Genomic DNA, 288,358 nt, shown 5'->3' on the forward strand with positions numbered 1-288,358 from the left:
ATACTTAAGTAAAAAAAATGTTGAATACTTTAGTACTTCTACTTAAGTAACTTTTTCTGCGAGCACTTCCACTTCTACTCAAGTCACTTTTTGATCGAGCACTTGTACTTTTACTCAAGTAGAAATTTTGAATACTTTATACAAGTCTGATACCTAGTGCAAACCGTTTGGATGAAAAATCACTTTACCCTTTCAATTTATCATTCGTTTGTCAGAAAATTTCCAAACTTGTCCTTTGTTTTTTTGGCTCAAAAACGTCATAACGAATTACTGATTTGTGTCCATTACTGGCCAAAAAATTAACAAACTGTTCAAATGACCGAATTTCGCCCGATTTTTTTGTATAGTGTACGGCCACCTTTGGTCTCTAGGGTTCAATATCGAGTTGGCCCACCCTTTGCAGCTATAATAGCTACAACTCATATAAGGAAGGCTGTCCACAAGATTTAGGAGTGTGTCTATGGGAATGTTTGATCATTCTTCCAGAAGAGCATTTGTGAGGTCATCCATTATGCTCGTATACACGTATTTGCGTGCACCGGCGAAAAATACTGACCTCTTCCTATTTTTCTAACTGAGGAATACTCAGGGCTTGTTTACGTCCCTAGTGTACAGGCACATTGTAAACAATGGGCTACAATTTAGGTTAGTAAAGAAAATTGCTGTATTGAGCTTTTTTTAAGCTGCTACGTGCAAAAGGGCTTTGGAGTATCCCACTCATTTCCCTCAACCCTCTCCAAGTTCTTCAAAAATAAAAACACCCCTAGACTGGGTATTGAGGAAAAGAGCGCCAGTGTTTGTGTGTCTGGCTGCGGAGCAATCCACTGAGGAAGAACCCGGGGAAATTTCCAGTGGCTCCTAAGAAGTATCGCTACATATTTTACAGATTTTACATTTTGAACATAGGTGTGCACAGCTTATTGCATTAGGGTGCGAGACTCAAAGCTCAAACATATATGTTTGTGTGCATATGCATTTATACTTCTGGGGTCAGTAGATCAGTGGATGGTGTCAATAGTTTTTCTTTTTATTATTTTTTACAGTTTTATTTTTTTTTATTAGTTTTTTACAATTTTCTTTAGGAGCCCTGTTAGGGGGTTTTAGTGAAATACCAAGAGTTTAAACAGGACCACACAGGGTGATTAGGGCGTGCCCACGCACACCTGGCACACCCTGTACGCACGCCTATGATTTTGACAAATTTTTCAAAGCAGAGTCCTGCGTCCTTTTTAGTGTCGGTTCACACATATGCGATGCGGGAACCCTGTGAATCCACTGCGGGTTGCCGCATCGCACTCGAATCATAGGCAGTTCACACTACCATATGCGAATCCCTGGGGGTGTCAATACAAAGTTAACGACACCCCTCCAGATCAGTTCCCATGTCGTAGTGTGAACTGTCAGTTCGGACATGAATCGGAATAGCATAGGCAGTGGCGGCTGGTGCTTGGTAATTCCGGTGGCAAATCAATGCGCACGCACCCCCCTTCGGTCCCCCCCCCCCCGGTCTGCCTCCTTACCTCCTCCTTTCTCCTGTCTGAGATGGGGAATGCTGGATGGCTGAGCCGCTGTCCTTCTCCAGCTGTGTCTCTCTTCTGCCTCTTCCTGGCCACTGACAAGTAAGATCGCTTCTCCTTTTGGCCAATCGGCAAAAAGGGTCTCACAAGCCTCTTCCTGATTGGCTGGGAGGAGAGTCAGTGTGATAATCGCTATTGTCACACAATGGGTGGGCTCAGGGCGTAGTGCTCTGCGCCCCGAGCCCACCCTTTTTTTAAGCCTATTAGAGCCTCTGGCTCTAATCACGTGCTTCAAAAAAAAAAAAAAATCCCCTATTGGAATCCATGCGTCCGGCGCCCCGCAAGTAGATTAGGAGGCTGTATGCATGGATTGGGGGGGGGGCCGGCGCCCCTTTGCCCCTAATGGACGGGCCACCCCATGCAATCCGATTCTAGTATGGACTGAAAAAGGGTCCTGTGCGACTTTGGTCCGTATGCGCTAAATTTGTATTGCACAGCCATCGCGTGTGATTTGCAGAGCAGTGCGCTGCGAACCACATGCGATGTCTGACATTGCATATATGTGAACCGCCACTTAATCTGTAATCCCTTCTCCTAGGTCGACATTGTTCATGGTAACATCATGCATTTATTTGCCAAACACCCCTAACAGTTTTATTTTATTCTAAAAGGCTCATCATTACATTTTCTATACACATGCTGAGCGGATCCACAAGTCTCCATAGAAATCGCTCTGAAAACAGATCAGTCTTGGTTGCCACAGAGACGCGTTCTCCGCCTGCCTTTCCTGTGTTGGTTCGAAAGAAGTGACGTAACGAGCTGCTCCCGTCATGCAGTGCGGGACGCGAGTCTGTAAGGAGGAAGGGCTGGAGATACTGTAGTGTCGCCATATTGTTACCGAGGATATAGCGAATATTGGGGAAAAAAGGAATCCGGTAAGTGAGGAACCTTAACGGATAAGGACGGTTAGAAGTAGAAATGTATGTTGGACTGTTAGGGTGTCATTACGAACACGTTACAAAGCTCATAGTCGGCATACTTAACGTTATATCGGACCCCCCCCCCCCTCTGTTCACAACAAATGTTACCCCAAACAAAAATCCTCACCACTGCAAAGTAGGCTAACATCTGGTCATTGCGGCAGGTTTTTTTTTTTTATATTTTATTTTATGCTGTGGTAATGAAAAATGTTTATGCCAGAGCCGGCATTTAGCTAGTAGTGCAGTGCCAGGGGAGCTTTCATTGTAATAGGTGCTGTGTGCTTGCTGCAACATGGCCCTGTCCATAGACTGTATCCATCCATGGATATCATAGTGTGTGCTGACACTGCTGGAGATAGATGTCATCTATGTGCTTCTATGGAGCCTCTGTTTATTATCTTACATGCAGCTTGTATGAGAGGTTTCAATTTGCATGGATCATTTCTGCCATTCTTGTTTGTTTGCACATCTTTCCAGTTTATTTTATTAAATTGTGGTCCCCTTTCTAGTTTTTTTTTAAGTGTTCATTCACACCAGCATTAGTGTGTGCATTGTGAAGGTGCGATGCATTGGGGAGATCTACTAAAACTGGTGCAGCTGTGCATGGAAGCCAATCAGCTTCTAACTTCAGCTTGAGAAAAAAAGGGGGGGGGGGGGGTAGAGAAAACCACACACATAAATGGGGTCTCTCCCCCCCCTCAAATGTTATGGGATTTTGTAGGCAAATTGCAATTGCTGATCTCAGTGAGAAGAAAATGTAACAGTCATTTAATAAAAAAATATCATTTTAATTAGCACAATCATACAGATATACAATGGTGGACATGTGTTCAGTAAAACATTACATACACACAAATCGTAGGACAAACTCCTACACCACTTGAAACCCAATGCCTCTAAAACCAAGGCGATTCATATAGATACATGGTAAGTCATGATGAATCATGATATATTAGTATAATGAATTGTAGGGTTCACTCGTGGTAAGTATGGAATCGCGACGCGTTTCGCTTAGTCGCTTCCTCAGACGATTCCTAAAGAGTTGTCTCAAAGACGATCAGTTTAGGTTACCACATCAGTTAATGTAAGGTGTCCAGTTTAAATGCACATATGTCCTGTCTGTCTTTTATTGAGCCCCCAGATAGATCAGTGATGATCCAAGGACTTGGTCATGGGACTCATCTATTTATTACAGAGGGGTCAGGTTGTCCACGGCTCCCTTCACTTTTAAAAGAATGCCTAGAGATCATAGAGAGGAAGAAAAAGATCCCGGTCCTGTGTGGAAAACCGTCAGCCTCTCCTCGGGAAGCTCACCCCGACAATGTCTTTAAGACAACTCTTTAGGAATCGTCTGAGGAAGTGACTAAGCGAAACGCGCCGCGATTCCATACTCCCTACAATTTATTATACTAATATATCATGATTCCTAATGACTTACCATGTATCTATATGAATCGCCTTGGTTTTAGAGGCATTGGGTTTCAAGTGGTGTAGGAGTTTGTCCTACGATTTATGTGTATGTAATGTTTTACTGAACACATGTCTACCATTGTATATCTGTATGATTGTGCTAATTAAAATGATATATTTTTATTAAATGACTGTTACACTTTCTTCTCACTGAGATCAGCAATTGCAGTTTGCCTACAAAGTCCCAAAACATTTGAGGGGGTGAGAGACCCCATTTATGTGTGCGGTTTCCTCTCCCCCCCCCCCCCCCTTTTTCTCGTACATAATAGGGATGTGGCAATAGCATGCTATAGAGAGTGTGTGTCTCACTCCCCTTTTTTCTAACTTCAGCTTGTTTAAAGCGGCTGTAAACCCAGAAAAAAAACAAAAACAAACCCTGCAAGACAAAGGCATAATGAGCTAGTATGCATCGCATACTAGCTCATTATGAATTACTTACCTTAGAACGAAGCCCCGACACGGACCCCCGGACATCGCTGCGGGCGCTGACATGATCCCACGGCGTCTCTTCCGGGTACGGCGGATCCGTCGCTGTGATTGGCCGGAGCCGCAATTTTTCGGCAAGCTCCCGGCAAGGGAAGCTGAAGGTCCGCCGGACCTTCAGAGTGCATGCGCCGCTCGCGTGAGCCGCTGCATGCACTGCAAATATCTCCTAAACCATGCCGGTTTAGGAGATATTAATTGTACCTACAGGTAAGCCTTATTATAGGCTTACCTGTAGGTAAAAGTGAAAAAAGCGGGATACTACCGCTTTAATTACAGGGGTAGTAAACCACTGTGCATGTGTTTTTTTAGCAACCTGCAAGGCACTATCATAATGTGCTAGTATGCATTGCTTACTAGCACATTATGTGAAACTTAGGCTGGCCATACACTATACAATTTTCTTGTTCAACTTTCCTTTTTAGATTTACCAAAACTATATAATGTACGGTCAAACCTAAACACTTTCAATTTGTATGCAATCAGACAGGCCCTTCCACTACATAGTTGAAGGAAAATTGTATAGTGTATGGCCAGCCTTACCTGAAAACAAAGCCCTTCAGTGCCGCGCCGAGAGGGCTGACATCTTCACCCCTCCGGGCTCATAGACCCCCGCTGTGTGAGTGGCCGAATCCGCGATGACGTCACCCCAACGCATGCGTGCCGGAGCCGGCACTTACAGCACAGGACTCTGAAGGAATGGCCTAGGTGGCCATTCCTTCAGAGCGAATGCAGCTGGTGACGTCACCAGCTGCATGTACAGTGAATATCTAGTAAGCGGTCTACTTTTTTTAGGAGATACAGGCATACCCCGTTTTAAGTACACTCACTTTACGTACCTGGTCAGCTTGGCATGGCACTACTCCCGGTTTTTAACATTGGCGTCTGTGGGAAATCTTGGTCAGCTTGACATGACACTGCTCCCAAACCATAAGTGACAGGGATACCAAACTTAGGGAACACCGAGAGGGGACCCAAGACTACAACATATCCTATTTGTGGCCGGCCAGCTTGCCTAGGTAATCTACCATGTCATAGTCCTGGATCCCTTTAACATGCTCCCCAAGCTTGGTGTCCTTGTCACTTATGGTTTGGGAGCAATGCCATGTCAAGCTGACCAAGATTTCCTATGGAGCTAGTGTATTTACATGCATTGAGAAATGAAAAAAGGTATTGCTTCGCTTTAAGTACATTTTCGTTTTACATACATGCTCTGGTCCCATTGTGTACTTAAGTGGGGTATGCCTGTATTTACAGTACATAAAAGTCAGATGGTTTATTCCCACTTGGACAATAAGGCCCTGTTCACACCTGAGAGTATTTCAGCTCTTAATAAACACTCATCTCTGAAGTTTCAAAACGCCCAACAAGCAAGATCACATTCATTTCAATGGCCCCTGAGAGTTTTGTTGCCTGAAGCAAAACGCCAAAAAAGTACATGAGCTGCTTTTTTTTGGCAGAGTACAAGCGTTTTTTTTTGTTAATGTCAATGCCTGCCTCCAAACACCTGCAAAAAACGCCTGAAAACGATACGCTCAGGTGCGAATGGAGCCTTAACCTGGAAGCTGTTTGGTTTCTGTGCAGAGCTGCACCAGATTTTGCACTCTCCAGCTTCAGTTAAAGCAGAGTTCCGGCCACCAAAAAAAAAATTTCAATGAAAATACCCCCCGGAGAGTCAGGGCTAGTACATTCCAAATGGATAGCCTCTGATCTGTCCCGGTTCGCACTTACCTTTTAGAAGAGATACTTACTTTGAAAATTTCTTCTCCAGCGCTGCCATCTCAGGTGTGGGCAGCTTGAAGCCAGCTCGATCCTCTTCGGTCCCACGATGCACTGCGCCGGCCCCGCCCTCACTCCCGGGGCTGCAGCGTCATCCCTGCACAGCTTCTGGGCATGCCCAGAAGCTGTTTTGCATGGTATGATGCGCCTGCACCGGAACTGACGTCGGGGCCGGTGCAGGCGCATTGATTCCTGGGAGCGATGACGTTCAGCTCCCAGGAATCATTGCAAAGCGGAAGTGACGGAGCGGGCCGCGGCCGCCGAGGGAGGAAGTGGAAGAAAGGTGAGTATATTTTTCTGCAATTAAAAGGTAAGTAAAAAAAAAAAAAATTTTAACTATCCATTTCTGTTTCAGGTAACCATAAGCAAGCGGATGGCCCAAAATCGACTATGTCGATTTTGTGGCCTGAACTCCGCTTTAATTACCCCCATTATATTGTTGTATGTGTTTTATTTATTTATTTTTTCTTTCATTTTGTAACTCTCTGGAAATGTAACAAAATATTAAATTCAGCTTTATGCACTGCAGGGCAATGTTATGTAGTGTGTTTCCAAATGCTGGTTTAGGGGCTTGTTCATACTAGATGCAGTCAAAATTGGAAGTAAAGTCCACGTTTTACCTTGCACCCACAGGTAAGCCTATAATCAGGCTTACCTGTAGATACAGTGAATGTATACTAAACTTCCACTGTTTAGGAGATATTCAAACTGCATGCAGCCGGTGACGTCACTGGCACATGCTCTCTGAAGGGACAGCATACCTGTGCTGTACCTTCAGGGCTACGGGGCAGGGCTTCCATGCACGTGCGGGAATGACATCAATGACATTTTATTTTTTGTGGGAGCAACTTAGTACCTCTTTAAATGCCGTACAAACGCGTATGCAAGAAAAATGAATGTATTTCCGTAAGCCTAGTTTGCGATGCTTTCACACATCTTTAAAGAAAAAAAGCATGCTACTTTTCTTTGCACCAGAATACACCACATGTAAATGCAACTCAAATGCCAACAAATGAAGCACAAATGCATTACAAAAGTATGTATAAACACACACTGAATGCAGATTGTTGTGTAAACAAACCCTTTAAAGCGGAACTATGCTCCTATGTTCTCTTGCACAATGATCCCTCAGAGCGCCCCGCTGGCTGCTGTCATCTTCAACCTGGCGGCGAATATCGATCCCTGGCTGTTTCCGTTGGCTGGGCCGAGATGACATCACTTCCATGCATGCACAAGAGTTCAGTCATTCCTATTTTGCTGAAATTCTACACCGAGCTGCCCATACAATGTGGGCAGGTAGGTAATGGAAATTGAATGCAGAAGAGAGATAGTCTTTTCTGTAATAAAAATCAAGCTTGTTTAAAATTATTTTTTACATGTTGAACACTTTAACACCTTCCTGTCCGTCCCAGGGGACTGGAATGATATGCCTGGATTTGGCTGTCTTGTGAAGCGGTGGAGCCAGTCTTGCTGGCTACCATTAGTTTGTCTGGACAGACAGCTTAGTCTCTGTGCTGTAAGTGCACTCTCATCAGAAACATCAGCTGCCCAGCGACACATAAAGTACAGACCAAAAGTTTGGACACACTTTCTCATTCAAAGAGTTTTCTTTATTTTCATGACTATGAAAATTGTAGTCACACTTCAAGGAGGTAGTCACCTGAAATGTTTTTCCCTTCACAGGTGTGCCCTGTCAGGTTTAAGAAGTGTGATTTCTTGCCTTCTAAATGGGGTTGGGACCATCAGTTGTGTTGTGCAGAAGTCAGGTGGATACACAGCTGATAGTCCTACTGAATAGACTGTTAGAATTTGTATTATGGCAAGAAAAAAGCAGCTAAGTACAGGAAAGCGAGTGGCCATCATTACTTTAAGAAATTAAGGTCAGTCAGTCCGAAAAATTGGGAAAACTTTGAAAGTGTCCCCAAGTGCAGTCACAAAAACCATCAAGCGCTACAAAGAAACTGGCTCACATGTGGACCGCCCCAGGAAAGGAAGACCAAGAGTCACCTCTGCTGCGGAAGATAAGTTCATCCGAGTCACCAGCCTCAGAAATCGCATGTAAACAGCAGCTCAGATTAGAGACCAGGTCAATGGCACACGGAGTTCTAGCAGCAGACACATCTCTAGAACAACTGTTAAGAGGAGACTGTGTGAATCAGGCCTTCATGGTAGAATATATGCTAGGAAACCACTGCTAAAGAAAGGCAACAAGCAGAAGTGACTTGTTTGGGCTAAAGAACACAAGGAATGGACATTAGACCAGTGGAAATCTGTGCTTTGGTCTGATGAGTCCAAATTTGAGATCTTTGGTTCCAACCACCGTGTCTTTGTGCGACGCAGAAAAGGTGAACGGATGGACTCTACATGCCTGGTTCCCACCGTGAAGCATGGAGGAGGAGGTGTGATGGTGTGGGGGTGCTTTGCTGGTGACACTGTTGGGGATTTATTCAAAATTGAAGGCATACTGAACCAGCATGGCTACCACAGCATCTTGCAGCGGCATGCTATTCCATCCGGTTTGCGTTTTAGTTGGACCATTGTTTATTTTTCAACAGGACAATGACCCCAAACGCACCTCCAGACTGTGTAAGGGCCAATTGACCAAGAAGGAGAGTGATGGGGTGCTGCGCCAGATGACCTGGCCTCCACACTCACCGGACCTGAACCCAATCGAGATGGTTTGGGGTGAGCTGGACCGCAGAGTGAAGGCAAAAGGGCCCACAAGTGCTAAGCATCTCTGGGAACTCCTTCAAGACTGTTGGAAAACCATTTCAGGTGACTACCTCTTGAAGTGTGACTCTACAATTTTCATAGTCATGAAAATAAAAAAAAAACTCTTTGAATTAGAAGGTGTGTCCAAACTTTTGGTCTGTACTGTATGTGTGGCATGTTGGCTTTAAGGCCCACCTCTTCGTCACCGCACACATGTTACTCTGGTAGGAACAGGTTCAAGTGCACCCAACACATATAGTATGAATGGACCTGTTTTAGTCGCTTGTCCTGATCTAGCGAGATATCGGCTCTGCTGCCTTGTTCGGACCTGTGCATGTCCTCTTTCAGTCCTATGAAGAATGTTGGGACACAACTGGTCTCTAATGCCCCATACACACGTGCAGATTATCTGCAGACTTTTGTCTGCAGACTTACCTTTTCTATGTAGTGCAAGGGCCTGCCGGATTGCATACAAATTAAAAGTGTTTAGGTTTGACCTCATATTATATGGTTTTGGTAAGTCTGCAGACAAAAGTCTGCAGATAATCTGCACGTGTGTATGGGGCATAACTCTGGTCTAATTTCTATAGGATTGAATGATAGTGCACACAGTCTGCATGGGCTCGACACAGAAGATCTTGTTAAGTGGCGGTGTGGTGCCATGTCTCACTGGACCAGGGACATGGGGAAAGGTTGAAGATCCTATTGGTACAGAGGGAAGGGTGATTACTGGGAAATTAGCAATATTGACAAGTGAGAAACCTACATACACCTTGGAATAATAATGGGTTTGACAGTTATACATTGTACACGCAGGCTTTAGCTTGTATAAAAACAGTGTGCACAGCAAGCTTTTGCAAAGCATTTGCAGTCCGCTTCAAGAAGCTTTGTTAGAGCATTTAAAGTGTCTCCTGTTCCAGTTGGGGAAGGTAAATACTTATCTTAGTGGCAGTGCCAATTGCCAATTTTTCATAGTCTGGTTGAAAAAAGTCCACTCAGTTCAACCAATTGAAGGTGAAAAAAACCCCAATAAAGCTTGATCCAATTTGCTCCAGGGGAAAAAAAAATATTTCTGATACCCCAAGAGGCAATTGGATGTTCCCTGGATCAACGTTACTTTTAAATATTAGTATCCAGTTATATTATGTGCATCTAGGAAAGAATCCAGGGCTTTCTTAAAACAATCTACTGCGCTGACCAGAACCAGCTCGTCAGGTTGTCTATTCAACATTTTCACAGCTTTTACTGTGAAGAAGCCTTTCCATACTTGGAAATGAAATCTCTTTTCCTCCAGAAGCAAAGAGTGCTCCCTTGTCCTCTGTACAGGAAACAAGTTACTAGCAGGAATTCATAAGCGTTAGTACTGTTTGGAATGTGTTGAAAGCCGGCTAGTAGCCATAAAGATGTCTCTCGTTCGTTCATTGACACACTGCTCTTGATCTTCTTAACTATTGGGTTATACTGCCCCCTACAGGAGTAGGACACTAGGCCGAAAAAAAAGTCTGGCTACAGCTGTGGGCAGTCCCAGGGGGTATACTCCCTCTCTGTGCTATAGGTACCCAGGTTTTTTTCTGCCTAATCAGGAGTAAGGACCTAGTTCCTTGCTGGGATCTCTGGTCCTGGCATTTTTTTCTTTTTAGATTTTTATTCTCCTGTTGTTTGTTTGTTTTTTTTTTTTGTTTTTTTTTTTCCTGTGAGCTTTACAATCCACTGCCGGACTGGGCGATGGGCTGGATAATCTTGTGGTCAGCCCAGTCTGGCCAGCTAGGGCACGCAGACCTCAGCTCAGCGCTAGGTCAGCCGCGATGTAGCCCCAACAGACAGGGGCTGGCCTGCAAGTTAAACTCCTCGCAAAGGTCACATACGACCCGGTCGCATCGTTCCTCCTGGCGAACAGCCCCCCCCCCCTGCCTGATTCCTGGTATGGTGAGTAGCTGTCCCCCCTCTCCCCCTGGAGTATTTTGGGGTGGACGTGGGCCCCTCCATGGGACAATCGGACTCCCGGGTTCACCGTCAAGCACCCCCCTTCATCTATTCCCCCCCCTTCTCCTCTTATGACAGGAAGGCGGAGGCTGTGGCCTGCAATTTGTACACCCTGGCTGGTTCGGCACTGAGGCCGATATTCACCATTGCCCTGGTGTTCCAGACTCTAACCGAATGGGCTAAGCTTTTGTGCCGGGACCTGGTTTGGGATTAGCTCCCCCCTGTCTTTGCTAAGCTGGCGGACCAGCTGGTCCAGGGGCTGCATTTTATCTGTGATACCTCTTTGGAGGAGGCCATTAGTGGCCTAGCCCTCTGTTACGGCACTGGTCCTTCGCCATGTCTTTTGGCTCAAATGCTGGTCTGTGGACCAGACTTCTAAAAAGGTCTGACTGATCTTCCCTTTTGAGGAGATTGCCTGTTTGGTGCTACTGTGGATGACATCATTAAAGGTCTCACTTGGGGGGGAAAGTACCTTTCTTCTGCAGGCTACTAAGGGCAAGGATATGAAAGTGTTTGTTTTTGTTTTTTTTTTGGAGTAGGTACTAGCGGTGCTATGATAGTGTCCCTGAAGTAAGTAAATTGCCAACATAACCAAAAATCATTCATATAAAAGGTAGTTCTGCATAGAGGGCAGAAAGGAAGTAGGTTAATTTGTCAGCAAATCATGCAGTGGGAAACATTAAATAGTGTAAATCATAGCAAGGTGTTTATTTCGTATCATGTGAATATTCACTACCGTGCAGTGTACAAGTAGGTTGTAACCAGTATAATACAAGAAACAAGACAAACAAACATAAAACATGAATAACAGGGTACCGGCCGGTGCACAAAAAATATTGGGGATCAGGGGGAAGGAGACAATTTAAATAATAATGAAGTAATGCTACAGAAAGTCTGTATGTAGAATGTTTCTCCTAATTGGGTAAGTGCCCCCTGGTTGACTCCTGTGGAGGTTCGGGCTCTTCCGGTATAGCTGGAAAAATATTTTCCAAAAATAGTATCCAAAACAATGTTAATCATAGAGTGTGGGTGACAGTAAGACTCCATTCACACTACCGCGACTGGTCAGCCTGACAAGTCGCGGTCCATTGTGTGCTACGGGAACCGTTCTAATAGGAGCGACTCAAGTCGCTCCGACTTAGAAAAAGATTCCTGTACTACTTCGGGGCGACATCGGAACGACTTGCATAGACATTCATTATATGAAGTCCGTGCAAGTCGCGCAGAAGTCTCGGTGCACGCGACTTCACAGGTCGCCCCCGAAGTTGTGCCGCGTCAGTGTGAACCGGCACTAATAGTCAATCAGTTAGGGAGATAGCATTGAAGAATCCGGATGGGTATCCACCATAGCAATAGTGCAATAGAGCAATAGTGCCTGGTTGGAGATGCTGGAATGTGGGTGAGCAGGGATGGCTGCCAGGAGATCTTAAATGCAAATCGTCTATACCGCGTCTGATGGTTTTTGGGGACTAGGCAGATTTCTAGTGATGGCTGCTGTGCCGCTTCTTCACCCCTCAAATCGTCTATTTGTTGATCATGTGGAAAGGTATAGTGTTGCTGTGGCCAGACAGAGCTGGATGGGATGATGTGTGAAGCATCTGGAGAAAGTGGGGACTAGAGTGAGGGCAAAAGATGGTGAGAACAACATATGTGAGCTGTTACCGGTGGGTGGTCACAGCAGCGCTGCGCGCTCTTATGTGTATCATAGAGTCCTGAAATGCCTGTGACTCTTGTCAGCTGTGTGGCTGATTCTTCACCCCTCAGTAGAGAAGTACCTCATAAGGAAGATGCTTCACGTTCTATCTCCTGGTTGCCCGTCCTGTTAGGGGATCCGGCTTCTCCGGCGTCTCAAATGGTGCTGCTGGGGATCTCCGTTCCTTGTTCTCTCGGGAGCCCGCCATCCACCTTGGAGTATGCCGTGTGTGCCGTCGGGGTGATGTCAACGCGTTTCGCTTAACGTAGCGTAGCTTCGTCTGGACGTAGATTGCCCGATGCCTGTTCCCTTAAGTAACAGTCTTCACAGGTGATCGGGCTATAGCTGATTTGATGAACAGGGAGTTTCTGAAAATATGCTGACATATCAATGCAGCTAAAGTGTGGGGCAGGTAAGGTGGAGTATATCTCTAGAGACAATGGGAAGAGGGAATAAACTATGTATAATGAGTCTCAGTCTTATGTTATTCAGGTGGGATACAATTCTTAAATGTTGTCAGAAAAATTATGCTGAGTATGTCACCCTTGAAAATACGGTGACGCAGGGCTGCTTGCTGGAAGTGACGGTATTGGAAGCATTATAAAGGAACAGCACATATAGGTGGTAGTTATATACATCTATATGGTGAAGTGACAGCTATTCATAAGGATACCAAATGACAACATCAATGACAGACATACTGGTTTTTCTTTGTTAGGAAATATTATATATGTATGACTGTGTTTTACTGAGGGTGAGCAAAATAATTGCTGAGAGTATGGTCGTCTGGGAATTCCCTAGTTGTGGCAGGATCCTCTGTTATTAGTGTGGCTAGAGGGGTGAGGATTATTTATGTGAAACAGTGGTTATGATGTATGGTTTCTTCTTCTTCATCTTTCTAGAAAGACCTGCAGGTTCATTTCAGTATTCAGGCCTATGGGGATGAGGCTATTCAGGTTAAAAATCCACCATTTTTCTTTTTGAAACAAAATGCGATTGAAGTCGCCACGTCTGGAAGAAATTTTTAGTTCGTAAATGCCTTTGATTTTTGTGCCTTTTTATGTTTCCGGCATGATATTGGGCATAGTGTCTGGCCAGGGGTTTGTCTGGATTCTTTCCCTTGATCTCCCGCATGTGCTCTCCTATGCGTGTTTTGAGTTGGCGTTTGGTTTTCCCTATGTAGTTTTTGTTGCAGGGACAGGTTATCATATAGATTATTAAATTTTCTGTCACCTGTTGCATTATGGAAAGTGTCCGTTCTGTCTATATAGGGACAAACCTGGCATTTTCTGCATGGGAACATTCCTTTGCTTCTGGGAGTTTGCATGAGCCAGGTGCCGTCTGGTTCTTTTGAGAATTCAAATTTGGGAAGTATGTTACTGAGGTTTTGGCTCCTCTTGCTACCATATTGGGATTAGTGCCTACTATATCTTTTAGGGTGGGTGTATTGCTGAGAATGCCCCAGTGTTTGGCTAAAATTTGGCGTACTGATTCCCATTGTGTTCCATATTGGGTGATAATTTGTGTTGTCCCAATAGCCTCTTTTTTGGTGAGAGTTTTGCGGGCTAGATCTTCTTCTCTTTTTCTTATACTGGCTTTTTGTTTTGATTTCCTGAGTTGTTTGTGCGAGTATCCTCTCTCTCGGAATCTTTTATACAGGGCTTTGCTTTCTTGGTGGTGGTCTTCTTTTTTGGAGCAATTGTGTTTAATCCTAAGGAATTGGCCTGTTGGAATCCTGTTCTTCAGCCATTGAGGGTGGTGGCTGTCTGCCTTCAATAATGTATTGGCTGCCGTAGTTTTACGGAATGTATTCGTGATCAACTGGTTGTTCTCCTTTCTGATCCATAGATCGAGAAAAGATATTTTTGTTTTATCAAACGTGTATGTAAGATGGATATTTCTATCATTTCCATTTAGAGTTCTGATGAATGTATGTAGTGTTGTGATGTCTCCTTTCCAGATCATTAGTACATCAATGTATCTAAGCCAGGTGTGGACATGATTTTGATATGTTGCATTAGGATAAACAATTTTTTCTTCCCATAATTCTAGGTGGAGTAATATTCACATGATACGAAATAAACACCTTGCTATGATTTACACTATTTAATGTCTCCCACTCCATGATTTGCTGACAAATTAACCTACTTCCTTTCTGCCCTCTATGCAGAACTACCTTTTATATACTAAGGGCAAGGACCCTTGTTGTAGATGTGGGCCCTCCTTCTCGGCTCATAAGTTTTTTTATTTTTTGTTTTTTTTGTCCCCAAGGGTCCAGTGACAAGGGATCGAAGCCCTTCGGGGCCTTCTCTGGAGGTTCCAATCGAACTTGGTCTGGCAAGGCAAGAATCGGCTTCTCCAGACCCGTGGACAAGGCCCCTTCAGAAGGAAGGTGCGGCCACACCCGTATCTGGTGTGGGGGGGGACGTCTTCGCTGGTTCCTGGACCTGTGGACTTCCCTGGTACAAGACAAGTGGGTACACGAGGTCATATGGTCTGACTTCAAAATCGACTTTCGTTCTTTACCCTCTGGTAAGGTTCTTTCTTCCAACGTGCGCCTGTCCCTGGTCCACCTACAGGCTCTTTTTGGAGCGATGCAAGACCTTTTACTTTAGAGGGTAATTGTCCCGGTCCCGACATCGGAAAGTTTTCAGGGGTTTTTACTCAAACCTGTTTACAGTCTCCAGGAAGGAAGACAAGGTGCATCCAATTCTGAACCTCAAGGCTCTGAACTGCTTTGTGTAGGTGCAGAAGTTCAGAATGGAGTCCATTCACACGGTAGTGGCTTCCTTGCATCAGGGGGATTTTCTCACCTCCATCGACATCAAGGACGCAAATATGTGTCGGTCACCAGCGCTTCCTCCGTCTTGCTGTGGGAGAGAAGCATTATCAGTTTGTGGCGTTACCCTTTTGTCTCACCTCCACTCCTCAGGTCTTCACAACAGTGTTGACCCTAGTGCTAGCATTGTTATGCCAATGGCGGATCGACCTTCTGCGAGCGGAGTCTCCTACTGCTCTGGTGGAAAACCTGGAAATCACCATATAACCTTTTGAGGCAGTTTGGCTGGATTCTGAATTTTTAGAAGTTTGCTCTGGTTCTGTCCACAAAGCTGGACAATCTGGGTCCAATTCGGGACTTGGCCTTAGCCAGAGTGCTCCTTCCTCTGGACAAACTCCAGAAACTGCAGGCTGCAATTCGCCTCCTGCTGTCCAGCAGAAAATCATCCCTCCGAACTTGCATGCGGGTGCTGGGCCTGATGGGGGTCTACCTTCATGACGGTTCCGTTTGCACAGTTCCATAAGTGGTCACTGCAAGGGAGACTATGGTCAAATGGGACAAGAATCCGCAGTCTCTGGACAATCAGATCCGGCTGCGTCGGGGAACAAAGGGGTCCCTGATATGGTGACTTCGTTCTCTGGCACTTCGGCTGGGCAAAATCCTTCCTCCCCTTGTATTGGACAGTGGTCACCATGGATGCCAGCCTATCCGGCTGGGGAGGCCTGCTCGGCAAAAATTCTGCTCAGGGGAGCTGGACACTGGAAGAGTCCAGACTACCGATCAATAGGGATGTAACTATATCAAAATCTCACGGTACGATACAATTTCAATATTGACCTCACGGTACGATATTTATTGCGATATTGTGGAAAAGCTCACGGTATTGAAAGAGGAAGTAAACTCTGCCCATCAAAAGCTTCTTCTTAATAAAGATAGTACAGTAAGGCTTTAGAAACTATTCTGCATTAATGTTATACCCCTTCATATATCTCTTACTTGTTTTTTAGTGTTTTTAGCCAGCGCCATGACAGCAAATGTCTTCTGACTCTACTTCCGCCCTTTCTTCTTGTCCTGGCTGTAATCTCGCACATGCTCAGTAATCACTTATTCAAGCCTCATTTTAGTGGCAGTTACTATGGCAACAGAGTCGGCTCTTAGCTCCTATTTGCTGTGTCGGCTCTCAGCTCCTATTTGCTGTACTGTGCAGCTGACATTTACACCCCCTGTGATGTTGCGAGTCACATGGGATGTTTCAGGAACTAGTGAAAGGGAAATCTCGCAGTATCTCAGTCCAGTGCCGTAGATGGGAAATGGACAGAGGAATATCTGCGCATGCGCCGGTGACGTCAGGAAAAGAAAAAGGACAGATTACAAGAGAAAGGAGAAGGTTAGAATGATCGAGACACGACCACGACGATATCGAGACACGTTTACCACCGCGATAGCGCGGTATCATCAATATCGTTACATCCCTACCGATCAATGTCTTGGAACTCAGAGCGATCAGACTGTGCCTTAAACATTGGACAAGATCGTCTTCAGGGATATCCAGTGCGCATTTAGTCGCACATTGCCACGGTCGTGGCTTATGTCAATCACCAGGGGGGCACAAGAAGTGTCCTGGTAACTCTGGAGCTAGCTGGCATTCTAAGTTGGGCAGAACGGTTCGTTCCAGCCCTCTCCGCCGTACACATTCCAGGGATGGAAAACCGGCAGGCGGATTACCTCAGTCGGCAGGCTTTGGAGGAAGGGGAGTGGTCCACTCATCCGGAGATGTTTCATCAGTTGTGTCTCCAGTGGGGCATCCCCGAGGTGGATGTGTTGGTATCTCAGCTCAACAGAAAGGGGTAAAGGTTTGTGGCTCGGTCACAAAATCCTCTGGCGGATGCCACAGATGCGCCGGTAGCCCTGTGGGGTCAGTATCATCTGATTTACGCCTTCCCTCCTCCCAAGCTTCTGCCAAGACTTCTATGCAGGATCGAGGCAGAAGGCTTCCTCTTAGGGAGGATCTGCTGTCCCAAGGGCCAATCTTCCATCCTGCTTTAGTCGCTGGCTTTGACAGTTTGGCTGTTGAACGCCAGGTGCTGATGAATAGAGATTTGTCTGAGTCGATGATTCCAATGCTGTTAAAAGCTAGGAAGACCTACCATCGTATGTGGAAGACATACGTTGCGTGGTGAGTCTCTTGGGCTTCATCCTTGCTCTTTTTCGGTGGCTCGGATCATGACCTTACTTCAACTGAGGGTTGAGCAGAAACTGGCCTTGAGTACTATCAAGGGTCAGGTGTTGGCCTTAGTGGTCTTCTTTCCAAGGCCCTTGGCTACATACTCCCTGGTAAGTACTTTTCTTCAGTAAGTTAGGCACTTGACCCCTCCAGTGCGGTCTCTGTTGCTGCCTTGGGACCTCAATTTTGTGCCCTGAGTCTTCCAGAAGCCTCCTTTTGAGAATCTTTGGGAGATTCCCCTGCTTACGCTGTCCCAGAAGTTGCCCTTTTTGGTGGCTATCACCTCTGCACGCAGGGTGTCGGAAAAGGCGGCATTATCCTGTCGTCCACCTTACTTGGTGGTTTACAGAGAAAAGGTGTTTTTTTGCCCGTGTCCGTGGTTCCTTCCTCAGGTTGTGTCTGATTTTTCATTTGAATGAAGACCTTGTGTTGCCTTCCCTGTGTCCCAGGCTAAGACATCCAAAGGAAATTGCTTTGCATGCTTTGGATCTCGTCCGGGCAATTAGGGTGTATCTGGCAGCTACGGAGTCTTTTAGGAAGTCAGACTCTCTCTATTTGTGCTCACGGATGGGCCTCAGAAAGGGTTGTCTACTTCCTCTATGACCATTTCCAGATGGATCAGACAGATGGTGATTCAGGTCTATCGCATCAAGGGTCAGGTTCCTCCTTTCCCTCTTAAGGCGCATTCTACTTGGGTGTCATCAGGCGTCAGTGACGCAGGTTTGCAAGGTGACCTCCTTGGTCGTTAGTGCACACTTTAACAAAGTTCTATAAAGTGGATGTGTTGCCATCTGGGGATGCTTCCTTTTGGCTGCAAGTTTTTTCAGGCTGCTGTTTGGAGGACCTGGTCCTCCTTTATGCCCCATACACACGTTCAGATTATCTGCAGACTTTTGTCTGCAGACGTACCTTTTCTATGTAGTGCAAGGGCCTGCCGGATTGCATACAAATTGAAAGTGTTTAGGTTTGACCTCATATTATATGGTTTTGGTAAGTCTGCAGACAAAAGTCTGCAGATAATCTGCACGTGTGTATGGGGCATTAAGGGTGTATTGTTTTTCAGGCGAGCTCCTGTTTACCTGGTTGGCTGTAGTTAGCCTTGGGAGTTTTTTTTCACTTGTTCCCACCCTTCATGTTTAACACTGCTTTGGGACGTCCAAATGGTTAAAGCGGTTGTATCCTCCTGAACAAAAAAAAACGGTCGTCCGGATACCGCTGAGGGAGCTGTCCTGTTCCCTCGGCTTCCCTTCCTGGTTCGGCGGACCTTCAGAGCGCAAGCGCCGCTTGTGTCAGCGGCTGCATGCAGGGGAAATATCTCCTAAACGTGCAGGTTTAGGAGATGTTCATTTTACCTACAGGTAAGCCTTAACAAAGGCTTACCTGTAGGTAAAAGTTTATTGGCGGAGTATACTACCGCTTTAAGAATATCAGGAGCTGTGTCCGTCAATGAACGAATGAGAAAATGGGATTTTCGACTTGCCGTAAAATCCATTTCTCTGATGTTCATTGATGGACACAGCACCCACCCCTCTGTGGAGTTGTAATTCTTCTGACACTGCTTGTAACAAAACTGAGTACCTATAGCAGAGAGATGGGAGTATACCCCCTAGGACTGCCCATAAGTGTAGCCAGACTTTTTTTCTGCCTAGTGTCCTACTCCTGTAGGGTGCAGTATAACCCAATGAAGAAGATCGGGAGTTGTGTCCATCAATGAACATCAGAGAAATGAAATGAATTTTACGGTAAGTCAAAAATACCATTATCATTCCCATACTAGAAATTTAGTTTGCAATAAAGCAAAATAAACCCGTGCATAAAAATAAATGCTCCCAGGAGCTTTATGTCATAATTTACTTGTATGCACAGCATATTGGTACCTTATGGCAAATCTACCCACTAATCAATCCCCTCCAGCGATGCGGTGTCAGCGCTGTCACAGGTGCTTCTATCTTTCCCAGTCTTCCTTTCCGGGATCAGACTTTTGTTCGCTTGATTGGCTGGGCTGCGATAATGTCACTCCCATGTTAGGGAAGCAGGTAGACACGTACACACTTATGCAGAGTTAGGGAAAACAGTTACACACACGCACAGTTAGGACAGACAGCACACAGAGGGGCATAGTAAGAACTAGAACAAATACAGTACACGGCATACTTACTCGAAGCACAAAATACTTTACTATCCCACTTTTTAATGTTGAGGTATGTGTTAGAAGAGCATTGATGTTCTTGTGCATGGTGTACAATTCCTTGTTGAATTGATCTAGTCTTGAGTCAAGGACAACCCTCTGACATCTAGTAATAACCACTTGCCTACTGGGCACTTTTACCCCCTTCCTGCCCTGGCCAATTTTCAGCTTTCAGCACTGTCGCACTTTGACAATTACACAGTCATGCAGCACTGTACCCATTTAAAATCTTTATCATTTTTTCATACAGAACTTTCTTTGGGTGGTATTTACCCATGGGTTTTTGTTTGCTAAACAAGCGTAAAAAAAAAAAAAAAAAAGTTTTTCTTATTTTCTGTTAAAAATTTTGCAAATGGGTAATTTTTCTCGTTCATTGATATGCGCTGATGAGGCGGGACTGTTGGGGCTGCACTGGTAATCAGGACACTGGTGGTCAGTGCCCTGATTATCAGTGCAAATGTCCCCTTTCACACTAGCACGTTAGGAAAGGAATGCCGATAACCGGTAAGTGTGTTTACATTGTAATCGGCTGTGATTGGATACAGCTGATCGCTTGTTAAAGTGCTGCTGTCATTGGCTTTTTTACCCTGATATGTGATCAGCTGTGTCCGAATGACCGCAATCAAAGTGCCGCAGTGGGCAATCGAGGGGTCTCGATTCTGGAAAGACGTCATATAATGCCCTACTACAAGTGGACAACCAGGCTGTAGCCATCTTTTTTCTATAGCGTGGTCAGCAAGTGGTTAAACTCAAAACCAAAAATGTAATCCATTGCAGCTTACCAATCATTATTATATGTGGTGGCTGCATCAGCTTTCTTTTCTTTGGCTTTTTCCCCTCTGTTTTCACCTTGGGATCTGGCCAGTAACACATTAGTGACACACACAACTCTGGAGTAATGAGCAGAAGGGGCACATTGGACTGCAGCATTGCCAATTGGGGGGGGGGGGGGGGGCTGTTAAATGTATTAGCAAAGCTAGAACCACTAACAAATTGAAGCCAAACTACAGCTCACACTGTATATTCAGTTACAGCAATCCGTTATTTTCCTTTTGGGATAAAGGTTTTGCTTATCATTTAAACCACCACGGTCAGTGTTAAGTGGTTGGTCTCATCCATGTAAATTTATACATTCTGCTAGAGATTTTGTGCTGTGATTAGCAGATTAAAAAAAATAGAAGAAAAGCCTAAAAAAGGAAACCAATACAGCCATCACATCTAAGCATTGGTAAGCTGCAATACAATAAATATTAGCTTTTGGGTTTAATACTGCTTTGATACCTTTTTGTAGGTAGGCAGTGACTTGGGCCCAGACTCTCATAAGAGCCCTTCAGAGGTTTATGTTATCAGTATGAGAAGGTCATCAACAATCACTAAACAATCTTGTGACCCTGCCGAGTCTAGTAAAGCAATCCTTACAGTGGTGGCTGGAATCTGTCTCTGGGATGTTGCTGGACACAGGTGGATCCATTAAGATTCCCAACAGACGCAAGTGCGTGGGATTGGGGAGCTCCCATGGTCCACCAGGCAGCGCAAGGGAAATGGAATCAGTCTTGGCCCAAGAAATCTTCCAACAAGAGAACTGAGGGCCATCTGGGAAGCTCTGCACACTTTCATCCACCATAAGGGGAAAACCTGTATTAATCCTTTCCTTACTAGGGATGCACCGAAATGAAAATTCTGGGCCGAAACCGAAAATGCAGGATGCCCTTGGCCGAAAAACGAAAATGACTTTTCCCCCCCCAAATAATTTTAAAATAGATAGAAGAGGGGCATACACCAAAAACAGGCAGGCGTACACCTGTAGCTGCCACCCTGTCGCAGTATAGTGGTTAATTTAATTACCAATGGTATTTGTATTATGCAGCATGAGGGGGTTAATGTATTGCCACTGCTGGTCACTGATGCATTAGTGACCGACCAGTGGCAGTTAATTAACCCCTTTGTGCTGCATTAGTGCAACCAGTATCAGTGTTAATTAACACTGGTTGCACTGCTACTGGTTGCACTAATGCAGCACAAAGGGGTTAATTAACTGCCACTGGTCAGTCACTAATTCATCGGTGACCAGCAGTGGCAATACATTAACCCCCTCATGCTGCATAATACTAATACCATTGGTAAGCTCGCCTCAGCGTCCCTCCCCCCCCCCCCCCCCGCCTCAGTGTCTCCCCCCCCCCCCCCCGCCTCAGCGTCCCCCCCCCTGCCTCAGCATCCCTCACAATCCCAATGCAATCTCCTTACTCTAAGCTTCAGTCCTCCTGTGTCCTTCCTTTCAAAAGACCCGCCTCTGGCCGGAGGCCCGCCTCCCGGTGATGTCACTACTACTACGATCTGTGCATGAATGAACTAACACCGGGCGGGCGAGCGGCCGCTAATAGCTATAACTATGTGAGCGCTTCACTTCCCTGTCAGCGGAGATACATGCCTGACAGGGAAGTGAAACGCTCACATAGTTACAGCTATTAGCGGCCACGCGACCGCCTGCCCGGTGTGTTAATTCATTCATGCACAGATCGTACTAGTAGTAGTGACATCACCGGGAGGCGGGCCGCCGGCCAGAGGCGGGTTTTTTTAAACCTGCGCTGCGCTCGCGGCGGCCATCTTTAGTATCGCCATTTATTAACCCATTTTCGGCCAAAATGGAATAAGCCCATTTTCGGCCGAAAATTTCGGTGCATCACTAGTAAGTACATGAGTATGAAATCCTGTATTTCTCAGCCTGGTCATGTGACATGAGAGATCATTTATTTTCATCTTTGGAGGCAGCTGCCCTTTTACTCCTGAACAATGTCACCCATGTAATGGTGTCTTAAGGCTGTTCTGTCCATGTCCAGCCAGTATTGAATTTGCCGGGAACAGCAGTGGAAAGGCCCTGCTTTTATTTTTGATGGGCAAGTGTTTTCTTTTTTTTTTGTTAGCAAATAGGTGGATTTGGGCATGATTGGCTTTAATTATTATCTTATGTGTATCTTTTCTTAGCTTGGCGTTTTGGGCACCTGCTGGACACCGTCCTGAACAACTGAGCATTGTGGTACATTGTCCGTGTACTATTGTCTCGTACCTCTGAGTCTACATGGACCAAGACTATGAGAGGCGCCTTCTACGACAGATCAACCTTCAGAATGAAAACACCATGCCTTGTGTAGGTTAAAGAAGTGTTTTTTATTCTTGCTTTTATATACGATTAATTGACTGTATACCTATCTGTAGAATAATATCACCTTATTAAAGCGGAGTTCCGGCCTTGGGGGTCAATTTGAGCTAAAAATACCCCCGGGACAGTCAGGGCTAGTACATTCCATAATAGATAGCCTATGAACTGTCCCGGGTCGCACTTACCTGTAAGAAGAAATACTTACCTTGAAAATTTCTTCTCCAGCGCTGCCATCTCAGGTGTGGGCAGCTGAAGCCTCAGCATCCCTCTTCATGTCCTCTTCCGTGACGTCGGAGTCCCACAATGCACTGCACCGGCCCCGCTCATCACTTCCGGTGCAGGCACGGCATCCCTGCACAGCTTCTGGGCATGCCCAGAAGCTGTTTAGCAGTGTTAATGCCGCACCTGCTCCGGAAGTGACGAGCGGGCCTGGTGCAGGCGCATTGATTCCTGGGAGCGATGACGTTCAGCTCCCAGGAATCTTCGCAAACCGTAGGTGACGGCGCGGGACTTGGCCGAAGAGGGAGGAAGTGGGAGGAAGGGGAGTATATTTTCTTCTATAATAAGGTAAGTGACCAAAAAATAAAAAATTGCCAGTATCCATTTCTTTTTTCGGTTGCCCTCAGCAAGCGGATGGCCCAAAATCGATTTTATCGATTTTTGAGGCCTGAAATCCGCTTTAACTATGGAAACACTGTTTCCATAATCTTGTTTGATTTAAAGAGACACCCTTATGGGAGATTAATGGAGGCTGCTTTTACTAGACTCTCCTTTTAAAAAATGCCAGTTACCTTTACTTTTATTCAAATACTTTGACACTTCAATGCTGTCTGGGTCTCTGACCTAGAAAAATATATAGAGATTAGTAGTTCTGACATTTTTCTGACACTCATTTTAATTTTTTTTAACATTGGGATCATAGCCACCCTCTCTTGCTTTCTACGTGAACTAGGGACTATGGGATACGTAGTGTGTAGAGTAGTGCACGTGACTACAACCAATGTTCACTGTTTGTGAAGGGAAGGGGTAAATGGGGGGGTTAGTTGCTTATTGAAGGCAATACAAGGAGGCAGAAAAAAACACTGCAGCAAATGGTTTCAAGAAAAATAGATTACAGGGCCATTAAAGCAGAAATAAACTTGGCTATAGATTTTTGTTTTTTAAATGAGCCCCCAGAAGGTTTATGACATATTGTACTAGTATGCAGTGCATTTTAGCTCAATATGGCAAACTTGCCTATCAATCAAAGGCTGGGCTACAGTGACGTTCGTTCACTCCTGTTGACCACTTCTGGACCCAGCCTTTTTCTGACACTTTTTTTTTTTGCTAGACACTTGGTGTTTGCAAGCTAAAATCATTTTTTTTTTTTTTTGCTAGAAAACTACTTAGAACCCCCAAACATTATATATTTTGTTTTAGCAGAGACCCTAGAGAATAATGGAGATTGTTGCAATATTTTTTATCACACCGTATTTGCGCAGCGGTCTTACAAACCCAAATGTTTGGGAAAAAAATTAAAATTTTCGAATAAGAAAACAGTAAAGTTAACCCATTTTTCTCTTACGTCCTCTGACAGTCGCCGCCTCTTCATATTCGTCACAATGGGGTATTAGACTTTGCTCCGAAGGAGTAGCTAGGCAACAGAATATGTTAACATTAAAGCTTTTAACATATCCCACCCTCAAGGGGTGGTCCCCTCAGTCAATACCCTCCTACTTCCTGCAACCATATCTCAGTTTCAATGTCTAGCTTGTCAGGAGTAGCTGGTTCTCTCTGTGCTGGGGCTTTGTGCCCCAGCCTCTTTCCTCTTTTTTGATTTTTTGTTTGAGTTTTTTCTCTCTCTTTACTTAGCTGTTCTTTTTGTCAGCATTAGTTAGTTCTTCTGACGAAGAGGATCATGCAGGCTGGGTCTCGGGCTGATCCCCCTGGTCGCAGGTCGTGGGTCAGTGGCTTCCCAGCCTGCCATCGAGCGTTCAGCCAGGTAACGCTCCTGGCACAGTGAACGACCCATCCCTGTTCGGTGCAGGGATGCTTGGTGAGGTGGCTACTTCACTGGACGCTGTGCGGTTTCTTAACCCCCATTTTGTGCGTCTTGTATGCGACTCTCCCTGCCTCATGTGCAGCGGCTTGTAAGCCTGTGCGGGTCCCCCACACCATTGAGAGGTAAGTGTATCTATGTGGGGACCTGTCTGTCTGGGGGGGTGTCAGTCTGGGACTGTGTAACCTGCCTCTGTTCACACTGTTTGTCTCCCTATCACTCTGCTGCATGCTGCGGGCTGCAAGGGGGGGGGGGGGAGCTGTGTCAGCCTTGTTCAGTGTGAGAGGCTGTGTGCTGTGGGGCATGTTTTGTGGCATGTTTGGGCACAATACAGCGATCGCTGCGGCGATCTGCCATGTTTTTTTATATGGATGGTGTTATGTGCATTACTGTACTGTAGGAGCGGCGGTTTCGGCGCCAAACGGCGCCATTTTGCCTGCACTCGCTCCGGCCGCATGTTCTACATGCATGGCGGCCATTTTCTTGTAGCCTCCCATAGGCTTTAATAGAGCGCCCTGGTCTCATCACTACCTCTTCTCCTGGGTACACCGATCGAGGCAGCAGCAGCGGCGAGGGTCTCCTCAGGTTTTATCCTTCTGTTCTTGCTATATCCATTGCCTGTGTCAGTTTATTGTCCCTGTGGGGGTCTCATTGTGCTTGTGTGTGGTGCGGTGGGCTGCGCTCGCCGCGCTTGTTAAAGGGGCAGTTAACCCTTTATTCTCCGGCATATCATATTGGGGCAATGGATTCTCAGGATGGCAAATTTCCTGCCACCTTGGTGGAAAGCCAGGAGACCGCTGTTTCCCCCCCAGGGGGGGATTTGGCCACTATTGTGGCCGGCCTTGCTGCTCAGGTGCAGATGCTGGTGGCTGCTCAATCTACTAAAAGACCCAGAGTTTCTATTTCCTCTGATTCTGAGGGTGAAGGTGATGGGGCTGTTATGGCCGGGGTCTCCTTATCGGGGTCCCGCTCCTCCCTGGATCTAGTGGGGTCTGAGGTGGAGGCTGAGGTTGAGGGGGTTGATAATTCTCCCCCTGGCTCGCCTGAAGAGCTTGCAATCTTGGATGAATTGATTGCTTCCATAAAACAAACGCTGCGTTTGCAGGATGAAGTGTGTCCCCCCCGCTGCCTTGGCGGCTTATGGGACGCAGAGAAAACGCAGGACGCCGCAGGTTTTTCCCTGCAATGATGATTTTCAGCGCGCTGTTAAGGAACAATGGCGCAATTTACGCAAACCTTTTGCTGTGCCGAGTAGGTTCAAGCTGCGTTATCCTTTTTCGCCTTCCACTGATGAACGGTGGTGTGTACCACCCCCGGTGGATCACGCAATTTCGGTTTTGAACAAATCCACTGCGATTCCTGCAGAGGATTCCCCGGTGTTCCGTGATGCCACGGATAGAAGAATGGAGTCTCTTGCCCGTCATACTTATTCTGTTATGGGTTCTATGCTTAAAGCTCTGTTTGCCTCTCTCATGGCGGCCCAGGCTGTCGCAAGTTGGACGCAGATGCTTAGGCGCGTCCTAGTGGCCGATTCGGCCTCGCCGGCGACCCTGGATATGGTGGATCAAATCCACCAGGGTGTCATGTATCTGTGTGATGCGGACTTGGACTTAGTCCCGTTGGCTGCACGTGTACACAGCGTGGCGGTGTTGTGCAAACCGTTCAAGGGACAAGGCTCTGGTCTGGTAAACAGAAGTCCGGTCAGTCCGGACCCGCTGCCCATAACAGTGCGGCCTGAAGGGGCGCCCTCACCCAGTTTTGGGGTGGGGGGACGCTTGCTCGGTTTTCTTCGACCCTGGTTGGCCCGCGTGCGGGACAGGTGGGTTCAGGAGATCGTTCGATCTGGTTACAAGATCGAGTTTCTCTCTCGGCCGGAGAGCAGATTTTTTCCCTCAAATCTTCAACTGTCTCCAGAGCGTTTACGGGACCTGCACCTGGCGGTGCGAGACCTGAGGGCTCAGGGAGTGGTGGTTCCGGTGCCTCATCGGGACAGATTTCGGGGGTTTTATTCCAATCTGTTCACCGTGCCCAGGAAGGAGGGCAAGGTTCGTCCGATTCTGGACTTGAAGGCTCTAAACCGCTCTGTGCGGGTTCGCAAGTTCCGCATGGAATCCCTGCGGTCGGTGGTGGCTGCCCTGGTTCCAGGGGAATTCATGGCCTCCATCGATTTGAAGGATGCGTATCTTCACATCCCCATTTTCGAGGGTCACCAGAGGTACCTTCGATTCGCCATTGCGGAGGATCACTACCAGTTCGTGACGTTACCTTTTGGTCTCGCCTCGGCTCCGCGGGTTTTCACCAAGGTGCTTGCACCGGTTCTGGCATTATTGAGAGCCCAGGGCATCTCTGTCCTGGGGTATCTGGACGACATTCTGGTTCGGTCTGTGACCAGCCAGGGTCTGGAGAAGGACCTGTCGGTCACGATGCAAACTCTGCAGGAGTTTGGTTGGACGATAAATTTTCCAAAGTCGACACTGAGTCCGTCGGTTCGTCTTCCCTACCTGGGAATGATCCTGGACTCGGTTCAGGCGAAGGTCTGCCTGCCGGAAGACAAACTCGGAACTCTTCAGGAGAAAGTCAGGTCCCTCAGGGACTTTCCGCACTCCTCTCTGCGGACGTGCATGAGATGTCTGGGATTGATGGTCTCGGCCTTCGAGGCGATTCCCTTCGCCCAGTTTCACACCCGGGGTCTCCAAGCGGAGATCCTGTCCAGGTGGGACTGGCGACCTCAATCTCTGGATCTTCAAATCTCGTTGGGCCATCGCACCAGAAGGGACCTTCTGTGGTGGCTCCAGTCCCCGATGGTGTCGGGGGGGGCAAGTCTTTTCGTCCTATCTCGTGGACGGTGATCACCACGGATGCCAGCCTGTCGGGCTGGGGTGGTGTTCTGGGCGTTCTGTCCGCCCAGGGAACTTGGTCGGAGGGGGAGTCCTCCCTTCCGATCAACATTCTGGAATTGCGTGCGATAAATCTCTGTCTTCATCGTTGGACGGACCGGCTGCAGGGCCGCCCGGTTCGGGTGCAGACGGACAATGCCACGGCGGTGGCCTACATCAACCACCAAGGGGGCACCAGGAGTGCCAGAGCGGCTCGAGAAGTGGCCGACATTCTGTCCTGGGCCGAGACTCATGTCCCGGCGATAACGGCGGTTCACATTCCGGGAGTGGAGAACTGGCAGGCGGACTATCTGAGTCGCCAGACCCTGGATCAGGGGGAATGGTCTCTCCACCCGGCTGTCTTCCAGATGTTGTGCGCGAAGTGGGGTCTTCCAGATGTGGACCTGTTCGCGTCTCGTCTCAACAACAAGGTGAGAAGGTTCGTGGCAAGGACGCGCGACCCTCGGGCAGACGCGTCGGACGCGTTAGTGGCCCCGTGGCATCAGTACGAACTGATGTACGCGTTTCCACCCATTCAGTTGCTGTCCAGGTTCCTTCGCAGGTTACACTCGGAACGCAGCACGGTGATTCTTGTGGCGCCGGATTGGTCACGCCGGTCCTGGTACGCAGCCTTCGTGAATCTGGCGGTCGACGCCCCGTGGCGTCTGCCTCTTTGAGACGATCTCCTGTCTCAAGGGCTGATATACCATCCTGCTTTACAGTCGCTGGCTTTGACGGCCTGGCTGTTGAGACGGAGGTCCTGAAGGAGAGGGGTCTCTCCCCTGAGGTCGTTCATACCTTGCTCAACGCGAGGAAGTCTTCCTCGGGGAAGGTTTACTACCGTACTTGGAAGGCCTGTTTGCCTGGTGTGAGTCCAGGGGGTTTTCACCCCGCACGTACTCGGTTTCCCGAGTGTTGTCCTTCCCTCAAACAGGTGTCGATCAGCGTTTGGCGCTGGCTACGATAAAGGGTCAGGTGTCTGCGCTGGCCGTTCTTTTTCAACGTCCCGTGGCTTCCAACTCCCTGGTTGGCACTTTTGTTCAGGGAGTGCGGCATCTGGTTCCTCCTAGGAGGGATCCTCTGCCCCCTTGGGACTTGAATCTCGTTCTATCTGTGTTACAACGTGCTCCTTTTGAACAGATCAGGGAGATCTCGTTGTCTATGTTGTCCAAGAAGGTCGCCTTTTTGGTTGCGATCACTTCGGCTCGCAGAGTGTCGGAGCTGGCCGCTTTGTCCTGCAAGTCTCCGTATCTGGTTATTCACTTGGATAAGGTGGTCTTGCGACCTAATCCTTCTTTTCTTCCGAAGCGAGTTTCGGAATTCCATCTCAATGAGGATATTGTCTTGCCTTCGCTGTGCGCGAAGCCTAAACATCCGAAAGAGGTGAGACTACATTCTTTGGATGTTGTTCGGGCGATAAGGGTTTACCTTAAATCGACTGAGTCTTTTCGAAAGACTGATTCCTTGTTTGTTCTTCCAGAGGGTCCTCGGAAGGGCATGGCGGCGTCGGCCTCTACCATCGCCAAAATGGATCAGGCAGACCATTGAACAGGCCTATGCTTTGCAGGGGAAGGTTCCCCCTGTGCCTGTGAAGGCGCACTCTACCAGATCTCTGAGTACGTCTTGGGCCTGTCGTCATGGGGCTTCTGTAGCCCAGGTGTGTAAGGCGGCGACCTGGTCGACCGTACACACTTTCACAAAATTCTACAAGGTAGATGTTCAGGCATCGGCGGATGCTTCCTTTGGCCGCAAGGTTCTTAGTGCGGCTGTTCCCTAGGATCACCTGTTGGGATCCCTGGCTGTTGGGATATGTCTTTTATCCCCTGGTTATTTGTTTTTCCTGGGTTGTTGCTCCTGTTGAGCAAGTTTTTTCCTATTGCCCAGCTGGTTTCCTTCCTTTGGTAAGGTTCCTTTCTTTGATGCGGAGACTGCGTTGCCTTACGGCGCAGATGCGTTTCCCACCCCTCATGTTTGCACTGCTTTGGGACGTCCCCATTGTGACGAATATGAAGAGGCGGCGACTGTCGGAGGACGTAAGAGAAAACGGAATTTTTGTAAAATCTTACCTGTAAAATTCCTTTCTCTGAGTCCTCCGACAGTCGCCGCCCCCGCCCCTCTTTTGGGGTTTTGGTTATATACTCTACTGCTATTCCACTGAAACTGAGATATGGTTGCAGGAAGTAGGAGGGTATTGACTGAGGGGACCACCCCTTGAGGGTGGGATATGTTAAAAGCTTTAATGTTAACATATTCTGTTGCCTAGCTACTCCTTCGGAGCAAAGTCTAATACCCCATTGTGACGAATATGAAGAGGCGGCGACTGTCGGAGGACTCAGAGAAAGGAATTTTACAGGTAAGATTTTACAAAAATTCCGTTATTTTTCTATAATGTGAAAGATTGTTACACTGAGTAAATAGATACCCAACATGTCATACTTCAAAATTGCGCACGCTTGTGGAATGGCGACAAACATTGGTACTTTAAAATCCCCATAGGCAACATTTTAAAAATGTCTACAGGTTACCGGTTTAGAATTACAGAGGAGGTCTAGGGCTCATATTATTGTTCTCACTCTAATGATCACGGCCATACCTCACATGTGTGGTTTGACACAGTTTACAAATGTGGGCACGACTTGCATATGCGCTCGCTTCTGCATGGGAGCTAACGGGGAGCTTTAATTTTTTTATTCTTCCTATTTTATCTTTTTTTTTTTTTATTTTTACGTTTTTTTTTTTTTTTCATTTTGTGATCACTTTTTTTTCCTATTACAAAGAATGTAAACATCCCTTGTAATAGAAATAAGCATGACAGGACCTCTTGAATGTGAGATCTGGGGTCATAAAGACCTCAGATCTCACATCTACACTAAAAAAAGGGAAAAAAATCCTTTTTTTTCTTCTTTCGTCTTGGAAAAAAAATGGGCTCTTTAAATCGGTTGCTAGGAAGCGATGTAGAACGTCGCTCCTGTCCTCCAAGGCCATAGAGTTGAGTGAGGGCCATCTTGCCCTCACTCGACTTCCTGCCTGAGGGGACAGCAGACCGGATTGTTTTCCCCTCTACTGGCGGGTCTGGTAAGCGGAGAAAACGACTGGGAAGCGGCGGGAGGGGCACCTCTCCCCGCCGCCCATACGGGTTATCTTGCAGTGAATCCGCCTTTGGGACCACCCTTATGTTAAATTTGACCGCCCGCAGTTTAAAAAAAAATACCGCGGTTATGTAGCTAAAAAAAAATACATGCGGTTATGTAGCTATCTGCTGTCCAGAAGTGGTTAATGTGCTCAGGAGTCACGTCATGACACCGGAGTGGTTCCGTTTATGTACTCTTAGCTGCGCATGTGCAACTCCACTATACATTACCACTGACAAGCAGGGAGAAGCATTTATGACACACAACTAGGGTCTCTTCTGTCATTAAAGCCCTACCTGATGGCGGGTTTTAAAACTTTTATTTCAATTTCACGTTAAAGTGGTGGTTAAGCTACTCTGACTTCTTCTTCTTTTTTTTTTTTTTTTTTTTTCTCTATCTGCTCTGTCTCCTAATCCTGTGTGCTCCTGAGTGTGTGTGATTTATAAAAAAAAAATGCCGTCTATACCTGCTTTCAAAGTGCCCCACTCACATGACCGGCCGCCTCTCTCCTCTTCCTGTCTGACAGCTGCAGTGAGAGGGGCCAAGAATCTTCTGCTGACGTCAGCCGGAGGAGAAGCGAAGAGAGGCGGCTGGTCACATAATCTTTAAGCATGTATGACTCCTTGGAATCTATCCCTAAGGTGAGCTGCTAATCTTGCACCAATCACCGGGAGCACCTGAATGGAGTGTGGAGCACTTTTTGCACTGTTTGATGACAGATGAAGATTAAGTGTGTTTTATTTGAACTTTTTTGCTTACTTATTATATATTTTGCACCATTGGGACTTTTTTATCAATCACCTGGTTATAAGCACTTGGATTATTAAATGGTTTACTTTTTTAGCAATTAGTATAAGCATTGATTTACTTTCATATTATTATATATGCATTTTTACCCATTATTTTGATTGATTCACTTGGCGCAGCAATATTTATTTATTTTATTTATTCACTGGTGTTTTGTGTTTAACACTGATTGTTGGCTGCCTTGTGTGTGCATTTGTTTATTTATCTCACTTTATTCATGTATGTGGTTTGCGCTGATTATATCACTATTATTTGATTGTTAGTGATGTCACCTATAGTCAGAATATTAAGATCTTTCCACTTTTTGAATGAAACATCAGGAAATAGATGAGACAGCGTGTCGAAGGTGTTGGGTATTTCAATTTTCTCACCTGCTAGTTCACCATGTTTGTGCATATGGTTCCAAATGGTTAGGGCTGCTGATATAGTTGGGCTATAAGTTTGGGTGATTTTTCTGGAAATGATAGTAGCTATTAAAATGGACTCTAGGGTATGTGGCGATACCCAATGTTGTTCAATGGAATACCAGTGCTGATTTGAATTTGGTTGGCACCAAGATTTCAATTGGTCCAAAATTGTAGCTTTATAGTAGTCTCATATGTTTGGAACTCCCATACCGCCAGCCTTCCTGTATTTGTAACGTATATGTTGAGGGCAGCGCATTCTGCCTTTCGCCCAAATGAATTGGGTCAGGTGTTTTTGAGCTGTCGTAAAGAAGGATGAGGGAAGCGGTATTGGAAGAATTCTAAAGAAGCTTAGGTAAGAGCAGCATTTTAAATTCCGTCAGTCTTCCTGACCATAAGTAAAATTTCGCCAAACGATACATTTCTTGTTGTAAAGTGGAGAGCAGAGGAACAAAATTTATTTGATATATATCAGCAGTTGATGCTGTCGAGTTAATACATAGATATTGCAACGATTTAGACGACCACTGGTATGGGAAGGATTTTTGTAGCGACCGTCTCAGGGTAGCGTTCACAGATAGGTTCATAATTCAAGATTTGGAAGCGTTCACTTTATAGTAGGACATTTTATTGAATAGGTTGAGAATGTCATGCACTACTGGAAGTGACCTCTCCGGGTTTGCTAGAGACAGTATGACCTCCTCAGCAAATAATGTAATATTATGCTCCCCAGTTATTTGTCAAAATACCCTGTATTCTAGGGTGCGCCCTAATTTTTTCAGCTAGGGGTTCCATAAGGAGGGCAAGCACCAGGGGTGAAAGAGGGCACCCCTGTCTTATGCCGTTTATCATAAAATTCTGGGAAAACATACCTTCCGCGAAGACAAATGCAGAAGGTTTGGAGTATAGTGCGAGAATCGCCAAAAGTATTTCCCCTCTAAAGCCAAATTTCTCTAGCATTTTCGTTAGATATCCCAAATGAATTCTATTGAAAGCCTTCTCCGCATCTAATGCAAGAAGCAGAGAAGGGTCCCGAGAATCCTCCACTTGGCCTATTAGGTTAAGCATTCTTCTGGTAGCATCAGTTGTTTGATGGCCTAGGATAAATCCTACCTGGTCTGGTTTTACTAAATATGGCAAGAACTTGGCAAGTCTATTCGCTATCAACTTAGCATAAATTGTGATATCCACGTTTAATAGTGATTATAGGCCTTATGTTCTGTGGCAATATAGGCTCCTTCCCTGGTTTTGGGAGAGTAAAAATGCTCTACTGTTGAAGTCAGCGCCCAATAGGCTTAGACGTAACGCGTATAGGGGGCGGAGCCTTCCCTGCTGCTCGGTGTATCCTCTCAGCTGTGGGATCTCATTGTTATAAGCATGACTCCAAGTGGCTGTTTGTGAGTATATTGATTTTAATCGGCTGATACCAGCTTATCCGCACGGAGAGCATTAGATTTCTTTTTGCTTCTTTGCTTATGTGGTGATCTCTATGTGCCCTGTGTGAAAGCGGCACCATCGCTGTTACCCTGTCCCTGTGCATCCGTCTGAGACCTCCTTACCATTTGGTGGCATCTGCCCGTGACCCCAGAGGGGTAAAAAAGCTGTTTTTGACTCAGTGTTCTGGGTCAAATCTTAAGGTGAGAGGCTTTGATCTCTGGTGGCGGTGGAGTGAAGCACAATATCTTAATCACTTCTGTGGTGGCCATTCCTTTGAGGATTTGAATGCACCTATTTATGGACATTTAATATCATGATTTTGAGAGTATGCACATTTATTGACATTTTATTTTTTGATACTTTGTGTGTGATATTGGGAAGCACTTATGATTTAGCCCCGGTTTACACTTGTGCGTGTGCGGGGTTCGCATGTAATGTCGGAGCGCACTGCTCCGACATTACATGCGATCGGCTGTGCGGTGCGAGTTTAGCCATACAGTTTGTATGGCTAAATTCGCACCGCAGCCGCACCAAACACGCACAGGGACCCTTTTTGGCAGCCGCATCAGGATCGGATCGCACAGCGGTTCACACTTGTGCGATCCGATCCTGTGCGAACTGCACGATCGCACTGCGATATGCGATCAAACTGGGGGTGTCGTTAAGATTACATTGACACCCCCAGCGTATCGCATATGGCAGTGTGAACTGCCGGGGGTGCGTGTGCGATGCGGGAACAGGCTGCGGATTCACAGCCTTCCCGCACTCGCATCAGTGTGAACCGGACCTTAAGGTCATTGAGTTTGCTTATTATTTACACATATTGTCATTATACACATTTTTTATTTACATATTCACTATTTATTTTTCTGGCGCAGCACCTGTTTGTTTTGAATTACTTATATTGTGGAAGTGGATAACACTATCTGGTGGTGGCTTCCGGATATTTTTAAAAATGTATTTTTTTTTTTCTATTTATTTCACATAACTGCGCTTCTTTGCACAGCTGTAGGGAACAGCGGTTTCACTACTATTCAGTGAGCACGATCGAGAAGTCCAGGAACTAAAGAGAAAATCAACTTAAGAAAAAGGAATTAACAAACACCTGCACAGTGAGCACACAGCACGTGTGCAGAACAGTTAAAAAAATAACGATTCAATCAGAATCTGAGCGGACTAGCCGTGTTACAACTGGGGGAAAAGAATCAGTATACATATAGAGCCGCGGGGCCAATGAAGCCAGCTTAAAGCGGAGTTCCGGGCACAAAAAAGATTTTTTTTTTTTGTGCCCCTCCGCTAGGTATGCCTCACCTGAAAAGGAATTGGATAGTTATTTTTTTTGTTTACTCACCTTTTTATTGAAGATCGTAAATACTCACCTATGACAGCTTCCTCCTCCAGCGCCGAGGCTCACCCCGTCACTTCCTGCCTCGCGATGATTCCTGGGAGCTAAACGTCATAGCTCCCAGGAATCAATGCGCCGCACCGGCCCCGCTCGTCATTTCCGGGCGACGCCGCATTCCCCTGCTAAACAGCTTCTGGGCATGCCCAGAAGCTGTTTAGGAATGCGGCGCCGCACCGGAAGTGACGAGAGGGGCCGGTGTCCACGGAGGCCAGCCTGCCTGGGAGTACTTGGAAAGCTGTGTGTCCAGGGGACCTGGACTCTGAAAGATTCCAGGCTTCTGATCAATATTCTGGAACTCAGAGCGATAAAGCTTTGCTTGAGTCACTGGACAAATCATCTGCAAGGTTGTCCATTTCGGATTCAATCAGACAATGCCACGGCTGTGGTTTACGTCAATCATCAAGGGGGCACCAAGAGTGTCCTGGCGGCCCGGGAGGTGGCTGAGATCCTAATATGGGCAGAACATTTTGTTCCAGCCCTCTCCGCCATGCATATACCCGGAGTGGAGAACTGGCAGGCGGATTAATTGAGTCGTTAGGTGTTGTATCAGGGGTAATGGTCCCTGCACCCGGAGAGGTTTCACCTGTTGTGTGTCCGGTAGGGGACACCCAGTGTAGACCTGTTAGTTTCTCAGCTCAACAAGAAGGTATAGAGGTTTGTAGACAGGTCTCGGGATCCTCTAGACGACACCACAGACGCACTGGTGGTGGCTCCTTGGGGTCAGTATTGGCTGATCTATGCATTTCCTCCGCTAAAACTTCTGCCAAAGCTTCTGCGCTGAATAGAGGTGGAAGGGGTTCCAGTCATTCTAGTGGCCTCGTCGGCCTTGGTATGCAGATCTGGTAAGGTTAGTCATCGATGCTCATTGGAGACTTCTCTCAGGGAAGATCTGTTGTCGCAAGGGCCGATCTTCCATCCTGCTTTACAGTCACTGGCTTTAACAACGTGGCTGTTGAAAGACCGGTATTGAAGGATAGGGGTCTTTCTGACTCAGTAAATCCTACACTGTTGAAGGTTAAAAAATTCACCTCCAGGAAGATTTCTCATCGTACGTAGAAATCGTAAATCTCATGGTGTTCGATTAAGGTGCATCCACGCTTCCTTTCAGTGGCTAGGATAGTGGCTTTCCTCCAAGAGGGGTTGAGCAGCGGTTGGCCTTGGGTACTATTAAAGGCCAGGTGTCGGCTTTGGCGGAGTTTTTCATCGTTTCTGGACTGCATTATTTTAACGGACAATTGTGCGGTCGTGCGATGCTGTACCCAAATTAAATTTATGTCCTTTTTTCCCCACAAATAGAGCTTTCTTTTGGTGGTATTTGATCACCTGTGCGATTTTTACTTTTTGCGCTATATACAAAAAAGAGCGACAATTTTGAAAAAATATTTTTCAAATTTTTTTATATGAAATTCCCCCCCCCAAAAAAATGTAAAAATCAAAATTTTTTTACTTTTTTTGCCAATTTGTTTTCTGCTACATATTTTTTGTAAAAAAAAAATTGCAATAAGCGTATTTTGATTGGTTTGCGCAAAAGTTATTGCGTTTACTAACTACGGGAAATTTATGTCATTTTTAGTGTTTTTTTTTTTTTTTTTCTTAACTAGTATTGGCGGCGATCTGCGATTTTTTTTTTTTTTTTTTTTTTTTTTTTTTTTTTTTTTTTTTGCGGGACTGCGACATTGCGGCGGACAGATCGGACCCTTGACTGACATTTTTGACACTTTTAGGGGTACCAGTGACATTACTACAGTAATCAGTGCTATAAATATGCACTGTTACTGTAAAAATGACACTGGCAGGGAAGGGGTTAATTTTTATTGGTGATCAAGGGGTTAATGTATGCCTGGTGCTTACTGACGTGTGTGGGGGGAGGGGATTGTGTGACCGGCACAGATTGCAGGTTCAGCTATGCTGAATCCTGCAATCTGACCTTGCCTGTCACTTAAGAGATCCGCCCGCTTTGTTTACACAAGCGGGCGGATCTCCACACTCGATCCCCGACGATCGGGGAAGAGCAGCGGTGATCACCGCTGTTCCTCCCCTGGGCCGACTCCCGCTGTAACCGAATACAGCGGGAGCGAGCCTCCAGCGGCGTGCGTGCGCCGCCCACAAGGGGCGGAGTCCAGCGATGTAGGTCTACGTCGCTGGACGGAATGAAACCACTTTGCCGCAGTAGCACCAATGTGAGCGGTCGGCAAGTGGTTAAGAACCCTCGGGTGCAAGCCATCCGGTCCCGGTGATTTATTTATGTTAAGTTTCTCTAGTTTAGTTCTAAGTCTATCTTCTGTTAGCCATGGCGGTACTTCCTGAGGTGTATTATTTAGTTTGGCCTTATAAGCTGGGTCAGTGCAGCCCCCCAATTCTTTTGTGAAGACCGAAGAGAAGAAATTATTTAACACTACCGCCTTTTCCCTGTCCTCTGTGACCAAATCTCCTTTGTCGTCTTTTATGGGGCCAATGTGTTCTGGCCTCGCTTTCTTATTCACACCCATGCATTGCTAAAACCCGTAATAAAATGCACATTATGTTGGCACATAGGTATGTATGCATTGTGATGCCATTCAATCTGCATGGCACCCCAACGTATATGTACAGTAACCAAAAGAAACCTGTGCTAGAACTATCACAGCACACAGATATGAAAGCTCTGTGTTGTGGTCCAATATATTGTCAAAAACAGTGCAGCTGGGTTTTTGAGACAAATTGAGAAGTTCCCTTAACACACCTCAGAATAAAACTGAATAGACCCTTACACTACCCATTTTTACAGGCATTCATTTTTACAGGCATGTTTTCAATGAGCAGGATCACATATTTAATCTTTTAAAATGTTGCTTCCTTTTGTTTAATGTTTTTTTTTGTGTAATGTAGGTCATACTTATCGCTTTTTCTGAAATATTTTTTCAGGTAGCAGAGATGAGGAGGACATTGACTCCCTCAAATTCTCCTATGTCTTCTCCAAGCAAGCACGGAGATCGATTTATTCCATCCAGAGCTGGTGCAAATTGGAGCATTAACTTCCACAGGATAAATGTGAGTGATTAATGTTAATTTGTGAATGTGACTCGGAGGATTTTAGTAAGCGCATCTGCAGCATTATTGGTGATATTTCACTGGTTTAGAGACAGGTGACTGACTACAGTGTTACAAAACAACGTACAAAAGAATAAGAAAAAAAAAATACAAATTTCTCTTTCATTCATTGACGGCCACAGCTCCAGGTCTTCATGACCCTAGGTTTATGCTGCCCCCTACAAGAGTAGGACACTAGGTGGAAAAAAGTTGACTACACCTATAGGGCAGTCCCAGGGGGTATACTGCCACTTCCTGCTATAGATCTGCTCTAGTTCCTTGCTGGCATTTCTGGTCTTAGCATTTTTTCCTTATTAAACATAACTTTTTTTTTTTTTTTTTTCTCCTTTTTATCATTTTCTGTTCCTCTGAACTACAATCAACTGGCGGCAGACTTGATTTTTTAGATCCTTACAGTCTTCCCAGTCCAGCCAGCGAGCATGACCCGACCTTAGCTCTGCGCTAGGTTGGCTGCGACATAGCCCCATTGAACGGAGACTGGCCGGTAAGTTAAACGCCTCACGAGGATGCATAGCCCTGGTCACGAGCTAAGTCGCAGCATGCCTCTGGCCTGCAGTACCCCCATTCCAAGATGGTGCGGTGGTTGGTCTGGAGCGGTGCCCACCGGGTCCCAAGGTGTGGTGAGTAGTGTTCCCCCCCCCCCCCCCCCGTGGTGTTTTTTCGGGGTAGACGTGGGCCCCTCCCTGGGTTGATCGGACCCCCCAGTGCCCTTCCTTCCCTCATGTCGCTCCCCCCTCACTTTTGAGGTCCCTCTGTTGACCACCCCCCATTTCACCCATGCCAAGCCTCCCCCCCCCGGGGCGGTCATTCCTGTTTTTATTGTTTGGGGGTGTCCAGCGGGGGGGGGGGGGGGTAGGGGGATGGTCCTGGTGGGAGTCCCTTACTGTCCAAGTGTACTTGGGGGTCCAGGGAGCCTCCAATTTACTGTGAGTGCCTGCATGGGTAATCGGAGGCAATGTTTTTGTAGTCCGGCGGCTATGTTTTTGTAGTTTCCGATTGCTATTGCACGGCTGCCATGTTTTTAAACCCTGTGGAGCAGTGAATTAGCAGTGGGCCTCTAGTGGCAGTTCCTGTACTTCCTCTTTCTCTTTGATCACCACATGGCGTGCAGCCTTGCTCTCTGGCTCTGTATCTGAGGAGGGGGGGACGAGTCCCTGTGGGTGCTAAACAGCTTTCTCTTTCTGCTGTAGGTATTTAGTGCTCTGGGACTTGTGCAGTGGTGGGGGGAATTTTTACCAGCATTTTTTATACTTTTTCTGGCGGTCCGCAGATAAACAATGGTGTCCCTGGAGCACGTGTCCCCTCCTGACCTTACAGAGGCTGTGGGGACCCAGTTCTCCTTGTCTACTATGACAGTGGTCCTTCAGTCACTAGTGTCTAAAGTAGATGTGGCCCTCAAAAATAGGATGAGCATGAAGCGTCCTCCACTTTCACCTGCATCCTTGGTCTCCTCAGGTTCTGAGGTTGATTTGGCTGCCGTGGACCCAAGTAACCCTACTGGATCTTGGTCCACGCACTCTGAATGCTCTGATAGTGAGGATGATTCTTTTACTACAGCCGCGCATGAAAAAGCGCTAGTAGATGCGCTGATTGTATCAGTGCGGGAAACTTTGAAATTGGAGGACGCAGCTACTGCTGTGTCGGCTGCGCTGGTGCACTTTGGTACCCACGAAGCCTCCAAAGCGGCAAAGGTGTTTCCCTCTTCCCACCTATTAGGACAACATTGGTGCGAGTCCATGGGGTTCCCCCATACGTACTGTCGGGCCCCTAAACATTTAACTAGAAGGTTTGCTTTTGAAGAGTCCCTGTTAAAGAAACTGACAGTACCACCTGTGGTGGACTCGCAGGTTTCCAGGTTGAATAAAGCCACCCTTCTCCTGGTGGGGGACTCTCCGTCCTTTAGGGACCTTTTTGACAAGAGAGCTGAATCTGTTGTCTGATACCTTTTTACTATGGCTGGTTCCATTCTGCGGCTGGTTTTTGCCATACCCTTGGTTTCCCAGACCTTAACGAAATGGGCTAAGCTCCTTCGCCAGTATTTGGAGGGGGGGGGGGCAACTTCCTCCTGACTCGATGGAGCTGGCAGACCAGTTGGTCCAGGGGTTGCAGTATATCTGTGATGCCTCCCTGGATGCGGACCCGGGTGTCCGTGACATCGATGACTCTATTCGCTGCATGATATGGCTGAAATACTGGTCTGCGGACCAGGCTTCCAAGAAAGTATTGACTGATCTCCCTTTTGTGGGAGATCGTTTGTTCAGAGCTTCCATGGAAGAGATCATTAAGGGGCTTACTGGAGGTAAGTGTACTCCGCTTCCAAAGACTACCAGGAGCAAAGAGTCTCGTCGCAAACGTGGCCCTTTCTCGGCCCATAAGCGATCCTTTCGTCCCTCGGGATCTAAGGACCAGGGATCAAAGTCAGCCTGTAACTACCCAGGGGGTTCCAAGAGGCCCTGGCCTGGTAAGTTGGGAGCGGGTTCCTCCGGGACCGCAGACAAGCCCACTTCTGCCTTATGGGGCGCCCTCACCTGTATCTGGGGTGGGGGGACGTTTTTTATTCTTTCCTTGGACCCGTGGACCTCCTTGATTCAAGACAAATGGGTCCACGAGTTGATTCTGTCCAGTTACAAGATCAAGTTCCGGTCCTTGCCTCCGGCAAGGTTCTTCCCTTCCAGCCTGCCTTTGGCCCTAGATCGCCTACGAGGTCTTCTTGGGGCTGTACAGGATCTGCTTTCACAGGGTTCTGATTGCACCGGTTCCGAAATTGGAACGCTTTCAGGAGTCTTATTCAAAACGATTTACTCTTCCCAGGAAGGGAAGGCAAGGTCTGTCCAATTCTGGACCTCAAGGAATTGAACCAATTTGTGCGGGTTCAGACATTTCCAATGGAGTCCCTTCGCACGGTAGTGGCATCCCTTCATCAATGGCATATCCTGGCATCTTGGCATGCTTTTTAATTCATTGAGGAGGAAGCAGCCTACTCATTATCTATTAGCACCTGTGTGTGCAAAAAGCGGGTTTGGCTCATTATAATCTGTGAGCTAAACCAGGAGGTGAGCGGCCAGCATTATCATCAATGCACTAAGTCACTTTATGAACAACTGGCAAGCAGATTTCCTCAGTCGCCATCCCATAAAAGGAGAATGGAACTAAATCCCAAGATCTTCTAGTCAGTGGTCCAAAGGTTTGGGCTTCCGGAGATAGACCTGTTTGCCACCGGTCAGAACAGGAAGGTAAAAAGGTTCTTCTCCCTTGCACGGGCCAAAGGGATGTTTGGGCTGGATGCCCTAGCTCAGCCCTGGCAGTTCAACCTAGCCTACACCTTCCCCCCGACCCTAATTCCCAGAGTCCTGCAGAAATTAAGTCAGTCTCAGAATCTGCGACTTATCCTAATTGCCCCTTGGTGGCCAAAAAGGCCATGGTTTGCAACCTTGAAAGCCATGTCAGTAGTAGCTTCACCATGGCAACTCCCGAATCCCCCAGACCTGCTGTCTCAAGGACCAGTTCTGTGTCCAGACCCAGAATTCTTTAATCGGACAGCCTGGTTATTGAGCATTAACTCCTAATTTCAAAAGGTTGCTCAGAAAGAGTAGTGGACACACTCTTGCTGAGCAGAAAGCCAGTCACTAGAAATATTTATATGAAAATTTGGAAACATTTTTGTACCTGGCGTAGGCAAAAGGATTTTGCCTCCACCTCTATTCCTACGATCTTAGAATTCTTGCAAGATGGAGTAGATAAGGGTGTGGCAACTAACACCCTTAGGGTACAAATAGTGGCTCTTTCGGTATTTTTGGACACTAAAATACCCCGCTGGAGTTTGTCGCCTGGAGGCTCCCATGTTGCCCCGCAAGACCCAGGCCCCTGGTCCTGGTTTCCTGAGACACCATGGTCTCTCAGGTTTTCTACTGACGTTCCTATTGACTTTTTTTTGGACACGCTCTGTGTCCTTGTTATTTTTTCCTTTTCTGTTTTTTCTTTCCTTTTTCTTTTTTGCTAGACCTTTTTTGTGTTTGGTCTGGCTATATTATTGTCAGATTTTGGACTGGTGCCTCTGTGCCTTGTCTGAGGCCGTGTCACAGATTGCATCGGAAACTGTTTACAGTGTGCATGTTCTGAGTGAGATATGTGTATTTGATGATTTATTCAACGCTTGTGTTCGCTGTTTAGACTCCTTTTCTCCATGGCTTTGAGAATTCTCTCCTATAATGTAAAGGGGCTAAACTCTGTGCAGAAGCGATGGTTAGCGCTTAAAGAATTTCGTGCCTCTGGTGCAGATATTCTAGTACAGGAGACCCACTTTCGTCCTGAGGGCTCCTTCAAATTTGCCTCTAAGTATTTCCCCACCTCCTACACTGTCTCTGATCCGTCTGGCAAGGCGGGGGTGGCAGTCCTGATTAAAAAAACATGTCCCATTCGAGTTAGGGACTCCTTGCTAGACCCACACGGGAGATTTGTAGCATTGGTCTGTGACTATTTGTCCACCTCCTTCACGGTGTTCAACATTTACGCCCCAAATTCGGGTCAATTGGGATTTCTAGATGACATTATCCAGTCCACCTCCCACCTCTGGCAACCATTTATGGTGGTGGGTGGTCCCCCCCACAGGGATTGTCATTCACTACACAGAGAAACACCTTCCCGGCGACTCCTGTCCGAAGCTAAAGCCTTTAGCAGGTGTGTCCACTCCCATAGGCTGACTCCTGGCGTATCAAGCATCCTACCCACAGACAGTTCTCTTTTTACTCGTCAGCTCATAAGATGCATTCTAGACTAGATCATTTTCTCATTTCCACCCCCTCATACCCTGTGTAGTTAGGGATAATTGGCCCCCTAAGGGGTTAATATAGCGCTTGCTGTTTTAAACTAATAAGGGTGAACAATTTCTTGTTCACACACCTGAGTGATAGATAATAAATGTGAAGGAATATTGCTATTCCCTGAAGGTGATGGCAGGTGTAATAAAGTGCAAAATGCTAAATAATTTATCAGAATAAATTAGAATAACTTGGTATGTGAGTGTACAACCGGGGTGGTAGCAAATAAATATGTGCAACACTATAAATATATAAATAAATACAATACAAAAGTGATCAAAATTCTGTGCAATGATAGTCCAAAACAAGGTGATCTTGTGCAAAAAAGTCCTAATAGGGTGACTCCAATGTTCAAGTTGCTGGTGAAAACGGCAAAACTTTTATCATAAGGGGTGCAAACTCACCGGATTTGGTGGGTCCTAAGTGCCATACGGCAACAAGACCTTCCGAGCTTGTGGCTTCACAAAGCCTCAGGTAACTGCTGGTTCACTGTAATCCTCAACTCCTCTGGTGGAAACCGATCCTCAAGGTCCAGTGCAAAGGGGAATAAAGAAAGTGCTCCAATGGTGCAGTACCGTTAAAATGGTAATTTTATTGCCAATGCTTTAAAATAGAGTAAAAACAAGTACAGAGAACAAAAAAAACAGTTCCGCTCTAGGTGTATGCCTTTGAATGAGGAACGGCGACTGACGGTTTGCGTCCCACCAGGCTACCCGGAAGCGTGCGGCGTGCGTTCCACCTGACGCGCGTTTCGTCAGAGCGTGATGACGTCTTCAGAGGTGTAGTTAGCCCTGACATTCTCCCCATCACCCGGTCAGATCACGCCCCTATCGTTATTGAGGTTTCCTTAACCTCCTCACCCCCAAAGGCCTGTCATTGGAGTTTAAATGACCCCCTCTCAGGAGGTCCGGGATAGACTGACTCGGAACCTGCAGGAGTTTTTTTGATTTGAACGAGGGAACCGTAGGCGAGGTGTCCACGCTGTGGGAGTCTCACAAGGCCTTTTTTTGGGGCTTGTGTATAGCTGAGGGCTCTCGCTTGAAAAAAGACTGAGAGTTTACGGTCTTCGCTCATGGCCGTCCTTCGGTCGGCGGAGTCTTTAATGTGGGCGCGTCAGCGCTTTTATGAATATTCTAATAAACCTCACAAAATGTTGGTCAATAAGCTATACTATGGCTAAGGTGTTCGGTGATTTTTATAGCAAGCTCAATAACTGCCTTCCCCCGGAGAACCGTTTTAGTTTCACTCAGGATAATTTTGATGCTTTTTTTCAGGATTTGTCCCTTCCCAAGCTTTCTGCTGCAGATTTATCAAAGCTGAATGCTGATGTCTCCTTTGATAAACTCGCTGCCACGGTAAAAAACCTACCCTCACATAAGGCGCCGGGCCCGGACGGCTTGCCTTACCTTTATTATAAGACCTTTTTGCCTACTATTGCCCCTCATCTACCTGAACTCTATGCCTCTCTGCTGCAGGGAAAGGTCCCCCATCCTCAATTTACACATTCTTTTATTTTGGTTATTCCCAAGCCGGGGAAGGATGCCTCGCTCCCGGATAATTACATACCAATAGCTTTGTTAAACTCTGATTATAAAATATTCACGAAAATTTTGGCCAATAGACTTGCAAACATTATTCCCTAATTGGTTGATCGGGATCAGGTAGGATTTGTTCTGTCCCGCCATGCAGGTGACAACACTAGGCACACGGTGGATCTGATCGATCTTCACGATCGGTTCCCCCGTCCAGCGGTGGTCCTTAGCTTAGATGCTCAAAAGGCCTTTGATCATCTTAGCTGGCCCTACGTTTTCTCCACACTACAGAGGTTTGGATTGAAGGGTCTGTTCTATCATGCCCTAGAGGCTCTTTATGTCCACGTTACGGCACAGGTACGCCTCTCCTCTGACGTTGTGTCGCCTTTGTTCTCCATGTCCAACGGCACCCGCCAGGGTTGCCCCTTATCCCCCTTACTTTTTATTTTGTTTGGAACTCTTGGCTGAGGCCATTCGTTCCCATCCGGATATCACTGGGGTTCTGATGCGACACAGAGAATACAAGCTTTCCTTGTTTGCAGATGACATTCTTTTGACTTTAACCAACCCTCTCATGTCCCTACCCTCCCTGCATTCAGTATTATCATCATTTAGTGCTATTTCGGGCTATAAGATTAATACCTCCAAAACTGAAGCCATGCCTCTACACATTCCATCAGATCTCTTGGCTCGACTACAGAGTTCTTATCCATACAGGTGGTGCCCCACAGCTCTCAAGTTCAGTTGACACCCTTGCATTCCATGCTTTATTCCGCTAACTATGTCCCCTTGTTCAGTGAGGTCTCCAGGTCTCTGCGAAAATGGATGGGATACCCGTTATCGCTCTTGGGTCGCATAAATGTTTTTAAAATGTCCATGTTACCTAAATTGCTTTATTTGTTTAATACCCTCCTGGTCGCAATTCCCCTGACCCAACTCAAGGCATTACAGCGGTCTTTTCTCAAATTTATTTGCAAAGATAAGGCCCACAGATTAGCTGCTTCGGTGGTGTTTTCCCCAAGGAGGAGGGGGGGGCCTTGGGGCTCCGGATATCATCAAATAATATTATAATATGCTTCCCACCTTCGGTTGGCGGCCTCCTGGTCATCCCTGGTGGCACCCAACCAGTGGTCGGAGATAGAGCGGGGTGCGATCTTCTCGGTCCACCCTTGCTCCCTGCTTTGGTCATTCGCATTGCACACAGATCGGGTGCTGCGGGAAATGTGTTTGGCTCCCATGAGAGTTAACATGGAGGTTTGGCGTAAGTGTTTCCGAAGGTTCTCTCTCTTCGCCATGCCCCCCTTTTGACCAGTGTTTTATTCAATACTTTGCTTCCGGATGATCTCCATATTGGTTGGGTATGGACCTGGACCCATGCTCCTCTCTTCCAGCTCCACAGCCTGGTCCATCCGGTATCCCACACTTTTTTCTCTTTTGAGACATTGCGCGCCAAATTTGCACTTCCCAAACAAACCTTCTATTTCTGTCTACAGGTTCGCCATTTTTTTAGATCTTTATCAACCCTCCTGTCCCTGGAGAGGCCCTGGAGAGGCACATTTGAATATTTATGTGCACAAGGCCCTCACCAGGGACACTTGGTGTCCTCTATCTACAATATCCTCCACGATGCCCTCCCCCTGACCGAGGACTACCATCCATATATGCAGAAGTGGTCTAAGATTTTGCAACATCCCATCCCCCTCCCCATGTGGAGTAAGATATGGACATCTGCCTTTAAGGCCTCTAGATATGTGGTGCAGAGAGAGACCTTAAAAATTATTCTATTCTGGTATAGAACCCATTCCCTGCCTCCATAAGATTGACCCTTCCAGCTCCGCCTTGTGTTGGTGGTGTGGAGCTGAAATGGGCATGCTGTATCATATTTTCTGGCAATGCTCTGAAATGCAACCTTTTTGGGCCATGGTTATGTTATTACTCTCTAATGTTACTGGTCTACAACTGGTATACACCTATCTATCCCTACAGCATTTGTCTGTTTTGCTATTATGTACCCTATTTACATGATGTGGTCATTTTTGGGTTAGCTACCCCATGGTTTTGTCTTTACATGTTCTATATATGTGTTTTTTGTCCTTTATTATCTTTGTAATTTATATTTCTCTTACGTCCTCTGACAGTCGCCGCCTCTTCATATTCGTCACATATGGGGTATTAGACTTTGCTCCGAAGGAGTAGCTAGGCAACAGAATATGTTAATAAAGCTTTTAACATATCCAACATATCCCACCCTCAAGGGGTGGTCCCCTCAGTCAATACCCTCCTACTTCCTGCAACCATATCTCAGTTTTAATGTCTAGCTTATCAGGAGTGGCTGGAATGGTCTCTCCACCCGGCTGTCTTCCAGATGTTGTGCGCGAAGTGGGGTCTTCCAGATGTGGACCTGTTCGCGTCACGTCTCAACAACAAGGTGAGGAGGTTCGTGGCACGGACGCGCGACCCTCGGGCAGACGCGTCGGACGCGTTAGTGGCCCCGTGGCATCAGTACAGACTGATGTATGCGTTTCCACCGATCCAGTTGCTGTCCAGGTTCCTTCGCAGGTTTCAATCGGAACGCAACACGGTGATTCTTGTGGCACCGGACTGGCCTCGCCGGTCCTGGTACGCAGACCTCGTGAATCTGGCGGTCGACGCCCCGTGGCGTCTGCCTCTTCGAGACGATCTACTGTCTCAAGGACCGATATACCATCCTGCTTTACAGTCGCTGGCTTTGACGGCCTGGCTGTTGAAACCGAGGTCCTGAAGGAGAGGGGTCTCTCTCCGGAGGTCGTTCATACTTTAATCAACGCGAGGAAGTCTTCCTCTGGGAAGGTTTACTACCGTACTTGGAAGGCCTATTTTGCCTGGTGTGAGTCCAGGGGGTTTTCACCCCGCACGTACTCGGTGTCCCGTGTGCTGTCTTTCCTTCAAGCGGGTGTTGATCAGCGCTTGGCGCTGGCTACGATAAAGGGTCAGGTGTCTGCTCTGGCCGTTCTGTTTCAACGTCCCGTGGCATCCAACCTTTTGGTTGGCACCTTTATTCAGGGTGTGCGGCATCTGGTTCCTCCTAGGAGGGATCCTCTGCCCCCTTGGAACTTGAATCTCGTGCTATCTGTGTTACAACGTGCTCCTTTTGAACAGATCAGGGAGATCTCGTTGTCTATGTTATCCAAAAAGGTCGCCTTTTTGGTGGCGATCACTTCGGCTCGCAGAGTGTCGGAACTGGCGGCTTTGTCCTGCAAGTCTCCGTACTTGGTTATTCATTTGGATAAGGTGGTCTTGCGACCTAATCCTTCCTTTCTTCCGAAACGTGTTTCGGAATTCCATCTTAATGAGGACATTGTCTTGCCTTCGTTGTGCACGAAGCCTAAACATCCACAGGAGGTGTGATTGCACTCTTTGGATGTTGTTCGGGCGATCAGGGTTTACCTTCGATCGACTGAGTCTTTTCGTAAAACGGACTCCTTGTTTGTTCTTCCAGAGGGTCCTCGGAAGGGCATGGCGGCTTCGGCCTCTACCATCGCTAAATGGATCAGACAGACCATTGAACAGGCCTATGCCTTGCAGGGGAAGGTTCCCCCTGTGCCTGTGAAGGCGCACTCTACTAGATCTCTGAGTACGTCTTGGGCCTGTCGTCATGGGGCTTCTGTAGCCCAGGTGTGTAAGGCGGCGACTTGGTCGACCGTGCACACTTTCACAAAATTCTACAAAGTAGATGTTCAGGCATCGGCGGATGCTTCCTTTGGCCGCAAGGTTCTTAGTGCGGCTGTTCCCTAGGGTCCCTTGTTGGGGACTCCTGGCTGTTGGGATAAGTTTTGTATCCCCTGGTTTTTGCCTTTTCCTGGGTTGTTGCTCCTGTTGAGCACTTGTTTTTTGCTGTTGCCCAGCTGGTTTCCTTCCTTTGGTAAGGTTCCTTTCTTGATGTGGAAACTGCGTTGCCTTTCGGCGCGGATGTGTTTCCCACCCCTCATGTTTGCACTGCTTTGGGACGTCCCCATATGTGACGAATATGAAGAGGCGGCGACTGTCGGAGGACGTAAGAGAAAACGGAATTTTTGTAAAATCTTACCTGTAAAATTCCTTTCTCTGAGTCCTCCGACAGTCGCCGCCCCCGCCCCTCTTTTGGGGTTTGGTTGTATACTCTACTGCTATTCCACTAAAACTGAGATATGGTTGCAGGAAGTAGGAGGGTATTGACTGAGGGGACCACCCCTTGAGGGTGGGATATGTTGGATATGTTAAAAGCTTTATTAACATATTCTGTTGCCTAGCTACTCCTTCGGAGCAAAGTCTAATACCCCATATGTGACGAATATGAAGAGGCGGCGACTGTCGGAGGACTCAGAGAAAGGAATTTTACAGGTAAGATTTTACAAAAATTCCGTTTTTTTATATAAAACTATTACTATTTTTTCACTGCTATTTTAGCAGCAAATGATTGTCTAAGACCTTAAAAGTCCCATTGGGGGTTCTCCTCTGGCCTTATTTTATTTTGTTGCTTTTTGTTTCTATCTCTCTCTATTCATTGTAACCTTCTTTTCTTAATAAAAATAATAATTTCAAACAAAGAAGAATTCCTGGGATGCCCACAAAAAAATGAATTGGTAAACTGAACTACATTTAACCTTTAGTCAAATCCACCGTTATGGCGAAAAGTCTGGTAGAAAATTCATTACGTTATCACAAAAAAATAACTGCTACAGCCCAGCCGAGGAGGAGGTGTAAATGCAGGGAGACGTCACATCCTCCATTTTCACTCTAAACTCTTTAGAAACTACAGTTCACATCATGCAAAGGGAATTGTAGTGAATGTGGGTGGGTACACTGAGCCCATAAATGTTGCCTGTGTAGTTGCTCACTTGTACAGCAAATTATGCCACAACATTATCCAGCCTCCCTGCATGTCACGGAGTAGTAAAAAAAGCGCCCGGCATGTGACCCTATTTGGTTATGGATGACAACCATCATAGAGAAAAGAGAGCGCAGAGGCTCCTAGTACAGCAACCGTTTATTATGTGGTAAAAACAATCAAAAGTTACTCACAAAAGTCCACTTGTGATCGGAACACCATCCACTCCCTGTTGTATACTGCCATTGAGATGACCCTTCAGGCTCCTGTTGCAGCACCTCTAGCTAAGCACACACTGTCCTAGCACTCATCCCAGGCAGAAAGGTACCCAGGCTCAAAGCGTGAGCAGAGGGGCGCTGTCAGCAGAGCCAGCTCTGTGCACTGCGCTACATGGGAGGAGAGGGCAGCAGCAGAAGGGAGTGTGTGCTCGGCTAAAGGAGCTGCAACCAGAGCCTGAGGTGTCATCTCAATGGCTATATACACAGAGAGTGAATGATGTGCCTATCACAGGTGGACTTCTGTGAGTGTAACTTTTGATTGTTTTTACCACATAATAAAGGGTTGCTGTACTAGGAGCCTGTGCGCTCTTTCCATTTTCTCTATGCTGGCTGTCATCCATAACCAAATAGGGTCCATGTTACTATTAGATGAGAGGAGGGGCAGAGTTTCCTAACCTGTAAGGACATAAGAGAAGGAGCAGAAATCTCCTGGACTGTCTTTCTATAGACACTGTGCCTCAGTGGGCAGATCAGAGCGCTAGTCTCAGCATCACTGGTCCACCCACTACAGCAAGCAGAGATTGCATCGCTGCCTGCTCGCTGTACCAAAAACTACAGCCAGGTTGTGACAAGACTGGTGGCCAGTGAAATACAAGGCAAAGCCGCCACCGATCTTAACAAAAAAAAAAAAAAACCATAAGACAGAGGAAAATAACCTTGTAATTAAAAAAAAATGCATCTGCTGTATCTCAGAAACTACAGAGCCAACCTAAAAATTTTAGGAAGGTATGAAAACAGGAATAAAAGTAAAGCTGTTTTTGCCCAGTGTTCTGCATTAATAGTTTTTCCCTAGACCCTTTTAGGACCACACAAGAGTGGTTCTACTCAGCCAAAATTCAGAAACAAAAAATGAACCAATTAGAAGTGTGCATTTTGCCGTGTACCCGTGTTTTTCTTCAGCCTGACAAAACAGTGAAAGGATATTGTAAAGGCTTTTTTTGTGCTAGTGGCCACCCACACTATTTAGGACCTAAATTTGCACAGGCACAGTGGTCCTGTCTAGGGTAGAGGGGTGTTGGTAAGGGAAGATGGAGTCTTCTCACATGCTATACATGAAAAGTTTACTGCCTAAGGGATTCTTTACTATTAAAGCAGTAAGGATGTGGAACTCTCTTCCACAATCGGTGGCTTCAGCTGGAAATGTTATTTTCAAAAAACGTTTGGACAGGCATCTTGAAAAAATATATACAGGGATATGGGAATCGGTAGGCACATACACACTTAAACTGGATGGACTGGCGTCTTTATTCAACCTTGCCAACTATGTTTGTAATAAACATTAACCCAGGTTAAATGGTTTGTTACAACCCTCTAACTGCCACTTTTGCTAGGTTGCTTGCTGTGTTAAAGATATAATAAATAAGACCTAAGGAAAAACTATAAAAAAAAAAGACTAAACTAAGAAAACCAATGCAGCCACCACATTTAAGGATTGGTAAGCTGCAGTATCACATTTTTTTTCCTTTTGGTTTTAGATATGGTTTATGGGTTACCACCATCCCCTCTAGGTCCACTGATACTTTTTGTAGCTATGTCTAGCTTTGCTGGGAACTCAGTGGGCTCTCCAATCATCAGACTTGTCCTGACACGCCCCCTTTTCCCCTTGCGTAGCCATTTACTTGGAAGCCCAGTGTGCTGCTGCTCCCCCCCCCCCCTCAGCTCTTATGCAGGTAAGAACAGATGGAATGTGATCACTTATAAAAATACATTTATAAATATAGTGCATTGTGAAAGTATTCGGCCCCCTTGAACTTTTCGACCTTTTGCTACATTTCAGGCTTCAAACCTAAAGATATAAAACTGTAATTTTTTGTGAAGAATCAACTAGTGGGACACTATCGTAAAGTGGAAAGAAATTTATTGGATATTTCAAACTTTAACAAAAACTGAAAAATTGGGCATGCAAAATTATTTAGCCCCCTTAAGTTAATACTTTGTAGCACCACATTTTGCTGCGATTACAGCTGTAAGTCGCTTGGGGTATGTCTCTATCAGTTTTGCACATCGAGAGACTGAAATTTTTGCCCATTCCTCCTTGCAAAACAGCTCGAGCTCAGTGAGGTTGGATGGAGAGCGTTTGTGAACAGCAGTTTTCAGTTCTTTCCACAGATTCTCGATTGGATTCAGGTCTGGACTTTGACTTGGCCATTCTAACACCTGGATATGTTTATTTGTGAACCATTCCATTGTAGATTTTGCTTTATGTTTTGGATCATTGTCTTGTTGGAAGACAAATCTCCGTCCCAGTCTCAGGTCTTTTGCAGACTCCATCAGGTTTTCTTCCAGAATGGTCCTGTATTTGGCTCCATCCATCTTCCCATCAATTTTAACTATCTTCCCTGTCCCTACTGAAGAAAAGCAGGCCCAAACCATGATGCTGCCACCACCATGTTTGACAGTGGGGATGGTGTGTTCAGGGAGATGAGCTGTGTTGCTTTTACGCCAAACATAACGTTTTGCATTGTTGCCAAAGAGTTTTATTTTGGTTTCATCTGACCAGAGCACCTTCTTCCACATGTTTGGTGTGTCTCCCAGGTGGCTTGTGGCAAACTTTAAACTACACTTTTTATAGAGATCTTTAAGAAATGGCTTTCTTCTTGCCACTCTTCCATAAAGGCCAGATTTGTGCAGTAAACGACTGATGTCCTATGGACAGAGTCTCCCACCTCAGCTGTAGATCTCTGCAGTTCATCCAGAGTGATCATGGGCCTCTTGGCTGCATCTCTGATCAGTCTTCTCCTTGTATGAGCTGAAAGTTTAGAGGGACGGCAAGGTCTTCGTAGATTTGCAGTGGTCTGATACTCTCATTTCAATATTATCGCTTGCACAGTGCTCCTTGGGATGTTTAAAGCTTGGGAAATCTTTTTGTATCCAAATCCGGCTTTAAACTTCTCCACAACAGTATCTCGGACCTGCCTGGTGTGTTCCTTGTTCTTCATGATGCTCTCTGTGCTTTAAACGGACCTCTGAGACTATCACAGTGCAGGTGCATTTATACGGAGACTTGATTACACACAGGTGGATTTTCTTTTTATCATCAGTCATTTAGGTCAACATTGGATCATTCAGAGATCCTCACTGAACTTCTGAACTTCTGGAGAGAGTTTGCTGCACTGAAAGTAAAGGGGCTGAATAATTTTGCACGCCCAATTTTTCCGTTTTTTTATTTGTTAAAGTTTGAAATATCCAATAAATTTCGTTCCACTTCATGATTGTGTCCCACTTGTTGTTGATTCTTCACAAAAAAATAGTTTTATATCTTTGTTTTGAAGCCTGAAATGTGGCAAAAGGTCGCAAAGTTCAAGGGGGCCGAATACTTTCGCAAGGCACTGTACCTTTTTTTTTTTTTTTTTTTTTTCTTTTTTTTTTTTATTTCTATACAAAACGTTTTCTTTCCTTTCTATTTTAAACTGAATGGGTTTTACAAGACTATCGTTGTAACGATTCTAAACATCACACAGTAGTTGCAATCAGTTTTGTAGTCTTTTAATTTGTGACCAATTAAATGTATTTTCTTTTTTTGTTCAGGAAAATGAAAAATCACCAAGTCAGAACAGGAAAGCCAAAGATGCTACATCAGATAGTGGAAAAGGTATGTGTTTAGTGTGGTATTCAAGCTATGGAATGTGACAGGATAGCATCCTTTTTTTTTTTTTTTCTTTTATGAATTTATACTGTACCAATAATGTACTAAGATCAATAAAAATTTTCTAAGATGTGATCTGTTAGATATACAGTAGATTAACACCCTGTAATGATTCTTTTATCCTTTTATGGCCAATTTACAATTTACACTATTGCTTTTGCAGTAGGTAACGTCCATGCTTCAAGGCACGTACCACTGTGCCCACATTTTAACCACTTCAATACAGGGCACGTTCACCCTCTTTCTGCACAGGTAAATTTTCAGTTTCCAGCATTGTAGCATTTTAAATGACAATTGCGTGGTCATGGAACACTGAACCCATATGAAATTGTCATTTTTTATTTTTTTAGATCGATCGAGCTTTCTTTTGGTTGTATTTATTCACCACGGGGTTTTTTATTTTTTGCTAAACAAACGAAAAAAGACCGAAATTGTTGAAAAAGCCCCTTTTCTTCATTTGTTATACGATTTTGCAAATAATTTTTCTTCACTGATATGTTGCACTGATGGACACTGATATGTTGCACTGATTATCTGTGCCCTGATTACCAGCCTAATGTGCCCTGTAACTGGGAAGTCAGTTATCGGCTTTCCTGTCCTCAGACACTGACAGCGCTGTGTAAAGAAAATGCTGATACCTGTCTTTTTATTTTCATGTGATTGGACACAGCTGATCACATTGTAAAGAGCCTATGTCATTGGCTCTTTACCCTGATCGGTGATGTGCTGTGTCCGAAGTACGTCATATGACATCCAGTCAGAATGGTAAAGCCGGGAAGGTGTTAAATGGCAACACCCGATATACTAATTCAGTTGTGAGCAACATGCCCACACTGCAGCACACTACATTTTGGTGCACTGTGGCAAAAAAAAGGTACAGGTTTTGTTTTTGCCTGCGTGGTGTGTGGCAACCCATTCATCGCTGTGGTACTGGATTACAGAAACGAATTGCTTATTATCCCTTTTGTTGCATATAGCAGAACTAGAAGATATTGTAACCAGTGTATATAATCCCCTCTAACAATAGTCTTTTTTTTTTTTTGCTGCTCCGTGTTATACAATATCTGTTAAGTTACATAGTTACATAGTAGGTGAGGTTGAATAAAGACAATAGTCCATCCAGTTCAACCTGTGTAGGTGTGTGTGGCTGTACTCATCTCACATACCCCTGAATGTTCTGATCCTTGAGATGTAAGTCTAAGAGTCTTTTGAAAGCCACCATACTACCCGCAGAAACCACCTCTTGTGGTAGAGAATTCCACAATCTTGTAGCCCTAACAGTAAAGAACCCCCCACGTTGCCTGAGGTTAAAACGCTTCTCCTCTAATCGCATTGTATGCCCTCGAGTCCTCATGCAATCCCTTCGAATGAACAGCTTTTTTTCTAAGCTGGGATCCCCATTAAGATATTTATAAATTGCTATCATGTCCCCCCTCAGACGTCTCTTCTCCAGGGAGAATAAATCGAGCGATTGTAGACGCTCTTCATAGTCAAGGTCCTCCAATCCCCTAATTAGTTTAGTTGCCCTTCTCTGGACTCTCTCCAGCTCCAACACATCCCTCCTGAGGACTGGCGACCAGAACTGGACAGAATACTCCAGATGCGGTCGGACCAGAGTTTTATAAAGTGGAAGGATTATAGTCTTATCTCTGGAATACATCCCTTTCTTTATGCATGCTAATATTCTGCTGGCTTTGGCAGCTGCCGCTTGACATTGCATGCTGTTGCCTAATCTATCATCAACCAAGACTCCCAGATCCTTCTCCATTTTTGATTCCCCCAAGGGTTCCCCTCCTAACGTGTATTGTGCTTTTATGTTTTTAGTCCCCAAGTGCAAAACCTTACACTTCTCCACGTTAAACCTCATTTGCCATGTCGTTGCCCACTCTGTAATTTTGTCCAGGTCATTCTGTAGGATATCTGCTTCATGCTGTGCAGTTATTGCTCTGGCCAATTTTGTGTCATCTGCAAAAACTGATATCGAACTACTGATCCCGACCTCAATGTTGTTTATGAATAAATTGAACAAGGTTGGTCCCAGGACTGAGCCCTGGGGCACCCCGCTTACTACCTCAGACCAGTCTGAGTATGCGCTGTTTATTACCACTCTTTGGACACGCCCTTTAAGCCAATTCCGTATCCAAGAGCAAACCCTGCTGTCGATACCTGCAGATCTTTTTTTATAAATTAAGCGCTTGTGGGGAACTGTATCAAACGCCTTAGCGAAATCCACATCCACTGGTCTCCCCCTATCTAGCTCACAGCTCACCTCCTCGTAGAATGTTAATAGATTGGTTTGACAAGAACGCCCATTTGTAAACCCGTGCTGATTACTGCTGATGATTTTGTTGTCTTTAGCAAACTCTACGATATAGTCCCTTATCATCCCCTCCAGAAGTTTACATACTATTGATGTCAAACTGACAGGCCTATAATTTCCCGGGATATGCCTCTGGCCCTTTTTGAATATCGGAATCACGTTGGCTTTCTTCCAATCCCCTGGTACATCTCCTGTCCTAATACTGTCAGCAAAGATCAGGAACAGTGGTTTGGATATAACCTTACTGAGTTCCTTGAGTACTCTCGGATGTACGCCATCCGGGCCTGGTGATTTGTTTGTGTTGAGTTTATCCAGCCTTTCCCTGATTTCACCCTCTGTTAGCCATAGTGGCAAGTCCTGAGTATTACTACTAACCAAACAGTCGTGGTCAGTGTACCCCTCCGTTTCCTGTGTAAAGACTGACAAGAAAAAAGCATTCAGCACGGTTGCTTTTTCAGTATCCTCTGTAACCATCCTCCCATCATTGTTAATTTTGTGTGCAATATGCTCTGCCTTAGTTTTTTTGCTGTTGATATATTTAAAGAATTTCTTTGGGTTTTTTTTACTATCCTCCGCTATTTGTCTCTCAAAGTTGATTTTAGCCATCTTGATTTCTTGTTTACTTTTCTTATTTGCCTCCTTGTATTGCTCGAAAGCCGATACTGTGCCCTCTGATTTTATACTTCTTGAAGGCCAATTTTTTTCCCCTAATACGTTTAACGCTACGGTTTAGCCAGCCAGGTTTGGCTTTGTCTCTTCTAAATTTATTTCCCATAGGAATGCACTGCAAGATGCCTTTGCCTAATATGTTCCTAAAGCATTCCCATTTTTCCTCTGTGGTCAGGGATCCCAGGGTTTGGTCCCAGTTTACCCATTCCATCAATGAGTACAATTTTGGAAAGTTTGCCCTTCTGAAGTTTAGGGTTCTTATGTTCCCCACTTGCCTTTTTTATATTGCTATTTATACTAAATGTGATCATCCTGTGATCGCTAGAGCCCAGATTGTCCTGGACTCCTACCTGCGAGATTAGGTCTGGGTCATTAGTGATCAATAGATCCAGGACTGCATTTTCTCTAGTCGGAGAATCCACCAACTGTGACATGTAATTATCCAGTAAGGTTTCCGTGAATAGGCGGGCCTTCTGTGAGTGTGCAGTCCCCTCGTCCCAGTCAATGTCGGGATAATTGAAGTCCCCCAATATGACGACTGATCCCAATTTTGCCACTTTACTCATTAGTGCTAAGAATTCCAGCTCTACCTCCTCCCCTTGGTTAGGTGGCCTATAGCAAACCCCCACAATTACTTTCCCCTTTTCTCCTTCCCTATGGAGTTCAACCCACACAGATTCTAAATCCATGCTCATCCCATCCGTAATGTCACTCCTTTCTATCACCTTTATATTGTTCTTGACATAGAGACATACCCCTCCCCCTCTTTTTCCTACCCTGTCCTTCCGGTACACCGAATACCCTTGGATATTGGCCAGCCAGTCATGTGAGGGGTCGAACCAAGTCTCTGTTATTCCCACAAGGTCTATGTCCTCCTCATGTACCAATATTTCCAACTCATCCATTTTATTAGCTAGGCTCCTGGCATTAGCATATACCCCTCTTAGTTTTACGGAAGTTAAGCGCAATTGGCGGTTATGTTTATTCCTGTTTGGTCTGAGATTTTCCCGCACAGACCTGCCAATTGACATTGTGGACCTACTGTCGCTGCTGACCCTACAGCTGCCTTCAGTCCTCTGCTCCCTCCTGACTGACTCTACTTCTGAGCCCTCCCCCCGTCTCCTAGTTTAAAAGCCCCTCCAACTTGGTGGCCATCTTTCTCCCCAAAAGAGCAGTACTGAAAACCCAATACTGCTTGATCCTACCAGAAATCCAGTCCTTTCCTTGGCACTCTACAGTGTTGTCCTAAACTTTCAGTCGTGCCCAGTTCTCTGCTATAAGCTACAGAACACCCAACAGCCCTATCTTAAGGAGATGGAGATGAGGAAGAGTTGTGTAGTAGTAAGATTTTCTGTCCTAGGGTGACCACGCTGCTCCTCTGTAGTTACAGTACACTGGGTGATCTTGTCACCAGTGTGTTGCTGGCAGGATCACCAGGTAAAAAAGTCACCATATCTAACAACTGATAAGCTGTCATATATTTTAAACTTTTGTTTTTGGTTTGAGTTGCAATGTTTTAGCAGTGTATATGAAATATTAGGGAGGGTTTTTCTACTTAAAGATTATGCAATCCTTTATTGATTTACGAATATTACTCATTACATGCAAGATAGGTGTTTATAGAATAATGAACCATACAGACAATAATCTAAAACACTAACAGCGCTAAGAAAGAGGACATGTAGGAACAATCAACAGTCCATGAAACCACTCTAATAAATGGTCCAATCTGAGACTTTCTAAATCTTTCTGAGTCCGTTGTTCAGGGTGAAGGGTGTGAGGGAACTGGGCTGAAACCACCAAGCTTCCACCACCGACAAGTGCTCCCCCCCTTGTAATGGGAACTCACCAGACAACCAGTGAAAAAAAGCCCTTCACAATATCCACCACTCTCAGGATATAAGACTCCAGATCCGGACCACTTCGCTTTCTCCTTCAAAAGATACTCCGTTCAACCCAGCATGAAAATGAACAGAGTAGGGGCAAACAATAGTGTAATTCCGCATATAAAATGTATTCAAGCAAAATAAAAACACATATTGAGCCCCTCTCCCCTTCAGATGTCTACTTACAGGAAGACCAATTGAGTGAAGGCATATAGTACAATATGCTGGATGACCACCAATTCCAAAAGACCCCTTAGGTGCTGTGGAAGATGTTCAGCGTATAAGTCGAACGATGGGCAACCGCACACTCCAGCTGTGACTCGTTTCGTCGTCAAGACTTTATCAAAGAGCCTGTGTGCGCGGCGCGGTCGTCATGCATTTATAAGGACGCCGGCGCATGCGCCTCCGCGCTGCGCCAGGCAGTCCACCGGAAATACACAGTCTGTTGACACTTCCGGTCTCCATGTTGGGATCGTTCACTTCCGCCCGGAACCCCAGTCACCATAATGACGTCCGACCGGAAGTGCGTCACCAACAACATCCGGGTCGCTGAGCGCGATGTGTATCCTAACACAACCGCTCCATGTTAGGACTGCGACCATGACGTATCGACGTCATTGCCGATCGCCGCAGCCCCTCTGGATTCATAACAAGCCAGCGGAAATGACACTTACTCATGTCATTTCTTACAGCAGTGAAATATTCGGCCGTAGCTTGAGACTAATACAATACATTTAGTGACCCATTCCCACATTTTCATGCGGCATCTTCGTATTAAACTAAATGCCTTTCACTGTACAATGTTTAATACACATAATAATACTTTTGGATCACTGCTTTTGTGGAGTTTTATTTGCTACTCTTTTATTGAGTTGCTTTTACTAGATACATGATGCCGTTTTTTAATTTTTTATTTTTAATATTCAATGTGTCTTTTTATGTGCATTTTGTTTATTTATAACAGCTGCTTAGACCTTGTGTCATTTATACAAATACCAGTAGCCTATCCTATATGTTTTCTTAGAGCGCAGGGTGAGTGAGTATATGCCATAGGTTTCTCGAGTCTTTACATATTCTTCACTCTTACTCTGTATTACTCATTACATAGTTACATAGTAGGTGAGGTTGAATAAAGACAATAGTCCATCCAGTTCAAACTGTGTAGGTGTGTGTGGCCGTAATCATCTCTCATACCCCTGAATGTTCTGATCCTTGAGATGTACATCCAAGAGTCTTTTGAAAGCCACCATACTTCCCGCAGAAACCACCTCTTGTGGTAGAGAATTCCACAATCTTGTAGCCCAAACAGTAAAGAACCCCCGACGTTGCCTGAGGTTAAAACGCTTCTCCTCTAATCGCATTGTGTGCCCTCGAGTCCTCATGCAATCCCTTCGACTGAATAGCTTTTTTTCTATGCTGAGATCACCATTGACATATTTATAAATTGCTATCATGTCCCCTCTCAGGCATCTCTTCTCCAGGGAGAATAAATCAAGTGATTGCAGACGCTTTTCATAATTAAGGTCCTCCAATCCCCTAATTAGTTTAGTTGCCCTTCTCTGGACTCTCTCCAGCTCCAACACATCCCCAACACTCATGATGCGCTTGTTTTAAATTGACACCATCCGGTCAATAAATACTTGCAGCTTTCCCTGCAAAAGAGCAATGTAAATCCCAATCAAGAGGACTCTCTGTGAAGTCTTTAGAGAAACTAACTTCAAGTTGTGATTCTCTGCTCTGTCCACCCAACTTCATGTCCTCACTGTGTCTGATAAATTAATGGGTATTAGATGTGGAACTGAGACAACTTTGGTTAGTTTCAAAACGTTTTCTGTTGTAAAATGAAAGCATGCAAATATGTACTGCAGCAGTTGTACTTGTTTCCAGGCAGTATATATTTAATTGTATTCTTGTAATTTATAAAGATTTTAAGAATAAAGACATAATAGGGATAAGCTGGGTGTTGCATACTCATTGAGTTTGAGGGACACATTTTTTAACCTTCAGGTTACACTGATGCCTACAGGGAGATTGGACACTGGCAAACAAAAACTGTAGGCCTGCCCAGGATAATTCCTCCTACCAGCATGACAATAAAAAGCCAATGGAAACAATTGAGGCAGCCTGGAGCTCAGACAACCCTCTGAAAGAGCTTAAAGCGGAGTTCCGGGCACAGAAAACATTTTTCAGTGAACATACCCCCGGGACAGTCAGGGCTAGTACATTCCACAATGGCTAGCCTCTGATCTGTCCCGGTTCGCACTTACCTGCAAGATGAAATACTCGCTTATAAAATTTCTTCCACAGCGTTGCCATCTCTCTTGTGGGCAGCTGAAGCCGGCGCGGTCCTCTTCTGCGTCTTCTTCCGCGTCCTCTTCTCCCAGAATGTGCCTGCACCGGCCCCTCTCGTTACTTCCGGTGCGGCGCCGCATTCCTCCACAGCTTTTAGCAGGGGAATGCGGCGTCGCCCCGGAAGTGACGAGCGGGGCCGGTGCCGTCGCATTGATTCCTGGGAGCGATGACATTCAGCTCCCAGGAATCATCGCAAGACAGGAAGTGACGGCGGAGCCGAGGGAGGAAGTACACTGAGGTGAGTATTTTCGATCTTCAATTCCAAGGTGAGTTAAAAAAAAAAAAAAAAAACCTAACTATCCAATTCCTTTTCAGGTGAAGGAGAACTAGCGGACGGGCACAAAAAAAAAGATTGATTTTTTTTTTGCCCGAAACTCCGCTTTAACCATGAAGGAGTCATCAGACAAGGCCGAAACATCTATCTGGTAGAACATACAGAACACATGAACAAACCAGATGGCGGCATTGCAAATTTGGAAAACAATTGCTTGAATCTACAGTCTCTAGCGAATAAATATTAACAATTAGCTAGGAAAATAGCCCCCAATCTTCAAGGCAAAAGCACATTGAAAATGAAGACTAAGAAAAAGATTAGCAGTTAACATACTGAGGGGTGACCTGAGAATACCATATTAAGTCAACACAGGTGACATGTAGATACTAAGGGGAGAGTTTACATATGTTCCCAACACTCTTAAGCGTCATAATTAATATAGTACAGTACATTTTTCCTCCCAGGAGACTTGGGATGTCTGGCGACAGAACGGTGTCTGTCAGCAGAATGGTGACAGAATGGAGCCAATGCTTCTTGTATAGTTCCGGCTCATGTCACAGGCGGAGTGATATCAAATGCATTCTGCCTGTGAGAGGAGAGATGCAGGAAGCCTCGGCTCTGCATCCTTTCTCCCATACTCCGAGCCAGAATTTCCAGCCAGCGGTACCAGCCAGCAGTAAGCCACTTGTGCTAGGGATGCAACTAGCCCCCAGCACATAATTGTAAATCACCCAGCATGAGCCGTGTTTGACTCCTACCACCATGACCACTTCAGATCACTGAGGTGGTCATGGTGGTTGGTGTGTTCCTTTAATATCACTCAGAAGAAGTAAACAAAGTACACACGGGTCGAATGCCGGGCAAACATCAGCCAGTTCATTAAAACCTGGCCGCCATTGGGGCTGTGTGTATGGCAGCCAGTCCGACAGAAGCCGGCCATTCGGCATGCACGGGAAAAAAACTGGCTCCTAACTTTTTTAGCTGGCTCCTAGATTTCAAGCAAATTTGTCAAGCCCTGAAGTATGTAACTATGTCATATGTGCTCACGGTGAACCTGCTTTCATCTATGAAAAGCACAGGGCGCCAGTGGTGGATCTGCCAATTCTGGTGTTCAATAGCAAATGCCAATCTAACTCCACAGTGCCGGGCAGTGAGCACAGGGCCCACTAGAGGACATAGGGCCCGCCAGGCCACCCTCATGAAGTCTTTTTCTGATTGTTTGGTCAGAGACATTCACCCCAGTGGCCTGCTGGAGCTCATATTGTAGGGCTCTGGCAGTGCTCATCCTGTTCCTCCTTGCACAAAGGAGCAGATTCTGGTCCTGCTGATGGGTTAAGGACCTTCTTACAGCCCTGTCCAGCTCTCCTAGAGTAAGCTGCCTGTCTCTTGGAATCTCCTCCATGCTCTTGAGACTGTGCTGGGGAAGACAGCAAGCCTTCTGGCAATGGCACATATTGATGTGCCATCCTGGAGGAGTTGAACTGCCTGTGCAACCTCTATAGGGTCCAGGTATCGCTACCAGTAGTGACACTGACCCTAGCCAAATGCAAAACTATTAAATAACAGTCAGAAAGGAGGAGTAGGGGAAAAAAGTCAGTGGCCTCCTCATGTAAAACCATTCCTGTTTTTGGAGGTCATCTCATTGTTGCCAAAGCAGCTGAAACTAACAACCCCCTCTGCTACTTAAAGTGGAGTTCCACCCAAAAATGGAACTTCCGCTTTAGGGAGTCCTGACCCCCTGACATGCCACATTTGGCATGTCATTTTTTTGGGGGGGAGCGGTTACCTAGTTTTGACAGGTACCCGCTCCCACTTCCGCTCGGAGCGCCGCGGCGCCCTGAACGGAAGTTCTCCTCTCCCCCTCCCTCCCTGCAATCTTCTGGGACACGTCAGAGGTCCCAGAAGATTGCCGGCCAATCAAGACGCGCAGCGCGACTCGCGCATGCGCAGTGGGTACCCGGCTGTGAAGCCGCAAACTGTCACAGCCAGGTTCCCACAGCAGTGATGCCGGCGCCGAGGGAGAGGATCGAGGCTTCGGGCGGCCGCATCGCTGGACCGTTGGACAGGTGAGTGAATGGCTGGAACTCAGCTTTAACTGACCAGATCAATATCCCAGGAGTTGAATTAACTTGATGCTATACTCTGATTATAAAAAAGTTCCTTAAATTTTTTTGAGCAGCGTAGTTTGTTGGGTACTCATTTGTTGGGTATACATTTGTGAAACATATCTGATACCATGAGTATACTAACAGTGAAACTCCTATAGCTTCTATCCCTAGTCCAGTGTAGGATGCTCTCACAAGGGCGTAAACATGGATATGCCACCATAATGCATTAAAGCCTTCATTTCCTGCCATACCTTATACATACGTTTTACATGTAGGGCCCGGTGCGGTCTCAGCAAAGGCATTTGATTCCAGTTGTGACAATAGACTGTACATGGAAGAACGTGTTTAGTTAAAAAGGGCTTGACTAGGGTCAGTTAAGTTGACCGTTTCCCACCTAGCGAAGTGCTGCGGCTGAGAGGCTATAATATAAATCTTAGAATGGGGAACCGTCAATCCACCTTCCGTTTGGGAGGCTGTAAGATAGGCAGTTTTATTTTGGGATTCCCGCCTTTCCATATAATGGTACAATAAATAGTGTAGTCTACTTTTCGGAAACCACATATACGGAATCCAAACGGGAATTGTGCAATATGTACAACAGTTGAGAGGCCCAAATCCTTTTTATAAGATTTGCATGCCCCACTACACACTACAGATGGGTAAATTTTTTCCCACGTTTTACTTTTTTAGCTTTAAATTTGTTAAAGAGTTCAGTTGTTTAAATTGAAGGTAGTCTTCAATCCTAGGATAAATCCAAATCCCTAGATATTTAAATGAGATTACCACCCGGATTTGACTGGCACTAGGAGAGAGGACGGGTTAGGTACATCCAAGGGGTAAAGGACAAATTTGTCCCAAATTAATGAGGACGCCCGAATAGGATCCAAACTGATGTATTGAGGAGATGAGGGAAGTTTGAGACTGATCAGTGTCACCAAGAATGAGCAATGCATCCTCAGCATATGATATTTTGTCTATTCTATCCCCTCTTTGGAATGCAACTATAGATTCTGATTGCCAAATTGTCACCGCAAAGGGCTCTGTGGCCAAGTCAAATAGTGATGACCGAGAACACCCCTGTCTAGTTCCTCTGTGCGATGAAAAAAAAATTGATACCGACCTATTAATCTGCATGCATGCCCTGGGGGTGAGTAGAGTACTGTAGTTTGATCCACCTAAGGAAGAGACCACCTACACCAGAATATTAAAACAATTGTGCAGCGCTAAATTATTATACATTAATTGAATCATGTATGCAACAAAAGAGTAAAATTAGAAATATATCAAAACGTCAAAAAAAATGGGAATAGATCAATCAATGAATCATGTGAAAAAAAGGCTGGAAAACCAGATAAGAAGCCAAAGTGTTGGAATTCAAAAAATCGTTTGTGTGATAAAACCCAACACCACCAATAAAGGTAAATGCATTCACCAGAATGTATGGACCCAAGTACCTTTATAGTAAGTGGGTCAACCAAGCCATATAATCATCCGGGCAGAGTAGAATCCAGTAGTGAAGAATAATCGATCAAACTGTATCTTTATATTCCTGGGCAACAGTACTTACAACTTCCGCCAAGATATCGATATGGAAAAACAAGCCAAAAAGCACATACATAGTGTAAAACTCCTTCACACCATTTATTTAAAGAGGTTGTAAACCCGTTTTAAAATTTTTTTTTTTTTTTACATCCTGCAAGAGAAACACATAATGAGCTAGTATGCATCGCATACTAGCTCATTATGAAATACTTACCTTAGAACGAGCCCCCGCCGTGCCGCTCACTCACCTGTATGACGAGCGACATGTTCCGGTGACGTCACTCCTGCGCACGCGCGCGGGAGCCGACGGTCACGGCACGGGGCTCTGAAGGAACGGCACGATCAGCCGTTCCTTCAGAGCGCATGCGCCAGTGACGTCACTGGCTGCATTAAAGGTAAATATCTCCTAAACGGTACATGTTTAGGAGATATTTACAGTACCTATAGGTAAGCCTTAGAATAGGCTTACCTATAGGTACAACTTCCTGAGGAGGGTTTACTTCCTCTTTTAAACGGGTTAAAAACACAAACAACTGCAGGTAACCAGCTATAAACATGTGGAGGGGTTATAGGCAGGAACAGACAACCCTGATAAAAAACTCTTAAGACTTTTCACAAGCAGGACCATTCAACACAGTCAAAAACTTTTGCCGCGTCTTAACGACAATATCGTTTTAGTTCCAGAATTATCCAAAGGGACTTGGATGTTTAAAAAAAGTCTCGTAAGGTATGTTGCTGTAGATCTAGTTGGTATAAACCCAGACTGATCAGAATGTACCAGCCGTTGCATATATGCGCTTATTCTGCTCGCCAATACCAATTTGGTGCTGGCTAGAACAGCCAGTAGATGATCAGTATTTTCTCCCTCTTCATAATAACAGCTGCAAGCAAGGAACTGTTTTCAATCGGCCTTATCCAATACCGATTGTTTGTAAAGTGTTTGTGCATCTTCTACGCAGTACGGTTAAAGAGGTGTCAGAGCTATACTGATCCTCGAGTTTATGTACTGCTGCAGACCGGAATGTCTCACTCCATGGAAGATTTTTTATAATTACTAACTGCTTGAATTAAGAGGCCCTCTAAGTAAGCTTTTATAGCAACCCATACAATTTGTGGGGTGGAAGAATTACAATTGGCATATAAAAACTCAGAGATCAAATGAATTATGGAGTCACCCTGCGGAAGTACCTTCAGCCAAAAGGGATTCACACGTTCTAAAGGGGTAGTGTTTTTTTGTATAACTTTATTAAAAGCTGAGTGATCCGAAAGTCCCCTCAGACCGTAATGTATATTTGTTATCCATGAAGAGGTAGAATCAGGTCCCAATAATAGGTCAATATTAGATGGAGATTGGTATGTGCTAGACCTACAGGAGAAGACCTGAGCAAGGGGATTACGTAGATGCCACAGGTCTTTCAAACATAGCTCCTGAATCTGATTATAAAAGGGGGTCTCCGTTTGAGGTCCCGCAGGGTGACGATCCATATTAGGATTGCAGACATCATTTAAAGTCCCCTACAATCAACTAAGGAGTGCCAGGGAGTTCCGTCAGAATTGAAGCCACCTCATTGTTGAATGGTGGAAGGATATATACGGAACCCCTTATACAATGTAAAGAACCGAGTGCAATACAAAACAGCCCTGTGAATCAAGGAGTGTGTGCGTACAGGAACATTTCAACTCTGGAAGGGATAAGTATACCAGTGCCCCTTGCATAGTTGAAGTACACAGTAATATTGTGTAGGAAACTCTGGTCCGTAATAAATTAACAGTATCAGCAGTAAGGTGTGTTTTCTGCAGGCACACCACCACAGACCCACCCTGTGCCAGTGCATTAAAAATAGCCTGTTTCTTAATGGGGTCCTTAATCCCCCGCACATTCCATGATGTTAATCTGAAGTCAGTATCCATGAGTTAGTTAAAGAGTTAGTTAAAGGAAGTTGACAGCAAGTCTGGTCCGGAAAAATCTGATGTGAGATGGAGTGGATTGTGCAGTTTCTCGAGGGGATAGGAGAAGCCTTAATTCATTGGAGACGAAATTTAAATAGACTAAGCAGTATAGCAACATCCAGGAGTAGGCAATAAAATTTATGACGTATAGAAGACGCAATAGAAGAAGGAGGCAACCAAATTGTAGAGAAATAAAACTTTCCAGCAAGAAAAACACCAGTTCAGCCAATCAAAAAAACAAAACCTTTCCCGCAAGAGTCTACAGGGGGCAAGAGAAAGTAACACTGTTACTCTTGCATAGGTTTGTGGTAACACCCGCCCTTTCGACATCGTAGCTAGAACACTTGAAGGTAGAAACTAAAGGTATCATGTTCAATCCGCCATTAGCTGATATCGATAGAGGTTTCCTAAAACAGGCTGAAAAAGATCTAGGAAAACTTTGAGGCACCGATCCCTCAGGGGCATCATTTCGGGCAGAGATCAGATGCTGCTCATTCCTGTCTAGCCAAGTAGCAGCCGCTTTTGGTGAATCAAAGAGCACTTCTCTTTGCTGGCTTTAACATCACATATTGAATTTGCAGGGAGCGGAGTCGCCACTTAACATCCTCGTGTTGAGCTCTCTGCTTTTGGACTGCTATAGAGAAGTCCTGAAAGAAGGAGATTGTGGAGCCCAATAACTTTCACAATTTTCGTGCGAGTCATCATGAGGATGGTATCTGTTTTTGTAATGTAGAAGTTTCAGTAGAATTTAGTGTGCGGCGTTTGAATGCCCATAGTTTTGATATGCCTCGTCGTGCAGTAGTGCATTCCCACACCTTTTGCATGCCGTGTCTAATGCAGGATACTTCCTCTTTAAATTGTTGGAATTGGAAGGTTAAGGTGGTCAGAGCTGAGTTGCAGGTCTGGATTGCATTAAAAACTTCTTTCAGTGTGGGCTTTTCTGGTGGGATGCTAACCACATGTGTCTCAGTGTGGAGGAAGCAAGCCGGCACCATCTTGAGAAGGCCGCACCATCTTCCTTCTCTCTCATCATAACGTGGGTGTGTGGATAACGCTGCAGGGTAACTGCGGGCGATTCCTGGGGAGGGGGGGGGGTAGTTGTAATGGGAATCACTTTGGTTGGGGGGCCCAGGGAAGCACAGCTTACCTTAGAGAGGTTGGGAAATTCCTGTCTCCGCTCCCCAGGTTCCTCTTATGTGTAAGTCACCCTGTGTCTATTAGGGGCACAGGGTGACCAAGAAAATGGACAATTACTTAATGGACACTGAGAATATGGTTTAATTTGGATTACTTCAAATGGGACAGTAATATCCACAATGTCCCTCAAGAGATCTGATACATTAATTCCACTGTATCAGAATGATGGAACATTGTATGAGCTTTGCCTTTAAACTATTGTAGGTCAGAGCCGGACAGTCCGCTACTGGGGGTCTCCTGCTATTGTCTGTTTAATAAGGTGTTCTGTGTTTCTAATTGAGATAATGTGTAATGTACTTTGTTTTAGCCTTGTTGCTGGCAGTCTGGTCATCCTGGCTGGTTTAAGTGCTGAGTTAATTAGCATGTTATGTATAACATTGTCTAGGTGTGGATTCCCATTCACCTATTTTTTCTGTCCAGATGGCTAGTTAATTAGCTCAGGTTAATTATGTTTCTGTATACAATCTCATCAAGCTCACCTGACCTGGTGGGGTATATATACTGTGTGAGTTTGTTTTAATAGAGTTCCAGATCTAATACAAGCTATTGTCGGCTTGTCTCGTATGTAGGGTGGCGATAATATCTGATATCTTTGTTCATGAATGGAGGAAGCGATATACTGAAGGAAGCTCACCAGCACACTGGGTTGGTTCCGTCACAGTAGTAAAGGCGTCAGATAGCAAAACTGGGCAGCCTCCAAAGCTGTTTACGAGCAGAGAGTCAGCGTCCTCTCCCACACTGGTTTATGATTTTCTTAGTGGCCAATGTTTTTTTTTTTTTTTCCCCCTTTATCTCTCTCGGGATCTGCGGTGGTGCATGTACTGTGTAGGTCAAATATCTGATCATTTAAATTTGAAAGCCTGCATGAATGGCTCGGTCAATGTGTTTCCAGTATATCATGGTTTAGCATAGTAATCTGCTTGGAGAAATATTGTTGGATTTCTGGATCAATGTATTTCACATGGTTCATGGGTTCAACCTATGATAAGTTATTGTCAACAACACTTATGGGAATAATTTAAAAGCACTGAATGTGACATTTACCAAACTTTCACTTCAGGTGAATGCTCCTAAAGGTTGTTTTAAATTATAGTGAGTTCTTTGCTACTGCTCTATAGCAGAATTTTAGTATTGTCTTACAGCTCATTTCTGCTTTCCTCTTGCAGATGGTCTTGCATACTCTGCCCTACTTAAAAATGAACTTTTAGGAGCTGGAATTGAGAAGGTTCAGGATCCCCAAACTGAAGATCGTCGCTTGCAGCCTTCTACACCAGAGAAGAAGAGCCTTTTCACAGTAAAAAAATTATTTACTTAATTATACTTTGAATGGTAATCACAGGTTTACTTTAAAGTGTGCTGTGCTTGGCAGCCTTGCCCAATGCAGTCCCAACACAGACAATTCACTTTGCTTTCAGTCCTATGAGCTCCGTTTACACACTGCACAAAAAAGTAGGACATGCATTATTTATTTTTTTTATTTTTTTTTAGCACATCTTGTTGCGTGGCAGTACACCACATCACAGCTCGCTGCAGTGAATAAAAATGAATGAGATGCCCCTTTTCCATAATGTTAAGGCTTCAGCTACACTGCCTTCACAGTGCACACCAGCATCAGTGGTATAACATGACCACTGGTGGAAACAAGCCTTTAATTCCTTTTATGTAGATTTTTTGGCGCTTCAGACCAAGACAAAGTGGGATTTTTTAGGTAAAAAGTATAGATTTTCTTAGCATTTAGGATTATAACAATTTATTTAAAGAAGATCTTTTAAACAGTGCGTATATACATTTGTGCAGGGTTAAAGGCCCTGTAGTGAAGATTTGATAAGAGGTTAGAAGTTTGGTGACATGAGTGATATGGTGACTTAGAATATCTTTCTCTGTATTCTGTGCTTGATCACAAGTGTTGGATTTGAACAGAGAAAGCATCCATAATAACCAACGCGTTTTGGCTGCAAAGCCTTTTTGAAGGATATCACCATATCTGAAATTACAGCATAAGATTTTTTTAAATCACCCGCTCAACCAAGGGAAAATTTCCATTAGGGGGTTGTTTATAAAACTTACATAGTGTTTTTTTGCCTTATCCATGCATGAAGATTTTCTCCTTATGTCTCTAAAATAAAAGAAATTACCATATAGCACACATTTATTCCTCCGATCACAATTTAACCACTATATATCTCTAGAAGCAGCACCTTCTGGTTCTTGTTGCGATTTAAGGACACGCTGCATGTGTTTTTTTTTTTTTTGCAATAGAACTTTTTTTTTTTTTTAAAAGGTGCAGCGGCCTATCTAGATTTGGCACCATGTCTGTGGCGGTGGCAATCTCTGACTCCCCCCATCTTTTATCCTTGGGTGCTCATTCTTTTTGTTTTAAAGCAAAGGTGTTTTCTCCTTTTTATGCAAGAATTATTTCCTTTGGTGCAGTTGGTCCAATTTGTAGCTTCCCTGAATGCAGATGCTTTTTTATGTAGTTTTTATTAGAAAAATAGAAAATGATTTCCAAAAATATATTACAGTAAAGCTTTCAAAATGCAATCTTCACAGGTAGAAAAGACAAGCAACGAGTCATAACTCAGTTGTCCCAGCAGAAAAAAAAGAACAAGTAAAGTCACCCTAGAAGATATTAGAGATAACCTGTCCTTAAATTAAAAAGACATATAGTAGTTAATTGCTTCCCGATACGGCCATGGTAAAATGATGCCCGAGCGAAAGCCCTGTTTTGGGTGGACGTCATATGATGTCCTCCCAAGAACATGCCTCACGCCTGACTGGCCACACTTTGGCGCAATCTGTCATCCACTGTGTCCACCGGACACAGCGGATGACAGATTAGTGTACCGGCCTGGTGCCAGTACCATGTGATTACATGACAATAACAGCAGATCACATGACAATTGTAAGCAATGAATGGCATTGATTCATGCCATTCATTGTGTAGTATTGTGTTGATCTCTGTGATTAGTCACAGTGATTACATGGTACAGACAGGGCCAACCACAACCCTTCTGTATAATGTTTTTAGCTGTGGCCAATCACAGCTAACCACAACATTACACACTGAATGGATCTATTTCATCTAATAAAAGTGCTTGCTTAGAACAGTAAAATTCACTGCTATAAAAAAAAAAAGAATCCTGCTCACTTCCCCAGAATAGTCAGAATAGTACAGTGTTTTTATTTATTTTTGACCTACTGTCACCAGACAGTGTCCCTGCACACCACCACACCAGGTATGGTGATGCTGTACTGCACTGGTGACCGTATGCTAAAAAAATGACACAAAGTACAAAAAACTGTGGGAAAAAAAAAAAAAAAATTATATCTTCACAAAACTTGCCATGCCTCTTACTAAATACCTTGGACTGTTTACTCTACAAAAATGGGTCATTTGGGGAATATTTTGTACTATTCTGGGATTTTCAGGCCTCAAGTAATGAACTGAAGGCCATCAGTACTGATCAATTTTCAGATGCATATACCATAGTTTGTGGACTTTATTACTTTCCTACAGATTAAGTAACATACACTGATTTGGGTTATTTTCACCCAAAAAATGTGGAATCTATTTTGGCCTAAATTTATGAAGAAAAAATATTTCTCTTGCGTCCTCCGACAGTCGCCGCCTCTTCATATTCGTCACTATGGGGTTATTGACCTTTGCTCCGTAGGAGTGCTAGGCAACAGAATATATTAATATCAAAGCTTTTAGCATATCCCACCCCCAGGGGGTGGTCCCCTCAGTCAATACCTCCTCACTTCCTGCATACCAACTCAGTTTCATATGCCTAGCTCAGGAGTGCAGGCTGTCCTTGTGCTGGGGCTCTTAGTCTCAGCCACTTTTCTCTTTTTTGATTTTATTTGAAGTTTTTTCTCTTTCTTTTACTTAGCTGTTTATTTCCAGCTTTAGTTAGTTCTTCTGATGAAGATGATCGTGCGGGCTGGGTCTCGGGCTGGCCCCCCTGGGTCGCAGGTTGTGGGCCAGTGGCTTCCCAGCCTGCCATCGAGCGTTCAGCTCAGGTTTTCCTGGCATTTGAACGACCCATCCCTGTTCGCTGCAGGGATGCTGCGGTGAGGTGGCTACCTCACCGAACGCCATTTGCGGTTTCGCACCACAGTTTCACTGCGTCCTGGCTGCGACTCTCCCTGTCCTCAGTACAGCGGTTTGATCGCAAAGGAAGGCTCCCCATGCTATCCGGATGGTGAGTAAATTTCTATGTGGGGACCTGTCTGTATTGGGTGTCAGTCTGGGACTGTGTGACCCTGCATGTCTGTGAAGGCTTTTGAGCTCCCTGTCAGATTCCTGTAGGAACTGCTGCCTTTCTGTGGGCTGTGAGGGGGGGGGGGGGGCTCTCCTGCTCTGTTCTGTGTTACAGGCTGTGAGACATGCGGTGCTTGTGTGTGCCATACCGTGCGGTGACCGCTGCGGCGGTCCGCCATTTTTTCACAACATGTTGGTAACGATCCTGTGCAGCAGGGCGCGGAGTTTTGGCGCCAAGTGCCGCCATTTTGGCGGCGATCGATCGGACCGCATGTCAGTCTCACTCCCCATTTACATGAGGATTCCTCAGCGGCCATGTTTGTGTAGCCTTGCATGAGGCTTGTGGGGCGGACAGTTATTGCATCACTTCCTTTGCCCTGGGACAGCGATCGGTAGCAGCAGCAGCCTGTGTGATCTCCAGGTTTTTACCTCTCCTTTGTTCTGTATTCCTTACCCAGTGTCTTTTCATTGTCCCTGTGGGGGTCAGTGTATGTGTTTGTGTGCGGTGGGAGACGCTTCGCCGCGGTCTTAAAGGGACATTACCCCCTTTTTTTCTAAAAACTCACTGGGGCATGGATTCTCAGGAAAGCAAGTTTCCTCCCACTTTAGTGGGGGGCCTAGGAGCTGCTGCTTCCCTCGCGGGGGGCTGATTTGGCTACTGTTGTGACAAACCTAGCTGCTCAGGTGCAGATGCTGGTGGCTGATCGTTCCACAAAAAGGTCCGGAGTATCAATTTCCTCTGATCAGAGGGCGATGGGGCTGCTATGGCTGGAGTGCCCTTCTCAGGGTCCCGTTCCTCTCTTGACCTTGTGGGGTCTGAGGGGGAGGCTGAGGTAGAGGTGGTTGATAATTCTCCACCTGGCTCGTCTGAAGAGCTTGCACTCATGGATGAGTTGGTTGCTTCTATCAAGCAAGCATTACATTTGCAGGATGAACTATGTCCTCCTGCCTTGCTGTCCTCTTATGGGTCGCAGGGAAAGCGCAAGACGTCGCAGGTTTTTCCTTGCTCTGCGGAATTTCGGCGCGCTGTTGATGAACAATGGCGCAATTTAAAGAAGCCTTTTGCTGTGCCGAGTAGGTTCAAGCTGCGTTATCCCTTTGGGTCCGCTACTGATGAGCTTTGGTGTGTACCACCTCCGGTGGATCATGCGGTGGCAGTCTTTAAATAAGTCCACAGCGATTACGGCGGAGGATACCCCGGTGTTCCGGGACCCCACGGACAGGAGATTAGAGTCTCTTGCCCGCCATACTTATGCGGTTACTGGTTCAATGCTGAAACCTATTTTTGCTTCCCTTATGGCAGCCCGGGCTGTCGCGGATTGGACGCAGGTGCTCAGGCGCATCCTGGTGGCTGACTCTGCCCCGCCGACAACATTGGCTATGGTGGATCAAATTCATCAGGGTGTCATGTATTTGTGTGATGCGGACTTAGATTTAGTCCCTTTGGCTGCGCGGGTCCAAAGCGTGGCGGTGTTGACACGCCGTCTGATTTGGCTTAAATGTTGGTCTGCTGACCAAGCTTCTCGCAAGACTTTAGCTAATTTACCCTATGCGGGATCTCGCCTTTTTGGCGTCTCCTTGGATACTCTGACAAAGGGTATTACCGGGGGTGAGAGCACGCTCTTGCCCCAGACTCACAAGTCTAAGGTTGTTCGTGGTAGGAAAACTACCTCATTTCGACCCTCTCAGGGGTCTTTTCGTGCCTTTTGGTCATACTATGAGGGCAAGCCCTTCAAAGGCCAAGGCTCCAAGAAGAAGCCGTGGACGGGTAAGCAGAAGTCCGGCCAGTCCGGGTCCGCTGCCCATAACATTGCGGTCTGAAGGGGCGCCCTCACCCAGTTCTGGGGTGGGGGGACGTTTGCTCGCTTTTCTTCAACCCTGGCTGGCCCGCGTTCGGGCCTGGTGGGTTCAGGAAATCGTTCGATCAGGATACAAGATCGAGTTTCTCTCTCGGCCATCGAGCAGATTTTTTCCCTCAAATCTTCAGCTAACTCCGGAGCGCTTGCAGGATCTGCACCTGGCGGTGCGGGACTTGCGGGCCCAGGGAGTGGTGGTCCCGGTGCCTCATCGGGACAGATTTCGGGGTTTCTATTCCAATCTGTTCACTGTGCCCAGAAAGGAGCGTACCTTCACATCCCCGTTTTCGGGGGTCACCAGAGGTACCTTCGATTCGCCATTGCGGAGGATCATTACCGATTCGTGGCGTTACCCTTTGGTCTCGCTTCGGCTCCGCGGGTGTTCACCAAGGTGTTTGCGCCGGCTCTGGCTTTATTGAGAGCCCAGGGCATCTCGGGCCTGGGGTATCTGGACGACATTCTGGTTCGGTCTGCGACCAGTCAGGGTCTGGTGAACGACCTGTCCGTCGCGATGCAGACTCTACTGGAGTTTGGTTGGACGATAAACTTTCCAAAATCGACGCTGTGCCCGTCGGTTCGTCTTCCCTACCTGGGAATGATCCTGGACTCTGTTCAGGCGAGGGTCTTCCTGCCGGACGACAAGCTCAGGACACTTCAGGAAGAAGTCAGGTCCCTCAGGGACGTTCAGTGCTCGTCCCTCCGGACGTGCATGAGGTGTCTGGGATTGATGGTCTCGGCTTTCGGGGCGATTCCCTTCGCCCAGTTTCACACGCGGGGTCTCCAAGCGGAGATTGTGACCAGGTGGGACGGGCGACCTCAATCTCTGGATCTTCAAATCTCGTTGAGTCATCGCACCAGAAGAGACCTTCTGTGGTGGCTCCAGTCCCCGATGGTGTCCGGGGGCAAGTCGTTTCGTCCTATCTTGTGGACGGTGATCACCACGGATGCCAGCCTGTCGGGCTGGGGTGGTGTTCTGGGCGTTCTGTCCACCCAGGGAACTTGGTCGGAGGGGGAGTCTTCCCTTCCGATCAACATTCTGGAATTGCGTGCCATAAATCTCTGTCTTCATCGCTGGACGGACCGGCTGCAGGGCTGCCCGGTTCGGGTGCAGACGGACAATGCCACGGCGGTGGCCTACATCAACCACCAAGGGGGCACCAGGAGTGCCCGAGCGGCTCGAGAAGTGGCCGACATTCTGTCTTGGGCCGAGACTCATGTCCTGGCGATAACGGCGGTTCACATTCCGGGGGTGGAGAACTGGCAGGCGGACTATCTGAGTCGCCAGACCCTGGATCAGGGGGAATGGTCTCTCCACCCGGCTGTCTTCCAGATGTTGTGCGCGAAGTGGGGTCTTCCAGATGTGGACCTGTTCGCGTCTCGTCTCAACAACAAGGTGAGAAGGTTCGTGGCAAGGCCGCGCGACCCTCGGGCAGACGCGTCGGACGCGTTAGTGGCCCCGTGGCATCAGTACGAGCTGATGTACGCGTTTCCACCCATTCAGTTGCTGTCCAGGTTCCTTCGCAGGTTACACTCGGAACGCAGCACGGTGATTCTTGTGGCACCGGACTGGCCTCGCCGGTCCTGGTACGCAGACCTCGTGAATCTGGCGGTCGACGCCCCGTGGCGTCTGCCTCTTCGAGACGATCTCCTGTCTCAAGGACCGATATACCATCCTGCTTTACAGTCGCTGGCTTGACGGCCTGGCTGTTGAGACCGAGGTCCTGAAGGAGAAGGGTCTCTCCCCAGAGGTCGTTCATACCTTGATCAACGCGAGGAAGTCTTCCTCGGGGAAGGTTTATTACCGTACTTGGAAGGCCTATTTTGCCTGGTGTGAGTCCAGGGGGTTTTCACCCCGCACATACTCGGTTTCCCGAGTGCTGTCCTTCCTTCAAACGGGTGTCGATCAGCGTTTGGCGCTGGCTACGATAAAGGGTCAGGTGTCTGCGCTGGCCGTTCTGTTTCAACGTTCCGTGGCTTCCAACTCCTTGGTTGGCACTTTTGTTCAGGGAGTGCGGCATCTGGTTCCTCCTAGGAGGGATCCTCTGCCCCCTTGGGACTTGAATCTCGTTCTATCTGTGTTACAACGTGCTCCTTTTGAACAGATCAGGGAGATCTCGTTGTTTATGTTGTCCAAAAAGGTCGCCTTTTTGGTTGCGATCACTTCGGCTCGCAGAGTGTCGGAGCTGGCGGCTTTGTCCTGCAAGTCTCCGTATCTGGTTGTTCATTTGGATAAGGTGGTCTTGCGACCTAATCCTTCTTTTCTTCCGAAGCGAGTTTCGGAATTCCATCTTAATGAGGATATTGTCTTGCCTTCGCTGTGCGCGAAGCCTAAACATCCAAAGGAGGTGAGATTACATTCTTTGGATGTTGTTCGGGCGATAAGGGTTTACCTTAAATCGACTGAGTCTTTTCGAAAGACGGACTCCTTGTTTGTTCTTCCAGAGGGTCCTCAGAAGGGCATGGCGGCGTCGGCCTCTACCATCGCCAAATGGATCAGGCAGACCATTGAACAGGCCTATGCTTTGCAGGGGAAGGTTCCCCCTGTGCCTGTGAAGGCGCACTCTACTAGATCTCTGAGTACGTCTTGGGCCTGTCGTCATGGGGCTTCTGTAGCCCAGGTGTGTAAGGCGGCGACTTGGTCGACCGTGCACACTTTCACGAAATTCTACAAAGTAGATGTTCAGGCATCGGCGGATGCTTCCTTTGGCCGCAAGGTTCTTAGTGCGGCAATTCCCTAGGGTCCCTTGTTGGGGACCTCCTGGCTGTTGGGATAAGTTTTTTATCCCCTGGTTATTTGTCTTTTCCTGGGTTGTTGCTCCTGTTGAGCAATTATTTTTCCTGTAGCCCAGCTGGTTTCCTTCCTTTGGTAAGGTTCCTTTCTTTGATGCGGAGACTGCGTTGCCTTTCGGCGCGGATGCGTTTCCCACCCCTCATGTTTGCACTGCTTTGGGACGTCCCCATATGTGACGAATATGAAGAGGCGGCGACTGTCGGAGGACGTAAGAGAAAACGGAATTTTTGTAAAATCTTACCTGTAAAATTCCTTTCTCTGAGTCCTCCGACAGTCGCCGCCCCCGCCCCTCTTTTGGGGTTTGGTTGTATACTCTACTGCTATTCCGCTGAAACTGAGATATGGTTGCAGGAAGTAGGAGGGTATTGACTGAGGGGACCACCCCTTGAGGGTGGGATATGTTAAAAGCTTTAATGTTAACATATTCTGTTGCCTAGCTACTCCGGAGCAAAGTCTAATACCCATATGTGACGAATATGAAGAGGCGGCGACTGTCGGAGGACTCAGAGAAAGGAATTTTACAGGTAAGATTTTACAAAAATTCCGTTATGTTTATTATTTCAGTATTCCTTAAGTTCCAAAAGATCAAGTCCTGATGATGGAAATGATGTATCACCCTATTCTTTGTCGCCTGTGAGCAACAAAAGGTACGTAGTAATTTCAGAGAGTCTTATCATACATATTTTACTGGTTTTCTTTTGGGAACCTATCCATTGTTCTGTATTTATATGAAAAGTCTGTTAATGAAGTTCCTACTTTAGGAACCACAAACAAAAGCAGATTTATGGCTAAGTTTAAATTTCTTGCCATACATGAAGGTAAGTGTAACTTTAAAACCTCAGCATGGAATTCTCAATGTATGAGCTAAGCCCTGTAAAAAACGTTCAGATAATCGGACGACTTATCGTTCGCATTTTGTTGCATGATACTAACCTCAAATTCAACAATGCTTACAAACCGTATGATTTTTGTCGTACGATTCGGGAAAAGCTTCCTGGTTGCTTAGCTACGTATCAGATGGTGCAAAACAAAAACAATGGCAGCCAGGCTTTTTCCGTGCTATTTTAGTGTTTCTGATCATGCACGATCTTTGTCGATTGAATTTTAGCGGACGTATACTGTACTGATGAAACGATTGTCGTTCGTGGGGCTATCGTACGACAGAAGTTTTCCTGTTTGTCCCTTCGGATTTTGTTGGACCAACTGTCGTGATCGGCTGTCGAAAGCTGTGTACTAACCATCAGATTATCGTGCGATTAGGTCGAAAGCGAGTTTTATCGGAACGTGTGTACGGAGCATAAGGCTGGCCATACAGAATTCATTTTTTAAATGAACAGATTCCCCTATCCACACATTCTAGGTGGATGGAAGCAATCCTTCCCACTGTGGTACTGTATTCTGACAGCAAGAGCCTTCTTCATCACCAGAATACAATGACCACTGTTGCCAACTATAACTAGCAGCACTAATCGTTCATGAATAACCCGACAGGCTGGTTGTACACAAGTCAATCGATAGATCGACTTGTGTACAACCAGCTAACACATACAGAGGTCCAGATTTGGACAGTCCCTGCTGAACCCGGCCGAGTTTTGATCCATGCGTGGCTGGAATAAAGGCTACGTTCACCTTTCTAAACCCTTTTACGTAGTTAGGTACATAGTTAGTCAGATAATGATAAATAAAAATTCAGCGCAACTGTGTAAAATAATAATAGAAAGCTGCTATGCACTAAAGGATCAATAAACCAAAAGTCCCAATAACAAATATATAACAAAAAGTGCAGCGCTATCAAATATGGATTATGAAGATGATATCGAGGAGAGCAGTCCACAGGTGTAAATTATAGTGAAGCATGCACAAGATATAAACATTCAGTGCTCTTCAATGTGCTGGTAATCCTCCACCCAGTCTCATTAGCCTCTCACCTCACACTTAGCCCCTGTGTCACCAGACGGGCTAGTAAGACATAAAAACTTTCTCCCAAGAATATCACCAATATAGATCAGATCAGTATTCCTCTTCATCAGAAAATAAGGCTCACAGGTCACAGGTCCATAAAGCGGTTCACAGGTCCATAGGAAAACAAAGATCCGGACGTAGTGCATTACCGCAATAAATTACTTTATTGAACATAGCATAACATCATAAAATTACCTTGTAAAGCACTATAGAAGTGCATGTGATGAGCAGATCGAATTACACACAGCTGTCTCGACCGCAATGTTTGGCGGGTGATGTCACCAGGCCCCTCTCCCTTCGCACGCGTTACATCCCACTAGGCGGTAGCTGATGAAGTCCCGCCTAGTGGGATGTAACGCGTGCGAAGGGAGAGGGGCCTGGTGACGTCACCCGCCATACATTGCGGTCGAGACCGCTGTGTGTGTGTAATTCGATCTGCTCATCACATGCACTTGTATAGTGCTTTACAAGGTGATTTTATGATTTTATGCTATGTTCAATAAAGTTATTGCTGTAATGCACTATGTCCGGATCTTTGTTTTCCTATGGACCTGTGACCTGCTTTATGGACCTGTGATCTGTTACCTGTGAGCCTTATTTTCTGATGAAGAGGAATACTGATCTGATCTATATTGGTGATATTCTTGGAGAAAGTTTTTATGTCTTACTAGCCTGTCTAGTGACACAGGGGCTAAGTGTGAGGTGAGAGGCTAATGAGACTGGGTGGAGGATTACCAGCACATTGAAGAGCACTGAATGTTTGTTTATATCTTGTGCATGCTTCACCATAATTTGCACCTGTGGACTGCTCTCCTCGATATCATCTTCATAATCCATATTTGATAGCGCTGCACTTTTTGTTATACATAGTCAGGTTGAAAAAAGACACAAGTCCATTTGGCTCAACCAATAAAAAACAAAAAACACTAAAGACAACCCAACCGTACAATCCCATATACAAAATCCTATACCCGCAGTTTATCCAGAGGAAGGCAAAGAAACCCCAGCAATGTATGATCCAATTTGCTACAGCAGGGTAAAAAAATTCATTCCTGATCCCCCGAGAGGCAATCGGATATTCCCTGGATCAACTTTACCTATGAATTTTAGTACCCATTTATATTATATACACCCAGGAAAGAATTCATGTCTTTTTTAAAGCAATTTAGTGAGCTAGCCTGAAGCACCTCTGGAGGGAGTCTATTCCACGTTTTTACAGCTCTTACGGTGAAGAAACCTTTCTGTATTTGGAGTGGTATTACATGGTATACCCATATTTGGGGTGTAGCTTGTTCAGAATGCACCCCCCTCTCCCCGATTCACACATCACATGGACACAGAATAACAAAAGGTAGAACTCTGAAGCAAAGTTTGTTAAAATCCTTGCAATGTACATAGATGACCCAGAAGGGAATGTGTTTTTCTCAACAAAAGTGAAGTTAGTCTTTAAAGTCAGTAGAAAAATATTTGCGTCATTGTGAATCATGGCAACTTTAAGTTGCGTTGACATTCAATACATTGAGTGTTCTCTGATAATATTGTATTGTGTAATATTTCTTCGGTTTTACTTAAAGTGGATTTTACAACATTATTCAATACTGCTTCAGTTTATTGTTTAAGATTTTTATTTTTGTGTTGAAGTCAAAAGCTTTTGCGTTCTCCACGAAAGCCTACCCGCAAGATTTCCAAAATTCCATTCAAGGTGCTTGATGCCCCTGAACTACAGGATGATTTCTACCTCAATCTAGTTGACTGGTCATCTCTTAATGTCCTAAGTGTAGGACTGGGAACCTGTGTGTATCTGTGGAGTGCATGCACTAGCCAAGTAAGTAGTAACAATTAGACATGCATTTGTTTATATTTAATACAGATTAAAATGTGTGCTTCTTTCTCAACCATTGTGGGACACAGGAATTCATAATCAATTTGGTTTTGTGTCTACCTACAGGCGGTTTTTGTTAACTAGTACTTGTATAACCCCTCCTCCATTTTTTGCTAGCATCCTGGGAGGTTGGATGCTATTGATGCTGAAAATAGTATTGTTTATTCTTTGCAAGCCTTCTCAATTAATGTGTTTTTTTATTTTTTTGCCCTCAATGACTTTAATTATAATTCTTTTCCATTGAGCTGATCTCTACGTAGCAGTAATTTGGATCTGATTTTCCCCAGCAAAGGCTTTGGAGGCCGTACCCAAACCCTTCTGGACCGGACTTACGCGTGTGCAGGTGTGATGTCATCCCGCCACTCAGGCACCGTCCTGGCACTGTAAGCTGAACTGTTCATGCGCAGCTCTGTTCACAGTGCTGGAGCAGGCAGATAGGGGGATTTTATTGTAGAATAGACAATGCCTATCTTTTGCAATAAAAGCCTGTCTGCTCGCAGTTTTTTTAAAGTGGCTTTCAGTAAATTAGCTCCACTCAATATGATGTCAACTGGCCTGATTTATAATTTAGTATTCAGACAGACGGACATAGCAATATGTGAAGAGCTTAAGATAATTGCATAATGGCTCCTTGACCTTAGATGTATTCAAAAGTATGATGTATAGACATGTTACATAGTTCTTATTAGACTTCTACTAGTCTTTTAGTATAAAAACTATATTAGACAAGAACATTCCTTCCATCAGCTGGAAACGTCTCTTTTCTACTTATGATATTGAAACTATACCCATATAGGCTGACCTATTAGAGCACAACTGTCAAACACAGCCTGTGGGCCAAATCTAGCCCGCCAAGCCATTTCATGTGGCCCTTTCACCCAGTGCTTTTTTTTTTTTTCAGCCAGAATATGATGGAACTCTGTTCCTCCACTCCCTACTCCGTTTGCCCTCCACTGACCACTGCCTTTTGTGTTTACAAGAATAGCTTTCCTCTCGATGGCTCTGACAGATCCCTGCCAGCACTTCACTCAAGGCAGGGACAAGTTAGATGCAGAGGGAGCTGCAGTGTGGGATGGGGCATCACATGGTAAGCTGCACTGCAATCCCCATTTGTGCCCGGATGCACAGTTTCCGACCAGTGATCTCCCTGCAAATAAGAGAGAGAGATGGAGCCCCTAACACTGCCGGGAGCTACTACAGGGCCGAGCAGGGGAAGAAGAAAGATATGGGCAGCCTGTAAATGAGTTGACCCCTGCACCCTGTGCACAGCAGACCCCTAATCCCTGCACTTTGTATGTAGCTCTCTTCTCAACGCTAAACTACTCTGTGCATGGGGCACCCCTGAACATTGCACTCTGTGCATGAGTCACCCCTGAGCTCTGCACATAATGTGCTACTGGTATTTGTTGCCCCTCTAAGATCACAAAATGGTTACATTTGCTTTGCGTTTCAAACATACAGTGCATGGACAAAATAAAATTTTAACTGAAATAGTGTCAAATTTATAAATACAGTGTCAAATTTACAATGTTACAGGTCTTATTACTTATTCAATATGAAATTATTATAATAATATTGCAATCTCTGTCATGGCCACAGGGATTTTTATAGCAAATCTACAGAGTATACAAGTACACAGTACATACGGCGCTCCTAGGAGAAGTGCAGAGTGCCTTGGTCCATTGAAACTTTCATCTGTATCGGTAGACCATCAGCAGGGTAGAGGAATGGATGAGGCAACTGGATGGATGTACAGGAGAAGGGACCGAGACTGGTGCCTCTGCAGCTTCAGCAGAAGATCTGGGTAGGATCACCTCAATGTGGAAGAAAACAAATAGCAGGGCGCTGTGACTCCAGACAGTCCTGAATGGGCTTTCCAGGGTCCAACTTTTTTCAAAAAGCAAATGTGCTTATTCGGCTTCTCTGTGAGAAGTGTGCCTCATTGCACCCTCCAAACTAAGATGTCCGTGTGAGCAAGACCCATTGTGGTTTCTAAAGCAGCCCGCTCGGAGGGACTGTCTGGAGTCACAGCGCCCTGCTATTCATTTTCCTCCACAGGGATTTTTTATGTCTGTTCTGGACTTCCTGACTGCTTGTGCTCAAATACTAGACAGAGATTGGAAGGTCGCTCCAGTGCCATCATCTGCAGAGTGTCTTGGGCCCTCCTGAGCCCCTTTATCAAACTGAACCTGTGGCTCCTGTTACCACCTCTGATCCAAATTTTAAGTCCCAACAGTCTATCTCTGGAAAGACTGTTTTTGAGCCATCGCAGTCTCCTGCAGTTGGCTCAGATTTACAGGGGGTTGTTTTAAGCCTAATTGATGGACAGCATATTACCCTGCATCTAGAGGTTCAGCCTGCTGTTCAGGCCTTGGGTCTTGGTTAGAGTTCCTACACCTGCAAAGATTTTCACATTATACTCCTTATGGAATCGATAAATCGGTGGTTCGTTCCCGCTGTAGATGCACCAGCGATCCATAATAACTGGCATACCAACAAACAGGTTGAAGGTATGTTCATCTTTCAGGATTTTACTGACACTGTTAAATTCCCACCTTAAATCCCAGTTTTAGTTAACTGGTGGTTTACGCCCTCTGTTGGGAGTGACTCTAATCTGTCAAACTGTGTCGGAGTAGATGGATTCGCTCAAACAGGATCCTTCCACACCTATTTCATAGAGAGTTTGGAGCTAATGTCTGGAGTCGTGTGCATTAGTTGTGTCTCGTATGGAACACTGTCTCTATAAATGCGTAGGGAACTCTAGCTACCTGCTTTGGGATGCTGATGAGGTGTCCCAAGGATCATGTGATTTGTTTCATTTTTGAGGGACGTCTCTACGAACCTGCTTTTGACATTGTTATTAGCAATGCCGTGGGTGGCTGGAGTGTGCCTCTGCCTCAACTTCAGCAGTAAGTACAAGTAGGCATTCAGTGTACACCTCCCACTCAGGCCATAGGGCTCAAAGCCAGAGGCTAGTTTACTCCTCTCATAAGCCTTCTGCATAAAGGTGCACCCCCACTTTTACAGGTTTACAGGGTGGTCTGGGTGAGTCCTTAGGTAGCTTATATAGTTACATAGGTTAAAAAAATGCAGAAGTCCATCTGGCTCAACCAATAAAAAACAAAGAACCGCAATGAAAACCCAACCATACAATCCCATATACACAATCCTATACCCGCAGTTGATCCAGAGGAAGGCAAAAAAAAAACCAGCAAAGCATGATCCAATTTACTATAGCAGGGGCAAAAAAAAAATTCCTTCCTCTAGATGTTAAGAGTGCCCCCCTTGTCCTCTGTGTTGACCTTAAAGTGAATAACTCAACACCAAGTTCACTATATGGACCCCTTATGTTTTTATACACTGTCTGCATTTGCGTGCTCTGGTTTTCCTGCAGTTCACAGGATAAACCCTTGTGTCTGGCATCTACTTCAGCTGCCATTCGCTATTCTCCTGGCATTACTATCTTCCCAGGTCTGTTGGGTTCTCTGCAGCCTGGGACCCCTTTTTCCTATACCCCACATGCAGTTAGTCCTGTTTTCAGGAAAATGCCTCATCCTCAAATACTGTTGAAACCTTCAGCGTACTTGGTGCCCCTTGGCTTTACCCCTCACCTGAGGAACCCTCTGACCTACAAGGTAGGCAGGGATCAGTTCCTACTATTCTCTTCCCCAGTAATGACTTAACCTGAGGTGTCCTGGTGGCACTTGCTATTTCTCGAAGCACTGAACCTTATGTGTCCCTCTTAGGTTTTTTTTCCTGGCATCCCCATTGTGGAACACTCAGACCCTCTTTGAAGAGGGTCAGTCTTAGGGACTCTTGCAGCCCAAACCCTTCTGAAGGGCCTAACAAATTAACTAGATCAGGCTTAACATGGTCTGGATCACAAATGGGCAAGGATTTACTTCCTGTGGGTCATTGAACACTTCCTTATCTGTCAGGAAAATATACCCTTCTTCCTCTTTCAGGGCTTATAGGATATTGAGGGAATGCCCTCCCAACAGTGTCCCCTTCATTTGTTGACCCTTAGTTCTTTTTAGCCTCTCCTCTTTTGTCCGATAGCCTTGATTCAGGATGTCCTGCCAGGAACCTGTCAATCTTTTGGGGTTATTGGGATGGTCTATTTGCCCTTCCCTAGGGGGACCCCACGTGCTTTTGTGTCCCTCATACTCTGGGGCTTCAAGTATATCTAAAGTTTTTTTTTTTTTTTTTTAAACACATCTATACTTACCTGCTCTGTGCAATGCTTTTGCACAGAGCACCCCTAAACCTCCTCTTCTAGGGTCTCCCGTCGGGACTCCATGCCCTTCCTCACTCCCCAAGGCCCCTCTAAACATTAAGGTAAAAACAAGTCTCCCTTATATCAAAACCAGGTTACATAGTCTGGTGAAAGACATGTTCATCCTGTAAAGATAGAGAACATGATTATCAAAACATAACATGGAAGGTTAAGCAGTACCAAGGTTTTCAGTTTCCTGCATCAGACCCTAGACACACCTACAGATGTTTTGGTAGAAGATTCTTCTGTAATTCCAGTGTTTTGATTTGCAGTATACTGCCTATCCCCACCTACCCCTGTATGGGTGCCTCCCACTCACCCTACTCCCTCCATCAGTCATCCGGATGTTAAGGAAAATAGGCGCAAAATCTGTAAAAAAAATTATTTAATAATGAGAAAACAAAATGTTAAGTGGTGATTGTAGATGCATACAAAAGGTGTTTGTAAAATGAATTGAGACAAAAAGTGCCAATGCAAATATATACTGGTAGTAAGTGCTAGTGCTTCAGTGCAATCACTATGGTTCAGTGGCTGCATTTCTGGTGATTCATTTTGTAATTGATTGTATACACAAGCTTCCTAGGCGCTGGTTTCTTTACTGATTGATCTAGATGTTAAGGCTGGTACCTGTGGAGTTTCTACCAGTTCTTCATCTTGCTAGGGCTTCACCCTATCTGGTATGGATTCAGTCATTGGTCCTTCAGGTACTTCTGGGTTGCAGTTTCCAAAATTTTCTTGGGGCTGCCAGTGGCTTGCTTATAAATTTCTTTTTTGTCAGTGTACCTAGCCTCTTGTAGGCAGTAGTAAAAAAACCTGACTGTTTCTGAATTATTGTGAAAAATCTCACATTGTCATTTATTTCAGGTGACAAGACTGTGTGATTTATCTGTAGAAGGGGACTCTGTGACATCAGTGGGTTGGTCTGAGAGGGTGAGTATATTTACCCATTACAGGGTTTGTGAAAGTTTGAATTAACTAAAGAATTTATTGGATGTTAACACAGTAGAAAATATGTTAAGTTAATTGCTTTCTTCCCAGGGGAATCTGGTGGCTGTGGGTACACACAAAGGATTTGTGCAGATATGGGATGCATCCGCAGGAAAGAAACTGTCCACTTTAGAAGGACACACAGCTAGAGTTGGTAAGGTTGCCTTTGTTAATGACGTTTCTGCGCTTGGCTAAGGAATTGAGCCATGGATGTGTACAACAAAATGTACTTCCTGAAGTTCATTTAGAGCCAAATATTTGAACCCTTTTCATCTTTCTATCGTAGGGGCTCTAGCTTGGAATGCAGATCAGCTTTCCTCTGGGAGTAGAGACCGTATGATTCTGCAAAGAGACATTCGCACACCACCTGTGCAATCTGAAAGACGGTTACAAGGCCACAGGCAAGAAGTGTGTGGCCTCAAGTGGTCCACTGATCATCAGTTGCTAGCATCGGGAGGGAATGACAACAAGGTATAATCTGTGACATGGCTTTATTGATGATTAGTCAATTAATAGACTTAATTTCCTGTTTTTGTTAAAGGTCTTTTTTTGTTTCTCACAGCTCCTGGTATGGAACCACTCAAGCTTGACACCTGTCCAACAGTATACAGAGCACCTTGCTGCAGTGAAGGCAATAGCTTGGTCTCCTCACCAGCATGGTCTTCTTGCATCAGGAGGAGGTACCGCTGACCGTTGTATCAGATTCTGGAATACACTTACTGGTCAGCCTCTCCAATGCATTGACACAGGCTCTCAAGTCTGCAACCTGGCCTGGTCAAAGCATGCTAATGAACTTGTAAGTTTAAAAAGTATGAAATTATAGATTTTAAAAACAGCTTGTACTTTAGAGAAGGCAGTTTGAGCAGCAGTTAAAGCAGAACTATACTCCCTTTTCTTTTACATCAATGAAAGCTTCCATCTTACTTCGCCTTTGTGCAGTTTTCAGTTTATATGCTGCTGCACATTTAATCAGTTATTATATCAGCCAGTGGATAGTTTGAAAGTTTTGGTTGCGAGCACAAGCAGCTGTGACCGTTATCATTTAGTGTTGTGAAACAATAGAAAGGTTTAGTTACTCTTCGAGCTCCACTTACTTCCTGCTGCCCTGTTTTAATCTTACCTAAGTTATGCAGCCTAAATTCCACACAATAAGACTTTGTGCCTGGTAGTCCGTTTCCCTGCCTTGTGGCGAAGTGTTGCATGTTCCCCTGTACTTGCAATTACTGGGTTGTGCCACTAAATCCAGGGGAGCATATAAGACAGCAGGGGAGCATATTGAACAAAAATAAAAGCTGCTGACTCTCCTTCTTTAGTGTTTTAAAACAAATTGGTAGCTAGAAGGCTTTTATTTCAGAAGAGACTGTCTTTTTTTGCAATTAATGCTTCCCTGCCTGCTAGCAGGTTTCTTTTAGATTGTACCCTGCCAATCGCAGTATGAATACTTTTTGTGCTTCACTCATACCTTTTCTCTCTGTTGTCTGTAGAGAGACACAGCTTCATGATAAATTAGTGTTTTACCGCCACCTACAGGAGAGATGCACTAGGCACATGAAAACTGCAGGACATTTTTAGACTATAATCCCTGCTCAGTTCCACTGTCTTTGTGTGTGGACTTGTTATATCTTCAGCTTCAGCTCTGTTTTTTGTCTATTGAATATTGTCACGTCGGACATAATCCTTCTGGGCTTCCGATCAACATCCTGGAGATGCAAGTGCCTCTTCTGTAGTTACTTCTTTGCACCCCCTCCTGACAAGTTATCATATCTGAGTTCAGTCGGACTATGCCACAGCAGTTTCCTCCATCAGAAATGAGAGGTACAAGAAGTGTTGCAGCAATGGAGGTAGAATCAATATTGTCATTGATGGAGTTTTACATTCCAGTGATCTCCATGGTGCTCCTTTAAATGTGGCTGCTAGCTTCTGTGTACAACAGGAAGCTAGGTTGATTTGTTTCCAGATGCAAAGGACAAGCTAGTACTGTAGTGCCATTCGAAGCCTCGAAGAGTGCTGTATGTCGCCTTTGTTCATCTTATAGCCGACCCGCTGTGGCCTCTGGCATTTTGGACTTAGATTCTTTAGTGTTACTAAACCCAAGACCCTGCATTTACTACAGTATCTCACAAAAGTGAGTACACCCCCACACATTTTTGTAAATATTTTTTATTATATCTTTTCATGTGACAACACTGAAGAAATGACACTTTGCTACAATGTAAAGTACTGCTTGTATAACAATGGAAATTTGCTGTCCTCTCATATAACTCAACACACAGCCATTAATGTCTAAACTTCTGGCAACCAAAGTGAGTGAGCATCTGTGGGGCATCCTCAAATGGATGGTGGAGGTCTCTAACATCCACCAGGTCCGTGATGTTGTCATGGAGGAGTGGAATAGGAATCTAATGGCAACCTGTGAAGCTCTGGTGAACTCCATGCCAAGAGGGTTAAGGCAGTGCTGGAAAATAATGGTGGTCACACAAAATATTGACACTTTGGGCACAATTTGGACAATTTCACTTAGGGGTGTACTCTTTTGTTTAGACAATAATGGCTGTGCGTTGAGCTATTTTGAGGGGACAGCAAATTTACACTGTTATACAAGCTGTACACTCACTACTTCATTGACAGCCGCAGTTTTCTGATCCATATCAGTAGGGTTATATAGTGCCCCCTACAGGAGTAGGACACTAGGCAGAAAAAAAAGTTCTGGCTACGCCTATGGGCAGTCCCAGAGGGTACGCCCTCTCTCTTCCTGCATAGGATGTCAGTTTTAATCTGCCTAGTCAGGAGTAAGGACCTAGTTCCTTGCTGGGATCTTTGGTCATGGCCTAAAATAATTTTTTTATGTAGATTTTTTTTTTTAGCTAGCCTTTTCTCCAGAATTTTTCCTGCGAGATCTTCAAGCAACTATGCCGGGCTGGGCAACGGGCTGGATAATCTAGATCCAGTGGTCACCATAGTCTGGCCAGCAAGCACATGCAGGCCTTAGCTCCCCGCTGGGTTGGACGCGACATAGTCCCACTGGACGGGGACTAGCCCCGTGAGTTAAAAATTTCCAGCACGCACACAACAGTGTCTAGGCTTATGTCGCAGCATTCCTTTTTTGCTGACAGCCCCCCACTTTGGTTCCTGCAGCTGGCTGATGTTAGATGGGCTGGCCGGGGGTCCCCCTGTGGGTCCTGGTTACTGCGTTCCCGCCATTTTCCTGTAGCCTCATCTGCTTCTATGGCGGCGGCCATCTTAGTACACTCATTTTCAGCCATTTTGCGGTGGATTATTTGCTGTGAAAGGTAGTGGGTGTGCCTGGAGGCGTTCTTTTGGTGGCAGAGGAGCTCCTCCCTTCACTCCAGGCAGCTTCCTGGCTCACTTCCTTTCATTGAGCCACTGCTGAGACCTCACTAATCCGACTGCTTACCTGGTGACAGTGGTTACTGAGGGTGGTCTCTCGCTCTCTCTGTGGAGGTTTAGAAGTGCGTTCCTGACCTCCGGGGGGGGGGGGGGGGGCACTGTAGCGCTGTGAAGCCACTTCTTTTTATTTAAAAAAAAATTTGCTGGCGGGGTTCCTCAGGTTCAGTATGGACCCTGCAGGCCATGTGTCCCCACCTGACCCCCTCACGGAGGCTGCAGGGCATTACGGATCTCCACTGTCCATCAATGCTTTTTCGGCGATTTGGGAAGCATTTGGGCCCGGGTGGAGGTGGGAGGTGCGCTGAAACGTTTTCTCCACCTACCCCTGCCTCATCAGATGTCTCGGATTCTGAGTCTGACTCAGAGCCGCAGACGTGGGCCTCCCTGCCGGGTCTGTTACCGCACGCCCTGTTTCCTCGGATAATGTGGATGACATTTCTACCTCCCCTGCCATGCATGATACAGGCGCTGGTGGATGCACTGGTTGTTTTGGTGCGTGACACCCTGCAATTTGGAGGACGGCATCCGGAGCAGCTTATTTTGCAGGCATGCCCATGTAGAATGGGACCGTCTGAGACATTACCCTTTTGCGGTGTCTCTGGTAAAGTGGACTGTTGCACCTATAGTGGACATACAGTCTCTAGGCTGGATAGGACTACCGTTGTTCTGGTGGAGCAATCCCTGTCCTTTAAGGACTTTGAGGATAGGATGGCGCGGGCTGTGGCCCGCTATCTGTACTCCCTGGCGGGGTCTGCACTGGGAACAGTGTTCATGATTGCCCTTGCCACGCAGACTCTGCCTGATGGGTGGAGTTCCAACACCGTGTCTTGGTGAGGGGCAAGTCCCTCCTGCCCTGGGGGAGCTGTTGGACCAGCTGGGGCTGCAATTTGTTTGCATAGCCGTGCTGGACACTGCTCCTTTTTTTATATGGGTCACCTGTCAGTTTCGGCGGTGGTTGTCTGGCGTATACTTGACCGTAGTGTTGGTCTGCGGGTCAAACTTCTAAGAAGACCTTAATGGATCTCCCTTTTCAGGGCCGCGCCTGTTTGGCGCGGCCCTGGATGACATCATATAAGGGACTTACGGGGGGTAGAGTGCCTTTCTTCCTCAGGCTAACAAGGGTAAGGGCCTTCGTCGCAGGCTCACAAACAATTTATTCGTCCCTTGGGGACAGTCGATGTGGCAAAGTCCTTCAAGACTTCCTTGGGTGGTTCCAAACTACTTTGGTCTGGCGAACAAGAGATTAGTTTTTTCCAGACCTGCTGACAAGGCCTACTCGGCCTGAAGGTGCGTCCTCACCCATCTATGGGTTTGGCGGATGTCCTTGCTGTTTTTTTCGGACCTGCAGCTGGGTTCAGGTACTCATGCGGTCCAGTTACACGATCGAGTCTCGTTCCGTTTTTTTTCCAGTAGGGTTTTCCCTTCCCATGTACGGCTGTCCCAGGATCGCTTGCTGGCGCTCTTGGGGCAGTTCAGGCTCTGGTTCAACAAGCTGGACCTACTGGCCCTTTGATGGTTCTGTTCGGATCAAAAATTCAAGATGGTATCAGTTCGCACGATGGTGGCTTCCCTACATCAGGGGTATTTCTGTCCTCCATAGACATCGGGTTCTCCGTTTTTGCCATAGGGTAGGATCTCGGTTTGTGGCTTCTGCTACTCGGGTCTTCACAAAGGTGTTGGCTCCAGTCCTGGCGCTGTTGCCGCACCGGGGCGTATGGGTCCTGGTTACCTGGCCGATCTGCTTCTCTGTGTGGAGTCCCCTATGGTGCTAACATCGAATTTGGAAGTCACCGTGAGATTTCTGGAGGAGTTCAGATGGGTTCTGAACCTTCCGAAGTCATCCCTGGTCTCTTCCGTGAGCCTGGACTATCTGGGCCTGACTTTGGACTCGTCTGGGAAAACACTCTTGGAACCTCAGACTGCGGTTCAACTGTTACTGTCCAGCACATGGTCGTCCCTTCGGACCTGCCTGCAAATTCTGGGGCTGTTGGTGTCGTCTTTTGAGACGGTCCTTTTCGCTCAATCCCTCTCGAGGATCCCCCAGAAGGCAATCCTTCTCGAATGGGACTAGAATCCAAACTCTCTGGACTTTCGGATCCGGCTGAGCCAGGTGACCAGGGAGTCTTGATCTGAGAATCTTTCCTCCCCTTTTCACTGGACAATTGTCACCGCGGATGCAAGCCTGTCTGGGTGGGGAGGGGTCCTCGTCAGGTTCTCTTTTCGGGAGTATGGTCCCTGCGGGATCCAGGTTACCGATCAATGTTCTGGAGCTGAGAGCGTTCCGGCTTTGCCTAGTTCACTGGATCGAGCACCTGCAGCTGTCCTGTGCACATTCCATTGACTACGCCACAACCGTGGCTTATATCATTCAGCAAGTGGGCACCTAGGGTGTCCTTGCGGCTTTGGAAGTAACAGGCATTCTTCGTTGGGCAGAGCGCCTTGTTCCAGCTTTCTCCGCTATTCCCTTTCCAGGTGTGAAAGATTGGCAGGCAGATTGCCTCAGTCGACAGGCCTTGGTTGCCGGGGAATGGTCCCTTCACCTGGAGGTGTTCCAGTGGTTGTGCCTTCATTGGGGCACTCCAGATGTGGACCTGCTGGCGTCGCAACCACTGGATAGTGCAGAAGTTTATGGCCTCCTCCCAGGACCCTCTGGCGAGTGCATTGGTGGTGCCATAGGTTCTGTCATAGGCAAGAACTTTCGCTAAGTTTAACGTAAATGATGCTGAGAAGTTTAGCATGGTCACCTGCGCAAGGATGATGCCGGCATGGTCGTGTGAGAGTGATCACGGATGGGCTAAGGTCAGTATCAGCTGCTGTCTGCCTTTCCTTCTCTCAAGTTGCTGCCCAGAATTCTTTGCAGGATCGAGGCAGAAGGGAATTCCGGTCATTCCCGTGGCTACGGACTGGCCTCGCCAAGCTTGGTACGCCGACCTGGTCAGGCTAGCCGCAGACGGTCCTTGGAGACTTTCTCTCAGGGAGGATTTATTGTCTCCAGGGCCTATCTTCCATCCGGCTTTACAGTCGCTGGCTTTGCCAGCTTGGCTGTTGAAGGCCAGGTGCTGAAGGACAGGGAATTGTCTGCTTCAGTGATTCCCACCCTGCTTGAATCCTGGGAAGTGACTTCTAGGATGATTTTTTCATCATACGAGAAAGTCGTGTATTGCGTGGTGTGTCTCTTTGGGCTCTCCCTCACTCTTACTGGTGGCCCGGATCTTTTCTTCCTTCAATGGGGAGTTGATCAAAAGTTGACCTGTTAAGGGTCAGGTTTCGGCTTTGGCAATTTTCTTTCAAAGGCCATTGGCCGCCCATTCCCTGGTGCGTGACTTCTTCCAGGGGGTGCTACACTTGGTACCTTGTATGTGGGGTCCCTAGGGAACATCCCCCATAGATCATCCAAGGCTTCACACCTCAGGCATCCTCCCTTAATCGGGAAGGGTGCAGGGCCTGTAGCAGGCGATGGGGGCCCTTGGAGGGGGGCGCTGATGACGCTGATTTAGCGTTTCGCTGGGGGGGGGGGGGTTAATCCTGGTGGGGGAGCCTGCATAGACAAAATAAAAGGGGTAGGTTCATACACTGGCCTCTATTCATATAGAAGAATCTCTGTGCATAGTATCTGAGTAGGTACTTATTGATCCCAAAATACAATATCTGAAAAAATCAGGGGTTGTGAATTGGATGGACCCGACGAAGTGGATCCTTGACCAGTTCACAAAAAAGGGTGATCAAATATAAGTACCACAGATATACAATAATAATGACAGAGATCCTAAGAATTAGTGAAAAAATAAAATTTGTTTATTAGGCACTTGTGCCTGGTGAAGGAACACATCACATTAGTGAAAACAAAACATAATAAAATCAATTAAAAACACATGAGACAGTGGATGTACATCAACTGAACCGTGAACATAAGAGAAATCATGCGGTGCACCACATGAAGCAAACCAATCATGTAGAATGAGCAATGGAACACTTCTCAGGTCCTGAGGTGGTCAATAGCACAGCAAATAATGATCCTGTGAGTAAAAAAGCATGAAACTGGAATGCAAATGGCAGGATCAACAGGTCTGGAAGGTGATATGAACTCCACTTGGAAAAAATCCAAAATATGAATGAATAATGTCTGGTTCTCCGATAAATGGCTTGTATGATTATAACTTGATGAAAGGAAATTTCCAGAAATAATAGTGGAAGTACAGTTAATGATGGTGTTGCTGGAAGGTGCAAACAGCCCGTGGAAAGTGCACTCCCAAACAGGGAAAACCACTGTTGAAATTGAATGTAGTGCAGCCTGTCCACAGAGTCATGAGATACCAAGCCGCCAAAGTATGCAGAGATGTATCAAAATATAACAGGATATACTCATCCGTGCTGGGCAGGAGGGCGGCGTGCACCGTGGTAAGTACGGGCTTGGTGAAAACAAAGTTCATACCTCAATGCTGGGTAACATGACCCCGCCGGCTCATGCAGTCCTCCGTCGGCACTTACATTCACTGCGTGTCTCAAGCCTCCTTCAGAATAGCGACGTGTGGGTCCGTGTATGCCGGCCCCACGTCAAAACCGGTATGGCGAGCTGTATGCAAAGAAAGCTGAGGTTGAGCCGGTGTTTGGGGGTCTATAGTATACCAGGGAGGTAGGTTCAGTTGAGGAAATTCATCTGACGCTGCTGCTGACTAGTTTCACCGACCTTGCATCGGTTTCATCAGAGCTAGTTACTGGGGGGCTGGATGTGCACTTAAGTAATCACTGATCACACCATCATTAACTGTACTTCCACTATTATTTCTGGAAATTTCCTTTCATCAAGTTATAATCATACAAGCCATTTATCGGAGAACCAGACATTCTTCATTCATATTTTGGATTTTTTCCAAGTGGAGTTAATATCACCTTCCAGACCTGTTGATCCTGCCATTTGCATTCCAGTTTTATGCTTTTTTACTCACAGGATCATTATTTGCTGTGCTATTGACCACCTCAGGACCTGAGAAGTGTTCCATTGCACATTCTACATGATTGGTTTGCTTCATGTGGTGCACCGCATGATTTCTCTTATGTTCACGGTTCAGTTGATGTACATCCACTGTCTCATGTGTTTTTAATTGATTTTATTATGTTTTGTTTTCACTAATGTGATGTGTTCCTTCACCAGGCACAAGTGCCTAATAAACAAATTATATTTTTTCACTAATTCTTAGGATCTCTGTCATTATTATTGTATATCTGCGGTACTTATATTTGATCACCCTTTTTTGTGAACTGGTCAAGGATCCACTTCTTCGGGTCCATCCAATTCACAACCCCTGATTTTTTTCAGGGGGAGCCTGCATGCCGATCGTCGCATCTCTACCGTCCTGTATTACACATGCCTGCTGATGCACGCACTGCTGAGTGCCATCTAATGTAAGTGCGGTCTGTTTTATGAATAAATGCCATACCGATTCCTACAGAGAGCACTAGATGTCCCCTTATTTATCTTTCATGCTTTATGTGGCCTGAGTTCGATATAAGGAAGTGAAGATCCCCTTTTTCTGTGGAACCTGATCTCTCCTGACCCCCCTAGAGAGGATATAAATGCTGTATGAGACCCTTGGTGATTCTTGGGTCTACATATAAGGTGAGAGGCCACGAGTGGAGGTGAAGGGATTTGGCACATTCACAAAGGTGTTTGCATATATCCATCACTTATGGGATTTATTTGAAGGACTTTGCTTGCTTTTTTTACACACGGATTTGTTTGCACAGTTTGAATAGACTGTGTTTTTTCACCTATTAAGGACTTTTTTCATTGTGCATGATTTATTTTTGGCACTGTACACTCACTGTGAACATTTATTGATTGCATATGATTTAATAAGCACAGTTTATGATTTGCTTGATTTTTATTTAGATTTGATTGTTTGCACCTTTTATGAATCTGGTGCTACACTATTGATTTATTGATTTACTGTTGATGTGATTAGTGAGCACATATTTTGGTGGTAGCTGCCGGATATTTTTAGTTTTTGGTGTACTGATTTGGTATTCACAATATTTACATTTTTTACATTTTTTGTGCTGATAGTTTTTATTTGATTTAATTAATCCTGGTAGGGGTCCCTGCCAGGATTCCCCTATGCCTGATGATCACTGGATCCCACAGGGAATCCTGTAGACCGCATGGCGTGCCGTGGTCACCGCCATTTTCCAGTAGATCAGCAGTATTTAGCTCGGCAGACATCTTTTAGTAGTTTCCCATTGAAATGCATTGGGCAGCCATTTTGTTGTGGAACCTTATTAAAATGCATTGAGCGGCCATTTTCTCGTAGTCCAAGAATGATGTACAGCAGTGAGTGGCAAGGCTTTAACTCTAGTGCTGACCCAGGTACTTCCTTTTCCTTTGAAGCTAGTTTTTCTGCACATTTCAGGACGGCTCTGCTTTCCCTGATTATCGGGTGGTGGGGAGTCGATTTGGGTCCCTGTAGGTCACTCTCCCACTCTGCTATATTGCAGGTTAGTGTGCTGGGACTTGTAGTACTGCTGGTGTAGCGGTGTGGGTCAGTTTTCTGCAGTATTCTTAAAGTGACACTGCACTGTCCCCGGGATAACAAGCAGTCCCGGCAGCTAGTCTCCACTACGGATTCCCTCCTTGGTGTTGCGGGGACCTCCAGGTCGCAACGTTTGTCTGCCTTAACGGTCGTTTTGGAAGCCCTGGAGTAGAGAGTTGATTTGGTCCTAAAAAAGTGGACTAGTAAACGCTTACTACCCTCACCTGCCTCATCCTGTATCCTCAGATGCTGAGGTAGTTATGGCCGCCACGGACCGAGGGATCTGCCTAATCGCACTCTGATGGCGAGGATGAAATATCCTCATCTGCAGCCGCGCGGGAAAACGCGCTGGTGGAGGCACTAATGGTGTCAGAGCGTAAAACTCTAAAAATGGCGGATGATTCTACAGCGTCGGGGACGCAGGTGTCCTTTGGCACGCAAATCCCAGAAGTCGGGCAAGGTTTTCCCTTGCCCGGAATTTTTTGACAAAATTGTCACTGAACAGTGGGTAGGGGTGCCTTAAATACATGTTATTGGTGCCAAAGCATTTTAAGGGGCGCTACCCCTTGGCAGATGCTGTGGTCAATAAATGGACCATTCCACCGAAGGTGGACCCATCCTGTCTCTAGACTAAACAAATCTACTGTGGTCCCGGTGGAGGATTCTCCAGTCTTTAAAGACCCTGTTGATAGAGGGATTGAGACTCTGTCCCGCCACTTACATGTGATAGCGGGTTCAATACTTAGGCCGGTCTTTGCTATCACTCTGGTGTCCCAGATCATAACAGAATGGCCAAAGTCACTAAAAAGTGATTTGGAAGCAGAACAGCTTCCCCCGGGTCTTGCAGAGCTAACGGACCAAATGGTCCAAGCCTTACTGTTTATATGTGATGCGTCTTTAGATGCAGCCCTCCTTGCGGCTAGACCATGAGACGCATGGTGTGGCTAAAAAGCTGCTCTGCGGGCCTGGCTTCTAAAAATGCTCTGTCAGATCTCCCCTTTACAGGGGACCGCCTATTTGGTTCTTCGTTGGATGATCAAAGGGCTTACAGGTGAAAAGAGTACTCTTCTTCCTCAGTCCGCTAAGGGCAAGTCTCCATGTCACAGACGGGGCCCTTATTTTTCAGCACACAGGCGGTTCTTTCATGCCTCCGGCACACAGGAGAAGGGATATAAGCCATTTAGATCTGGGGGTTCCAAGAACATGTGGTTCGGTCAGCCGAGAGCAAGGCCCCTCCAGAACTGCAGACAAGTCACTTTCTACATGAAAGGGTGCCCTAACCTGTAACTGGGGTTGGGGGAAGTCTTGGTTTCTTTCCGGAACCATGGACTGCCTTGATTCAGGACAAATGGGTCCAAGAACTGATCCGATCGGGTTACAAGATCGAATTCAGGTCTCGACCATCTTACAGATTCTTTCTGTCCAATCAAATCTACGCCTATCTCCAGATAGGCTAAGGGATCTACGAGAGGCTGTCACAAGGGGTGTTTGTGCTGATTCCCTCTCAGGAACACTTCCAGGGGTTCTTTTCAAACCTGTTCACTGTTCCCAGGAAAGAAGGGAAAGTGCGTCCAATACTGGACCTCAAGGCTTTAAACCGCTTTGTGCGGGTAAAGAAAGGTTCAAATGGAGTCCATTCGCACGATAGTGGTGTCCCTACACCATGGGGACTTTTTGGCCTCCCATCGATATCAAGGACGCATAGCTACACGTCCCTATTTACGCTAGCATTTTCTTCGCTTCACTGTAGGAGAGGAGCATTATCAATTTGTGGCGTTACCCTTTGGTCTTGCCTCCGCTCCCAGGGTCTTCAAGGTGTTGGCTCCGGTATTGTCATTACTGCGACTGTGGGGGGTTGCGGTACTGGGGTACCTGGACAATCGCCTCTTAAGAGCAGACTTGCATTCAGTCCTGTTGGGTGACTTGTCAGTCACTGTACAGACTCTGCAAGAGTTTGGTTGGGACATCAATTTAAAAAAAATCTCTGCTCTGGTTCCATCTTCCAAACTGGATTATCTGGGACTGACTCTGGACTCGACTCCTAGTCTGAGCGAGGGTGTTTCTCCCTCTGTTAAAGCTGCAAAAGTTGCAGAGGGCGATTTGCCGCTGGTTATCCAGCAGTCTGTTCGGACTTGCATGGGAGTGCTATGCCTGATGGTGTCTACCTTCGTGGTGGTTCAGTTTGCTCAGTTCCACGCGAGACCTCTACAAAGAGAAATTCTTGTCAAGTGGAACAAGGATCCACAATCTTCGGACAATTTGATTCGGCTTAGTCAAAACACAAGAAGTGCTCCACTGTAGTGGCTCCATTCCTTTGCTCTGTGTTAGGGCAAGTCCTTCCTTCCCTTGTATTGGACCGTGGTAACCATGGATGCCAGCCTGTCCGGTTGGGGTGGAGTGCTTGGAAAGATGGGTGTTCAGGGGACCTGTACTGTGGAAAAGTCCAGACTACTGATCAATATTCTGGAACTCCGAGTGATAAAGCTTTGCTTGAGTCACTGGACAAATCGTCTGCAAGGTTGTCCGGTTTGTATTTAATCAGAAAATGCCACGGCAGTGGCTTACGTCAATCATCAAGAGAGCACCATGAGTGTCCTGGCGGCCGAGATCCATAAATGGGCAGAAAACATTGTTCCAGCTCTCTCCGCCGTGCATATCCTCGGAGTGGAAAATTGGCAGGTGGATTACTTGAGTCATCAGGTGTTGGATCACGGGGAATGGTCCCTTCACCCGCAGGTGTTTCCCCTGCTGTATGTCCAGTGGGGGACCCCTGATGGGAACCTGTTAGTCTCTCGGCTCAACAGGAAGGTACAGAGGTTTGTGGCCAGGTCTCGGAATCCTCTGGCTGAAGTCAGACGCACTGGTGGCTCCTTGGGGTCAGTATCAGCTGATGGAGATTCCAGTCATTCTGGTGGCTCCAGACAGGTCTCGTCGGTCCTGGTACGCTGATCCGGTAAGGCTGGTCGCAGATGTTAGTCTTTTCTTCCTAAGGTGGTCTCTGATTTCCATTGGAATGAAGACCTTGTGCTGCCTTCACTTTGTCCTAAGCCCAAGCATCCTAAAGAAATTGCTTTGCATTCTTTGGATGTGGTTCGGGAAATTAGGGTTTACCTGGCGGCTACTGAGTCTTTCAGGAAATCAGACTCTCTTTTTGTCCTTACGGAAGGACCTCAAAAATGATTGGCTGCGTCTGCTGCGACCATATCCAGATGGATCAGGCAGACAGTGGTACAGGCTTATTCAATTAAGGGTCAGGTTCCACCTTTCCTTGTAAGAAAAGGCTTTCTCCTAGGGCGCTGAGTGCCTCTTGGACTTTTCGCCATCAGGCGTCCGTAATACAAGTTTGTAAGGTGGAAACGTGGTCGTCTGTGCACGTTCCTAAAATTCTACAAAGTAGATGTGTTGGCATCCTCGGATTCTTCCTTTGGCCGTAAGGTTTTGCAGGCTACTGTTAGAGAGCAATTAGTGTCTTTGAGGGTGTATGTTGTTTCTAGGTGAGCTCCAGTTGTTCCTGGTTGAGCTCCATGTTACCTGGTTGGCTAAGTTTAGCCTTTGGGAATTACGTTCCTTTCTGCATTGTTTTCCCACCCCTCATGTTAATACTGCTTTAGGACATCCCAATGATTAAGAAGAATATGGAGCTGCGTCTGTCGATGAACGATAGAGAACTGGATTTTTGACTTACCCTAAAATAATTTTCTCTGAAGTTCATTGACAGACGCAGCACCCACCCCTCTATTTGAGTTGGGTTGGGGTTACTGCTTGCAACAAATCTGAATCCTATAGTAGAGTAAGTGGGTGTATACCCCCAGGAACTGCCCCATAGGCGTGGTAAAGATTTTTCCTGCCTAGTGTCCAACTCCAGTAGGGGGCAGCATAACCGAATGGTTAAGAAGAATATGGAGCGTCTGTCAATTAACTTCAGAGAAAAGGATTTTACGGTAAGTCAAAAATCCAGTTTTCTCGTCAGCAGTCTATAGCAGTCTTATGATTTCTATCTGTGTGCAGCCGAGCACTAGTTAAAGCTTGTAGGAGGTGTTTTCATTCTCCTCTAACTGTCCTATGAGGCTGCATGACTCCTGACCCTGTGTCTGGACAGTGCAAATTGGACCGGTGCTGATTATACGCACCCTCCCAAAAAAAAAAAAAAAAAAAAAAAAAAAAACCTCTAGAAATTAATCTCAAACTAACTGTGCCCCCAAGACTCTGTACTATCAGGAGATAGATTGGGGACTGTGGAAGAAGAGAAGGATCAAAGAAGATAGGATCGAACAGCCTTTTTACACAATATGGAGTATAATCCCCTTAGGTTCCACAAGTAGTATAATAAGCATGCTTTACTGCATACACAAACTTAAACTGTCATGGGTTTAGTAACACTATAAAGCGCATACATTTACTTCCTGCAAGATTTATTATCAAACCTTATTTTCACTTTAATTTCAGTGAGCCACATCCTTTCTATCCTTCAGTTAGAACAACATTATTTGGCCCTTCCAGCACATCCAGTATTCTGAGTTTCAATTATGTTTTTTGGATAGCGTGGGGAAGGTTTAACACCCCTGTAACGTTTGTTTTGCTGTCTATGTTCATGTTCAGAAGATGTCATCTCACTTTTTGTCCCTAATGACATTTTAATTTTGAAAATTTTGGGTTGTTGTGGAAACCAGGATTGGTGATAAAGCTTCAGTGTAGACACCTTTTTCCCATTAGAACTCTTACAGGAGTAAATTTCCCTTCCTAGGTGTAGATTTCTCTATCGTCCATCGACAGACGCAGCCTCATCTCCATGAGCTGAGTGGGTTTATGCTCCCCTCATCAGGAGTAGTCTAAGCAGGAAAATTTGAATACACACGCCCAGGGGGCTGTCCCTCCAGGCATAAAGCACCACTGCACAACCCTGCACATCAGTTTGTTTTCTGCCTAGAGAAGGAGTAGACCTAGGTTTCCTGCTGGGACTCCGGTCTCAGTTTTTTTTTATTCTTTTCAGAATATTTTCTTTTATTTCTCTTTACTTGCTAGCTAGAGTTCAGGGAAGAATTTCCTGGTGATCTACAAGCAACAATGCCGGCTGGGGGTTCATACTGGATAATCTAGATCCTTATGGTCCCCCTAGTCTGACCTATGAGCGTGAGTAGGTTATAGTTCCGACCTAGGCCTAGCCACGACGGGGCCCCCTTGTCCGGAGGGAAACGAGCCTGCGAGCGGATGCCTCGCCGGGACGCAACGACCTCGAATGCCCTGAGTCGCAGCGTACCCCTTGGCTGGCAGCACCCCCTACTTCGGGTAGGAGGCAGTCTACCCAAAGCGGAGCCCACCCAGTCCATGTTGTGGTGAGTAACTGTGCCCCTCTTGCCCCTGCTGGCCTTAGGGGGATGTGGGCCTTCCCCTGGGGATAATGGAATTGTGCCTCCCAAGAGATCCCCCTGGTCTGCCCGGTGCCTGGTCTGTGTGTCCTTCCCTCTCCCTGTCCCTGCAGGGGCTGTGTGTCTGGAATGCTCTGGGGGGGGGGGGGGGTGACATGGTACCTTGGGTTTGCTGGTCCCTGTTGTGGTTCCTGAGGCCTTCATGTGCCGGTCCCGGCACAGCCATTTTAGGTGTGGGTAATGGAATTTTTTTCCCCATAGACTTGTGTGGGGCAGCCATTTACCCTGCAGCTTCCTATTGTTTTGTATGGGCATCCATCTTTGTGTAGCCCTGGTACTATACTTGGCAGTGTATCCCTATCAGGACGACATCACTTACTGTGTGGTCATTTCCTGCTGCTGAGCCAAAGTCACTTCCTGCTTCTCTTTCCATACTGTGGAAGATTCAGGAGGCTGTGTGTCTGAGGTGGTAAAGTATTGAGGATCCCTGTGGGAATATCCTTGCAATTTCTGCTATCAGTTTGGTTTAAAGTGGCTCCCTGCAGACCGCTGCGATCGGTGGTGGATACTGCGATTGGTGTTCTTAAAGCTACAGTACTCCGTTTTTTGCAGATTACACTATGGAGTCCCAAGCTGGAATTTCACCCTCAGACCCACTCTGTGCGACTCCTGGACAGTCCAGATCGCAGTTGCTGGCCGCGATTTCAGCTGGCCTGGAAAGCCTGGCGACTACATTGATTTAGTCATGAAAAAGGTTGAAGCCGTAAACAGCTGCTGCCTTCTCTATATGTGAAGGTGTCCTCTGATTCAGAGGCTGATGTGGTTGCCCCGGATGCTCCCCTTCCTGAGGGGTCGCTTTCCTCAAAGTCAGATGGTGAAGAGGACCTGTCAGCTGCAGCGTGGGAATGCGCTTTGGTGGAAGCCCAGATTATTTAATTGTAGAATACTTTAAAATTGGCAGATGAGCCCACGCCGGCAGGGACGCAGGTGGCTTTTGGCTTTCAGAAGTCTCCAAAAGCTGACAGTGTTTTCCCTTGTCTCGTCATTTTTCACGATATTGTGAATGACCAATGGCTGAAGCGTTAAGCACGTGTTAGTGGTGCCAAAACGCTTTAAACGCCGGTATCCTTTTGCTGAAAAGGTTTCCAACCATTGAACGGTGCCACCTAAAGTGGACCATCCTGTTTCCAGATTTAAAAAATCTACTCTTGTGCCTGTGGAGGATTCCCCAGTTTTTACGGATCCAGTGGACAGGCGGGTTGAAACCGTTTTTTGTGTCTGTGCCTCACAGACGGTGACAGAATGCATTAGGGGTTTGCAGGAGTCTTTGGACCCCAAGACTGTTCCTCCAGAACAGCTGGAACTGTTGGACCAGGTGCTCCAGACTCTGGTGTTCCTGTGAGATGCGGCTCCCCTGGTGGCCAGGGTCTCGGCCGTGGAGATTGTTTTAAGACGCATGGTCTGGTTGAAGAGCTGGTCGGCTGACCAAGCTTAAAAAGCCTTAGCTGATCTCCCCTTTCTGGGAGACAGGTTGTTTGGCAACTTATTGGATGAGTTGATCAAGGGCTTGACTGGCGGGAAGAGTACTCTAATTCCTCAATCCTCCATGGGTAAGACACCCTGTCCTAGGCGGGGTCCCTCCTTTTCTGCTCATAAACGTTTTTTTCGTGCATCCGGGGAGCAAGAAAAAGGTAAGACGTTCAGAACTTCTGGAGGTGCTAAAAAACCCTGGGGCAGGTTCAAGGCCGGTCAGTCCGGTGCTGCAGACAAGTCCTCTTCAGCATGAAGGGGCACCCTCACCCGTCTTAGGGGTGGGGGGAAATCTGCCCTTCTTTCAGGAACCCTGATCTTCCTTCATTCAGGACGAATGGGTTTGCAAACTGGTTTGTTCCGGGTACAAGATCGAATTCTGATCCCAGCCAGGGGACAGGTTTTTTCCAGTCAAATCTTCACCAGTCTCCGTAGCATTTGAATGATCTGCGGGAGGCTGTGCGTGATCTCCTGGCTCAAGGGGTGATTGTGGCAGTTCCCCAACAGGGACGCTCTTAAGGTTTCTATTCAAACCTGTTCACCGTGCCCAGAAAGGAGGGCAAGGTGCGTTCAATCCTGGACCCATTCGGTCGGTGGTGACATCTTTGAATCTGGGATTTTCTGGCTTCCATCGATATCAAAGATACATATCTCCACGTCCCCATATTCGAGGGACATCAGTGAGGGCCACTTTCAATTTGTGGCATTACCCTTTGGTCTCGCCTCGGCTCCCAGAGCTTTTTACCAAGGTCCTAGCCCCTGTGCTGGCCTTGTTGCGTCGACGAGGTATCTCCATTGTGGGGTATCTGGACGATCTCCTGTTGTGAGCACTTTCCCATTCGGATCTGCTGGAAAATATCTCCATCACAATTCGGACCTTTCAGCACTTCGGGTGGACGATCAGTGTCACCAAATCTGCCCTTATTCCGTCTTTTGCAGTTCACCTATTGGGGGCTGATCCTTGACTTAGCTCTGGCGAGGGTCTTCCTTCCCTTGGACAAGCTTCAGAAGTTGCAAAGGGCGGTCCAATTGCTGATGGAGGCTGATCAGTCCTCCTTGCGGGCTTGCATGAGGGCCCTGGGTCTGATGGTCTCAAAGTTCGAAGCAGTCCCGTTTGCTCAGTCTCACATGAGACAGCTGCAGAAAGAGATTCTGTCACAATGGAACAGAGCTCCTCGGTCATTGGACCAGAAGATTCGGTTGAGCCAACTCACTAAGTTGGCTCTCTCTTGGTGGATCCAGTCACCTGTCCTGTGTCATGGTAAGTCCTTCCTGCCGGTGTTTTGAACAGTGGTCACCACGGACCCCAGCCTGTCAGGCTGGGGTGGAGTGCTGGGGAAGCTTTGTGCTCAGGGGACTTGGGTGTCGGAAGAGTCTTCCTCGCCGATCAATATTTTGGAGCTGAGAGCGATCAAGCTCTGCCTGCTTCACTGGACGAGTCGGCTACACGGCTCTCCAGTTTGGGTACAGTCGGACAATGGCACGGCCATGGCTTACATCAATCGTCAAGGGGGCACCAGGAGTGCCCTGGCAGCCAAGGAGGTGGCCGAGATTCTGCTATGGGCAGAACACAATGTGTTCCAGCTCTTTCTGCAGTCCACATCCCCGGTGTGGAGAATTGACAAGCAAATTACCTGAGTTGTCATCAGGGGGAGTGATACCTGCATCTGGAGGTGTTTCCTCTCCTCTGTGTCCGGTGGGACACAGTGGATCTGTTTGCATCTCGCCTCAACAGGAAAGTTCAGAGGTTTGTAGCCAGGTCTCGGGATCCTCTGACCGACGCCTCAGACACTCTTGTGGCTCCTTGGAGTCAGTATCGCCTGATCTATGCCTTCCCTCTGCTCGTTCTCCTGCCAAGATTTCTTCGCAGGGTGGCGATGGAAGGAATTCTGGTTGTTCTGGTCGCCTGGTCGTGGTCCATGGCATCTTCCTTTGCAGGGAAGATCTACTATCTTAAGGACCAATCTTCCAGGGATACAGGTCTTTCTGATTCGTTGATTCCTACCCTTTTCAAGGCCAGGAAGTCAACACCTAGGAAGATCTATCATCGTACATGGAAATCGTACATTTCTTGGTGTGAATCGCTGCAGCTGCACCCTTGGTTGTTTTCTATAGCTAGGATTCTGACCTTTTTACAAAAGGGGGTTTAGCAGCGCTTGGAGTTGGGGACTATCAAGGGCCAGGTTTAGCCTAGGCTATTGACTTCCAACGTCAGTTAGCTACTCATGGTTTGATTCGCACCTTCGTTCAGGGGGTGCGTCATCTGGCCCCTCCGAGGAGATCCCTGTTACCGCCGTGGGATCTTAATCTGGTTTTGTCTGTTCTTCAAAAGCCTCCTTTTGAGAATATTAGGGAGATTTTTCTGCTTTCTTTGTCGCAGAAGGTTGCCTTCCTAGTGGCTATCACTTCTGCCCGCAGAGTCTCTGAGTTGTCGGCGTTGTCCTGTCGTCCGCCTTATTTGTTGGTCCACAGGGATAAAATGGTCCTCCGACCTATTCCGTCCTTTCTTCCTAAGGTGGTGTCAGATTTTCACCTGAATGAAGACATTGTGTTGTCTTCCTTATGTCTTAAGCCTAAACCGTCAGATAAACCTCCCTCCCACATAAGGGTTCGGGCGATAAGGGTTTATCTGATGGTTACGGAGTCCTTCAGAAAGTCGGACTCTTTGTCCTTCCGGACGGTCCTTGCAAAGGTTTGGCTGCAACCAAACCTTTCGATCAAGGGTCAGGTTCCACCTTTCCCTGTGAAGGCGCATTCTACTAGAGCGTTGAGTGCCTCTTGGGCTTTTCGCCATCAGGCCTCTGTTGTACAAGTTTGTAAGGCAGCGACTTGGTCGTTTGTGCACACCTTTACCATATTTTACGAGGTGGTTTTGTTTGGCTACTTCGGATGCCTTTTTTGTCCACAAGGTTTTGCAGGCTGCTGTTTCATAAGAGAATGTTTGTTTCTACTTCTCTTTGGGGTCTTTTATCTGGGTGAGCTCCTGTTGTTTGGTTAAGATCCATGTTGCCCGGTTGGCTACATTTAGCCTTTTGGAGTTGACGTTACTGTCTGGTTGCGTCTTCCCACCCCTCATGCCTCTACTGCTTTGGGACGTCCCACTCAGCTCATGGAGATGAGGCTGCGTCTGTCGATGGATGATAGAGAAAATAAGATTTTTGTAAGATCTTACCATAAAATCATTTTCTCTGATGTCCATCAACAGACGCAGCACCTGTCCCTCTGTGGTTGGTTCTGTTGTCTTCACTGCTTTTAAACGAAACTGATGTGCTGGGTTGTGCAGTGGGGGTTTATGGCTGGAGGGACAGTGTCCTGGGCGTGTGTATTCAAATTTTCCTGCCTAGAGTACTCCTGATGGGAGGAGCATAAACCCACTCAGCTCATGGAGATTAGGCTTCGTCTGTCGATGGACATCAGAGAAAAAGATTTTATGGTAAGATCTTACAAAAATCTTATTTTCCTCTCACTTCCTGTTGTCTCTCTCGGTTTGTTTGTTAGTAGGAGTCGTTTGTAAGTTGAATGTTTGTAACCCGGGGACCGCCTGTATTTCTAAATAGATTCAGTAGGTTGTTGTGCAGGGCAATGAGTTTGCGAGATAAAGTCCTTCGTTTTCCTGTTAAGACCCACTTCACTAAAGCAGTGAGTACTACTTGGGCTTTAGGTCACCAAGCCCTTGTGTCCAACTGCTATCTAGTCTTTTGTACATACTTTCTCTAAGCCATATATGGGTAATAGGTTCTCCAAGTGGCCGTTTGTTACCCCTGGTTTCCTGCACTTGTTGGGCTGCTTCTACTGTGTGCGTGGCTGGTGTGCCCACCCTTAAATGGGCAGGCCATCAATTTTTATGTGCTTAGAGTCCTTCTCTTCTGTAGGTGGCTGTAAAACCCTAGGGTTCTTAATTATCATCAAGCTTTGGCCCTCAATGGACAACGAGAATCAGATTTTAGGGTGTGTATTAAGAAAACAATTTTTATCAAGGTCTTTGTTTACAGAATTTTTGCACTGATAAACTTATGTTTCATGTGTTTCTGCCTTTAGGTAGTTGCCCAGCTTACATTAAAAGGCAGATGTTAAAGACATTTTAAAAATGTGTATTGAGGGACTTTGTGGGTTTTTAGTTTTCAAAACAGGCAGTAGGGTCTTGGGGTGTACCTAAACCTAGGGTCTTAGCAGCACAGTGTCAACCAATATTCACAATAACTTGAGAACTAGTGCAATTTTAGCTCTACTTTTTTATTTTAATTATTAATATTGTGGACTCATATCTTTTTTTTAATTTATAAACAGGTGAGCACGCATGGCTATTCTCAGAACCAGATACTTGTATGGAAATACCCATCTCTAACACAAGTGGCAAAACTCACTGGACATTCCTACAGAGTTCTTTATCTTGTAAGTGCATTTTCCTTCTTGTAGTAAAACATACACGAAAGATAATCTCCATGTTTTACCATTATGAGCATTTCCTGCTTGACTATACCCATCTAATGTACAGATAGACTTTTTTTTTTTTTAGTTAAATATTCTCAAATATATAATTTCCTAGTTTTTATGTAATAATTTCCTTTTTGACATTAAAACAACCTACAGTTTAATAGACTATTGCACTGCATTTGGGGGTTGATGTCGATTTTTCCATTAATAGGTTATGATGCAGAGATTCTTATGCATCTGTCTTTCATAAACTTATTTTGGCAGATACTGCTTTTTCAGTTACCAGTTACATGTATACCAATTGTCCCTAAATTTATTATCGAAGCCCACCTTAAAATATAAACTAGATTAAACGTGAGCGAAAATGTTTCTAGAGTTTTTGAAACGGAAAAAAAAAATCTGACATGTACCGCTTCCCCACTGTGTTCAGAGTTTTAAAACATGCTTGGGCTGAATTTGCACTTTATATTAAAAAGAAAAATGGGTAAGAAGTAAAATAAATAGGTGAACTCGCAATGCTACACCAGAACTACCGCAATTTCATTATGGTAATCCCAGACTTCTGGCAAGATCAACAGGTATTTCTCTTTCGTTCATTGACAGACACAACTTTTCATCTTCTTGACCATTGGGTTATACTGCCCCCTCCAGGAGGAGGACACCAGGCAGGAAAAAACAAAACTTGACTATGCCTATGGGACAGTCCCAGTCTCAGCTATAGACAATCATTTTTTTTCTGCCTAGTCAGGAGTAAGGATCTAGTTCTTTACTGGGATCTCTGGGATCTCTGGTCCTGGATTCGTCTGTTGGTCTGTGACAGAAGTCCGCTTCATTTTGATTGAGCCTGATTGAATGCTGTCTCCTTTAGTCCATCTGGTAAGAGGCTGCATGTTTATACCTTCCTGGTGGTGGCTATACCGGCAGCACGTTTTTGATTTATCTTCACGGGGGGATCGTTTTTAGAACTTTGTATCTCCTCTGAGCGCGGCTAACCTATTTTGAATTTCTGATCATCCTTTACCAAGAGGACATTGTGTCTGCTGCTCATTTGTTCTTTATGGACTCTTTTTGTACTTCCTTTCAATACGTTTGATATTTTTATGTCCTAGCGCAATTTATTCTTGTATATTATAGATTATATGGACTAACCCGGACATTTGAGCAATCTAGCTCGATATGATATATTTTCATCTATGTCTGTGAGTAGCCATTTTTAAATGTTACACGAATAAAGCCTGTTATTGAGGATAATGCGCTAGGTCGGTGCGCCCTTACTTTGTTTTCTTTGCATTAAGGATGCCTACCCTGACATTCCAATATGTGCTAGTCACCAACGCTCCCATGGGTGAGGAGCATTATCAGTTTGTGGTGTTTCCCTTGTGTCTCTCCTCCGCTCCCCGGGCCTTCACAAAAGTGTTGGCCCCAGTGCTGCTAGCATTGTTGCATCCGCTGGGGGATTGCTTTCTCTGAGTACCTGGACGATGTTATGCGAATGGAGTCTCTGACTGCTCTGATGGACAACTTTGAGATCACTCTGTGAACTCTGAGGGAGTTTGGTTGTATTATGAAACTTCAGAAGTCTGCTCTGGTTCCGTGCACAAGACTGGACTTTCTGACTCTGGACTCAGCCAGATTGTTTCTTCCTCTGGAAAAACTCCAGAAGTGGCAGGAGGCAACCCAGCTTCTGTTGTCCAGCAGACAGTCATCCCTCCGGGCTCGCTTGTAGGCACTGGGCCTGATGGTGTCTACCTTCAGGGCAGTTCCTTTTGCACAGTTCTACACGAGATCCCTGCAAATAGCGATCCTGGGGAAATTGGACAAGAATCCTCAGTCTTTAGACAATCTGATCCTGTTGAGCCAGGGTACGAGAGGGTCCCTAATCTGGTGGCTTCGTTCCTCGGCACTCGACAGGGAAAATCCTTTCCTCTCCCCTGTACAGTTGTCACCACGGATGCCAGCCTGTCCGGTTGGGGAGGCGTCTTTGGCACAGATCGTGCTCAGGGGGTCTGTACTCTTCAAAAGTCCAGCCTGTCGATCAATGTACTGGAACTCCAAGTGATCAGACTTTGTCTAGATCATTGGATTATTCATCTTCAGGAGTGCCCGGTATGCATTCAATCGGACAATGCCACGGCCGTGGCCCTTGTCAATCACCAAGGGGACACAAGGAGTGCCCTGGCGGCTCGGGAGGTAGCCGGTATTCTAAGGTGGGCAGAACGATTCGTTCCAGCCCTCTCTGCTGTGCACATTCCAGGGGTGGAACATTGGCAAGCAGATTATCTCAGTCGACAGGCGTTGGAGCAGGGGGAATGTTCGCTTCATCAGTTGTCTCTGGTGGGGTATTCCCGATGTGAACCTGTTGGCCTCTCGTCTCAACAGGAAGGTACAGAGGTTTGTGGTACCGCCTCGGGATTCTGTAGCCGACGCCACAGATGCCTTAGCGGCTCCTTGAAGCCATTATTGTCCGATTTACATCTCCCCCCCCCCCCCCCCAAACTTTTGCCAATACTCCTGCGCAGGATCAAGGCGGAAGCGATTCCAGTCATTCTAGTAGCTCCAGACTGGCCTCGCTGGTCTTGGTACACCGATCTAGTATGGCTGGTCGCCGTTGCTCCTTACAGTCGCTGGCTTTAACGACTTGGCTGTTGAAAGACAGTTGCTGCAGTTTGTCTGAATCGGTGATTCCTACGCTGTTTAAAGCTAGCAAATCTACCTCTAGGAAGAACTACCATCGTACTTGGAAGACGTACATTGCGTGGCATGGCTTGCTGCCTTTAGGTGGCTCAGATATTGGTTTTCCTCCAACAGGGGGTTGAGCAGCGCCTGGCCTTGAGTACCATCAAGGGCCAAGTTTCGGCCTTAGCTTTTTTTTTTCAATGTCCATTCCTTGATGCATACCTTTATCCAGGTAGTTCGACACTTGGCTCTTCCAGTGCGGTCTCCATTGTCTTCGTGGGACCTCAATTAGGTGTTGTCAGTTCTTCAGAAATCTCCTTTCGAAAGTCTTTGTGAGGTTCCTCTACTTAGGTTGGCTCAGGTGGTGTTCTTTTTGGTGGTTATTACTTCTGCGCACAGGGTGTCGGAGCTGACCACGTTGTCTTGTGCACCTTACATGGTGGTTCACAGAGATAAGGTGGTTCTTCGTCCCTGTCCGTCCGTTCCTTCCAAAGGTCGTCTCTGATTTCCATTTGATTGAAGACCTTGTGTTACCTTCCCTGTGTCCCAGGCTTAAACATCATAAGGAATTTGCCTTGCATTCCCTGAATGTGGTTCGGGCAATCGGTGTACCTGGCAGCTACTGAGTCTTTTAGGAAGTCAGACTGACTGTTTGTACTCATGGATGGACCTCGAAAATGGTTGGCTGTATCTGCTGCGACCATTTCCAGTTGGATCAGACAGACAGTGGTTCAGGCCTAGTCAATTAACGGTCAGGTACCTCCTTTCCCTGTTAAGGCACACTATACTTGGGCGCTTAGTGCCTCCTGCGCCTTTCGTCATCCGGCGTTAGTGATGCAGGTTTTCAAGGCGGCCACTTGGTCGTCTGTGCACACTTTCACAGAGTTTTACAAGGTGGATGTGTTGGCATCTGCGGATGCTTCTTTTGGCCGCAAGATTTTGCAGGCTGCTATTTAGAGGACCTGGTCCTCTTTGAGGGTGCAATGTTTTTCAGGTGAGCTCCAGTTACCTGGTTGGCTACGGTTTAGCCTTGGAAAATTTTTCTTGCTGTTCCACCCCTCATGTTTGACACTGCTTTGGGACATCCCAATGGTCAAGAAGATGAAGAGCTATGTCCGTCAATGAAGGAAAAATAAAATGGGATTTTTGACTTACCGTAAAATCCATTTCTCTGATGATCATTGACGGACACAGCACCCACCCCTCTGTGGAGTTGGCTTTCTTCTTGACACTGCTTGTAACAAAACTAAATGCCTATAGCTGAGAGTGAGAGTATACCCCCTGGGACTGCCCCATAGGCATAGAAGTTTTTTTTTTTTTCCCCTGCCTAATTTCCTACTCCTGTAGGGGGGCAGTATAACTCAATAGTCAAGAAGACCAAAAGCTGTGTCAATCAATGAACTTCAGGGAAATTGACTTAACGGTAAGTCAAAAATCCAATTTTTTTTCTTGTACTTGCAGAAAAAAATTACACATCAAAGGAATGATCAGCTATATATTCCAGTTTTGTTGTTGGGATACCTTAATTTGTAAGTTTGGTTGTTTACCTTTGGTCATATAGAGAGGCACTAGATTCCCTATGTTATCACAAAATGTTTTACTTAAATTTTGTGTATTTGGCTCACATCCGATCACTTGAACATGAAAAAAGATGTCCTTTTGTTTTACTTGTAGAACTATTCAGTTTATATTGTAATCCTCTTCTCGCCACAGGCCATGTCCCCAGATGGTGAAGCCATTGTTACAGGTGCCGGAGATGAAACATTAAGGTTCTGGAATGTTTTTAGCAAAACAAGATCGACAAAGGTAAGATAACTGGCAGTAATTGGAAAGTGAACAGCAGAAACTTGTTAAATCAAGTTGCACTGTTGGACAACTCTATGGCTTAGGCAGTCCATATACAGTTGTGCTCAAAAGTTTTTTCATACGGTGGTTACGATACAGTATGCAGATAACTTGAGTGAGCAGGCAAAACTTATTTTATTTTATGGGATTCCTATTCAACTGTAGGTCATAACAGAATGGCACAATCCTAAAACAAAACATTGCAAAAAAAGTAAGCTGTAAGGCATGTCAAGGTGCGTTATCGGGCATATTGTAACCAGGCTTTTTGTGGCAGTAAGAGCTTTTTTCTGTCAACTCGACCATGCAGCTTATTTTTGGTTAAGTATTGTGCTCCTGAAACAACCACATTGTCTTTTTTTCAGAACAGCCTGTATCTCTCCTGAGGTTACCTGTGGGTTTTTCTTTTTATCTTGAACAATTCTTCTGGCAGTTGTGGCTGCAAACTTTCTGGGTCTACTGGACCCTGGCTTGTTATCAAGAGATCCCCAATTTTCCACTTCTTAATAAGTGATTGAACAGTACTGACTGTTATAGGCTTTGGATATCTTTTTAAATCCTTTTCTATGTTTATAAAGTTCCCATACCTTGTTACGCAGGTCTTTTGATAGTTTTTTTCAGCTCCCCATGGCTTAGTATCTAGTCTGTATAGTGCATCCACTTGAGAGCTAAAAAAACAAATTGACAATTTTTACACAGACACAAATTGCAATTTAAAAAGCTACAGATGTGGGAAATTAACCACTTAAGCCCCGGAGGATTTGGCTGCTCAAAGACCAGGGCCTATTTTGCGATTCTGCACTGCGTGACTTTAACGGACAATTGCACGGTCGTGCGATGCTGTACCCAAATTAAATTGACGTCCTTTTTTTCCCACAAACAGAGCTTTCTTTTGGTTGTATTAGATCGCCTGTGCGATTTTTACTTTTTGCGCTATAAACAAAAAAAGCAACAATTTTTAAAAAATATTATTTTTCACATTTTTTTTATATGAAATTCCCAAAAAAAAAAAAATGTAAAAATCAATTTTTTTTTAACATTTTAGGCCAATTTGTTTTCTGCTACATATTTTTGGTGAAAAAAATTGCAATAAGCGTATTTTGATTGGTTTGCGCAAAAGTTATTGCGTTTACTAACTAAGGGAAAGATTTATGTCATTTTTATTGTTTTTTTTTTTTTAACTAGTAATGGTGGTGGGACAGAAGATAAGAACCTCTCGAAGGGGTCACTGACATCGCTTACACAGCAATCTCACAGTGTGCTCTATCCCAGGGAATTCATCATAGATTTGAGGGGGGTATAAAGAAGCATCACATAACGTAAACCCATATAAAATTATTTGAACGCAGTAAAATGGTACTTAAAAACAAAATGGATAAAGTAGCTGGTGTAACAAATGATCTGTTACAAGCGCTGTTTTCGGAATGCAATGCGTTCCACGGACGAAGTACGAAGGCGGGAGTGACGCGATGACGCTCTGCGCGTTCCGTCTAAATGACTTTTTCCTTCAAGGTGTAATTGTCCCAGTTCCGATTTCGGAATGTTTTCAGGGGTTTTTACTCAAACCTCTTTACAGTTCCCAGGAAGGAAGGCAAGGTACATCCAATTCTGGTCCTCAAGGCTCTAAACTGCTTGTGCGAGTACAGAATTTCCGCGTGCAGTCCTTTCACGTGGTAGTGGCGTACTCAAGTCAGGGGGATTACTTCTCATTTCTATCGACATCAAGGACGCCTACCCGCACATTCTAATATGTGCTGGTCGCTGGTGCTTCCTCCGTTTTGCCGTGGACGAGGAGCATTATTTGTGGCACTGACCTTTTTGTCTCACCTCTGCACCTCGGGTCTTCACAAAATTGTTGGCCCTGGTGCTGGCGTTGTTTGAGTCAGTGGGGGATCTCAGTACTGGGGTACCTGGACGATCTTCTGTGAGCGGAGTCTCCAACTGCTCTGATGGACAACTGGAGATTGCTCTACGGACTCTGAGGGAGCTTGTGGGATTCTGAACCTTCAGGAGTCTACTTTGGTTCTGTCCACCAAAACTGGACTATCTGGGTCTGACTCTGGATTCGGCCTCAACCAGATTGTTTCTTCCTCTGGAAAAACTCCAGACATTGCAAGACGCAATTCAGCTTCTATTGTTCAGCAGACAGTCAGCCCTCCGGGCTTGCATGCGGGTGCTGAGCCTGATGGTGTCCACCCTCAAGGCGGTCTGTTTGCACAGTTCTACACAAGATTTCTGCTAAAGAAAGCCAACGTGGTACCAATATTTAAGAAGGGGCCGAGATATATCCCGGGTAACTATAGGCCGGTCAGCCTAACATCTGTAGTCTGCAACATTTTGGAGGGGATGTTAAGGGACCACATACAAGACTTTATGTAATGAAAACGGTATTATAAGTAGTAATCAGCATGGATTCATGAAAAATCGTTCGTGCCAAACCAATCTATTAACCTTCTACGATGAAGTGAGCAGCCACCTAGATAAAGGTAAGCCTGTGGATGTGGTGTATCTGGACTTTGCAAAGGCCTTTGACACCGTTCCCCACAAACGATTACTGTACAAACTAAGGAAGGTAGGTATGGATCAGAAGGTGAGTACCTGGATAGAGAACTGGCTCTAGGGGAGAGTACAGAGGGTGGTGATTAATGGGGAGTACTCGGATTGGGCGGGTGTGGAAAGTGGGGTCCCCCAGGGTTCTGTCCTGGGACCAATCCTGTTTAATTTATTCATAAATGATCTAGAGGAGGGGATATCGAGTACAATCTCAGTATTTGCAGATGATACTAAACTAGGCATGCCAATATCTTCTATGCAGGATGTGGAAACCTTGCAAGCAGACCTGAACAAAATAACGGGGTGGGCAACTACATGGCAGATGAGGTTTAATGTTGATAAATGTAAAGTAATGCACTTGGGGGCCAGAAACCAGAAAGCAAGCTACTCACTAGGGGGGGAACCTCTGGGTGAGTCTAGGGGGGGAACCTCTGGGTGAGTCTAGGATGGAAAAGGACTTGGGGGTACTGGTAGACAACAAGCTTGGCAGTGGCATGCAATGCCAAGCCGCCGCAAGCAAAGCCAACAGAATACTGGGATGTATAAAAAAGGGGATTCACTCCAGAAATAAAGAGATTATTCTCCCACTCTACAAGACTCTGGTCCGGCCACATCTGGAGTATGCTGTCCAGTTCTGGGCACCGGTCCTCAGGAAGGATGTGCTGGAACTGGAGAAAGTCCAGAGAAGGGCAACAAAAATAATTAGGGGAATGGAGGACATCAGCTATGAGGAAAGACTACAAGCACTGAACCTTTTCTCTCTGGAGAAAAGACGATTGAGGGGGGATATGATATCAATGTACAAATACTGTACTGGTGACCCGAGCATAAGGAACAAACTATTCAGAGAAAGGAGATACAATAAGACACGTGGCTACTCACTAAAACTAGAGGAAAGGCGGTTTAACCTTAAAGTGCGTAAGGGGTTCTTCACTGTAAGAGCGGTAAGGATGTGGAATTCTCTTCCACAAGCAGTCGTATCAGCAGGGAGCATTGATAGTTTCAAAAAACTATTAGATGGACACCTTAAAGACCACAACATACAGGGGTATACAATGTACGGTTAAAAGCAAACACACACACACGCATCATAGGTTGAACTGGATGGACTGTTGTCTTTTTTCAACCTCACTAACTATGTAACTATGGTGAAATGGGACAAGGATCCATGGTCTCTAGAGGTGGCTTTGCTCTCTGGCACTTCGACAGGGAAAATCCTTTCTTCCCCTGTGCTGGACAGTTGTCACCACGGATGCCAGCCTGTCCGGTTGGAGAGGTGTCCTCAGCACAGATGTGCTCAGGGGGTCTGGACTCTTCCAATTTGATGTTCTGGAAATCTGAGCGATCAGCCTTTGTCTTGCTCATTGGAAAATTTGTCTTCAGGAATGTCCGGTACAAATTAATTTGGACAATGCCACGACCGTGGCCCGTGTCAATCACCATGGGGGCCCAAGTAGTGTCATGGTGGCTCGGTAAGTAACCAGCATTCTAACGTGGGCTGAGCGATTCGTTCCAGCCCTCTCAAACTTCTGCCACAATTCCTGTGCAGGATCAAAGCAGAAGAGATTCCATCCAGACTGACCTCACCAGTCTTGGTATGCCGGTCGGGTTCGGCTGGACACCGATGCTCTTTAGGGACTTACTCTCAGGGAGGATCTGCTATCCCAAGGACTGATCTTCCATCCTGCTTTACAGTCGCTGGCTTTGACAGCTTGGCTGTTGAACGCCAGGTGCTGAAGGATGGAGGTTTGTCTGAGTCAGTGATTCCTACACTGTTTAAAGCTAGGAAATCTACTTTTAGGAAGATCTACCATCGTATGTGGAAGACGTACATTGTGTGGTGTCTCTCTTGGGGTTCATCCTCGCACCTTCTCAGTGGATCAGATCTTAACCTTCCTTCTGCGGGGGGTTGCACAGAAATTGGCCTTGAGTACCATTAAGCGCCAGGTATCGGATTGGCGGTCTTTTTCCAGCGACCTTTGGCCTCACGCTCCCTGGTGTGTATTTTTTTTCAGGTTGTATGACATTTGGTTCCTTCAGTGTGGGCTCTGTTGCCGCCCTGGGATCTTAATGTGGTGCTTTCAGCTCTACAGAAGCCTCCTTTTGAAAATATTTGAGAGGTTTCCCTGCTTGCGCTGCCCCACAAGGTGACCTTTTTTGGTGGCTATTACCTCTGTGCTCTGGTTGTCTGAACTGGCAGCGTTAGCCTGTCGTTCACCTTATTAGTGATTCACAAGGATAAGGTGGTTTTGCCCCTGTCTGTCATTCCTTCCTATGGTGGTCTCTGAATATCATTTGGATGAAAATTGTGTTTCCTTCCCTGTGTCCCAGGCAAAACATCCGAAGGAAATTGCCTTGCATGCGGTCTGGGCAATTAGGGTGTACCTGGCAGCTACGGAGTCTTTTAGGAAGGCAGGCACTCTATTTGTCCTCATGGACGGACCTCACAAAGGGTTGTCTGCTTCTTCTGTGACCATTTCCAGATGGATCAGACAGACGGCGTTTCAGGCTTCTTGCATCAGAGGTCGGGTTCCTCCTTTCCCTGTCAAGGAGCACTCTAATAGGGCGCTTAGTGTCTCCTGGGCTTCCGCCATCAAGCGTCGGTGACGCAGGTTTGCAAGGTGATCACCTGGTCGTCAGTGCACACTTTTACAAAATGTTTATAAAGTGGATGTGTTGGCATCTGCGGATGCTTCTTTTGGCCGTAAGGTTTTGCTGGCTGCTGCTTAGAGGACCTGGTCCTCTTTGAGTGTGTAATATTTTTTTTCAGGCAAGCTCCAGTTTATGGTTGAGCTTCATGTTACCTGGTTGGCTATGGTTATCCTTGGGAATTTTTTTTCTGCTTTTTTCCCATCCCTCATGTTTGACACTGCTTTGGGACGTCCCAATGGTTTAGAAGATATGGAGCTGCGTCTGTCAATGGACTTCAGAGAAAAGGATTTTTCAGTAAGTACAAAAATCCAGTCCCCCCCGAACGGTTTCTCTGTTGTTTCTACACCCAAGTAAAGAGTCTAGCTTTGACACTGGTATCATATTCACTTCATTGACTCCTACATTTCTTTCCGCAGTTGATTTTTTTTTTTTTTTCCTCCACTGTCCTCTTTGGTTGCACTGATAGGGATGCTTCACTTTGATTAAGTCCTTTTCCCCTCTGAAGCGATTTTGTGACCTACTAGGTTGACTGGGGTACTTTTTGTGAGGGCCTAATTCAGTGCATAGCATTAGTTTTACATGTTACCAGTGGCAATGAGCAGTATGTCTATCTTAGTGCCCTGTTTCCTAGTTTCCCTGTTGTGGAAAGCTGAGAAGATCTTCTCTGAAAAGTATCAGTATTCTAGTTTTTTCCAGCTTCTGTTAAGCCAAGGATCAATATCGTGTACACTGTTTAGTGTCGCAAATCCTTTACCATTTACCTCTGAGTACATGTTCGATTGTTGGGGAGTTTCCTTTTTTGCATAGTCCCACTTCTCATCTTTTTTTCTCAGTACTTTACAATTTTTCTTAGAGAATCTGAAGTTTGGGGAATTCATAACACTGACCTCTCAGACCACCGCGCCCCCCTACCGATTTGCTGGATTCTAAACCAAGTTGGAAATAATCCATTTCCTTTTCTCTAATCCTAGAATGATATCATTAATAGTTCAGTCTAGTTTACAGTCTAGTTCATTGTAACAGTGAGTTTTCCCAAGGTCATGGGATTTCTCTTTGTCCAGTTCTTTAATTTGTCCACTGCTGTACTTCATCTACAGGCTGCAAGATCTTTACCTCCAGAAAACTTGGCGCTCCCGGAATCGGCTCTGTGATGGTTCTCTACACTAAACAATGTTGAGTGTGTTTTCATTGCCCACGCGGTTTCTCTGTGGCCAAATGTATAGCTTCAAGCCTTTGCACCCGATGTTCCCCATTTTTCACAGATAGGGACATGTATGTGAAAGTTCCTCATTTCTGCCTTCTCAGGAAATATCTAATTGCTAACCAATCCTGTACTTCCCTGTAAGTTCAGCAGACCAACCATTATATTGCCCGGCTGCAGAGTTCCCTCATTGGGATAGTGTGCATCCAAAAGCCTTCAAGTGACCTGGAAAAAAGATCCACATCCTATCCTCTATATTCCAAGTGCTAGAACATGCATTTCTACTTCTAGCTACTATACAATAGATTTTGTCCTTTACACAACTAAGTTTCATGATTACTAGAATTGTGTATTAAATGTTCAGGCCTGCTATACTGTGGCTACCACATCCCTGGCACACTTTTTTGGGCATGAAGGGTGTGCTTCTCATCTTTCTAGTCCTGCAGTACTTGTAAGCCAGTTAAAGTTGGTGTTTTTTTCCTCCCTTCCTACCTTTTAAAATAGCTTCTGTGTATCACATCAGCTTTCCTTTTAGCTGGATCTAGGATCAGTGGATTTCTTTTTTCCAACTTATGGCTTACTTCATTCTCCTAAATTTGGTTTCTGCTAGCAAGACAATTTTATCCATACATATCTCCTTAAAGACTATCTATTGGGTACATTGGGGCCAGACAAGATAATAAAAAAAAAATTTAAAAAAGAAAAAAATGGCTGTTCGCTTTGTCTGTCTGTTTCCCTGGTATGGACCTTTCCTTATTTCCTATCTGGTAAAAGGTTGTCCCCAGAACAGAAAGTGTGGAAAAATCTCCTAGTCCTAGAGCTACAGTAACCAGATGCAGTTAATAGATCTTGGACTATAAAAAAAAAGCAACTAGTTTCTCTTTCGTTCATTGACGGACACATCTCCTAATCATCTTAACCATTGGGTTATACTGCCCCATATAGAAGTAGGGCACTAGGCAGGCGAAAAAGTCTGGCTACCCCTATGGGCAGAACCAGGGGGTGTACTCCCTCTGTCTGCTATAGGTACTCAGTTTTTTTCTGCCTAGTCAGAAGTAAGGACCTAATTCCTTGCTGGGATCTCTGGTCCTGGCAATTTTTTTCTTTTTAGATATAATTTTTTTTCCTGTGAGATCTACAATCAACTGCCGGACTGGGTGACGGGCTGGATAATCTAGATCCAATGGTCACCCCAGTCTAGTCGCACGCGCGTGTGGTTAGTCAGCCACGACATAGCCACACCGGATGGAAGCTGACCTGCAAGTAAAATGCCTCGCGCATAACACCGGGTCTCGGCCAGAGTCGCGGCGTTCCTCCTGGCCGACAGCCCACCATTTCAGTAGCAAGGGGTTCTGTCTGGAGTGGTGCACACCTGGTTCCTGTTATGGTGAGTAGCTGTCCCCCCAACTCCCCCTGGAGGGTTTTGGAGTGGATGTTGGCCCCTCCTTGGGGCGATCGGACCCCCTGGGTTCCCCTCCTTCTGGTCAGGCACCCCCCTTGATCTATCCCCCCCCATCCTACCCCTCTCCCAACTTTTGCTGGGGCTGTGCGGGTGGTCTGGTCCACCTCCTGGGGTTGGGGCAGGGTGCTATTCTGGCGATGGGGGGTAGCAGGATGCGTCGCCGGCGATTGTACGGTTGGCTGTGAGGGATGGGGGGGTTGTACCTTGTGTGGGGGCTCCTGCAAGTGCCCCCGTCCTGCCTGGGCCTGTCCTTGAGGCCTAGGGATCCCTGCTGGGTCCCTGCGAGCCTCAAGGTGCCGCCATTTAGCTGTAGCCTGTGTGCTCAATGCATGGCAGCCATGTTTGTGTAGTCATGTTGCGGTGGTTTGCTATTGAAAGTGTCGACGACTATGACGGTGGAGTCTTGTGGGCGGCGACTTCGGCGGTGGGAGCCCCTCCTCATCTCCTGGTGCTGACTTCTGAATCTTTTCACTTCCTGATGGCCGCACATGGAGTGCAGATTATCCTGGTGGCTGCAGGTGCCTGTTTCTACTGGGTGGTGAGTCTTTTGGGGTCCTTTCCCTCTCTGCTGAGGATCGTTTGATGCTTTGTGCCTGGCAGTGGTGCTGCCATTGCGGTGGGGGGTGTTCCCTTTGCAGTGTTTTACACTTTTTGTGGGGTCCCCCTGGTGATTTATGAAGTCTTTGGAGCACATCTCCCTACCTGATCCCCTCTCTGAGGCTGTGGGGCCTTCCGGGTCCCAACATCCATCGATGCACTGACGGCAGCCCTGGAGTCCTTTGTCCCGGATGGAGGTTGTTTTCGGGCGACGGGCTACAAAAAAGCACCCCCCCCCCCCCCCCCCCGGCCCACCCCTGTCTCGTCTGATCCTGAATCTGATTCGGTGGGCGTTGGTCTCCCTGCTGGGTCTGCGACCATGCGCCCCGGAATCCTTTGATAGTGTGGATGATTCTTCCACATCTGCAACCGTACACGAAAAGGCGTTGGTGGAAGCACTGATTGGATCTGTGTGCGAGACCCTTTGGCACTCACAAGCCATCCAGAGCGCCAAAGGTGTTTCCTTTCCCCGCCTATTTTGACAGAATTGTCGCTAAAGAGTAACTACAACCAAAGCGTCCCCTTGGGGTCCCTAAGCTATTTGCTAGGTGACACCCCTATGAGGAATCCCTTATTAAGAAATGGACTGTTCCACCGATGGTGGATCATCCGGTTTCCGGATTGAATAAGGCAACCATGATTCCAGTTGAAGAGTTCCCAGTCTTTAAGGATCCAGCTGACAGCAAGGCGAAGGCTGTGGCCCCCAATATATACACTCTGGCTGGTTGGGCACTGTGGCCAGTGTTCACCATTACCCTGGGGTCGCAAACTCTGACTGTGTTGGTTAAGCTTTTACGCCGTGACCTGGAGGGAGAACAGCTCCCCCTTTCCTTTAATGAGCTGGCAGACCAGCTGTTCCAGGGGCTACAGTTTTTATCTGTGATGCCTCTGTGGATGCGGCCCCCCCTAGTGGCTCGACTCTGTTTTGGCAGTGGTCCTTCGGCGTGTCTTTTGGCTTAAATGCTGGTCTGCGGACCGTACTTATGAAAAGGCCTTGACTGATCTCCCCTTTCAAGGAGATCGCCTGTTTGGAGCTACCCTGGAGTACATTATTAAAGGTATCACAGGGGGAAAGAGTACCTTTCTTCCGCAGGCTACGAAGGGCAAGGACCCTCGTCATAGACGTGGACCCTCCTTCTTGGCTCATAAGTTTTTTCATCCGTCAGGGCTGACTGACAAGGACTCGAAGCCTTTCAGGGCCTCCTCTGGAGGATCCAAACTAACCTGGTCTGGCAAGCCGAGAGCGGGCTTCTCCAAACCCGTGAACAAGGCTCCTTCAGCATGAAGGTGTGCCCTCGCCCGTATCGGGGGGGTGGGGGGGTGGGGAACGTCTTCGCTGGTTTCCGGACCCTTGGACTTCCCTGGTACAAGGCAAGTGGGTCCACAAAGTCATTCGGGCCGGCTACAAGATCGAATTTTGCTCTTGTCCCCCAGTAAGGTTCTTTCCTTCCAACTTGCACCTGTCCCCGGACCGCTTACAGGGTCTGTTTGGGGCGGTACAAGACCTGTTACTTCAAGGGGTGATTGTCCCGCAGCGCTGAACTGCTATGTGCGGGTGCAGAAGTTCAGAATGGAGTCCATTTGCACGGTGGTGGCATCCCTGCATCGGGAATTTTCTTGCTTCTATCTACTAGGATGCTTACCTTCACATTCCAATATGTGCTGGTCACCAGCGTTTCTTCCGCTTTGCCAGGGGAGAGGACATTATCCGTTTGTGGCGTTACCCTTTGCTCTTGCCTCTGCTCATCGGGTCTTCATAGAAGTGTTAGCGCTCGGTGCTAGCATTGTTACGCCAAGGGGGGATCGCGGTACAAGGCTACTTGGATAATCTCCTTCTGCGAGCAGAGTCTCCTACTGCTCTGGTGGAAAACCTGGAAATCACCATATGAACTCTGAGGGAGTTTGGCTGGATTCTGAATTTTCAGAAATCTGCTCTGGTTCCATCCACAAAGCTGGACTATCTGGGTCTGACTCTGGGCTCGGCCTTAGCCAGAGTGCTCCTTCCTCTGGACAAACTCAAGAAATTGCAGGCTGCAATTCCTCTGCTGCTAGTCCAGCAGATGGTCACCCCTCTGAACTTGAATGCGGTTGCTGGGGCTGATCGTGTCTACCTTTTTTGAGGCAGTTCCATACAAGGTCCCTGCAAAGGGAGGTTCTGGCCAAATAGGACAAGACTCTGCAGTCTCTGGACAATCCGATCCGGCTGAGCCGGGGAACAAAGGAGTTACTGATATGGTGGCTTTGTTCTCTGGCGCTTTGGCTGGGTAAATCTTTCCTCCCCTTGTATTGGACAGTGGTCACCACAGATGCCAGCCTGTCTCATGAAGAGTCCCGCCTAAAAAAAAAAATGGACGGTTAAAAAATGTATAAAAAAAAAAATGGACGGTACCTCCCTGTAGTGGACTCCTTGGTTTCCAGATTGAATAACAAGCTATGACTGAATAGACCAAAATTTTATGCCGGGACATGAAGGAAAAACCGCTCCCTCCTGCTTGTGTGGAGCTGGCAGATCAGTTGGTTCAAGGGCTACAGTTAGTTTGTGATGCCTCTTTGGATGCAGCTTCCCTGATTTCTAGAGGTCTGTCTCAGCATTTCTCTCACTGAAATGCTGGTCTGCGGACCAGGCTTCTAAGGCTTTGTCCGATCTTCCTTTCCTTGGGGATCGCCTGTGTGGAGCTTCCTTGGATGACATCATCAAAAGCCTCACGGGGGTAAAGAGTACTCTTCTTCCTCAGGTTTCCAAAGGTAAGGAGTCCCATCGCAGACAGGGACTTTGCTTTTCGGCTCACAAGCAGCCTTTTCGTCCCTCAGGACAAGACAAGACAAGGAATCTAAATCCTTCAGGGCCTTCACTGGAGGTTCCAAGAAGTCTTGGTCGGGCAAACAGAGTGGGTTCTGCCAGACTTGCGGATAAAAATTCCTCTGCATTAAGGGGCGCCCTCACCTGTATCGGGGGTGGGGGGACGTCTTAGCTTCTTTCCAGGTCCGTGGATCTACCTAATCCAGGACAAGTGGGTCCACAAAGTCATTCGCTCCAGCTACAAGATGGAGTTGCGATCATATCCTCCGGAAAGGTTCTTCCATTCCAATCTGCACTCCAGATTGCTAAATGGATCTCTATGGAGTAGTGCAAGACTTGTTACTTTAAGGGTTGATTGTTCTGGTTCTGATGTCTGAACTTTTCCACGGTTTTTCTACTCAAACCTGTTCACGTTTCCCAGGAAGAAGGGCAAGGTGTGTCCAATTCTGGACCTCAAGGCGCTAAACTGCTTTGTGCGGGTACAGAAGTTCCGAATAGAATCAATTTGCACGGTGGTGGCGTCCCTACATCAGGCAGTTTTTCTCGCCTCCATCAAAATCAAGGACACCTACCTTCACATCCCCAAATGTGTCGCCCATCAGCGCTTCCTCTGCTTTGCCGCTGGCGAGGAGCATTATCAATTTGTGGCGTTACCTTTTGGTCTCGCTTCCGCTCCTCAGGTCTTCACAAAAGTATTGGGCCCGATTCTGGCATTACTGCGCCTGTGGGGGATCGCGATACTGGGGTACCTGGACGATCTGCTTTTGCGAGCAGAGTCTTCGACTGCTCTGTTGGCCAAATTGGAGATTACTCCAATTGGAGCATTGCAAATGCTAAGGGAGTTTGGTTGGACTCTTAATCTTCAGAAGTCTGCTCTGATCCCGTCCACCAGACTGGACTATTTGGGTCTGACTCTAGCCTCGGCAAGAGTGTTCTTCTTCTATCCAGCAGACAGTCATCTCTGTGGGCTTGCATGCGGGTGCTGGGCCTGATGGTGTCTACCTTTGCACAGTTCCATACGAGATTTTTGCAAAAGGAGATTCTGATGAAGTGAAACAAGGATCCCCAGTTTGTGGATGATCTGATTTTGTTGAGCCGGAACACGAGGGGGTGCCTGGAGTGGTGGCTTCATTCTTCAGCACTTCTGGGAAAATAATTTCTTCCCCTGTACTGGACGTTAGTTACCATGGATGCCAACCTATCCTGGTGGGGGACGTCCTCAGCACCGTGTGCACTCAGGGGTCTGGACTCTTGAAGGAAGTGTCCAGGTTACCGATCAATGTACTGGAACTCCGAGCGGTCAGACTTTGTCTGGATCATTGGACAAGTCGTCTCCAGGGGTGTCCGGTACGGATCCAATCGAACAATGCCACAGCCATGGCCTATGTCGATCACCAAGGGAGCACAAGAAGTGTTCTGGCGGCTCGGGAAGTAGCCAGCATTCTAAAGTGGGCAGAACGGTTCGTTCCAGCCCTCTCTGCTGCATTACAAGAGTGGAAAATTGGCAGGCGGACTGTCTCAGTCGACCGCATTAAATCAAGGAGAATGGTCAGTTCATCCGGAGGTGTTCCATCAGTTGTGTGTCTGGTGGGGGACTCCCGAGGTGAATCTGTTGGCCTCTCGACTCAACAGAAAAGTACAGAGGTTTGTGGCACGGTCTCTGGATCCTTTGGCCGACGCCACAGACACCTTAGTGGCTCCGTGGAGTCAGTACCATCTGATATACGTCTTTCCTCCTCTCAAGCTTCTGCCCAGACTCGCAGGATCGGGGCGGAAGGGATTCTGGTCATCCTAGTGGCTCCAGACTGGCCTCGTCGGTCTTGGTACGCCGATCTGGTACAACTGGTCGCCGATGCTCATTGGAGACTTCCTTTTTTGGGAAGATCTGCTGTCCCAAGAACCAATCTTCCATCCTGCATTACCGTCGCTGGCCTTGACGGCTTGGCTGTTGAAAGGAAGGTACTGAAGGATAGAGGGTTGCCTGAATCGGTGATTCCTACGCCTTAAAAGCTAGAAAATCTACTTCTGGAAATATTTATCATTGTACAGGGAAGACCTACATTGTGTGGTGTGAATCCCTGCGGGTTCACCCTCACTTTTTGGTGACTCGCATCTTGGCCTTCCTCCAGCGAGGGGTCGAGGAGCGTCTGGCCTTGAGTACCATTAAAGGCCAGGTCTCGGCCTTGGCGATTTTTCTTTCAACCTCAATTAGCCACACTCGCCTTTCTCCAGGGAGTGAGACACTTGTTTCCCCGGTGCGGTCTCCTTTGCTGCCGTGGGACCACAATTTGGTGTCTGAGTTGGCGGCGTTGTCTTAACGTTAACCTTACCTAGTGGTTCACAAGGATAAGATGAATCTTCAGGATGTACATCGCTTTCCAAAGGTCATCTCCAATTTTCGTCTGAATGAAGACATTGTGTTGCCCTCCCTGTGTCCCAAGCCTAAGAATCCTAAGGAAATTGCCTTGCATTTCCTGGATGTGGCTCAAGCAATTAGGGTTTACCTGGCAGCTACGGAGTCGTTTCGGAAGTCAGTTTCACCATTTTCCTTACAGGTGGATCTCCCAAGGGGGTGGCTGCTTCTGCTGCAACCGTTTCCAGATGGATCAGACTGACTGGTTCAGGCTTTTTCTTTTTTTTATTATTAAGGGACAGGTTTCTCCTTTCCCTGTCAGGATGTGCTCTACTCTGGCACTTGGTGCCTCCTGGGCCTTCCGTCATTAGGCGTCAGTGGTGAAGGTTTGAAAGGCGGCCACCAGGGCATCTGTACACACATTCACAAAGTTTTATAAAGTAGATGTGTTGGCATCTGCAGATGCTTATTTTGGCCGCAAAGTTTTGCAGGCTGCTATTTAATGGACTTGTTTTCTCTAAAGGTGGTGTTTTTTTTTTCTGGCAAGCTCCAGTTAATAGTTGAGTTCCAAGTTTCCTGGTTGGCTATGTTTAGCCTTTTGGGAAGTTTTTTCTGCTGTTCTCACCCCTCATGTTTGATACTGCTTTGGGACATCCTTACAGTCATGAAGATGAAGAGCTGTGTCTGTCAATGAATGAAGGAGAAAATGGGATTTTTGACTTACCGTGAAATCCATTTCTCTGATGTTCATTGACGGTCAAAGCACCCGCCCCTCTTTGGAGTTGGGTTTTTTTTTCTTCTGACACTGCTTGTTAGAAAACTGAATACCTATAGCAGGAAGTGGGAGTATACCCCCAGGGACTGCCCAATAGGAGTGTCCTACTCTATAACCCTACGGTCATGAAGATGAAGAGCTGTGTCGGTCAATGAACATCGGAGAAATGGATTTTACGATGAGTCAAAAATCCCATTTTCTTAAATTTAGGCCAATATGTATTCTGTAAAAATAATCCCAATAAGTGTATATCGATTGGTTTGTGCAAAAGTTATAGTCTACAATCTAGAAGATAGATTTATGGACTTTTTATTTTTTTAATTGTTTTTACTAGTAATGACGACGATCAGCGATGTTGAGCAGGACTTCGACATTGCGGTGGACAAATCTGACACGAAGTGACACTTTTTGGGCACTGGTGACACCATTACAGTTATCAGTGCTAAAAAAAATGCACGGTCACTGTACAAATGAGACTGGCGGGGAAGGGGTTTACACCAGGGGCGATCAAGGGGATAAGTGTTCTTCTAGGGGGTGCTTTTCAACTGGGGGGGGGGGTGGATGCACTGGACTAAAAGGAGAGTTCTGTGTTTCAGCTTGGCTAACACACTAGATCTCTTTTACTCCCTGACAGAACAGCGGTCTGCCTTGTTTACAAAAGCAGACCGCCGTTCTGCCTTTCCTCTGAACGATCAGCGGGTGCCGGCGGCTATTGCGGCCACTGGACCCACTGATTGGCTCCCACTGTGTCCAATCACAGCAGGAGTGGCTCTCCGGCAGCACACACGCGCCCCAGATCGGGTGAAAAAAATTGCGTACTTGTATGTGATTTCGCGCAGCCGGGCTGCACTGCCACAGTATATATGCGGTTGGCGGTCCAGAAGTTGTTAAAGTGATGTCACATTTAAAAAAAGGAAAGCGCTGCTTTTTGGTATATTTAGACTTCTACATATACCTACAGCAGCCTGCAGTTTGCTAATAGAGTGGTTCTCGACTCCGGGCCTCGGGACCCACTAACAGGCCAGGTTTGCAAGATAACTGAAATACATCACAGGCGATATATTTTGCTGCTCAGTGATTACAGTATTATAGTCTCCATCTCCCCAAGGTGATACTTAAAATCTGGCCCGTTAGTGGGTCCTGAGGACCGGAGTTGAGAACCACTGCCCTAATATGTTCAAACACTGGGCTGTTTTATCAGACAGAGCTTTGGCAGTTTATATTAAGCCTAGTACACACCACTAGTTTTTTTTTTTTTGTTTTTTTTTTTTTTTGTTTTTTTTTTTTTTGTTTTTTTTTTTTGGGTTGAACGAAGAAAAACTGATAGTTCTGGTCAGAGCTATTGTACTAACAATCCAATGTTAGTACATCAATCTCCCCTGCTGTTCTATTGTGTTCTGACAGGGGGTGTACTGCGTCATCGCTCTCAGCAACTGGCTGACGGTGCTGATCGGGAGCCAGGTGGCTGCTGGTTTTCCAGCATGCAGCCGAACCAGCTGCCATACACACTGGCCGAATGTCAGCCAGTTTTTATTGAACCAGCCAATGTTGCCCGACATTCTGCCTGTGTGTACTAGGCTTTAGTGTTGAAGCTTGACCTAAACCCTTCTGCCTCCAATGCAGTTTAATTGGCCCTTTACTATAATGGGTGTCTTTCTGCCTAGTAGAATGTGCTACAATCTTTGACAATGTAGGTATGTGCTGGGGTTTTGGCAGAGCAGAATGGCTTGGCATTCAAACATGCATTGTGGAAAGGGGGTGGATTAGGCTGCAGGTAGGTCTTTATGATTTCTCAGGTATTTCTTTATTATTCTGATCTGTTAATGGTATAGTTGCTTGAATATGCTTAATTGTGTTAAAGTAACCTGTGACCAGTATAATCAAGATGTACGAACATTAAATAAAATTGCTTTTTTTTCTCTCTCTCTCTTAGGAATCTGTCTCCGTTCTCAATTTGTTTACTAGAATACGATAAACGATCCTTTCATCAGTGTTCTCAGCCACTGTTTTACAAATTCAGTGCTGTGTTCTAAGCAAGAAAAGAGACTCATTACTGTGCAGAGCTGAGATTCAACACAAGAGTAATAAAGTTGAGGAAAAATACACCGCATCCAATCTATACATTATTCAAGGGGTGGTTAAAAAAAAAAACACTTTCCTATATACTGGAGGAGGATATAAAAACAACCCTAATGATTTCTGTAGTGATGTATTTAAATTTGCATATAGAAAGCCTCACATATGTCGCCTTTCGAATTAACATCTTGAAAAATTGCCATTTTTTTTTTTAAGCTGACAGTTAAAGCAGAGACACCATCATGCCAAAAAATTTTGGGACCATGCTCTGTTGTGTATAGATGAAAAATACCCATACTGATTTGTCTTGTTTGCATGCAATGGAATTCACACACTATAAGTACTTCAGTAGTACAGCATATTCTCACCCTAGATTTTTATTTTGTGAATATTTCCTGTAGTGCTCATACTGAGGAATGGCGGGTGGGTGGGGATAGTATAGGGGTTTGTGTGAATGTTTAAATGAACGTTTGGTTTTTCTCATTGTTACAAAATGTTTAATTCTATGCATTTCTATTTCTTTTTATGGTTGATGATCTGTATTTTAATGTTAATTTAACGTTCTGTTTGGGATCATTCAGAAAAGTTGCCTGCCGTTGTCTTTTTTTTTTTTTTGCAATGTTTTGCACAACAGAGGCATTGAATGAAAACATGGAATTGCTGAAACAAAGCACTTAATTTCATTGCAATTGCCCTCCTCACAGACTTTCTATTATGTTCTTAAGTGCGTGAGGAAGGTGCAAGTTAAAGTGTGTGTGCAGCCTATAATCAGTTTTTGATAAGGTGAAGTAGTATTAACCCCTGTGTGGTTTTTACTTCCATTTAATGCTCTATTTGTGAGACTTTTTTTCCTCGTCTACTCTGGTGACAAGCATTTTACCAGACAGGAGTGAAAATCTGCAACAGACACTGACTAAAATGTTTAAAAAAAAGTTTAAAAAAAGCTGATGGGGGGGTTTAGCCTTCCCCTTCTCTAAAAATAAAAGCCTATGTTTGTATGTGTTACTGTTAAAAATCTGCCCTTACTTTCGAACTAGTGAAACAGACAGTAAGGGGAAAGCTCTTTAGTGGAGACAAGGAAAACAGAAATTTGATAAGGGTTCAGACTGTTCCCCACTCTATTTAAAACTGATGTTTTGGCTGAACATACATTTTAAGCAAATTTGTGTTGAGAATGTTGCATCTGTACTGAGATTGGAATCCTCTGTTCTCACCAAAAGGTGAAAAATGTTACGGTGTTTTTTTTTTTTAAAGAAGAAAAAAATGCTCTGTTGTGTATAGATGAAAAATACCCATACTGATTTGTCTTGTTTGCATGCAATGGAATTCACACACTATAAGTACTTCAGTAGTACAGCATATTCTCACCCTAGATTTTTATTTTGTGAATATTTCCTGTAGTGCTCATACTGAGGAATGGCGGGTGGGTGGGGATAGTATAGGGGTTTGTGTGAATGTTTAAATGAACGTTTGGTTTTTCTCATTGTTACAAAATGTTTAATTCTATGCATTTCTATTTCTTTTTATGGTTGATGATCTGTATTTTAATGTTAATTTAACGTTCTGTTTGGGATCATTCAGAAAAGTTGCCTGCCGTTGTCTTTTTTTTTTTTTTGCAATGTTTTGCACAACAGAGGCATTGAATGAAAACATGGAATTGCTGAAACAAAGCACTTAATTTCATTGCAATTGCCCTCCTCACAGACTTTCTATTATGTTCTTAAGTGCGTGAGGAAGGTGCAAGTTAAAGTGTGTGTGCAGCCTATAATCAGTTTTTGATAAGGTGAAGTAGTATTAACCCCTGTGTGGTTTTTACTTCCATTTAATGCTCTATTTGTGAGACTTTTTTTCCTCGTCTACTCTGGTGACAAGCATTTTACCAGACAGGAGTGAAAATCTGCAACAGACACTGACTAAAATGTTTAAAAAAAAGTTTAAAAAAAGCTGATGGGGGGGTTTAGCCTTCCCCTTCTCTAAAAATAAAAGCCTATGTTTGTATGTGTTACTGTTAAAAATCTGCCCTTACTTTCGAACTAGTGAAACAGACAGTAAGGGGAAAGCTCTTTAGTGGAGACAAGGAAAACAGAAATTTGATAAGGGTTCAGACTGTTCCCCACTCTATTTAAAACTGATGTTTTGGCTGAACATACATTTTAAGCAAATTTGTGTTGAGAATGTTGCATCTGTACTGAGATTGGAATCCTCTGTTCTCACCAAAAGGTGAAAAATGTTACGGTGTTTTTTTTTTTTAAAGAAGAAAAAAATCCCACTTGTCAAAACGTGACTGCTGTGTTCATTTGTGTGCTTTTAAACGATCACTGCATGGTGACCTAAACAACCGTTAACTGAATGTTCTGTATTGGTCATGTGTGAATTTATACAAGGTGATCATATTGCCCCTTAATTACCCCTTCTCAAGAGCGCACAAATTCAGTTTAGTGAATATTTAATTTCTACATAGCTGAGGTTTTCTACACCTCTTGTTAACTTTGCTACTCTTCTTTGGAATCTTCCTCATTCCACAACATCCTTGGAAAGTGATCCCCAATACTGTAGTGCATATTCAAGATAAGGTCTTAAAAAATGCTTTAAAAAGAAGTAATGTCTCTTTTCCTGACGCCAGCATGGCAGCATACATGTGATATACAGTGGGTACGGAAAGTATTCAGACCCCCTTAAATTTTTCACTCTTTGTTATATTGCAGCCATTTGCTAAAATCATTTAAGTTCATTCTTCTTCCTCATGAATGTACACATAGCACCCCATACTGACAGAATAACACAGAATTGTTGACATTGTTGCAGATTTATTAAAAAAGAAAAACTGAAATATCACATGGTCCTAAGTATTCAGACCCTTTGCTCAGTATTTAGTAGAAGCCCCCTCTAATACAGCCAGGAGTCTTTTTGGGAAAGATGCAACAAGTCTTTCACACCTGGATTTGGGGATCCTCTGCCATTCCTCCTTGCAGATCCTCTCCAGTTCTGTCAGGTTGGATGGTAAACGTTGATGGACAGCCATTTTTAGGTCTCTCCAGAGATGCTCAATTGGGTTTAAGTCAGGGCTCTGGCTGGGCCATTCAAGAACAGTCACGGAGTTGTTGTGAAGCCACTCCTTCGTTATTTTAGCTGTGTGCTTAGGGTCATTGTCTTGTTGGAAGGTAAACCTTCGGCCCAGTCTGAGGTCCAGAGCTAAATGATTTTAGCAAATGGCTGCAATATAACAAAGAGTGAAAAATTTAAGGGGGTCTGAATACTTTCCGTACCCACTGTAGCCCTCCTAACCAAGAAGGTTCTAAGCCCATTAGAGGCATCTTTATTCCCAGCTCTGAGGGCAGCTTTATCCAAGCAATTCACCATCGCCTTACACCTTGCTTCACCATGGGTAGAAGAAGGTCTGTCGTCCTCTTTGAAGAGGCTAAGCAGGTTCTGAGTGTCTCTTGGGTCCAATTATTATTAGGGTGGTTAAGCAGGTCTGGAATGGGATGACCCAGATGACTGCCTTTGAAGTCAGAACATACTTCATGTTTTCAGGGAATAGCCTTCCCTACTCCCCAATGAATAAAATGGTGAAGAGGTTAAATCAAGAGGAGTGGCAGTAGTGATTTGAAGTAATCAACGGCAAAATTATACCCTACCCCAGAGGGAAATGCCAATTCTCTGGTCAAAAGAATGGCACTGCAATGTGCTAACGCACTTAACATACGTTGCAGTAACACACACTTAACAGCACTGCACCCTACTCCAAAGGTATGGACAACTACCATTATGCATTTTGTCAGGAGTGTTATTCTTACCAGGTAAGATTCAGTTTCCATTGGCTGTATACTCAATCAATAAATTGATGGATATCTGAGAGATTCAGGTAGAGATTCAGGGGCTGATTGTAAGCCGGTGATCCCAGGACTTCTTGGCAAGTGCAGTACAGTTGGGACCCAGAATCTCGAGGTCGTCATCACCCATAAATTGCTGAAAGAGCAGTTTATTAGTGCTCTTGGCAAACTTAAGTGCCTGGCGGATTTTGCGGATGAAGTAGCATTTGTTGTTGTTAAGGTTCCCCTAAGGAGGGCTGCATTCAGTGACAATGAAGAGGGCTATAAAGCCCAGTCCTTGGTCAAAAAACCTGTCCTTGGACAGGGTGATCTTAAGTGCCTGTATAATGACAAGCTATTCCCTCTGACCAAAAGTTGTGACTATTCCAAGAGACTCACACCTGCTCACAACCCTGGATGTCCTCCATTTGCTGTGCAGATGAATGATGCTCGCAGTCGGCCCTTGATTGCCTTATAAGTGTGTTTAAGTTTCATAGAGCGGCACACATGCTTGGAATGTTGAACACGCTTTATTGGTCATGCTTTAGAGTCGCCTGTACATCCCAACGCTAAGCACTATTCCAAGAGCAACCCATGGTTAGTCTGGCCTTCCTCCTAATAGAAGGTCAAGGCTTCGATGAGTCCTCTCTGCTAGATTGGTTCACTCTACATTCCAGGACTCGATGCTTTTGCCAGAATGGAAGAGTGCAAGGGCACCTTTCTGAAGGACGCACAGCCACGGTCCTTTTCATTCCCTTCATCCTCTACAGGAGTTTTATTGACAGGTGACAGACCCCCCCCCACGGTTAGTGTGGTGGGGCCCGGGTGGTCAATAGTGAGCACAGATGGTAAAGCCCATTTTTTTATCATTACCAGGAGCCTCTGGTAATTGGTATGTCAGGGGACCCTTCTCTGATCCCGTCCGGTAGGTTCATTATCATGAACCATTGTCACCACTGATGCCAACACTTGGTTCCCAACTAATGGGTCTTTAATCAGAAGATACTGCCCATATGTAAGTAGGGGGTCCACCTTCAACTGAGTCTGTTTGCAACACCATCCATTGGTGGGGTAATTGGATGCTCTTGCTCACCCAAGGAATAGTGACCTAGCAGATGCCTTTTCTCCACTGCCTTTGGTCATGAATTTCCAGGGGAGACTGTTGGCTGAGGGTTTCACTGTGATAATAAGCATATCAATTGGCCTGCAGGCCTGGAGTTTAAGCTAGCTTCAGCCGAGGAGAATTTTGATCCTCGCAACCCGGATGTTGCCCAGTTGCTATCATTTCTTCACATGGATCTGGATTTGGGGCTCAGCCTAGTTCCGTAAGGGCTCAAATTTCAGCCATTTCAGCTTTTGCCGTGTAAATGCTACAGGAGGTCAATCCTTTGCCCTGAGGAAGAATAACATTCCCCAGTGGGTTTTTATTCTGGTCCTGAATTTACTTTCTCAGGACTCTGTTTGCATCAGAAAGCAGTCCTTTGTAGGACGTCACTTGAGATTGTGTCCCTTCATAACTTTAGGTGATCATTTCAAGGGGCAGAGTATCGGATCTGCAAGCACTTGGGGCTACAGAGTTCTACGTCTTTTTTCTTTAGGACCTTTGTTCCCAAGGTGGCTTCTGTTTTCATCTTAAAAAAATGTTGGTTCCATTAGTTCCGGAAAAGACCGTACCTAACCTAGACTGGATGTACCACGTGTCTAAAATACCATCAAGCAGCTTCAAAGTTAAAATTCTTTGAAAGACTGTTTCTGGCAGGCAAATTCGGAGGAGGAAGCTACAGCAAACCTGTCATCTTGGAGAGTCATGGTCATCCAGAAAACTTAGTGTGGCCAGGCAGAAGTGATAGAGGCTCATTCACCTGGGTCCATTTTTACATATTTAGGTTTGGCCAGCCCATGCAAAATGTCTATGGGGACATCTGCAAAGCAGTAGGCTGGTTGGTGCAGTGCACCTGCCTCAGGTGCTACAGGGAAAATCCCGGGGCTCCTACATCAATGGACTTTGACGAAATGAGGGTCCAGGCCTCCCTGTTTAGCTCATTATTTATTACATGTATGCTGCCATGTTGTCGTCAGAAAAACTGAAAATTGTATCAAATACTGTAATTTTCCTTTCCTCACGCCAATACATGGCCGCATATGAGCCCGCCCTCTTTGTTTTTACATAGAATGGGGGAGGTTGCTCTAGCTTTCATTTTATAGATTTAAACCAGTCCTGTGGGTGGATATAGGCGCGGAGCGTTATCACATGTATGCTGCCATAGATTGGCATCAAGAAAAGAAAATTACGTTAAGTGTTTTATACAATTTTCCGTTTTGTGTCCATGTGGAACTAAACCCACTGATTTAATGGTTTTCCAAAACGGTTACATTCAAGGGATGCCTCTGGTGATAACTTAACAGTAGCTGGTGGTGTAAGCTCTCAACCAAACTTGCCCTGAAATGGCTGGAGTCATAGCTGATTGCATGTGCAGCACCAGCAACTACAGAACAAAGGCTAAGATGACACCTTCCTTGGTTGTAAAGAGAAGAGTAGGAGGCTTTAATTAATACTAGCTTTAAAAGTTGCAGATTGACAATAGTTTGTGTTATTAAAGTACAACTCCAATTCCTAACAATTTGGGACGCTGTGTAAAATCTCATGAACCCATATTTTATAAACCATAGAAAACAGAAAACGCATCAAATGTTTAAGCTGAGAAAATGATCCAGAAACGCCACCATCTTCTCTGGGCCAAAGCTAATTTAAAATGGTCTGTAGCAAAGTGGAAAACTGTTCTGTGGTCCAACTTATCAAAACTTGAAATTCTTTTTTGCAACCATGGGTGCTGCATCCTCTGGACTAAGGAGAGGAGGGACCTTCCGGCTTATTATCGGTGCTCAGTTCAAAAGCTTGCATCTCTGATCGTATGGCCATGCATTAGTGCGTATTGAATGGAGGGTTTGCACATCTGGAAAGGCACTATCAATGCTGAAGTATGCACCAGGTTTTAGAGAAGCATATGCTCCCATCAAGAGAACATCTTCTTCAGGGAGGGCCTTGCATATTTCAGCAGGACAATGTTAAACCACATCTATAACAGCATGGCTTCATAGTAGAAAAATCTGGGTGCCTAACTCCCCAGCCTGTAGTCTGACCTTTCACCAATTGAAAATATGTGGCGCATCTTGAAATGGAAAATACGGCAAAGAAGACCCAGGACTGTTGATCAGGTAGAATCCTGTATCGGGCAAAAATGGGACAACATTCCTTTCCCAAAACTCAAGCAACTGATCTCAGTTCCCAGACGTTTGCAATGTTGTTAAAAAAAGAGGGGATGCTACACCATGGTAAACATGGCCTTGTCTCAACTTTCTTGATGTATTGCTGCCATTAATTTCAAAATAATTTTTTTTCTTAAAATGGTACATTTACTCAGTTAAAACACTGTGTTTTCTATTGTGAAATAAATTTGGGTTTATGAGATTTGCAAATCATTGCATTCTCTTTTTACTGTGTCCCAACGGTTGTAGAACTGAAGAAAATATTTTTTTTTTTTTGGACAGCGTGATGGAGAATTTTAAACCCTAAAAGGAAATCTAGCCAAAGCGAGGAAAATTCCTGGTAGTCACCAGAAGTAGTGTCCCCATTGGAAGATTTCCCCTCTATTGCTGTTAGTCTGGTTGAAAAAAGACACACAAGTCCATCTAGTTCAACCCAAAGAGGAAGAAAAAAAACTCCAAAACACATAAATTGAAAACCTCCTATATACAATCTTTTATACCCACAGTTGATCCAGAGGAAGGCAAAAAAAACCCCAATGAAACATGATCCACTTTGTTCCTATGGGGGAAACCAATTCCTTCCCGATTCCTAAGGAGGCAATCAGATATTCCCTTGATCAACTTTACCTATAAATATTAGTATCCAGTTATATTTTTTGCATTTGGGAAAGAATCCAGGTCTTTTTTTTTTTTTTTTTTAACCACTTAAGCCCCGGAGGGTTTGGCTGCTCAAAGACCATGGCCTATTTTGCGATTCGGCACTGCGTGACTTTAACGGACAAGTACCTAAATGAAATTGACATCCTTTTTTCCCCACAAACAGAGCTTTCTTTTGGTGGTATTTGATCACTGGTGCAATTTTTTACTTTTTGCGCTATAAACAAAAAAAGCCACAATTTTGAAAAAATAACAATATTTTTCACTTTTTTTTTTTTACATGAAACCCCCCCCAAATGTAAAAATCAAAATTTTTTAACATTTTAGGCAAATTTGTTTTCTGCTACATATTTTTGGTGAAAAAAAACGCAATAAGCGTATTTTGATTGGTTTGCGCAAAAGTTATTGCGTTTACTAAGGGAAAGATTTATGTAATTTTTTTTTAACTAGTAATGGCGGTGATATGCGATTTTTTTTTTTTTTTTTTGCTGGACTACGACTTTGCAGCAGACAGATCGGACCCCTGACTGACATTTTTGACACTTTTGGGGGTACCAGTGACATTACTACAGTAATCAGTGCTATACATATGCACTGTTACTGTAAAAATGACACTGGCAGGGAAGGGGTTAACTTAGACATCCAGGGGTTAAGTGTGTCCCTAGGGGTGTGCTTCTAACTGTAAAGGGGCGTGGCTTTTGATGTAACCACAGAGACATACAATCCTACATAGCAGGATCGTATGATCTCTGCAGTTACACCAGGGAGAACGACAGGTGGCTTTGTTTACATTAGCCGCCTGCCTTTCTCCCTCTCCAGCAGGAGATCGCGAGTGACCGGCGGCTCCGATGCTGGGATGGCAGTGAACAAGCGGGGGCGGGAGCGCGCCTCCGGCGGTGCGCGCTCGCCCCCCTATTGCCTCGCGGGCAAGCGACGTACTCATACGTCACTTTGCTCAGGGGGGGCTGACCGCCTCAGTATATGTACTTGCGGCAGTCGGAAAGTGGTTAAACAATCTACTGAGCTAGAACCAGCTCTTGAGGGTAGTCTATTCCACATTTTCATAGCTCTTACTGTGAAGAAGCCTTTTCATATTTGAAGGATAAATCTTTTTCTCCAGATGAGTGCTCCCTTGTCCTCTGTGATGACCCTATTTAACTGTACGCCAAGTTCACTAAATAGACCTCTTATGTTGATCATATCCCCTCTTAACCGGTTGCCGACCGCCGCACGACTATATACTGCGGCGGTCAGCCCTGGCCAGGCAGAGTGATGTATCGGTACGTCACTCGCCTGTCACTGACTTGCGAGCCAATTGCAGGCGCGCGCGCGCGCGCCCGCCGCGGCTCGTTCACAGACAAGTCAGTGCGTGTGACCGGCGGACTCGATGTCCGCCAGTCACACTACGATCGCTCCTGTGAAGGGAGAAAGACAGAGCGGCTTATGTAAACAAGCCGCCTGTCAGTTCTCCCTGTGTAAAAATGAAGATCAGACGGTTCTACTATGTAGAACCGTTAATCTTTGTTTTTACACCAATAGCAATGTCCCTGCACAGTTAGAATCACGCCCCTAGGACACACTTAACCCCTCCCTGTCCAATAAAGTTAACCCCTTCCCTGCCAGTGTCATTTTTGCAGTAACAGTGCATATGTATAGCACTGAGTACTGCAGTAATGTCACTGGTACCCCCAAAAGTGTAAAAAATGTCAGTCAAGGGTCCGATCTGTCCGCCACAATGTCGCAGTACCGAAAAAAAAAAATCGCAGATCGCCGCCATTACGCGTTAAAAAAAAAAAAAACACCAAAAATGACAAAAATCTTTCCCTTTGTTAGTAAACGCGATAACTTTTGCGCAAACCAATCAAAATACGCTTTTTGCGATTTTTTTTTTTACCAAACATAGGTAGCATAAAACAAATTGGCCAAAAATGTTAAAAAAATTTTGATTTTTACATTTTTTTTTGGGGAATTTCATATAAAAAAAATGTGAAAAATATTGTTATTTTTGCAAAATTGACGCTCTTTTTTTGTTTATAGCGCATGATCAAAAAATCGCACAGGTGATCAAATACCACCAAAAGAAAGCTCTGTTTGTGGGAAAAAAAGGACGTCAAATTCGTTTAGGTACAGCGTTGCACGACCGCGCAATTGTCCGTTAAAGTCACGCAGTAAAAAATCGCAAAAAAAACCCTGGTCAGAAAGGGGGTAAAATCTTCCGGGGCTTAAGTGGTTAGGAGTGAATAAAATCAGGTCAGATGATCTTATCTCATAGCTGAGCTCCTCTATGCCTCTTATCAGTTTGGTTGCCATTCTCTGCACTTTCTCCAGTTCTCCAATATCTTTTTTGTGAACTGTTGCCCAAATCAGGACGAGGTTTTACTAACGAGTTGTACTGTTCTGATGACCACTCAGATTTTTTTTTTACATTTACTTTCAGTGATAACGGTTACCAGGACAAATAGGGAGGGTGAATCTCCCGAACATGGACACAGATGTATCTAAAAAACATAGTGGGAGGAGATTTAGGCTACGTTTCCACTAGTGTAAGATTTAGAGTGTGACTTCGATGCTACTTGAGTGCAATTTTGATCTGACTTCACACTCTGACTCAGTCGCATCAAAGTAGTGCATGCACCTTTTCAAAGTCGCTGCAACTTTTAAGTTGCCTAAATTGGAACAAATGCCATTGAAATCAATGGGCTTTGACTTGTCATGCAACTTTTTGTGTCCAAAGTCCCATGAGAAACCACACTAGTGGAAGCAGAGCCTTACTAAAACCGGAGCACTTAGAATCTGGTGCAGCTGTGTATGGTAGCCAATCTGCTTCAAACTTCAGCTTGTTCAATTTAGCTTTGACAATAAAACCTGGAAGCGGTTTGGTTTCTATGTGGAGCTGCACCATGTTGTGTAAGCTCCAGTTTTAGTACATCCCCCCCCCCCCCCCCCCACTTTGTCTTCTGTTGTAGTTTAAGCATTTGATTTGCCAGAACAACATTCTTCCTCCTAAATGTGTATATATCATCAAAGATAGATTGAGGATTTTGTTGTGGGACTTTTAAGGTGCAAACACACAAATAAATGATGGAGAAAAAATCATTTTGATAAAACCAATTTTACAAATTTTTATTCATCAAAAATAACACACAATGTTTTAAAACCATATAAAAGGAGGAAAGAATAACTATATAGTGCCTGCTCAACATGTTTCGCCATCTAGCGATAGTTTCTTCGTGAGACTGACGGGCATCTTAAACAAGTTATTTTTCTGTATATAATGAAAAAAATCACATCAGAATTTTATATACATACATTTTATAATATTTATTGTACTTAACATTAGACAATAAGAACAACATCACAGGACATACCTCCAAAGAGATTGAATTTGTGCTTGATGTGGAATGGGCCAAGATGGAAGAGCCTCTAGGTATGAAACTCAAGGATAAAGTCCCCCATTTTGCATGCGATGCATCATAGATGGGGGAGGAGCCAAGCCATTTGTTTTTAGTTTGACATATCTAATCTAAACAAACATTGAAATTTAGAGATTATTCCTCATATTTGAGAAACTTCTTTCTACACAAGGTAAATCATTTAAAGTATGGTTTTTCAAAAAATAGTTAAATTGCCTATATGAAGTGTAGCTAATAAGGGGAAATTGTTCTCCTTTATTTTTTCAGTACGATTAAATCGATACAAGAGGTAGAGCTTCATTAACCTGCAAAATAAAGAACATGTATACTTAGACAATTGAGCCCCCCTGTTCTTGTTAATCAGGCTGGAGGTTACATCATAAAACAGGTAAAAATATGGGAGATATATGGGTATATAAAATCTACTAGAGATATATATATATATATATATATATATACACACATACACAAAAAATGTTATTCATAATCTCTAAATTTCAATGTTTGTTTAGATTAGATATGTCAAACTAAAAACAAATGGCTTGGCTCCTCCCCCATCTATGATGCATCGCATGCAAAATGGGGGACTTTATCCTTGAGTTTCATACCTAGAGGCTCTTCCATCTTGGCCCATTCCACATCAAGCACAAATTCAATCTCTTTGGAGGTATGTCCTGTGATGTTGTTCTTATTGTCTAATGTTAAGTACAATAAATATTATAAAATGTATGTATATAAAATTCTGATGTGATTTTTTTCATTATATACAGAAAAATAACTTGTTTAAGATGCCCGTCAGTCTCATGAAGAAGCTATCGCTAGATGGCGAAACATGTTGAGCAGGCACTATATAGTTATTCTTTCCTCCTTTTATATGGTTTTAAAACATGGTGTTATTTTTGATGAATAAAAATTTGTAAAATTGTTTTATCAAAATTTTTTCTCCATCATTTATTTGTGTGTTTGCACCTTAAAAGTCCCACAACAAAATCCTCAATCTATCTTTACTAATATTAGGCATGTGGTGCTTATAAAAATCATCTCCAGCAATCATTTAAAAAATCGTGTATATATCATCGACTCCCCCCCCCCCCCCCTCTCCCCTCCAAGTTCATAATTTTACTTTTACCTACATTGAGCCTAATTTTTTCATGTAGCTTCCCAATCAAAATGCAGATACTATATTTCACTACATAGCTTTGTGCGTATTGCAACAAATATATTTTTTTATCCATTGAGGGACACAGGGACATAGTAAATTATAAATTGGGGGTTCATGCAGCTGCCTTCAGGAGTTTGACAACGGCAAACCAGAAAGCCATTGAAGGCCCCCTTACTGTAATCCTGCCCCTAATGGTCATGCCTCTCTCCTCATCTTTGCTGATGAAAACTCTAAATATTTTTTAAATATTTTTTTTTCTCATCTGGCAACATTCTCTGTTCTTCATGGATGGTTTATCTCTTCAGTGAAGACTATTCAAGTTACTTGAGCTGGTCTCTATACAGCATATCTGGATCGGCTAATACTTGGCACTGCCTTGAAGTTTCAACTCAGAACCCACTGAATTTAAGATGTCGGGGCCTTCCTGTAATGTAACCCTCAAGCATTGTGCTCTGCACGTGATGTTCGCCAGACACCTAGTGCACTGTTTTTTAGCCAAAGTACTTTAGAATGCCTGGTGTGATCCGTTCTCTAAAGACTCACTTTGAGCTTGCTTTTTCTTGAGCTTGCCACCTTTTTGCTTGCTGGATCTCAGACGAAGTGGACCTTGACTAAGTGGTGAGTTAAAAACCAGAGTTTAAAACAGGAGATTATAACAGCAGTCTTCTGACCAGTAATTAACCACTTAAGCCCCGGAGGATTTGGCTGCTCAAAGACCAGGGCCTATTTTGCGATTCGGCACTGCGTGAATTTAACGGACAATTGCACGGTCGTGCGACGCTGTACCCAAATGAAATTGGATAAAAGGCAATAAAATCGGCGCTCAATTGATCCCCAATAAAGCTAAATAAGAGAACTCACTTAAAATATACACATCAATAATAAATAACGTGACATCAAAATCAATAATAGTGATGTGATAAAGTGCATAAGTGCCAAAAGTGCATAAAAATGCATAAAACAAGTGTAAACAAACTCCAATGGATAGCAGCAAAGAGATATAAACAATAACAAACAAATGTCACTGTAAAGAAAAAAAGTGACAGTGAATTAAAGTGCCAAGTGATGGTGAACTGATCAAAGCCACCAACAAAGTGTGATCAGAGGTGACAAAAAATAAAAAATATATAAATAACAGATAATACACAGTAATATAAACCAATATATATCTGTGTAATAAATTAACTGTGACTGTATGAAGATATATATAACAAAAAGGAGCAAATAAACCCAAATACTCAAAAAAGGGAGGGTAAAAGCACATAAATAAATAGCGTATGAGAAAATGTTCATAAATGATTCATAAGTTCATAAATAAGTGGAAATTCCAAAAAGGTGCTGATGTGCAAAAAATTGCCGAAAGTGTGGGAAACTAAACAATCACAAGGTGCGGGAAAACTGCTTCTCAAGTGGTGGTGAGCATATATCCTAAATGAGTGAAATGGCCGCTCACCTCCAAAACACTCTTTAAGAGTGTTTGTACCAATAGGTAGCAGGGTCTCCAATAGGGTGGTGAACGGTCCTGTGGTGGTCCCTTTAAGGTAGGCTGTAATGGTCCTTATGGGTAGCCAGCATCAGACATCAAGGGAGAAGGTATCCTAAGTGGGTTTTTAGGCTCAAACACCAAATAAAGGGAAGGACTTCATAGTGTAGTAAGTTTAAAATCAAGCAATTTATTTATAATAAAGCATACAGTGATCAACTCACATTTTTCTTCATAGTAAAACAGCATGTAATCAGTAGCGTGGCAAGCGGTATGGTGCCTCAATACAGAGACTTCCAGTCTCGGCCGCGGACCGGAAATGACGTCAGACGGCATAGGTTTCTTCCATTTTCACCCAAATTAAATTGACTTCCTTTTTTTCCCACAAACAGAGCTTTCTTTTGGTGGTATTTGATCACCTGTGCGATTTTTTTATTTTCTTTTTTTACTTTTTGCGCTATAAACAAAAAAAGACCGACAATTTTGAAAAAATAACTATTTTTCAATTTTTTTTATTTGAAATTCTCTAAAAGAAAATATGTAAAAATCAAATTTTTTTTAACATTTTAGGCCAATTTGTTTTCTGCTACGTTTTTGGTAAAAAAATTTTGCAATAAGCATATTTTGAATGGTTTGCGCAAAAGTTATTGTGTTTAATAACTACGGGAAAGATTTGTCCTTTTTGTTTTTTTTTTTAACTAGTAACTGCGATTTTTTTTTTTTTTTTTTTTTTTTGCGGGACTGCGACATTGCGGCGGACAGATCGGACCCCTAACTGACATTTGACACTTTTGGGCGTACCAGTGACATTACTACAGTATTTAGAGCTATAAATTTGCGCTGTTACTGTAAAAATTACACTGGCAGGGAAGGGGTTAACTTAGTGATCAAGGGCTTAAGTGTGTCTCTAGGGGTATGATTCTAACTGGCAAGGGGCGTGGCTTGTGATGTAAACACCAGGGAGAATGACAGGCGGCTTTGTTTACATTAGTCGCCTGCCTTTCTCCCTCTCCAGCGGGAGATCGCGAGTGGCCGATGGTCACTCGCGCGGGGATGGCAGGGAACGAGTGGGGACGGGAGCGTGCCTCCGGCGCCGCACGCTCGCCCCCTAGAGGTTTGTGGTACCGATACATCGTTTTGCCCAGGAGGGGCTGACCGCCGCAGTACATAGTTGTGCAGTGGTCGGTAAGTGGTTAACGTCTGAAATTTTCTATTAGTTGTATTATTTTTGTAACCGGGAAAATGTGTGCTAGCAAGATTGTGCTGCATGTGTACAATAATGGAGCAACCGCTCCCAGGATGGATACCGGTGCGACAGATGTGAGCGGGTTGCCCTTCTGGAAGCTCATGTTGGAGATTTGGAGGAGCAAATTGCAACAGTGGGCAGAACTGACAACCTTGAAAGGGATCCTCTGCTTGTTGAGCAGGTGGCTAGTGGGGTTAATGGGCAGGGTGGAGGGGTAAGTCAGGTTTATCAGGTAGGAAGATGGGTTAATACAGTCAGAGGGAGTGGTAGGGGCTCACAGAAAAGGAAGGCCAGTCCTCGGTTTGAGCACTCTACCATACTTGCCATGTTGGGTGAAGATGTGGGAGTGGCAAGCTCAGAGGTGGCAGCCCTAGATGTCCATGCTATCCCTAACAGCCGGGAGTGCAGCCAGTCTAGTAGAGATGGTGAGGGGACTGTAGGTAGGCCTAGACAGTTGGTGGTAATTGGGGGTTCTATAAACAGGACTGATGGAATAATTTGTCACCAGGATCATCTCAACCCAAATGGTTTGCGGTCTCCCTGGTGCCAGGGTTCGGCATGTGGTGGACCGGGTTAATAAATTACTGTGGGGGACTGGGCATGACCCAGATGTCTTGGTCCACATTGGAACCAATGACAGAATATATGGAAGGTAGAGGGCTCCTTTAGAACCAATTTAATGAACTAGGCTGCAAGTTGAAGAGAAGCACCTCCAAGATGATATTCTCTGAAATATTGCCTGTGCCATGTGCAACAAAGGAAAGGCGGGGAGATTAGAGAGCTTAATGTATGGCTAAAGACCTGGTGTAAGAAGTAAGAAGTAGGGATTTGGGTTTTTAGAGCACTGGGCACACCTTTCATTGGGGTGCAACCTATATGCTAAAGATGGTTTGCACCTACATGGAAGGGGGCCTTTTGTGCTAGGGAGAGGTTTATGGGAAGGCTGGAGGAGTTTTTAACCACTTCCATACCGGGCGATTTCTGGCACTCCACTCCTACATGTAAAAATCATAATTTCTCTTACATGTTCTGACAGTCGCAACCCTTCTATATGTTCTTCACTATTGGGTAATGGCGCCATCTGAAGGAGCAGGCTAGGTAGTGAAAACTTCATTAAAAGCTTTTACTTAGATACATCTTAAGGGCTGTCCCACTAGATATTACCCTCAGCCACACAGAGCTGCTAATCAGTTTCGTAGCAAGCAGTACAGGAAGACAACCAACCCCAAAATAGAGGAACGGGAGCTTCGACTGTCAGAGGACTCAGAGAAAAGAATTTTACAGTAAGTTCTTACAAAAATTATATTTTCTCTTGCGTCCTCTGACAGTCGCAGCCCTTCCATATGTTCTTCACCATTGGGATGTCCCAAAGCAGTGCAGGTGTGAGGGGTGGGAAAAGACGCAACCAACAACATGGCAATGTGTCAGCAAGGCTAGCAAAAACTCTGGCAACAGAAGCTCAACCGGAGCCAACACCAGAACAAAAATTTACCCCAAGAGACAAACAAGTCCCTTCAACAGACCGCAGCGAGTAAAACTTTGCGGCCAAAGGAAGCATCCAAGGTTACCATCACGTCAATCTTGTAGAATTTTGTAAAAGTGTGCACACCTGAGCCACAGAAGCCTGATGGCGAAAAGCCAAAGAGGCACTCATGGCTCTAGCAGAAAGGGAAAGGAGGAACCTGACCCTTTTGTGAATAGGCCTGATAAATAGTCTGTCTGATCCATTTGGAAATGGTTGCAGCGGATGCAGCCAAACCCTTCCGAGGTCCTTCAGGAAGGACAAAACGGGATCAGACTTCCTAAGAGATTCCGTGGCCAACATGTAAACCCTGATGGCCTGAACCACATTCATGAATGCAAGGCAAATTCCTTGGGATGCTCGGGCTACGCGCAAAGCGAAGGCAAAACGATATCCTCATTGAGGTGGAAGGCAGACACCACCTTCGGGAGAAAAGACTGGTTTGGTCGCAGAACAACCTCATCCCTATGAACAACCAGATAAGGCGAACTGCAGGACAGGGCCGCCAGTTCAGACACTCTGCGAGCAGAGGCAATAGCCACCAGAAAGGCAACCTTCTGGGAAAACACAGGCAGTGATATTTCTGTGATATTTTCAAAGAAAGGCCATTGCAAAACGGACAAAACCAAATTCAGGTCTCACCGAGGCAAAGGAGCCCTCCTTGGAGGAGCCAAATGACGCACCCTTGAATAAAGGTGCAAACCAGTGAATTAGTCACCAAGTGACGCTGGAAGAAAATGGCCAAGGCCGACACCTGACCTTTAATCGTGCCAAACGCTGTTCCACACCTTCCTGTAGGAAGGCCATGACTCTCGCCACAGAAAAGGAGCGAGGATGCAACCCTTGTGACTCACGCCAGGCAATATACGCCTTCCAGGTACGATGGTAAATCTTCCTGAAGGTAGCCTTCCGAGCCCTCAGCAAGGTAGGAATCACAGCACCGGAGAGACCTCTGTCTCTCAACACCTGGCCTTCAAAAGCCAGAAACTGTAAAGCAGGATGGAAGATCGGTCCTAGAGACAACAGATCTTCTCTCTGAGGTAGCCGCCATGGAGGCTCGATGACCATCTGTACGGTCAATCTGCGTACCAAGACCGACGAGACCAATCTGGGGCCACCAAGATTACCTGTTCCAACGCCAATTTGCAGAGGAACCTGGACAGCAGTTGAATTGGGGGAAAAGCATAAATCAGCTGACACCGGTGCCAAGGTACCACCAGTGCGTCCGTGGCGTTTGCCAGAGGATCTCGAGCCCCGTCCACTAACCTTCCCCCCTATTTGTTGAGACGAGACATGAATAGATCCACGTTCGGAGTCCCCCACTAGGCACACAGGAGACCATTCCCCCTGATCCCCCTTGGTGATTGAGGCAAGCCACAGCTGTGGCATTGTCGGTTTGAACCCGAACTGGTCGACCGTGCAACCCCAATGTCGCCCAATGGAACAGGCAGAACTTGATTGCCCTGAGCTCTAGAACATTTATCGGAAAGGAGGATTTCTCCGTTGTCCACGTTCCCTGGACATGTAGGATGGCCAGTACTCCACCCCAGCCTGTCAGGCTGGCATCCGTGGTGATCACCATCCACAACAGGGGCAGAAAAGCTCCGACCTCGTGAGACGGCTCAAACATATCTTCCTGGCCAGGGACTGTGGGTCTTTGTTCCATTTGGCAAGAATCTTTGCTTTCAGAGTCCTGGTGTGAAAACGGGATCGCCTCGAAAGCTGACACCATCACCCCCAGAGACCTCATGAAGGGCCGCAGGAAGGAGAGATTGTTGTCCCTGAGGGACCTGATCTCGCCCTGCAAAGCCTGAAATTCTTCCTCTGGGTGAAAAAAAACGCTTGAGCGGAGTCCAAGACCATGCCCAGGCAACTCAGACAGACAGACGGAGTCTGTGCCGACTTCTGGAAGTTGATGGTTCGCCCGAACTCCTGGAGCGTCTGAACCGTGACCGTCATATCGCCCGACAGAGTGGTACACGAGCTCGCCCTTAAGAGATCGTCTCTATAACGGAGTACCGCAATCCCCCTTGCATAGTAGAGCCAGCACCAGGGCCAAAACCTAGGTAAAGACCCTGGGAGCTGAAGCCAGGCCAAAGGGTAATGCCACAAATTGAAAATGGGCAGCTGCCACTGCGAAGCGGAGATACCGCAGATGACCTCCTTAGATAGGGATGTGCAGACACGCATCCTTCAAGTCAATGGAGGCCAGAAAAGCCCAATGACTCGAAGATGCTACCACCGACCCGGATGGTATTCCATCCGGAACCTTTGCACCCGCACAAAGCGGAGCTTTGATGGACAGAACCTGTCCGCGGGGCGAGACCGAATCTCAATCTTGTGCCCTGAATGAATCAGTTTGTGAACCCATGTGTCCTGAATAAGGGACAACCAGGGATCCTGAAAGTAATGCAGACGTCCCCTCACCCCTGAAAGGATGCTTCTTCAGGTGGAGGAAGACTGGGCTGCAGCACCGGACTGACCGGCCTAGGATTTACAAGACCAGGGCTTCTTGTTACCGCCGGAGGCCTGGAAGGATTATTTTTTGTCCTGCGCCTCTGAGGCATGAAAGGGCCCCCGATGAGCCTTGAAGGAAGGACCATGCCGCGTGCGGGGTGTTTTACTCTTAGCGGAATTGGGGCAGGAGGGCACACTTACCCCTTGTGAGATCCTTGACAATCTCACCCAAGGATTCCCCAAAAAGGCGTTCCCCCAGATAGGGGATAGCAGACACTGTCTTTTATGAGGAAGGGTCTGCTGACCAGCTATTTAGTCACACCATGCGGCGGAGTGCAAACCCCACCACAGACAATCTTGCGACTAAGGGAGCCTCGTCCAGGGCTGCATCACACAGGTAGACCATGGCCTGGGCCATTTGGTCCGTGAGCTCAATGAGAGTTGGAGGAACCGAATGCGCCACCAAGTTGCTCTCTTAAGCACCTTGATCCATTCCGTAACCGTCTGTGAAAACCAGCACGGAAGTAAACACAGGCTTGAGAAGTGAGCCCGCCAACCAAATTTTAACCTAGAAACAGTGTGTCCAGGGATTGTTAACCGAGACCAGGGACCACAAAGTCCAAAACCAGCTTACCTGACTGGGTGGGCTCATCAATATTCAAAGTCTCCCTGACGGAGCGAATAAGTGTTTCAACTAAAGCGCGTTCCCGCGCTGCAGCGGAGAGGACTCCTCCGCCTCCCCATCTGAGTGTGAGGACTGGGACCCCTCGGGGGGGGGGCGTCGTCCATGGCAACCAGATCAGGCTCTGAATCAGACGACTGAGAGGACATCAGCCGGTTCTGAACAGTACACTGTGACATAATTTATGATGCCAAAGGTGCAATGGCTGCAGTCAAAGAAGCTGAGGAAAGGTGCCCTGCATGTTCCGGAAGCGCAAAACAGAGCAGCAGGGAGTTAACCTAGGACTCCATTTTGGCAGTATTACAAAAAATGGGACACTGGCCCTTTAACCCAGCGATTTCACGGTCCGCACCACGATCCTGCACTGCCGCCGGAGACCCCCTTTATATTGCCAGATGACCTGAAGGAGCAATGTGTTTAAGGAAAAAAATGCCCAAAAAGCATTCAAAAAACCCCTATAGTGACAGAGATATAGGAAAACGAAACTGCTCTGCACTGCAGCAACGGAAGATGGATGGAGGAAGTGACATCATCCACTAGAGGCCGAACAGCGCCCTGAGCCACACAAAAATGGATGCCAATAGAAGTCTATGGGGAAAATCACAGGGAAAATGGCCGCCGTCGTTACAGGGCGGCTGCCCACATCCAAGATGGCGCCAAAGCATGTTAGCAAAAATGGCTGCTGCCCCTACTTTGAGTCAGCCAGGCATGCCCTCACCCGAAAAAATGGCGCCAAACAGTCAGGAACCCAGGACCCTGGCCACCTCAGGAATCCACGGGGAAGCCCCCCCCCAGGACGAGGTAAAAGCCTCACACCCCCCACACGCACCGTTTGCCGCTAGAGTGCCCCCAGAGGGAGCAGGGAGGCAGGGACTGGACAGGGGGGGACATCACAGAGACCGCATGCTCTGACATCCCCAAGGAGTGGGCCCACATGACCCCCTCCAGATGACTGCCCCAGGGACACGGGGGGAAGCATCACTCACCGCACCATGGACCGTGGGCTCTGCTCCGATACGGATCACCTCCCACCCTAAGTGGGGGTGCCGTCAGCCAAGAGGGGACGCTGCAACACAGGGCGTTCCAGGGTTGATGCGTCCTGGCAAAGAAAATTCCTCCGCTGGCTCGTCCCCATCCGTCGGGGTGAGGCCTGGGTGGACCACAACCTGCACACGCTCGTAGGCCCGGCTGGGACACCATAAGGATCTAGATCATCCAGTGCAAGGCCCCAGCCCGGCTGTCACTTGTAGTTCTCCAGGAGGATCCCCCTGATTAACTAGCGTTAGTGAGTGAGAAAATGAAAAAGAAAACATTTTTCAAAGAAAAATAAAAACTGAGACAGAGTCCCAGCAGGTTATCCTAGTCCTACTCCTAAGCTAGGCAGCAGGAAACTGATTTGCAGCTCTGTGTGGCCAATAGTGAAGATCATATGGCCTGCGACTGTCAGAGGACTTCAGAGAGAAAATAATTTTACGGTAAGTTCTTACAAAAATAAAAATTTTTTTGCTAGAAAATTACTCGGAACCCCCAAACATTATATATATATATATTTTTTAGCAGAGACCTTAGGGAATAAAATGGCGGTCATTGCAACTTTTTATGTCACACGGTATTTGCACAGAAACGCGTTTTTTTTTTGGAAAACTGAATTTTTGTAAAATCTTACCGTAAAATTCCTTTCTCTGAGTCCTCCGACAGTCACCGCCCATTCACACAGTCTTCACTTATGGGGTATTGACTTCATCTCCACAGGAGTTTCTAGGCATAAGACTTGTAAAAGAACAATAAATCTACATAGTCACACCCATGGGGGCTGTCCTACCAGTAATAGCCATCCCAAATCAGGTCGCAAGCAGTGAAAGTGTATACAAAAAGACCCCAAAAAGAGGGGCGGGGCGGAGACTGTCGGAGGACTTAGAGAAAGGAATTTTACGGTAAGATTTAACAAAAATTCAGTTTTCTCTAACGTCCTCTGACAGTCGCCACCCATTCACACAGTCTTCACTTATGGGGATGTCCCAAAGCAGTGTAGACATGAGGGGTGGGCAACGCAACCGCCAGATAGGAAATTTAGTACCCACATCAGAGAAAGGAACCTTACAATGTACCAGAAGGTAACCTTCTGGGTATCAAAAAACAAAGGCTCAACATGAGCAACAACCCAGGAAAACAAATAACCAAGGGGAAAGTAACCCCAACAGCTAGGAACCCGTACAAAAACCAGGGTTTCCTATGGAACAGCCGCACAGAGAACTTTGCGGCCAAAGGATGGATCAGCTTATGCCAGAACATCAATTTTGTAGAATTTAGAGAAAGTGTGCGCTGACGACCAAGTCGCAGCCTTGCACACCTGGGCCACCGAGGCCTGATGCCGATAGGCCCAGGACGTACTCATCGCCCTGGTAGAGTGCCTGTACAATGGTCTGTCTGATCCATTTGGCAATGGTTGCTGCAGACGCAGCCATACCCTTCCGAGGTCCCTCAGGAAGGACAAATAGAGAATCCGATTTTCGAAAGGATTCAGTCGACAGGTAAACCCTGATCGCCCGGACAACATCCAAGGAATGCAAGGCAACCTCTTTTGGATGCTTAGGATTTGCACAAAGCGAAGGCAAAACAATGTCCTCATTCAGGTGGAATTCCGAAACCACCTTCGGCAAAAAGGACGGATTAGGTCGCAAGACCACCTTATCCTTATGAACCACCAGGTAAGGGGAGCGGCAAGACAACGCCTCCAACTCGGACACTCTGCGAGCAGAAGTGATCGCTACCAGGAACGCAACCTTCTTAGCATGGGTAACGAAAGTTCCCTGATGTTTTCAAAAGGGGAATGCTGCAACACGGACAGAACCAAGTTCAAGTCCCATGGAGGTAAGGGCTCCCTTCTAGGAGGGGCCAAGTGATGCACACCTTGGATAAAGGTGCGAATTAAGGAATGAGACGCCACAGGGTGCTGGAAAAGAACAGCCAGGGCAGATACCTGGCCTTTAATCGTGGCCAACGCAAGGCGCTGATCCACACCAGTCTGGAGGAAAGCCAACACCCTCGACACCGATTTGGGACAAGGAGAGAAACCCCTGGACTCACACCAGGCAAAATAAGCTTTCCATGTATGGTAATACATTTTTACCAAAAGAGGCTTTTCTAGCCTTGATCAAAGTAGGAATGACCTCTGAGGAGAGACCCCTGTCTCTCAGGACCTGGCTTTCAACAGCCAGGCCGTTAAAGCCAGCGACTGTAAAGCAGGATGGAAGATCAGTCCCTGAGACAGTAGATCTTCTCGCATTGGCAGCCGCCACGGAGGCTCTACGGCCAGGTTAACGATGTCCGCGTACCAGGACCGGCAAGGCCAGTCCGGCGCTACTAGAATCACCAGTGATTGTTCCAAGGCCAACCTGCGAAGGAACCTGGACAACAACTGAATCGGAGGAAAGGCATATATCAGTTGATACTGATGCCAAGGCACCACCAGCGCATCCGAGGCATCTGCCAGATGATCGCGCATTCTTGCCACGAACCTTTCCACCTTGTGGTTTAGCTGAGACGTGAACAGATCCACGTCCGGGGATCCCCACTTCGCACACAGCATTTGAAACACCTCCGGGTGTAGGGACCATTCCCCCTGGTCCAGGGTCTGGCGGCTCAGAGAGTCAGCCTGCCAATTCTCTACGCCCGGAATGTGAACTGCCGATATCGCCGGGACATGAGTCTCGGCCCAAGACAGAATACTGGTCACCACCTGGGCCGCCCGGGCACTCCTGGTGCCCCCTTGGTGGTTGATGTAAGCCACCGCAGTGGCATTGTCCTTCTGCACCCGTGCAGGACGGCCCTGAAGACGATCCGATCAATGGAGCAGGTACGGCCTGATCGCTCTCAATTCCAAAATGTTTATCGGAAGGGAGGATTCCTCCACCGACCACGTGCCCTGGGCAGACAGGTTGCCCAGAACGCCACCCCAGCCCGACAGGCTGGCATCCGTGGTGATCACCGTCCACAGAATTGGCCGGAAGGACCTTCCGTCCGACACAGCCGGGGACTGAAGCCACCACAATAGATCCATTCTAGTCTGGTGACTCAGAGACACCCTCAGGTCCAAGGACTGAGGTAGTCTGTCCCACCTGGCGAGGATCTTCGCTTGGAGAGATCGCGTGTGAAACTGTGCAAATGGTATCTCCTCGAAGGCCGACACCATCAACCCCAGGGACCGCATACAGGTCCTGAGTGACGAGGATTTGTTGTCCCTGAGGGACCTGACCTCTTTCTGCAGAGTCCGGAGCTTGTCCTCTGGTAAGAACACCTTTGCTTGAGCAGAGTCCAGAACCATGCCCAGATACTGGAGACGAACCGAAGGCGACAAGGTCGACTTCTGAATGTTGATCGTCCAACCGAACTCCCGAAGCGTCTGGACCGTAGTGGACAGATCGCGCAGCAGGTTCTGACTGGCACTCTCTTAACAGGAGATCGTCCAGATATCCCAAGACCCCGATGCCCTATGCCCGCAACAGGCCCAGAACAGGCGCCAACACTTTGGTAAAGACCCTTGGAGCCGAAGCGAGACCGAACGGTAACTCCACAAACTGGTAATGATCCTCCGCGATAGCGAAACGGAGGTACCTCTGATGACCCTCGAAAATGGGGATGTGCAGATATGCATCCTTCAGGTCTATGGAAGCCAGGAACTCTCCCGGATTCAGGGAGGCCACCACTGAGCGGAGTGACTCCATGCAAAATTTTTGAACGCGCACAAAGCGGTTCAGGGCTTTTAAGTCCGGAATCGGACGCACTTTGCCCTCCTTTCTGGGCACAGTGAACAGATTCAAATAGAAACCCTGAAACCTGTCCCGATGAGGCATCGTGACAATCACCCACCGAGCGAGAAGATCCTGCACCGCCTGATGCAGGTCCTGTAACTGCCCTGGGGTCAAATGAAGATTTGAGGGGAAGAATCTGTTCGCCGGCCGTGAAAGAAATTCGATCTTGTACCCTGACCGAATGATTTCCTGAACCCACCTGTCCGTGATTCGGAGCAGCCAAGGTTGGAGGAAACCGTGCAAACGTCCCCCCACCCCTGTAACTGGTGAGGGCGCTCCTTCAGGCAGAGGCGGACTGAGCCGCCGCACCGGCCTGGCCAGATTTTTGTTTGCCAAACCAGGGCTTTTTCTGGCCACCTTGGCCCTTGAAGGGTTTTCCCTTGTTCTGCGCCCTGAAGCCACGAAAGGACCTTTGAGTAGGTTTAAAGGACGGGCCCCGCTTACCGCGGAAAAACTTGCCCTTAGGATTCTGGGGGAGCAGAGTGCTATTACCCCCGTGACTCCTTTAACCAATTTGTCCAAGGATTCCCCAAAAAGGCGAGATCCCGCATAGGGGATGTCAGCCACCGTCTCCCTGGATTTTTGGTCAGCCGACCAGCATTTTAACCAGATTAAGCGACGGTTAACCACAGCGACACTGGACAGGCGTATCGCAAAGGGGGTCTCATTCAGAGCCGCATCGCACAAATACATGACCCCACGATGAATCTGCTCCACCATTTCCACAGTAGTGGGGGGAGCAGAGTCGGCCATGAGTGTGCGTTTGAGCACCTTGGTCCAGTCCGCCACAGCCTGAGCCACCATTACAGAGGCAAAAATAGGTTTGAGCATGGAACCGCCACCATGTAGGAATGACGGGCAAGAGACTCCAGTCTCCTATCAGTAGGATCCCTAAACCCTGGGGAGTCCTCAGTGGGTAATAGGGTAGACTTGTTCAACCTGGCCACCGTGTGATCCACTTGAGGAGACACACACCAGCGCGCAGCCGTAGTAGCCGCAAAAGGGTAGAGAAGTTGAAACTTCTTAGGCATCACAAAGGTGTGTTTTAAATTATGCCATAGCTCATTCACCTTATGGTGAAACTCTGCGGGGCAAGGAAAAACCTGCGCCGCCTTGCGGGTCCTGTGTATTCCAAAAGAGGACACAACGCCCGGAGGAGTGCGCTCATCCTCCAACTGTAGTGTTTCCTTCACTGCTAGGATCAACTCATCCATAGCTGCGCGTTCCTCGGGCGACCCAGGGAGGGAGTCATCCACCACTGCGACCTCCGCCTCCCCCTCAGACTCTTGCGGGTCCTGAGAAGAGCGAGACCCTGAAAGGGCCACGCTACCTACAGCAACCATGTCCCATTCAGAATCGGAAGAAAAGGAAAGCCTAGGCCTTTTCCTAGCAGCACGTTTAGACATCAGCACATCCATTTTTGACACCAAAGTTGCCACAATAGCAGCCAAATCAGTCTGGTTAGAGGATGCAGTGGACCCTGAATCCCCCACCAAGGCTGGCGGGAATTTGCTGTCCTGGGATTCCATAATAAAAAAGAAAAGTTTTTTTGTTTTGTTTTTTTTAAACTGGCCCTTTAAGTGCACTGCGGACCCCTCCCCAGCACACCGCTATAAGACTGTGATATACAGAGCCCCTGCAGGGATAAAACTGACCAGAAATATTGCACAAAGCAGGGCAGGAAAAAGAACAGCAGGACAGAACCCCATAACGTGTTACCAGCTCCTTCGGTCGCTCCCGTGAGAAAGGAGGAAGTGATGTCACCGCTGGAGGCTGAACCAGGCTGCAGGCAAAGGGAAAATGGATGCCTATGGAAACTAATGGGAGGCTTTGGCAAGATGGCCGCCGACGTGTGCTCAGAACGATCGCTTTGCCACACACAATGGCGCCGCAAGGCGCGAAAATACACTACATAGCATGCTATAGGAGCGCCCACAGTGAAGCCAGACATGCTGCCCACATTAAAAATGGCAGACCGGTGGTTTTTTAACCCCGCAGCGGTCGCCGCATGTGTCTGCATCCCCAAGCACCCTAAGTCACATTAGGAGAGGGACCCCCAAAAACCCCACACAGCGCTGCTGTGAGGGAATAAACGCCCCCGCAGGGACCGGGAACAGGGAGCCCAAAAACGCACAGATACAGGGGACACCACAGACACACAGGACTGCCGACCCCAGACAGAGGCCCCACATAGAATGTACTTATACACTAGGAGTGAAGAATATGTAAAACACGGAATACCTATGACATATACTCACTCACCCTGCGCTCTAATAAATACTTGGATAGGCAACTTATTCAAATAGACTAAAAACTGGGTCTAAGCAGCTGCTATAAAAAAAAGCATATGCAAATAGGTGTTAAGAGAATATTGTACCATAAAAAATACTCAAAAAAACACTAGCAGCGCTAAGTAACAGGACATAGAGATATTCAACAGTCCATATAAGAACATTAACAACAGGTCCAATCTGAGACTTCCAAGTCTATTGTGAGTCCGTTATTCAGGAAAACAGGTGTGAGGGATCTTAATTACACCACCAGACTTCCACCACCGACAAGTGCTCCCCCCCTTGTAGTGGGAACTCACCAAATAGCCAGTAAAAGTAAGCCCTTTTACAATATCCAGCACTCTCAGGATATAAGAGTCTTATAGTGGACTGTTGAATATCTTTATGTCCTGTTACTTAGCGCTGCTAGTGTTTTTTTGAGTATTTTTTATGGTACAATATTCTCTTAACACCTATTTGCATAGAATGTACTTACCTGTACCCGATGGCGTGGGGTGCCTCATATCAAGCAGGAAACCGCCCGCCCTCAGATGGCAGGGGAGTGTCGCCAGCCAAAAACGCAGGACACTAGTAGTGCACGGACGAACCTATGCTGTGTCCAGTGAGGTAGCCACCTCACCCGGCTGCATCCCTGATGGACAGGGATGGGTCGTTTATGAGGCCAGGGCAAACACATAGCCTGCAAAAAGCTCGATGGCGGGCTGGGATTCCATCTGACCCTCTGTCCTGGAAAACCAGGACGGTCAGTCCTATTCCCGGCTCCGCAGACGCCTTCTTCATCCGATGATCCACTAACTAGTGCTGATAAAATAAACAGCTAGCAAAGTAAAGAAAAAATGACATCTTTTGAAAATAAATCATAAAAGAAAAAGAGAGAAGGCTGAGACTGTAGCCTCAGCACAGGGAAGCCTATCCACTCCTGAAGCTAGGCAGAAGACAAACTGATTTGGGATGGCTATTGCAGGGGGGTATTGGACTGGTAGGACAGCCCCCATGGGTGTGACTATGTAGATTTATTGTTCTTTTACACGTCTTATGCCTAGAAACTCCTGTGGAGATGAAGTCAATACCCCATAAGTGAAGACTGTGTGAATGGGCGGCGACTGTCGGAGGACGTAAGAGAAAAAAAACTTTGATGAATTAAAAAAAAAAACAAAATACTTAAGTTAGCCCAATTTTTTTGTATAATGTTAAAGATAATGTTACGCCGAATAAATAGATACCGAACATGTCGCTTTAACCACTTTACTACCGCTTACGGGAATACTACTGCGGCAGAGTGGCTCGTTCCCGTCCAGTCACGTAGTATTAACGTGACTGGACTCCTCCCCTTCTGGGCGGCGCTTGCGCGCCGCCGGAGGCTCGCTCCCGCTGTTTTCATTCACAGCGGGAGTCGGGCCAGGGGAGGAGCAGCGGCGATCGCCGCTGCTCTTACCCGATCGTCGGGGATCGAGTCTGGAGATCCGCCCGCTGTGTGTAAACACAGCGGGCGGATCTCCATAGTGACAGGGAGTGACAGATCGGACTGTTCAGCATAGCTGGACATCCGATCTGTCCATGAATCACATAGTCACCTCCCCCCCTACACGTCAGTAAGCACCAGGCATACATTAACCCCTCCCTCTCCAATAAAATTAACCCCTTCCCTGCCAGTGTCATTTTTACAGTAACAGTGCATATATATAGCACTGATTACTGCAGTAATGTCACTGGTACCCCCAAAAGTGTCAAAAATGTCAGTCAGGGGTCCGGTCTGTCCGCCGCAATGTCGCAGTCCCGCAAAAAAAATCGCAGATCGCCGCCATTACGCGTTAAAAAAAAAACACCAAAAATGACAGAAATCTTTCCCTTTGTTAGTAAACGCAATAACTTTTGCGCAAACCAATCAAAATACGCTTATTGCGATTTTTTTTACCAAACATATGTAGCATAAAACAAATTGGCAAAAAACTTTTAAAAAAATTGGTTTTTACATCTTTTTTGGGGGGAATTTCATATAAAAAAATGTGAAAAATATTGTTATTTTTTCAAAATAAACGCTCTTTTTTTGTTTATAGCGCAAAAAGTAAAAATCGCACAGGTGATCAAATACCACCAAAAGAAAGCTCTGTTTGTGGGAGAAAAAGGACGTAAATTTCGTTTGGGTACGGCGTCGCACGACCGCGCAATTGTCAGTTGAAGTCGCACAGCGCCGAATCGCAAAAAGTGGCCTGGACGGAAGACAGCAAAATCCTCCGGTTGTAAAGTGGTTAAAACTGCGCACACTTGTGGAATGATGCCAAACTTCGGTACTTAAAAATCTCTATAGACGACACTTTAAATAAATTTTACAGGTTACCAGTTTTGAGTAACAGTAGAGGTCTTGAGCTAGAATTGTTGCTCCCGCTCTTAACGTTTGCAACGATACCTCACATGTATGGATTGAACGCCGTTTACATATGTGACCGCGAAAAATGCATGCGTTCACTGCCGCTTGCTGGGACGGGGGCACTTTAAATTTTTTTTTGTTTTCATTGTTTTTTTTTTATTTTTACACTTTTTTTTTTTGATCGCTTTTATTATTGTTTTTGTAAACATCCCTTGTAATAGGAATAGTGAATGACAGGTCATCTTTATGGGGAGATCTGGGGTCCATAAGACCTCAGATCTCACCTACAGGCTAGAAAGCCTGAAATAAAAAAAAACCATCTCGGCTATTCATCCAAGATCAGTGCAGTGTTGAAAACTGCCAGGCTGGGTGTGACGTCACGTCGCGCCCGGGCCTCCGAGAGTCCGAGACTGCTGGGGACTGTCTGGTCCTCGCAGTCTCTATGGTGTACTTCCGCCGGCGGCTGATTCCTTCTCCGGCTTGCCGATCGCACGGGAGAGCCGGTAGAAGCACCGGAGGGCGGGAGGGGAGGTCCCCTATGATTGTTTTTATGATCGCTATGATTGTTTTTATGGTGAAGGGAATTGCTGGGTGAAAAAAATTATATCTGAATGGTGCCTGCAGCTGCAGGCATCATTCAGAGAACCCCACTTAACCACATAATGACCGCCCACCGCAGATATACTGCGGCAGGCAGCCGCTGCTGGGCAAAGTGACGTAGGGGGTACGTCACTCACACAGCCGCCTGTAAGGGGCGAGCGCAAGCCACCAGAGGCGCGCTCCCAGGCATCCCCGCGTGAGTGACCGGCGGCTCCGATGTCCGCCGGTCACTCGCGATCTCTCTCAGGAGAGGGAGAAAGGCAGACGGCTGATGTAAACACAGCTGTCTGTCATTCTCCCTGATGTAAGTCCAGAGACTATACGATCCTGCCCCGTGCATCGGAGTCCCCGCTGACGAGTGGGGGTGCGCAATCGCCCTCTAACTGCAGGCGCGCGACCGACGTAGACCTATGTCGGTTCGCGCAGCAGGGGCTGCATGCAGCAGTAAATCGGCGCGGGCAGTCCGGAACTAGTTAATAAGCTCTGCATGGTTTGAAATTACTAGGTCCAACAGAGCATCATTTCTAGTGGGGGCCTCAAACTGCACCATAAAATTGTCTTTTAATAGGTTTATACATTTTTGCCCTTTAACCACTTGGCGACTGCCGCACGACTATATACTGCGGCAGTCAGCCCCCTACAAGCAAAGTGACGTATGGGTACGTCGCTCGCCCGGGAGCCTGTAGTCCGCCGGCCACTCGCGATCTACCTCAGGCGAGGGAGAAAGACAGAAGGCTGATGTAAACACAGCCGTCTGTCATTCTCCCTGAAGTAATGACAGAGGCTATGCGATCCTGCTATGTAGGATCCTATGTCTCTGTGATTACTTCACTAGCCTTGCCCCCTAACAGTTAGAATCACGCCCCTAGGGACACACTAACCCCTTGATCACCAATAAAGTTAACCCCTTCCCTGCCATTGTCATTTTGACAGTAACAGTGCATATTTATAGCACTGATTACTGTAGTAATGTCACTGGTACTCCCAAAAATGGCAGGGGTCCGATCTGTCTGCCGCAATGTCGCAGTCCCGCAAAAAAAAAATCGCAGATCGCCGCCATTACTAGTAAAAAAAAAAAAACAATAAAAATGACAAATCTTTCCCGTAGTTAGTAAACGGAATAACTTTTGCGCAAACCAATCAAAATACGCTTATTGTATGGTATTTTTTTACCAAACATATGTAGCAGAAAACAATTTGGCCTAAAATGTTAAAAAATTTTGATTTTTACATTTTTTTTGAGAATTTCATATAAAAAAATTTGAAAAATATTGTTATATTTTTTCAAAATTGTCACTCTTTTTTTGTTTATAGCGCAAAAAATAAGAATCGCATAGGTGATCAAATACCACCAAAAGAAAGCTATATTTGTGGGAAAAAAGGACATCAATTTTGTTTGGGTACAGCGTCGCACGACCGCGCAATTTTCCCTTAGTCACGCAGTGCCGAATCGCAAAATAGGGCCTGGTCTTTGAGCAGCCAAATCTTCCGGGGCTTAAGTGGTTAAAGCCCAGGATGTCATATGACGCCCAGCGGTAAGGAAGTGGTTAAACTTGGATTGAGGGGGGGGGGGGGTGAATTAGATTATAATGGGGCAGACAGGTCAGACAGGGGTCAGCCCCTATTGGTGGGTGGAATGGGGAGAGTTATGGCGCAGGATAAGAAGGTTCCCATGTTACAAACAACCATTGGAAATGGTACTTTCTATTATGTCCTCCGACATTCGCCGCCCACTCATACAGTCTTCACCAATGGGGTATTGACTTCCTCTCCACAGGAGTAACTAGGCATAAGACTTGTTAAAAAACTAAGCATTTACATTGACACACCCATGGGGGCTGTCCCACTGGTCCAATACCCCCCTGCAATCAGCCATCCCAACTCATTTTGTCTTCTGCCTAGTTAAGTAGTAAGATAGGCTTCCCTGTGCTAGGGCTTCAGTCTCAGCCTTCTTCTATTTTATGAATTTATTTTACTGCAAATGTGTTTTTTTCTTTGCACTACTAGCTGTTTATTTTGTCAGCGTTAGTTAGTCGGATCTTCGGATCAAGACGGCGTTTGCAGAGCTGGGAGTCGGACTGGTCGTCCTGGTTTTCCAGGACATAGGGCCGGATGGAATCCCAGCCCGCCATCGAGCGTTTAGCAGGCTATGTGTTCACTCTGGCCTCGCAAACGACCCATCCCTGTCCTCAGGGATGCAGCCTGCGAGGTGGCTACCTCGCCTGGACGTCTCATCCACGGTTCTCCGTGCACTGTTAGCGTCCTGCGTTTTTTATGGTGCAGTTTGAGGCCCCCACTAGAAATGATGCTCATGCAGAGCTTATTAACCACTTAAGCCCCAGAAGATTTTACCCCCTTCCTGACCAGGCCCTATTTTGAGATTCGGCATGCGTGACTTTAACGGACAATTGCGCAGTCGTGCGACGCTGTACCCAAATGAAATTGTCGTCCTTTTTTTCCCACAAACAGAGCTTTCTTTTGGTGTTATTTGATCACCTTGCGAAAAAAAGAGCGACAATTTTGCAAAAATAATATTTTTCACATTTTTTTTATATGAAATTCCCCCCCCCCCCCCAAAAATGTAAAATTTTTTAGCATTCTTAACATTTTAGGCCAATTTGTTTTCTGCTACATATGTTTGGTTAAATCGCAATAAGCGTATTTTGATTGGTTTGCGCAAAAGTTATTGCGTTTACTAACTAAGGGAAAGATTTTTGTCATTTTTATTGTTTTTTTTTTTTAACGAGTAATGGCGGGGATCTGCGATTTTTTTTTTTGCCGGACTGCGACATTGCGGCGGACAGATCGGACCCCTGACTGACATTTTTGACACTTTTGGGGGTACCAGTGACATTACTACAGTAATCAGTGCTATACATATGCACTGTTACTGTAAAAATGACACTGGCAGGGAAGGGGTTAACTTTATTGGAGAAGGAGGGGTTAAGTCTGTCCCTAGGGGTGTGCTTCTAACTGTAAAGGGATGTGGCTGTATGTGTAACTACAGAGATATACGATCCTACATAGCAGCACCGTATGATCTCTGAACTTACACAAGGGAGAATGACAGGCGGCTTTGTTTACATTAGCCGCCTGCCTTTCTCCCTCTGTACCAGATGATCGCGAGTGACCGGCGGACATCGGGTCCGCCGGTCACAGGTGCGGACATGTTAGCGAGCGGGGGCGGGAGCGTGCCTAGAAGCTCACAGGCTAGCGACGTAGTCCTACTTCACTTTGCCTGTGAGGGGCTGACTTCCGCCGTAAATAGTCGTGCAGCAGTCGGCAAGTGGTTAACTAGTTCCGGACTGCCCGCGCCAATTTACTGCTGCAGGCAGCCCCTCCTGCGCGAACCGACATAGGTCTACGTTGGTCGCGCGCCTGCAGCTAGGGGGTGATCGGGCGCCCCCACTCGTTAGCGGGAACACCGATGCATGGGGCAGCCGGCTCCGATTGCCACCTGACACCCGCGATCGCTCCCCGCTGAGAGAGAACGGTCAGATGTTGTAAACACAGCTGACCGTTCTTCTCTCTGGAATACTCACAGTGTGCCTGTGATCCTTCTATGTAGAATCACAGATTTGCCTCCAGTACCCCTCATGGACTTTACTTGACAAAAAACACCCAAGTATAAAATCATATAAATTTTATTAACATAATCAGTTTTGAAAATACAATTTATGTATCCTCAAAAGGAAAGGAAACACTATGCATGAATACAATATACAAAACTGTGATTGTTGTACAAAATATGGTATGGTGCTTGGAATAGGATAACACCTGACATGTTTCGGACTTTACAGGGTAATGTCCTTCTTCAAAGGTTGTATCCAAATTCACCTATAAATCTGAATAGAACAAAACATGATAAAATTACAAAACATCAACATATAATCAATGCGTACGTTTAGTATTGTAGGCATGTATAGTTGCAGTACTCACATGTCCATAAAGGATTGATATGCAAACACACAATCCAAAACCAACTCGAGTTTGAGCTAACAAAGTGAGCACTGCCTATACATAACAGTACTAGGTCTCAATGCTTGAGAAATTGCTGCAAGGGATGTGCGGCGTGGTACGCAGGCCAAATAAGGCTGTGCAGATCACGAGGACCCTGGGCTGATGTATCAACATATGCCATATTACCGCTAAAATGTTAAAGATATATATAAATCAGTTTATAGTATCACACTTATTGATATGTAATAATGTTTTATAGCAACATGTGAATATCTGCCTGGAGTTTATTGGGGACTGCCATGGTATAGGCAGCCCCAAAAGCGACAGGTTAGTTGCTATTGGGGGGTGTATGTGGTCAACATTTTGACCACAGTACCCCTGAAGATGAGTAATACCGATTGGGGCAATGTCTTAAACCCCAATCCGTGTGATGATGTAAGTTAATAATTTGCACATACCGGACATACAGAGCCCGTGCAGTGACAAGATGCTAGATACCCAGCTAGCTTACCTGATACTTGAGGACTATGGTATATATGTGCTCATCAGAATCAAGGAATGGTCACCGAGGGTCGTGGCGGCGTCCCCCGTCAGACCATCACCGGCACGTGATTGAGTCACGAGCATGCGTGTTGGCAGCATCGGCTCACCAGATAGAACTGCGCAGATGCAGAAGAAGTCACGGAAGGTGTCGTTTCATTAAGGCCAGGAGGATGAGTAGCATTCAGGCGGAATATCCACTGTAGCTCTTTTTGCAATAAAAGTTTGTTCAAGTCACCCCCTCTGGGATTAGGGTGGACAAAATCCAGCGCTAGAAATTTGATCTCGGGTAACTTATCAGGATGTATTAAAGCACTATGTCTACCCAATGGTAGATCGGGATCTCTCTTGTATATGCTGTTGACATGTTTAGCTATTCTTTTCCTGAATTTAAGTTTTTTTCTTCCCGACATAACAAACGCAGTTCACTACGTGATTTAGACCTGGCTTTATTGTAAGCTATTTTCAAAGACTTTATCGGATACCTGCGCTCTAAAAGTCTATCTTTGATGTTATTGGCCTCAATCTGAAACAATTCGTCTGTAGAACAATTTCGTCGGGCACGGATATATTGTCCATAAGGGATGGAGGAGACAAGTCCGCATCTGCGCAGTTCTATCCGGTGAGCCCATGCTCCCAACGCGTGTGACGCAATCACGCGCCGGCGATTGTCTCAGCTATGAGAAAAGATTAGAGGAACTGAATTTATTCTCTCTTTACAAGAGATTAAAGCGGAGTTCCACCCAAAAGTGGAACTTCCGCTTTAGGGAGTCCTGACCCCCCGACATGCCACATTTGGCATGTCATTTTTTTGGGGGGGGGGGAGCGGGTACCTAGTTTTGACAGGTACCCGCTCCCACTTCCGCTCGGAGCGCCGCGGCGCCCTGAGCGGAAGTTCTCCTCTCCCCCTCCCTCCCTGCAATCTTCTGGGACACGTCAGAGGTCCCAGAAGATTGCCGGCCAATCACTGCGCGCAGCGCGACTCGCGCATGCGCAGTGGGTACCCGGCTGTGAAGCCGCAAACTGTAACAGCCGGGTGCCCACAGCAGTGATGCCGGCGCCGAGGGAGAGGATCGAGGCTTCCGGCGGCCGCATCGCTGGACCGTTGGACAGGTGAGTAAATGGCTGGAACTCCGCTTTAAGGGGGCGATATGATCAACATGTAGAAAATACATAAGGGGTCCATGAAGTGAACTTGGTGTTGTTTTTCACTTTATGGTCAACATGGAGGACAAGGGGGCTCTTTACATCTAGAGGAAAACAGATTTAGTCTCCAAATGCGGAAAGGTTTCTTCACAGTAAGAGCTGTGAAAATGTGGAATAGACTCCCTCCAAAGGTGGTTCTCCTTAGCTCACTAGATTGCTTTAAAAAGGCCTGGATTCTTTCCTGGGTGTACATAATATAAATGGGTACTAATAATTAATTATAGGTCAAGTTGATCCAGGGAATATCCGATTGCCTCTCGGGGGATCAGGAAGGAATATTTCCCCTGCTGTAGCAAATTGGATCATTACAGGCCTATCAGGCTGCCCCATTCACTTGAACGGATTGTGGTGATCGCTGCCAAACGTAACAAGGGGTGTAATTCTATGTAAAACCCCTGCATTCACTTGAGTGTATCATGGTAATCGCTGCTAAATGTAACAAGGGGTATAATTCTGTGTGCAACCCTGCATTCACTTGAGTGAATTGTGGTAATAGCTGGGGTAAACTTCTGTATACAACCCTGCATTCACTTGAGTGAATTGTGGTAATAGCTGAGGTAAACAACCCTGCATTCACTTGAGTGAATTGTGGTAATAGCTGGGGTATAATTCTGTGTACAACCCCGCATTCACTTGAGTGAATTGTGGTAATAGCTGGGGTATAATTATGTGTACAACCCTGCATTCACTTGAGTGAAATGTGGTAATAGCTGGGGTATAATTCTGTGTACAACCCTGCATTCACTTGAGTGAATTGTGGTAATAGCTGGGGTATAATTATGTGTACAACCCTGCATTCACTAGAGTGAAATGTGGTAATAGCTGGGGTATAATTATGTGTACAACCCTGCATTCACTTGAGTGAAATGTGGTAATAGCTGGGGTATAATTATGTGTACAACCCTGCATTCACTTGAGTGAAATGTGGTAATAGCTGGGGTATAATTCTGTGTACAACCCCGCATTCACTTGAGTGAATTGTGGTAATAGCTGGGGTATAATTATGTGTACAACCCTGCATTCACTTGAGTGAAATGTGGTAATAGCTGGGGTATAATTCTGTGTACAACCCCACATTCACTTGAGTGAATTGTGGTAATAGCTGGGGTATAATTCTGTGTACAACCCTGCATTCACTTGAGTGAATTGTGGTAATAGCTGGGGTATAATTCTGTGTACAACCCTGCATTCACTTGAGTGAATTGTGGTAATAGCTGGGGTATAATTATGTGTACAACCCTGCATTCACTTGAGTGAAATGTGGTAATAGCTGGGGTATAATTCTGTGTACAACCCTGCATTCACTTGAGTGAATTGTGGTAATAGCTGGGGTATAATTATGTGTACAACCCTGCATTCACATGAGTGAAATGTGGTAATAGCTGGGGTATAATTCTGTGTACAACCCTGCATTCACTTGAGTGAATTGTGGGAATAGCTGGGGTATAATTATGTGTACAACCCTGCATTCACTTGAGTGAATTGTGGTAATAGCTGGGGTATAATTCTGTGTACAACCCCGCATTCGCTTGCTTGTATCATGGTAATCGCTGCCAAACGTAACAAAGGGTATATTTCTAGGTACAGCTCTGCATTCACTTGATTGTATCATGGTATTTGCTGCTAAACGTAACAAGGGGTATATTTCTGTGTGCAACCCTGCATTCACTTGAGTGAATTGTTGTAATAACTGGGGTATAATTCTGTATACAACTCTGCATTCACTTGAGTGAATTGTGGTACTAGTATTCTGTGTACAACCCCGCGTTCTCGTTAATGGATTGTGGTGATCACTGCAATGTAACAAGAAGTGTAATTCGGCATTCAACCCCCAAAGGGGTGCATTTGAGTGGATTGTGGTGGTGCCTGCCAAACACAGTGGAGGTATACTATTGTGTACAGGCCTATCAGGCTGCCCCATTCATTTGAACAGATTGTGGTAATCGCTGCCAAACGTAACAAGGGGTGTAATTCTGTGTAAAACCCTTGCATTCACTTGAGTGTATCATGGTCATTGCTGCTAAACCTAACATGAGGTGTAATTCTGTGTAAAACCCCTGCATTCACTTGAGTGTATCATGGTCATTGCTGCTAAACGTAAAAAGGGTGTAATTCTGCATACAACCCAATTGGGCTGCATTTGAGTGGATTGTGGTGGGGCCTGCTGAACACAGTGGAGGTATACTATTGTGTACAGGCCTATCAGGCTGCCCCATTCACTTGGAACGGATCGTGGAAATCACTTCCAAACGCAACAAGGTGTAGAATTCTGCATACAAACCCATTGGGCTGTACTTGAATGGTTTGTGGTGGTTCCTGTAGTAAAACTGGAGCTCAGCCACATGTTTTTGCTGCACTTCGACAGAACGTGTAAACAAGCACTTAAAAACTCTTCTCCACCATTCCATTTCAACACAAGTGTAAGCGAGGCCTACAGGAGATTTATTCCGATAGACATACAGCAGCAGGACGGTGCAGCGCTGGTGAACTACATTGGCCGTTGAATGGCCAGAGCGCGCATGCGTTAATCTCGCGGCCAGGTCTGAAGTGAAAGATGCGAGATGAGAATTTCCTGTGGATTGGAAAATGTCTTGTGCGCATGCGCACCGGGGCTCGTCGCTCCAGTTGGTGGTGACCTAGTATAACCGGAAGTGACGAGGGTCCGGAATTTTCACAGGTCCGACTAAACTTTAGAACATACGTGAGCACGCTACATGGTATCGAGGAACCTTCCTCGTCAGACATGCCAGTGTCGTCACCGCCAGCTGTTCGGAGGAATTAGCTGGAGTGACGTCACCTGCTGCGCATGCTCAGTTGGTGGTATACATTTTTCGATGGGAGGCATTATTCGACAGGACATCCCTTTGTTGGGTCCATCGAAGCCTCGCCCCCATCGTTTCCTTTTGTTTTCCCCGCCCCTCTAGTAAAAAAAAAAAAAAAAAATCAATATGGCAGGGGCCTGGATGTTCCAGTGACACAATACGAGAGAATTTAGAATGCTGAAGAACACGGGCTATTTTCGGGGAGTCGAATGTCCGTTCAGGCAGGCTTGCCGGCGTCCCCACTGTCACTTCAGACACCGAGGAAGAGGGCTCCTGACTTGTGAGGGGGGAGAGGCCCGGAACGGGGCAGGTGAGAGCCTCTGGATACTATGGACTGAAAGCAGTTTTCATACTTTGTGTGTGCTGTGTACACCGGGGTGAGGGGCAACCAGCCACACTATAACCACTCACTTTCTAATAATCATTTCATATCGTTCCCATGCTCCTTGTACTGTATGTTTAGCCAGAATAGTGATTGGATCATGACAAAGGTTTTCACTTCATTTGTAACAGATTCTGTCACTTTAATGGGGAAGTGATCACCACCGCTTTCTCCCCGGGTGGGACATACTGCCCCTGAGTTTGTTCATCTGTCAGAGTGCTGCGTCCAATCGGGGAGCAAATGACCAGTCCAAAATGTTATCTTTTTAAGTGGTAGTAAAGTCATATCCGCTATTTTTACCTACAGGTAAGCTTATAGTAAAGCTTACCTGTAAGTAAAATGATTCTCTCCTAAAAGTGCACTGTTTTAGGAGGTATTCCACGGAGTAGCAGCCATTGACATCACTGGCGAATGGGCTCTGAAGGAATGGCCGTAAACAGTGACTCGGGAGTGACATCATCACTGGCGAATGGGCTCTGAAGAAATGGCCGTAAACAGTGACTCGGGAGTGACGTCATCACTGTCGAATGGGCTCTGAAGGAATGGCCGTAAACAGTGACTCGGGAGTGACGTCATCACTGTCGAATGGGCTCTGAAGGAATGGCCGTAAACAGTGACTCGGGAGTGACATCATCACTGGCGAATGTGCTCTGAAGGAATGGCCGTTCCTTCAGAGGTCTGTGCCATAAACGGTGACTCTGAGTGACGTCATCACTGACGAATGGGCTCTGAAGGAATGGCCATAAACAGTGACTCGGGAGTGACCTCATCACTGGCGAATGGGCTCTGAAGGAATGGCCGTAAACAGTGACTCGGGAGTGACATCATCACTGGCGAATGGGCTCTGAAGGAATGGCCGTTCCTTCAGAAGTCTGTGCCATAAACAGTGACTCGGGAGTGACGTCATCACTGGCGAATGGGCTCTGAAGGAATGGCCGTAAACAGTGACTCGGGAGTGACATCATCACTGGCGAATGGGCTCTGAAGGAATGGCCGTTCCTTCAGAAGTCTGTGCCATAAACAGTGACTCGGGAGTGACGTCATCACTGACGAATGGGCTCTGAAGGTATGGCCGTAAACAGTGACTCGGGAGTGACATCATCACTGGCGAATGTGCTCTGAAGGAATGGCCGTTCCTTCAGAGGTCTGTGCCATAAACAGTGACTCGGGAGTGACGTCATCACTGACGAATGGGCTCTGAAGGAATGGCCGTAAACAGTGACTCGGGAGTGACATCATCACTGGCGAATGGGCTCTGAAGGAATGGCCATTCCTTCAGAAGTCTGTGCCATAAACAGTGACTCGGGAGTGACGTCATCGTGGCTTGGCCATTTAGACGGCCGGAGTCCGTGAACCCGGCAGGAAGACCGGGTGAAGATGGCAGCCCTGTCAGCAGTGACAGCATACCACTGGAAGGCTTTGTTTAAAATGATCTTAAAGTCTTGGCTTTTTTTTTTTTTTTGATTAAAAATAACGAACCTGGTATACTTACCTAATCAAGACAAAGTAAGGCGCTGTCCTATTAACCCAATTAAGAATGTGTAAAATAACCTATAGTGCACCAGCTATATTTGTACGTGTAAGGCCCCTTTCACACGGGTGCACCGCCCGACGGAGTCCATTCTGCTCAGCGGGGGATCGATCCACCGATCCCCGCTGAGCAGGCGGATGGTAGCTCCATCTCCACTCTGTGTGCAGGGACGGAGCTGTCCGATCCCCGTTGTCCTCCTATGGGGAGATCGGATGACAACGGACTGTCTGTCTGTTCTCATCTGATCGGATCCTTCAGATGGATGGAAAATAGGGTTTCCATCCATCCAGATTTCACGGACAGGATCAGATGTCTCTGCTGGCATCCGCTGCTCCATAGGGCTGCATGGAGCATCTGATCAGGTCCGCCTCAAAAACTGACGAATGGATTGGATCGCCCGTGTGAAAGGAGCCTAAAGGCCCGTACACACGATAAGAAATTCGGAAGGGAAATTTGGTCCTGGCGACTGATCTGCCGATTTTTGGATTGTTAGTATGGTGCTTTCCACAGCCGACTCCGACTTTTTGTCTGACAAAATCCTGATGTGCAGGCTATGAAATTTTTGCCCTCCGTCAACACAACGTCCGATTTTCGTGCAGTCAGTACAGATTTCGACGGGGAAAAATCTTATGAGCAAGACTGGGCATGCTCAGAGACAAAAGAACACATACAAAGCAATCCAACACATGACATCACTTCTGAAGTAGAATTCTGTCGTACGGGAAAATTCGTATGAAAATAACCTCTTCACTTTCCACATCAGACTAGCATGCCACAAAAAACGTTCAATAGTCTGATCGTGTGTACGGGGCTTAAAGCTCAAAGGTCCATAAGCTTAGGTTCACACGGAGGCGGGTTTGAAACTTCAAACCAGCATTTCCAGTCCTACTTCGGGGGCGAATTCAAAGACATCCGTGCGGGTTCCTGCACAGTTATCTATTGAAATCGCCCTCCGAAGTAGCCAAAAGTAGCACAGAAACTACTTTTGGGAATCGGTGCAGCGTCGCACCGATTTGGATGATGCCATTGCCGGCAGTGGGCTTAAGGCAGTGTTTCTCAACTCTGGTCCTCAGGACCCACTAACAGGCCAGGTTTGCAAGAAAACTGAAATGCATCACAGGTGATATCATTTGCTGCTCAGTGATTACAGTATTCTAGTCTGCATTTCCCCAAGGTAATACTTAAAATCTGGCCTGTTAGTGGGTCCTGAGGACCGGAGTTGAGAGAAACACTGGCTTAACCACTTTACCACCGGAGGATTTTGCTGTCTTACGTCTGGGCCACTTTTTGCGATTCAGCACTGTGCAACTTTAACTGACAATTGCGCGGTGATGCAACACCGTACCCAAACGAAATTTACGTCCTTTTTTTCCCACAAACTTTCTTTTGGTGGTATTTGATCATCTCTGCGATTTTTATTTTTTGCGATATTAATAAAAAAATACGACAATTTTGAAAAAATAACAATATTTTTCTAATTTGACAGTTAAAAAATATCCAATATATTAAATTTTTGTCATATATTTAGGCCAAAATGTATTTAGCTACATGTCTTTGACAAAAAAATTCTCAATGAGTGTATTTTTAACCGCTTTAAGACCAGAAGATTTTACCCCATTCCTGACCAGGCCATATTTTGCGATTCGGCACTGCGTTACTTTAACGGACAATTGCGCGGTCGTGCAACGCTTTATCCAAATTAAATTGATGTCCATTTTTTCCCCATAAACAGAGCTTTCTTTTGGTGGTATTTGATCACCTGTGCAATTTTTACTTTTTGCGCTATAAACACAAAAAGAGCGACAATTTTGGAAAAATAACAATATTTTTCACATTTTTTTTTATATGAAATTCCCCCCAAAAAAATGTAAAAATCAAAATTTTTTTAACATATTAGGCCAATTTGTTTTCTGCTACGTATGTTTGGTAAAAAAAATCGCAATAAGCGTATTTTGATTGGTTTGCGCAAAAGTTATTGCAGCTACTAACTACGGGAAATTTATGAAATTTTTATGATTTTTTTTTTTTAACTAGTAATGGCAGCGATCTGCGATTTTTTTTTTTTTTTTTTTTTTTTTTTTTTTTTTTGCGGGACTGCGACATTGCGGCGGACAGATCGGACCCTTGACTGACATTTTTGACACTTTTGGGGGTACCAGTGACATTACTACAGTAATCAGTGCTATAAATATGCACTGTTACTGTAAAAATGACACTGGCAGGGAAGGGGTTAACTTTTATTGGTGATCAAGGGGTTAATGTATGCCTGGTGCTTACTAACGTGTGTGGGGGGAGGGGACTATGTGACACAGGCACAGATCGCAGGTTCAGCTATGCTGAATCCTGCAATCTGACCTTGCCTGTCACTTAGGAGATCCGCCCGCTTTGTTTACACAACTCCACACTCGATCAGGGAAGAGTGGCGGTTATCACCGCCGCTCCTCCCCTGGCCCGACTCCCGCTGTGACTGAATACAGCGGGAGCGAGCCTCTGGCGGCGCGCGCGCTCCGCCGAGAGAGGGGAATGTCTGGTGACGTAGGTCTACGTCGCCAGACGATAACGAGCCACTGTGCCGCGGTAGCAGCACAGTGAGCAGTGTTAAAGTGGTTAAGGTGATGACTTGCAAATTATAAAATCAAAGTCCAGGTGAAAAAAGGTGACCAATTGCCGTGCTGCTCCAAAAAAAAAAAAAAATTTGTGCCCAAATCTTCAATATACAGTGCTCAGAGTGTGAAATAAATATGTGTTCATCAGAACCATCTGGCCATCAAAGTGACCATTGAGCAGATAATAGCCAAATCTACCTCTCAGGGGACCAGGAAAAACTCTTCCAGCAGTCCCGTCTCTCTACCACTGTAATAAAATGCTCCAGGACAGGCCGAAATAATGGAGTATATAGTGTAGTAGGTTTTATTAAAATATGAAGCGAAACAGAATAAAACTTAAAGCGGAGTTCCGGCCTCAAATACCTTTAACTAAAAATACCCCTATAATACTAATCCATAGCCCTTTTCAGAACCGCTATTCTTATACTTACAAAGTGTACAATATTGGATTTTAGTCAAAATCTTACTTTTAAAAACGCTGTCTGAGCGCGGCCATCTTGGATGTGGGCATCTGAAGCCGCAGTGTAATCTGCTGTGTCCTTCTTCCTGATTTCAGGGAGTATTCTGGGAGTTCTTCCTGATTGCAGCCTCCTGGGAGTGATGACAAACTGCTCCCAGGATGCAATGCAAAGGCGGAAGTGATGTCGGTGGCCGTGGCCACAGAGGGGGGTAGAAGGAGGAAGTACAATCAAAAATGCCCTGAAAATAAGGTAAGGGACCCATGGAAAAAATTGAAAATGCCCTTGTTGATCAGCATAGCGAGCCCTCCAGGAATCACTAAAGTTGCAAAATAGGCCTGAACTCCGCTTTAAGCACTCTCATTCTCACTTAGAAAGACAAGCCTTCAACATGTGCAGCTTTGCGGCTGTACCAATGTGTTTCACACCCTTGCTCACTGCACCCAAAGCCAGCGTGCGTTCTGCTAGTAGGTACGAGCCTTATGCGCTATTTCCGGAGCCACCCGCTTACTGCTTCCGCCTAGTGGAACGCACCTTGGCTTTGGGGGCAGCGAGCAACAGTGCTAGATAGGGATGCACCGAATAATCGGCGGCCGAACATTATTCGGCCGAAAATAGAAAAAATAGCACTTTCGGTGTTCGGCCGAATAAGTCAAAAGGCCGAATAATTTTGTGCCGAATAATAGGGCTGAACGATAGTCGATATGATATTGACTATCGTTCTGTGGCCGTAGGCGATATTCATATCGCCGAGGTCACGATATTTACAGGGGGAAGGGACTCGGAGGAGGACAGGAGGACTCGCAGACTTCCGTGTTAGGCAGGGGAAGCCGGGACACTTCAGCGGTGAGCATACATACATTACTCACTCGTGCACTGCAGCCCGCCCCACACATTCAGTGAGTCTTACTCTCCTCCCTAGTTTTTTCAATGGCACATTCAGGAAGCCAATCACGCCGTGATTAGCTGCACAGCGAACCAATCACGCGTGCCTGCACACCTGATTGGTTCCGCTGTGCCGCTACTCACGGCGTGATTGGCTTCCTGAATGTGCCATTGAAAAAACTAGGGAGGAGAGTAAGACTCACTGAATGTGTGGGGCGGGCTGCAGTGCACGAGTGAGTAATGTATGTATGCGGCTGTGCTCCTTTCCAGGCTCCTACTAGTCCACCTCCAGCCTCCTACTACCACCACTATGAGAGACTGTCTGTCACTGTATAATCTGATCGAGTCCACACTGACACTGACTGACTGTCACTGAGTAATTGATGTTACCACATTAACCCTGACCTGCCCAGTGCCCTGTATCTGCAATTAAAATTTACAAGGCTGCCTGCATGCTTCCTGATTTCCATTCCCAGCATCCTTCCCAATCCCTACAGTGTCACTAACATTAACCCTATGTTACAAGGCTGCAGTGTGCACTGAATCCCATTCCCTACAGTAACATTTAGGGAGAGAGACATGAGAGGACAAGAGAGAGAGAGAGAGAGAGAGAGAAGGACAAGAGAGAGAGAGAGAGAGACACGAGAGGACAAGAGAGAGGACAAAAAATTGGCAAAATAAATGGAAAAAATGCAAAACACCGCGTTCGGTATTCGGCCTTCGGCCAAACATTTTATTATTATTCGGCTTCGGCTTCGGCCAAGAATTTCATTTCGGTGCATCCCTAGTGCTAGACACATTGTTACTGCTGGGAAGCTGCACATGTTAAATGCTTGTCTTTCTTCGTGAACATGTGAGTCCATACCTTTTTTTTCTGTTTAGATTTATATTTTTATAAAACATACTACACTATATAATGCCTTCTTGTGGTCCGCCCTGGAGAATTTTATCACAGTGCTATAGAGTGAGACAGAGCAGACTGCTGGAAGAGTTTGTCCTGGTACCCTGAGAGGTGGATTGGCTATTCTCTGCTCCATAGTCACTTTGTTGGCCAGATGGTTCTGGTGAGTGCATATTTATTTCACACACTCGGTGGAGCACTGTATATTGAAGATTTGGGCACAAAAAATGTGTTTTGAAGAGCACGGTGATCAGTCATCTGTTTTACACATGCACTTTTTTAATTTTATAATCTGCAAGTCATCACCTCTGTGGACTGTTGATTTTTACACATACAATTTTAGTTAGTGCACTATAGCTAATTTTACACATTCTTGGTTGGGCTAATAGGGCAGTGCCTTACTTTGTCTTGATTAGTATATTGTGTAGTGTTTTTGCACTATAAAAGGAGCAGCTGCATTATTGAATTTAGTGTGATACACAGTGAAAGTAGAGGTTGGCGCCCTTCATACTGATTACATGTTATACTTACCTGCTCTGTTCAGTAGTTTTGGACAAAGCAGCCCCGATCCTCCTCTTCTTGGCTCTCTCCCCAGCTCTCCTGGATTCTCCCTCCTGCCAAGTGCCCCCACAGCAAGCAGCTTGCTGTAAGGGCACCCGAGCCATTGCACTCTGTGTCAGTTCAGACCACCCCTCTCTCTCTCTCTCCTCATTGGCTCCCTAACTTTGATTGACAGTAGCGGGAGCCAGTGGCGCCTACTGCTGCCAATGAGAAGGGAGAGTCTCGGACAGCTGAGTCTTTCGTACAACTTTGCTGGATCGAGAGGGGGCTCAGGTAAGTATTAGGGGGGCTGCTTCACACAGGTTTTTTGTCTTAATGCATAGCATGCATTAAAATAAACCTTCTGACTTTACAACCACTAAGGCTCCATTCTCACCTGAACATACTGGAATGCCGGGTAGAATCACGCGATTCCGCCCGCAGTTCCAGAATCACAGCAAAACACGGAATGAGTTTGCAATGGCATTATTTCTTAATGGCATCCCAAACGTGGTGTGATTTAGCCAAAATTGTCGAGCAAAAATACACACTAAATCGTGGCAGAAATTGCAACATCAAAAACACTCCTGGCTCTGTGCCAAAATTTGGCACTTAAGCTTTTTAGGTGCATTTTTGGAGCGGAGGGAGGCCCATTCAAATGAATGGTGCTGCTCAAAAAACACGCCACAAAATAGCTTTAAAAAAAAAAATAAAAAAAAATTGCGGTGCACTAAGTGTCGCTGCACTAAGGTGTGAATGGAGCCTTAAAGTGTTACCAAACCCACAACAGTAAAATCGGTATACGCAGTAAAGCATGCTTGGTATACTCGCTGTGGGACCTAAGGGGTTAATCCTCTGCATTGTGTAAAAAGGCTTCTTGATATTGTATGCGCAGATCCTCCCCTTCTTGCATTGCCCCAAAACATGTCTGGATAAGGCAGTTAGTGGAGTCAGTCTGCACATTCTGAGCCGGTTCACACTGCCACTACCATAAGGTCGCCCCATGTCTGAGCGACTTTTTACCGCAATTTTACCGCGACTTGTGAATTATTTTGCACGACTTTAATGACAGACGACTTTGTGTTTGGCCAATCAGAATATGATGTGTTGTGACCTAATTCCCCTTTTCTGTTTTTTTTTTTTACTCATTTCCTCATTGCCCACCAGTGCCAGGTATCAGTGTCCACCAGTGCCACTGCCCACCAGTGCCACGTATGTGTCCACCAGTGCCACTGCCCACCAGTGCCACGAATCAGTGTCCACCAGTGCCACATATCAGTGCCACGAATCAGTGTCCACCAGTGCCACGTATCAGTGCCACGAATCAGTGTCCACCAGTGACACTTATCAGTGCCACGTATCAGTGTCCACCAGTGACACTTATCAGTGCCACATATCAGTGTCTATCAGTGCCACATATCAGTGTCCACCAGTGCCACGTATCAGTGCCACGTATCAGTGTCCACCAGTGCCACGTATCAGTGTCCACCAGTGCCACGTATCAGTGTCCACCAGTGCCACGTATCAGTGTCCACCAGTGCCACGTATCAGTGCCACGTATCATTGCCACTAATCAGTGTCCACCAGTGCCACGTATCAGTGCCACGAATCAGTGTCCACCAGTGCCACGTATCAGTGCCACGAATCGGTGTCCACCAGTGCCACGTATCAGTGCCACCTATCAGTGCCATGAATCAGTGTCCACCAGTGCCACTTATCTGTGTCCACCAGTGCCACTCACACAGACCAAGCAGAGATAATGGAATATATATACCATTTTTTTTATATATATATATATATATATATATATATATATATATATATTAGAGCTGCACGATTCTGGCAAAAATGAGAATCACGATTTTTTGGCTTAGAATGAAGATCACGATTCTCTCACGATTCTCAAAATCCGCCGCTGGGACCACACTTATGTTAAAGCAGACCGTCCGCCATTTAAAAGAAAAAAATACCGGGGTTATTGCAGCTATCTACTGCCATAACCCCGGTATTTAATGTCAAAATTCCGACGTAAATACACAGTGGGCGGTCCGTAAATGGTGCACTGCAGGCATAACTCAATGGCACCCAGACAACATTTATTTTCTGTGTGCCCTGGCCTGTACCCACCATAACATTGTGATGAGGTAGGTTGTGGCGCTTTGTGTAAAGAAAAAAAAAAAATAGATATGCTGAATTTTATGCAACAAAGTCACCGCACACTTCACTGCATGTCATTGTACATTAACTTGATTGAACCATCATCTTGTAATGTGACATTTCAAAAAATAAAAATGAAAAAGTGGGAGAAACTTTTGTGAGTGTATATCAAATTATTATTTTCATATATATAATATCATAAATAACATAATATAATGAAAATAATAATTTCATTTATTATATTATATTAATAATTCACAAGTCAAACTGCTGAAAAGGTAGTGTTATGTGCAGAAAATGTAATCCCTAAAAAAAATTAAATGTGTATTATAATGTGTGATGGAGATTATATATATATATATATATATATATATATATATATATATATATATATATATATATATATATATATATATATATAATCTCCACACATTATAATACACATTTAATTATTATTTTTTTTTTTTTTTTAGGGATTGCACCCCCTCCTTTCCTCCCCTCCTCTGTCGATTACCTCATGATGGAAAGCTCATCATGCTATGTGAGGGCTGGAGTGCAGCGTCCATGAGGCTTCTGAAGGTACCGCCCATCAGTGGATGCGGTCTCTCACTGCTGGCGTCAGTTCCTGTATCGGTGGCGACGCCGCCACTTACGTTCCAGGCTGGCTCCACTGTGGCCGACTGCCTCTCCTACCCCGCCCCCAGAATCGCCGATAGTTAGAATGGAGATGGTATAGGGGGGTGAATCGAGATCGCGATCCTAAAACGATTAATGGTGCAGCTCTAATATATATATACCATATATGCATGGCTGCAATGTTGGGAATGCCTGGCTAATCTCTTTCTTCTTCCTGGAAAGTCTGATAACAAGTCGCTTCAATTAAGATAAGGAGGCGACTCCCATTAAAGTATATGGGACAGGTCGGATCACAGGTCGCCTCAAAGTAGTACAGGACCCTTTTCTGAAGTCGGAGCGACTTCAGTAGTGCCAATTAAGACGGCACTGATTGGTTAACATTGCTTTTGTTATGTCAAGCGACCTGGGGCGACCTGGGGCAACACAAGTTGCCTCACAGGTCGTGCTAGTGTGAATGGGCTCTCTCAGTTTGGTGTTTATCATTAGAGATTTGTTCATTTTTTTTTTTTCTTGGGATAGTGCTTGTGGTCGGCACAGGGCCAATCTACACTGTCCAGAGGGTAAGGGGGTCCTTGATCCTGATAGGAAAGCTCAGTGCAGTATCAAAACTCCTTCTACAAGCTTTATCGGGAACTGATAGAAGTCACAAGACTGCTTTAGTGGATATAAAAAGTCTACGCACCCCTGTTTAAAATGTCAGGTTTCTGTGATGTAAAAAAAATGAGACAAAGATAAATCATTTCAGAACTTTTTCCACCTTTAATGTGACCTATAAACTGTACAACTCAATTGAAAAACAAACTGAAATATTTGAGGGGGAGTAAGTAAAAATAAAAAAACTAAAAAAATTTGGTTGCATAAGTGTGCGCACCCTCTTATACTGGGGATGTAGCGGTGTTCAGAATTAAGCAATCACATTCAAACTCATGGTAAATACGAGTCAGTACACACCTGCCATCATTTAAAGTGCCTCTGATTAACCCCAAATAAAGTTCAGCTGTTCTAGTAGGTCTTTCCTGACATTTTCTTAGTCACATCCTACAGCAAAAGCCACGGTACACAGAGAGCTTCCAAATCAACACAGGGATCTCATTGTTAAAAGGTATCAGTCAGGAGAAGGGTGCAAAGGAATTTCCAAGGCATTAGATATAGAATGGAACACAGTAAATACAGTCCTCATCAAGTAAAGAAAATATGGCACAACAGTGACGTTACGAAGAACTGGACGACCTTCCAAAATTGATGAACAGACAAGCAGAAAACTGGTCAGGGAGACTACTAAGAAGCCTACCGCAACATTAAAGCAGCTGCAGGAACATCTCACAAGTACTGGCTGTGTGGTACATGTGACCACAATCTCCAGTATTCTTCATATGTCTGGGCTAGGGGTTAGAGTGGCAAGACAGAAGCCTTTTCTTACGAATAAAAACATCCAAGCCTGGCTAAATTTTTCAAAAATACATCTGAAGTCTCCCAAAAGAATGTGGGAAAATTTGTTATGTCTGATGAAACCAAGGTTGAACTTTTTGGCCATAATTCCAAAGATATGTTTGGCGAAAAAACACTGTACATCACCAAAAGAAGACCATACCCACAGTGAAGCATGGTGGTGGCAGTATCATGCTTTGGGCGGTTTTTCTTCAGCTGGAACAGGGACCTTAGTCAAGGTAGAGGGAATTATGAACAGTTCCAAATACCAGTCAATGTTGGCACAAAACCTTCAGGCTTCTGCTAGAAATCAGAACGTGAAGAGGAAGTTCATCTTTCAGCATGACAACGACCCAAAGCATACATCCAAATCAACAAAGAAATGCCTTCACCAGAAGAAGATATACGTTTTTTTGGAATTGCCCAGACATGAATCCCAACTGAACATCTGTGGGGTGATCTGAAGGGGCTGTGCACAGGAGATGCTCTCGCAATCTGACAGATTTGGAGTGTTTTTTCAAAGAAGAGTGGGCAAAAATTGCCAAGTTAAGATGTGCCATGCTGATAAAGACTCATACCCAAAAAGGCTGCTGTAATAAAATCAAAAGGTGCTTCAACAAAGTATTAGTTCAAGGGTGTGCACTCTTATGCAATCATATTTTAGTTTATTTTTATTTCCCTCTACCTAAAAGATTTGTTTGTTGTTCAACTGAGTTGTACAGTTTTTAGCATACATTAAAGGTGAAAAAAGTTCTGAAATTATTTATCTTTGTCTCTTTTCGCAGGGGTGTGTAGACTTTATATATCCACTATATACACTGCTGATGTGAAAAGGTATGTAGAAGTTTATATTTGCTAAAATAATTGCATTTCCATGTTCTGTGTACTGTCGGAGACCAGATATAGTGAATGCAGGGTCCTGGGTTTAGTAACACTAAGTTAAGTCTCTCATAATGTGCTAGTATGCAATGCTTACTAGCACATTGTGACATTGCCTTGCAGGGTGCATTTTTTTTTTTTATTTATCCTTCCAAAGTTTACCACTGCTAAAAAAAAAAAAAAAAAAAAAAAGTTGGTATGCTTCTCTGCTCTGTGCAGTGGTTTTGCATAGAGCATCCCTGGTCCTCCTCCTCTTTGGACTCCCTAACAGAGTGTCCTTGGCTCCTCCCCCCGCCAGGTGCCCCCCCAATAGTAAGTCTCTTGCTATGGGAGAACTTGAGCAGGCTTGCTCCCAAGCTGCGCTCCTGTAAATGGGATTCGCACACAGTGTGGGTCGGCCTGCGTGTGGGTCGGCCTGCCTGCCCCCCCCACTCTTTCCTCATTGGCTCGCTGGCTGTGATTGACAGCAGCAGGGGCCAATGAAAAAAAGAGAGACCCGGGGAGCTGCAGCTCACATTGTACATTGCTGGATCAAAATCAGGCTCAGGTAAGTATGAAGGGGGGGCAGCATCTAGAAGGTTTTTACCTTAAAGGATAAGTTCACCTTTTAACAAAATTTTATATATATATATATATATATAATACAGTAAAACTGCAGGAAAGGGCACTGGGGGTCAAACTAATGTCAATTTATTTTATTTTGTAATGTATTCCAATAGGATTACAATATATCAGTGTGTTTGTGTGTTTTACTTTTCACTTACCCTCCTTAGTCCTCCCCTGGGGTGGCGAGGCTATCCTTCAGTGTGGGTTGTTATGTGGTTATGGGCTGGAGGGGGGGGGATAGGAGCGCGCCGCCGGCGGCTCACATTGATTTTTCTGAGGACATGTACCTGGAGGTCCCGGGAGTCGCGCAGTCGCTATGTGGCACCGCCATTTTCTTGTGGATGGCTGCTATGGAGCTTGGCGGCCATGTTTGTGTAGCCTGTCGGCAATGTTTCTGTAGTTTCCCAATAAAGTTCATGCGACTGTCATTTTTCTCGTGGACCTGTGGAGCAGTGTTTGGCGGTGGGCCTCTAGTGACAGTGCCTGTGCTTCCTCTTCCTTTTCCTTTCTGATCGCCGCACAGCATCCAGCTTGGCATTCTGTGTCCCTCCTGAGTCTGTGGCGGTGAGTCCTTACGAGCGTCCAGTCTCCCTCTTTCTGCTGTAACAGCGCCTGGTGCACTGGGACGTGTGGTGACACTTCTGCAGCCGTGGGGGTTATTTTACAGCGATTTTTTTTTTTTTTTTTTTTTTTTTTTTTTTTCTTCTTCAGAATTTGCTGACGTTCCCTGAGTTAATCATGGAGTCCCTGGAACATGTGTCACCACCTAACCCACTCTCAGAAGCTGTGGGACCCTCTAGGTCACAGTCCGCCGTGGTGGCCATGATGACAGTCCTACAGTTACTGGTGTGCAAAGTTGATATGGCCCTTCAAAAGAGGCCTAGCAAAAAGCACCCCACGCCATCACCTGTATCTTCTACCTCCTCAGATTCTGAGGTTGATTTGGCGGACGCGAGTCAACCTGCTTGGTCTGCTCCCATGCACCCTGAGTGCTCTGACGGTGAGGATGAGTCCTCTTCCACTAAAACCACAGAGGGAAAAAGCGCTTGTAGAGTCACTGATTGTATCAATGCGGGAAAATTTAAAATGGGAGGACATAGCTAATGCTGCACCGGTGCAATTTGGAACCCGCAGACCATCCAAAGTGACTAAGGTGTTCCCTTTTCCTGCCTATTTCGACGATATTGTCGCAAGTCAGTGGGGTTCCCTGAAACGCATGGTTTGGATACCTAAGCCTTTCACTAGGAGGTATCCTTTTGAGGAGTCGCTTTTGAAAAAATGGACAGTTCCACCAGTGGTGGATTCTCAGGTTTCTAGATTGAATAAAGCAATACTGCTCCCCATCCTATAAAGACCCAGTGGACAAGAGAGCTGAGTCTCTTGTCCGATACCTTTTTTACCGTGGCAGGTTCAATTTTGAGGCTGGTGTTTGCCATAACCTTGTTCTCCCAGACCATAACAGAATGGTTTGCTTCTGCCCCAGGATTTGGAAGGGGGTCAGCATTCTCCTGAGCTGGCGGATCAGTTGGTACAGGGGTTACAGTATATCTGTGATGCCTCTCTTGATGCGGCCCATTTGGCCTGCAGAGTGTCTGTGACAGCTGTGACCCTTCGCCGCATGATTTGGCTGAAATACTGGTCTGCAGACCAGGCTTCTAAAAAGGTGCTGACTGATCTCCCTTTTGTAGGAGACCGCCTGTTCGGAGCTTCTATGGAAGAGATTATGAAAGGTCTTACAGGAGTTAAAAGTTCTCTGCTTCCACAGGTTGCCAAGAGCAAAATCTGCCTGTAATTTCGTGGGAAGTTCCAAGAGACCTTGGTCTGGTAAGCCAAAAGCAGGTTCCGCTGGTCCCGCAAACAAGTCCTCTTCTAGACAAGTCCTCTTCTGCCTGAAGGGGGGCCCCCAACCATGTCTTGGGTGAGGGGGGGGGGTGTCTTTTTGTTTTTTCCAGACCCGTGGACCTCTTTCATTCAAGACAAATGGGTCCACAAGTTGATTCGGTCAGGTTACAAGATCGAGTTTCAGTCCTTGCCTCTGGCAAGGATCTTTCCTTCCAACTTGCGTCTGTCCCCGGATCGGTTGCAGGGCCTTTTTGGGGCGGTACAGGATCTACTCTCTTAAGGAGTAATTGTACTGGTTTCAGATTCGGAATGTTTTAGGGGGGTTTTATTCAAACCTGTTAACTGTTCCCAAGAAGGAAGGCAAGGTCCGTCCAATCTTGGATCTCAAGGCCCTGAACCGTTTTGTGCGGCTTCAGAAATTTCGGATGGAGTCTATTCACACAGTAGTGGCATCCCTTCATCAAGGGAACTTTTAGGCCTCTATCGATATCAAGAACGCTTATCTCCACATCCCAATATATGTTGGGCACTAGCGTTTTCTTCACTTTGCCATGGACGTGGAGCATTATCAATTTGTGGCGTTACCCTTTGGTCTCGCCTCAGCTCCTCGGGTGTTCACGAAAGTTTTGGCCCCGGAGTTGGCTCCGGTGTTGGCCTTGCTAAGACAGAGGGGGATCGTGGTACTGGGGTACCTGGACGATATCCTTCTGCGAGCACAGTCTCCGTCTGTCTTACAAGACGATATGGACATCACTGTGCGAACTCTGCAAGAGTTTGGCTGGAAACTGAATTTTCAGAAATCAGCTCTGACTCCGTCCAACAGATTGGATTACCTGGGCCTGACTCTGGATTCAGCCTAAGACCTGGTGTTTCTTCCAGGGACAAAGAGAAGATCTTTTGCCTCAAGGACCGATCTTCCATTCTTTACGGTCGCTGGCTTTAACAGCATGGCTATTGAAAGCCAGGTACTGAAGGACAGAGTGTTGTTGGATTCACTAATTCTTGCACTGTTAATAGGAAATCTACTTCGAGGAAGATTTATCATCGAGTTTGGAGGGCATTTACTTGGTGTGTGGCTCGGTCTCCCCGTACCTTTTCGGTGTCCTGTCTGCTGGAGTTTCTACAACGAGTAGATCAGCATTTGGCCCTGGGCGCCATCAAGGGTCAGATTTCCGCTTTGGCAATCTTTTTCCAGCGGCCTTTGGCCTCCAGTTCCCTAATTCACACTTTTGTTCAGGGGGTACACCACCTGCCTCTTCCGGTTAGGTCTCCCTTACCTCCATGGGACCTCAGCTTGGTACTGTCAGTTCTTCAAAAACCGCCTTTTGAAAATATTTGTAAACTTCCTCTGTCTACCCTGTCACAGAAGGTGGTCTTCTTGGTGGCTATCACTTCTGCACGCAGGGTGTCGGAGACGGCTGCATTGTCCTGTCGAGCACCTTACCTGATGTTTCACAGGGACAAAGTGGTGCTTTGTCCCTGTCATTCATTCCTTCCTAAGGTTGTATCGGGTTACCACTTGAATGAAGACATTGTGTTGCCTTCCTTGTGTCCTAAGCCGAAACATCCTAAAGAAATTGCTTTACATTCCCTGGATGTGGTTCCGGCAATCAGAGTTTACCTGGCGGCAACTGAATTGTTCGGAAAATCGGTTTCCTTGTTTGTTTGTCCATCCGGATTGATCTCGTAAGGGGCAGGCCACATCTGCGGCGACCATTTTCAGATGGATCGTGCAGATGGTGGTGCAGGCCTATTCCATTAAGGGTCAAGTTCCTCCTTTCCCTGTTAAGGCACATTCTAGGAGAGCGCTTAGTACTTCTTTGGCCTTCTAACACAAATTCACAAAGTTTTACAAGGTGGATGTACTAGCATCTGCGGATGCTGCGTTCGGCCGCAAGGTTTTACAAGCGGCTGTTGCAGAGGCTCCTGCTTCTTATGGGTGTATTTTTTCCTGGTAGGTGAGCTCCAGTTGTTCTTGGTTGAGCTTATGGTTTACCTGGTTGGCTAAGTTTAGCCCTTTTGGTTTATTGCTGTGTTTTTTCCACCCCTCATGTTGACACTGCTTTAAAACGTTCCAAGGGTCAAAGAAGATACGGAGCTGTGTCAGTCAATGAAGGAAAGAGAACTGGATTTTTGTCCTACCGTAAAATCCTTTTCTCTGATGTTCATTGACGGACACAGCACCCACCCCTCTGTTGAGTTTGGTTATGTATTCTTCTGACACTGTTTGTTACAAAACTGAAGTCCTATTGCAGGAAGTGGGAATGTACCCCCTGGGACTGCCCTATAGGCGTAGTCAATTATTTTCCGCCTAGTGTCCTACTCTTAAGGAGAGCAGCATAACCCAAGGGTTAAAGAAGATATGAAGCTGTGTCTGTCAATGAACATCAGAGAAAAGGATTTTACGGTAAGACAAAAATTCTTTTTTTTTTTTTTTGTTACCTGCAAAAAAAAAAAATGTGCATTATTTTTTTTCCAGAAAGGGAAACTAGCCTTTAAAGCTTTTGCTGCCAGGCCATGTGCTTCACTTTAGGACCACTCACATTGCTGCTACTGCGGCAATGTGGCACGATCCCGTCCAGCGACGTAGACTTACGTCGCTGGACTCCTCCCCCTGTAGGCGGCGCTCGCGCGCCGCCGGAGGCGCGCTCCCGCTGTTTTCAGTCACAGCGGGAGTCGGGCCAGGGGAGGAGCGGCGGCGATCGCCGCTGCTCTTCCCCGATCGTCGGGGAATCTAGTTTGGAGATCCGCCCGCCTGTGTAAACAGAGCGGGCGGATCTTCTCAGTGACAGGGAGTGACAGATCGCAGTGTTCAGCATAGCTGAACATCCGATCTGTCCCTGTGTCACTCAGTCACCTCCCCCCACACATGTCAGTAAGCACCAGGCATACATTAACCCCTCCCTCTCCAATAAAATTAACCCCTTCCCTGCCAGTGTCATTTTTACAGTAACAGTGCATATATATAGCACTGATTACTGCAGTAATGTCACTGGTAACCCCAAAAGTGTCAAAAATGTCAGTCAGGGGTCCGATCTGTCCGCCACAATGTTGCAGTCCCGCAAAAAAAATCGCAGATCGCCGCCATTACTCGTTTAAAAAAAAACACCAAAAATGACAGAAATCTTTCCCTTAGTTAGTAAACGCAATAACTTTTGCGCAAACCAATCAAAATACGCTTATTGTGATTTTTTTTTTTTTTTACCAAACATATGTAGCAGAAAACAAATTGGCCAAAAATTTAAAAAAAATTTGATTTTTAAAATTTTTTGGGGGGAATTTTATATAAAAAAATGTTAAAAATATTGTTGTTTTTTCAAAATAAACGCTCTTTTTATGTTTATAGCGCAAAAAGTAAAAATCGCACAGGTGATCAAATACCACCAAAAGAAAGCTCTGTTTGTGGAAAAAAAAGGACGTAAATTTCATTTGGGTACGCACGACCGCGCAATTATCAGTTAAAGTCGCACAGTGCCGAATCGCAAAAAGTGGCCTGGACGTAAGACAGCAAAATCCTCCGGTGGTAAAGTGGTTAAACTTAGCTGGCCAGGTCATTTTTGCAATTTTTTTCATTGCTTTTTTAATTTTTCCCCTACAGATTTCAGAGTTTGTTAAAGACCCACAAACCATATATTTTCTGAAAGCACGTGACCAGTAAACTGCAAATAAGGTGCTATTGACTTTTAGGGCACAGTAATATTTGCGCAAATGTTTATCAAAACAATATTTTCGCTAAAATTACAAGAAAATCTTTATTAGAAATAAAAACACAACCCGTGTTACAGAATTCCTAACAAATATAAAAGCTAACCTGTATTGAGTTTATAAATAACCACTATTTGTAAATTTTAGATTGCGCTTTTTTGTGAAATGGTGAAAATCAAACATGCGCAAAAATGGAAATATCCACATTTCTCAAAAAATCTAGAGGTTTTCATTGTTCCCTTTACAGCTTTTAGAGTTTAAGACACCCCCCCCCCAAACCATATATTTTCTGAAAGCACATGACCTGTAAACTAAAAAGAAGGTGCTACTGATTTTAACACCCTTCAAAATTTTCTCTTATTATGCACTAAAATCATTATTAGAAGATGCAAACACAGCAAATTTTACTGCTAAGTTCCTTCTAAATATAAAACTAAGCTAAATCTGTATTGAGCAAATAAATAACAAATATTTGTACATTTTAGATTGCGTCATTTTGAGAAATGGTGAAAATCGGACGTACGCAAAAGATTCTCTAAAAATCTTGTAAAAGACCCCCAAACCATATATTTTCTGAAAGCACATGGCCAGTAGCATAAAAAGAATGTGCTGCTAATTTTTAAGGTGCAATATTTGTCCAAATGTTTATTAAATATTAAATATTTTCACTAAAAATACACTAAAATCATTAATTGAATGGATTCATACATGGCAAAATGTACAAAATTCCTACTAAATATAAAAGTTAAATCTATATCGATTTAATAAATAAATATTTGTACATTTTAAATTGCATCTGTAGTCATGGTTTCCAGGTGTGCCTGCTGAAAGGTTAGTCTCCCCACTGGCTCCTGTGAGAGGCTTCTTATAGGGCGGTGGAGGAAACCCAATCAGGGGACACATCCAGGCTTGTAAATACCCCAGGAGGCAGATTGTGCTGCAAATGATTCTGGGAGTGGGTATAAGTTTGGGGGTGGCACATGACACAATGTCTTTGGTGGGAGCAGAGTCCCAGGAAGGAGAGTGTGGCTGTCTCTCCTCCTGTCTGAGGAAGGTGGATGTCTCAGGGTGTCGCCTGTGTCCAGAGTGAGCTGAGGGGATCCGGTGTGCCGAGAGCCTGCGGCGACAGAGAAGGGTCCAGTCCCAGGAAAGCCTACACAGGTCGTGAGTACTGAGGATTGCCCCTGGGGGTCTGCCTGAAGTTAAGAGGGGACCACTCCGGAAGAGGTTCTGGGATCCAGTGTCAGCTAGTTGTAAAGGGGGTACCTAGGTTGAGGACCCTGAATCTACAGAGGGGGTAAATAGTCAGTGGACCCTGAAGAGTTCCAAGTAAAGGGGGGTACCTGCAGTTGGGCCCTGAACTGTGTAGAGTGTCTCAATTGCAAGTACAGCTATACAGAGTTCTACTTCATACTACCTCAAGCTGGTCAAAGCGGGGGACAGTATTCAGTGACTTCTACAGCACAACAGTGTCAGAGTTCTACAGTTCTCAGTCCTGGATCTTCTGGACTAATAGTGGAGGATTCAGCACTTCTGTGTTCTACAGGATATTCACAGTGTTAGTGAGTGTTGGCTGGCGCCGGCTGGCGTCAAGGAAGGGCCAACGGCATTTTTCAGGAGTAAAGTCCCACATGTAATTAGTTCAAGCCTCAAGGAGTATCCCACTCATTCCCTTCTCCCATCCCCTTTAAATCAAAAAAAAATCACAAACAAAAATGCCGGAGTTGTCGCTGCTTCAGTTGTCACACCCAGGGTCGCAGCTCGCATGGACTGGAGAGAGTACCGGTACTAATGGCAGATCCACATCAGGCCACAGGCCTGGAAACCTTGCTATACACCATTTTGTTAAATGATGAAAACTGAAGGTACGCAAAACTGTAACTAAAAACAATTTTTCTCTTACGTCCTCCGACAGTCGCCGCCTCTTCATATTCGTCACATATGGGGTATTAGACTTTGCTCCGAAGGAGTAGCTAGGCAACAGAATATGTTAACAATAAAGCTTTAACATATCCCACCCTCAAGGGGTGGTCCCCTCAGTCAATACCCTCCTACTTCCTGCAACCATATCTCAGTTTTAATGTCTAGCTTGTCAGGAGTGGCTGGCTCTCTCTGTGCTGGGACTTTTTGTCCCAGACTCTTTCTTCTTTTTGATATTTTGTTTGAGTTTTCTCTCTACCTTTACTTAGCTGTTATTTTTGTCAGCATTAGTTAGTTCTTCGGACGAAGAGGATCATGCGGACTGGGTCTCGGGCTGATCCCCCTGGTCGCAGGTCGTGGGTCAGTGGCTTCCCAGTCTGCCATCGAGCGTTCAGCCAGGTAACGCTCCTGGCACGGTGAACGACCCATCCCTGTTCGGTGCAGGGATGATTGGTGAGGTGGCTACCTCACCGGACGCTGTGCGGTTTCTGAACCGCCATTGTGTGCGTCTTGAGTAGCGACTCTCCCTGCCTCATGTGCAGCGGCTTGTTCGCCTGTGCGGGTTCCCCACGCCATGTGAGGTAAGTGTATCTATGTGGGGACCTGTCTGTCTGGGGGGGTCTCAGTCTGGGACTGTGTAACCTGCCTTTAATCACACTGCTTGTCTCCCTATCTCTCGGCTGCATGCTGTGGGCTGCAAGGGGGGGGGGGAGCTGTATGACACTGAGTATGTCAGGCTGGGCAGTGTGAGGAGCTGTGTGCTGTGGGGCATGTTTTTAATGGCATGTTGGGGCATATACAGCGATCGCTGCGGCGATCTAACATGTATCCATATTATGGGATGATATTGTGTGTGATTTTATGCACTGTGGAGCGGCGATTTCGGCGCCAAACGGCGCCATTTTACCGGCGCCCGCTCCGGCCGCATGGTTTACATGCACGGCGGCCATTTTCTTGTAGCCTCCATAGGCTTACATAGAGCGCCCTGGCAGCATCACTTCCTCTCTCCTGGAAGCACCGATCGAGGCAGCAGCAGCAGCGGAGTCTCCTCAGGTTTTATCCTTCTATTCCTGTGTTCCATTGCCTGTATTCAGTCTGTATATTCCCTGTGGGGGTCTCATTGTGCCTGAGTGTGGTGCGGTGGGCTGCGCTTGCCGCGCTTGCTGTAAGGGGGCAGTTAACCCTTGGTTGTCTGGCATACAGGGGCAATGGATTCTCAGGAGGGCAAATTTCCCACAGTCTTGGTGGAAAGCCAGGGGACCGCTGTTTCCCCCCCAGGGGGGGATTTGGCCACTATTGTGGCTGGCCTTGCTGCACAGGTGCAAATGCTGGTGGCTGCTCAATCTACTAAACGGCCCAGAGTTGCTCTGTCCTCTGATTCTGAGGGTGAAGGTGATGGGGCTGTTCTGGCGGGGACCCCCCTATCGGGGTCCCGCTCCTCTCTGGATCTAGTGGGGTCTGAGGTAGAGGCTGAAGTTGAGGGGGTTGATAATTCTCCCCCTGGCTCGCCTGAAGAGCTTGCAATCATGGATGAGTTGATTGCTTCCATTAAGCAGACGCTACGTTTGCAGGACGAGGTGTGTCCCCCAGCTGCCTTGGCGGCTTATGGGACGCAGAGAAAACGCAGGACGCCGCAGGTCTTTCCCTGCAATGCTGATTTTCAGCGCGCTGTTAAGGACCAATGGCGCGATTTGCGCAAGCCTTTTGCGGTACCAAGTAAATTTAAGCTGCGTTATCCTTTCTCGCCTGCCACTGATGAACGGTGGTGTGTGCCTCCGCCAGTAGATCATGCTATTGCGGTTTTGAACAAAGCCACTGCGATCCCGGCAGAGGGATCCCCTATTTTCCGTGATGCCACGGATAGGAGACTGGAGTCTCTTGCCCGTCATACTTATTCTGTTACGGGTTCTATGCTTAAGGCTCTGTTTGCTTCTCTCATGGCGGCCCAGGCGATCGCAAGTTGGACGCAGATGCTTAGGCGCGTCCTAGTGGCCGATTCGGCCTCAGCGGCGACCCTGGATATGGTGGATCAGATCCACCAGGGTGTCATGTATCTGTGTGATGCGGACCTGGACCTGATTCCGTTGGCCGCGCGTGTGCACAGCGTGGCGGTGTTGTCTCGCCGCCTGGTTTGGTTGAAATGTTGGTCGGTGGACCAATCTTCACGTAAAACCTTAGCCAATCTGCCTTATGATGGGTCTCGCCTTTTTGGGGAGTCCCTGGATGTGTTGATTAAGGGGATTACTGGGGGTAAGAGCACTCTCTTGCCCCATTTCCCCAAGGCTAAGGGGGCTTCTGGGAAGAAGCATGCTAATTTTCGGCCCCCTCAGGGGTCCTTTCGTGCCTTTCGGCCGCACTACAAGGGCAAACCGTTCAAGGGCCAGGGCTCTCAGAAGAAGCCCTGGTCTGGAAAACAGAAGTCCGGCCAATCCGGACCTGCGGCCCATAACAGTTCGGCCTGAAGGGGCGCCCTCACCCAGTTTTGGGGTGGGGGGACGCTTGCTCGGTTTTCTTCAGCCCTGGTTGGCCCGTGTGCGGGACAGATGGGTTCTGGAAATCGTTCGATCTGGTTACAAGATCGAGTTTCTCTCTCGGCCAGAGAGCAGATTTTTTCCCTCAAATCTACAACTGTCTCCAGAGCGCCTGCGGGATCTGCGCCTGGCGGTGCGGGACCTGAGGGCTCAGGGAGTGGTGGTTCCGGTGCCTCATCGGGACAGATTTCGGGGGTTTTATTCCAATCTGTTCACTGTGCCCAGAAAGGAGGGCAAGGTTCGTCCAATTCTGGACTTGAAAGCTCTGAACCGCTCTGTGCGGGTTCGCAAGTTCCGCATGGAATCCCTGCGCTCGGTGGTGGCTGCCCTGGTTCCGGGGGAATTCATGGCCTCCATCGATTTGAAGGATGCGTATCTTCACATCCCCATATTCGAGGGTCATCAGAGATACCTTCGATTTGCCATTGCGGAGGATCACTACCAGTTCGTGGCGTTGCCCTTTGGGCTCGCCTCGGCTCCGCGGGTCTTCACCAAGGTGCTTGCACCGGTTCTGGCATTATTGAGAGCCCAGGGCATTTCTGTCCTGGGGTATCTGGACGACATTCTGATTCGGTCTGCGACCAGTCAGGGTCTGGAGAAGGACCTGTCTGTCACGATGCAAACTCTGCAGGAGTTCGGTTGGACGATAAATGTTCCAAAGTCGACTCTGAGTCCGTCGGTTCGTCTTCCCTATCTGGGAATGATACTGGACTCGGTGCAGGCGAAGGTCTTCCTGCCGGAAGACAAACTCAGGACTCTTCAGGAGGAAGTCAGGTCCCTCAGGGACGTTCCGAACTCGTCTCTGCGGACGTGTATGAGATGTCTGGGATTGATGGTCTCGGCTTTCGAGGCGATTCCTTTCGCGCAGTTTCACACGCGGGGTCTCCAAGCGGAGATCTTGTCCAAGTGGGACGGGCGACCTCAATCTCTGGATCTTCAGATCTCGTTGAGTCATCGCACCAGGGAAAACCTCCTGTGGTGGCTCCAGTCCCCGTTGGTGTCCGGGGGCAAGTCGTTTCGTCCGATCTCGTGGACGATAATCACCACGGATGCCAGCCTGTCGGGCTGGGGTGGTGTTCTGGGCGTTCTGTCCGCCCAGGGGACCTGGTCGGAGGGGGAGTCTTCCCTCCCGATCAACATTCTGGAATTGCGTGCGATAAGGCTCTGTCTTCATCGCTGGACGGACCGGCTGCAGGGCTGCCCGGTTCGGGTGCAGACGGACAATGCCACGGCGGTGGCCTACATCAACCACCAAGGGGGCACCAGGAGTGCCCGAGCGGCTCGAGAAGTGGCCGACATTCTGTCTTGGGCCGAGACTCATGTCCCGGCGATAACGGCGGTTCACATTCCGGGAGTGGAGAACTGGCAGGCGGACTATCTGAGTCGCCAGACCCTGGATCAGGGGGAATGGTCTCTCCACCCGGCTGTCTTCCAGATGTTGTGCGCGAAGTGGGGTCTTCCAGATGTGGACCTGTTCGCGTCTCGCCTCAACTACAAGGTGAAGAGGTTCGTGGCAAGGACGCGCGACCCTCGGGCGGACGCGTCGGACGCGTTAGTGGCCCCGTGGCATCAGTACAGGCTGATGTACGCGTTTCCACCGATTCAGTTGCTGTCCCGGTTCCTTCGCAGGTTACACTCGGAACGCAGCACGGTGATTCTTGTGGCACCGGACTGGCCTCGCCGGTCCTGGTACGCAGACCTCGTGAATCTGGCGGTCGACGCCCCCTGGCGTCTGCCTCTTCGGGACGATCTACTGTCTCAAGGACCGATTTACCATCCTGCTTTACAGTCGCTGGCTTTGACGGCCTGGCTGTTGAGACCGAGGTCCTGAAGGAGAAGGGTCTCTCTCCAGAGGTTGTTCATACCTTGATCAACGCGAGGAAGTCTTCCTCGGGAAAGGTTTATTACCGTACTTGGAAGGCCTATTTTGCCTGGTGTGAGTCCAGGGGGTTTTCACCCCGCACGTACTCGGTTTCCCGTGTGCTGTCTTTCCTTCAGACGGGTGTCGATCAGCGTCTGGCGCTGGCTACGATAAAGGGTCAGGTGTCTGCGCTGGCCGTTCTGTTTCAACGTCCCGTAGCTTCCAACTCCTTGGTTGGCACTTTTATTCAGGGTGTGCGGCATCTGGTTCCTCCTAGGAGGGATCCCTTGCCCCCTTGGGACTTGAATCTAGTCCTGTCTGTGTTACAACGTGCTCCTTTTGAACAGATCAGGGAGATCTCGTTGTCTATGTTGTCCGAAAAGGTCGCCTTTTTGGTGGCGATCACTTCGGCTCGCAGAGTGTCGGAACTGGCGGCTTTGTCCTGCAAGTCTCCGTACCTGGTTGTTCATTTGGATAAGGTGGTCTTGCGACCTAATCCTTCTTTTCTGCCGAAACGAGTTTCGGAATTCCATCTTAACGAGGATATTGTTTTGCCTTCGTTGTGCACGAAGCCTAAACATCCTAAGGAGGTGAGATTGCATTCTCTGGATGTTGTTCGAGCGATTAGGGTTTACCTTAAATCGACTGAGTCTTTTCGAAAGACGGACTCCTTGTTTGTTCTTCCAGAGGGTCCTCGGAAGGGCATGGCGGCTTCCGCCTCTACCATTGCCAAATGGATCAGGCAGACCATTGAACAGGCTTATGCCTTGCAGGGGAAGGTTCCCCCTGTGCCTGTGAAGGCGCACTCTACTAGATCTCTGAGTACGTCTTGGGCCTGTCGTCATGGGGCTTCTGTAGCCCAGGTGTGTAAGGCGGCGACTTGGTCGACCGTGCACACTTTCACAAAATTCTACAAAGTAGATGTTCAGGCATCGGCGGATGCTTCCTTTGGCCGCAAGGTTCTTAGTGCGGCTGTTCCCTAGGGTCCCTTGTTGGGGACTCCTGGCTGTTGGGATAAGTTTTGTATCCCCTGGTTTTTTGTCTTTTCCTGGGTTGTTGCTCCTGTTGAGCACTTATTTTTGCTGTTGCCCAGCTAGTTTCCTTCCTTTGGTAAGGTTCCTTTCTTTGATGTGGAGACTGCGTTGCCTTTCGGCGCGGATGCGTTTCCCACCCCTCATGTTTGCACTGCTTTGGGACGTCCCCATATGTGACGAATATGAAGAGGCGGCGACTGTCGGAGGACGTAAGAGAAAACGGAATTTTTGTAAAATCTTACCTGTAAAATTCCTTTCTCTGAGTCCTCCGACAGTCGCCGCCCCCGCCCCTCTTTTGGGGTTTGAATGTATACTCTACTGCTATTCCACTAAAACTGAGATATGGTTGCAGGAAGTAGGAGGGTATTGACTGAGGGGACCACCCCTTGAGGGTGGGATATGTTAAAGCTTTATTGTTAACATATTCTGTTGCCTAGCTACTCCTTCGGAGCAAAGTCTAATACCCCATATGTGACGAATATGAAGAGGCGGCGACTGTCGGAGGACTCAGAGAAAGGAATTTTACAGGTAAGATTTTACAAAAATTCCGTTATTTCGGAGATTACCATTTTTCACTTACAGCTTTCAGAGTTTGAAAAGACCCCTCAAACTACACATTTACTGAAAGCACATGACCTGTAGAATAAAAATTTTTGGGCCCCCGCAATAATTGCGCAAATATTCATCATATTGCTATTTTCTCTAAAAATACACTAAAATCATTATTAGTGTACATAAACACAACATAACTTACAAAATTCCTGCTAAATTACTACTAGGGCATTGTTCACATGTGTCATACTAAAGTGTACGCCCATGGAGGGCCATGTTTACCCGCACAGGGATGCACAGGTGTTCCTTGCATCCCCGTACTGGCAGTCCTATTTATGTCAATTGGGATGCAACGACTGCACAGGCATAGCTGCTGTTCCCAATCTGACATCCGTGTGGGTGCACGACCCCTAACGCAGACAGTATCAGCTCAGGGACATGCACGTGGACCTACATGGATATCAAATTGGGAGCAACAGCTCTGTTCGTGCAGTTGCTACATTCCAAATGACCTCAATGAGACTGCCTGAACAGAGATGCAATGAACATCTGTGCATCCCTGTAAAGGTGTGCTTTGTATACCCTGTGTGAACAAGGCCTTAGGCCCCTTTTACACAAGCAGACTGATTGGTTCTGCCGATCCATTTTTCGGGCAGGCCCAATCGGACAACCCATTGTTTTCTATAGAGAGGCTGTTGTAAAGCTCAGTGCCAGTCAGCAGCTGCCGGCGACAGGAGGGATCCCGCCGGAGCATCAGGAATGGATCAGAGGTATGGGGGCTGGTCCGGGTATGATTGGACTGGCGGTGGGGGGGTCAAACTTTGATCCCCTCCAGGCCCCAGCAGCACCTGAAGCTGGAGTCATGCCAGCTTCTAAAGATAGCTGTGGGGGTTTGGAACGGGTGTGGGGGGGAAAGGGGGATTGGTGCTGTAGGGCAAGAATGAGGTGAAGGGTATAGGGAAGGAGAAGTCAGGAACAGTTTTAGGTGACTGGGAGCGGGTGGGAAGGGGAAAGACTGGGGACAGGGAAGCAGCGGCATGGGGGGGCAGTCACATTTTAGGTTAATAACTCTGATCAGCTGTTTGTAATCCTCTGATCCGAGTTATAGAATTGTTCAGCAGAGTCGTGTGAACAATTCTGTTATAAGTTCATAGTCATTGAAGTGACCATGAGCTTATAGGAGAGGGTGAAATGAGCCAGCTGCAGGCAGTGCTGTAGGTCCATATGCCGCAAGGCCCCTTTCACACGGGCGATCCGATCCGCCCGTCAGTTATTCAGGCGGACCTGATAGGATGCTCCATGCATCCCTATGGGGCAGCGGGTGTCAGCCGTGATATCTCCGCTGACGCCGCTGCTATCCGATTTGATCCTGTCCGTGAAATCCGGATGGATGAAAACCCTATTTTCCATCCGTGTGGAGAATGGTCCGTTCTCATCCGGTTTTCCCATAGAGGACAGCGGGGATCTGACAGCTCTGTCTCCGCACACAGAGTGGAGACGGAGCTGTCATGCGCTTGCTCAGCAGGGGATTGGCGGATCTATCTCCCGCTGAGCAGAACAGACTCCTTTGGGTGGTGCGCCCGTGTGAAAGGGGCCTTAGGGTTAATCATGAATGATGGTCCTGGAATTCTTGCTCAAACCTATAACCGGGCAGGGGATTTCATTTTTTTTTTTTTTCTTTTTTCCATTCAAATGTAGTAATTTCTTTGTTTTTACACTTTTTTTTAATCACAAGGTGATAGCCGTCACAAGGTGATAGCTTTGGGCAGTGGCAAGTATTCTTTATGGCAGGGGTTCTCAAAACTTTTGAAGAGAGAGGGCCACTTACAGTGGAACTTTAGTCAGAAAAATAAGTCCTGCAAAATTGGCAGACAGGCTGCCCCCTTTTGCAGGTATAACTATGCAAAACATTGAAAATTAGTGACTATAATGTGTAAAATCCAGTAATACATTGTTTCACTCTGTTCTGCACATGCTCAGTTGCTCTCAATTTTAGGCACTACTGAATATGTAGAAGCCGATTTGCTGATAGCCTTAAAGCGGAATTAAACCCTCCTATCCTTTACAGCCAAGGATGCTGCTTCTGTGTGGTTTTCAACTGCCATGGTGCTACACATGTGATCAGTTATGATTCCAGCCATTTGATTGTATAACATTTTGGTTGAAGACACAAGCAAATGTGACCGCAATCAATGCATTCCAGGAATGTAACTGTTTTTTTAAACTATTAAATTGATGGGTTTAGTTATGCTTTCTGATTTTCTGCTGTTTCGGGGCTCTGGGCTTCAACAAAATGAAAGCCTCCAAAGCAACAGGAGCAATGCTGGAGGCAATTTACAGCACACACTAATTTTGGTTTCACAACTTATTAATGTGGAATGTATGTTCCTTACTAATGAACATTATTTTTTATGGAGTTGTTATGGGTAAAGTTCTGCTTTAAGTAGCTGATCACGAGCCACAGTGAACTATGGCCTCCCAAATCGCAAATGTAAGCAAGCCCCTACAGTCCCAAGCCCCCTATAAGGCTGCTTTCAAACTGATGCGCTGCAATTTACCCACACCGCGGGTGTATTTTGCTGTAGTATTTTGTATTTGCAGCTTTCCTGTGGGCTAGCTGCACTTTGCTATAAAATTCTATTATATCTTGCAGATGTGCTGCACTTTCTGAAAGCACACCAAATAATGGCAGTCTGTGGCTCAGTGCAGCGCACCTATGGATCAGTTTGAAAGCAGCTCAGTAACCATTGAAGAACAGATATGCCCATTGCGCTATATCTATCTATCCTATCTTCAAAACAATTAAAGGACCACTTTTTAATCAGAGTATAGCATCAGCTCAGTTTAAACTCCTAGGATATTGCTACTGGTCAGTTAAGTAGCAGAGGGGGTTGTTAATTTCATTAACACCAAAGCAGCTGAAAATGATTAACAAGTGCACTAGATGGGCAACAATGAGACAACCTCCAAAACAGGAATGGTTTACAGGTGGAGTCACTAACTAACATTATTTTCTCTACTCATCTTTTCTGACTGTTTTTCACTAGTTTTGCATTTGGATAGGGTCAGTGTCACTACTGGTAGCATGAGGTGATACCTGGATCCTATAGAGGTTGTACAGGCAATCAATCTCCTCCAGGATGGCACATCAATATGTGCCATTGGCAGAAGGTTTGCTGTGCCTCGCACCACAATCTCAAGCAAGGAGGAGATTCCAGGACACAGGCAGTTACTCTAGGAGAGCTGGACAGGGCCATAGAATGGCCTTAACCCATCAGCAGGACCGGTATTGGCTCCTTTATGCAATGAGGAAAAGGTTGAGCACTGCCAGAGCCCTATAAAATGACCTCCAGCAGGCCACTGGTGTGAAAGTCTTTGACCAAACAATCTGAAAAAAACTTCATGAGGGTGGCCTGAGGGCCCAACGTCCTCTAGTGGGCCCTGTGCTCACTGCCTGGCACCGTGCAGCTCGGATGGCAATTGCCATTGAATACCAGAATTGGCAGGTCCACCACTGATGCCCTGTGCTTTTTACAGATAAAAGCAGGTCCACGCTGAGCACGTGACAGACGTGAAAGGCTCTGGAGAAGCAGTGGAGAACGTTATGCTGCCTGTAACATTGTTCGGCCTGACCGGTTTGGTGGTGGGTCAGTGATTTGTCTGGGGAGGCATATCCATGAAGGGACGCATAGACCTCTACAGGCTAGACAATTGCACCCTGACTACCATTAGATATCTGGATGAAATCCTTGGACCCATTGTCAGACCCTACGCTGGTGTAGTGGGTCCTGGGTTCCTCGGGGTGCACGACCATGCCCAGCCTCATGTGGTGAGACTATGCAGTCAGTTCCTGGAGGACGAAGAAATTGATACCATTGAATGGCCGCCACGCTCGCCTGACCTAAATCCAATAAAACACCTCTGGAACATTATTTTTCGGTCCATCTAACGCTGCCAGGTTGCACCTCCAGTCTCTTCAGGAGCTCAGTGATGCCCTGGCCCAGATCTGAGAGGAAATACCCTATGACACCATCCTTTGGTTCATTAGGAGCATGCCCAGACGTTGTCAGGCATGCATACAAGAACGTGGAAGCCATACAAACCGAGTACCATTTTGAGTTGTTGCAAGGAAATTTCAGCAAAATGGACTAGCCTGCTGGATCTTTTTTTTTTTTTTTTTTTTTTTCAATTTGATTTTTGGGGTGTCTTTGAATGCAGCCCTCTGTAGCTTGATAATTTTCATTTCCATCAAAAAATGTGGCATCCTTTCCTTCCTAACACATTGCTCAGTCCATATCTATCTATCTATCTATCTATCTATCTATCTATCTATCTATCTATCTATCTATCTATCTATCTATCTATCTATCTATCTATCTATCTATCTATCTATCTATCTATCTATCATGATATTTTTCCCCATTGAGCTCTGAGGTGTTTTTAACCACTTTACCACCGGAGGATTTTGCTGTCTTCCGTCCAGGCCACTTTTTGCGATTCGGCGCTGTGCGACTTTAACTGACAATTGCGCGGTAGTGCGATGCCGTACCCAAACAAAATTTACGTCCTTTTTTTCCCACAAACAGAGCTTTCTTTTGGTGGTATTTGATCACCTGTGCGATTTTTACTTTTTGCGCTATAAACAAAAAAAGAGCGTTTATTTTGAAAAAATAACAATATTTTTCACATTTTTTTATATGAAATTCCCCCCAAAAAAAATGTAAAAATCAAATTTTTTTAAAATTTTTGGCCAATTTGTTTTCTGCTACCTATGTTTAGTAAAAAAAATCGCAATAAGCGTATTTTGATTGGTTTGCGCAAAAGTTATTGCGTTTACTAACAAAGGGAAAGATTTCTGTCATTTTTGGTGTTTTTTTTTTAACGCGTAATGGCGGTGATCTGCGATTTTTTTTGCGGGACTGCGACATTGCGGCGGACAGATCGGACCCTTGACTGACATTTTTGACACTTTTGGGGGTACCAGTGACATTTCTACAGTAATCAGTGCTATATATATGCACTGTTACTGTAAAAATGACACTGGCAGGGAAGGGGTTAATTTTATTGGAGAGGGAGGGGTTAATGTATGCCTGGTGCTTACTGACGTGTGGGGGGGGGAGGTGACTGTGTGACAGAAGGACAGATCGGATGTCCAGCTATGCTGAACACTCCGATCTGTCAGTCCCTGTCACTATGGAGATCCGCCTGCTGTGTTTACATACAGCGGGCGGATCTCCAGACTCGATCCCCGACGATCGGGGCAGAGCAGCGGCAATCGCCGCTGCTCCTCCGCTGGCCCGACTCCCGCTGTGAATGAACACAGCGGGAGCGAGCCTCCGGCGGCGCGCGAGCGCCGCCCACAAGGGGCGGAGTCCAGCGACGTAGGTCTACGTCGCTGGACGGGATCGCGGCACTTTGCCGCAGTAGCCTCCATGTAAGCGGAGGTAAAGTGGTTAAAGTGTTCCCTTAATTTTTTTTTTTAGATAGATTGACTGAGGGAGATATGCAGTATCTCACAAAAGTGAGTACACCCCTCACGTTTTGTAAATATTTTATTCTATCTATTCATGTGACAACACTGAAGAAATGTCACTGCTACAATGTTAAGTAGTGAGTGTACATCTTATAAATTTGCTGTCCCCTCAAAATAAATCAACACACAGCCATTAATGTCTAAACTGCTGGTAACAAAATTGAGTACACCCCTAAGTGAAAATGTCCAAATAGGGCGCAATCTGCTATTTTCCCTCCCCAATGTCATGTGACTCATTAGTGTTACAAGGTCTCAGGTGTGATTGGGGAAGCAGGTGTGCTAAATTTGTTATCGCTCTCACCTCTCTCATACTGGTCACTGGAAGTTCAACATGGCACCTCATGGCAAAGAACTCTCTGAGGATATGAAAAAAGGAATTGTTGCTCTATATGAAGATGTTCTAGGCTATAAGAAAATTGCCAAGACCCTGAAACTGAGCTGCAGCATGGTGTGGCCAAGACCATACAGCGGTTTAACAGGACAGGTTCCACTCAGAACAGGCCTTGCCATGGTCGTCCAAAGAAGTTGAGTGCATGTGCTCAGTGTCATATTCAGAGACCTATTCGTCTTTGAGAAATAGACGTATGAGTGCTGCCAGCATTAGCGCAGAGGTTGAAAGAGTGGGGGGTCAGCATGTCAGTGCTCAGACCATACGCCGCACAGTGCATCAAATTGGTCTGCCTAGCTGTCGTCCCAGAAGGAAGCCCCTTCTAAAGATGATGCACAAGAAAGCCAGAAAACCGTTTGCTGAAGACAAGCAGACTAAGGACATGGATTAATGGAACCATGTCCTGTGGTCTGATGAGATCAAGATAAACTTATTGGTTCAGATGGTGTCAAGTGTGTGTGGCAGCAACCAGGTGAGGAGTACAAAGACAAGTGTGTCTTGTCTACAGTCAAGCATGGTGGTGGGAGTGTCATGGTCTAGGACTGCATGAGTGCTGCCAGCACTGGGGAGCTACAATTCATTGAGGGAACCATGAATGCCAACATGTATTGTGACATACTGAAGTAGAGCATGATCCCCCTCCCTTCGGAGACTAGGCCGCAAGGCAGTTTTCCAACGTAACGACCCCAAACACACCTCCAAGACAATCAATGCCTTGCTAAAGAAGCTGAGGGTAAAGGTGATGGACTGGTCAAGCATGTCTCCAGACCTAAACCCTATTGAGCATCTGTGAGGCATCTTCAGATGGAAGGTGGAGGAGCACAAGGTCTCTAACATCCACCAGCTCCATGATGTCATCATGGAGGAGTAGAAGAGGACTCCAGTGGCAACCTGTGAAGCTCTGGTTAACTCCATGCCCAAGAGGGTTAAGGCAGTGCTGGAAAATAATGGTGGCCACACACAATATTTACACTTTAGGCCCAATTTGGGCATTTTGAATTTGGGTGTACTCACTTTTGTTGCCAGCGGTTTAGAAATCAATGGCTGTGTTGAGTTATTTTGAGGGCACAGCAAATTTACACTGTTATACTAGCCGTACACTCACTACTTTACATTGTAGCAAAGTGTCATTTATTCAGTGTTGTCACATGAAAAGATATAATAAAATATTTACAACAATGTACTCACTTTTTTACTGTATGTGTGTATATAATATAATATTACAGTTGTGCTCATAGGTTTACGTACCCTGGCAGAATTTATGATCTCTTGCACATTTTTCAGAGAACATGAATGAAAACGCAAAAACGTTTCTTTCAGCCGTGGTTAGTGTTTGGCTATAGCAGTTATTAATCAACAGTGTTTACTCTTTTTAAATCATAATAACAGAAACTACCCAAATGACCCTGATCAAAAGTTTACATACCCCAGTTCTTAATACCGTGTATTGCCCCCTTTAACATCAATTACAGCTTGAAGTCTTTTGTGGTAGGTGTGGATGAGGCTCTTTATCTTCTTAGAAGGTAAAGTTGCCCATTGTTCCTGGCAAAAAGCCTCCAGTTCCTGTACATTCTTGGGCTGTCTTTCATGAATTGCATGTTTGAGATCTCCCCAGAGTGACTGAATGATATTGAGGTCAGGAGACTTTGATGGCCACTCCAGAACCTTCACTTTATTCTGCTGTAGCCAATAACTGGTTGACTTGGCCTTTTGTTTAGGATCATTGTCATGTTGGAATGTCCAAGTAAGTCCCATGCACAGCTTCCGGGCTGATGAATGCAAATTTTCCTCCAGTATTTTTGGATAACATACTGCATTCCTCTTGCCATCAATTTTGACCAAATTTCCTGTGCCTTTTTGTAGCTCACACATCCCCCAAAACATCAGCGGTCCACTTCTGTGCTTCACGGTAGGAATGGTGTACCTTTCATTATAGGCCTTGTTGACTCCTCTCAAAATGTAGCGTTTATGGTTGTGGCCAAAAAATTGGATTTTTAATACGGACTTACCTGTAAAATCCATTTCTTGAAGTACATCACAGAACACAGAGCCATAAATCATAACATATGGGTTATATAGCCACCTTTTAGGCGAAGGACACTGGCAACTTATCAGAACTGATGCCCCCCTTTATAACCCCTCCCACACAGGAAGTGCCTGTTTTGTTGCAAGCAATAAAAGGCCCCATAGAAGAGGGGAGGGACCGCCTGTGTCCCGTGATGTACTTCAAGAAATGGATTTTACAGGTAAGTCTGTATTAAAAATCCGATTTTCTTTTCGTACATCATGGGACACAGAGCCATGAATCATAACATATGAGATGTCCCAAAGCAATGCATCTGAAGGGAGTGGGACACCAAAAAATACTGCCATATGACCCCAAAAGGAGAATTACACCGCTGCCTGCACTGTGGCCAAATGAAGATTCCTCCTGGGTTCCAACATCCACCCGATAAAAACGAGTGAACGTGTGCACCAGCGACCAGGTCGCGGCCTTGCAAGTCAGAGCCATAGAGGCTTGATGGCGATGTGCCCAAGAGACACCTACTCCTCTGGTAGAATGTGCTCTTACAGGAAAAGGTGGAACCTTTCCTACTAAACCATACGCCTGGGTAATAACCTGGCGAATCCAACAAGAAATCATAGATTTAGATGCTGCCAACCCCTTTCTGGGGCCTTCTGGCAGCACAAACAACCTCTCCGTCTTACGAATCTGAGCTGTTTCCTGTAAGTAAAACTTAAGTGCATGCATTAAGTCTATGGGTGACGTCAGTCCCCATTCATTTCACAGCCGTTGTCGGCTGTTTCCATTGCAGAGGCTTCCGCCGCTGGAGATCGGATCAGCTTCAAAAAAGGTTTGTATGTATATTGATTTTATTCTTTACAGGGCTAGATAGGTTAGTGTTAGATCTTGGAGGTCTATAGATGCAGGGATTTTAGATTTAGGGTGGACGAACACTTGCAAAAAAAAAAAAAAATCACAATAAGTGTAGATTGATCGGTTTGCTTGAAAGTTATACGACTACGAACTATGGTATAGATACTGTAATTTTTATTTCATTTTTTTACTACTAATGAATAGTGGGACTACAATAGTGGTGGGCAATCTGGCACTGAGGCTGGGAGGAAACTAACTGCAAATAACTTCTCCAGTGGCAATAATACAGTGATCAGTGCTAAAAAATATACACTTGTGCAGTGCAACCCAATACACCACAGTAAACTCTTATATAATATGTGCTAATAATCGAAGTCCATTTATATGCATAAAAGTGAAAAATCCTATGAAAAATTCTCCCAAAACAAAGTCCATAAATTAATGTGATCCACCGCAGTGTTCTTCAATCACCCTTCAGTTTATGACACCAGAAAGTGCACACCACTGCTGGCTGAAAAACCTGCTCGCCTCAAAGATAAGTTCAATCAGCTTTATGCAAAAATCACTTCCGCAATATCCTGCATAGACCCGCATCACATCATGCAAGGGTGTTTGACAGACATTCAAGGGTCAGGGTTACCTTGTTAAAGAGGGCTTCCAGGGTTATGGGGAAGAGGCCCTTGTTCTCCTCAGCAAAGTGCCCCCTCATGCTAAGGGCATGTGGCCTAATGTGCACCCCCCCTTCCTTGCCTGCCTGGGGTGCCCCATGCATTTTTCTAAAATCGTCTTTCAGGACAGCTCCTGTACCCTTCCACCATGGCCTCAGTTTGTGTTTCCTCCGCCATGGTGGAAGCGCTGCAGAGAACCATGGGTGTGCTACGCCTTCTCCAGGTGGAGAAATGTGAAGGGCATACCTGTCTGTTTTCCTGATGGGCCATCACAGCACCCCCCCCCCCCCCGTTGGGAGAGGGTGTTCCGAAGTCCTTGTCCCCTTCCAGATCGGCAAAAGTAAGGGCCTTCAAAGGGGCCCGTTCTGCTGACCGTAGGGTGTTGACTGGGAGCTTGTGCATTGTCTGCATCCTACTTCACCAAGGGAGTCGGCGGGCATGGGATGCTGCAGTGTCTCCTCTGGCCACCATTTCTTTCGGTCCCAGATGGCGGGGATATCCTTTCCAGTTTAGGCAGGACTCCGGGCGGGCACAGTGGTTTCCGGTTCCGTCCGCTGGAAGGCAGGGGGAAGGGGTGGGCCTTTTTGCTGGTAACGTATTTCCAGTTCTCGTAGCAGCAAAAGGTCTGGGAATTTCAAATAAAATCAGCCAGATGCCACAGAGCCTTCTGCAGCAATGGAATCAGGGGAACCTGCGGCGGTCGCAAGAGCAGGAGCCATAAACAGCAGCCAGACCCAAGAAAGCAGGGACAGTGGCTCTTAACTTTTTTTTTTGGGGGCTTTCCCGGATGTCCGCAAGATATTTGGCCTTAGTTAACTCGTCACTTAGGCCTTTATGGGTAAAGACATGGGCCGGGGACTTGGCCTCCAAGGTGAAGCTCTGTCTATGGTTTGTGGATCTTTGTTTGGCCCCAACCTGGACACCATTTTGGATAAAACGGCTGATGAGAAGAAATCTGCCAGACGAAAAGAAAACTGCTGGCTAGAAGGAATTTTCGTCCTTTTCAGCAAGCTCAAAAATCTAAAGAATTGGGCTACAAAAGACCCTGGAATTCGCAAAGAGGTTGAGGCAGAACCGGGGTTTTGTTCTGACCTCCTAGCCAGTCAGCCAAAAAGCAGTGACTGTTTTCTGGCTGTGGGAGGAAGACTGCAATCCTTCTTCCCGCAGTGGAAGATTGTGACATCCAGTCATGTTGTCCTTGGCGTAATAGCTCAGGGCTACAGGCTGGAATTTTCAGAAGCTCCTCCAACTTTTTACGTGACTCAAGTTGCCAGAGGGCAGGAGATGTCCCTTTGCAATGATGTCAACTCAACAGTAGGAGTTGATCAGCCCATTTCCCTGAAAAGAGGAAGGACTGGGGTTCTATTCACACGTGTTCCTAGTCAAATAGCCATCAGGGAGGTCTTTGGTTAATCCTAAATCTAAAAATATTAAACAGATCCTTTCAGTACAAAAAAATTCAGAATGGATATGATTTTTTTTTTTTCGGCAAGGAAGCTTCTCACTACAGTGTGCTTTCTAGCATCCTTAGACAGAGATGCTTACCTACACGTCCCCATATCTCCAGCATCCCTAAGGTATATTCGGTTTGCAGTCTGGGCCGGGGGCGCAATTTCGCATCTTTGATTCAAAGCCCTCCCTTTCCGACTGTCCTCTGAGGATCTTTACAAAGATTGTGGCAGAGGTTTTAGCACCTCTCAGGGTGTGGGGAATTTCTATAGTTTCTTATATGGATGATCTCCTCTTGTTTGCAAACTCGAAAGACATTTTGTTCAGAGATTTGGAGAAGACAGAGAGTCACTTTAGGGAGTTTGGCCTGGCTTCTGAACCTGGTCCCTTCACTGTTGATAAGATTTTTGGGCTATACCATCAATTTAATTTGGGAAAACTTTTTTTTATGTTCAGATCGCGTTGAAACCACTCCAGATTCAGGGCGCATTTGTGTGCGCTCAGCCATATTGGAAATTGGCCACTGTTACATAGTTGCATAGTAGGTGAGGTTGAATAAAGACAATAGTCCATCCAGTTCAACCTGTGTAGGTGTGTGTGGCTGTAATCATCTCACATACCCCTGAATGTTCTGATCCTTGAGATGTAAGTCTAAGAGTCTTTTGAAAGCCACCATACTACCCGCAGAAACCACCTCTTGTGGTAGAGAATTCCACAATCTTGTAGCCCTAACAGTAAAGAACCCCCCACGTTGCCTGAGGTTAAAACGCTTCTCCTCTAATCGCATTGTATGCCCTCGAGTCCTCATGCAATCCCTTCGAATGAACAGCTTTTTTTCTAAGCTGGGATCCCCATTAAGATATTTATAAATTGCTGGGCACCTCTCCTCGGAGTAGTCTCCTGAAAGGTTGGGACGCGCATATTTGAGGGTCAGATTGCCCAAGGGTCTTACATAAACAAGGAAACCAAGAGATTATCTAACTGGAGAGAGCTGGGGCCCATTCTCCTAGGGCTTTGGTCATTCAAGGGGATGGTCAACGACCATCACGTTCAGGTGCTATCTGGCAAAGCAGGGAGGCACAAGAAGCTGGGTTCTCCTGACCTTCGCTCTCTAGATTCTGGCATAGGTAAAAGACCATTTGGCTTCTTTGACAACAGTACATCTAAAAGGCAGCCTAAATCTAGTAGCAGACTTGTTGAGCAATAAGTGAGTAGAGCCTGAATCTGGAAATCTTTCAGATGATCACAAACAGGCTTATTTGCGTCACAAGCAAATGCAAAGGTACCAGTTTACTTTTCCCTGAACAGGCAGGACCAATCGAAGGGTCTGGACGCACTGGCCCAGCCTTTTCCATTTTTGTGTTCTACTCTTTTCCCCCTTTCAAATGATTCCGTTGGTGCTCAGAAAATTGCAGAAAGAGGCCACAAGCCTAATTCTGATTGCGCCCTTTTGGCCCAAGAGAGCATGGTTCTCGACACTACTAAACTTAGCAGCATTGGTTGCTGCCTCTGCGGGAGGATCTGCTGGGTCAGGGACCTCTTCTGCATCTGAATGTAGGCCAAATGCAAATGCAAATCCTGGTGCACTTCAAATAATTTTTCTCCACAGAAAATCATTTCCATCCTTGAATTTCTTCATGATCGAATGCTACAGGCTTTTTCTATCATTGAGCCTTTTTTTTTTTTTTCTGGACCAGATAGTTCTGAGGACAGACCCAGGATTCCTGCCTAAATTCGCTTCGGTCTTTCATCGGTCTCAAGAAATAGTTTTGGCAACTTTTTGTCCATATGCATCTTGTCCTAAAGAGGCTTTTCACAGTTTAGAAGTAAAAAGAGGTTTGTTGTATTATCTGGAGTACACGAGGGAGTTTCTCTTCATGCTGTTTTATGGGCCGCATAAAGGTTTTGGAGCTTCCAAAGTACAATCGGAAGATGGCTTTGAATGGCCATTAAAGAGTCTAATATGGTATCGGGGGTGGAGCCACCTGTGGGTGTTATGGCCCATTTAACCTGAGCTGTGGCAACATCCAGGGCGGAACGAGCTGGTGCTTCTCCAGAACAAATCTGCAAAGCAGCCACTTGGACATCTTTCACCCGCCATTAGAGGATGGATTTGCTTTCGGCCACAGAAATTTTTCGGCTGGAAGGTCCTGCAAGCAGTGGTCCCACCCTAGAGTAAGTATTCGCTTATCTACAGGTTTTGTCCTGAAAGACGATTTGAGAAAACCTTAGACTTACTGGTAACGGTATTTCTAGGAGTCTTTCAGGACAACACCCATGACCCTCCCTTAATTATGGTTTTTACTGTGGTTGCTGGTGCTGTTTTGTTTTTCAGCATGGCTGGAGGTACTCTTATTACAACTGATGCCATGATGGAAGGGGACTGTCCTTTTAAAGGTCATGACTGCATTGTTTCCTGGGAAGATGGGTGGAGCTACTGTAATTATCTATTCTGCATCTGATCCGGTCCGGTCCCACGCTGAGCTGTCAGTGGCGGCTTCAGCGTGGAGGTCGGCACAGGGGAGGCACTCGACAATGGAAGCCCCAAGTTTATGGGTGACATCACTTCGCATTCATTTCACATCCGTTGTTGGTCCTCTCCTGCACACAGCTTCTGTCGCTGGAGACCAGACCAGATTGGGTACAGAAAAGGTAAGTACAGCGATTTTTGTTTTACAGGGTTAGATAGATTAGGTTTAGAATGTGGCACAGAGCAGGTTTAGCATTATTTAGGTTTTGCCTGGACTTCTCCTTTTAAGACTTATGTTGGTCATACACCTGGCAGTTTTGTTGACAGTTTTTAGTGTTGTACAAGCTCACAACCACTACAATCTGCTACTGTTTCCCAGTTCAAAGCCAGAACATATGACTGCATTGCTAATGATCAGTTTTTATAATTTGGTCTTTCAAAACTGGGTAATGATTGGAAAGGTGGGTGGTAACTTGCTATGGTTAAAAAATGATTGTAAGCATCACATTGCCAATTAAATAACTAGAATTGGCCTTTACAGGAATAATAGGAATGTCTGGGTTAGCTTGGCAGCGCATTTTTTCCACCCAAATGATTTGTCTCTTTAGTTCAGTTGTTTTTCATTGGAGATTTTGTATTGGAATAATAAGACACACCCCAATGTGGTATGTGATGGTATCAATACATTGCTCTGAAAAATTAGAACGGTACCCCAAAGAGTTACATACACCTTGAAGCTTTCATCCATGATTATCTGATTTGCATAAGTATGCATTAGGGCAGGGGTAGGCAAGCTCTCAGAGGTAGAGATCCAAGAGCACCGGAATTCGGCACCCGTCGGGTGTACACTTGTCTCCCAAGTGCTTAGTGTGTGCTGTTTGCCATCTATTGGGATCTGCGGTTCTTCCTTTGACTGTGGTTAGCAGTGATACACGGTACTTATAAGGATTTCATGTGAGTGCAATTCTCTACCTCCTTTCCTTATCCATTGTATGTGCGGTATTACACTATGTGCTTTTTTCTTTTATCGGCCATTTATGGGTTTTTTTGAACACCTGCCTTTGAGAGCCCTCCTCCCTCATACTGGTGAGAAGTCTAGTGAGTGGATCCTGCCATCATCTTCTTCTTTAAAGTGAGCCAAGGTCTGTCCATTAACTTGGAAGACCAACTACATTTGGTAAGCAGCCCTGTTTTTCTAGAATTTGCTTTACAAGTCGCCAAATAGAACAACATCCACTCATTGGAACTTGTTATAGTGGGACTTTCACATTTAGCGACACATAGTCGCAGGGACTACCTTTTAGTTTTTTTTGCTTTTTCTACGTTCTTGTATATATTCATCGTATTGGGACTATTTCATGAACTTATTGGTGATCACTATTAATTTGGTAGATATCACTTGTTGGAACATATGATTAGTTTCTGATATATATTTTTATGGGTTAAGCGCTAAACATATCTTGCACTGTAAAAATAGAAACTTGGCCTACTTTAACCACTCTAGCCCTGGAAGGTTTTACCCCCTTAATGACCAGGCCATTTTTTGCGATATGGCACTGCATTACTTTAACTGAAAATTGCATGGTCGTGCGAAGCTGTACCCTAAAAAAAATTTATATTTCTCTATCATTCTTTGCCAGACGCAGCTCCATATTCTTCTTAACCATTGGGTTATGCTGCCCCCTACAGGAGTAGGACACTAGGCTGGAAAAATCTTTACCATGCCTCTGAGGCAGTCTCTGGGGGTATACACCCACTCACTCTGCTATAGGCATTCAGTTTTTTTTTCTGCCTAATCAGGAGTAAGAACCTAGTTCCCTGCTGGGATTTCGTTCCTAGCATGTTTTTTTTTATGTAAGAAGGGAACCTTTTGTCTAAATTGTATTTTTTTAGCTAGTTATGTTCCTGAGCGAACTACAATCAACAGCCGGACTGGGCGTTGGACTGGATATTCTAGATCCTTATGATCTCCCAGTCTGGCCAGCGAGCATGAGCAGGTCGCAGCTCCGTGCTAGGCCTCGCCATGACCTAGCCCCACTGGACAGGGGCTGGCCCACGAGTGAAACACCTCGCCGGGACGCACACAACCTGGTTTGGCTTGAGTCGCAGCGTACCCCTTGGCCGACAGCACCTCCACCCCAGGTGGAGAGGTGGTCTGTCTGGAGTGGCGACCGCCCGAATATCCTTGGTATGGTGAGTAGTATCCCTCCATATCTCTTGTGGTCTCGGGGTGGACGTGGGCCCCTCCCTGGGACAGTGGGACCCCCGGGTTACCCCCCATACCCCATGTCCCCCACTTGTATGTGGGGTTCCTAGGGACCATCGACCATCCAAGGCTCTCCCCGCAGGCCATCTTCCCCACTATTTCATAGGGGGTCCCTACCTTAGTCGGGTATGGTGCAGGGGCTGTAGCAGGTGATAGGGGGCCCCCGGGGGGAGTGGGGGCGCGCTGAAGCCGCTGATCGCATGATCCGCTGGGGGGGGGGTTAATCCTGGTGGGGGTCCCTGCCAGGGCCCCCCTATACCTAAATAATCGCTGGACCCCCCAGGGGATCCTGTAGACCGCATGGCGTGCCGTGGACGCCGCCGTTTTCTTGAAGATCAGCTTTATTAGGCTCGGCAGCCATTTTTTTAGTTTCCTATTGAAATGCATTGGGCGGCTGCTTTTGTTGTGTGTCCGAGAATGCTGTACAGCAGTGAGTGGCAAGGCTGTACCTCTGGTGCTGACCCAGGTACCACCTCTTCCTGTGAGGATCGTATTGTATTGCTATATATTGCAGCTTAGTGTAATGGGACTTGTAGTACCGCTGGTGCAGCGGTGTGGGGCTGTTTTTTGCGGTATTCTTAAAGTGACACTGCGCTGTCCCGCAAGTTAATCTGAGGGGTCTGTGTCATCGCACTCTGATTTGGATGGTGAAGATTATATATCCTTATCTGCAGCCGCGTGGGGAAAAAGCGCTGGTGGAGGCACTTATAGTATCAGTGCGGGAAACTCTAAAAATGGCAGATGATTCTACAGCAAGGGTGTTTCTTCCTCTGGACAAACTGCAAAATTGGCAGAGGGCAATTTGCCTGCTGTTATCTAGCTAACTGTCCTTTCTATGGACTTGCATGTGAGGGCTGGGCCTGATGGTGTCTACCTTAGAGGCGGTTCCGTTCGCACAGTTCCACACGAGACCTCTGCAAAGAGAAATTCTTAAAGAAAAGGAACTCGCTGCTCAGAGTGGTATGAAAGACTGATGACACACACCGGTGCACGCCCCGGCTTGACTCCGTGGATAATCAATGAAGAAAAAGAATTGGCTGCACTCCAGATGAGGTCAAAATCCAGATGTTTTGACTGGACATCCCAACGTGACAATAGTGACAAGGTAGACGCGTTTCACACACTACAATGTGTGCTTAATCATTTGTAGTGTGTGAAACGCGTCTACCTTGTCACTATTGTCACGTTGGGATGTCCAGTCAATAAATCTGGATTTTGACCTCATCTGGAGTGCAGCCAATTCTTTCTTTTTCTTCAAAGAGAAATTCTTGTCAAGTGGAACAAGGATCCAAACACTTTGGACTATCTGATCCTGCGGAGCTAAAAACACGAGAAGTGTTCTGCTGTGGTGGCTCTGCTCCCTGGCTCTACGTCAGGGCAAGTCATTCCTGTACTGTGGTTACCACAGATGCCAGCCTGTCCGATTTTTGGGGGGGGAGTACTTGGCAAGATGTTTGTCCAGGGGACTTGGACTCTAAAGGAGTCCAGACTACCGATCAATATTATGGAACTCAGAGCAATAAAGTCAATCATCAAGGGGGCACCAAGAGTGTCCTGGCGTCTCAAGAGGTGGGCGAGATCCTAATATGAGCAGAAAACTTTGTTCCAGCCCTATCCGCCGTGCATATCCCTGGAGTGGAGAATTGGCAGGCGGATTACCTGAGGTAATTCAGGTGTTGGATCAGGGAGAATGGTCCCTTCACCCAAAGGCGTTTCACCTGCTGTGTGTTTGGTGGGGGACTCCCGATATGGATCTGTTGGCCTCTTGGCTCAAAAGGAAGGGTACAGAAGTTTGTAGCCCATTCTCGGGATCCTCTGGCAGACACCACAGACGCACTAGTGGCTCCTTGCGGACAGTATTGGCTGATCTATGTGTATCCCCCACTAAAACTGCTGCCGAAGCTTCTGCGCAGAATAGAGGTGGAAGGGAGTCATTCTGGTGGCTACAGACTGGCCTCGCCGATCTGGTGAGATTGGTTGCTGATGCTCCTTGGAGACTTCCTCTCGGGGAAGATCTGCTGTATCAAGGGCCGATCTTTCCTCCTGCTTTACAGTCGCTGTCCTTATTGGCATGGCTGTTAAAAGCCAGGTAATGAAGGATATAGGGGTCTTTCTGACTCTTAAGATTCCCACACTTTTGAAGGCCAGAAAATATACCTCTAGGAAGATTTATCATCAAACATGGAAATTGTACATTGCATGGTGTGAATCCATTAAGGTGCATCCGCGCTTATTTTCAGTGGTTCAGGTATTGACTTTCCTCCAAAGGGGGGTTGAGCAGCAGTTGGCCTTGGGTACTATCAAAGGCCAGGTGTCGGCTCTAGCGGTGTTTTTTTCAACGCCCTTTAGCCACGTATTCTTTGATTCACACTTTTATTCAGGGTGTTCGCTGCATGGCTCCCCCGATACAGTCTCCGTTACCTCTGTGGGATCTTAACCTGGTACTGTCAGTTCTTCAGAAACCTCCTTTTGAACACATTAGGGAGATTCCTCTGCCTACACTGTCACAGAAGGTAGCCTTTTTAGTGGCTATTACCTCTGCATGCAGAGTGCCGGAATTGGCGGCGCTATCCTGCTGCTCACCTTATCTGGTGGTCTACAGAGACAAGGTGGTACTTTGACCTAATCAGTCGTTTCTTCCTTAGGTGGTCTCAGATTTCCATTTAAATGAAGACCTTGTGCTGCCTTCATTATAAAATGTAATAAAAGCAGCAAACTCAAAACACAGGTATGTAAATCTGTATATATCAAAAATAGAGTTGCGCTAAAACTAGTGAAGAATAAGTCCCAACAGTCCACATGCAATCAATTGCTCAATATGCGTAGAAAACTGGAGAATCTTGATGGCAATAGTGTGTCAATGCAGCAATACAAGATGTGGGAGGTACTAATATTACATCCACCCAGGTGATAAACCGACAAAGACAGTGAATTCCCAGCCACCATATACTGCCTCTTACCGGACAAAAGTGGATCTGGAGCAGTGAGTGGTTAAGGACCACTGCAACCTTTCACAGAATCATACAGCTCCCAGTGCTTCCGCTTCAAGATGTTGTTGTACAATCCTATTCAGATTCCCATAGGTGCCGCATCTCACATGTATTGGGGGATATTAAACAAAAGGGACAGGCACATAGTGCATTATCTTTAAACAACCTTTATTTGGGTATACACACAATTATGCACTCAACCATTTGATGTATAACAAGCACATATCACAGCAGATAGTAATCAGCCTGAGTCTGTCCCGCAGTGTTCCTTCCGCAAACCAAAAAGATGGTTGTGCTTAGACTTCCGGGTGTGATGTAAGACGCTCGGCTAGCCCCTCCTGATGCATTTCGTCATTCTAACGTTCTCAAAGGAGAATTATGTCTTATGTCCAAGCATCCTAAAGAATTTTCCTTGCATTCCTTGGATGTGGTTTTGGGTAATCAAGGTTTACCTGGCAGCTACTGATTCCTTCGGAAAATCAGACTCGCCTTTGCCCTCACGGACGGACCTCGGAAAGGATTGGCTATGACCATATCCAGATGGATCAGGCAGATGGTGGTACAAGCTTATTCAAATAAGGGTCAGGTTCCACCTTTCCTTGTGAAGGCGCATTCTACTAGGGCGCAGATTTCCTTTTGGGCTTTTCGCCATCAGGCGTCAGTGATACTAGTTTGCAAGGGCGGCAACTTGGTCATCGGTGCACACATTTACAAAATTCTACAAGGTAGATGTATTGGCATCTTTGAATGCTTCTTTTGGCCGCAAGGTTTTTGCAGGCTGCTGTTTAAAAAAGAATTTATTCTCTTTGAGGGTTTATATTGTTTCTAGGTGCGCTCCAGCTATTCCTGGTTGAGCTCCATATTCCCTGGTTGGCTAAGTTTAGCCTTTGGGTATTACGTTATTTTCTGCGTTGTTTTCCCACCCCTCATGCTAATACTGCTTTGGGACGTCCCAATAGTTAAGAAAAATATGGAGCTGCGTCTGTCAATGAAAGGTAGTGAAAACTGGAATTTTTACTTACCGCAAAATCCTTTTCTCTGAAGTTCATTAACAGACGCAGCACCCTCTATATATGAGTTGGGTTGGGTTTTTCTGACACTGCTTGCAACAAAACTGAATGCCTGTAGCAGAATGATTGGGTGTATACCCCCAGGAACTGCCCCATAGGGATGGTAAAGATTCTTCCTGTCTAGTGTCCTACTCCTGTAGGGGGCAGCATAACCTAATAGTTAAGAAGAATATGAAGCTGTGTCGGTCATTGTTTTGCCTGGCAATAGAGCTTCTTTTGGTGGCATTTCATCACCTCTGCCTTTTTTTGCGCTATAAACCAAAAATTGTGACCATCCAAAAAAAAAAAAATTTAAAAAATCTAATTTCTTTATCAATTTAGGCCAATATGTATTGTGCAACATATTTTTGGTAAAACAAAAACCCAATAAGTGTATATTGGTTTGCTCAAAGTTATTGCGTCTAAGAACTATGGGATATTTCATAGGATTTTTTTTTCCTTTTACTAGTAATGGTGGCGATCAGCAATATTTTATTTTTTCGTAACTGCGTCGTTGCGGCGGACAAATCGGACACCGATCTGACACTTTTGACACTTATTTTGGGACCAGTGACAATATAACAGTGATCAGTGCTAAAAATATACACTGTTACTGTATTAATGTCCCTGGCAGGGAAGGGGTTAACATCTGGGGCGATCAAAGGGTTAAAATGTGTCCCTAGAGGTTGCTTGCTAACAGTGGGGGGTTGCTCTACCAGCCAGCCGTACCCACCAGCCAGCAGTAACCACCAGCAGTAACCGCCAGGAGTACGTCACATGTGCTACGGGTGCAACTAGCCCCAAGCACATAATTGTTAATATCCCAGCATGTGCATTTGACTCCTACCACCATGACCACTTTAAATCACTGAAGTGGTCATGGTGGTTAGTGTTCCTTTTTAATATCTCTCAGGAGAAGTAAACCTCTATACTGATTGCATTTAATTTGATCATCCTCTTGTTGTGTTAAATTGGTGGGGGCACAGAGAGTTTTTGCAGGTTGGGATGTCTGCATAGTAGAAATGATCAGCTGACCTTTCTGTAGATGCTGGGATCAAGGGTGTCCCGGGATGCTGGCATCGGTATTGTGGCAGGATTGCTAAGGTAGCCGTAATCGGAGGGGAAGCCATCGGCCGCGGCAGGGCCAGCGTGGAACGCAAATGGCGCCGATACAGGAACTGGCGTCAGCTAAGAGACAATGTGATGTGGTGGATGGGTGGTACTGCATATCTTCTTCAGACATAGGCCCGGGGACACTGCACCCTTCATCCCTGTCTGAAGTTTGCATTCATGCCATGCTTTTTCAAATGTGAGCTGTCCTTCTCTAACCCATTTTTGTCATGATGGGGGGGAATCCTAGTCACAGCCTTATTTCAAATGGTAAAAATAAATAAATAAATATATATATATATATATATATATATATATATATATATATATATATTAGTGTGTGTGTATGTATGTGTATGTGTATATGTGTGTGTATATATATATATATATATATATATATATATATATATATATATATAAAGATTTTGAGAATCGTGAGGGAATCCTAATCTTCATTCTAAGCAAAAAAATAGTGATTCTCATTTTTGCCAGAAAGCTCTAGTCTCGGCACAGGTGCAAGTTAGATGTGGTTCAAATGTGGTAAAGGTTCAGTATATTGCAGTATAGGGTTGATATAGGTGCTGTCCAAGTTTGGAATAAGTGCTGTAAAGATTGCAGTATGGATTAGTGTCCTGCTCTCAGTGGCTCAGTCGCTGCTAGCAGTATCCGCAATGGGAGAAAAGCACTCTCACCAGTCCCGGGGATGCTGCAGTGCCCCTTTGCTGTACAAGGGGGGAGGGCCCCCAAGGCTCCTTTCACACTTATGGGACCTAAAAATCATATAATTTTTTTCCACGATTTTGACTGGACTTGAAGCAATGTCTATGGACCTCAAAATGCATTAAAATTAGCCCAAAGTAGTGCAGGGACTACTTTGAATTCGTTGCGACTTGAAGTCTTGCATATATGAACGGTTCTCATCGGAAATCACGGAGTACGACTTGTCATGCGACTTTGCAGTCCCAAGTCACACAAGTGGGAAAGGGGCCTTAGTCTCTCTGTGAAAGCCTCCGGTGATCAGTGGTGGGAAGCCAAGGGTGAGTGGATGCTCCAGTCTCCCTGCTGCAGCAGTGCAGGTGCTGTGATGTGGGCGATTCTGCGCTGCCCCTGGGTGTCCTCACCCCCAGTCTCAGGCTTGGATCTCCGCAGGTATGGTCTCCTACTGGCAGATGAATATCCAGACACAGGTGCTCTCCAACTCCCTTTGTGACAAAAGGAAGAGCTTTCCCAGGCAGTTTAATAAAAAACATCTCTTTACTCCTTTAGCACATTGGGATTTGTATTGTAAGGAGTCCATTTGGGTGGCACAGTGGTGTAGTGGTTAGCACTTTCGCCTAACAGCAACAGAGTCGCTGGTTCAACTCAAAACCACAACACGAACTGCCTGGAGTTTGCATGTTCTCACTGTGCCTGCGTAGGTTTCCTCTGGATACTCCAGTTTCCTGCCACACGCCAAAGACATGCTGGTAGGTTAATTGGCTCCTGTCTAAATTGGCCCTAGTATGTATGAATGTGACGTCACCTGCCATCCATTGCAGTCGAGACCGATGTGTGTAATACGATCTGCTCATCACATGCACTTGTATAGTGCTTTACAAGGTAATTTTATGATTTTTATGCTATGTTTAACCACTTTCCCACTAGCCACTGTGCTGCTACTGCGGCACAGTGGCTCGTTATCGTCTAGCGACGTAGACCTACGTCGCTAGACTCCTCCCCTGTAGGCGGCGCTCGCGTGCCGCTGGAGGCGCGCTCCCGCTGTTTTCATTCACATCGGGATTCGGGCCAGGGGAGGAGCGGCGGCGACCGCCGCTGCTCTGCCCCGATCGTCGGGAAATCCAGTTTGGAGATCCGCCTGCCTGTGTAAACAGAGCGGGCGGATCTCCTAAGTGACAGGGAGTGAAAGATCGGAGTGTTCAGCATAGCTGAACATCCGATCTGTCCCTGGCTCACACAGTCACCTCCCCCCCCACACGTCAGTAAGCACCAGGCATACATTAACCCCTCCCTCTCCAATAAAATTAACCCCTTCCCTGCCAGTGTCATTTTTACAGTAACAGTGCATATTTATAGCACTGATTACTGCAGTAATGTCACTGGTACCCCCAAAAGTGTAAAAAATGTCAGTCAAGGGTCCGATCTGTCCGCCGCAATGTCGCAGTCCCGCAAAAAAAATCGCAGATCGCCGCCATTACTCGTTAAAAAAAAAACACCAAAAATGACATAAATCTTTCCCTTAGTTAGTAAATGCAATAACTTTTGCGCAAACCAATCAAAATACGCTTATTGCAATTTTTTTTTTACCAAACATGGGTAGCAGAAAACAAATTGGCCAAAAATTTAAAAAAAAATTGTTTTTTACATCTTTTTTTGGGGGGGAATTTCATATAAAAAAATCTTAAAAATATTGTTATTTTTTCAAAATAAACGCTCTTTTTTTTGTTTATAGCGCAAAAAGTAAAAATCGCACAGGTGATCAAACACCACCAAAAGAAAGCTGTTTGTGGGAAAAAAAGGACGTAAATTTTGTTTGGGTACGGCGTCGCATGACCTCGCAATTGTCAGTTAAAGTCGCACAGCGCCGAATCGCAAAAAGTGGCCCAGACGTAAGACAGCAAAATGCTCTAGTGGTAAAGTGGTTAATAAAGTAATTTATTGCGGTAATGCATTATGTCCAGACCTTTGTTTTCCTATGGACCTGTGACCCGCTTTATAGACCTGTGATCTGTTACCTGTGAGCCTTATTTTCTGATGAAGAGGAATACTGATCTGATCTATATTGGTGATAGCCTTGGAGAAAGTTTGTCTTACTAGACTGTCTAGTGACACAGGGGCTAAGTGTGAGGTGAGAGGCTAATGAAACTGGGTGGAGGATTACCAGCACATTGAAGAGCACTGAATGTTTATATCTTGTGCATGCTTCACCATAATTTGCACCTGTGGACTGCTCTCCTCGATATCATCTTCATAATCCATATTTGATAGCGCAGCACTTTTTGTTATATATTTGTTATTGGGACTGTTGGTTTATTGATCCTTTAGTGCATAGCAGCTTTCTATTATTATTTTATATAGTTGCGCTGAATTTTTTATTTATTATTATTTGTATGAATGTGAGTTAGGGACCATGTATTTTAAGCTCCCTGAGGGTAGGGACTGATGTGAATGTACAATGTTTATGTAAAGCGCTGCGTAAATTGATGGTGCTTTAGAAGTACCTAAAATAAATAAAATTTGTCTCATTTTATGGCTCCTGTCTCAAACTACAACTTCCAGGATTCTCAAGGCTCTGCAAAAAGTCTATGGACTTGCTTGGCTTTAGCTGTTTACCCGCTGAGTAGAGTTGTTAGTTGCCAGCACCAGAGAGAAAATATATCCAATCTTGTGGAAGATTGGATGGCCGCTTTTCTGTTTTACTCGTTAGCTTGTCCTTGTGCTTAAATCTGAACTCCTGGTGAGTTATGGATTTAAGCTGGGTGCACACTGGCCGAAAAATGGACCAGTTTCGGACGTAAAAATGGGCAGGATCCAGCTGTACATAAACCAAATCAAATGCCCATGGCAACTGGGCCGACGTTCGGTTAGTGTTTACTGCTGTCTGTCTGATAGAAACCAGTAGGACTATTTATAACTTTTGTCAAAGGACATACTGTACTGGAAAACCAGCATCCGATCACCGCTTGCAGCCATAGGTTGCAAGCATTGATCAGTGTATACAAAAACACAGGGGAGATCGCTTCACCAACATCATTGTGTTGGTACGATGATCTGTCAGTTTTTTTTTTTCTTTCAGTCAGCTGGGTTGAAAGAAAAATACTTGTACTGTGTCCCCCAGAGTTCTCATGGTGACATCTGATTGAAGAAATGTATTGTTTTATCAGCCCATCTATGGGCTTGCTAAAGCATATGTTGACAGTTGGAGGGATTTTTTTTATTTTAGCTACAAAGAATTCCTACAAAAAAAATATTATTAACCTTTTAATATGGATACTCTTTTTTTTTTTTTTTTTTTTCAGAATATGATCCATATAGCCCTGATCTTCCACCTGCACCTGTCTGTTTGGATGAGGACTTCTCTGGGGCTGCTCGCGAGACCTGCAATGACACTCTTGAACTTGAGAGAGTTAATAAAGCCATTGAAGAAGTCAAGAGTGAGGTGGAAAGAGAGCAGAGAAAATATAAAGAACTGCTGGAGATACAGAAGGAGTACATCCCTAGTCAAAAAAGATCTGCAAAGTCTGTCAATTGTTCACATTTAGAATATAGTCCAGTTGGCTCAGGAAGCAGTGCTTTATGTTACAATCCCACGCTGCTGTCTCATTCAGCTAAACCATGCAAATACACGCTTGATTGTGAAAATGAAACCGATAAAAGCAGTTCCATGGAATACATTCCAAAACACATTGTCAAAAAGTATGTTATTGATAACTCAAAGCCCTCCACAGATATGGAGTACGATCCCATGTCAAACTATTCTGCTAGACTTTTAAACAAAGCTACACATCAAAAAGTAACTAAAAGCTCTAGAGATAGGCGGGGTGAAGGCTGTGCTCCTAATGCCAAGAAGGTACGTAGGCAATCCTCTGATCTGCTATTAGAAGCAAAGTTTTCTGACTCTGAAGAGGATTCTGCTTTTCCCTTGTCGCTTAATAAAAGTATCTTTTTGACTGAAATTAAGGATAAATCTGCTCAGGCAGTGATTAATTTTTCTGTGCATTCTAATGTAGATGACGTTAAACAACTCAAAAAGTGCAAGAGCAAAGAGCATGTTAAAAATGACGGACTTGTAGATTCTAAAGGTGAGAGAGCATTTGTTACTGGGACACCAATGTGTACGGACTCGGACAAGAGTAAAACCTTCAGTAAAGAACTAAAAGAAAAAAAAAGTTTATCAAAAAAGTCTGAAATAGCAAATGTAAAGAACAGAAAGTTGGAAAGTGATAAAGCAAGAAAAGATAGCATACTATCTGAAAAGAATGCCCGATTAAATACAGACCTTTCAGCAGTTAAAAACAAAGAAAAAAGTCAAAGTAAAGTCAAAAAGGAAAAGGCTAATCTGTCATTTAAAGAATCAAGGCATGGAGCAGGAGATAACAGTAGAAAGCATAAAGTTAAAGATGTGAAATCGGAATCACGTGGTAAATCTAAAGAACCCACTGAAAGGGTATTGAAAACTAGAACAAAACAGAGAACTTTGAGTCACGTGGATTTATTTGGTGATGAAAGCAGTGAAGAAGAAAAAGAAGAGAGAAAAATTAGGATAAATAGTAATTCTCGTGAAAAGGTTGTAAATAGTATAGAGAGGATCACAAGCTCCTCCCGTAGAAGTTCTACATCTTCTCAGGACTCCTCAGAAATAGACTATTCCATTCTTGAAAAAAACTTGGACTCAGACCCTGACCCAATGGAGGAATGTCTGAGAATATTTAATGAGTCTCAGGATGTTAAGACCGAAGATAAAGGAAGGAAAGGAAAGCAGGTAATGTATTACATTATGTTTATAGGTTACGATAGGCTCTGTTCCTCATTGCTGCTACACAACAGACACCAGCCCATGCCCAAAAAACATGTGAGTACAGGTTGGTGTGAATGAGCTCTAAGGCTCTCTAATCCCATTCCTGTGTAAACAAAAACGTAGACCTAATTTATTGAAATTAAACATTCTGTAAATGTGCTGTCCATGTAGTTGTAGTGCTGCCTGATTATGAACTTGCATGCAAATGATAAATTCTGGTTACAGAAGGTTTCTGAAAGCCTCTCTGAACTTTTACTGGTCATGTAGTAATGTGCACCAGGACTATTTTCTGCCTCCAAAACAGCTTGAAATCTTTGTCATGGTTTGTTTGAACAGTGTGCTTAAATTTTTAGAATACATATCTAACACCCCCCCCCCTTAAAAAAAAAAAAAAAGAAGTAATATATTGCAGTTTAGCAAGCCCTTCATTGAGGTAATCCTGCGAATAACACCCTGTCCTAGGGGGTGGCCATGTTCACTCCTCCACTGTATCTGTGAAGAGTTGTGGCCCAGGCTGGTCATACAGGTTTTCCTCTTTTTCTCTATATTCGGCTAGGTTTTCACCTGTGTGCGAATTCCTGCAGCTGCAACAACCCGCACAGCGAGACGTGTGACCCATGGGTGGCGATTTCAAAAATTGTGCAAGGACTTCTTTCCTGCTATTTGTGGGGCAACGGCAGCCCATTCAAATAATGGTCTCTCGTGCCTGCGCACATCGCGGGCTGGACAGGTGTGAACCTAGCCTCACATGGGGGCTTGGGGGAATTTATAGTCTCACAGGAACTGACGACAACACTTTTTAGTTCTGATACGATCAAAATGTATTTTCTGTACTCGCTCACAAGTTTCCCCTAAAAATGAAAACAAAGCAGACACTACAGCTAGGAACTGATCATCTGCAATGTATTAGGTTTTTGTTCTTTGATTTGGATATATTGTTTTTTTTTTTTTTTTTTACCCCCCCCTTCCCCCCCTCCTACACGTGGGGGACTGTTTGGGCCTACCTGGGGCTTGGACCTCTTTTGCAGGCCGCATGGGGGGCTGCCAAGTGCGCCGTCCACGGCACTCAACCGATCGTGCACGGGGGGGGGGGCTAGGTGGGGTTTCTCTGCTGCTGGAGGTGTAGATGGACTGTTTGGGGGTCCCCCTGTGGGTCCCGATTAAGGGCCTTCGTCGCAGACGGGTTTCTCCCTTTCGGCTCACAAGTAGTTTCTACGTCCCTCTGGGACAGTCAATGTGGCCAAGCCCTTCAGGACTTCCTTGGGTGTTTCCAAACGTCCCTGGTCTGGCGAACAAGGGATGTTTTTTTTTTTTCCTCCAGACCTGCAAACAAGGCCTACTTGGCCTGAAGGTGCGCCCTTACCCATCCAGGGGGTGGGGGACGTCCTTGCCTATTCGTGGACCTGCGACTGGCCCGGGTCCCAGGCAGCTGGGTTCAGGAGGTCATGTGGTCCAGTTGCAAGATCGGGTTTCGATTTAATTTCTTTCTGGTATGGTTTTCCCTTCCAAGATACGGCTGTCCCTGGATCGCTTGCAGGCGCTCTGCGGGGCAGTTCAGGCTCTGGTTCAACAAGCTGGACCTACTTGGCCCTTTGATGTTTCCGTGTGGATCAACCATTCAAGTTTGTATCAGTTTGCACGATGGTGGCTTCCCTACATCTGGGGGATTCCTGGCCTCCATAGACATCAAGCTGCCTACCTTCACATCACTTTATGTTCGGACTCCTACAGGTTCTCCTTTTTTGCTGTGGGGAAGGATTTCTATCGGTTGTGGCGTTACCCCTTGGTCTCACTTCTGCTACTAGGGTCTTCACAAAAGGGTTGGCTTCGGTTCTGGCGCTGTTGCGGCAGCGGAACGTTTCAGTCCTGGTTTCCTGGCCGATCTGCTTCTCCGTTTGGGGTCCCCTACTGTGCTGATAACAGAGTTGGGAGTCACCATGAGAACTCTGGGGGAGTTCAGGTGGGTTCTGCACCTTCTAAAATCCTCCCTTTTCCCTTCCATGAGACTGGACTATTTGGGCATGACTTTGGACTCGTCCTCAGGGTGTTTCTCCCTCGGGGGGGGGACCTCTTGGAACTTCAGACTGCGGTTCAGCTGTTGCTGTGCCGCATATGGTCGTCCCTTCGGACCTGCATGCGAGTTCTGGGACTGCTGGTGTCCTCTTTCTGGACGGCCCCTTTCGCTCAATCCCTCTTGGGGGTTTCCCCAGACAGCAATCCTTCTTGAATGGGACTAGAATCCAAACTCTCTGGACTTAAGGATCCAGCTGAGCCGGGTGACCAGGGGGTCTTGTTCTGGAATCCTTCCTCCCCTTTTTACTGAAGTCCTCGGCAGGTTCTCTGCTTCCGGAGTATGGTCCATGGAGGATCCAGGTTACCGATTTACTGTCCTGGGGCTGAGAGCGATCCGGGTTTGCCTAGTTCACTGGTTCGGGCACCTGCAGCTGTCTGGTGCACGTTCAATCGACTATGCCTCGACCGTGGCTTATGTCTTTCACCAAGGGGGCACCAAGGGTGTCCTTGGGGGTGACCATTCTTCATTGGGCGGAGCGCCTTGTTCCCCCTCTCTCTGCTGTTTCCTTTCCAGGTGTGGAAAAATTGGCAGGCGGATTGCCTCAGTCGACAGGCCTTGGATGCAGGGGAATGGTCCCTGCATCCGGAGGTGTTCCAGCAGTTGTGCCTTTGTTGGGGGCACTCCAGACGTGGTCCTGTTGGCGTCGCCTCTACAGGATAGTGCAGAGGTCGTGGCCTGCTTCCTGGGACCCTCTGGCGGGTGTAATGGTGGCACCATTCATATAGTTACATTGTTAGGTTGAAAAAAGACACAAGTTGGTTCAACCAACAAAAAGAGAAAAAAAAACACCAGTATTGAAAACCCAACCATACAATCCCATATACACAATCCTATACCCGCAGTTTATCCAGAGGAAGGTGAAAAAGCCAGCAAAGCATGATCCAATTTGCTACAGCAGGGGAAAAAATTCCTTCCTGATCCCCTGAGAGGCAATCGGATATTCCCTTAATCGACTTTACCTAAAAAAAAATATATATTAGTACCCAGTTATATTATGTACACCCAGGAAAGAATCCAGACCTTTTTAAAAGCAATCTAGTGAGCTAGCCAGAACCACCTCTGGAGGGAGTCTATTCCACATTTTCACAGCTCTTACATTGAAGAAACCTTTCCATATTTGGAGACTAAATCTTTTCTCGTAGCTGAGCTCCTCCATGCCTCTTATCAGTTTGGTTGACCTTCTCTGCACCTTCTCCAGTTCCCCGATATCCTTTTTAAGAACTGGTGGTCAAAACTGAACTGCATATTCCAGATGAGGTCTTACTAATGATTTGTACACGGGCAAAATTCTATCTCTCTCTCTGGAGTCCATGCCTCTGTTAATACAAGAAAGGACTTTGCTTGCTTTGGAAACAGCAGCTTGGCATTGCATGCTATTATTAAGCTTATGATCTACCAGAACACCCAGATCCTTCTCCTCTATGGATTGCCCCAGTTCTACTCCGCCTAGTATGTATGATGCATGCATATTCTTAGCCACAAAGTGCATAACTTTACATTTATCAACATTAAATCTCATTTGCCACATAGTTGCCCAATGGAACAGTGCATTGAGGTCAGCTTGTAAGTTGGAGACACCCTGTAAGGAAGCTATTCCACTGCAAAGCTTGGTGTCATCTGCAAAGACTGAAAAGGTACTTTTAATCCCAGACCCTATATCATTTATAAAGATATTAAAAAGTATGGGTCCCAACATTGAACCTTGGGGTACACTCCTGATAGCCTTCGACCATTCAGAGTAAGAATCATTAACCACTACTCTCTGAATTCTATCTTCGCTAGGTTCAACATAAACAATGCTCCTTGGAGAATTCCTCACAGGGAGGGTTTATTGTCTCCAGGGCCAATCTCCCGTCCGGCTTTACGGTCCCTGGCTTGCCGGCTTGGCTGTTGAAAGCCGGGTGGTAAAGGACAGAGGATTGTCTGCTTCAGTGATTCCCACCCTGCATAAAAGCGCGGGAAGCGTCCTTCTAGGATGATTCTTTCATCATATGAGAAAGTCGTGTATTGCGCGGTGTGAATCTCCTTGGGATCTCTCTTACTCGGTGGCCGGATCTTGGCTTCCTTCAACGGGGAGTTGATCTTGAGTACTGTCAAGGGTCAGGTTTTGGCTTTGGCAGTTTTCTTCCAAAGGCTGTTGGCCGCCCGTTTCCTGATGCGTAACTTCTTCCAGGGGGTGCAATACTTTGTTCTTCCGGTGCGACCTCCGTCACCAACTGGGGACCTTGAATTGGTGCAATCAGTCCTTCAAGACCCTCTTTTTGCGAGTATCGAGGGTATCCCATGCTTACCTTGTTACGGAAGGTGGCCTTCTTGGTTGCTGTCACTCTGTACGCAGGGTGTCGGCATTGACGACTTTGTCCTGTCGTTCTCCGAATATGTTGGTTCGTGGGGCCAGGTGGTACTTCATCTGGATCCGTCCTTCCCTCCGAAGGTTGTTTCTAGTGTTAACTTGCACGGGGAAATTGTTTTGCCATCTTGTGTCCTAAGCCCCCCTCATTCTACGGAATGTGCGCTGCATACTCTGGTTAGAGTTCGGACACTTGAGGTGTACTTGGCGACTACTGAGTCTTCCCGTATGTCAGGTTCGCTCTCTGTGCTCATGGATGGCCCAAGAACAGGGCTGCCTTTGTCTGCTGCGACTGTTTCAAGGTGGATCGGACAGTCGGTGGTTCAGGCTTCTTCAATTAAGGGTCAGGTCCTACCTTTCCCTGTTTCGGCGCTTTCTACTCGGGCACCTAGTGCTTCCTGGGCTTTTCGCCATACAGGCATCTGTGCTTCAGGTTGCAAGTCGACTTCCTGGTCATTTGTTCACACCTTTACCTCGTTTTATAAGGTAGATATGCTGGCATCTGCAGATGCCTCTTTTTAGCTGCAAGGTTTTTTGCTGGCTGCTGTTTGGAAGGCTTTTGGCCTTTCTTGAGGGAGTTTACTGTTTTCTCTATCGTCCATTGACAAACGCAGTTCTCTCTGATTCATATCAGTAGGGTTATACTACCCCCTACAGGAGTAGGACACTAGGCAGGAAAAAGTTCTGGCTACGCCTATGGGCAGTCTCGGAGGGTACACCCTCTCTCTCTTCCTGCATAGAATGCCAGTTTTTTTTCTGCCTAGTAAGGAGTAAGGACCTATTTCCTTGCTAGGATCTCTGGTCCTGGCATAAAAGTATTTTTTTATGTAGAATTTTTTTAGCTAGCCTTTTTTTCTCCGAAACTTTTTTCCTGTGAGATCTTCAAGCAATTATGCCGGGCTGGGCGACAGACTGGATCCCCATATCCAGTGGTCACCCCAGTCTGGACAGCGAGCGCGTGTTGGCCTTAGCTCCGCCGCGACATAGTCCCACTGGACAGGGACTGGCCGTCTCGCCAGGGTCGAGGCTGATGTCGCAGCGTTCCTATTTGGCCGACAGCCCCCCTACTCCGGTGGCGTGGGGTTCTGTCAAGGGATGGCACCCGCCTGTGTTCCCGGTATGGTGAGTAAATGTCACCCCCCCCTCCCCCCTTCCCTAGCAGTGGATTTTGGGGTGGACGCGGGCCCTTTCCCTAAGACGGTCGGACCCTCATACTCCTGGGTTTCCCTCTGTCCTGTTGTGACCCCCCTCCTCTCCACCCCCCAACCCCCCCCCACGTGGGGGACTGTTTGGGCCTACCTGAGCCTGGGGCCTAGTGTGCAGGCCGCATGGGGGTCCGGGCGAGTTTGCTGTCTGAGGTGCTCAATGATCGTTCGGGGGGCCTTGCTGGGGTTCTTCTGAAGTGGATGGTGCGGATGGGCATTTGGGGGGGTCCCACTGCAGGTCCTGTTGCCGCGATTTTCGGGCGGGGACGCCATTTTGTTGTAGCCTCTGTCTGCTTCTATGGAGACGGCCATCTTGGTACACCCGTTTTCGGCCATTTTGCTGGAGATTTTTTGCAGTGAAGGCCGGTGGGAGTGCCTGAAGGACAGTGAGTCTTGAGGGTGGTCTCTCCCTCTCTGTGGGAGTCCGTTAGCACGTGCCTGACCTCCGGGGGGCGCTGTAGCTCTGTGGGGCCATTAAAAAAAAAAAAAATATATATATATATATATTTTTTTTTTTTTTTTTTTTTTTAGAAGTTGCTGGCGGGTTCCTTAGGTTCAGTATGGATCCTGCAGGCCATTTTTTCCCACCTGACCCCCTCACGGAGGCCGCAGGGCCTTCCGGATCTCCATTGTCTGTCTATGCCTTTTCGGCAGTTCGGGACGCATTTGGGCCCGGGGGGTAGTAGTAGGTGCGCTAGAATGTTTCTCCACCTACCCCTACCTCTTCTGATGTCTCGGAGTCTGAGTGTGGCGCGGCCACCGCAGACGAGGGCCTGACGTTGGCCTCCCTGCCGGGCCTGTTACCTCGTGCCCTGTCTCCTCAGATGATGAGGATGACATTTCCACCTCCCCTGCTGCGACAGGCGCTGGTGGATGCACTGGCTGTTTTCGGTGCGTGGCACCCTGCAATTTGGAGGTCTCAGCGACGGCTGCACCTAGGGCACAGGTGGCATCTGGCACTCACATGCCACCTGGAGCTGCTCATTTTGCTGGCTGCTCATGTAGGAGGGGACCGCCTGAGACGTTCCCCTGGGGGGGTCTAAATGGCCGTTAGCCGTTGCCCTTTTGGGGGAGTCTCTGGTACAGAGGACTGTTTCCGCCTTTGGTGGACTTACGGTCTCTAGCTGAATGGGACTACCGTTGTTCCGGTGGAGGAATCCCCGTCCTTTAAGGACTTAGGATATAGGATGGCGCGGGCTGTGGCCTGCCTTCTGTGCTCCTTGGTGTAGCTGCACTGGGAACAGTGTTTCTGTTTGCCCTTGCCACGCAGGCTCTGCCTGATGGGCGAGGTCCCAACACCGCAATTTGGTGTGGGGCATGTCCCTCTTGCCCTGGGGGAGCTGTTGGTCCAGCTGGCGCAGGGGCTGCATTTTGTTTGCAATGTCGCGCTGGTCGAGGCTCCCTTTTTATATAACGCCTTGTCGTTTTTGGCGGGGGTTGACCGGAGTCTACTTGACCGGAGTGTTGGTCTGCGGATCAAACTTCTAAGAAGGTCTTAATGGATCTCCCTTTTCAGGGGGATCGCCTGTTTGGCGCTGCCCTGGATGACACAGGCTGTCAAGGGTGCGGGCCTTCGTCGCAGTCGGGGTTCCTCCCTTTCGGCTTACAAACAGTTTCTTCGCCACATCGACTGTCCCCGAGGGACGAAGTCCTTCCTGACTTCCATGTGGGTTCCAGACGACCCTGGTTTGGCGTACATGGGTTTGGTTTTTTCCAGACCTGTGGACAAGGCCTACTCCGCCTGAAGGTGCTTCCTCTCCCATCTATGGGGTTGAGGGCCTGCGGCTGGCCTGCATCCTAGGCTGACTGGGTTCAGGAGGTCATGTGGTCCAGTTGCAAGATTGAGTTTCGATCTGGTTATTTCTGGTAAGGTGTTTCCCTTCCGATGTACGGCTGTCTCCCCTGTCCCCAGGGGCAAAAGCCCGCGAGGTGGCTACCTTCGCTGGGATGCCTCAACATGCGGTTCTGACCGTGAGACGCATCCTATTCCTGGCTGCCGGCCCCCCCGCCATCTGGGGTGGGGGGGTTCCTGCGATCTAGAGGCACCCACACCCTGTGGAGCGGTAAGTAAAACCTCTGTGTGGGGCCTCTGTCTGGGGATTACATTCTGCTGTGTCTGTCTCCCCTCATGTCTGTGTCCGGGGCTCGCTTCCCTCCCGGTCCCTGAGGGGGCTTCTAGAGCATGTTATGCTGTGTGGGGGCCTGTGGGGGTCCCGAACCCTGTCCTCACTGTTGGTGTGTTTGGGGGTACAGTCATGGTGGGGCGGACCGCTGCGGTGTAAAAAACCACGGGACCGCCATTTTAGGTGCGGGCAGCTGCCTTGGCCTCACTGTGGGCACTTCTGTAGCTCCTCTCTGTAGTGTTTTGGCGCCTTCGGGCGCCATCTTGTGTGTGGCAAGGTGTTTTTTCTTTTGCACATGTTCGGCCACTTTCCCGGAGCCTCCCATTCTTTTACATAGGCAACCATTTTTCCTTAGACCAAACCTTGTTGGTCCTCTAGCGGTGTGTCATTACTTCCTTTTCTACATGTAGAGAGATCGTGGAGCAGCATGGTAACACTCCTGGGGGTCTTTTTTGCCGTTTTTGGGGATATTCCTCTGCTTTCGGTGTCTTTCCTCTCTCAGTGGGATACTTTAACTTGCAGTGCATTACTTTAGCGTCCAAGGTGGACTTGCTGATGTCAGAACGGGCTTCTAGAAAGAGAATTAGGCCTTCGCCTTCCTCTGATTCTGAATCTGATATGGTTGCCTTGGACAGTGTCCCCCCTGAGGGGTCTCAGTCCTTTCCTTCTGATGGGGAGGTGGAGGAGGATGATGGGGATGATTTTTCCCCTGAAACGACCAAAGAACGTGCTGCTGTGTCTGCGCTTATTGCTTCCATTAAAGATACACCACATTTAGAGGATGAACCCAACCCGCCGGGTAAGCAGTCTTCCTTTGGGACTCGCAGGACCCAGGAGGCGTCACAGGTTTTTCCCTGTCCCGCTGAGTTTCAGGAGATGGTGAACGAACAATGGCGTAATTTAAAGCGCCCTTTTGTGGTACCAAAACGTTTTCGGTTCCAAAACCTTTTCGCCTCTCCTACGGAGTCGCGCTTGACTGTGTCCTCTAAAGTGGATCACACGGTGTCCAGGTTGAACAAGGCCACTCTTATGCCCTCAGAGGATTCTCCAGTGTTTAGCGACCCTACAGACAGGCGGGTGGAATCTCTGGCTCGCCACGCTTATACGGTGGCGGGTTCTTTACTGAAGCCCATCTTCGCATCTGTTATGGTTTCTCAGGCTGTGGCTGATTGGGTCCTGGGGTCCGACTACTGTGGAGATGGTGGATCAGATGCGTCAGGCGGTTCTGTACCTGTGTGATGCGGCCTTGGATGAGGCTCCTCTAGTAGCGCGGCTCTCTGGTGTCGCGGTGCTAATCCGTCATCTGGTATGGCTGAAGAGCTGATCCGCTGAGCAGTCCTCCAGGAAGACGGTGTCTGACATTCCTTATGCGGGGAATCGTCTCTTTTGGGGACTCCCTGGATGAATTGGTTAAAGGGGTCACTGGAGGCAAGAGTACTCTGCTGCCCCAGAACCCCAAGGGGAAAGTTTTCCGCGGTAAGCGGGGCCCTTCCTTTAAACCAAATCAGGGGTCCTTTCGTGCCTTCAAGGCGCAGGACAAGGGGAAACCCTTTAAGGGCCACGGTGGTCAGAAGAAGCCCTGGGCGGGCAAGCCGAAACCAAGCCACGCTGGCTTGGCAGGTCCCGCTACCTCAACCTGAAGGGACGCCCTCACCCGTTCCAGGGGTGGGGGGACGTCTGCGCGGTTTTCTAGAACCGTGGCTTTTCCAGATTCCGGACAGCTGGGTTCAGGAAATCATTTGATCGGGATACAAGATCGAATTCCTTTCACGTCCAGCGGACAGATTCTTTCCCTCAAATCTTCATTTGACCCCAGATCGGTTGCGCGATCTTCATCGGGCGGTTCAGGATCTCCTCGCCCAGGGGGTGGTTGTCCTGGTGCCTCATCGGGACAGGTTTCAGGGGTTTTTCTCGAATCTGTTCACTGTGCCCAGAAAGGAGGGCAAGGTACTTCCGATTCTGGACTTGGTTATGCCCCTGGGGTAGTCCCAGATTGTATACCACCACTTCCTGCTGTAGGACTCCAGTTTTTTTTGCCTAGTCAGGAGTAAGGACTTTGCTCTCTGCTGGGATCTGCGGTCCTGGCTTTTTTCCCTATTTAACTACTTGCCGCCCACCCACCTTTAAATGACGGCGGAGCGGTGTGGCTCTCGTTCTGGGACGCCGTCAAATGACGGCGCACCAGAACAGCCTCTTCTCGCGCGCCTGTGGGACCTTAGAACGAGCCCCGCCGTGCCGCTCACTCACCTCTATGACGGGCGACATGTCCAGTCGCCCCGTCTTCCGGGATCGCGGCATCTGGCCATCTGATTGGTTTGAGCCGCGGTGACGTCACTCCCGCGCACACGCGCGAGAGCCGACAGTCACGGCACGGGACTCTGAAGGAACGGCACGAGCGGCCGTTCCTTCAGAGCGCATGCGCCAGTGACGTCACTGGCTGCATGTAAGTTAAATATCTCCTAAACGGTACATGTTTAGGAGATATTTACAGTACCTATAGGTAAGCCTTATCATAGGCTTACCGATAGGTACAAGTTGTAGAGGAGGGTTTACTTCCTCTTTAAGAATAGCTTAATACTCTATCATAGGCTGCTGCAGATATAGGTAATGTAAACCTTGATTGAAAAATGGTGAAGCTATCAGTGTTGCTCTAGTGTCCAAATTAATAAATATATATGTATACGACAAATCTTCAATGTGCATTAACAATACATCACTATATAATAATACATAATAAATGAATAAATTATAGTGCCGGTGCTATATCACTGAACTGAAGTGCAAATACATGAAACGACTGAAAAAAGTATTTTGGATTTGATCAGATAAAGTCCTTATGCATAAAGTGCTTGTGCTCTTAAACAGCTGAAAAATAGATGATCCTTATAAAAGTGCTCGTGCTTGAATACTTAATAGTGCAGTCTACTCCATGCTCCCCTCTTGTGTCCCCACTCACCAAACAGTGGGGAGATCAAACGTATATTCAGTGTTTTTTTGCTTTGCCACTTTGTGCATGCTGGAACAAGAATTTCTCCCAGGTTCTCCCAGTGGACTCAGACAGTGGGGAATGGCTTTATCTCCTGTGATTCCTGGACTCTCCAGTACCCAAATATAATCAAAGTAGAGCCTCCATAGCGTAAAACCGTTTATTAAGGATAAAACGCAAAAGTAAATACACTTACATCTGATGATAGTAATACGCTTAGCCATATAGTGGGAGAGCGCCGTCTCAGCGTGTGGTTCACTACTATAACAGAAATTACGTTGGTGCGTTCCACTGGCCAGAAATGACGTATGACGCTAGATTCCTGCTTTACGTGTTTCGCCCCTCCTACTGGGTGTCGTCTGAAGCTGGACTCTTTTGCTTCATAATAACATGTCCATATTGTCCATCTTCAATTGTCATCCCATGCCCACCGCACCAACGCCATGGATTCCTGGGACACCCACAAGTATCAGAGCAACTCAAAACGTTAAAGGAATCAAAACACTGTTGCCATCATTGCCCACGGGGAAACCTAGTTATATGAACCCCTTGGTAAGAAGTATACCATATGCCCAATACCTTAGTCAAGTAACCTGTTTTAGAGTTCTACTCCACCTTGAGTTCGTTTCCTGACACTAATATTACAGGTTAGGATATATTTTTAACGTCTTCTTACCATGTGCCTGCCTTAGATAATCCTCATCCTAATACTTATGCGATACGTGGTTTGGGCGGTTGTCTTCTCAGGCGCCACCACATCCGCCTGGGGGGGTTTGGTGCGGTCTGGACTGTTCCCTCCTCACTTTCCATCTGGTGGTGATAGCACTGCATGGGGAGACCCCAACTGGGAATTTTTGTAATCACTGGCGTAGCTTTGTTAAAATTGTATGTTCGGACATCTGACATTTTATATTTTATCCACCACAGTGTAAAAATGTAAACTTCTGAAGAAGCGGAATAAATCCGCAAAACATGTCAAGTAAAAAATGGATGGGCACAGACCATGTTTCTATATAGCTGCAAGTGAGTTTGGTCTGGCAGTTCTTTTGATTATCATACCTATCAGTCCGTAGCCCATACGACATAGCTCAAGCTGTATTTGGTGGATGTTGCATATGTTTATATGTTATGGATATACAATGTACGAAAATTGTGGTTTTAAATTTTGTTTTTTTTTAATAAAATGTCTTAAATATTATTATATGTGTCTATGTTCTTCTTTTTGAATTATCCAATTTTATGGCACCATGAAAGTCCTAATTGCTCCAGTGAGTCTCAGCAGTGCACCTGTGTAAACCCAATCTGCCAAGGAGATTTTTATGTGCCATTCTCCATTACAGTACATGTTGACGGTTCCTCAGAGTTGCCCTGTAGAGTACTCTTTCTTTCTTTCTAGCTTCCTATCTGTGTTAAGAAGGGCGATAGGGTGCCAATTCTCATCTACAGATGGGTACTTCCCCTTTTGATGAAAGGATCAGGGCTGACCTTCTAAACCAGATGAGTAAAAGGCCCTCTGCCAAACACTGATTGAAAATCTCTGCCAAATGAGGGGCCAACAGGCCCTTGAAGGTCCGGTAGAACTCTGCCGTGAGCTCATCATCTGGCCCTGGTGACTTTTTAGATGACAGAGTCAATGGCCTTTTCCACCTCAGCCACTGACATGTCCTCAGTCAAAGGGGCCTCAAAGAAGAGGTTTTCTGAATTGGTAATTCCTACGCTGTTAAACGCTAGAAAATCTACCTCTATGAAGATCTACCATCGTACTTAGAAGATGTACATTGTGTGGTGTGAGTCTCTTGGGGTTCCCCCTTTTCCTCCAATGATGGTTTGAGCAGCGCCTGGCCTTGGGTACCATTTAAGGGGTAGATTTTGGCTTTGGCCGTTTTCTTTCAACCTCCATTCGCCACACATTGCTTGGTGCGTACCTTTTATCCTGGGAGTTTGACACTTTGCTCCTCCAATGCAGTCGCCATTGCCACCGTGGGACCTCAATTTGGTTGTCAGTTTTCCAGAAACCTCCCTTTGAAAATATTCGGGAGGTTCCCCTGCTTACGTGATCCCAGAAGGTGGAGTTTTTGGTGGCCATTACTGCTGGGCGCAGGGTGTTCTGAGTTCTTAATTATTATTATTTTTTTTCTCAATGTTACCTTTCCTTGTATTGAAAATGTCTTTTACATGCAAGTTAAGAAGTACCACTTGTGCTCTCCATGTTTGAGTCTCTTCTTTTTGAAGTGCAACATGTTTATTTGTGTGATACATACTCATTTTACTCTTGACATTGGCATTTTCTTTACTTTGCAAATTCCTTGAATAAAAGGTTGACTTAAGATTGTCCTACTGTTCACCAATTTTACAGTACTGTATCATATGCGGTCTCTTAATTCTTGGCGTAAAACCCCTGCATGTATTTTCTGTTGCATATTCTGTTTGAATCTAGTAACTAATTTTCTTGTTTGGTTCATTGCTAGTGTTTACACTTGTGATATGCTATAGGTTTTAGTAGCACAGATGGAATGTCTTATTTTTACACCTTCCTCAAAGGTTCCCATTCCCCTCTTCCTTTTCAAATGGATCACACAAACCTAAGTGCATGTTCTATTAACACTCATGTCTTTTTCCAGCTGAATGAAGATGATGCAGAGCAATCTGGGCAAAATTTTACAGCACCACTCCCCGGGCAGAAAAAAAGGATTTCTCATGTTAATCATTCCAATCATGTGAGTTTTTTTTTTTTTGAAGTCACAGTTAATGCCAAACTTAATCTTAGTTGTATGTACAGGAACCCAGATACAGTAAATATGTGAACCCCGTGAATTTTACTTTTTTATTGTTTTTTTTCAGTAATTTGTCAAAAATGTTATCTAATCACAATAGTCCATTACAATGTACTTAAGCTAATAACACACAACCTTTTCTAATTTCTGTGTTTTTATTGAACACACGCAAAAAACAATCCCAGTGCTGGAGAAAAAAGTAAGTGAAACCATAGACTAACTACTTCAACTAAAGCTATATGAAACAATTGTTTTCACTCCTAGAGTCCAATTAATAAAATTATGTTTGGAGAGGCATGGTTTAGAGTTAATTTGATCAAAGATACTCAAACATGTTCAGAAAAGCATCCCTAATAAACATAAAGAAGGCGCTGTATTAAAAATGACTTAAGTATATGAATGTGCTGATTTATAATTTATCCTGTGGCACAGACCACAAAGTTAAATAGACGTGAGTCTATTCTATTCTATATATCATTGAATATCATCAAATAAGTGCCTCTAATAGTTGAATAGCTCAACCTATATCATATAATTGATAAATTAGAATGCATTAATAAATCTTATAAAGTAGATAAATTGAACAAATTGGTGGATACAGTGCATATCAAAATTAAAGTGCTAAGTGCATAGATGAGAGAGTCCAATTTTTCAGTGTCCAAGGTAAGATCATATATTGAAGTGAGAGTGATGGCTATTGAACTCCCCACACCATAGAAGAGAATATCGGAATGGTTTTCACCCAGTGGGTAACAATAAATGATATATGCTCACCAGACGCTTCAGGCCTCAAAGACCTATAACGCTTATTAGAAACCAATGGCTGGTAGTACTTCACCTATGGATCTCTCCCACACTCCAAGGATATCAGCAAGATATGGACCCAAAATTATACAATGTATGATGCAAACCGATGTTCAGTATCAAATCTCTCTGGGATCTTTCCACACTCCAAAATTATGAACGATATATGGACACAAAAAAAGGCATATATAGTGTAATACTGTTTTATTGAGCCCAAAAACAAAGTAAAACAACATGAATATGCTTACATTTGAAAGTGACCGCCTGGCACTGGTAAAAGCTGCCTCAAGAATAATGAATACCAATCCTTCCCCCTATATCCCTGCTAGTTTATGTCACCTGGAGCCGAGAACTATGTTTGTAAGAGCCGGCAGGCCAATCATCAGCAGGATCAATTCCCTATATGCGAGGATTGGGGAGTACCCTGATGTATTTCTACAACCTTTAGCAGCTGGGGGTAGATCTTTCTTAAAGGATACCAAAGATGTTATTACTTCACTACAGGAGATAGAAATTAATGATTGCACGTTACTTGCTACCGTTGATGTATAATCCCTCTATACCAAAATTAGACAGGACGATGCTCTGGTAGCGGTAAGATGGGCATTGGAGGGTTTCACCAATCTCAAACAAGAGCAAATTGAATTTCTTTTAGAAGGATTATCCATGGCTATGTCCAACCATTATTTCTGGTACAAGGGGGAGTTCTTCAACCAGGTTAGGGGGGTAGCAATAGAGGCTTGTTATGTCCCCAATGTTGTCAATCTATTTTTAGGTAAATGGGAAGAACAACATATTTTGCAGATAAACCAGTACAACTTAAATATTATAGGAGGTATATACAGTGGGTACGGAAAGTATTCAGACCCCCTTTAATTTTTCACTCATTGTTATATTGCAGCCATTTGCTAAAATCATTTAGGTTCATTCTTCTTCCTCATGAATGTACACATAGCACCCCATACTGACAGAAAAACACAGATTTGTTGACATTGTTGCAGATTTATTAAAAGAGAAAAACTGAAATATCACATGGTCTTAAGTATTCAGACCCTTTGCTCAGTATTTAGTAGAAGCCCCCTTTTGATCTAATACAGCCAGGAGTCTTTTTGGGAAAGATGCAACAAGTCTTTCACACCTGGATTTGGGGATCCTCTACCATTCCTCCTTGCAGATCCTCTCCAGTTCTGTCAGGTTGGATGGTAAACGTTGGTGGACAGCCATTTTTAGGTCTCTCCAGAGATGCTCAATTGGGTTTAAGTCAGGGCTCTGGCTGGGCCATTCAAGAACAGTCACGGAGTTGTTGTGAAGCCACTCCTTCGTTATTTTAGCTGTGTGCTTAGGGTCATAGACTGGGCCGAAGGTTTACCTTCCAACAAGACAGAGGTCCAGAGCACTCTGGAGAAGGTTTTTGTCCAGGATATCCCTGTACTTGGCCGCATTCATCTTTCCCTCGATTGCAACCAGTCGTCCTGTCCCTGCAGCTGAAAAACACCCCCACAGCATGATGCTGCCACCACCATGCTTCACTGTTGGGACTGTATTGGACAAGTGATGAGCAGTGCCTGGTTTTCTCCACACATACCGCTTAGAATTAAGGCCAAAAAGTTCTTTCTCTTACGTCCTCCGACAGTCGCCGCCTCTTCATATTCGTCACTGATGGGGTTATTGACCTTTGCTCCGTAGGAGTGCTAGGCAACAGAATATATTAATATCAAAGCTTTTAGCATATCCCACCACCAGGGGGTGGTCCCCTCAGTCAATACCTCCTCACTTCCTGCATACCAACTCAGTTTCATATGCCTAGCTCAGGAGTGCAGGCTGTCCTTGTGCTGGGGCTCTTAGTCTCAGCCACTTTTCTCTTTTTTGATTTTATTTGAAGTTTTTTCTCTTTCTTTTACCTAGCTGTTTATTTCCAGCTTTAGTTAGTTCTTCTGATGAAGATGATCGTGCGGGCTGGGTCTCGGGCTGGCCCCCCTGGGTCGCAGGTTGTGGGCCAGTGGCTTCCCAGCCTGCCATCGAGCGTTCAGCTCAGGTTTCCCTGGCATTTGAACGACCCATCCCTGTTCGCTGCAGGGATGCTGCGGTGAGGTGGCTACCTCACCGGACGCCATTTGCGGTTTCGCACCGCAGTTTCACTGCATCCTGGCTGCGACTCTCCCTGTCCTCAGTACAGCGGTTTGAAAGCAAAAGAAGGCTCCCCACGCCATCCGGATGGTGAGTAAAATTTCTATGTGGGGACCTGTCTGTATTGGGTGTCAGTCTGGGACTGTGTGACCCTGCATGTCTGTGAAGGCTTTTGAGCTCCCTGTCAGATTCCTGTGGGAACTGCTGCCTTTCTGTGGGCTGTGAGGGGGGCTCTCCTGCTCTGCTCTGTGTGACAGGCTGTGTGAGACATGCTGTGATTTGTGTGTGCCATACTGTGCGGCGACCGCTGCGGCGGTCCGCCATTTTTTTACACAACATGTTGGTAACGATCCTGTGCAGCAGGGCGCGGGGTTTTGGCGCCAAGCGCCGCCATTTTTGCGGCGATCGATCGGAACGCATGTCAGCCTCACTCCCCATTTACATGAAGATTCCTCAGCGGCCATGTTTGTGTAGCCTTGCATGAGGCTTGTAGGGCGGGCAGTTATTGCATCACTTCCTTTGCTCTGGGACAGCGATCGGTAGCAGCAGCAGCCTGTGTGATCTCCAGGTTTTTACCTCTCCTTTGTTCTGTATTCCTTGCCCAGTGTCTTTTCATTGTCCCTGTGGGGGTCAGTGTGTGTGTTTTGTGTGCGGTGGGATACGCTTCGCCGCGGTCTTAAAGGGACATTACCCCCTTTTTTTCTAAAAACTCACTGGGGCATGGATTCTCAGGATAGCAAGTTTCCTTCCACTTTGGTGGGGGGCCAAGGGGCTGCTGCATCCCCCGCGGGGGCTGATCTGGCTGCTATTGTGGCAAATTTGGCTGCTCAGGTGCAAAAGCTGGTGGCTGCTCAACCCACAAAACGGCCCAGAGTGTCTATTTCCTCTGATCAGAGGAAGATGGGACTGCTATGGCTGGGGTGCCCCTTTCAGGGTCTCGATCATCTCTGGACCTTGTGGGGTCTGAGGGGGAGGCTGAGGTTGAAGGGGTTGATAATTCTCCCCCTGGCTCGTCTGAAGAGCTTGCAATCATGGATGAGCTGGTTGCTTCTATCAAGCAAACGCTTCATTTGGAGGATGAACCATGTCCTCCTGCCTTGCTGGCCGCTTATGGGACGCAAAGAAAACGCAAAAAGACACAAGTTTTTCCTTGCTCTGCGGATTTTCGGGGCGCGGTTGATGAGCAATGGCGCTATTTAAAGAAACCTTTTGCTGTGCCAAGTAGGTTCAAGCTGCGTTCTCCCTTTACACCCACCACTGATGAGCGTTGGTGTGTGCCGCCTCAGGTGGATCATGCGGTGGCAATTTTGAATAAGTCCACGGCGATCCCCACTGAGGATACCCCGGTGTTCCGGGATCCCACGGATAGGAGATTGGAATCTCTGGCCCGCCATGCTTATACGGTTGCTGGATCTATGCTAAAACCAATTTTTGCTTCCCTTATGGCAGCACAGGCCGTTGCGGACTGGACGCAGGTGCTAAAAAACGCACCCTGGTGGCTGATTCTGCCCCAAAGGCGACTTTGGATATGGTGGATCAGATTCATCGGGGTGTCATGTATTTGTGTGATGCGGACTTAGATATTGTCCCTTTGACTGCGCGTCTCCAGAGTGTGGCGGTGTTGACCCGCCGTCTGATATGGCTGAAATGTTGGTCTGTTGACCAATCTTCTCGCAAGACTTTGGCTAATTTGCCCTGCGCGGGATCTTGCCTTTTTGGCGAATCCTTGGATACTCTGATAAAGGGTATTTCTGGGGGTAAGAGCACGCTCTTGCCCCAATCTCACAAGACTAAGTTTGTTTGTGGTAAGAAGAATACCTCCTTTAGGTCCCCTTAGGGGTCCTTTCGTGCCTTTCGGTCGCACTATAAGGGCAAGCCCTACAAGGGCCAAGGTTCCCAGAACAAGCTGTGGGCAGGTCAGCAGAAGTCCGGCCGGTCCGGGTCCGCTGCCCATGCCGATTCTGCCTGAAGGGGCGCCCTCACCCGGTTCTGGGGTGGGGGGACGTTTGCTCGGTTTTCTTCAACCCTGGCTGACCCGCATTCGGGACAGGTAGGTTCAGGAGATCGTTCGATTTGGATAAAAGATCGAGTTTCTCTCTCGGCCGGCGAGCAGATTTTTTCCCTCAAATCTTCAGCTGTCTCTGGAGCGCTTGCAGGATCTGCACCTGGCGGTGCGGGACCTGAGGGCTCAAGGGGTGGTGGTTCCGGTGCCTCATCGGGACAGATTTCGGGGGTTCTATTCCAATCTTCCAATCTGTTCGCTGTGCCCAGAAAGGAGGGCAAGGTACGTCCGATCTGGACTTGAAAGCTTTGAACCGCTTTGTGCGGGTTCGCAAGTTTCGCATGGTATCCCTGCGCTCGGTGGTGGCTGCCCTGGTTCCGGGAGAATTCATGGCCTCCGTCGATTTTGAAGGATGCGTACTTTCACATACCCATTTTCGAGGGTCACCAGAGGTACCTTCGATTCGCCATTGCGGAGGATCATTACCAATTCATGGCGTTACCCTTTGGTCTCGCTTCGGCTCCGCGAGTTTTCACCAAGGTGCTTGCGCTGGTTCTGGCTTTGTTGAGAGCCCAGGGCATCTCTGTCCTGGGGTATCTGGACGATATCCTGATTCGGTCTGCGACCAGTCAGGGCCTGGTGAACGACCTGTCCATCACGATGCAGACTCTGCAGGAGTTTGGTTGGACGGTAAATTTTCCGAAGTCAACGCTGTGTCCGTCGGTTCGTCTTCCTACCTAGGGATGATCCTGGACTCTGTTCAGGCGAAGGTCTTCCTGCCGGAAGACAAGCTTCGGACGCTTCAAGACGGAGTCAAGTCCCTCAGGGACAATCAATGCTCGTCCCTCCGGACGTGTATGAGGTGTCTGGGGTTGATGGTCTCGGCCTTCGAGGCGTTTCCCTTCGCTCAGTTTCACACGCGGGGTCTCCAAGCGGAGATTCTGGCCGAGTGGGACGGGCGACCGCAGTCTCTGGATCTCCGGATTTAATTGAGCCATCGCACCAGAAGGGATCTTCTGTGGTGGCTTCAGTCCCCTGCGGTGTCGGGGGGCAAGTCTTTTCGCCCTTTTTCTTGTGGACGGTGTTCGCCACGGATGCCAGCCTATCTGCCCAGGGGACTTGTTCGGAGGAGGAGTCCTCCCTTCCGCTCACCATTCTGGAATTGCGAGCGATAAATCTCTGCCTTCGGCGTTGGACGGACAGGCTTCAGGGCCGTCCGGTTCGGGTACAGATGGACAATGCCACGGCGGTGGCCTGCATCAACCACCAAGGGGGCACCAGGAGTGCTCAGGCGGCCCAGGAAGTGACCGACATTCTTTCTTGGGCCGAGACTCATGTCCCGGCAATCTCAGCAGTTCACATTTCGGGTGTGGAGAATTGGCAGGCCGACTATCTGAGCCGCCAGACCCTGGACCAGGGGTGCCCGCGAGACTCGGGAAGTAGCCGACATTCTGTCTTAGGCCGAGACGCACGTCCCGGCGATCTCTGCAGTTCACATTCCGGGGGTGGAAAACTGGCAGGCGGATTATCTGTGCCGCCAGACCCTGGACCAGGGGGAATGGTTCCTTCACCCGGATGTCTTCCAGATGTTGTGCGCGAAGTGGGGGTTCCCAGATGTGGACCTGTTCGCGTCTCGTCTAAATCACCGATTCAGCTGCTGTCCAGGTTCCTTCGCAGGTTGGCCTCGGAACCGAAAACGGTGATTCTGGTGGCACCGGACTGGCCTCGCCGGTCTTGGTACGCAAAACTCGTGAATCTTCAAGCAGACCTTTTGTCTCAAGGACCGATATTCCATCCTGCTTTACAGTCGCTGGCTTTGACGGCCTGGCTGTTAAAAGCAAGGTCCTGAAGGATGGGGGTCTCTCCCCTGAGGTCATTCCCACTTTGATCAAGGCCAGGAAGGCCTCTTCAGGGAAGATTTACTACCGTACTTGGAAGTCGTATTTTGTCTGGTGTGAGTCCAGGGGGTATTCCCCTCGCTCATACTCGGTATCCAGGGTGTTGGCTTTCCTTCAAACGGGCGTGGACCAGCGTTTGGCGTTGGCCACGATTGTGGGTCAGATTTCTGCGCTGGCCGTTCTTTTTCAACGTCCTGTGGCGTCTATCTCTTTGGTTAGCACCTTTGTTCAAGGGGTGCGACATTTGGTCCCTCCTAGGAGGGAGCCTTTGCCTCCATGGGATTTAAACCTTGTTCTGTCCGTGTTGCAACATGCTCCTTTTGAAAATATCAGGGAGATCTCGTTGTCTTTGTTGTCCAAGAAGGTTGCCTTCTTAGTAGCGATAACTTCGGCTCGCAGGGTGTCGGAGCTGGCGGCCTTGTCCTGTGAGTCTCCGTATTTGGTGATTCACTTGGATAAGGTGGTCTTGCGACCTAACCCATCTTTTCTTCCGAAAATAATTTCTGATTTTCACCTCAATGAGGACATTGTCTTGCCTTCGCTTTGCACGAAGCCTAAGCATCCGAAGGAGGTGGCTTTACATTCCTTGGATGTTGTTAGGGCGATCAGGGGTTGCCTGTCGTCAACGAAATCCTTTCGCAAGTCGGATTCTCTCTTTGTCCTTCCTGAGGGTCCTCGGAAGGGCATGGCGGCGTCGGCTTCTACCGTCGCCAAATGGATCAGACAGACCATTGAGCAGGCCTATGCTTGAGGGGGAAGGTTCCTCCCGTGCCTGTGAAGGCGCACTCTACCAGATCTCTGAGTACGTCTTGGGCCTGTCATCATCGGGCTTCTGTGGCCCAGGTGTGTAAGGCGGCGACTTGGTCGTCCGTTCATACCTTCTCCAAGTTTTACAATGTGGATGTTCAGGCATCGGCAGATGCTTCTTTTGGCCATAAAGTCCTTAGTGCGGCGGTGCCTTAGGGTCCCTTATTGGGCCCTTGGCTGTTTTGGTGTTTTTACCCCTAGGTTACTTGTTTTTTCCTGGGTTGTTGCTCCTGTAGAGCACGTTTTTTCCTGTTGCCCAGTTGGTTCTCTTACTTTGGTAAGGTTCCTTTTCTCTGATGTGGGTTTTGCGTTGCTTTAGGTGCGGCTGTTTTTTTCCCACCCCTCATGTCTACACTGCTTTGGGACGTCCCCATTAGTGACGAATATGAAGAGGCGGCGACTGTCGGATTACGTAAGAGAAAACGGAATTTTTGTAAAATCTTACCTGTAAAATTCCTTTCTCTGAGTCCTCCGACAGTCGCCGCCCCCGCCCCTCTTTTGGGGTTTGTTTGTATACTCTACTGCTATTCTACTGAAACTGAGTTGGTATGCAGGAAGTGAGGAGGTATTGACTGAGGGGTGGGATATGCTAAAAGCTTTGATATTAATATATTCTGTTGCCTAGCACTCCTACGGAGCAAAGGTCAATAACCCCATTAGTGACGAATATGAAGAGGCGGCGACTGTCGGAGGACTCAGAGAAAGGAATTTTTACAGATAAGATTTTACAAAAATTCCGTTATTTTGGTCTCATCAGACCAGAGAATCTTATTTCTCACCATCTTGGAGTCCTTCAGGTGTTTTTTTAGCAAACTCCATGCGGGCTTTCATGTGTCTTAAACTGAGGAGAGGCTTCCGTCGGGCCACTCTGCCATAAAGCCCCGACTGGTGGAGGGCTGCAGTGATGGTTGACTTTCTACAACTTTATCCCATCTCCTGACTGCATCTCTGGAGCTCAGCCACAGTGATCTTTGGGTTCTTCTTTACCTCTCTCACCAAGGCTCTTCTCCCCCGATAGCTCAGTTTGGCTGGACGGCCAGCTCTAGGAAGGGTTCTGGTCGTCCCAAACGTCTTCCATTTGAGGATTATGGAGGCCACTGTGCTCTTAGGAACCTTAAGTGCAGCAGAAATCTTTTTGTAACCTTGGCCAGATCTGTGCCTTGCCACAATTCTGTCTCTGAGCTCTTCAGGCAGTTCCTTTGACCTCATGATTCTCATTTGCTCTGACATGCATTGTGATCTGGAAGGTCTTATATAGACAGGTGTGTGGCTTTCCTAATCAAGTCCAATCAGTATAATCAAACACAGCTGGACTCAAATGAAGGTGTAGAACCATCTCAAGGATGATCAGAAGAAATGGAAAGCACCTGAGTTAAATATATGAGTGTCACAGCAAATGGTCTGAATACTTAGGACCATGTGATATTTCAGTTTTTCTTTTTTAATAAATCTGCAAAAATGTCAACAATTCTGTGTTTTTCTGTCAGTATGGGGTGCTATGTGTACATTCATGAGGAAGAAGAATGAACCTAAATGATTTTAGCAAATGGCTGCAATATAACAAAGAGTGAGAAATTTAAGGGGGTCTGAATACTTTCCGTACCCACTGTAGATGATATACTGATAGTATGGGAAGGACAACAGCAGGATCTTTTGGATTTTTTGGACAACACGAATCACAATTGTTATGGTATCAAACTTACAGGAAATACTAATCGAAACAATATTCAGTATTTAGATCTAGAGATTTATCGCACTTATCGCAATTATAACAAGTTGAACACGAGGACGTTTTTGAAAGATGTCGATTTGTAACGGATATTTCTCTAGCGCTCATCGACAGACGTAGTCCTCGGTGATACACCACCTTCGGGTTATGTTACCTCCACAGGAGCAGGACTAGACAGGAAATTAAAAAGCTCTGGCCACACCCTAGGGGCAGTCCCAGAGGGTATATCCTCTCTCTCTCTGCCTCAGCAAATCAGTTATTTTCTGTCTAGTTAGGAGTAAGGACCTAGATACCTTGCTGGGATCTTAGGTCCTGGCAAGAATTTTTTTCTTAAAGGATTTTTAGACAGCTTTTTTTCTCCAGTGTTCCTGTGAGATCTTCAAGCAAGAAAGCTGAACTGGGCGACGGGCTGGATGTTGAGATCCGGTGGTCACCCCAGTTCAGCCTACGAGCGCGTGCAGGCCATAGCTCCGCGCTGGGTCTGCCGCGACAAAGTCCCATTAAAAGGACTAAACCCGCGAGTTAAACGTCTCGCTGAAACGCCAAAGACCATGAGTCACGGCGTTCGTATCGGTCGACAGCCCTCCCGCCCCGGTGGAGAGGGGTACTGTCAGGAGTTGGTGCCCGCCTGGTTCCGGTATGGTGAGTAGTATGTTCCCCCTTTTTCCCTGACGGGTTTTGTGGTGAACGCGGGCCCCCCTCGGTATGGTAAGAAAGAGTCCTTTCTATCCTATAACATGTCACAGATCCTCCTACTTTGAGTGTGATTTTTTGTGTACAAAAAGCCAGGAGGCTTGGTTTGGGAGCTAACAATCTATTGTATACATGTTTAAAAGATGTAATCTGTGGCATTCTGGGAATCTTATGGGTTAAGTATAAGCTACCTACCAGTCAGAAGCCACGGACATGTAGACTGCCTTCCAAATCAGATCTCCAGCTATTAGCAGGCCTCCCGAACGGCCATGCGGTCCGCCAGGGCCAATACCGCCAACCACGCCATATCCCCAGGCAGAGACAGTGTTGTGTGCCCTGCAGCACACCGCCATTCAGCAGGCCGCCGCCATTTTTTCTTGCAGGATCGCACGAGCCGCCATTTTGGCGTAGCCTCGTGTCTCCAGCATGGGGGCGGCCATGTTTGAGGTGATCCTACACCTCGTGGAGCTTGGGGGAGGCGCCGGAAGGCGTGCAGAGGGGCGGAGCCGCCTCCTTTCTTCCTGGGCAGCCAGCCAAAAGACTTCCTGTTTGTCAAGACAGCGCTGTAAGCTGTTGCAGTTTAACTCTGAGCATCAGGTGGTGAGCCTGGGGGTCTATCTCTCTCTCTCTCGATCGATAGCTAGCAGGTAACACTAAGGGGCTTTTTGTGGCGCTGGGGGTCAGAAAAAAAAAAAAAAAAAAAAGTTTTTTCTTTACTTTTGAATTATATTATCCAGGAAGTAACTGGAGTTATCATGGACCCTGCCACACATATTCCCCCACCTGTTTCCCTCGAGGGGGCCTCGGGACCCGCCGGTGCACAGAGTATAGAGTCATTTACAGCAATTTTGGAGTCTATGGTGGCTCGGGTGGAGGCGGCCTGTCAGGGACGGGGGTCAAGGAAGCGACCCCCGCCTACCCCTATACTATCTGACACCTCTGACTCAGATTCAGAGATGGTCACGGCAGTTGCAGGTTCCTCTGCAAGGGCTGCCATCCCAGGTAAAGCCCCCTCAGAAAGTGAGGAGGACGCTTCTTCTCTTGCTATTATTCAGGAAGAAGCATTGGTGGACGCACTAGTTATGGCAGTGCAAGAAACCTTAAAACTTGAGGCTTTACCGGCAGAGGCAACTGAAACAGAGATGCCTTTTGGTACTAATAAGCCCATCAAGACGGCGAAGGCTTTTCCTGTACCTAAATGTTTTGGTAATCAGATTAAAGGAGAATGGGAGCATTCTAAGCGTACCTTTACTATTTCCAAGCGTATTGCTAGACGCTATCCGTTTGAGGAATCCATCATTAAGAAATGGACGGTACCACCAATCGTGGATCCGCCTATTTCCAGGCTGAATAAAGCCACGGTTATTCCAGTGGAGGACACTTCGTCCTTTAAGGATCCGGTGGATCGAAAGATAGAAGCAGAGTCCCGCACTATCTTTTCTCTGATAGGGTCAGCATTTAGACCAGTAATCGTTATTGGTCTAGTTTCCCAGACACTTACGGAATGGGCGAAAATGGTACGCCAAGATCTTAGGGGAAAAGATATTCCCCAGGAGACATCTGATTTGATGGAACAGATCATACAAGGGCTACGGTTTATCTGTGACGCAGCCTTGGACACTACTCCCCTATTAGGGCATGCATCTAAGTTAGCAGTGATCCTCAGACGTGTGCTGTGGTTAAAATGCTGGTCAGCTGACCTAGGTTCCAAAAAGACCTTGACCAATCTCCCTTTTCAGGGGAATCGTCTATTTGGGGCCAACCTAGATGAAATCATTAAGGATGCCACTGGGGGCAAGAGCACTTTTTTGCCACAGGCTGCAAAAGCTAAGGGACCTCGCAACAAGCGAGGACCTTTCTTTACCGCCCATAAAGGGCGCCCGGCTGGTACTAGCGGGAAAGGCAAGACTCCTCCAGGAGGGTTCAAGAAGGGCTGGTCGGACAAGCAGGGGACCAACCCAGCCAAACCCGAAGTAAAGGAGTACACAGCCTGAAGGTGCGCCCCCACCCGGTTTCAGGGTGGGGGGACGTTTTCACCGGTATTCAGGACATTAGATCGAGCATCAACCACTACTACCGGTGCGATTCTTCCCTTCCAACATTTAAGTACCACAGGAAGCGGTAGTTACCGTTCCCTGAAAAGATCTTTTCCTTTACCTTTTCCTAAGATTAGTCCCGATACCTCACAGGAATCGGATCTGGTTGACCAGATAGGCCAAGTAGCCTCTAGTCGGGTGACTTCGGTCCCTGAGGTTCAACCAGAAAAGATCACCTTTCTTGATAACTATCAGGTATCTGATAAATGTGTGGGAACAGAAAATGACCAGACTTTCTCGGATGGTCGGGGCCAGATAGCTCTAGGGACGCCTGGTTCAGATCCAATCAGCGCCAGTGGTCCTAGAAATTCTAGGCTGGCCTCCTCAAGCCGGCCTGGCCGACTTGGACATGTTAGTCGCAGACGTTCCGTGGGAACTTCGTCTCAGGGAGTGTCTGTGGTCTCAAGGACCAATTTACCTTCGTGCTTTACAGTCGCTGGTTTTAATGGCCTGGCCATTGAGACCCAAGTACTGAAGGACAGAGGTTTGTCTACTTCAGTCATTCCTACCCTTATTAAAGCAAGGAAAGCGACTTCCAGCAAAGTCTATTATCACACATGGAAGACTTATATTGCGTGGTGCGAATCTTTAGGATTTCCTCCACGTACCTATTCGGTGTCTCGAATATTGGCCTTTTTGCAACAAGGGGTTGAGCAGAAGCTAGCCTTGAGCACCATCAAGGGTCAAGTTTCAGCATTAGCAATCTTCTTTCAGAAGCCTTTAGCTACCAAATCCTTGGTGCGGAATTTCATCCAGGGGGTGCGGCACCTGGCTCCTCCAGTCCGCGCGCCCTTACCGCCCTGGGATCTTAATTTGGTTTTGTCGGTTCTACAGAAACCTCCCTTTGAAAACATCAGGGAGATTCCCTTGCTTACTTTATCCCAGAAGGTGGCCTTCTTGGTGGCTATTACTTCTGCTCGCAGGGTGTCAGAACTGGCTGCATTATCATGCCAGTCACCATACCTAGTGATTCATAGGGATAAGGTAGTACTTCATCCTAAGCCATCTTTTCTTCCCAAGGTGGTTTCAGATTTTCATCTGAATGAAGATATTGTACTACCTTCTTTGTGTCCTCAGCCCAAGCATCATCGGGAACATGCGTTGCATTCCTTAGATGTGGTTCGGGCAATCAGGGTATACCTGAAAGCTACGGAATCATTCCGTAAGACGGATTCACTTTTTGTGATCACGGATGGCCCCAGAAAGGGTTTGCCTGCATCTGCCGCGACCATTGCCAAATGGATTAGACAAACGGTGGTACAGGCTTATTCTATTAAGGGTCAGAGTCCTCCGTTCCCTGTTAGGGCGCACTCCACTCGAGCGCTCAGTACTTCCTGGGCCTTTCGCCATCAGGCGTCAGTGGTCCAGGTATGTAAGGCGGCCACCTGGTCGTCGGTACATACCTTTACAAAATTCTATAAAATTGATGTGACGGCATCGGCGGATGCCTCATTTGGCCGCAAGGTTTTGCAGGCCGCAATTTGAGGAGACCGGTGGTCTACCTCGAGGGTTTTTTTCTGTTTGAAAAAAAAAAAAAAAAAAAAATTTGTTTTCCCTTTTTTTGTTGAGTCTCATCATTAAGGATGAGCATTGTAAACTTCTAGTTGGCACCGGTTGGGCCTTCTAGATTGGGATTTGATTTCCATTTTCCCACCCCTCAGTTGTGATACTGCTCTGGGACGTCCCGAAGGTGGTGTATCACCGAGGACTACGTCTGTCGATGAGCGCTAGAGAAAAATGGATTTTTGTAAAATCTTACCGTAAAATCCTTTTCTCTTAGCTCATCGACAGACGTAGTCCCCGCCCCTCTGTTTTGGAGTTGGGTTGGGTTAAATTCTCTAAGCACTGCTTTTTCACATAACTGATTTGCTGAGGCAGAGAGAGAGAGGATATACCCTCTGGGACTGCCCCTAGGGTGTGGCCAGAGCTTTTTAATTTCCTGTCTAGTCCTGCTCCTGCGGAGGTAACATAACCCGAAGGTGGTGTATCACCGAGGACTACGTCTGTCGATGAGCTAAGAGAAAAGGATTTTACGGTAAGATTTTACAAAAATCCATTTATTTCTACAAAAAGTTGTCATCACCCCAATTGGGTTAGAGCAATCCCAAAAGGACAGTTTATTCATATAAAAAGAAACTGTAGTAATGATCATGATTACATCGTCCAAACGGATAAACTCATTCAAAGATTTATAGAAAAAGGGTACAAGGAGCAAAATCTAGTGGAGGTTAGAAATAAGGTAGCAGTCATTATTAGAGATGGGTTACTCAAACCTAAAGCTAGAGAGCATAACAAACATGAACTAGCTTTTGTCACAGGATATCATTTTACAGTATAAACAATTTGAGAAATGTGTTAAAAAAACACTGGTCCATTCTTTTGAGGGATAATACACTCAAAGAAATACTCCCTCAGTGCCCGTTCACATACGAGCGACGCTACTTCGCGCCGCGACCTCGGAGCGCCACCGCCACGGACTTCATAACCTTGAAGTCTATGGCGGTCGCCTCTAGGTCGCCCCAAAGGAGCTCCGGACCCTTTTTCTTAAGTCGGAGTGACTTGTGTCGCTCCTATTAGAACGGGTCCGCAGCTTCCCTATGGGAGGCGACCTACGGCGACCTGTGAGGCGACCAGGTCGCCTCACAGGTCGCCTTAGTGTGAACGGGGGCTAAGTGTCCCAGATTTATTTATAAACAAGCTCCCGGTTTAGGCTACATTCACACCTGAGCGTAGCGTTTTTCGCGCGTTTTTTACCGCGATTTTACCGCGATTTTTGCGGCGTTTTTTACCGCGATTTTACCGCGATTTTTACCGCGATTTTTGTGCAGGCGTTTTTAGATTGAATAGAGATCAATGGAAAACGCCTGTAATCTGCCCAAAAAGAAGCTCATGTACTTTTTTGAGCGTTGGGCGTTTTGTATACAGCGTCAAAACGCTCAGATGTGAACAGGGGCCATTGAAATGAATAGGATTTGTCTTGTTGGGCGTTTTGAGAGCTGATCCTAGAGCAGAAAAACGCCCCAAAAACGCCCCAAAACGCCTAGATGTGAACGGAGCCTTAAGGAATATAATAGCGAAAAATGTACCGGATCCACCGAAAAGAATAAAAACCTTTCTGGAAAGAAATGGCTTCTAAAAATGTGGTAGGTGCACAGCCTGTAGAACCAGCAAATTTAAAAATAGGACAGAACTATGCTTTTCTTCCTCTAAGGGCAATGAATTTAAGATTGATAAATTCATTACTTCTGGGACTAGATTTGTCACATATTTGTGTTTGCCCTTGCGGTCTGCGGTACGTGGGACGCACCACGCATACCTTGGCCACCCGAATGGGAGAACATACAGCTAATATTTGCAAAGGGTTTACACAACATAGTCTTTCCAACCATTTTAGACTATTTTATAATAGAGATCCATCTGGGTTGTGGTTCTGTGGTATCGATAGGGTCTATAAGCATTGGAGGGGAACCGACATGCGCAAACAGATATCACAGAACGAGACACAATGGATTTATCGTCTCCATACACTTAGTCCAGAGGGGTTGGACATAGACTTGAACTGCTATATTAGGGATTTTTTACTTTTTTTAAAAAAGTTATTATATGATCATGTGATCTGTAGGAATCTCAAATTAGAAATAATTTTATAAAGTTGGTTTTAACCCAAAAGGTGTTTTTATATTAATAATGTTTTGTTTACAAATGAGTATTTTAAGGGTGAGCTTATGAGTTTTATATGTACTAGAGAGAAGGAAGGGTTGAGAATAGTTTGAAAGTGATATCGCCCATATATCTATATATTTATATATTGCTTTTTTAAGCTATTAATCCAGGGGTGGTCAGATTCAGTTTATAGGAATTAAAGTGTTAAATAATTGTGAGTAGTATTGAGCATATATTTATTTATCTATTATTTTTGTGAGGGAGGTATATTTATCTATAGTTTTTAAAAAATTTTAATGTATTGCGATTTTTTAACATTCATATTGTTGTTAATGTAATAAGGGCTGCTGGGAGAGTTAGGAGTCACATCCTTGAATTATTTAAAATAAATCACTTCCCATATAGTCATTTTTCACAGCTATAGTTATCCATTCATTTTGAGGGTGAATCAGACTTCCTGAAGACGCAAATATCGCAAAATGCATTGTGGTCTGATTTCCCTCTGATACTTCCTGTTAACCAGTGACGTCCCTTCCGGTTTCAGTGGAACGCACGCCGTTACCTGCCGGCTCTTCCAAATGTAGTGCTTGGCTCCAGGTGACCAAAACTAGCGGGGATATTGGGGAAGGATTGGTATTCCTTATTCTTGAGGCAGCTTTTACCAGTGCCAGGCGGGCACTTTTAAATGTAAACATATTCACATTGTTTTACTCTGTTTTAGGGCTCAATAAAACGGTATATTACACTATATATGCCTTTTTTTGTGTCCATATATCATTCATAATTTTGGAGTGTGGAAAGATCCTAGGGAGATTTTGATACTGAACATTGGTTTGCATCATACATTGGTATAATTTTGGGTCCATATCTTGCTGAGATCCATGGGTGAAGTACTACCAGCCATTGGTTTCTGTTAAGCGTTCTAGGTCCTTGAGGCCTGAAGCGATCTGGTGAGCATATATCATTTATTGTTACCCACTGGGTGAAAACAATTCCACTATTCTCTTCTATGGTGTGGGAAGTTCAATAGCCATCACTCTCACTTCAATATTTGATACTGAAAGATTGGACCATCTCGTATATGCACTTAGCATGAGATTTATTATTGCATTCTAATTTATCTATCAATTATATGATATAGGTTGAGCTATTCACATATTAGAGGCACCTATTTGATGCTATTCAATGAGTTATTTATGAGATATATATATATATATATATATATATATATATATATATATATATATATATATATATATATATGTGTGTGTGTGTGCATGTATATGTGTGTGTATATATATATATAATATGATAAAGTAATAGTGAGTGCGCTGACAATTCTGTGCAAAAAATGGAGCTGCTACCAATGATCCAGATACCTGATCTGGACAAATAATAAACTGAAAAAATAGGTCTGGTGCGCTAAATGAATGAGGTGCCAATTGTCATATGTGATTTAAATCAATCAATGCAGTGACAACCATTAAAACAAGGTGTATATTCAAATACACCAATATGAACCATGAAGTGAATAAACCCCAAAGGGTTTGTGACAAAAAAATCAAGTCCACAATATGTATCCGTGCTAAAAGTAAAATAAAGTCCGAGCGATAATTATCCAGTAGTGACAATCCAAAGATGAAAGAAACAATATTCAGTGCTCAGTGACACGCTTGAATCCCACCACCTTCAGGATTAGCTTCTTACTAGAGATAAGGGATATAAATGTGGAATTAAGAACACCTTGAAGTGACAAGACCCCTTTACCACATGGGAGAATCACACGCTTGTATTTCTCTGCAGCCTGAGAAAAATATAGCCTCTTACCAGAGCTGTATAGCAATCGGAGTGTGTGATGACTTCCAGAGGCGTAACTAGAACCTTCAGGGCCCTGGTGCAAGAAACCATGAAGGGCCCCCCGGACCCCTGGCTGGGGCCCTTCCCTTCAAGCCTGGGGCTCTTCCCACTGATCCTGGGGCCCTTTCCTCTCATTGCAGGCCCTTTATTACGGTCCCGCACTGGGACCCTTTCACAAGTTCTGCAGTGGGTCCCCTTCCTGCCATCTTGGGGACTCCCCACCACCAATGCCAGGACTCGGTCACAAGTGTGACCTTTGCGATCCTGGAAGTTCACCCACTGGTGTCAGTAGTTTTTATTTTTTGGTATTTTAATTGTATTATTTCTTATCATTTTATTTTTTTATAATGTCACTGACTATGACTCTGTCCATTCAGAAAAGGAAGGAGCTGGTAAATTACATATTTACCAACCCCTTCCTGGTTCTCGATTGTGACACATCCCCTGCAGCAGCCGGCAGGAGAGGGGAGGGAGCACAGTGGAGGGGGGGGGGGCAGCACACAGGGGCCCAGAGACAGCAGAACACAAGTAAACTGGATAGGAGGAGTGGCGGGGGCAGCATACAGAGGAACCAATCTCCTTCATTTTCCTCCTGCAGATACAGGAGGACAGTGATTTCTCTACATGCTGTCCCTGCCACCACCCCTCCTATCCAGGTGTACAGGGGAGCCACATGGGCCCCGGTTGCAATTGCAACCCCTGTAGTTACGCCCCTGATGACTCCTGCTGCTAGATCTCATCTGTGTGGTCTCAAAGGATGCCACTTTTTACACGCCTCTCCTCTTCTCAGCACTCCCCCACAAAATGCATAGTATGTTGGAGAATAAGAAAGGGATCCAATAGTGCATTATCTTTTGATACTTTATTATGAAAAAAAGACGATTGCACTTACATGTAAAAAGGTGACAATAGGCTTGCTATCACTCGTGTAGTCGCGGCCACCTGCAGTGCGGACCGCGGTTGTAGGATGTGACGATGCAGTGCCTCCTCTGACGCGTTTTCCTCTGATAGGGCATCCACTGATACAGATATACAGCTCTCTGAAGGCATGCAATCAAGAGTAGTTCATTTGCATTGGGCTGGAAAGGGATACAAAGCGATCTCAGTGTTTAGGCATCCGTCAACAGACAAATGCCTATAAATGGAGACCGTTTAGTACTGTGGTTGCTCTTCCTAGAAGTGGGTGCCCAGCCAAAATGACTCCCACGGCACAACACAGAATCCTCCGTGAGGTAAAGAACCTACGTGTAACATCTTGAAGACCTCACTGGTAAGCCTTTGAAGAGGCAGATGTCAATGGCAGAACTCTGCAGAGGAAACTACTGCTCATCAAAAGAATCATTGCTGCTTGGCACCTTGGCAAACCGAACTGCTACTAGGAACTGATTCTGCACTATGCATATTATATATTAAGCGTAAAATAATTCCTAAGTTTACCAAAATATCTTTAAATAAGGCAGGCTCTTGCGCTAATTCCACAAATCCTGCTTTCAACTAATATGTGAAAAATATAGATATAAGTGAAACATTTATATCAAAATGCTGCGGTCTAAAAATAAATTAAATCAACAATAGTGAATATATAATCCCACTAGCTACGCATATATACAGTGTATGCACGCCCCTCAGCCCAGCAACTCACCCCAATTTATTGCCCTCCATTGTCATGGATTAGGCTTATAGCACAAAAGTATCCAACCGTGGCAATCAGGATATTTGTACCAGCGATAACTCCTTAATTAGACAGCCTTTCTTCACTCACATATCATGTAAAAGAAACAAAAGGGCCCCACTATGTAGTACCGCTTTCAACTTTTTATTGAGAAAAAAAAGACTCTAGTATTACACACACATTTAGAACATTTTAAAAGCGCATCAAATGTAGTAAAAGGGGATTGGGGCGCTCTCATAAATCCTACCGCCTCCGCGATGATGTATAGGACCTCCGAGAGTCACCTCTGCTCACCCGACCGATCCTCCAATACGACGTGTGGCCTCGCCTCTGACGTGTTTCTTCACTTCCTGACTTTGTCAAAGGGGTGAATATGTGAGTGAAGAAAGGCTGCCTAATGAGTTATCGCTGGTGCAAATATCCTGATTGCCACGATTGGATACTTTTGTGCTATAAGCCTGATCTATGACAATGGAGAGCAATAAATTGGGGTGAGTTGCTGGGCTGAGGGGTGTGCAGCATGGAGGTGGTGGGGCTCTTTGGTGTTTTTTCATTCAACACGCAATTCAAATCTCACCTGACCATCCTGCTATCACTATTAATTATATGTTTTTTGGAGGACACCATAAGTGGATGAGGACTGTTTATTTATTTTTCACATTAGGAGTGATTTATACTCAGTGAAAAAGGATTGCTCTGATTAATTTTATTATACTTGCAATTATTTGATTTGCACGTTATTTTGGCACAGTTTAATATTGTGTGTGTGTTTATGTATATGTATATGTATGTATGTATGTATGTATGTATATATATATATATATATATATATATATATATATATATATAAAAATATATGCGCGGCTAGTGGGATTATATATTCACTATTGTTGATTTACCAAAATATCTTGCAGGATAATGTCAGGGTGTCTGTCATTAAGCTGAAGCTAAGTAGAAGTTGGGTGATGCAGCAGGAGAATGACCCTAAGCTTGGAAGTATTTCCACTAAATACTGGCTTTAGAAAAATAAAATGCGCCTTTTGCCTGGGCCCAGCCGGAACCCAGACCCTAACCCCGTAGAGATACTTTAGAATAAGATTAAGAGAGACATTCACACCAGACTTTCAACAAATGTGTCTGAGCTGCAGCAGTTTTGTAAAGAGGAATGGTCAAAAATTCCTCCTGAACAGGTCTGATCCAGAGCTACCTAAAGCACTTGCTTGAAGTCATTTGTGCCAAAGGAGGTTCAATAACCTAATAACGGCAAGGGTTCACTGACACTTTCCCACAGAACTGTGAATATTCAATGGTGTGTTCAATAAAGACACAAGAAATTGGAATGGTTTGTGCAATGTCAGCTAAAACACATTGGCGTCAATTCGCTAAGCTTTACTGCATGCAAAAAGGGTATCATGTTACTTATTTGCATTCATTTTTGGTAAATAGAGTCCAATTCACAAAAAAAAAAAACTTTTATGCGGTATTTACCGGAAAATATTGCATAAATAGCTCTCAAGTTCAATATACAAACAGACCAAAGCGGAAAAAAGCGTGTGATAATTACCACCAGGTTTTTTCTGGCAGTATCATTTTTTGACAAATCGCTGGTTGCTAAGCAGCGGGCTGGGAAGCTGGTCACCACGTCCTTAGCAACAGATGACTCCTCAGCTGTCAGCGGGTTCACTGTTAACAGCTGATTTAAAAAAAAAAACACGAGCGAGCAGCCACAACCCCCCCACTCCTAGACCATACCAGACCACATGCCCTCAACATGAAGGTGGGGGAGGGGGTGCTTTGGGGTGTCCTGATTGATGATGGTTAATCATCGGGGGGACACATTTTTATTCTACCACATACTCATTCACATGGGGGGGGGGCATATCTGGGTATTCCCCCCCCCCCAGATATGCCCCCCCCCCTTCATAAAAGCATGCGATAATTACCACCAGGGTTTTCCTGACAGTATCATTTTTTGACAAATCGCTGGTTGCTAAGCAGCGGGCCGGGAAGCCGGCCACCATGTCCTTAGCAACAGATGACTCATCAGCTGTCAACATGTTCCCTGCTAACAGCGGATTTCAAAAAAATAAATCGGCAGATCGATCCCCGCTGAGCAGAGAACGGATGGCGCATCATGTGAAAGGACCCGGTTCATGTACTTGTTTGCTTGTTTATTATTGCTTAATTTTATGTTGTGAAACGAAAACTTTAATAAAAAACATTGAAACAAAAATGTGGTATTATATCTCATGTCAGACAGGCAATTTATGTACAGCTATCATCTTTTCCATTTTTTACTTGCTAAAATAATCAGTTCTAGTCTATGCAATTACTTAAGACACTCAGTTGTTGACCTTGTGCAGTGTTTCATGTTACTGATTATTACTCACAATGCACAGCCATCTATGGCTTGGCTACAAATCTCTGAAGGGAAGCAGTTTATAGAAGTGATTGCTAATGTAATCACGTAGCACAAATTGACCTGTAGATGTGTTAAATCACTTTTTCTCTTACGTCCTCCGACAGTCGCCGCCGCCTCTAAGTCATCACTGTTGGGTATTGACTTCCGCTCCGCAGGAGTAGCTAGGCATAAAGACTTAGTCAAAAGAACAAAGGCATTTGCATATACACACCCATTGGGGCTGTCCCATCTGGTCAATACCCCCCTGCAGTGAGCACTCCCAATTCAGTTTTCTTTCTGCCTAGCGTCAGGAGTAGTTAGGCTTTCCTGTGCTGGGACTACAGTCTCAGCCTATCTAATCCTTTTTTTATTTGATTTTCTTTTGAAAATGTCATTTTTTTCTTACTTTACTAGCTGTTTATTTTGTCAGCTTTAGTTTTTAGTTGTCTCTTCGAAAGAAGATGGATTCATGCGGTGCTGGGATTCAGACTGACCCCCAGCCCCCTATCAAGCATTCAGCCGTGGTTCATCCTGGCACTATGAACGACCCATCCCTGCTCGCAGCAGGGATGCAGCCGTGAGGTGGCTACCTCACAGGACACATCTGCGATGCTGCAGTGTCATGTCCCTGGCTAACGGCACTCCCTGTCAGATGAGGACAGTGGCTTTCCATTCATAGAGGCACCCCACGCCATCTGGTACAGGTAAGTACTTCTGTGTGGGACCTCTGTCTGGGGTGGCAGTCCTGTGTTGCTGTGTGTCCCCCATGTCTGTGCTTGTGTGACTCCCTGATACGGTCCCTGCGGGGTTCGCTTGTGCATGCGCTGTGGTGCTGTATGTTTGGGGGTCTCCTTCCCTGTGTCACTTCGGTGCTGGTTGGGGGTGCAGATTGTGTGTGTAGCGGCCGCGGCGGAGTGAAACCTCGCGGTCCGCCATTTTAGGTATGGGCAGGCATGTTTGGCTTCACTATGGGCAATACTACATGCCGTTTTGGCACCATCCGCCGCCATTTTGCGGTAGCAGAACGATCGTTCCGACCGCATGTTCGGCGGCCATTTTGCCGGAGCCTTCCATTCAGTCCAAGGGGCAGCCATTTTCCCTGAGTCAGGCAGCTTATAGTTCAGCCCACTCTGACAGCACTTCCTTTTCCTCTGAAGCAGGACATCGGTGGTAACACTCTGCGGGGCTCTGCAGGTTATCTCTCTCAATATCTTTCTATATTGTAATTTCTGGCTCAGTTTTTTCTTCTCCTGTTTGGGGGTCTTTGTCACTGTAGCTGTAGCGGTGGGCTGCGTACTCCGCAGCGGTCTTAAAGGGCCAGTACAAAATTTATTGCACTGTTGTTTTTTCACCTTGAGCAATGGATTCTCAGGACAGCAAATTTCCCCCCAGCTCTGGTGGGGCTCCCCAGTTCTCCTGTGGCCCCTCTGAGACCTGATTTGGCCGCTGTAGTGGCGACCTTGGTGTCCAATATGGAAATGCTGATGGCTGAACGTGCTGCTAAAAAGAGGCCCAGATTGTCTCTCTCTTCTGATTCAGATGGTGATATGGCTGCTGCAGCGAGCGTGCCCTTTTCAGGGTCTCGCTCATCCTTAGACCCGCTGGGGTCTGAGCGGGAGGCAGAGGTGGAGGGGGTTGATACCTCCTCCCCGGGGTCGCCTGAAGAGCACGCGACCATGGATGAATTGATAGTTTCTGTTAAGGAAACGCTGCATTTTGGAGGATGAGCCCAGTCCTCCGGGCATTGTGTCCTCATTTGGGACACACAGGACCCACAAGTCGGCGCAGGTTTTTCCCTGCCCCGCTGAGTTTCATTACACTGTTAATGAAATGTGGCGCATGTTAAAACGTCCATTCCTGGTACCTAGTCGGTTCAAATTGCTTTATCCCTTTGCACCGGCTACGGAATCACGATGGTGTGTGCCTCCACAGGTGGATCACACTGTGGCCGTGTTAAACAAGGCTACCTTGGTTCCTTCTGAGGATACCTTGGTTTTTCGGGATCCCACGGACCGGCGGTTGGAGTCTCTAGTCCGCCATTCCTATACGGTGGCGGGCTTGTTGCTCAGACCCATTTTCGCGTCCGTTTTGGTGGCTCAGGCGGTGGCTGATTGGACTAAGGTGCTTAGGAGCAACCTTGTGTCTGATGCTGTTCCGCCTGCCCGGCTGGATATGGTGGATAAAATCCACCAAGGAATCGTGTATCTGTGTGATGCGGCCTTAAATGAGGCCCCTTTAGTAGCACGCCTCTCTAGTGTCTCGGTACTTAACCGGCGACTGATATGGCTGAAGAGCTGGTCGGCTGACCAGTCCTCGCAGAAAACAGTTGCTGATTTTACCTATGCTTTTTGGCGAGGCGTTGGATACCCTGGTGAAAGGAGTCACAGGGGGCAAGAGCACCTTGCTGCCCCAGAACCCGAAGAACAAGTCCTTTTGTGGCAAGCGGGGTTCTGCGCCTAGATCCACTCAGGGGTCCTTTCGTGTCTTTCGGAACCAATCCAAGGGCAAGCCCTTCAAGGCCCAGGGCAGCCAGAAGAAGCCCTGGGCGGGCAAGCAGAAGTCAGGCACTGCCGGCTCGGCGGGTCAGTCCGCCTCTGCCTGAAGGGGCGCCCTCACCCGTTTCAGGGGTGGGGGGACGTTTGCACGGTTTCCTCCAACCTTGGCTGCTCCGGATTTCGGACAGGTGGGTTCAGGAAATCATTAGATCGGGGTACAAGATCGAATTCCTTTCCCGGCCGGCGGACAGATTCTTTCCCTCAAATCTTCATTTGCCTCCTGGGCGTCTGCAGGACCTACACCAAGCGGTGCAGGACCTTCTTGCTCAGGGGGTGATAGTCCCGGTGCCTCATCGGGACAAGTTTCGGGGTTTTTATTCCAATCTGTTCACTGTGCCCAGAAAGATGGGCAAAGTGCGTCCTATTCTAGACCTGAAAGCGCTGAACCGCTTCGTGCGCGTTCGGAAGTTCCGTATGGAGTCTCTCCGTTCGGTGGTGGCCTCCCTGAGTCCAGGAGAATTCCTGGCCTCGATAGATCTAAAAGATGCGTACCTGCACATCCCCATTTTCGAGGGTCATCAGCAGTACCTTCGGTTTGCTATCGCAGAGGACCACTATCAGTTTGTGGCGTTACCTTTCGGTCTCGCTTCGGCTCCAAGGGTGTTTACCAAAGTGCTGGCGCCGGTTCTGGGCCTGTTGAGGGCACAGGGCATTGCGGTCTTGGGGTACCTGGACGATCTCCTCCTAAGATCGGGTTTCAGCCAGGACCTACTGCGCGATCTGTCCACCACGGTGCAGACGCTGCAGGAGTTCGGATGGACCATCAACCTTCAGAAATCGACGTTGTCTCCATCGGTTCGTTTTCCCTATCTGGGGATGATTGTGGCCAGCAAAGGTGTTTTTGCCAGAGAACAAGCTCCGGACTTTGCGGGACAAGATCAGGTCCCTCAGGCACAATCCGTCCTCCTCACTCAGGGCCTGTATGCGGGGCCTGGGGTTGATTGTTTCGGCCTTCGAGGCGATACCCTTTGCTCAGTTTCACACGCAGGCTCTACAGGCGGAGATCCTGGCCAGGTGAGACAGACTGCCTCAGTCCCTGGATCTGAGTGTCTCATTGAGTCGTCAGACCAGATTGGCTCTTCTGTGGTGGCTCCAGTCCCCGACGGTGTCGGAAGGCAAGTCCTTCCGTCCGTTGGTGTGGACGGTGATTACCACGGATGCCAGCCTGTCAGGCTGGGGTGGAGTGCAGGGCAACCTGTCTGCCCAGGGCACTTGGTCGGAGGGGGAGTCCTCCCTCCCGATAAATGTGCTGGAATTGCGAGCGATAAAACTCTGTCTCTTCCAGTGGTCGGACCGTCTTCGGGACCGTCCTGTTTGGGTACAGACGGACAATGCTACCGCGGTGGCTTACATCAACCACCAAGGGGGCACCAGGAGTGCTCGGGCGGCCCAGGAAGTGACCGACATTCTTTCTTGGGCCGAGACTCATGTCCCGGCAATCTCAGCAGTTCACATTCCGGGTGTGGAGAATTGGCAGGCCGACTATCTGAGCCGCCAGACCCTGGACCAGGGGGAATGGTCCCTGCACCCGGAGGTCTTCCAAATGCTGTGTGCGAAGTGGGGATCCCCGGACGTGGATCTGTTCGCATCTCGGCTAAACCAAAAGGTGGAAAGGTTCGTGGCACGAACGCGCGATCCGCTGGCGGACGCCTCGGATGCGTTAGTGGCCCTTTGGCATCAGTATCGTCTGATGTATACCTTTCCTCCGATTCAGTTGCTATCCAGATTCCTCCGCAGGTTAGCCTCGGAACCGCACCTGGTGATACTGGTGGCTCCGGACTGGCCACGCCGGTCCTGGTACGCCGACGTTGTTCACCTGGCAGTGGCGCCTCCGTGGCGGCTGCCTCTGCGGGAAGATCTCCTGTCTCAGGGTCCGATCTTCCATCCTGCTTTACAGTCCCTGGCTTTAATGCCTGGCTGTTGAGACCCAGGTCCTGAGGGACAGGGGTCTCTCCCCTGAGGTCATCCCTACCCTTGTCAAGGCTAGGAAAACCTCCTCTGGTAAAATCTATTACCGTACCTGGAAGGCTTATTTCGCCTGGTGTGAGTTCAGGGGGTTCTCCCCTCGCTCGTACTCGGTGTCGAGAGTGTTGGCCTTCCTCCAGTCTGGGGTGGACCAGCGCCTGGCGCTGGCCACGATTAAGGGCCAGGTGTCCGCACTGGCTTTTCTTTTCCAACGCCCTGTGGCGTCTCATTCTCTGGTTCGCACCTTCATTCAAGGTGTGCGACATTTGGCTCCTCCCAGGAAGGAGCCCTTCCCTCCATGGGACTTGAACTTGGTTCTGTCCGTGTTGCAGCGTGCTCCCTTTGAAAACATTCGGGATATATCGTTGCCTCTGCTGTCTAAGAAGGTTGCCTTTTTGGTGGCGATCACTTTGGCTCGCAGGGTGTCGGAACTGGCAGCGTTATCTGATTCACCGGGATAAGGTGGTCTTGCGTCCGCATCCCTCCTTTCTTCCTAAGGTGGTCTCTGAGTTCCACATTAATGAGGACATTGTCCTTCCTTCGCTTTGTACGAAGCCTAAGCATCCTAAGGAGGTTGCTCTGCATTCCTTGGATGTTGTCAGGGCGATCAGGGTTTACCTGTCGTCTACGGAATCCTTTCGGAAGACGGATTCACTCTTTGTCCTTCCTGAGGGACCTCAGAAGGGCACGGCTGCGTCTGCAGCGACTATTGCCAAATAGATCAGACAGACCATTGAACAGGCTTATGCCTTGAAGGAACGGGCTCCACCCTTCCCTGTTAAGGCGCACTCTACCAGATCTGTGAGTGCGTCCTGGGCCTATTGGCATAGGGCCTCGGTGGCTCAGGTGTGCAAGGCTGTGACCTGGTCATCGGTGCACACTTTTTCAAAATTCTACAAAGTAGATGTTCTGGCATCAGCTGATGCGTCCTTTGGCTGCAAGGTTCTCAGTGCGGCAGTGCCATGAAGGACCCTTGTTTTTTTCTGGGTCCCTGGCTGTTGGTATTTGCTTTCCTGGGCTGTTGCTCCTGTTGAGCATTGTTTTCTGTTGCCCAGAAGGTTCTCTTACGGTGCATGTAAGGTTCCTTTCTCTGACGTGGGTACTGCATTGCCTTTTCTACGGTTGCGTCTCCCACCCCTCATGTCTATACTGCTTTGGGACATCCCAACAGTGATGACTTAGAGGCGGCGGCGACTGTCGGAGGACGTAAGAGAAAACTGAATTTTTCTAAAATCTTACCTGTAAAATTCCTTTCTCTGAGTCCTCCGACAGTCGCCGCCCTTTGGGGTTGTGTTCTTATTACCTACTGCTATGCTACCAAACTGAGTTGGGAGTGGTCACTGCAGGGGGTATTGACTAGATGGGACAGCCCCCATGGGTGTGTATATGCAAATGCCTTTGTTCTTTTGACTAAGTCTTTATGCCTAGCTACTCCTGCGGAGCGGAAGTCAATACCCAACAGTGATGACTTAGAGGCGGCGGCGACTGTCGGAGGACTCAGAGAAAGGAATTTTACAGGTAAGATTTTACAAAAATTCTGTTTTTTGGTAACAAATTGGTACCATTATTTTGGTATTTACAATTCATTAATTCAATAGCTGGCATTAATGATTTGCAGATGTGAGAAATTACTGCTACATAGTCAACCAGCTGACATGTTCCTAACCGTACAGGAATACGTTTCCAACCACCATCCTTCTAAAATAAGAATCTATCCAACTTTTCTAGTAAGCGTTTTCTTTTTTCCACCAGGCTGATTTATCCAGTAAACCTGTTGTCCGTCCCTATCGCCGCCCTACACCACAAGAGATTTGTTATCAGAGAATTCAGAAGGCACAGGAGCAGGCGGCACAACTTATCTCTCAGCAGAAATCCAGTCAGATGAAAAGCAGTGTTCACAAGTCCCCCCTGTCTCTGCCAGGAGACGCAAAACGAATTGCTCATGCGCGAGCCTCTCAGTCTTCCACCACTCTTAAATCGCATTTGCCAGGTAAGCTGAAATTAAATATTTGTATGTCGATGACATGCCAGTGACCATTAAATTAAACATAAACTTATGTGAAACCCAGTATTGTCAAAAAACTAGATAGTGTTTTTGTGCTCCACCCAGGAGGCAAAAAACAATTAAAGGATAATTCCACTTTCGTTGGGGGGGAAAAAAATAGCAAAGAAAAAATAATATAGCGTATACAATTGCGACACAAGTCCTATTGTGATTGAATGTTTTTAAAAAATACCTTTCCTTTTCAATCTTCAGCCGCTGTAATTTTCTGAAAATGCAATGCAATATGGCTACCTGGAGGTGTTCTGTACACAGAATGTCTACAGTACGTCGCACAGAAACACAATTTGCTGCTTGCTTTATTGGCTCACTGATTTTTCCCAGAGGGCTGCACTAAGATGCAAGTCAGATTTCAGGCATCTGCTGCAACAAAAATGGCATTTCTCTTTCGTTCATTAACGGATACAGCTCTTCATCATCTTGACCGTAGGGTTATACTGCCCCCTAGGACACTAGGCAGAGAAAAAGCTTGAACACGTCTCTGGGGGGTATACTCCCACTTCCTGCTGTAGGTATTCTGTTTTTTTTTTTTTTGCCTAGTCAGGAGTAAGGACCTAGTTCCTTGCTGGGATCTCTGGTCCTGGCAATTTTTTCTTTACATGGAGTTTTTTCCTCTTTTTATTATTGTTCCTGTGAGAGCTACAATCAAGTGATGGACTGGGCGACAAACTTGATAATATAGATACTTAGGTTCCCCCCAGTCTGGCCAGCGAGCGTGTACAGACAGCAGCTCTGTGCTAGGTTGGCCACAACATAGCCCCACTGGACGGGGGCTGGCCTGCGAGTTAAACGTCTCGCGAGGACGCATACGAACTGGCTTTGGCCTGCGCCGCAGCGTTTCCTTCTGGCCAACAGAACCCACATTACAATGGAGCAGTATTCTGTCCGGAGCGGTGCCCACCCTGTTCCTGGTGTGGTAAGTAGCTGCCCCCCCCCCTTCACTACCCCTGGAGGGTTTTGGGGTGGACGTAGGCCCCTCCCTGGGATGGTTGGGCCACCAGGTTGCCCTCCCTCTCCCCAGCCCCTCTAAATTTTCGGTCACATATTTTGCCACATGCTTAAAGGGGAGCTGGTTGGAGTTGCTGCTGATCGGGTTTTCCTGGTACGCAACAGGGGGTTGAGCAGGGTTCCCAGCCATGCTGCTGGGGGGTTGGTGACTAGGGTAGGGATGTCCTCTGGGCTTCCTGCGGCGGTTGTTGTGCTGGGGGAGCGGATGTTTTTACCATCCGCGGCTATGCGCCTCACGCAGCCGGATCTGGCCAAAAATTTAGGCCATGGCTTCGCGGCTCACTCGTCAGAACCTATGTGAGGCGGCACCTGTGAGGATGGCTGAAGCCACTGTCTCCAGTTTGGGCATCCGCCTTCCCCTCCCCTGCCCCTAGGTGGCCGGCTCTGCTAGGACCGGGCGCCCTCAAAAATTTAGGCCGTGAATTGCTGCCTACTAGGCCATGCGGCCAAGTCGGGCTTCGCCGTTAGGGGGCAGCCCCAAGTGCGTGTAGCTGAGGCCCCCACTCTTCCTTTGATCATCTGCTGGGCTAAGGATCCATGCAATTGCGGCTGGACCCCCACAAAAATTTAGGCCGCGACCTGCTGGACCATATGGTCAGCTTGGCACCTCCCTTGGACCGGGTGGGGGTGCTTCATTTTTAATGACAGTCTTGCCACCATTATTGACAATAAAGAATAAAATAATCAGCGCAATCCCTATATTAATAATACAAGTGGTGAACACAAAGCTGCAAGCAATCGGTGCCAAACACAAAACACCTGCGCTAAGTGAATAAACATCAAAATAAATCGCTTAGTGTAAAATAATATTGTGACCATAAACTAAATTAATGCAATAAACAATTGATATGAATCAAAAAAACAAGTGATATTGAAAGTCCCAATAACACAGTGCAAGTAAAGTGACACAATGATACTGAGAGGAGCCGACGGCTGTCTCCTCGGGATTGCCGTGTGACCTACTGACGAGATTGTTTGCAGGCGTTGGCAGGAGGGCTTACCAGGCGACTGATTTTTACCTTTATGCCAGTTTAGACTCACATGAGTCTTTCTTTGAGGTGAGCTGCTAATCTTACCATTTTCACGTGGATCACTTGGAGTGAAGCATGTAGCACTTTAATCACAGATGAAGATTTGTTTATTCATTTATTACTGTGTCACTTTAGTTGCACTGTGTATTGGGACTTATTTATCACAGTATCATTGTGTCACTTTACTTGCACTGTGTTATTGCCATCATTATTGTTTGGGGCACCTGCCTTTGTTTTAGTGATGGTACCCTGCCTGCATGTCCAACTTCACGGCGGGCGGCCCCCTTTTTAAGGGGGCTATGGCCTATTCTGTCCTCTATGGAGGGTGACCCCCCCTTGTTTTTTGTGGGGTCCAATAAGTGTTCAATTTGTGGACCCTTGGCCGGCATCCCCTTTGCAGGATCGCATTCGGCGGCCTACCCTAAATGTTATGTTTTCAGGGTGAGCTCAGTATATAGCGACACTACTGGGTCTGGGTCAACGCACCCTGATTGGTCAGAAAGTGAGGATGAGTCCTCTGCTCCTCTAGCCCCTTAAATAGGCGCTGGTGGATGCACTGTTTTGTGTCAGCGTGTGAAAGTTTAGAGCTGGAGGTTGCGTCTGATGCCGCGTCGGAGGCACCAGTTCCTTTTTGCACCCACAGGCCCTCCAAAGCATTGAGGGTGTTCCTCTTCCCACTTACCTTGGCAACATTGTCACAAACAGTGGGGTTGTCCAAAATGCAGTGGTTGCTAGGCGTTCTTTTTTTCTTGCGGTATCCTTATGAGAATTTACTGCGTAAAAGGTGGACCGACACACCTGTAGTGGACTCGCCGGTTTCCAGGTCAAATTGAGTTACCTTCCTCCCGGTTAAGGAGTCCCCGACCTTTACAGGTCCAGATAATAGGAGGGCGGATGCTCTGGCCCACCATATGTGCGCTGTGGCTGGTTCGGCAATTAGGCCAGTAATTACTATTGCCCTGGTGTCAAACTCTGACCGAGTGAGCTAAGCTTTTATGCTGGGACCTGGAGGGAGATTAAATTCCCCGTCTTTGCAGAGTGGGCAGACTGGTTGGTCCAGGGGCTACAGTTTGTCTGTGATGCCTCTTTGGATTCGGCTCCTTTGATTTTTAGGCTGTCTGTTTTTGTAGGGGTCCTTCGGCATATGTCTGACTGAAATGCTAGTCTGCGGACTAGACTTCTAAGAAGAGGGGGTCACCTGTTTGGAGCTTCCTTGGATGACATTGTTCAGGGTCTCACGGGGGAAAGAGTTCCGCAGGCTTCAAAGGGCAAGGAGCCCCCTCGTAGACCTGGGCCATTCTCCTTGGCTCCTAAGTGGCCTCTAAGTGTCTCAGGATCTCAAGATTAGGGATCAAGAGCCAGTGCCTCCACCAGAGATTTCAAGAGGACCTGGTCTGGCAAGCCAACGAGCGGGCTCTTCCAGACCTGTGGACAAGGGTGCCTCTGCATGAAGGCGCGCCCTCGCCCGTATCTGGGATGGTGGGACGTCTTCGCTGGTTTCCGGATCCATAGCCTTCCCTGGTACAAGTCAAGTGGGTCTACGAAGTTATTCGGTCAGGCTACGAGATTGAGTTCAGTCTTGTCTTGTCCCCTGGAAAGGTTTTGTCCCTTCCAACCTGCACTTGTCTCCAGATCACTTGCAGGGTCTTTTTGGGGCAGTGCAAGACTTGATATTTCAAGGGGTGATTGTTTTGGTTTCCGACTATGGAACATTTTTCAAGGGTTTTTTACTCAAACCTCTTTACAGTCCCCAGGAAGGAAGGCAAGGTACGTCCAGTTCTGGACCTCAAGCCAGTAAGCTGCTTTGTGCGAGTACAGAGGTTCCGCATGGAGTCCATTCACATGTTAGGGGCATCCCTTCATCAGGGGGATTTCTTCTCTCTACTTTGGACATCAAGGATGCCTATCTGCACATTCTAATATGTGCTGGTCGCCAGAGCTTCCTCTGTTTTGCCGTGGATGAGGAGAATTATCAGTTTGTAGGCTCTGACCTTTGGTCTCACCTCCGCACCTCGGGTCTTCACAGGAGTGTTGGCCCCGGTGTTGGCGGAGGATCACGGTACTGGGGTACCTGGACGCTCTTCTGCGACCGGAGTCTCTGACTGCTCTGATGGACTACTGGAGATTGCTCTGTGAACTCTGAGGGAGTTTGGTGGGATCCTGAACATTCAGGAGTCTACTTTTGGTTCTGTCCACATAAAATGGCTTATCGGAGTCTGACTCTGGACTCGGCCTCAGCCAGAGGGTTTCTTCCTCGGGAAAACTCCAGACATTGCAGGAGGCAATGTAAAATAGAATTAATAACCGCGCTAGTGGAAAATAAAGAAAAGCTGCAACTTCAAGTGTGACCACACCCCAGTGAAACAATATGTAAATTAAGTCACGCTAAACATTAGAATGAAACAAATAAAGTCCATATTAAGTCCATAAATTGTAGATAATGCAATTCGTGACTCTCAAACCAGGCTCCTCATGGATATATGCTTACCAAAAAGGTGAACAATAAAGCGGGTTCTTAGACCAAAATCGTATCCACTTGATAGAAGAAAGAAACCAATATGGCTCGTGATAATGATGTGATCATTGGGTCATAAATAATGTAAAAAAGGAAAAACGCAATAGCATAAAACCCATAGGACACGGCGTACTGACGTCATCTTACTGCGATCAGGAAGTGCGGATGTGCGGAGCCGTCCGGCCGGCGGCTTATACAAAACGATCATTTGTACTCCTGAATGTGAGTTTTACCCCCTCTTTTTTAATAAAATTATATGCGGTTTTACACTATGGAGCTTCTTTTTTCTTTATGGCGGTGATTACCTTGGGGTTATTCCTTGGAGTTATCTGGTTCGGAGCCTGCAACAAATAAAGGAGTTCTAGATACAAGTGCCTTCATCTTTGGAGCTTGAGTTACCTGCAAGTGTTTACTGCTTTTCGGTTTGGTAAGAGGCGATTTCATCTGGTGGAGGACAGCACTGTTTCTTGGGTGTTTATGTGATTGCTAATATTGATCTTTGGTAAGGAGTACCTATAGGTGTCTTTCTATATGGGATCCTAATTTCCTCTGATGTGTTTTTTGTTTTCTGGTAAGCAGCGCAAGAAATTGGTGGAGGTTTCACTCATTTCACCATTTGAGCACCATTCTTTTATCTAATCACTGGATAACCACATTGGTGTCATTAGTTTAACCACTTGCCGTCTGCTCACGTTGAGCCTACTGCGGCAAAGTGGTTTGTTATCGTCTGACGACGTAGATCTACGACACTACCCTTTCTCGGAGGCTCGCTCTCGCTGTATTTAGTCATAGCGGGAGTCGGGCCAGGGGAGGAGCAGCGGCGATCGCCGCTGCTCTTCCCCCGATCGTCGGGGAATCGAGTGTGGAGATCCGCCCGCCTGTGTAAACACAAGCGGGCGGATCTCTGAAGTGACAGGCAGGGTCAGATTGCAGGGTTCAGCATAGTTGAACCCTCAATCTGTCCTTGTGTCACTCAGTCACCTCCCCCCCCACACGTTAGTAAGCACCAGGCATACATTAACCCCTCCCTCTCCAATAAAATTAACCCCTTCCCTGCCAGTGTCATTTTTACAGTAACAGTGCATATATATAGCACTGATTACTGCAGTAATGTCACTGGTACCCCCAAAAGTGTCAAAAATGTCAGTCAAGGGTCCGATCTGTCCGCCGCAATGTCGCAGTCCCGCAAAAAAAATCGCAGATCGCCGCCATTACGCGTTAAAAAAAACCACCAAAAATGACAGAAATCTTTCTTTTTGTTAGTAAACGCAATAACTTTTGCGCAAACCAATCAAAATACGCTTATTTTGATTTTACCAAACATATGTAGCATAAAACAAATTGGCCAAAAATAAAAAAAAAATTGGATTTTTACATTTTTTGGGGGGAATTTCATATAAAAAAATGTGAAAAATATTGTTATTTTTTCAAAATAAACGCTCTTTTTTTGTTTATAGCGCAAAAAGTAAAAATCGCACAGGTGATCAAATACCACCAAAAGAAAGCTCTGTTTGTGGGAAAAAAAGGACGTATATTTAGTTTGGGTAAGGCATCGCACGACCGCACAATTGTCAGTTAAAGTCGCACAGTGCCGAATCACAAAAAGTGGCCCAGACGTAAGACAGCAAAATCCTCTAGTGGTAAAGTGGTTAAATGTACCAATTTTTGTTGGGTTTTACGCTATTGCGTTTTTCCTTTTTTACATTATTTATGACCCAATGATCACATCATTATCACGAGCCATATTGGTTTCTTTCTTCTATCAAGTGGATAAGATTTTGGTCTAAGAACCCGCTTTATTGTTCACCTTTTTGGTAAGCATATATCCATGAGGAGCCTGGTTTGAGAGTCACGAATTGGACTTTATATGGACTTTATTTGTTCCATTCTAATGTTTAGCACGACTTAATTTACATATTGCAGGAGGCAATTCAGCTTCTGTTGTTCAGCAGATGGTCATCCCTCCGGGTTTGCATACGCGTGCTGAGCCTGATTGTGTCCATTCTTGAGGCTGTTTGCACAGTTCCACCCAGGGTCTCTGCTAAAGAGATTCTGGTGAAATGGGTCAAGGATCCACGGTCTCTAGAGGGTGCTTCACTCTCTGGCACTTCGACAGGGAATATCCTTCTCTTCCTGTACTGGACGGTTGTCTCCACAGATGCCAGCATGTCCGGGAGGGGACTCTGGGAGTCTGGACTCTGGCAGAGCCCAGACTGCCTATTAGTGTAATGGAACTCTGAGCGATCAGACTTTGTCTGGCTCATTGGACAATCGTCGTTAGGGGTGTCCGGTAGGAATTCATTCGGACAATGCTACGACCGTCGTCTGTCAATAACCAAGGGGGCACAAGAAGTGTCCTGGCGGCTCGGTAAGTAGCCAGCATTCTAAGGTGGACTGACTGATTGTTCCAGCCCTCTCAACGTCTGCCACAACTCCTGTGAAGGATACAGACAGAAGGGATTCCCGTCATTCTAGGGGCTCCAGACTGGCTTCGCCGATCTTGGTATGCCGATCTGGTACGGCTGGTCGCCGATACGCTGTAGGAATTTCCTCTCAGGGAGGATCTGCTGTCCCAAGGACCAATCTTCTATCTTGCTTTACAGTCGCTGGCATTAACGACTTCGCTGTTGAACGCCAGGTGCTGAAGGGTGGAGGTTTGTTTGAATCACTGATTCCGACACGGTTAAAAGGTTGGAAATCTGCCTCTAGGAACATCTACCATCGTACATGGAAGACCTACATTGCGTGGTGTGAGTCTCTTGGGGTTCATCCTTGCTCCTTCTCATTGGATCGGATCTTGACCTTCCTTCAATTGGGGTTTGAACAAAAATTGGCATTAGTAGATAAAGTGTTTTTCAGTAATACCTAATCAAATGTACCGACATCCCTTGGGATCATTAATTACAAAATTGGGGAAAGCCCCTTAATAGAAGAGAGGCGAAGAAATAAAAAGGTGAGTCCCGCGCTGTCTGAGGAAATATATAATGAAATTGCATCCTTCCCAGATGCTGCATGTATCTGTACTGAAACCATGCAGTGAACAGGCTAATAGAAAGGAGTGGGGGATACTGCGCTTCTAGGAAGTGTTAAAACTAATTTAAAGTGAATACTCAATTCAAATATAGGGAAAGGTGATTATATACAATAAAATGAATATGATATTGATGTTAATATAATAAAGTGCAATGTGTGAATAATTCAACCTTAGATAGTGACCATTAGTGCTTATAGTTCCATAGAAATCATCAGGTATAAAGTGCAATAGTGGAAACCAAAATTCAATAAATATAAAAAATACACAATTCTTCTCTTAGTAAATGACTATCAAAACAATTCAGTGACAGGTAAAAAGTGCTCAGTGCATAAAATAAATAATTGTGCAAAAATCACTCAGTCCATATATGAATGCCTCGGATAGCAAAACAAGTTCACTAGTGAAAAGTACACTTCATCAATTCCTGTATCCGGGTGAATCAGATATCAAAATAGGTCTTATCCCTCCACCTAACACCATATAAGTGACGTGTGGGGTGCTCCTTCTCTCTCGTGTACCCCTATAGTGGTTCTAAACGCTCACCTCCATAACTAAGAACATGCGCCTTGTTATAAAAGCAGGGACTTTTCTCCACTCTTACTCCGTTTCTCCACTCTTACTCTGGTATCCCAAACAGTCTAGGATGGATCAGCCTCATGAGATACGTCGGCCCCTTGGGAGGCTCATGAGGCTGATCCATCCTAGACTGTTTGGGATACCAGAGTAAGAGTGGAGAAAAGTCCCTGCTTTTATAACAAGGCGCATGTTCTTAGTTATGGAGGTGAGCGTTTAGAACCACTATAGGGGTACACGAGAGAGAAGGAGCACCCCACACATCACTTATATGGTGTTGGGTGGAGGGATAACACCTATTTTGATATCTGATTCACCCGGATACAGGAATTGATGAAGTGTACTTTTCACTAGTGAACTTTTTTTGCTATCTGAGGCATTCATATATGGACTGAGTGATTTTTGCACAATTATTTATTTTATGCACTGAACACTTTTTACCTGTCACAGAAGAGAGGGGAGTCCAGGTGACAAGGTCTGTCCTACTCAAGATAAAGGGGGAAGAAATCTTCCCAGAAATAGATACAGCAGGAAAAGAGAGAAATAGAATGTGTGAGGGCAAATGGGATTTTTAAATGGTACTTAGCTCTGATTGATAGGATGATATAAGAAATGGTAGGAAATGTATAAAAACGTTATAAATTTTATTCCAAAATTTAAAATAACAGACAATAAGGATATTAGACATACAATAAACAGCATAAATAGTATCAATACAGGAGTACATGTGAAGGATCTTGTGCATTTAATATATCCGATATGAATACCGGATCAACCCGACATGTTTACCATTTTGTTTGTACACCCTATGATGTATCTACGAGCATGTTTATTCTGAATATTGCTCCATATCCACGTACCCCCTTTTTTCAAACCTCTTAATACCCTTTTTCTCTTACGTCCTCCGACAGTCGCCACTCACTCACAAGTCTTCACCAATGGGTATTGACCTTTGCTCCACAGGAGTAGCTAGGCACAAGATTTGTTAATCACAAAAGCTTTTAGCATATACACACCCCTAGGGGCTGTCCCACTAGTCAATACCTCCCTGCACCAGCATTCCCAACTCAGTTTGATTTAGCCTAGCTTAGGAGTAGCAGGCTTTCCTGTGCTGGGGCTTCAGTCTCAGCCTTCTACCCTTTTTTTGATTTTATTTCAAGTATTTTTCTTTTCTTTACTAGCTGTTATTTTGTCAGCTTTAGTTTAGGGATCTTCGGATGAAGATGATCATGCGGAGCTGGGTCTCGGACTGGCCGCCCTGGATCCCAGGGCTGAGGGCCAGATGGATCCCCAGCCTGCCATTGAGCGTTCAGCTACGGTTCGCCCTGGCGCCATGAACGACCCATCCCTGCTCGCTGCAGGGATGCTGCCTGGGAGGTGGCTACCTCACTGGACGCCATTCTGCGGTCTCGTGCTGCAGTCCACAGCGTCCTGGCTGCGGCACTCCCTGTCATCTTGATAGCGGTTTGTCGCTGGAGACGGCTCCCCACGCCATCCGGTACGGTAAGCACCTGTGTGGGGACCATCTGTGTGGGTGTCAGTCTGTGGCTGTGTGTACCCCCATGTCTGTGTGAAGTGCGGGCTCCCTGTCAGATCCCTGTATGGGTTAGCATGCCTTTGTGGGCTGCGAGGGGGGGGGGGGGGGCCCCTCCCGCTCTGCTGTGAGTTCTGTCTGGGGCAGATTGGGTGCAGACATGCTTGAGCGACGGCCGCTGTTGCGGCCCGCCATTTTTTTGCAGAAATGCTATGGACGGCCCTGTCCCTGTACAGCGCTGTGTTTTGGCGCCACTCGCCGCCATTTTGGCGGGCCGCGCTCGTTCGAGCACATGTCAGCGCCATTTTCTTGTAGCCTCTATCCCTCAGCCGAGCGGCCATTTTTGCGGAGCCTTCATAGGCTATATAAGTCAGCCGGTTATTGCATCACTTCCTCTTTCTCTGGAACAGCGATCGGTGGCAGCAGCCTGTTTGTGCTCTCTCCAGGTTTTTCCTTCATTGTCCTGTCATTCCTTGCTCAGTGTTCTCTATCCCTGCGGGATCGGTGCATACAGTAGTGTACGGTGGGCTGCGCTCGCCGTGGTGTTAAAGGGCCAGTACCTTTTTTTTCCTTTCATTGCTGTGGGCATGGATTCTCAGGATAGCAAGTTTCCCATCGCGGTCACGGTTCCTTCTGAGGATACACCGGTTTTCCGGGACCCTACGGACAGGAGGTTGGAGTTTCTTGCCCGTCATGCCTATATGGTTGCTGGTTCTATGCTAAAACCTATTTTTGCTTCGGTTATGGCGGCCCAGGCGGTTGCCGATTGGACGAAGGTGCTCAGGCGCACCCTGGTGGCTGATTCGGCTCCGCCTACCACGTTGGCTATGGTGGATCAAATCCATCAAGGAGTCATGTACTTGTGTGATGCGGACTTGAATTTAGCTCCTTTGGCTGCACGCCTGTCCAGCGTGGCGGTGCTGAACCGTCGTCTGATATGGCTGAAAAGTTGGTCGGTCGACCAATCTTCTCTAAAAGACGTTGGCGGATTTTCCCTACGTGGGATCTCGCCTTTTTGGCGAGGCTTTGGATACTCTGATTAATGGAGTTACGGGGGGCAAGAGTACTCTCTTACCCCAGAATCCCAAGCACAAATCTTTCCGTGGCAAACGGAACTCCTCGTTTAGGCCCTCTCAGGGGTCCTTTCGTGACTTTCGGTCGCAATCCAAGGGCAAGCCCTTCAAAGGCCAAGGCTCCCAGAAGAAGCCGTGGGCGGGTAAGCAAAAATCCGGCCAGTCCGGTTCGACAACCCACGCCAATTCCGCCTTAAGGGGCGCCCTCACCCGTTTCTGGGGTGGGGGGACGTCTGCGCGGTTTCCTCCAACCTTGGCTGATCCGCATTGAGGACAGATGGGTTCAGGAAATCGTTCGATCTGGTTACAAGATCGAATTTCTCTCTCGGCCGGCGGGCAGATTTTTTCCCTCAAATCTTCAGCTGTCTCCGGAGCGCTTGCAGGATCTGCACCTGGCGGTGCGGGACCTGCGGGCCCAAGGAGTGGTGGTTCCGGTGCCTCATCGGGACAGGTTTCGGGGGTTGTACTCCAATCTGTTCACTGTGCCCAGAAAGGAGGGCAAGGTGCGTCCGATTCTGGACTTGAAAGCTCTGAACCGCTTTGTGCGGGTTCGCAAGTTCCGCATGGAATCCCTGCGCTCAGTGGTGGCTGCCCTGAGTCCGGGGGAATTCATGGCCTCCATCGATTTGAAGGATGCGTACCTACACATCCCCATTTTCGAGGGTCACCAAAGGTACCTTCGATTCGCCATTGCGGAGGATCACTACCAATTCGTGGCGTTACCTTTCGGTCTCGCTTCGGCTCCGTGGGTTTTTACCAAGGTGCTGGTGCCGGTTCTGGCCCTGTTACGAGCACAGGGCATTGCTGTCTTGGGGTATTTAAACGATCTCCTGATAAGGTCGAATGCCAGTCAGAGTCTGGTGACCGACCTGTCCACCACGGTGCAGACACTGCAAGAGTTCGGTTGGACCATAAACATTCCGAAGTCGACTTTGTGTCCTTCGGTTCGCCTTCCCTATCTGGGGATGGTTCTGGATTCTGTTCAAGCGAGGGTCTTCCTACCGGAAGACAAGCTCCGGACACTTCGGGACGAGGTCGGGTCCCTCAGGACCAACCAATACTCGTCTCTCCGGACATGCATGAGATGTCTAGGTTTGATGGTCTCGACTTTCGAGGCGATCCCCTTTGCCCAGTTTCACACGCGGGGTCTCCAGGCGGAGATTCTTGCCGAGTGGGACGGGCGACCACAGTCCCTGGATCTGCGGATCTCATTTAGCCAACGCACCAGAAGGGATCTTCTGTGGTGGCTCCAGTCCCCGGCGGTGTCGGGGGGCAAATCTTTTCGTCCATTGTTGTGGACGGTGATCACCACGGATGCCAGCCCCTCGGGCTGGGGTGGTGTTCTGGGCGTTCTGTCCGCCCAGGGAACTTGGTCAGAGGAGGAGTCCTCCCTTCCGATCAACATTCTGGAATTGAGGGCGATAAAGCTTTGTCTTCTGCGATGGACGGACCGGCTTCGGGGCCGTCCAGTTCGGGTTCAGACAGACAATGCCACCGCAGTGGCCTATATCAACCATCAAGGGGGCACCAGGAGTGCCCGAGCGGCTCGGGAAGTGGCCGACATTCTGTCATGGGCCGAGACGCACGTCCCGGCGATCACGGCAGTCCACATTCCGGGGGTGGAGAACTGGCAGGCGGATTATCTGAGCCGCCAGACCCTGGACCAAGGGGAATGGTCCCTTCACCCGGATGTCTTCCAGATGTTGTGCGCGAAGTGGGGTTCCCCAGATGTGGACCTGTTCGCGTCTCATCTAAACAACAAGGTGGAAAGGTTCGTGGCGAGAACGCGCGATCCTCGGGCGGACGCCTCGGGCGTGTTAGTGGCGCCCTGGCATCAGTATCGTCTGATGTATGCCTTTCCCCCAATTCAGCTACTGTCCAGGCTCCTTCGCAGGTTAGCCTCGGAACCCCATACGGTGATTCTGGTGGCACCGGACTGGCCTCGCCGGTCTTGGTATGCAGACCTCGTCAATCTGGCAGTCGACGCTCCGTGGCGCCTGCCGCTTCGAGAAGACCTTCTGTCTCAAGGGCCGATATTCCATCCTGCTTTACAGTCGCTGGCTTTAACGGCCTGGCTGTTGAAAGCCAGGTCCTGAAGGATAGGGGTCTCTCCCCTGAGGTCATTCCCACTTTGATCAAGGCTAGAAAAGCCTCTTCAGGGAAGATTTACTACCGTACTTGGAGAGCATACTTTGCCTGGTGTGAGTCCAGGGGGTTTTCCCCTCGCTCGTACTCGGTGTTGAGGGTGTTGGCTTTCCTCCAGGCTGGTGTGGACCAGCAGTTGGCGCTGGCCACGATTAAGGGCCAGATTTCTGCGCTGGCCTTTCTTTTTCAGCGCCCTGTGGTGTCAAATTCATTGATTCGCACCTTTGTTCAGGGGGTGCGACATTTGGCCCCTCCTAGGAGGGAGCCTTTGCCTCCATGGTACTTGAACCTAGTTCTGTCCGTGTTGCAACATGCTCCCTTTGAAAAGATCAGGGAGATCTTGTTGTCTCTGTTGTCCAAAAAGGTGGCCTTTTTGGTGGCGATCACTTCGGCTCGCAGGGTGTCGGAGCTGGCGGCTTTGTCCTGCAGCTCTCCCTACCTGGTGCTTCACAAGGATAAGGTGGTCTTGCGACCTAACTCGTCCTTTCTTCCGAAAGTGATTTCGGATTTTCACCTCAATGAAGACATTGTCTTGCCTTCACTGTGCGCGAAGCCAAAGCATCCTAAGGAGATTGCCTTGCATTCCTTGGATGTTGTCCGGGCGATCAGGGTTTACCTGTCGTCCACTAAATCTTTTCGCAAGTCGGATTCCCTCTTTGTCCTTCCTGAGGGTCCTCGGAAAGGGCATGGCGGCGTCGGCTGCGACCATCGCCAAATGGATCAGACAAACCATTGTGCAGGCCTATGCCTTGAAGGAGAAGGTTCCACCCTTCCCTGTGAGGGCGCACTCGACCAGGTCTTTTAGTGCGTCCTTGGCTTTCCGGCATCAGGCTTCTGTGGCCCAGGTGTGTAAGGCGGCGACTTGGTCGTCCGTTCACACCTTTTCAAAGTTTTACAAGGTGGTTGTTCAGGCGTCGGCAGATGCCTCCTTTGGCCGTAAAGTTCTCAGTGCGGCAGTGTTTTTGGGTCCTTGGCTGTTGGGGTGTTTTGCCCCTGGGTTACTTGTTTTTTCCTGGGTTGTTGCTCCTGTTGAGCACGTTTTCCTGTTGCCCAGTTGGTTCTCTTACTGTGGTAAGGTTCCTTTCTCTGATGTGGGTACTGCGTTGCTTGATATGCGGCTGCGTCTCCCACCCCTCATGTCTACACTGCTTTGGGACATCCCATTGGTGAAGACTTGTGAGTGGGCGGCGACTGTCGGAGGACGTAAGAGAAAAGGGAATTTTTGTAAAATCTTACCGTAAAATTCCTTTCTCTGAGTCCTCCGACAGTCGCCGCCCCCTGCCCCTCTTTTGGGGGTTTTTGTGTACTCTTACTGCTATGCTACCAAACTGAGTTGGGAATGCTGGTGCAGGGAGGTATTGACTAGTGGGACAGCCCCTAGGGGTGTGTATATGCTAAAAGCTTTTGTTATTAACAAATCTTGTGCCTAGCTACTCCTGCAGAGCAAAGGTCAATACCCATTGGTGAAGACTTGTGAGTGGGCAGCGACTGTCGGAGGACTCAGAGAAAGGAATTTTACGGTAAGATTTTACAAAAATTCCGTTTTATGTTTGCTCTATAGTGGCTGACTCATTCTACGGGTCTTACATATGTACAAGCTGCCGATGCACACTGTCTTTTGCCTCCACACTCGTCGGTGAGACGTATGGTTGTGGTGTTTCTCCCTCTCCCTCCACACCTATTGGGACTCTTTGGGGCTTTTTGGAGGGTGCACTTTGAGACATCGTGTGTTCCTTGTAAAGATTTTTTGTAACGCATACTAATACGATTATTGTTATGCAGGAATACTCAGGAAAACTGAATGTTACAATACCAATTAATATATACCCCTGAAGAAGCAGTAAGGAAAACTGCGAAACATGTCGGGTTGATCCGGTATTCATATCGGATATATTAAATGCACAAGATCCTTCACATGTACTCCTGTATTGATACTATTTATGCTGTTTATTGTATGTCTAATATCCTTTATTGTCTGTTATTTTAAATTTTGGAATAAAATTTATAAAGTTTTTATACATTTCCTACCATTTCATATATCATCCTATCAATCAAAAATTAGCCTTAAGTACCATCAAGGACCAGGTATCTGGTTTTGGCGTTCTTTTTCCAAAGACCTATGGCCACACACTCCGCGGTGCGTACCTTTTCTTCAGGGTGTCTGACATTTTGGTTCCTTCAGTGCGGCCTCTGTCGCCACCCTGGAATCTTAATGTGGTGGTTTCGGCTCTACTGAAGCTCCTCTTTGAAAATTTTCGGGAGGTCTCCCTGCTTACATTGCCCCAGAAGGTGGCCTTCTTTGGTGGCTATCACCTCTGCATGCAGGGTGTCAGAACTGACGGCATTATCCTTTCATTCACCTTATGGTGCTTCACAAGGATAAGGTGGTGCTTTGCTTCTGTCCATCCTAAGGTGGCCTCTGTCATTTAAATGAAGACCATTGTGTTGCCTTCAAACATTTGGAAAGAATTAAATGGACTTTATAGGCACAGATAGGGATGAAGTAAAAAAACTTTTTTATTGATTGACATATAAAACCAGGGGAAAAAACCCCTAACACCGGCGAATGATTGTTAAACATACATGAGATACATAGAAAACAACAAAATGTACCTTAACAATAAGGCATATAAATACAAAATGGTATACAAATAATTGCATAACACATGAAATGTGGTGGTGTAGTGATACTATACATTACATACTACATGACTCGAAGACTATGTCAGAAATGACGTTGAACGCCCTCTAGAGTGTAGTTGGTACAGCCCTATACGTGGGGGATGGTTCATGTAGCCAGATGCCCTACAGGTTTCGCTTGAGAAATCAAGCTTCTTCCGGAGCTACTGGTATACAGACTCTGTGTAGCAGAATGAACCATTATTATTTACAAAGCATCTGTCTGCAATTATCACAAATCTAAATCTCTTGGATAGATTTAATAGCAATTGTATTGTATTTCATAGAAAACACAAAATGATCAAAATTAAAAAAGAAAAAATATATAATGATGGTAACATAAAAAACACTCAATCAAAACAAAGTACAATGAGACAAAAGGAGGGGGGAGTGGGAGATGTTCATCAACAAAGGGACCCAAAAAGAGTGGTGACTAGGAATGCAACATCCTAAACGGACAAAAGAGCATACAGGGACCGATGTGGGGACATATAAAATTGTACCTACCGCTGTAGAGGCGAGTAGTTAATCACAGTAACCAATATATTGGACAATAAAAAGGTAAACAGATCATAAATCAACACGGGGGGTATTCTGCTGGAGTAATTCTGTCAACTGATGTCACTGTAGACAGGATAGGCAGGGTGCATATCTTAATGGAAACAGGGGCCAGAGGCGATAACCTAGAGTAAGGAGAAAGGTAGCAACGGATGAATGTAATAACAGTGGCTGCAGGGAACACGGGCCAGACAGAAGCCCCTCCTAGGGAAGTGTGCACCTGAAAAGGCATGCAAGGTAGCCCAGAAGGAATATATGCCATGAAGAGGCATATAAATAATACCAGAACACTCGGGGATAAAGAAAACCATTACAGAGCCCAGTAACCCACACCAAAAAAGGATAGGTAACATAGAAGGTAGCGCAGTGTGAGTTAATAAAGGATGTAAGTGCGAGCCAGCCAGTGCAGCCATTAAATAAGCACTCACCAGTTAGGGACAAAAAGCCAAAAAAATATGGCCCAAAGTATATCCAAAATGTAAAAGGTCCCTCTGATAAAGACACAATGTAAATGGATAGTGTGTACAGGCTGATAATGGGAGCTGACACAAGGAAAGAGACTGCCAATGACGAGCACGGCTGGAGAACAAAAAGAACGAGAGTATATTTACCATGAAGGCAGCATCAGGAAAGCAGGCTCGCAGACCAGCAGATCGAAGGCATTGTGTTGCCTTCCCTGTCTCCCAGGCCTAAATATCTGAAGGAAATTGCCTTGCATGTTTTGGATGTGATTTGGGCAATTAGGGTGTACCTGGCAGCTATGGAGTCTTTTAGGAAGTCAGACTCTCTATTTGCGCTCATGGACGGACCTCACAAATGGCTGTCCGCTTCTTCTGTAACCATTTTCAGATGGATCAGACAGACGGTGGTTCAGGCCTATTACATCAGGGGTCAGGTTCCTCCTTTCCCTCTTTAGGCGCACTCGACTAGGGCGCTTAGTGTTTTCTGGGCTTTCCGTCTTCAAGCATCAGTAACACAGGTTTGCAAGGGGGACACCTGGTCCTCGGTGCACACTTTAACAAAGTGTTTGGTAAAGTGGTTGTGTTGGCATCTGTGGATGCTTCTTTTGGCTGTAAGGTGTTGCTGGCTGCAGTTTAGGGCACCTGGTCCTCTTTGAGGGTGTATTGTTTTTTCAGGTGAGCTCCAGTTGTTTATGGTTGAGTTCTGTTACCTGGTTGGCTACGGTTAGCCTTGGGAATTTTTTTCTGATGTTTTCCCACCCCTCATGTTTAACACTGCTTTGGGATGACCCAATGGTTAGGAAGAATCAGGAGCTGTGTCGCTCAATGAACAAAAGAGAAAATTGGATTTTTCATTTACCGTAAAATCCATTTCTCTTATGTTCATTGACGAGCACAGCACCCACCCCTCTGTGAAGTTGGCTTTCTTCTGACACTGCTTGTAACAAAACTTAGTGCCTATAGCTTAAAGGAAAAAGATAATAAAAATAAAGCTGCGCTTATCAACAAAATAATAAAGGAATGCCGTGAATGGATGAGTGAAGAAGGCAGTGTATAAGAATAAAGTGCTTACAATCCTGGAAATAAAATAAAAAAAAATATATATGATATATAATAAAAATATCTGGAAGATAATAAATAGTGATGGTGAGGCAATAAACAAATGACACCATATTAAATTACACTTGACAATCTAAAAAGCATAAAGTCCATTCAAGTCAATCTTGTGCCAAAAAAAACGTGCATAATCTCAAGTAGTGGTCAGTGAACAAACACATAAGTGACTCCAGCACTGGAAGGCGGCACAGAGCCATTGCATTTTTGGATTTAACCTGCCGATTATCTGCTATTTGAAATGTGAGTTGCTACTGTTTTATTTTTTAATAAATATCTTGGAATATACTACACCAGAAGAGTCTCTCTTGTCTGTACTCCATTTGGAGTTTTTAGGATGCTACAGTCTTCATTCTGGATATATTGCAAGATTGCCAGAGATCTTTTATATGCTGTTTCCTACAGCAGTAAGGTAAGGGTGTAGTACACCCGGAATCATTTTTTTATTTGATTCACTGCTCTTCCATCCAGTGCTGGAGTCACTTATGTGTTTTGTTCATTGACCACTACTTGAGATTATTCACGTTTTCTGGCACAAGATTCACTTGAATGGACTTTTTATTTATCCTTCTTAGAATGTCAAGTGTAATTTAATATTGTGCTACTTATTTATTGCCTCACCATCACTATTATCTTTCAGATATTTTTATTATATATATTGTATATATATTTTTTATTTTATTTATTGCCAGGATTGTAAGCACTTTATTCGTATACACTGCCTTCTTCACTCATCCATTCACAGCATTCCTTTAATATTTTGTTGATAAGCGCTGCTTCATTTTTATTATCTTTTTATTTCATTCATTTAGCTTTGGTAAGGCTGAACAGGTAGCTGCAGCTATCCCTCACTGCACCTTTGTGATAGCGCGTGGGCCTTCTTTTTACTTATAGCTGAGGGTAGGTGTATACCCCCTGGGACTGCCCATAGGCATAGTCCAGCTTTTTCCTGCCTAGTGTCCTACTCCTGTAGGGGGCAGTATAACCCAATGGTTAAGAAGAATCAGCAGCTGTGTCCATCAATGAACATCAGAGAAATGGATTTTACAGTAAGTCAAAAATCCCATTTTCTCTTACGTCCTCCGACAGTCGCCGCCTCTTCATATTCGTCACATATGGGGTATTAGACTTTGCTCCGAAGGAGTAGCTAGGCAACAGAATATGTTAACAATAAAGCTTTAACATATCCCACCCTCAAGGGGTGGTCCCCTCAGTCAATACCCTCCTACTTCCTGCAACCATATCTCAGTTTTAATGTCTAGCTTGTCAGGAGTGGCTGGCTCTCTCTGTGCTGGGACTTTTTGTCCCAGACTTTCTTCTTTTTGATATTTTGTTTGAGTTTTCTCTCTACCTTTACTTAGCTGTTATTTTTGTCAGCATTAGTTAGTTCTTCGGACGAAGAGGATCATGCGGACTGGGTCTCGGGCTGATCCCCCTGGTCGCAGGTCGTGGGTCAGTGGCTTCCCAGTCTGCCATCGAGCGTTCAGCCAGGTAACGCTCCTGGCACAGTGAACGACCCATCCCTGTTCGGTGCAGGGATGATTGGTGAGGTGGCTACCTCACCGGACGCTGTGCGGTTTCTGAACCGCCATTGTGTGCGTCTTGAATTGCGACTCTCCCTGCCTCATGTGCAGCGGCTTGTTCGCCTGTGCGGGTTCCCCACGCCATGTGAGGTAAGTGTATCTATGTGGGGACCTGTCTGTCTGGGGGGGGTCTCAGTCTGGGACTGTGTAACCTGCCTTTAATCACACTGCTTGTCTCCCTATCTCTCGGCTGCATGCTGTGGGCTGCAAGGGGGGGGGGGAGCTGTATGACACTGAGTATGTCAGGCTGGGCAGTGTGAGGAGCTGTGTGCTGTGGGGCATGTTTTTAATGGCATGTTGGGGCATATACAGCGATCGCTGCGGCGATCTAACATGTATCCATATAATGGGATAATATTGTGTGTGATTTTATGCACTGTGGAGCGGCGATTTCGGCGCCAAACGACGCCATTTTACCGGCGCCCGCTCCGGCCGCATGGTTTACATGCACGGCGGCCATTTTCTTGTAGCCTCCATAGGCTTACATAGAGCGTCCTGGCAGCATCACTTCCTCTCTCCTGGAAGCACCGATCGAGGCAGCAGCAGCGGAGTCTCCTCAGGTTTTATCCTTCTATTCCTGTGTTCCATTGCCTGTATTCAGTCTGTATATTCCCTGTGGGGGTCTCATTGTGCCTGAGTGTGGTGCGGTGGGCTGTGCTTGCCGCGCTTGCTGTAAGGGGGCAGTTAACCCTTGGTTGTCTGGCATACAGGGGCAATGGATTCTCAGGAGGGCAAGTTTCCCACAGTATTGGTGGAAAGCCAGGGGACCGCTGTTTCCCCCCCAGGGGGGGATTTGGCCACTATTGTGGCTGGCCTTGCTGCACAGGTGCAAATGCTGGTGGCTGCTCAATCTACTAAACGGCCCAGAGTTGCTCTGTCCTCTGATTCTGAGGGTGAAGGTGATGGGGCTGTTCTGGCGGGGACCCCCCTATCGGGGTCCCGCTCCTCTCTTGATCTAGTGGGGTCTGAGGTAGAGGCTGAAGTTGAGGGGGTTGATAATTCTCCCCCTGGCTCGCCTGAAGAGCTTGCAATCATGGATGAGTTGATTGCTTCCATTAAGCAGACGCTACGTTTGCAGGACGAGGTGTGTCCCCCAGCTGCCTTGGCGGCTTATGGGACGCAGAGAAAACGCAGGACGCCGCAGGTTTTTCCCTGCAATGCTGATTTTCAGCGCGCTGTTAAGGACCAATGGCGCGATTTGCGCAAGCCTTTTGCGGTACCAAGTAAATTTAAGCTGCGTTATCCTTTCTCGCCTGCCACTGATGAACGGTGGTGTGTGCCTCCGCCAGTGGATCATGCTATTGCGGTTTTGAACAAAGCCACTGCGATCCCTGCAGAGGGATCCCCTGTTTTCCGTGATGCCACGGATAGGAGACTGGAGTCTCTTGCCCGTCATACTTATTCTGTTACGGGTTCTATGCTTAAGGCTCTGTTTGCTTCTCTCATGGCGGCCCAGGCGATCGCAAGTTGGACGCAGATGCTTAGGCGCGTCCTAGTGGCCGATTCGGCCTCGGCGGCGACCCTGGATATGGTGGATCAGATCCACCAGGGTGTCATGTATCTGTGTGATGCGGACCTGGACCTGATTCCGTTGGCCGCGCGTGTGCACAGCGTGGCGGTGTTGTCTCGCCGCCTGGTTTGGTTGAAATGTTGGTCGGTGGACCAATCTTCACGTAAAACCTTAGCCAATCTGCCTTATGATGGGTCTCGCCTTTTTGGGGAGTCCCTGGATGTGTTGATTAAGGGGATTACCGGGGGTAAGAGCACTCTCTTGCCCCATTTCCCCAAGGCTAAGGGGGCTTCTGGGAAGAAGCATGCTCATTTTCGGCCCCCTCAGGGGTCCTTTCGTGCCTTTCGGCCGCACTACAAGGGCAAACCGTTCAAGGGCCAAGGCTCTCAGAAGAAGCCCTGGTCTGGGAAACAGAAGTCCGGTCAATCCGGACCTGCGGCCCATAACAGTTCGGCCTGAAGGGGCGCCCTCACCCAGTTTTGGGGTGGGGGGACGCTTGCTCGGTTTTCTTCAGCCCTGGTTGGCCCGTGTGAGGGACAGATGGGTTCTGGAAATCGTTCGATCTGGTTACAAGATCGAGTTTCTCTCTCGGCCGGAGAGCAGATTTTTTCCCTCAAATCTTCAACTGTCTCCAGAGCGCCTGCGGGATCTGCACCTGGCGGTGCGGGACCTGAGGGCTCAGGGAGTGGTGGTTCCGGTGCCTCATCGGGACAGATTTCGGGGGTTTTATTCCAATCTGTTCACCGTGCCCAGGAAGGAGGGCAAGGTTCGTCCGATTCTGGACTTGAAAGCTCTGAACCGCTCTGTGCGAGTTCGCAAGTTCCGCATGGAATCCCTGCGCTCGGTGGTGGCTGCCCTGGTTCCGGGGGAATTCATGGCCTCCATCGATTTGAAGGATGCGTACCTTCACATCCCCATATTCAAGGGTCATCAGAAGTACCTTCGATTTGCCATTGCGGAGGATCACTACCAGTTTGTGGCGTTGCCCTTTGGGCTCGCCTCGGCTCCGCGGGTCTTCACCAAGGTGCTTGCACCGGTTCTGGCATTATTGAGAGCCCAGGGCATTTCTGTCCTGGGGTATCTGGACGACATTCTGGTTCGGTCTGCGACCAGACAGGGTCTGGAGAAGGACCTGTCTGTCACAATGCAAACTCTGCAGGAGTTCGGTTGGACGATAAATGTTCCAAAGTCGACACTGAGTCCGTCGATTCGTCTCCCCTATCTGGGAATGATACTGGACTCGGTGCAGGCGAAGGTCTTCCTGCCGGAAGACAAACTCAGGACTCTTCAGGAGGAAGTCAGGTCCCTCAGGGACGTTCCACACTCGTCTCTGCGGACGGGTATGAGATGTCTGGGATTGATGGTCTCGGCCTTCGAGGCGATTCCTTTCGCGCAGTTTCACACGCGGGGTCTCCAAGCGGAGATCCTGTCCAGGTGGGACGGGCGACCTCAATCTCTGGATCTTCAGATCTCGTTGAGTCATCGCACCAGGGAAAACCTTCTGTGGTGGCTCCAGTCCCCGTTGGTGTCCGGGGGCAAGTCGTTTCGTCCGATCTCGTGGACGATAATCACCACGGATGCCAGCCTGTCGGGCTGGGGTGGTGTTCTGGGCGTTCTGTCCGCCCAGGGGACCTGGTCGGAGGGGGAGTCTTCCCTTCCGATCAACATTCTGGAATTGCGTGCGATAAGGCTCTGTCTTCATCGCTGGACGGACCGGTTGCAGGGCTGCCCGGTTCGGGTGCAGACGGACAATGCCACGGCGGTGGCCTACATCAACCACCAAGGGGGCACCAGGAGTGCCCGAGCGGCTCGAGAAGTGGCCGACATTCTGTCTTGGGCCGAGGCTCATGTCCCGGCGATAACGGCGGTTCACATTCCGGGAGTGGAGAACTGGCAGGCGGACTATCTGAGTCGCCAGACCCTGGATCAGGGGGAATGGTCTCTCCACCCGGCTGTCTTCCAGATGTTGTGCGCGAAGTGGGGTCTTCCAGATGTGGACCTGTTCGCGTCTCGCCTCAACTACAAGGTGAAGAGGTTCGTGGCAAGGACGCGCGACCCTCGGGCAGACGCGTCGGACGCGTTAGTGGCCCCGTGGCATCAGTACAGGCTGATGTACGCGTTTCCACCGATTCAGTTGCTGTCCAGGTTCCTTCGCAGGTTGCACTCGGAACGCAGCACGGTGATTCTTGTGGCACCGGACTGGCCTCGCCGGTCCTGGTACGCAGACCTCGTGAATCTGGCGGTCGACGCTCCTTGGCGTCTGCCTCTTCGAGACGATCTACTGTCTCAAGGACCGATTTACCATCCTGCTTACAGTCGCTGGCTTTGACGGCCTGGCTGTTGAGACCGAGGTCCTGAAGGAGAAGGGTCTCTCTCCAGAGGTCGTTCATACTTTGATCAACGCGAGGAAGTCTTCCTCGGGGAAGGTTTATTACCGTACTTGGAAGGCCTATTTTGCCTGGTGTGAGTCCAGGGGGTTTTCACCCCGCACGTACTCGGTTCCCCGTGTGCTGTCTTTCCTTCAGACGGGTGTCGATCAGCGTTTGGCGCTGGCTACGATTAAGGGTCAGGTGTCGGTGCTGGCCGTTCTGTTTCAACGTCCCGTGGCTTCCAACTCCTTGGTTGGCACTTTTATTCAGGGTGTGCGGCATCTGGTTCCTCCTAGGAGGGATCCTTTGCCCCCTTGGGACTTGAATCTAGTTCTATCTGTGTTACAACGTGCTCCTTTTGAACAGATCAGGGAGATCTCGTTGTCTATGTTGTCCAAAAAGGTCGCCTTTTTGGTGGCGATCACTTCGGCTCGCAGAGTGTCGGAACTGGCGGCTTTGTCCTGCAAGTCTCCGTACCTGGTTGTTTCATTTGGATAAGGTGGTCTTGCGACCTAATCCTTCTTTTCTACCGAAACGAGTTTCGGAATTCCATCTTAACGAGGATATTGTTTTGCCTTCGTTGTGCACGAAGCCTAAACATCCGAAGGAGGTGAGATTGCACTCTCTGGATGTTGTTCGGGCGATAAGGGTTTACCTTAAATCGACTGAGTCTTTTCGTAAGACTGACTCCTTGTTTGTTCTTCCAGAGGGTCCTCGGAAGGGCATGGCGGCTTCCGCCTCTACCATTGCCAAATGGATCAGGCAGACCATTGAACAGGCCTATGCCTTGCAGGGGAAGGTTCCCCCTGTGCCTGTGAAGGCGCACTCTACTAGATCACTGAGTACGTCTTGGGCCTGCCGTCATGGGGCTTCTGTAGCCCAGGTGTGTAAGGCGGCGACTTGGTCGACCGTACACACTTTCACAAAATTCTACAGAGTAGATGTTCAGGCATCGGCGGATGCTTCCTTTGGCCGCAAGGTTCTTAGTGCGGCTGTTCCATAGGGTCCCTTGTTGGGGACTCCTGGCTGTTGGGATAGTTTTTTGTATCCCCTGGTTTTTTTTTTTTTTGTCTTTTCCTGGGTTGTTGCTCCTGTTGAGCACTTACTTTTGCTGTTGCCCAGCTGGTTTCCTTCCTTTGGTAAGGTTCCTTTCTTTGATGTGGAGACTGCGTTGCCTTTCGGCGCGGATGCGTTTCCCACCCCTCATGTTTGCACTGCTTTGGGACGTCCCCATATGTGACGAATATGAAGAGGCGGCGACTGTCGGAGGACGTAAGAGAAAACGGAATTTTTGTAAAATCTTACCTGTAAAATTCCTTTCTCTGAGTCCTCCGACAGTCGCCGCCCCCGCCCCTCTTTTGGGGTTTGAATGTATACTCTACTGCTATTCCACTAAAACTGAGATATGGTTGCAGGAAGTAGGAGGGTATTGACTGAGGGGACCACCCCTTGAGGGTGGGATATGTTAAAGCTTTATTGTTAACATATTCTGTTGCCTAGCTACTCCTTCGGAGCAAAGTCTAATACCCCATATGTGACGAATATGAAGAGGCGGCGACTGTCGGAGGACTCAGAGAAAGGAATTTTACAGGTAAGATTTTACAAAAATTCCGTTTTTTGGTGAGATACTCCCAATAGTAAATGGATGCAGGCCCAGCAGCTTTCCTCATAGTGCCCTGCAGGTGTACAGCTGATTGATAATTATGAAACCACTCCCATTAGACTCCCTCAGCACAGGAGCACAGAGGAGCAAGCCATGATTTCTTACAAAAGGTAGAAATCTGCAACAAAGTTAGTTAACATCCTTGCAATGTACATAGATCACCCAGAGGGGAATGTTTTTTTTTTTCCTCAACAAAAGTGGGGTTAAGCTTTAAAGCCTAGCTCCAGGAACCTTAACAATTATCCCTTGCAAGTAGGGCTGGACCTGCACTGCAAAGGTTTAATTTCTTAAGTCTAGGGGGACATAAAAAAAGGTCTACTTATCTGATCCTTTGTGCTGCTTCCAGAGGTGGGGGACTTGAGTCACATGACTTGACTTAAGTCAGACTTAAGTCACCAGTTTGAGGACTTGAGACTTGCTTGACTAAAATTAATAAAAGACTCGACTTCACTTTGACTTGGTATTCATGACTTGAGTCTTGACTTTGACTTGAGACATATGTTTCGAAATGACTTTACTTTTTTAAGTTATTAAATATTTGTATAGCAAGGTTTCCAGGCCTATGGCCTCATGTGGGTCTGCCATTAGTAGCGGTACTCTCTCCAGCCCATGTGAGCTGTGACCCTGGGTGTGACAACTGAAGCAGTGACAACTCTGTCATCTTTGTTTGTGTTTTTATTTTTTGGAATTTAGGGGATGGGAGAAGGGAATGAGTGGGATAATCCTTGCGGCTCAAACTAATTACAGTTGGGACTTTCTCTTACGTCCTCCGACAGTCGCCGCCCACTCATAATCTTCACCAATGGGTATTGACCTTTGCTCCGCAGGAGTAGCTAGGCAACAAGATTTGTTAATACAAAAGCTTTTAGCATAGACACACCCCTAGGGGGCTGTCCCCTCAGTCAATACCTCCCTGCACCAGCCTCCTCAACTCAGTTTGATCTTGCCTAGCTTAGGAGTAGCTGGCTGTCCTGTGCTGGGGCTTTCAGTCTCAGCCTTCTACCTTTTTGATTTTATTTCAAATGTATTTTTTCTTTCCTTTACTTAGCTGTTGTTTTGTCAGCCTTAGTTTAGGGTTCTTCGGATGAAGATGACTGCGTGGAGCTGGGTCTCCCAGCCTGCCATCGAGCGTTCAGCTTAGGTTTGTCCTGGCATCTTGAACGACCCATCCCTGTTCGCTGCAGGCATGCTGCCTGTGAGGTGGCTACCTCACTGGACGCCATTTTTGCGGTTTCGTACTGCAGTCTACTGCGTCCTGGCTGCGACACTCCCTGTCATCAGGATAGCGGTTTGTCGCTGGAGACGGCTCCCCACGCCATCCGGTACGGTAAGCACCTTCTGTGTGGGGACCATCTGTGTGGGTGTCAGTCTGTGGCTGTGTGACCCCCATGTCTGTGTAAGTGCGGGCTCCCTGTCAGATCCCTGTGTGGAATGGCTGCCTTTTTGTGGGCTGCGAGGGGGGGCCCCTCCCGCTCTACTGTGAAAGATGTATGGGGCAGACTGGGTTCAGACATGCGGTGCGGCGGCCGCTACTGCAGCCCGCCATTTTCTTCTGCAAAAATGTGGTGACCGGGCCTGCCTTGGTGCAGCGCTGTGTTTTGGCGCCAAACCACCGCCATTTTGGCGGCGAACGATCGGCCATGTTTGCGGAGCCTTCATAGGCTATATAGGTCGGTCAGTCATTGCATCACTTCCTCTTTCACTGGAACAGCGATCGGTGGCAGCAGCCTGTTTGTGCTCTCTCCAGGTTTTTACCTTCCTTGTCCTGTCCGTCCTTGCTCAGTGTTCGTTATCCCTGCGGGGTCGGTGCATTCAGTAGTGTGCAGTGGGCTGCGCTTGCTGTGGCATTAAAGGGGCAGTTCCTTTGTTTCATTTTATGCTGGAGCATGGATTCTCAGGATTGCAAGTTTCCTCCCGCCCTGGTGGGGGGCCAAGGGGCTGTTGCACCCCCCGAGGGGGCTGATGTGGCTGCTGTTGTGGCGAACTTGGTTTCTCAGGTACAGATGCTGATGGCTGGTAGATCCGCAAAACGGGCCAGGTTATCCATTTCCTCTGATTCAGAGGGCGATGTGGCTGCTGTGGCTGGCGTGCCCTTCTCAGGGTCTCGCTCATCTCTGGACCTTATGGGGTCTGAGGGGGAAGCAGAGGTGGAAAGAGTTGATACTTCTCCTCCCGGCTCGCCTGAAGAGCTTGCACTCATGGATGAGTTGATTACCTCTATCAAAGAAACACTGCGTCTGCAGGATGAGCAAACTCCTCCTGCTAGGATGTCCTCTTTTGGGACACAAAGGACCCGCAAATCAGCGCAGGTTTTTACCTGCCCTGCGGAATTTCATCACACTGTTGATGAGCAATGGCGCAATTTAAAGAAGCCCTTTACGGTGCTGAATAAGTTTAAACTGCTCTATCCTTTTGCGCCCTCCACCGATGAGCGTTGGTGTGTGGCGCCTCAGGTGGATCACGCGGTGGCCGTTTTGAATAAGTCTACTGCGATTCCTGCTGAGGATACCCCGGTGTTCCGGGACCCTACGGATAGGAGGCTGGAGTCTCTTGCCCGTCATGCCTATACGGTCGCTGGTTCTATGCTGAAGCCTATTTTTGCTTCAATTATGGTGGCCCAAGCTATTGCTGATTGGACGCAGGTGCTCAGGCGCACCCTGGTGGCTGAATCGGCTCCGCCAACTACATTGGCTATGGTGGATCAAATCCATCAAGGTGTCATGTACTTGTGTGATGCGGACTTGAATTTGGCTCCCT

At 46.6% G+C, this 288,358-nt stretch overlaps 2 protein-coding genes across 2 annotated transcripts in view; both read left to right on the plus strand.

Moving 5' to 3' along the window:
• The first annotated feature begins 2,317 nt into the window (after nucleotides 1–2,317).
• Nucleotides 2,318–128,589, plus strand: FZR1 (fizzy and cell division cycle 20 related 1). Its single transcript, XM_082243289.1, has 14 exons — nucleotides 2,318–2,452; nucleotides 22,791–22,953; nucleotides 37,968–38,093; nucleotides 53,155–53,218; nucleotides 68,737–68,864; nucleotides 77,046–77,128; nucleotides 80,085–80,268; nucleotides 85,466–85,531; nucleotides 85,640–85,742; nucleotides 85,875–86,059; nucleotides 86,151–86,384; nucleotides 106,707–106,811; nucleotides 111,243–111,335; nucleotides 127,698–128,589. The coding sequence occupies exons 2-14, from the start codon at nucleotides 22,885–22,887 to the stop codon at nucleotides 127,737–127,739; spliced, it is 1,482 nt and encodes a 493-aa protein (XP_082099415.1). The 5' UTR covers nucleotides 2,318–2,452; nucleotides 22,791–22,884; the 3' UTR covers nucleotides 127,740–128,589.
• Nucleotides 128,590–166,228: 37,639 nt separating this feature from the next.
• The window catches only part of REXO1 (RNA exonuclease 1 homolog), a 420,363-nt gene continuing 298,233 nt past the window's right edge, over nucleotides 166,229–288,358 (plus strand). The window contains exons 1-4 of the mRNA XM_082243284.1: nucleotides 166,229–166,449; nucleotides 217,411–218,873; nucleotides 232,269–232,364; nucleotides 260,443–260,680. Of these exons, the coding sequence (XP_082099410.1) occupies nucleotides 166,314–166,449; nucleotides 217,411–218,873; nucleotides 232,269–232,364; nucleotides 260,443–260,680 (1,933 nt within the window). The 5' untranslated portion in view covers nucleotides 166,229–166,313. The remainder of the gene's footprint in view (nucleotides 166,450–217,410; nucleotides 218,874–232,268; nucleotides 232,365–260,442; nucleotides 260,681–288,358) is intronic.

The sequence above is a fragment of the Pelophylax lessonae genome, assembly GCF_965119305.1.
Source record: "Pelophylax lessonae genome assembly, chromosome: 1".
Taxonomy (NCBI): domain Eukaryota; kingdom Metazoa; phylum Chordata; class Amphibia; order Anura; family Ranidae; genus Pelophylax; species Pelophylax lessonae.

Excerpts from the sequence above, each read along its gene's own strand:
- FZR1 (XM_082243289.1), top strand. The coding sequence starts at position 22,885 with ATGGACCAAGACTATGAGAGGCGCCTTCTACGACAGATCAACCTTCAG. Across the intron at positions 22,954-37,967 it reads ATGAAAACACCATGCCTTGT|GTAGCAGAGATGAGGAGGAC; the intron begins GTAGGTTAAAGA and ends ATATTTTTTCAG. Across the intron at positions 80,269-85,465 it reads GGAGTGCATGCACTAGCCAA|GTGACAAGACTGTGTGATTT; the intron begins GTAAGTAGTAAC and ends CATTTATTTCAG.